Source organism: Macrosteles quadrilineatus, unplaced genomic scaffold, assembly GCF_028750875.1.
Source record: "Macrosteles quadrilineatus isolate MER2022 unplaced genomic scaffold, UCM_ALF_1.0 Scaffold_73__1_contigs__length_606889, whole genome shotgun sequence".
NCBI lineage: Eukaryota > Metazoa > Arthropoda > Insecta > Hemiptera > Cicadellidae > Macrosteles > Macrosteles quadrilineatus.
Genome location: NW_026542666.1, coordinates 89,562 through 377,919, shown reverse-complemented (window position 1 = coordinate 377,919; position 288,358 = coordinate 89,562). Strand labels below are relative to the sequence as shown.

At 35.7% G+C, this 288,358-nt stretch overlaps 7 protein-coding genes across 12 annotated transcripts in view; 4 read left to right on the top strand and 3 right to left on the bottom strand.

The window, feature by feature from the left end:
* Positions 1-85,281, top strand: part of LOC128981979 (mucin-2-like) — a 115,739-nt gene extending 30,458 nt beyond the window's left edge. For both annotated transcript variants that reach the window (XM_054401004.1, XM_054401003.1), the window contains exons 6-28: positions 6,081-6,224; positions 7,270-7,344; positions 12,136-12,224; positions 21,221-21,530; positions 28,241-28,384; positions 30,691-30,717; positions 31,174-31,209; positions 33,485-33,535; positions 34,063-34,110; positions 34,922-34,969; positions 44,458-44,490; positions 64,739-64,792; positions 66,031-66,090; positions 69,905-69,931; positions 70,505-70,537; positions 73,009-74,772; positions 77,654-77,680; positions 78,285-78,344; positions 81,136-81,174; positions 81,854-81,889; positions 83,169-83,273; positions 84,616-84,692; positions 85,211-85,281. In XM_054401004.1, coding sequence (XP_054256979.1) covers positions 6,081-6,224; positions 7,270-7,344; positions 12,136-12,224; positions 21,221-21,530; positions 28,241-28,384; positions 30,691-30,717; positions 31,174-31,209; positions 33,485-33,535; positions 34,063-34,110; positions 34,922-34,969; positions 44,458-44,490; positions 64,739-64,792; positions 66,031-66,090; positions 69,905-69,931; positions 70,505-70,537; positions 73,009-74,772; positions 77,654-77,680; positions 78,285-78,344; positions 81,136-81,174; positions 81,854-81,889; positions 83,169-83,273; positions 84,616-84,645 — 3,240 coding nt within the window. In that variant the 3' untranslated portion in view covers positions 84,646-84,692; positions 85,211-85,281. The remainder of the gene's footprint in view (positions 1-6,080; positions 6,225-7,269; positions 7,345-12,135; positions 12,225-21,220; positions 21,531-28,240; positions 28,385-30,690; positions 30,718-31,173; positions 31,210-33,484; positions 33,536-34,062; positions 34,111-34,921; positions 34,970-44,457; positions 44,491-64,738; positions 64,793-66,030; positions 66,091-69,904; positions 69,932-70,504; positions 70,538-73,008; positions 74,773-77,653; positions 77,681-78,284; positions 78,345-81,135; positions 81,175-81,853; positions 81,890-83,168; positions 83,274-84,615; positions 84,693-85,210) is intronic.
* A 6,241-nt stretch (positions 85,282-91,522) lies between these two features.
* LOC128981977 (piggyBac transposable element-derived protein 4-like) lies at positions 91,523-93,208 on the bottom strand. Its single transcript, XM_054401001.1, has one exon. The coding sequence runs from the start codon at positions 93,206-93,208 to the stop codon at positions 91,523-91,525; it is 1,686 nt and encodes a 561-aa protein (XP_054256976.1).
* Positions 93,209-101,966: 8,758 nt separating this feature from the next.
* LOC128981983 (protein N-lysine methyltransferase METTL21D-like) lies at positions 101,967-114,317 on the bottom strand. Of its 3 annotated transcripts, none has more exons than XM_054401011.1 (4): positions 114,213-114,317; positions 113,596-113,845; positions 103,036-103,228; positions 101,967-102,409 (listed from the first exon to the last, which is right to left on the bottom strand). In XM_054401011.1, the coding sequence occupies exons 2-4, from the start codon at positions 113,823-113,825 to the stop codon at positions 102,185-102,187; spliced, it is 648 nt and encodes a 215-aa protein (XP_054256986.1). In that variant the 5' UTR covers positions 113,826-113,845; positions 114,213-114,317; the 3' UTR covers positions 101,967-102,184. The 3 variants fall into 3 exon arrangements, with proteins under 3 accessions (XP_054256986.1, XP_054256985.1, XP_054256987.1); XM_054401010.1 differs by having other exon boundaries at positions 113,596-113,863; positions 114,213-114,315; XM_054401012.1 differs by lacking the exon at positions 114,213-114,317 and adding an exon at positions 114,164-114,178.
* A 16,335-nt stretch (positions 114,318-130,652) lies between these two features.
* On the top strand, positions 130,653-151,511 carry LOC128981981 (mannose-6-phosphate isomerase-like). Of its 3 annotated transcripts, none has more exons than XM_054401006.1 (7): positions 130,653-130,762; positions 132,284-132,604; positions 142,898-143,039; positions 143,426-143,599; positions 146,155-146,322; positions 149,920-150,122; positions 150,661-151,511. In XM_054401006.1, exons 2-7 carry the CDS (start codon positions 132,287-132,289, stop codon positions 150,877-150,879), a joined length of 1,224 nt encoding a protein of 407 aa, XP_054256981.1. In that variant the 5' UTR covers positions 130,653-130,762; positions 132,284-132,286; the 3' UTR covers positions 150,880-151,511. The 3 variants fall into 3 exon arrangements, with proteins under 3 accessions (XP_054256981.1, XP_054256982.1, XP_054256980.1); XM_054401007.1 differs by having other exon boundaries at positions 130,661-130,856; positions 149,947-150,122; XM_054401005.1 differs by having other exon boundaries at positions 130,662-130,856.
* A 4,238-nt stretch (positions 151,512-155,749) lies between these two features.
* LOC128981984 (ester hydrolase C11orf54 homolog) lies at positions 155,750-162,415 on the top strand. Its single transcript, XM_054401013.1, has 7 exons — positions 155,750-155,836; positions 156,422-156,520; positions 158,283-158,458; positions 158,756-158,923; positions 160,255-160,351; positions 160,580-160,749; positions 161,510-162,415. Exons 1-7 carry the CDS (start codon positions 155,761-155,763, stop codon positions 161,711-161,713), a joined length of 990 nt encoding a protein of 329 aa, XP_054256988.1. The 5' UTR covers positions 155,750-155,760; the 3' UTR covers positions 161,714-162,415.
* Positions 162,416-166,153: 3,738 nt separating this feature from the next.
* LOC128981985 (splicing factor YJU2-like) lies at positions 166,154-190,907 on the top strand. Its single transcript, XM_054401014.1, has 8 exons — positions 166,154-166,490; positions 170,529-170,629; positions 175,955-176,066; positions 178,597-178,764; positions 180,691-180,878; positions 181,340-181,463; positions 187,068-187,309; positions 190,121-190,907. The coding sequence occupies exons 1-7, from the start codon at positions 166,467-166,469 to the stop codon at positions 187,305-187,307; spliced, it is 957 nt and encodes a 318-aa protein (XP_054256989.1). The 5' UTR covers positions 166,154-166,466; the 3' UTR covers positions 187,308-187,309; positions 190,121-190,907.
* A 207-nt stretch (positions 190,908-191,114) lies between these two features.
* On the bottom strand, positions 191,115-230,131 carry LOC128981976 (neurotactin-like). Its single transcript, XM_054401000.1, has 12 exons — positions 230,092-230,131; positions 225,654-225,880; positions 223,866-223,994; positions 222,882-223,031; positions 222,546-222,654; positions 210,345-210,480; positions 203,476-203,719; positions 201,856-202,188; positions 201,276-201,416; positions 200,781-200,961; positions 197,667-197,917; positions 191,115-194,642 (listed from the first exon to the last, which is right to left on the bottom strand). The coding sequence occupies exons 1-12, from the start codon at positions 230,129-230,131 to the stop codon at positions 194,364-194,366; spliced, it is 2,220 nt and encodes a 739-aa protein (XP_054256975.1). The 3' UTR covers positions 191,115-194,363.
* Between the last annotated feature and the right edge of the window lie 58,227 nt (positions 230,132-288,358).

Genomic DNA, 288,358 nt, shown 5'->3' with positions numbered 1-288,358 from the left:
GGGCTTTACAATGGTGTAATATAGTTTTGGCCAAGTTTCAAATTGCCTAATGTAATTCAATCATTGTTGTGAAAAAACATGGTAGGGCAAAGAAAAGCTATTGTGAAGATTAATACATTTAAGTGCAGGCAACGAATAATTTGTATTTCTTTCTCGCATGCAACGTTATTTATAACTACTAAGCTAAGAAAAGAAACATATAGTTGTAAAATGTGTTTGTGATTATGTTACGGTTATGGTATAATTTTCATATTTCAGATAAGATTTCAATTAACTCGCGGAAGTTAGGTTGTGGCTATACCAAAACTACCCGAAATGGATTAGACGTGGAGGAAGTGACATGGCCTCCTCGATCTCCAGACTTGATCCCGTTAGATTTTTTTGGGGGGGTTACATGAAAGGACTAGTTTATTCAACTGTTGTAAACTCTGAAGTTGAGTTACGGGAGAGAATCGTTGAGGCTGCTGGGAAAGTAAGGGAAAAATTGACGTATGAGGTCACAGTTGGCGCAATTCAAAAGCGAGCTAGGGCCTGCTTGCGGGAAAACGGAGGGCACTTTACACCCAAACTGTGATTCCACCTTAATAAAAGTTGTGCTTCGGACGAAGTATGTCATTGAATTGATTTTTATTGTGTGTTTTTACTAACGTATTGTGGTTTTTTTATAACAAATTTTCCAAAGTCCAAACAAAAACTCTTTAGTGTGATGAAAGTGTAGTCTGGTCAATCATAAATTACACAAGCCCTCATCATCAATGGCCAGCTCATAAAATAGTAAGTAAAATTCATTATTTTTTACAATATCTGTTTTGGTTAAACCGTGATTTTTCACAATAGTGCTTAAAATTCACCATAGATTTGACAGTAGGTAAATGTAGTTATACATTATTGTAAAGCCCTTTAAATAAGGAAGTTTTTAATAATATTTGTTTAACTCAGCAGAACTCGGTAACCGAGAAATAAATTTCTGAATGTTATTTAAATTTTCGTCGATGTTAAAAATAATTGTTTAACAAAGAAATGGAAATAGAATATTTTTCCGTACCCCAACGATTATGTGTTATATCTATTTACAATTTTGTGAGGATTCTGAAAATGACATTTAAATTAACAATTAGTGCATTTTTAACAGAGTAATATGGGAAACGGAACACTGGCGAGCTCTGGCCCTAATCCGGGGTCGAACCCTTTTACGCTTCATTAGGCTTCAGTTCGCACACCAACTAGCTTTCCCCCCAAGAATACCGATCTCCCCAAAAATACCTGACGCGTGGGTAAGAGAGGAGGATGCTCCGGTGGGGGGAGGGGTGCAAAGGGCAATGGCATTGGGGATGAAACACTTCCGTTACTGAGAGGGCAACTGATGGGATAGTGACCTTCCTGGAATAGAATTCTTATTGTTGAGATATTAAGTTAAACAAAATGTATTGTAGCCAATTCTTTGAATCACTAGAGTAATAGGATAAAGACGATTCAGGAAATGAGCTAGCTATTTTCGTCTTAAACTTAATATATGATTCCGTCTTAAGCATGAGTAATATATGAACAGCTCAGGAAATTACCAAATAGTATTGTCAATTTGATTTTTTAAGTTTTGTTATCTATTTAGTCAATCAAATGCATAAAAAAATTAATAGTTATATATATACCTAGTTGAGTTCACAATAAAAGTAACTTTAATTTGGACCGTATTTAAATAATTACGATTAAATTTGAAATAATAATGTAGTAACTAGTTTTGTGTATACAACATTCGGTTGTGAATTTTCTTGTGCTTTGTCTTGAAACAAACATTAGTTATATATGAGCGGTCTCTGGAAGATCACGCGGGTTTGTATGAATAGTTTAATGATGCCTATTGATTTGTTTCTATTGTTTCAGTATAAATTGTTAATTCGATCAGTTTGTTAAGCGAATTTCCTATTCAAAGGTGTAGGCTTATTTCCGGAGGTCTCTTAGTAAAACTCCCGGGACTAATTTACTTTTTTCGTTTTGAAGGGTCATAGAGGCCAAAAACACCATCCGTCCACATTTTTATGTCCGTCAGCACGATAACTCGAGCAAATATAGTCTGATTTTGATTCAATTAGGTATAAACGTGTAAACTTACGTTCAATAATAAATGAGGGATTTCCCGTTTTGAACCTAAAACAAACAGTTTTTCTATTTCTTTTTAAAAAATTTTGTAGAGCTTCAAAAAAATTATTTAGTACCACGAAGCGTTGTTTGGTACGCCTGACGGGGGGGATAAAATTCAACAAAAATTGTAAAGTAAATATTACTATGTTATTTTCATGAAGAATAAATAAACTGTTGCAGTTTGCTTGTTTATTGACGGATATTGTACCTAATACAATCGGAGTTTGTTTATTTCATACCAAGCTATCGACATTTTAACTAACAAACATACCTCTTGACTATTACTTTAGCAGCAAACTTAGATGATCATTAAATCACTGTTATTTAATTTGGAAATAAATTAGACAGTTTTAAAGGAATATTTTTTTTGTAAATCATAGGTAAATCTTAGGCGATCCTCTAGGTAAGCGGAAATTAGCTTAGTCTGCAGGTTAACTACGGCGGGGGTAGTTTATTATGAAACCGTTTACACTCCAAAGGATTTAAATCTGTATAAAAATTAACCAATAAAGAAAATTAAAGATACAAAAAATTATCAATTTGTACCTTACAGTTACAACTAACTCATAAAAATAAATTTGATTCCGATGAGAAATCAAACTGCGTTATTTAAAAATCCTCGCCGCAGCAAACCTGCAGACTAAGGAAATTTTAATTCGTCTGTTTGGATCTCCAAGAAGAACTGGTAATATTGCGATGAGTACAATTTAAATTTATTTACTTATATACATATAAATAATGTTAACTAATAGTGGTTTTGTCCATTAGGGTGCCAAAATGCAAAAAAATATATATTGCTCCCGGGCCCAGGTCTTACGATGAAACCTTCAGTAATAGCATTTTTACTTAATTAAATATCACTATTATAATTCCAATAGATAAATTACTACATCTATAAAATGTTATAAAATGTGCATCTATGAAATGTACATTTATAAATATATAAAACTAGCAGAGTATCCGTTGTTGTGGTGCCAAGTGGGATGCTGGCTTTGGTAGGTGGTTGGGAGCTTTGGTTGAGCCGCGGGTTGATTACGGTTAAGGATTAGAACCCAAATTCGACACAAGAAATAATACAACTGTTCAAAAAAACTAATTTATTTAACTTCTCAACACTGAATAATATATAACACTTTCGAATACAAGTCAAAACTGTAACAATTTCTTCTAAGTCCCAATAATAATTTAAAACTCGATACAAATGAAATACCGCGAGAGGTATTACCCCAGGGGGCAGTCTACTGAGACTGATGCCTAACTCTACTCACAGCTGCGTGAGCTAAACTCTTATCTATTTACAACCAACAATGATAATGCCGGGACAGTCACTTGTTTTTCTGACCATTGTACTATTTGACTATTTGACTAACTTACACAAGAACTTTGTCTGATCACAACACCGTTCTTCGTACGCGGTTGGCTTATAGGTATAAAATGATTATTGCAGTTATACTCTAGCTTTGCTTTTGCAATGGGGGAGGATAAGACTTGAGAGAATTCGGTTCTTTATATTTACGGTATGCTATAGTATTACAGATATAGTTCAGTATATACAGTAGGCCTATAGTAGCCTATTACATATCTACCATAGCCATTCTGTTCCACCCCTGCACCTGAACAATATAAAATAGTAAATTATCAAACATTCACACAATATTAAAAATTATATATTAAATTAAAAACATAAACATAACTGTAAAAATTCCTACTTTGACAGTTCTCATAGTGTATCAAAGCTTTTTGATGCTGCTTACTTCAAATTAGCTGGTATCTTAATGGAAAATATATAATAGTGTGTTACCTTATCACTTTTTAATGCTATTGAATATCATAGAATAACTTTATTGGTGGAATCAGCTGACAAAATTATTTAACTCCTTTTAAATGTGAATACGCATAAGGTTAACATGGGAAACTCCAGAGCCACTGAGGCGGAGCCTGAAAGGAGTTTTGAAATAACAATATGCATATATTTTAATCGGGAATGTGAGCTATCATCACCCCAAATTTCAGCTTAATCCGACCAGTAATTTTCGTGTTTACTTGTCACAAACATACATACATACATACATCCAAACTTTCGTATTTATAATATTCGTAGGATGTTCTTGTTAGAAGAATAATTTAATTACTGCATTCAATAAACCAAACTTAACTATATTTTCTAGGCCTATTAAATGTAATAGGCCTAGAAAATATAGTCACATTTAATCACATATAATGATATTAGCCAATATTAGCCTAGTTAGTAGTGTACCATAAGCACCGGTTAACATAACTTGACTTGACTAACATGACTTTTCATTTTAATTTACCAAATTAAATTTACTTATCATCAATTGGTAATTTTTTTAACACAACGCGAGCATTCCTATTTTGGTACTAAGCAAAGTATAATTTGAATCAAATGTAACAGTTTTAACTGAACTTAAATATACAATACTAGCGGAATACCCGTGCTTCGCTACGGTAACTTTCAAATTGGTAGAAGTTTTAAATGAATTAGTGTCGTATAAAATTCATATAAAAAGTTTGTATTATCAAAATTAAAAACAATCTGAAATTAGTTTTGAGGGGTTCTATTTTCATTTATTATCATAGAACCAACTTGTGCAGTTGAAACAGCTGACAAAATTCTGTATTTCGTATTAAATATAAATACTCATATAGACATGGTAAACTCCAGAGCCACTGGGGTGAAGCCCGAATTTCATTTTTGAGATAAGAATATGTCTATATGTCAATCGGGAATGTGAGCTATCATCATACCAAATTCAACCCTCTCGGTTTAGTATTTTTCGCCTTTACTTGTCACAAACTTCATCCATCCATCCAAACTTTGTCACTTATAATATTGTTAGAATAAGCACCGGTTAACAGATGACTTTTAACAATAACTGGTCTCCTAGTTATATAACCAAATAGTAAAGCACAAATCATAAAAATAAAGCTAAAATAATAGAAACAAAACTTCGTCTACCCCAGCGATCAGTGTGGACGTATGAACTAGACACGAAAATCAAGCTTCAAAATTTACAATGGGATGAGAAGTCTACGCCTTCACTCTCCTCACACTCTCTCTCACTCTCCCGCCCCCTCTTTACTCGACCACCCCTTTCCCCCAGTCCCAGCGAAATACCCGGTATGGTACTGGCGGGGAGAATAGGCTTATGCCAGGTAGTCTTCTCCACTCGCCTCGACACTTTAATGACCCCTGAATTTACGAGTTCGATAAGACGACTAGCCAGTTCTCCTACACTCGAGTAATATAACCTTTTTCATAACAACTACAATAATTTTTGGAAAACCTTAATTAATTTGTTATTCCCTAACGGTTGAGGTTGGGAACCTCAAATGTGCGTCATTATGTCGCCATTACCATGTAGTTTGATGCAAAATTTTATTTAACACTTATGACCGGACACCCTGTATAAGCTACCTTCATACAAAATTCTATTTCAATCGGTTCAGTGGTTCTTGCGTTATTAGGTAACAGACAGACACACACACAAACACACACCATCTCATTTATATATATTAGTATAGATATAGATAATTCAAATTCTACGCATGCTATCGTATTAAAATTTGTTTGGGGGCTATATGATTCATCGCTTACTCAACTTAATATTACATACCAGTAGTTACACTTACAGTAGATTATTATCACTATACTTCCTGTTGGTACACTTTCTCTGGGTTCAAAACTTAAATCCTTTTGTTGTTGGACAGTCTATAACATGTCGAGGTAAGGTCACTAATTATTTCCAGTTTCCACATAATTCTTACAGGTTCGATAGTGTTCATAATGCTGTAGCCTTGTTTATAAGTTGTGTAGCTGAGTGTTAAACACTAAACCGTCAATCCTGAGAAAGGGGGGGGGGGGTGTTTCACGACGTCCGATATAAAATATTTGACTGCTCTTGGTGTGTTGCTGTCAGGTGGCTGTGAATGGTCAGCACTACCTCTCCTACAAACACAGAGTACCTTTTAAGGATATCTCCAAAATACAGATCCTCGGACATATAACTCTGGACAACGTCATCTTCCAGACCTCTCCTGAGTACCCTTCCCCTCTGTCGCAGGTGGGTAGATTTGCCGTGTGTAGATAATTGATCAAATTGAAGTACCATGTCTAATATCATGTATGTTGCAGTGAAGTTTGCAATGGTGCACCACTTATAATGTTTTTGTATAATGTAGTAAGTTAGTAAAAAAAAATTTAATTGACACCATTATATGTACACATGTATTAAAAATTAATAAAGCTATTTTGAGTCTTGAATCTTGAATCTGAGTACGAATCTGCCTGTTGCCAAAGCGAAATTTGAACCGGAAGTGTAGTATCCAAGATGACGTCCAGACCCTGTTTGCTCCATATCTCTCTTGGTAGTTGGCCTATAATAATGGTTTAAACATCTGATTAGGGGTTTTCTGGGATGCCAAACACATTGCAACACTCAAAATTTACTTACATCAACTTTTGGGGCATATGTTCCAAGATAGGGTTATTACCAATCTAAATCGTCTTTGGTACTTAATTTTATATAATATGCAGTCATTTCAACATTATTACGAGTCATATTGGATTTATGCAAATATAAATTGTTATTCCATACGGCATTATCACTGCGTAAAAATATGTATAAGTAAATATGATACTTGTAAGTAAATATGATATGATAGCATTTAATGACACAGACAAAAATTGTAAATACTTTTTTACCTGTACTTTAATTTGATTACAGCATAGTAAAACATCCTGTCCTGATTAAATTCTTTACTTTTGTGCGTACTGTGTACCTATGAATGTTGTTAACACATTAGATTGCTTATATCTCAGTGTATCGCAGAAAAGACAAGAGCACTTTTGTTAATGAAAATGTTAACCGGAATAAAGTTTGCAATGGTGCACTACTATCCAGTGTGTGAAGTAGCTTTCAATATTACCTTAGGGCTATGCATCGTAGATCTATATAGTGTTATATAGTCAATGCCACAGCACAGCTGACGGTCTATAGTTTATTATTTTTGTCTAAGGTTCAGGCTAAGAAAAAGAGTATTTTTATCTGTTCTAAAACAATAAATCTTAATCAGATTTTTATTTGATCAAATACATTTGTATTTCAGGCAAAACCTGTGGAAGGAGGGCAGACAGATGTTGAAAGCGACACATCATGTTGGAACATCATGCTGGAGCCCAAGGTAATATGCTGATCGACTCCCAAAGTGGTGGAGACATCTTCATCGTTTTCCACAATCACTGCGTAGTTGTGAGTGACGTGAATATTTTCCTTGGTCACGTATACATCATCTCTGTCTTCCGCGGTCCCGACAAAATCCGGAATACCGCTCAGTGGAAACGAAAACATAATCATCTTCTCCCGCAATGGAAACCAAATGCTCTTGCGTATGTGTGGACATCATCTTCTCTGGCATTCACGGAAACAATATTGCCGTCTTCAGCATTCCCAGAAAAATTCTGGTTATCTCCCGCAGTTGTGTAGATATCATTATCGTCTCTCGGGATCGTGGCAAAATTCTGATCATCATGAAATGGTTGTTGTCACCTGCGATCGTGGCAACACACAAATATTATAACAGTATCAATCATAAACATAAACAAATTACGTCACTGGCCTGAATGCCTATACTAACAGATCAGAAGGTATGACAGTTCCTTTTAAATATTAATAATACCCCTGGAGCAGCAAACCTGCAGACTAAGCCAATTTAAATTTGTCTTTTTTGATTTTTACAAAAATATACAAGACCATATTTATTTTCCTTTAAATTACATTAGAGTTATCGAGTGCTTAGTTGCAAAATTTGTACCAGACAAGAAAGCGAGCTAATAAAAACGTTTTAAGAGGATATTGGTCTTACCGTGTCAATATCTACTTCCCTATAGAGCAATTTGCTAAAATCATGTTTATTTTCGGACCCATCATTTGTTTATATTTATATGATCCACTCTGCTTTCTGTTCTAATATTCTTGCAGCAACAGCAATAATTTTTGATTGGATGATCTTCATAGATACATTGGGTATTGGTATAGACTTTTGATGATTGATTCTCGATACCGATACCAATGTCCAAGTATTGATGATATCGAAAATCGGGATTCAGAATCGACACATCCCTAGTTAATATGTTGTATATCTTAATTTTTGTCATTGTATACTAAAGCAACCAACATGTTACACCCATTGACGAAGATATAAAAAAAATATCTTCAGTAATATTTTTTTAGGTTACCCCTATGTCTTTTTATGTTGTAGTAGGACCTCAATAAATTCAAACAATTGGCATGTTCAGTGATGTTATCTTGAAAATAAATACTAGTATATAATAGGTTACGTACCTTGGTCCGTCTTCAGTCTTATTTTAGTCAATGGATGACTAGTTTCGGGTACAAAGACCCATTGTCAAATCCTTTTCAAAACATCATGTAGAAGCTGGTCAAAAATCCGACGGAAGTCTTCATCATTATATAAATACAGGTTAACACATAAAGTATGTGGCCGGCCTATCAATCGTCTTATATGTTTCGTAACTTGTGTTTTTTAAATAATAAACTTTAATGATGAAGACTTCCGTCGGATTTTTGACCAGCTTCTACATGATGTTTTGAAAAGGATTTGACAATGGGTCTTTGTACCCGAAACTAGTCATCCATTGACTAAAATAAGACTGAAGACGGACCAAGGTACGTAACCTATTATATACTAGTACTGTATTTATTTTCAAGATAACATCACTGAACATGCCAATTGTTTGAATTTATTGAGGTCCTACTACAACATAATACCCCCGCCGCAGCAAACCTGCAGACTAAGCGAATTTCCATTTGACTGATTGGATTTACACTGAAATGTCTACTTAAAAATATAACATTTATTCTCTATTTAAATAGAATTAGTTTAACTAGTACTTAGGTTTGCTGCATCAGGGAGAGTAAAACTGTTTTTTTTTTGTAAAACGTTAATAGTTAGTAAGAAATAAAAACATTTTCCAAATTTGATCAACATATGTTCATAAACAAGCAAACTACAACAATTTACTTATTCTCCATAAGAATAACATGGGAATTTTAAATTTACAATTTTTGGGAATTTTCTCCGTAACCATTAGGCGCATAATAACGCTTCAATATACCTACTTAATTATTTATATACTTAATATACTTATATATAATTATATAATTATTATTATACTTTATATAATTATTATATACTTAATCATTTTTTTAAGCTCTACAAAATGGTTTGGAAAGAAATTGCTAAATTTTATGTTTTTTGGGTCAAAAATGGGAAAAAACCTATTTTTATCCCATAAAACCCCCCGTAAACCCCCGTTCCCATGGTCCGATCATGCTGGATCGCGAACTCGTTCGAATAAACGTAGGTTTACACGTTTGTACCAAATTTCATCAAAATCGGATCATTTTTCCTTGAGTTATCGTGCTAACGGACACATATATATATACAGGGTGGTCGCGAATAAGCGTTAAACTTTTTATTGGGTATAAGAGGAGCATAAATGGAACTCGTAAACGTGGTTTAGAAAAATATATCTCATACACACCCCGAGAGATGAGTTGTTTTAAGTTTTTTGGAAAAAAATTGACATAATTGCAAAAATGTTGCATTTTTCGGGTTATTTTAAAACTTTTATCAACATTTAACAGTACCATCGCGTTCTCCACAAAATTTTGTATAAAAATACATGTACTTCAACTTGCCTAAATCTGCATAGCTACTTATTAAATTGAATAGAAATAAAATTTGTGTTTTTCAAAAAAATATTAAAACATAAGTAAACATAAAACTTGTTTAAAAAAGGTTTTAAAGAGCAGCAAATACTTTAAAAAACTGGTCCATAATCTAAGCTTTCAAACAATACCATAAAACGTAATATTTGATTCGGATAAATGTCCGCTATTCAAGTTTGAATGGCGTAAAACACAATTTATCCAAAACATGTTTCACTACTGTCGCGTCGTAATAATGGTTTTTAGATCATTTAAAAAAGCACCATCCTAAAGGATTTTGAAATAAACTTTTTAGCAATACTTTCAAAACTGGAGTAATTAACTCAGCTATAAGGCCAATCTTATACCGATTCAAGTAAGATATGTATGATATGAAATTAAATATTAATAACAATTCATTTCGTAGTAGAGTAATTTGTTTGGCTCATCTTATGCTATGGCTCATCTTGCCCCTGCTCTTCTGCACTTCTGCTGCTCCAATGATCCTGTTCAAAAGTTCTTACCCCAATCTTCTAAATCCCCAAACAAACAAAAAATCCATAGGGATAAGATCCGGAGATCTGGCATGCCAAGAAACAGTGCCTCCACGTCCGATCCAAGTGGGAAGTTGAAGTGAAGCCATTCTCTCACTTGATTTGTTAAGTGAGGCGGATCGTTTATTTTAATCCATTATTTTATCTTTTTATTTTTCCATATTTTGTGGCTAACTTTTATTTTTTAATTTAAATGTTATCAACTGTCTGTACAAGCTATCCAAAATGTTGAACATTTTCATTACCTGAAACTAAATAATTTGTCTCATGTGTTCAATTTAATCCTCAACTACTGTAATATTTCCACTTTACCATATTTTAAGGCTATTTTATTTACTAAGTTGATGTATATCAAATATCTGTATCTTGTTTTTTAAGGTTTAATAGGGCACAGCCTTGTCGTTTTAGTGAAGTATGCAGTAGTGTAAATAAGAGAAAGTGACTAAGTATTTTTTAGTTTCATATCATGGCTGCACTGTAAATAATAAAACAAATTTCTCTACTACTAAATGGATTATTATTAATTTTTATGTCATTAATTTTCATATCATACATATCTTACTAGAATTTGTATAAGATTGGCCTTATAACTGAGTTAATTGATCCAGTTTTAAAAGTATTGCCAAAAAGTTGAATTCAAAATCCTTTTAGATGGTGCTATTTTAAATAATCTAAAAACCATTATTACGACGCGACAGTAGTGAAAAATGTTTTGGATAAATTGTGTTTTACGCCATTCAAACTTGAATAGCTGACATTTATCTGAATCAAATATTACGTTTTATGGTATTGTTTGAAAGCTTAGATTATGGGCCAGTTTTTTAAAGTATTTGCTGCTCTTTAAAACCTTTTTTAAAAAAGTTTTATGTTTACTTATGTTTTAATATTTTTTTGAAAAACACAAATTTTTATTTCTATTCAATTTAATAAGTAGCTATGCAGATTTAGGCAAGTTGAAGTACATGTATTTTTATACAAAATTTTGTGGAGAACGCGATGGTACTGTTAAATGTTGATAAAAGTTTTAAAATAACCCGAAAAATGCAACATTTTTGCAATTATGTCAATTTTTTTCCAAAAAACTTAAAACAACTCATCTCTCGGGGTGTGTATGAGATATATTTTTTTAAACCACGTTTACGAGTTCCATTTGTGCTCCTCTTATACCCAATAAAAAGTTTATTGCTTATTCGCGACCACCCTGTATATATATTATATAAATATATAAATATATAAATATATAAATATATATATATATATATATATATATATATATGAATTTGAACGGATTGTGTTTTTGGCCTCTAGGGACCTCAAAATGAAAAAAAAAATCGGTCCCGCGTCCAGGTCTTACCATGAGTACTACGGTAATAGCTTATTCCCTATATGGGATATTCGCTAAAAAGACATAGGGGTAACCTAAAAAAATATTACTGAAGATATTTTTTTTATATCTTCAACAATGGGTACCCATATCTTCTTTGTACCCGAAACTAGTCATCCATTGACTAAAATAAGACTGAAGACAGACCAAGGTACGTAACCTATTATATATTCGAATATCAGTCTTGGTGGCAAAGATGTTTAAAAATAAATACTAGGAAATGGAACAGTAGCACTTAATGGGTTTTACGCTATCATTAATATTGTTAATGTTATATCGTGTTTAATAAAGTATTTGTTTTTAGGGTATATTTGCTGTATACAATCTGACGTCTCAACTGCAAGCTCACTCCTCTGTTATAGTTGAAGGGATGATGAATGATTATTCTGATAGGTAAGATGCACTTTTAAGCAGTAGATTTTATATTTATACAAAAGTCATATTTTCAAATCATCAGTTCTTATACACTTAAAAAGGTGAAATAATTAAGGATTTATTAGATTGTCTGAGAAGCTGAGTAGGTAGTGCTTGCCTTCAAATCTGAATGTCGCTGGTTTTATCCTCAGCAAAGACAATTCTGGACCCTGGTGCCTTTTAGTTACTTGGCTGTTAATTATTGATGCAAACTACAAGTAGGATAGTTACAAGATCGGTGTTTTATTTTCCTTTACAAAAAAATAAAACAAAAAAAAATGTTAATGCCATTCTTGCCGTGGCTTCTTTTAAATTTTTGTCTACTGTTAAGGCATGGTGCTTAAAACAATTTTCAATTTCACAAATGAATTAATCTTTATTTAGATCACTAGAGTACAGTTCGGCCAATTCCAAAGCTTTGCTTCTCAATTCCACAGGTTAAGTGTAAGAGAGGGCCATGTGGCCCTAACTTTGCCTGTTTAAATAAATAATTTTCATTTCATTTCCTGTAACTGAATTTTCTAAATAAAAATAAAATTTTTTTAAAAACAGTTTGAAAAAGCTTAAGAAACTAAAAAATTTAAAGCCAGTTTCTTTTCCCGGGGAAAGGCTCCTGGACCCCCTGGTAGATCTTGCCACCCCAGTTAAAAGTCTGAAATGACGTCCATGGGGGTGGGGCCCAAGTTTACATGTGCCTAGGGGTTGCTGAGATCATAATCCGCCATTGCATCCGGTCTATAATTTCTAGCATAGCTGTTTTAAATAAGTCCTCTAAACTTGATAGTCCAGGCAACAAAAGGCTATACATAGAGGGAAATAAGGCAGTGCCATCATAGACACCTATGACCGCTTCCAAGTCATAAATATCTCCCGTGGGTCACTTTACAGGGACATCATCATCGACACCCATGACCATGTTGAATTGTGAACATTTCCTGTGGGCTATTATTACGGGGAAATCATCATTGTCACCCACGATCAAGGAGAAATTGTGAACACTTACCCTAATCTAGGGGTATATTGACACCAGGACAAATTGTGAACATCTCTCACGGTCCGTAAACGGGGGACATATAATCATTGACACCTGTGACCGCGGCGATATCAGGACATCTCCTTAGGTCCGCATTTATAGAGAGAAATTATTATCTACACTTGACCACGGGGACATAATAGCAGCAAACTGATGGTTTAAAAAATTTGTTCTGAAAACATGTTTTTTTATCCTTTGCGGGCCCCTATTGCTTGTGATACATCTGGCACTGAACACACTGATGTAACACTTTCTGTAAATTATATAACACATAAGATGCTGATGAAGAAATTATTTTAGTCAATAGGTGACAAAGCACAAGTAGTCTGGCTGGCTATGTCTTAATATTGTGTTTGACTTTTCAATTTAATTGTTGAATATTCAACATTTCTTTGAAAATTGTTTACTCAATACCGTATGTCACAGTCAGCACGTAAACTAATTTATGCATTTATACCTCGTCGTGGTCATTTAAGACAATTATTTGACAAAATAAAAGTCTTACAAAAAAATGTTTGGAACAAAATTTATGACTAATCATCTGCACTTTTCTCGCTGAAAGTTTTCATCTGATCAAAAAATAAAAATATCCTCGCTCACTTACTTTTTCATGTTTACATTAAGCAACCTTTTTATATTCTCCTTTATTAAAAATTACCCATCTGCACAAACTAAATGGTATATATATCGTATTAAACATCAGTTCACACAGAATTTAAATATATAAATTTCATCCTGTAAATATTTTTATTACAATTTAGACAAACGTGCGAAGCGACAGGGAACGCACCACTTCAAATAGTCTCGCGAACATCCGAACCTCTCTTCCAGCAGGTGTGTGTGCAATGCGTGTACGTGTGTTATCGTTTCCTGCACGGACTGTACCCATTGTAACTTGGAGTTATGAAACTCGGTGTTATAAACACTTGGAATTATGAAACTTGAGCTTGTTATCCTTGCAAATCTGCACGCTTGGAGTTATGAAATTTCATATTTTAAAGTACTTGGTTTTATTTAACCTTTTTTTTCTAAGGGAGAGGAGGTAAAATGCTTTTACGCACACAGGTAGCCAGCCTGTAGTGTGAGACTCCTGAGCTTGTCAGACAACTCACTAAAAAACCCCCTCTACTCTTTTGGATACAGACTTGGGATTGTTTGTCACATTACTTCAGGTCAGGTCAACATGTGACTAAGCCCTCAGTGCTCGCGCCGTTTCTGGCATTCAATTTCTTTATGACCTAGACTGCATCTCGGTCAAGCTCTAGCTTCTTTGTGCGGAGAATATCCTGGACGAAATGTGACATACATGGTTTTATTTAACCTTGGGGTTATGAAACTTGGACTTATAATACAGGGGTGCCCATCCCCCCCTAGACTCATGACGCACCCCCCCCCCCCCAATTGAGCAACAGCTCCCCCCACCATAAATGAGGTACACAACAAATGAGAAACATTATTCCCCCGCCCAGCATTATTTGTTCAACTAAAAGAAGTTTTATAATTTTTTTAGATATTGAAAGTTCAAACCAAAACCAGTTAATCTATATAAATAAAGATTTAGTTTTGTCTGTACAGAATTATACATATTTTGGGTTTTTTTTACGTTTTATACATTGAAGAAGTTGAAACACGTTATCTTTCTATTCTAATCATGTGCTTCAATATATTATTTTGTAAATGGTGTATCCATTGGAATAAATAAATAAATAAACATATCTTATCTCAATTTATGTCCGTCTGTCACAGCCCAGAAGACATTATACGCAGCCTACTCTAAAGAAAACTAGAGTACAGATTATGATTCTAATGGTTTAATTGTATTCACAGGATTGGCGAGAGCGTGCTTAGCCATTAAAATATGGCCTCACCATTTTGGAAATAAAATAACGGACGATCAAAAACCCAATTTTGTGTGATTTTTTTAGTTTTTTTTTCTCCATGTTTACTACATACGTCATTTATGAAATACTAATAACCTGTTAAGAGAACACGTCATATATGAAATTACGAACAGCTGTTTGGATAAAGATTCCTTTTTGTAGCTGTCACTGATATGTTTACATAAATGTTGTTTACGAATACTGTGTAGGCCCTAACCATTTCCGATCACGTTTGTAACCATTTCCGATCTCGTTTGTAAGCAAATCCAAAACCAAGTGAGATTAATAACCGTGTGGCTTTGGATTATATAACGGGTTTGATTTATCACGGGTACTAATATGTAACTGTAAATTAAATTAAATAACTAGCCATTTTATATCCAGGTCGGGAACCGGAGATTCTGTGTGTATCAAGTTGTACTTGAATTTTGATTACCGGGAAAAGACCGTGAATCAGTGTTGTACAGGACTTGAAAACTTATCTTTCTATATAGGTAAATAAAATTAGAGTTTTATAAGTCACCTCAATTTAAAGAATTTTTTATTGCCAGAATGTCCATATAGCGTTCGTAACCTCTGCTTAACGAATTGTCAGCGTCTTTCTCTTTATATAACGACCCCCCCTCCCTCCCTTTGGAAGGATCACAGCTCCTTTGATGAAAATGAAATGGAATAAACAACGCTTGCGCCAATAACAATCGTCTGCGCCGTTTTACTCTTCTGTCTGCTGTGCGCTATGTTATAACAGATTTCAGATACAACAGCTGGGGAATGATGACGATATGGATATAATGCTTCGTAAACTGTGATTGAGTGATTAGTAACCATGGTAACTTTATAGTAAGGCTGTGATTGGGCCATAAGTAGGCCTAAATATGGCGACTTGTTGAATTTGTGTATGAATTGAAGAGAAACCTAATAGAAGATCAAAGAAAAAGAATAACAAGATTGTTCATGTTACATGCTTTTTTAAGAGTGTTTTTACTATCTCTAAATATAATTTTACACTTTTTTATTACTTACTAGCTGGCCCGACAGACGTCGTCCTGTCCTATTGTGGTTTTATGTCACATGCTCGTTCATTTTCAAGATGAGCTCGTTCGCATGGCTCAATCACGTCCTGGTTGAAGTTCGTTCGCTACGCTCACTCACCTTTAGGTTGGAGCTCGTTCGCTGCGCTCACTTGCCCTCAGGTTAGCTCGTTCGCTACGCTAACTCGTTTGTACAATTGAACCTAGATAAATGATTTGAAATGTACAATAAAAATGTTACTGCACAATAATAATGATTGTGCAATATTAAATTTCGTTTATAAAAATGCAAATCGTGACGATAATGGCTGCTTACAGCGTTTTAATGGGTTTGTTATCTGTTTTTATACTATATTGGATTAACTGTATTTTTCGACCCCCCTGCCTATTAACTCAGGTCTCAGGTAATCGAGTATCTACACAATAGTGTAAAGTATTGTAGTCTATGCTTCTTGATTGTATTTTAACGAGCTTTATGTCAACAAAGCGTTCTGTGCTGAGTCGCGGTGTAGCTGGACATGTCTGTACCACGCGTTATCTTTATCTATCACAGCAGTTGAGCCATTCCGTGCCCTCCCTCTTAGATCTCACGTCTTGCTAATCTTGAATAATAACTTCCTTAACGAATCCTATAAACCATCCTAAAATCCTATTTTAACTAATTGAATTCAATAATATATCTATTATCATTAATTAATCGACTTTCTATCTGGTGACTTCATAATATTTTTTTGATTGTCGTCACGTTGAACACTGTTGCAATTAACTTTAGCCCCCCCCCCCCATTAGAATTTTTTGCAACCCCCCCCCCCCAAGAATTTCAATGACGCAGTCCCCCCCCCTGTGGGCACCCCTGTATAATATCTCGGTTCAATTCAATTCAATTCAAATTCTCTTTATTCATTCACAGTACAAGTTTTTATACAATGAATAGCGTCAAATAAATATAAAGATGAATTATGCTTTACTTAATGCTAAAACAATCATTATCTTTTCAAAACAAATTTTAAGCTTAAGAAGAATAAACAAAACAAAATTAAATCAAATCATCTTTCTAACTATCATGTATGATTTCTCTTGAATTCCAAAATTCATCCAAAGAATACAAAGACAATGAAAGGAGATAATCTTTCAATCTTTTTTTAAAAACGTCAAAACTTTTTTCCTCTATTATAACTTTAGGTAAATTAAATAAGAATTTGATGCCAATGAAACTACATTTCTTCTCAAAAAACTTTAATTTATGTCGTTGAACCTGCCTAGTATGCCTTAATTTATAGTGTTGAATATTTGTACTATTAGTTTGGAGGTTTAATTTTTTTACATGTAATATAGTTTCATAAATATACAAGTCATAGACTGTCATAACACCTAATTTAGAAAAGAACGGTTTCATTGATTGGTGTTTATTTTTAATTTTGAAAATAATTCGGAGTGCTTTTTTTTGATGATGAAGAATTTTATCCAAATTTTTCTGGGTAGTTCCTCCATAAATTGCTATACCATAGGATATGTGAGAATTTATTAATGCAAAGTATATGGTTTTTAAAGTATCAATATCACACACCCTTGACATTTGTCGCAGGGCATATCTACCTTTTGACATTTTGTCAATTACATGCTCAACATGCTTATCCCAATTTAGGTTTTGATCCAATATCAATCCGAGAAATTTTGTATACTCCACTTGACTCAAGTTTGAATTATCAAGGTAAATATTCGGGTTCAATTTACATCTTGATTGTTTTGTGGAGAATGATATAAAATTTGATTTACTGTAATTTATTAGGAGATTTTTGCTACTTGAGAAATCATTAATTGATAAAAGATTTAGAAAAGATTTTAGTTCGACTTCCTCTTGGGAATTGCCTGTAACTGTGATGTTGGTGTCATCAGCATAAAGACACACTGGACTTCCTCCATCGACAGCTAGTGGGAACCCCCTCATATAACAAAGAAATAAAAGAGGGCCCAAAATAGATCCCTGGGGGACACCATATTTAATATTTTTGTATTCAGAGTAAATATTTTGAGTATAAGAGTATTTATTATTTGGGTGGCAGAAATTATGCTGTATTTGGACACATTGTTGCCTTCCTTGCAAGTATGAACTGAACCACTTAAGCTCTTTATTATTTATATTTAAGCCGTAAAGAATTTCTATCAATTTCTTATGTGAAACAGAGTCAAATGCTTTTGAAAAGTCGAGAAAAATTCCAATTACCTTCTCATTTCTGTCAATGGAGTCAATTATTGATTCAATAAAATCAATACCTGCAGTTATCGTAGATTTTCCCTGTCGGAAGCCATGTTGCTCGGGATCCAACAAATTGTTTGATTCAAGGAAGGTTAAAAGCTGGTTATATACTACTTTTTCATAAATTTTTGAAAACACAGGCAATAACGAGATTGGTCTATAACTTGTGGGATCATATTCATCCCCCTTTTTATAGACTGGTACTATTTTGGCAACTTTTAATTTATGAGGAAAGATACGGCAAATTAAAGAGGAATTTATGATATGAGTTAATGGTTTTGATATAAGAGGAAAAGCATGTTTAACAATGGTAACTGGTATGTCATCCATCCCTGTTGAGAATTTATTATCTAATGACTTAACTATCTTTTCTATTAGCCTTTCATCAACTTCTCTAAATTTGAAGCTGCAGGTTGGTTGGGGTGGTTTTCTAAGGTTAGATTCAATACTTATAGTATTTTTATTAATGTTTGGAAGAACAAGGTCATCAACCACATTAATAAAAAAGTTGTTCAGAATATTACCTACGTAAGTTGGGTTTGATTCAATTTTGTCGTTGAACAAAATTTTCAAATTTTTACCAGGCTTTGTCTTAGTATTTACTTCAGAATTAATAATTTTCCAAATTGATTTCGATTTATTTGTGGATTTTGTTATTTTGTCATTGAAGTATTGTTTTTTATTGTCTATCATCAGAATTTTTAATTCTTTTTTTAATTGTTTGATTTTATTTTTTAGAGACTCAGATTTTAGTGTTCTATATTGTTTTTCTAAGTTCACTAAATTTTCTTTCTTCATTTTAATGTCATTGGAAATCCATGAATTAGAAGTAGTAGTTTTTTCTACTTGGAACATTTTAGGGAAACTAGTTTCAAAGGCATGTACAAAGATCGAAATAAAAACATCATACTTAGTTTCTACAGTGGCTTGATATACTTCAGACCAATCTTCTTTAGCTAATAGTGTTAAAAATGAATTTATATTAGTCTCAGAAAAGCTCCTTCTAAACACTTTATTTATACTCTTAATTTTACTTTTTATTCCATATACCTCGAATAATTGGCCATCATGGTCAGAAATACATGTTAAAATACCATATGCTATGGTTTTTTTGCATTCAATATTAGTAATGATATTATCTATAGCAGTTTCTGATTCAGATGCTATTCTTGTTGGAAAGTCTACTTTATACTCCAAATTATGTGATTTTAAGATATTCCTAAATAAATAATATGTTTTATCTTTGTTTAGAACATTAGTAATAAAGTCTCCAGCTATGACAATATTTTTAAATCTACTACTCAATATGCTACACATCAAATCAAATTTTTCTAAAAATATCTCAGTTAGACAGTGAATTGGAGATCTATATAAACATACTAAAATAAAAGAAAATTGATTTTCAGTGATTAAAGATAAACAACACTCAAATTCTTTTTCCTCTATAAGATCCTGGATTGCTTTTATTTTTATACTTTTACTTTTAATAGCTTTGCTTACTAATATTAGCACCCCTCCTCCCATTGAATTTTTTCTTGAAAAGTAAGAGCATTTGTTATAGTTTACAATGTTAAGAGACATAATTTCTGATTCAACCATTTTATGTTCTGATAGTGCTACTAAATCTGGCTGAATTTCATCCAAATTTATCTTTAATATATTAAGGCGAGATGAGAGGTGTTGAACATTTTGATGCAGAATTTTCAGAGGTTGAGATTCAATGCGGTTTTTTTTTCTTTGTAATATCTGATTTATAATTATTATGGTTAGTTTTGTTTGTAGAAACATGATTGTAATATTTAGCAAGCTGCTTAAGATTATGATTTGCAAAAGAATAATCTTGATTATCAAGGACTTGATGTGTAACATTTACATTAATATCTGCAAAGTTATTTTTACATGCTGAAACATTTTCATTGTCGCTATTACTTAGTTTAAACTTAATGTTAAGGTTGGGGTGCACACTTCACTATCACTATAATGGCCATGATTTTTCACACTTTCACTAGACACATGTACTTCCTCCCTTCTGCTTGACATCTGCCGGTGGTTGGCGAGTGGGTTGGTGACCTCCTGTACATCCTGAGTGGTCTGTGGTGTTGGCATAGGCTGAGACGAGCTGGTCAGAGGTTGATTGGGACATAGAGGTTCAGGTGCTGCTTGGTCTTTTAGATATTTAGATAAAATGCTGAGCTTCAAGTTAGCATTAAACTCATCATACTCAAGACCATTCCAAAGAGAACGAGATGACTTTTGGTGATAAGTTACAATATCCACAGAGGCTCCAGTAAGATGGCAAAAGTTGATAATGTTAGATGTAAAGACTTCTATGGATATTTTATCACGAACACACCCCATGACAGAGCAAATCAATTTTTCAAAACCTCTTTGCTTGAAGTCGCTGATCAAGTCCTGGAATGCTGTGTTGTAGTCAGGAACTGTAGGTTTGCTGTTGTATTTATCCTTGGTGATAATTAATTTGTATCAATATTAATATAATTGTATCGGTATTAATTTGTATCAGTTTACTTGGAAATCTTTAAGCTTGGGGTTATGCAATTTTGTATTTTAAAGTACTTGGTTTCAGTTTAACAGAGTTATGAACCTCACCCATGGGTAACTCGACAAACCTCAGACTTGTACAACCTCTAGTTAAAAAAAGTGCCGAGTTAGTGAGAGGTTTTACTGTATTTAAAATAAAACCATTAGTAATAACAATTTGAACTGATATCAAAACAATTTTTTTCTCGGTTTCCTGCTCCTTGGCCATCCAGTCTTTCCAGGAATTTTGTAGTGGACTTCTTGGTTGCATCTCCTTGTACAGAAGACTATACAAAGAAAATGAAGAAGTTTGTTGGTATATCTAGCTTGAATACCATTTTTGAAGAAAAGCAGCCTGATATTGCATTCCACTTTAGTCCAAGGTTTTATGAGCCAGACTCTCAAAATATGACCAACATCACGGATTGTGACACCCGTCTAGGAGGCACTTATAGCCATTATAAAACAGCTCAAGAAAAGTTTCCGTTCCTTCGAGGTCAGCCTTTCTACCTCGAATTCTACATCACCGAAGACGAGTTTAAGGTTAGTCTCGATTGGTCAAAAGTAGCAAGCATTCTTAAAAATAAATTAATGGGTAAATTTTACAGTTAAATAGTAATAAGCATTGATTATTCTACTGTTTTCATTGTGAAAATGGTACAGTACTTCAAAAATATGTATTTATCAAAGTAGGAACAAAAGGTTTTGTGGTCTGTTGGATTAAATTAGTTGTATATACGCCAAACGGGTTTTCAAAGCAACATACTTGCTCCTTTAATACAGGCTTCTTGTTTGACCAACTTAGTGTACATACTTCCCATAGGTACACTATATCTTGGTTCAAAACTTATCTTTTGTTGCTGGACAGTTTAATATGTAGAAGGTAGCGTAACTTATTATTTCCAGATTCCTCAGTGGCGGTTCCAAGGGGGCATGTTATAGGGGCTGACCCCCCTCCCTACCCTGAATTTATTTTTTGGTTTTCAGATTGGACTGTGGAAAACTAAAACTAAACATACATTTTGTCATAAAAATTCATCGAGGGTTTTAGACACAGTACAAGACATTGAAAATGGCTTTAAAATAGCAAATTTTCAAGAAGAGGACCCCCAACCCAAACCCCCCTCCTAGTCTCCGACACTCCCTTTTAGCCTCCCCCTTGACAAGGTCCTAGAACTGCCACTGAGTTTCCACATTCCTTAAAGCTCCATCCATAGTATTATATATTTGTGCAGCAGGGTATTTGGGATTTTTTTTTTGCCTTAAGGCCAATTTTTTATGTTTAATGTTTCTGGAAACCATACAAACATTTAATAAGAAAGTGCAATAATTTTTGCTATACAATAAAGTACGTAGGCTTTACAAATATGCTAGTAAAACATTTAATTTGTTATATTTAATAATAATAAATTAATTTAACCAATGGGCCCATTTACCCCAAGAAAAAGGGGTAACTGAACCACCATGCATTGGTATGTCACACTTGTATTTGGGGCAAGTGGACACTGGACACACATGTATACGAGTTTTATAAAAAAAAAAAACTACAAACATTAAATTAAATTTTATTTTATTAATTTTATTGAAGATGTAAGTCGACCCTGTACACCCAAACACACGCACACTTGGGCCAAATAAAAAAAAAACTGATGTCAACACAGATGTGAACACAATTTAGATATTTTTCTTCTTCGGAACTTAATTCCAGGTCAGAGTCACTGTCTTGTACATAGAACGTTTCACTTTTGTCAGTTAACATATGGGTATTCATGTTTTTTCCTTTTTTTGCCTTCTTTGTTAGAGGATCAATTTTATTTACAGTTTTTAAATTTACCTACTTTGCCTCTTGATTCTACAGAAGCCCAGAAGTACAGTTAGTAGTTAGTAGTTTTTAGTAGCAGCAGACAAGAAATACTGGACCCTACTGCCACCCTTGCCATCTTTGGTTGTGATTCTTGTTTTGCTTCTTGATTGAGTTTTTTTTTCTTTTTGCCATTTCTTCTTTTTCTTTCTCTTCTTCCTCTTTAAATCACCAAATATTTCTGTGTAGTGATCATTTTACAGTTAGTTACGTTACAATGCTTTTTTGTTTTTTCTCAGACGTATCTGTTTTTTTTTTTTCTTCAATGAGTCTACCCATAGTTCCTCAAAACTCTTAGGATTATCACCAACAGGCATTGATGTACTTGCCACCTTAAGTTCTGCAGCATTGGCTTGGGCTGTTCCAGCTGGCACTGCCACTGATGGGGTAGTTTTTACGTCCACTTCTACTGCCACAGTCATGGTAGTTACCTCCACTATCTCTATTGGGGTAGTCGGTACTTTTGCTCCCACTGTTTTAGTTATACTTCACACAGTGTGTGTGTTTTAGTTATGTTTTAGTTATAGTTGGACAGGCTTCTTCTTCTGGTGCTGCATTAGGATTTGGGAGATTTTTTTATACATATCTTAACCGGTCTTCTTGAATATGCTTTACAACATTCACTGTCTGTTGGGTTCTCTCCTCATTTTAATAGATGCCTGTGGTCTTGAATCCATTCATAATGTATAATGAAGGCAAATCTTTGGCTAAGTTTATTATATGAGCCACAAACTCAGTTTTAGGTATTTTCTTACGTGGATTGGCTATCTACCACTTGAACAGCTCCTTTGTTCCAGTTTGTTTTAAGGCCTTTAAAAACGGCGACGTCCAATGGCTACAAGACATGTGTAGTGTGTCAAGGGGCAACTTCATAATGGTCACTTGATTTTCAATGGCTGATCTTATCAAATTGGTCTACATATGAGTTGTGTGCCCATCATAGATAAGGAGCACAGGCCTCTCCTCGCCTATATTCATAAAAACATCACAGAACCAGTTGAAAAATAAGGATGTTTCCATCCACCCTCAGGAGGTTACTAATATTTGCAGTTTGTGTTATGAGTGAAAATTTAAAAACGTACGTTTTCATGTCCCTGGCCTTTTACTTCGTAGATACTGGATTTGTAGTTTATTATTATGTGTTTTAATATTTTTGGGACGGGGGCAACATGTTACACACATTTATTTGGTTTTGAATAGGTTCTAGGTATTTTTTCGTATTTTTAAAGTCCCGAAATTCACGACCATGACATGTCCCTAGGGTACATTTTCCAACTTTCACGCTGTTTTAGACTAATTATTCATGCCGAAATATATAAAGCCATATTTTTATGTCATCAATGGTTATTAAACTTACAAAAAAGGAGCATATTATAATTTTATTGTCATTGCAGACTGACTACCATGACAAAATAAGTCTGTCCCTCGATTTGGCGTCACAACCATTTGGGAAAAATTTTCAACTTTGGAGCACGACAGTGGCAAGCCTGGCGTCGATGGAGTCAGTTGGTTTTAGAGACTAGTTCGGGGTGTACGTCAGGATTGTAGTGCCGGTCGTTTTGAGTTGAAAGGAGGAGTTACAAGATTAATAAAGGAAAGATTGTGTTTTTTGTAATTTTGGTGTGTCCATGACCATACGTAGTCATTCGATGAAGTAGACATGGTGTTAATTTTTGTTTATAAGATATTTCAATTGCTAGATTAACCTAGAAGTCCACTTTGTATCCTCGAACATGAGGTGCAGGGCTACCGCCAGAACAAAGCCAAATAACACGTAATTTCACAACCAAAGTTTCACGACCATCGCGGTTTTTTTCACGACCAATCCAGCCTTATGGATTATAGTGTGTTTGGTCGTGACAATAACTTTAATATAATTGTAAATTGAACAGTTTAGTTCAATTGAAACACATAGTTTTATTATAACTAACAGTATAATTGAAGGATTGTTTAGAAAGATTTAGATTATTCCAGACAATTCACGACCGTACCGCTTGTCCCTGACCATCACGTTTATGATTTCTATCATAAAAATTTCAAAAATTAAAATATCGTCATATTTCAGTGTTTTATACACAAAAGAAGCACACCCCTATACAAACATAACGATTTTTCGGGTCTCAGGTAAGTTTTTTTCGGAGTTATACAAACTTAAAAAGATTTTATTGGCTTTTTTCTATTTTTTGGGTTTTTCTTATTTTTTTCTAGAAAGACCAAATATACCAAAAGCTCAGTGACCTTTTTATTGTATAATGGTCATAAAAGTAAATTATTTTATAGCAAAACATAGTTATAAAAATAATATTAACTATTTTTAATATTCATTTAAACGTCCGTTATGGTCGTGACAGGATTTTGTGTTTTTCTACTAAAGATGCTCTTTAAAAAGAAAACTACCAAAGATATTGCATTACCATAGACATTTTATGAAACTTCAAATGTTAATGAAATAAAAAAAATAATAAAAGTTTTGAAAAAAGGGGAAAAAAATTTGCAAAGTGCTTTTCCTGAAAACGTACGTTTTTAAATTTTCACTCTTATGTTGTTTTGGTTCAGCCAATATTCCTTTACAGGTTTTCCTTTGAATACATAAAGAGGTGGGAACATTTGTCCATCAGCAAAACAGCATAACAGAACGGATGTGTTTTTACGCCCAGAAGTACAGTTAGTAGTTAGTAGTTTTTAGCAGCAGCAGACAAGAAATACTGGACCCCACCGCCACCCTTGCCATCTTTGGTTGTGTTTCCTTTGCCCTAGGTCCCAATAATACGATGTTTTAGGGTAGATCTTGGAAAAGTGTAATGTAAAAATGCTCCACAAGTGGTTTTATTCCTATTTCTTACATCTTCAATGGCCTTCTCTAAGTTCTCATGGGTATACGTTATAATCCAGAAAAAAAAGGTTTAACCTCCAAAAAATCCAAAAGTCTTGAAACTTTGCACACTTATTTCTAGGTACAGTAGAACCTCGATAGTTTGAAATTTTTTGGACTTAAGTGATGTTGAATTATCGAAATGTCAAACTAAAGGGAGTAAATGGAGTTCAATATACAGGAGAGTAAAACACAAGTCTTATATAGAAATCATCCAAATGTATTAAATACAAAAAAACTTAACAATTTCACTGTTCATTAGTTAATTCTCAAATCAACAATACAGTATATGACAAATTAATGTAAGTCAGCCTACATCACAATTGTAACCATTAAATATCAGCACTTGACGAAATAGCTCAGCCTGTGTCGAACTACAAGGAGTGTCGAACTATCGAAGGTTTACTGTACATAGCAAGAGCATACCAAAAGTCCCAACAAATATGAGGTGGGTGAGCTCTAGCGGCAATTGGCAAAAACAGGGCACCTTTATTGATTTTTGGCTAAAATCTTGATAACCGTTGGTCAGAGTTAAAAGTGACCACATATCAAATGAAAGATCATTAAATTTTAAATAAAAATGCCATTTACACTTTTATTTTATTCCTAATGGTTACAGAGCTAAAATAGGGCATTTTTCTCAAACTATCGGGGTGTGCAATGGACTTTTGAGTTGAATCCGGCCGCCATGTAGTGTAAATACTGTAAATATTAGTTTATTAATTCTTAAAAGTAAATTTTATTTGACAAGATCAATCCAGACATCTGGTCAACGATCGCCAGTTGGTAATGGTAATGGTAATGGTAATGTGAACAATGGTGCAAACTTAAGTCAGACAGTTTGAGAAAAAAAACTCCATAATTTAAAGCCCTACAACCATTAGGAATAAAATAAAAGTGTATATGGCATTTTTATTTAAAATTTAATGGTCTTTCATTTGATACATAGCCACTTTTAACTCCGACCAACGGATCTCGAGATTTCAGCTAAAAACCAAAAAGGTTGTCCTGTTTTCGCTAATTGCCGCTAGAGCTAGCCTCATAAGTATGGGGACTTTTGGTATAATCTTCCCTAGGTACCTAGAAATGTGTGCAAATAAATTTGAAAACTTAAAGATTTTTTCGGAGGTTGGATCATTAATTTTATTTTTTGACTGGACTATTAAGCCAGCTCATCTCTGTGTTTTTCTCACATATGATCTCGCCATTTTCTGGGAAAAAACACACAGTTTTAGAATATGTTAAGCTTATGTATGAAATTTGTGTATTGTGAAAGCCTAGATATAAGCTGAGCTCTTGAGCCAGATACTCTTCTGTTTGTTGCATAGCCTCAAAGTCTTCATTTTCTGAATTAAGTTACTAATAATACAGGGTTTCCATAAAATAATAGTGGGGTTTAATGATGAAATAAAAAGAAAACGAGAAAAGATAAAAAAAACTATTTATTTTGTTGAATTCCTGACATCAACAAGATTTTATACATAGCAAATAAACTTCAAAATGGCCACCATTTCTTGCTGTACATACGCCCAGACGATGATCTATTTCAACCCCCACGTTGTGCAACATTTATCTTGTTACAATGGAAACTGCATCTCTGATTCAATTAGATGGGCCAAATTTGGAATTTTCGGAGAATAAACTATGTTTTTTACATATCCTAAATGTCCGTTTTACTAGGGTCATTGACTTTAGTTCACTTAATAACATCACACACTTAGCCTTTTCTTGAGGGAAAACATGTTCGTAAAGAAAATACAACTTAAGTTTATTTAAATGAATAAGTAGGTTGTCGTCGATTAGCACAACAATCAACACAGCTGTTTTATTTAAGACAAACAAAACTGTTTGAGCTACCAGATGCAGGGGTACCAATATGAAATATTTATTTGTCTTATAATAGTTTCACAGACAGTTAAAGCCCCACCATTATTTTTTTAAACCCTGTAGCCTATATATTTACTAATAATATCTGGGCCCACCCTGGACCCATTTACCCCAACTACCTGGCCCAAATACACCGTTATGAAATATTTCTTGGGGGAATGGAACACCCAAACTAGACAAAAAAAAACAGAATGATGAATCATGCTGACAATTCGACTTTTACTCTTTGTTATATCCATAAAGAGTATTATAATCTAATGCTAAAATCAACTGGACTTACTTTGAGTGTGTAGAAAATAGTCAAATAACTGAGTACGCCACAATGTTGTATACATTAAATTCAACATTATAATATATGGCAGCTATTAATCACAGACAGGTTTCTTGAAAAATGTATGGCCCATTTACCCCAATGGCCCAGACAACCCACTTCACTAATGCTGTAGCCTTGTTTATAAGTTGAGTAGCTGAGTGCTAAACAGTAAATCCTGGTTCAATCCTGAGAAAAGGCAAATCATTTAAATGTTCAAACTGGACCCAGCTGTCCTTGCATTGTTGTGTAGGCTAGACTTACCGGACCGTTTGTAAGTTAACATACCTCTATTCACTGGACTATTGGTGTGTTGCTGTCAGGTGGCTGTGGATGGTCAGCACTACCTCTCCTACAAACACAGAGTACCTCTCAAGTTCATCTCCAAAATCCAGATCCTCGGAGAAATAACTCTTGACAACGTCATCTTCCAGAACACCACTATGTACCCTTCCCCTCTGCCGCAGGTAAGTAGATTTGCCGTGTGTAGATAATTGATCAAATTGAAGTTTAAGAGCCACTGGCTGGTGATAAGTGCCACTATCATAAAAAGTATAATCTTATGTGTCTTTATCAAACATATGCAATTTAGTCACACTCATGATTGTTGGCTCTTGGTCTGTTAGTTTTTGAAATACCACAATTCCTGCTGGAAGCACTATTTGCGCTTAGTGAATGTCGGAGGGGCAAATACAAAATTATTGATCCCTTTTATTTCACAGATTATTGGTGAAGTACGTTTATCAACGCAGTGCACAATAAGCTGTTCCAGCTGCGATGCAATCCTATGGTCACTCGAAAGCCTGGCCCTCTATTAAAAAAAAAAAGTTGCGGCACCAAGTGAGGCACCCTCCTAGGCCAAGGCTCCGGCAACTGCCGTGTCCGCTGTTAGGTTAATACTACCTGCCCGTGTAGCAAGGGAGGAAACTTTGACCTTAGCATGAGCAAAACAGATGCGGGGTGGTAGGCTGCTATTGCGACACACCATAGACAAAAAGAATTAAATATAGACAGTCAGCCGTGCTGCAGTTACCATAGGTTCTGGCACATACTGCTGGAGCGCCATGAAGTTACGGCGTACGTGCTACGTAACTACACGGCGCTCCCAGCGGTGTGCACCAGAACCTATGGTAACCATGGTAACCACAGCTTGGCTGACAGTCTATATTTCATTCATTTTGTCTACGGACTCATGCACCTGATGCCAGACGCCAGTGCAATGTTTACGGCGCAACAGAAGGCACAGAGTGTAATCTGTGGTTCACAGAGTTTATATCGATTATTAAACTAAATTTAAATCTACTTGATGATAAAAGCAAATTGACGCTGGTTTATTGAGTTTCGTGGCACCGTAGTGTTTTGAAAAGACATTTCACCTGGCCATCTAAAAACGAGCGATGACATGGTCAAAAATCCAACAATTATGCATCCAAAGCCCCAAAAAATCGATAGCCTAATGAAGTCTTCAGTAGAACAAACCTAAATCAACACATTATTAATAAAATAAATAAATAAATGACGTATTTATTAGCCAGTGTCGTCATAAGCCAGCTTTATGATGTTATCTGTAAAAGATAACTTTGTGCTTAAAAAGATTCAGTTAAGACATCAGATAAACCTGCCGATCACCCTAAGCGTATAGACTAGCCAGTTTGTAAGATTGATAAGATTGATCAAAATCTGAATTTCAATTAATATTTCCAAATTACTTACTTACTTACTTAAAATATTTTTGAATACTTGTATTCTTAATCCTTGACTGACTATTGTCAGATAGATTGCGTCATGTCTTTTAAGAATTTAAGACTTTTTTTTAAATACTACAATAAAAAACTAATATTTTATCAATTATTTCTACTTAATATCAATTATTTTCTTAATATCAATTGTTTCTATTTTGATACAACTTTGTTCTTTTCCCTTTAGATATTTAATTATCTTGAGTAGGCCTAGTCCCTGAGCTATGACCGTTTAAAATCCCGGCATTCTTTTATAAACACCCTGTATTTATATATGTGTCTGTTAGCACGATAACTAAAGCAAATATTATCCTATTTTGATGAAATTTGATAAAAATGTGTCCTACCTTCATTGGAACGAGTTCACAAAACAGCATAATCGAACAGGGGTTTATGGGGGGTTTAATGGGATGAAAATAGATCTTCCCATTTTTGACCCTAAAAACACAACATTTTATCATTTCCTTTCAAACCTATTTGTAGATCTTAAACAAAAAAATAATGTTATATATTGAAGCGTTGTATGCCAAACGGTTACAGAGATAATTTTAAAAATTGTAAATTTTAAATTCCCATGTTATTCGGTTTTAGTTTGCTTGTTTATCGATATATTTTAATCAAATTTGGCAATTTTGCTTATATCATACTTAGCTATTAACATTTTAATAAAACGACAAACCTTAATACCTTCCCTGTAGCAGCAAACCTAAGTACTCACTAAAATTAATGTTTTTTAAATAAGAAATTAAGTTTTAAGGAAATATTATTTTATAAGTACCGTAGTAGGTGTCCATTTGGTCTATGGATTTCCCTATTAGGAATTAGATTTAGAACTAGAAATCAGCCTAGTCAGTAGGTTTGATGGGAGTTGGTGTATTTTACAGAACAGTATTGACATATTTTAAAATTAAATTTTCATGGTTTACATGTTCAAGAGGGTAAAAGCTTATGTTACTAATATAATTATTGTTTTGAATTAACTTTTACTAGTGTATAAGTTTTTTCTTTTAAATGCATTGGAAGTTTTTTTCCAGGGAGTGTGGATATGTGCAGAGGATTATGTAAGTTAAATTTGGTTACCGTATTATTCTTTTTGGTATTAATTGTCGTAAAGTAGTGGTTATATAATAAAAGAAAGTTTTGTAAAAGTAAACATTATTAACAGCTGAATATAGTTCTATTTAAGTTTATGAAAACGAATACATGATAAACAAACTGGGTACCGGTATTCTTGGTATCACATATCAACCCTTTATTATGATAAATTGTTGATATGAATTAATTATTATATTATTAAATTATAATAAATATAATAATTCAGATTATAAATAACTTTATTTTCATTATTATTTTTTAAAAGTGCAATTTATGGCCAAAAAATATAAACTGATGACACTAAAATGTCAATAAATTAATCTATTATGCCTTTTAGTCTACCTTTTGTAGATTTACCTGTATATTATATAGAAAATAAGGTTCAACAGGTTTACTATTATATTTAATCTTAAATTTTGCAGAATAAGGAACAGCATGGCGAAATAATTCGTAGTCCTGTAAGTATTTTCAGAAGATTTTTTGTTTTGATGAAGTGATTTTGTAAAATGGTAGATATTAGGCTCGGTTTGGCTAAAATTTTTTCAAAATCAAACCATTATTGGTACAATATTTACAGGTAAAAATTTTAACCTGATATGAAGTATCTGAAGTAAACAAATCTGGCCCACACAACCCTAATAGTATCATTTGAAAATAAAATAGAACCATCTATTAAGCCCCCCTTAAACGGGCAAGCATGTTGGCGGCGAACATGCTCACCTGTCTATGGGGTCTGCAAGCCTTCGTACCGGCGAGAATGTTGGGCTCGTAAGACTCGGCGAGCCCAAGCCCCAACAAAATGTCTGAGAATGTCTTCGAAACAGTGTTCAGTCATCCTCAATTAATTTTTATAATCATTATTTTCGTGTGATTCTAGTTCAGCCAACAGAGATATGTGACTGAATCTGTGCCTGTTTTCAAGCCAATTATTGCAACATACTTTTTGTGGCTTGTGGTTTTTTCTCATCTTCCACACAAATAACCCACCGCAAATAATCACCACAGCGTCAGCATCCATTTTAAACACAACTTGACTGTCACAGCGCAAGAGAAGCAAGAGCACTGGGCGGTGGCAGCGAGCATGTTCACTAGCATGCTCAATTGTCTGTTGGAATCACCGAGTATGTTTGCGAGCATGCTCGACCATATGTTGGAAACACTGAGCATGTTGGCCAATAGTCTCTCGAACATACTTGCCCGTGAGTGGGAAGCTTTTGGTAGGGTCCTAGTTTCAATGGTTTATTTGCCTATCTGATCGTCGAAAATAAAAGGGTTTCATTAAGTCATCATTCAGTTAAATCAGCATAAAGCTGGGTTTTCCTAGGCGCGGAAGCGGAGAGCGGAGAGAGGAACGCGGAGAGCGGAATCAAAATTAACATGGTGTTCCGCTCCGTTTCTAGGAAAACAGTAACATTAAATTACCTAAGAGAAGTGGAGTCCGCTCTCCGCGTTCCTCTCTCCGCTTTCCACTTCCGCGCCTAGGAAAACCCGGCTTAAAGGAGCCCCTCTGCATAATATGGTCCTGTTTAGTTTGAATCTAATTTTTAACCATACTATGTAATATTTTTCACACAAGGATGAATTAGAATATGAGAGATGCTGTGTCTACAGTAGACCACACAAAATTGTCCTTATTGAATTTACAACAGAGCTATTTAAAACAGAATTTAATCTATATATAACAGAATTTACAATAGACATTTGAGAAAATTGTATCAATTCTTATCCAGCCAATTGGCGTGTTGAAGGTGTTCTTACTATATCTATGTAAACCCTAAGGATATGCGTTTGTATGTAACTTATTTGGATGGAAGTTATCGAAAGGTGGAAATATAGATTTTTATAATTTTTCTTTCTTCCCCTATACATAGTAGCCTATATGGAGAAAGTATTGGTTTCGTCAAAATGTTCGAGTTTGAGTTTTAAGTTGATATATCCATAGTGGGTGCCCCTAAAACCAAAAATTGGTTTTCAAAGTGATATCTGTGTGTGTGTGTGTGTGTGTGGATGTTTACAGAGCTTGAAATCTGATTTTGATGAAATAGCTACTAATCCATGGTATCTCCTGGGTGTTTTTTTCAACATTTTTATTGTTAATGTTGGTTTTCTATAAAAACTCATCAAGTAAAGGAAAAATTGGATTTTCTCAAAAACGGCCCAAATGATTTTGATAGAAATTTTAGTACATAGTCCTTTAAACTCCAAACAAAATTGTACAAATTCCATTTCCGTAAAAATTATGGTTCCAAAGTTATTGTAGCTTAGGTATGTCATTTTCCAATAAAAATGCCTTAAAAACAAAAAAAATTGATTTCAGAATAGAGGCCGGTTTTGATTAAAATTTATTATGGTCTTTTTTTATGGTCTTAAAAAATTTTAACTAAATGGTACAGATCCCATTTCTGTAAAAAGTACGGTTCAAAAGTTATTGTAACTTATGTTATTTGTACTTCCCATGAAAACACCATAAAATAACAAATTATCGGATTTTAGAAAAAAAGCTGGTTTTGATCCAAATTAATTTGTAATAGTCCTTATAATTCTAAACAAAAATAGTGCAACCCCCTTTGTAACAATTAAGGTTCAAAAGTTATTGCAACTTTTGTGATTCATCCCTATAAAATATCATAGCTAGTTACTCCCACAGCTTACTCATGTTAAAGGTTGTTGACAAGCTTATGGGAGAAAGTATGTGTCAGGTTGCTGATACCGTTTATTTTACTGTGTTTTAAGGGTGTGCCGCGACTCATGCCACAACCTGACTCCACTAATGAAGTACAAAAGGCAAGTCATCATTTACTAACTTTAGTATAGGCCCGAAACTATTTGCTTACATATTAAAAACTGAATGTAAATGCAAGATGAGTAGAAATAGGTTAGATTACCTTACCTTTGTAGTTCAGCTGATGACTAAAATCAGCTGTTTCTTTTGCTAACATTCTATGAAGTGATTATTTTGTTTGGAGAATGTTCAAGATGTTTTTTGTTTAACTTGTATGTTAACAAATTACACAATTAATGAAAATATATTTTTATAAAAATAAATATTTCCTGAACACAGCCTTTCCATAAATCAATCTGTCATCAGAACTCTCTATGCTAAGTCAAGAGGACACTACTCCTATTAAAAAAAAATGTTTCTCAGTAAAAGTTAGATTCTTGTACTTTTCATGAAAGTTCTTCTATGAAAAATAGAAGTTCTTCTTCTATGAAGAACTAAATTACAATTTACAAAAATATTAACACAATGATATTTTACATTTATTTCCAGTTTTAGTAGAAGAATTAACAACCCTTTTGTTTGTTTAAAGGCTTTGGCACCAGGGCAAACAAAGGCGTCTAGAAATCTTGCACTTCTTGTAAGTATACAGGAGAACTCACAAATAGGTGTACACAGTTAATAGATTTTTAAGATATATGATCTATAACACAACTGTAATAAACTGTATACAAACTTTTATAAATAGTACCTTGTTTCTCTTTAAATAATTCCCTTGAGAGCCTTGCTATCTACTTTAATGAAGCATAAAATATTATTGCTAATTGCATTCCACTTGTAAAAAATGTAGCAATCAACACAGTCAAATGATGGGACCTCTTCTCGGCCCTATGTTATTTCTCCATAAGATAAGAAAAGGTACCGTGTCGGGACTGCAAAATTTGTGAGATATTTTGTTCTCTGTACATTAAACTTTGTTGTAGTTCTCTAGATTCCCACTAGAATGGAGGAAAATTCATTTTTTGAAGTCTCTTTATAAAGTGAATATTAGAAATGGGGCCTCTTGTCGGTATGGCGAAATAACATTGAGCAACAAGAGGTACCTTTTCTCAGACCGTGCAGAGGCTAACAAAATTATTTATTTATTTAAACCTTTTACGTCTTCAATTCAATATGTTAACCGATACTATCCTGTTCTATGATAAATTATGTATAACAATCAGTAAAAAAACTAATTTCGATATTTTCGACCTTAATTACTTATATCGGCTATACTGAAAATTTTGCATCACCGACAAGAGGTCCCTTTTCGCTTTCCACATTTATATTATTTTTTCTTTATACAATTTTCAAAAAAAAAATCATTCAGGCTAGGAAAAATTGTGTTTTTGTTTATTCTGAAATAATTAATCTTAACCAGTTTTTTTTATTTGATCCAATTTGAATTTTAGACTGAACCTGTGGAATATATTGGACCTACCCAAGACACATATCAGGATGTGAGTATTACATTATGAACCTTCTCATATCATAGGCCCAACCCAATAGGACGAATAATAATAAAATAAGAATGAATGATAAACTGAATATGGGTTGTGTAGCGTATTCTAAAGTCTATTTTAGAAATAATAAAGTGGACTGTATATAATATGGGTTATTGATTTAATTTTGACAACAGAAAATAATTATGGACTTTTGGTTTAATTTTTAACACTGAACTATAGTTATGTTACCACTTTGACATTATTAAGGTCTTGTGTTTTACATCAAAAGTTGTAAAACACTGTGCCGAACAACTGGCAGCCCCACTTGTCAGCATAATAAACAAATCTTTTAGCCTTGGACAATTTCCCTCCGCCCTAAAAATAGCAAAAATATACCCAAAGCACAAAAAAGGCTCACGCACTAAACAAGAAAACTACCGCCCTATCTCATTAATATCAACCTTTTCAAAAGTAATAGAAAAGGTCGCTCTGTCAAGAATGCTGAGTCACTTGGAAAGCAATGATCTAATCACTAAAAACCAACATGGTTTTCTCAAAGGGAGATCCACCACCACAGCTCTAACTAGTTTAATCGAACAAATCATTGACCATCTAGAAGCACGCAGATATGTATCAACTGTCTTACTTGACTACAGCAAAGCTTTTGACTGCCTGGGCCATAATCTCATCCTAAGCAAACTCACAGCCCTAGGAATAGAGGGAATGGCCAAAGACTGGGTGGCAAGCTATTTGAAAAGACGTACACAAATTGTCGAAATCCAGCAAAACACAAATGGGAGAAAATCTGTACATAGGTCCACACAACTTTCGATTAACAGGGGAGTGCCCCAGGGCTCAGTCATGGGCCCATTTTTGTTCATCCTTTTCACCAATGATTTTCCAGATTTTATTAGGAATGACAATTGTGAAACAATAATGTACGCTGATGACACAACTCTTCTATTTATGCATGACTTACCACAAGAATTACATAATTAAATCTAAGGCTTACCTTACGATCCAATTTAATATATAGTGGAGACCTAGGTTTCTACGTCGAAACGTTATCGTCAGTCCTTTGTCTCATAGGTTAGCTAAACATTTTGTTTGCCATCTCTTGCTTGAGATATTGTCGATTTGGTGTAATTTGTACATACATTGGTCACATTTAAATATTTACAAAGACATATATAGAAACAACACAGATACATGGCCATGATCTTCGTCTTCATCAAACCTAACCTCCGAAATTGGGATGTGATGACTTTCGCTTCTAGCAGCATGGTCTTATCACTCCATAGAGTTATGTATTTTGCAAACAGGTGTTTGATAATACTGTATTGTATTATTTATTTTTAATTTCAATTAATGTATCAAACATGATGTTAGCGGCGAAGTTTCTTTGGTCATTTAGTATGAGGGATGGGTCTGTTTTGGTAGCGTTATATATATGAAAATGTTCTATTGTATTTAACTTGTTGCTTTTGGGGGCTTTATGTAAGATCTCTAAGTTGGCATCTATTGAGGTGTAGGAATGGTTTTCTGAAATAAGATGTTCGGAATAGGTTGATGAGCTGGCTGAATTCTTTCTGGGGAGATGTTCTTTGAAACGCTGGCGGAAACTTCTGCCCGTTTGCCCGATATAAAATTTGGGGCAAGAGCCACAAGTTAATTTGTAGACCCCCGTACCTTCGTAGTTGTCTACAGTTGTCATTTGCTTTTTATTTAGCAAGCTCCCGAGGTTGTTAGTCGATCTGTAGGCAACTTTGAGTCCCTGTTCTTCTAAGATTTTATGGAATGAATTGTTTATTTTTCCGTGGTAGGTAGTAGTCACAAATTCCTTGTTAGCTTTGGGCTCTTGTTTTCTTTGGTTTCGTTTTTGTTTCATTAAAATCTTTGAGATAAGGGTTGGGTGATAACCATTGTTAACCGCTATTTGTTTAATGATGTTCATCTCTTTATTATAGTTCTCTTCATTAAGTGGGACATTTGTAAGCCTATAAATCATACTATGGAATGCTGCGAGTTTGTGTTGGGTTGGATGGTTTGAATGGGCATGTATTACGTGGTCTGTGGCCGTTGGTTTTCTATAAATATTAAAGCTGAAGTTGTTTTTTGTTCTGGTAATGGTTAGGTCTAGGTAGTTGAGGGATTTTTTAGATTCTATTTCTAGGGTGAACTTTAGTTTTGGATGGACGTTGTTCATGTATTTCAGAAGGACATCGAGTTGTCTTTTATTGCCTTGGAATGCGACTATGATGTCGTCAGCGTATCTGTGGTATTCTAGTATTTTAGAGGTATGTCTGTTCTTCTCATCATTCAGGATTTCGGAATTTTCAATGTGGTTTAGGAAAATTTCGGACATTACTGCTGATAGGGGGGAACCCATGGCTAGACCTGTGTTTTGGGAAAAGAATTCGTTATTATATTCAAAGTAGTTTTGTTCCAGGACTGTTTCTATTAGATTCGCAAGGTCGTTGATGTAGGCGGTGTCTCTAATTCCCTGTTGTACTAGATTTTTTCTCAGTATTTCAATTGTTTCTTTTATAGGTATGTTTGTATAGAGGTTCTTTACATCAAATGATGCTAACAAAGCTGTTTCAGGAATTTTGGTGTTTTTTAGTTTATTTATCAAATCTAGCGAGTTTTTTAGGGATCTATCATTGCTCAGTTTTATTTCTTGGCGGATTATTCTGTCAAGTAATTTTGAAAGTCTGTAAGATGGAGAATTAATGGAGTTTACCAGTGGTCTAATAGGTTCTCCAGGTTTGTGGAGTTTCGGCAGTCCTCTGAATTTTGGAGCATTTGGTTTGATTGTTCTGCTAACTCTTCCTAAAGAAACCCAAAATCAAACCAGAATCCTCACTCACAATAAATTGATGAAACACATTAAAAAACCAAAAAACAAAACAGCACGATCCCAACTCCAAACTTTGAAAAACATAAAAACCAAACTTCAGGAATCAAACGCAACTATAACAAAGGCAGACAAAGGAAACACAGTGGTAATAGTAAACAATAATGATCACCATAACAAAATAATGAGTTTCTTCGATGAAAACAACATTATAAAGTTACAGTCAGACCCAACAAAATCCTTCCACGAACGCATAAAAAAAGTCATCAACAAATCGACAATATTAGCAGACAACCAAAAATATCATTGCAGAACAATCAAACCAAATGCTCCAAAATTCAGAGGACTGCCGAAACTCCACAAACCTGGAGAACCTATTAGACCACTGGTAAACTCCATTAATTCTCCATCTTACAGACTTTCAAAATTACTTGACAGAATAATCCGCCAAGAAATAAAACTGAGCAATGATAGATCCCTAAAAAACTCGCTAGATTTGATAAATAAACTAAAAAACACCAAAATTCCTGAAACAGCTTTGTTAGCATCATTTGATGTAAAGAACCTCTATACAAACATACCTATAAAAGAAACAATTGAAATACTGAGAAAAAATCTAGTACAACAGGGAATTAGAGACACCGCCTACATCAACGACCTTGCGAATCTAATAGAAACAGTCCTGGAACAAAACTACTTTGAATATAATAACGAATTCTTTTCCCAAAACACAGGTCTAGCCATGGGTTCCCCCCTATCAGCAGTAATGTCCGAAATTTTCCTAAACCACATTGAAAATTCCGAAATCCTGAATGATGAGAAGAACAGACATACCTCTAAAATACTAGAATACCACAGATACGCTGACGACATCATAGTCGCATTCCAAGGCAATAAAAGACAATTCGATGTCCTTCTGAAATACATGAACAACGTCCATCCAAAACTAAAGTTCACCCTAGAAATAGAATCTAAAAAATCCCTCAACTACCTAGACCTAACCATTACCAGAACAAAAAACAACTTCAGCTTTAATATTTATAGAAAACCAACGGCCACAGACCACGTAATACATGCCCATTCAAACCATCCAACCCAACACAAACTCGCAGCATTCCATAGTATGATTTATAGGCTTACAAATGTCCCACTTAATGAAGAGAACTATAATAAAGAGATGAACATCATTAAACAAATAGCGGTTAACAATGGTTATCACCCAACCCTTATCTCAAAGATTTTAATGAAACAAAAACGAAACCAAAGAAAACAAGAGCCCAAAGCTAACAAGGAATTTGTGACTACTACCTACCACGGAAAAATAAACAATTCATTCCATAAAATCTTAGAAGAACAGGGACTCAAAGTTGCCTACAGATCGACTAACAACCTCGGGAGCTTGCTAAATAAAAAGCAAATGACAACTGTAGACAACTACGAAGGTACGGGGGTCTACAAATTAACTTGTGGCTCTTGCCCCAAATTTTATATCGGGCAAACGGGCAGAAGTTTCCGCCAGCGTTTCAAAGAACATCTCCCCAGAAAGAATTCAGCCAGCTCATCAACCTATTCCGAACATCTTATTTCAGAAAACCATTCCTACACCTCAATAGATGCCAACTTAGAGATCTTACATAAAGCCCCCAAAAGCAACAAGTTAAATACAATAGAACATTTTCATATATATAACGCTACCAAAACAGACCCATCCCTCATACTAAATGACCAAAGAAACTTCGCCGCTAACATCATGTTTGATACATTAATTGAAATTAAAAATAAATAATACAATACAGTATTATCAAACACCTGTTTGCAAAATACATAACTCTATGGAGTGATAAGACCATGCTGCTAGAAGCGAAAGTCATCACATCCCAATTTCGGAGGTTAGGTTTGATGAAGACGAAGATCATGGCCATGTATCTGTGTTGTTTCTATATATGTCTTTGTAAATATTTAAATGTGACCAATGTATGTACAAATTACACCAAATCGACAATATCTCAAGCAAGAGATGGCAAACAAAATGTTTAGCTAACCTATGAGACAAAGGACTGACGATAACGTTTCGACGTAGAAACCTAGGTCTCCACTATATATTAAATTGGATCGTAAGGTAAGCCTTAGATTTAATTATGTTCAATAACGATCCAGAGGCTATATCTCCAAACAAGAATTACACTCCAACATCTTATCCTCAACAGACAAAGCACTGCAGTACTGCCTTCAAAATGACCTGGCCATTAATCCATCAAAAACAACCCAGTTAAACTTCAGCCGAAAACATGAACAAATCCAAGAAATTCCTGAAATAACCGTTGAAAAAAACTCAAAACTGCTGGGTCTGACAATTGATGAAGACCTCTCCTGGAACGACCACATACACAACCTGACCAAAAAACTTGCATCTGGTGTCCATGTAATAAAGAGGATGAAATGGATAGGAGGTCTGGAAACAGCTAAGACAGCATACTATGCTGTAATAGAATCGCATATAAGGTATTGCTTAATATCTTGGGGAGGAACATCAGAAGCAAACCTCAACAAAGTGTTGGTACTCCAGAAAAAAGCTGTCAGGGCACTCTCCGGCCTTGAGCGCTTAGACAGCTGCAGGGAAGCATTTAAATCCCTTAAGCTCCTAACAGTGACAGCACTCTACATCCATGGAGTTGTCCTGTACACAAAAAAACTTAACCTTCCCAGAAATGAGAATTTGCACTCCTACCACACCAGAAAAGCAGCTGACTACAACCTTCCGATCCACCACACTACACAATACAGCAGAAAACCCTCTTATATTGGCCAAAAAATCATCAACTCTCTTCCAAACAACCTCAAGAACGCAACAGGAAACCAATTCAAACAGCAACTCTGGGACTGGCTTGTGGACCGACCGGTGTACTCCCTTAAGGAATTTGTTGACCAATTATGAACTTTCAACACAAAAGAAAATGTAAACTGTTAAAACAATCTAAATGTTAAACATTCTGAATCTTTCTGACGCCATTGTATTTCTTAAAGAAATCACAAATAAAGAAAATTGTCTATTGTCTATTGTCTATTGTCTTGAAAGAAGATCTGGTCGAATGTTGTCTAGTCCAGAAGATATGTTTCATGAATGTCCAAATGTTCTCACAGTACACAGAATTTAGAGTCAAATTAAAAAGGGTTTATTAAATGCACACAAAAGGAAAAGGTAAATGAAACAAGTCAAAATAAAAGGAGAGAGAAATGTATGATGTTACACAAACAAACGATATTAAGAGAGAGAAAATTGCACTTTTTGAACCAGAAATGTTTACATTTTTAAAATTTTTTATTATTGTATTGTTGATGACATGTGGGGATTATTTTAATATACTCATATGGTCAGCTGGCCTTTTACTGAACAGTTTGTGTTAATAAAAATGTCCTGTATAGTACACAAAGCTCTAATAATAGTTTCCTCCAATCCATACAGATTGGCAAAAAGTCGCAGGACAGTTAAATAACTGAAAAATATATTTAAGATTTAGACACAAAACTAGCTAAGATATATTAAAAAAAAAAAATACAAAACTTGATGCAAAGATGGTGTCCATTAAAAATTCTCACACATTTTTTGGTGATACCCTACTGTCTTAGGGGAACAGCTGGCTCTCCTATGAAGAAAAGATTAAATATAATATAAGATTTAAATATAAATATAATATAATATAAACATATTAACCTATGCTTACATTTGAAATTTCTTCTGCCTCCTAGCTACAATTCTTATTGAAGAATATAATACACAGTTTATCGGTGGGGCACACGGGAGGGACTTAGGCTAACATATCTTGTAGTGTCAGCGTTCGCCGCTAGAACTGCTAAGTTGAAAAAATTTAATTTTTTTTTAATTTTAGTTATAAAATTAACTTTTTAATTATAAAATTAATTTTCAATTTTTAAAATTAAACTGTCATAACATAACCTAACCAACCAGACTTACTGATAATATAAAAACTATATAAGATACAAATCTAATTAATGATTACTTATAATTTTTAATTAATTATAAAATTAATTTTAAAATTTAGTATTATAAAATTAAACTGACATAACCTAACCAAACCAACCAAACTTGCTGATAAGAAAAATTTGTTGACAAAAAGTTTGAGGTGCCAGCGGGATTCGAACCCGGGACCTCTTAAACACCAATCCGATACGATACCAATTATGCCACGGACGCCGCTGAAATCACATCGTTTCGTTACGGTAATCGTGTTGCCTCAAGAGAAGATATTAACCACTAGAGATATGACGTCACTACGCCTTAGCCTTAGTCCCTCCCGTGTGCCCATTCCCACAGTTTATACATTAATCATCAGCTGTTTTATGTTTGTCAGACATTTGTTATTATTTTTATAACCTCACTTTCAGTATGTAATCTAGGAGTTCCTGTTTATAAACACTTGGTTTTGAACAAAGAAAAGTATTTTGGTTCTTTTTATACCACAAATTATTATTTATAAATGTATTTGAACATTATTTGTATGTTTTGGTGTAAATTTTGTATTTTCGAATATGTGTTAGTTTTCCTGCTAAGGGATCTGAAGGAAAGTGGTAATTGACTTGAAGTTTGAGTATGGAATGTGAAATAATACCCATAGTAGGGAAAGAAACACTGTTTGTTCCAATCAATAACATTTATTCTCTATGGCCACCAGAACATAGGGAAATCTGCTTGCAAGTTGTACAGAAAATTGCTCATGAGTGAGAAATATACAAAGATTTTATCGCAGGTGAACTCAAATTCAGTGTTTGATGTTCAGCAGTACTTTACTTTCTCAAGATGGCGAGTACGCTGGATACGTTGAACTACAATGTAAATTTTGTATTTTTGGATAATGGGTTTGTTTCCCTGAGTGATCCGAAGGAAAAGTGCTAATTATTGAGTTCAAAGTCAATGGATACGTGCAACTACAATTTTTCAGTGAACTATACCCTAACTATTTTTTTCGAGTACACAGGGAAGTTGCTTGAGAAACTGTGACTTACGATTTCGGTTCTGGCGAAGAAGTGTGTGGCTTGATGTTTAATGGCAATGTAACTCGGGATTACAGTGTTATAAAACTTTAAGTGTCATAATCCCCAGGGTGTGAAGAGTACAAAAAGAAAAAGAAAAGGTAAAAAGTCATTAACTGTGGGCGTAAATAGACAACCAAAACAAAAAATATGTAGAGAACCATTCAACTAAAAAAAAAATAGCAGTGATGGTGTTAAATGTGCTCTGGAAGTCCCTACAAAAACACAGACTCTTTTGAATTACGGTCGTTAAATTGGATTTGTCACTACAGTAAATCTATGAATTTCGAGTCAGAACAGACTAACAGGGTCACAAATATACTCTCCTTATGTTGGCTCAAGGTGAAGGTAAAATTAGCTCCTTATCGACATTCTGAGTTCATGGAAAATCTAGTCAACGGGGCTAAAAGTATTAAGTATCAAAATAAACAAAAAACTATCAAAAACTATTTGGATAATATAAGATCATACAATTCTGCATTTTCAATGGCGAGTTCTAAGTCTTACTTAGACAAATCAACATCATTCTGTTAGTCTATTTAAGAGTCGGGACTCCTTTTACCATCGGAAGGACCGTTAATACCCTCTAACATTGAACCAAAGTATGCCCAACTTAATGTACACGAAGTAAACACAGCTGTTACTCATAGAATGGAGCAAAGATCCGTGATATGCAAGCAACTGCTGATGCATGATTTAAGTGACTATCTTTATTCCACACAACGAATGTAATGAACAAATAAATGATCTCCATAGCATAAGTAGCTTATTAGGTTATCAGCATCGCCCAGTTAGTACACTATTTATTTTTCAAATGAAACTCAAATTAATATAAGATATTCATTTGGTTAAACTAATATATTGGTTTGATTAACATAAATAGTTTATACAGGCAAACTATCAGTTTTATTTCATTTAAAAAAAAAGTAACCCCTAAATAAAATTCAAAGATTAAAAGTGTTTGTTATGTCTTTTATTGCTGACAATATTCTCGTGGCGGAGCACGGGCAATAAATTAACTAGTGCCTATTAACTTCGTACCAAGTTGTCCTAGCTCTATATAGGTATTGATTACTTTTTAAAAATTCTTAGGCTAATGTGAAGCAAGCTTCTTATACAAAAGTTAATAAAAATTAAAGTAAAAGTAGTTTCTTCATAGATTCAAATCTTACCAAATTGACATTTTTTACTAAATTTGTGTCTTTTAAGCACATCAAAAACATAACATCCAATCCAAAAATTAACAACATATTTTTGTTGTTATTTTAAAATCACTTTTCCTTTATCTCAATTAATTTTCCATTGCTCACGTGTGTTTAAGTTCTGTTACAATGCATTCCCACAATTTTAAATCAGCAATTTTTCTTGTTATCATTATAACAATATAAAAAAGCACAATTATTGTCCTATCATTTGTTAAGGATGTTTTTTGCATTGTGTAAAAAGTCTTGTTCATAACTTAAACCAGAAGTGCTTTAACTACAGTTTGTTTGGCTTTGCTTCTTGTTTAAGGTAAAGTTTTGTCATCTATGCTTGCAATAAAATGTAAATATTAATCGGTTAAATCAATTAATCATTGGTAAATATTTTACTACAGGATTCCCCAGGAGGGTGTCTTGGCACTACTATGGTAAGTACTGTAATTTGTTTGTCTATATTATGTACTTGATCTAACATAATAAATGTTAAGATTTTCTATGAAGTAGATCACGATCACGATCAGAAGTAGGAGCTTTGTATTTATATTTAGTAATATACAATAGTTTTAATAAAGGCTACATTTAAAATTATTTATACTAGTGGTCCTCCAGTGGTCGAAAACTGGACAAAAAACGTGTAGTATGTAGAGGCTTCACACTGTAAATAAAACATAGGTTTGGAATTTATTCCATTTGTTTTGATTTTCTGTTTATATTTTGACACTAGCATGACAACCCATAAGGCCAATTTTAATTTTTTTATTATTTTAAATACATTTTTGTGCTTAATTTTGAGCCTATTTCAATTTATAAAGAGATTCTGCACATCTACAAAGAACATAATCTATCTTTCTAACGGTATGCGTAGATTTTCCTTGCGATGCACACAAGCTGAGAAAAAGGTTTTAATGAAACATTAGTGTATAGGCCTACCTGTTGCTCGAATTCGAGCAACTGCTAAGTATTACATGCATTTAAAACTAGTAACAGTCATAATTTCTGATCACTTTGACTCAAAGATTATGGAACTACTCAAACACTATTTCTATTTCTTCCCCTTGGTGGTGTTCTATGACTTTCCTATGTTTCCATAGTTTACAAATTGGCTCTTTCAATTATTACTAAGAAGTGCAGCACAGTCTTAATTCAGTTTTCTTTTTAGTAACTTATATCAAATTATCCAGGCTCTCACTTTTTCCATTCTAATATTTACGCCAACCCAAATTCAAATAGTAAATATTTCATTTCAACCAAGTCAGTAAATGTTTGTAGCAAACTGTTAAATTAAGCAAACTTATTGACTGTTTACAATTAACATATGTTCTTCTCACTTTTGATTTCTGACAACCAGCTGCGGAGTTTCATAACAATGTTTGTTTCCCATGTTAATCTTATGGTAAAATATGAAACTTTAAAGGGCCCCAGGGCCTCACTCTCTAATTATTTCCATAAAAATAACGTTTCCTGCACAACTTCACGATACGCTCTTTCCAATGACACCAAAAACATGTCAATCGGTTCAGTGTAGTTTCGGAGGAGTAATTGTTACAAAAATAAAATAATAGATATAGCTGCTTGCCTATTAATTTATAGATATACTAGCTGCGTGCCCGTTCTTCGCACGGGGATCTTATCGTAGTCAGTTAAAAGCTTCTTACATTAAGCACAGCAGTTGGTTTGCATACTTTCAGATATGCTGACAAAACTATTATATAAACCTTCGCAAATACAGTATCTGACAGTTTCAAGCCAAAACTAATGCTTCGCAATTAAATGTCACCCGGATCTTGTTGGTCCATATGTTAAATCCAATGATTAAACTAAAAAATGCTTTATAAATCTATGAGGCATAGCCCTGAGGTAGGCCTATAATTGAAAGTTACTTTCCACAATGGTTAAAAGTATTTAAGGTACTACCTCAACCTCACAATTTAACACTTTATTTGTGTTAAGGTGGTCTTGCCCTTTCCGTGAAACACTGAGAAATTAGATCATTAATGAATTAACAACAGACATACACAAAAAAATACAGAACTTAATTAGGGAATTTGCTATGCTTTAAGCATAACAAAGTACATATAAAATTATTATTTGAAATCTTTGTTAATGTTATAAAATTTTATCATATCAATTTATATTTGCTTGGACCGAAGATGACCCGAAATGCTGTCAAAATGCTACATGAATCGGCTTGCTATATGAAATGAAGTACTATAGACGATTAAGATTGGTAATTTATAGTAAAAATTACCAAAATAGGCCACGAACTATTGATACATAAACAACGTTTAAAGCATATTAACATTTCATGATGGTTTGCTGAATAAATGTTTTACTAAAATGCATTATTGTTTTCTTAGCAATTAACTAACATTTTGGAATCCAGACAGAAGAAGCAAAACTTATACAGTTAAGACATCAATTAAATTGAATATGCCTGTAATAAAAAGGTGCAACACCAACGATAACTAATTTGTAAATTACAGTGATGTGTTGGTACGTAAAAATGATTCTTGCTGCTACTACCGGTTCAAAGGAAAAGAACCAGTACCAAAAACCAACGTTTACAGTTAAGAACTATAGTACATCCGACTAATTATATGCGTTAATAAAGGTTATTGATCCCTTGGTTTTGGATTTTCTCGTAAAAAGCTATCATCAATCAAAGTTATTTCCCATTAATTGCTTTATTTGTAAGAAACTTTTAATGTAAACTTATCTGTGTCAGTTTGAAAAAAAAACAATCTTATACAACAACTTTTTGTTATTTAATAGATTACGTATTCCCTAAACAATGATTGGTATATCTCTTAACATCGGAAGGAAATGTGATAAAAATCACACAACGTTGGGGTTTTGGAAGTTTGTAATTTTATTTCTTAAGTAGGTAGGCCGCGTGTATTCTAGGGAAGAGTACCGGTATAAAAAATCGTCGTAGAAAAGGTTGTTATTATTGGGTAGGCGTACGTACCCAAGAGATGGGCTACGGGCCTATTGGCTGTATGGTTCAGCGATTGCATCACACGGTGAGTAGGAACTATCGACTATATATACAGTAGAGTCCCGATAATCCGAACTTCGGTAATCCGAAAGTCCGCTTAATCCAAAAACGTTTTTTTTTTTTTTTTTTTTTTTTTAAAGGATATTCAAAAAAATGTTAAAAGTTAAAAACGGTTATGCTTTATTAATAGAAAAAACAGTGAATAATAGAATGGCAAGTACAAATTACACAAGTACAGTAGCCTACTTTTCAAATGTATAGTACAGTAAAGACAGTGTTTGAAACTTACATATAGTGTTGAACTGAATGTCTTAAGTTGGTTTAAAAAAGTCTGTTACAATTTTTTGACGAAGATTAAAGGATCTCTCTTTAGAAGCATAATGACGCCAACGCCTTAGAAACAATGTATCGGCTGGGGTCGAGACGGACTGTTGTTCAACGTAACGTAGCGCTAGATCAAAGGCAGCCGCCGCGTCCGAGTGGGATACTCTCTGCTCGCTGCCGTCGTCAGCTTCGCCTTCACTCTCGTCTGAGATGTTTTCTGGTTCCCTCAAAACCCTTTCAACGATCTGCTGATCACTTAAAACTTCATGATCATTGTCGTCAGCTTGTAACCACTCATTCACGTCATTTGCATTAGTGTCCTCACACCCAGGAATGTTTTGTAACAGCTCCTGCACCTGCACAACATTGTTTCTTTCTTCGTTGATTCAAGTTGTCCTGAAAAGTTAGGCTTGGCCACAGTTTACTCCAAGATTTTTTCAACAGTTGTTCACTTGTAGATTCCCATGCTTCTGCTACCCAATAAATGACGTCTTTAATGTTTACCATCTTGAGCTTTTGAAGCAACGAGAGCGTTTCGTCCTGATCTTCCAGTATTCTTCTCAACAACTTTTTCCTATATGAGAGCTTCACATGCTGTAGTACATGTTAATCCATTGGCTGGATCAAAGGGGTCACATTCGGTGGTAAAAACACGGCCCTTATATCTCCACTTATTAATTCGTCGTCTGACGGGTGAGAGGTTGCATTGTCGAGAAAAAGTAATGCTCGAACCGGTAAGCCATTTTCGTTACAAAATCGAGTGACTTCGGGAACAAAGTGGTCGTTAAACCATCCCTTAAATAGTGCTGAGGTCATCCAAGCATTTTTGGAGTTTTTGTAGACGACAGGCAATGCATTTATATTTAGGTTTTTAAATGCCCTTGGTTTTGCTGCTTTGCCGATAACCATTAAAGGGAGTTTATGATTTCCTGCAGCATTACTACAGGCCAAAACTGTCAATCTTTCCTTGCTTATTTTTAAACCAGGTGCACTTATTTCTTCTTTAGAAGCCAGACTTTTTTTAGGCAATGCCTTAAAATTAAGCCCAGTTTCATCAGCATTGTAAATTTGCTGCGGTGAATAGTTTCCTTCAGCAATCAGTTCAGCAAATGTATCTGAAACGTATTCGGTTGCAGCAGCCTCATTTGACGATAGACGTTCACCCGTAATGGCTAATTGTCGTATGCCGTGACGCTTCTTAAAACGATCAAGCCAACCTGTGCTAGCAGAAAAAGATGTGTCTCCGTTCAATAATTCATTTAGCTGTAGAGCTTTTTCTTTGATCAAGGGTCCACTAATCGGGGTACCTTTTTCTCTATCTTGAGAAAACCAAACAAACAAAGCACTGTCGAGGTTCTCCAGTGGTGTTGTTTTCGCTGTATGGCGGGATTTTGTACACTTACTTGTGGAAGCAATACAAAACTGTTCTATTTTCAAACGGTTTTTCTTCCAGTCGGTGATCGTAGCATTCCCCACACCAAACTCAACAGCCAATTTTGACGCACTTTCACCATTGTCCAATCGTTTTAACACTTCAAGTTTGTCTTGCAATGTAACCGAAGTATGTTTACGTTTTGAAGCCATTTCTTCACCACACTCACAACCTCAAAAGATAACGTTACAAAGTGTACATAAATGTACGCGCTGCCACCTATCGGGGAAAGCTGAAACTACTGTACTGTACTACAGTAGCACCATCGTGTAACGCCGGTAATGCAGACACGAAAAGTGACCCAGTACGTGCTGCCACCTATCGGGGAAAGTTGGAACTACTAGCACCATCGTGTAACGCCATTAATGCAGACACATAAAGTGACCCAGTACGTGCTGTCACCTATCGGAAAAAGCCGAAACTGCTAGCACTGTTGTGTTACGACACTTAGTTGCACTTCGTCAAAGTATTATGTACTGTAATATCCGAGCAGCTGGGCGAGATAGACTCGTTGTTAGTAGGCCAGTGGGCAATCTTAAACGTTGTATTTCATAGTTACGTGCATTTTAGTAAAAATTTCGCTTAATCCGAAATATTCGGTAATCCGAAATGGGTCCGGTCCCAACCATTTCGGACTATCGGGACTCTACTGTATAGTCTGTTGGTAGGAACAGAAAGTGACACATTGGAAAATCAAGTTTAGCATCATCCGTAAACCTCTGTTACAATCACCCACTGCAGTTGTGATTTTTTACTTTACTCTATACACAACCGCCCTTGAAGCACCGTCAATGAGTGGAAACATTGTTTCTAAGCTATAGGCGACGATCATTACTAAGCGAAGCTCTTATACGTCGACTCTTATGCATTTCGTAATACGTAAACTCATCCTAGACGGCTGAATCAATCGTTTTCAAATTTTGCATGGTGATAAAGACCATATCGGTGAGTGCCAACATCTATATGGCGATAAAAAAGTCTCTCAAGAATCCGCCCCACTGGGTCTCAAAGTTTCAGTTTCAATGTAATCCTTATGGAAGCAGTATTTGACACATAAACAAAGACATATGATCAGCTGTTGACTTTTAAATGCAGTAGATAAAGAAATAGCTGATAGCATTAATCCACAGATATTAGAACAGAAACGGTATGGATCATAAATATAATCAAATGAAGACACTAGCTTAAGGTCCGTGACGTAGGAAGTGGTGAAGGAAGTAGTAAAGGTGAGCAGTCTGGAGTGTGGAAACTGTTTATGACGATAAGATTTAGGCATCTGCATTCCTAAAATTCTATGGAAAGGGAGGAAAATGGGTCCGTGACGTAGGAAGTGGTGAAGGAAGTAGTCAAGGCGAGCAGTCCGGAGTGTGGAAACTGTTTATGACGATTAGATTTAGGTATCTACATTCCTAAAATTCTATGGGAAGGGAGGAAAACGGGTTAGCGACGTAGGAAGTGGTGAAGGAAGTAGACAATGAAAACTGTCCGGAGTGTGGGAACTGTTTATGACGATTAGATTAAGGTATCTGCATTCCAAAAATTCTATGGGAAGGGAGGAAAACGAGTCCGCGACGTAGGAGGTGGTAAAGGAAGTAGTCAAGGCGAGCAGTATGGAGTGTGGAAACTGTTTATGACGATTAGATTTAGGTATCTGCATTCCTAAAATTCTATGGGAAGGGAGGATAACGGGTCCGCGACGTAGGAAGTGGTGAAGGAAGTAGTCAAAGCGAGCTATCCGAAGTGTGGAAACTGTTACTATTGAGCAAAGATTATACTGAAGATTACTCGATACATTGTAGGCCTAGTAAAGGCTAGCAGTGCGAAGTATTGGGAAGTGTGGGATCTGTTTATGACGATTAGATTTTAAGGTCTGCAAACCTAAAATGCTATGGAAAGGGAGGAAATTAGGTCCGTGACGAAGGAAGTGGTGTAGGAAGTAGTAAAGGCGAGTCGTCCGGAGTTTGGGATCTGTTTATGACCAATACATTAAGGTATTGGCAATCCAATAATGCTAAGGGAAGGGAGGTAAACAGGTCCGTGACGTAGGAAGTGATGAAGGAAATAGTAAAAGCGAGTTTTTCGGAGTTTGGGATCTGTTTATGACGATTAGATTAAGGTATCTGAAATCCTAAAATGCTATTGAAAGGGAAGGAAACAGGTCCGTGACGTAGAAAGTGGTGAAGGAAGTAGTCAAGGCGAACTGTCCGGAGTGCGGGAACTTTTTATGATGACTAGATTAAAGTATCTGCATTCCTAAAATTCTATGGGAAGGGAGGAAAACGGGTCCGCGACGCAGGAAGTGGTGAAGGAAGTAGTCAAGGCGAGCAGTCCGGAGTGTGGAAACTGTTAATGACGATTAGATTTAGGTATCTGCATTCCTAAAATTCTATGGGAAGGGAGGAAAACGGGTCCGCGACGTAGGAAGTGGTGAAGGAAGTAGTCAAGGCGAGCAGTCCGGAGTGTGGATACCGTTTATGACGATTGTTCTCCTAATACATCATTTATCAAATACTGATTATCTGTTTAGAGAGTATATACCATTGTAAAAAAAAAAATACCCCCGCCATTAGTCCAACCATTCAAATGTCCCGCCTAATTGGCACTCGCAAGTCCAAGACCGCTCGCTGCAAGCAGGCGAGTAAAAGGAGTCAACCAACTCGCTGTCTTGTGCCTGGCTTCGAACGGACATCATGGGTCTCTAAATTGGTGGGAAATGGGGGGTCGCCCCATTGAGGTATTGTGTCGTAGGGTAGTAGTAGTAGTATTAATTAATATGTAATTTCATCTCAGGTAACCAAATTCCCTATGTCATTTATTCGGACGCGTTGCAGAAAGTCAACAGTCCCGGAAGGTCAAATAATTTATACCTGTGCCGCTAGGTCAAAAACTACAATGTTTGCAGTGTCTGTAGATCAAAAATCTCAGTAAGTCAAATAGTACAGTCCGTGCTAAAAACGTAGTCTATGTTAAAGCAATTGACTTATTGGGAATTTGACCCAATGCAACAGCAGTTTTAATATAACGAAATAAGATAAAATATAAGTTCAGTTTCGCTGAGTCAACAGTGCCGGAAGGTCAAAAGTATAATCTGTTAAAAACAACGATAGTCCTCTCGACGCATGACTTCAATAATTTCGTGTTTTGGTGTACTTAAAGTTGTGCTAAAATTTTGAAAATTGGCACAGAGCTTCTTGGTTAGTCCTACTCAATGACTATTTCGTTGGAACTTTAAACTATTTACCGATCTAATTAATAAAAATTGATATGTATGGTGAAATAGTTTTAAATCGTGATTTCTAACATGAAAAAGTTAGCATGCGAGATTTTTGTTTGTTTTTGGGTTAGAGAGGTTTTGTCTGTGGCAAAGTTGTAGCCAAAAGTGTGATGCGTAAAATATATTTTTTTGAATTTTTTACAATTAGTGGTTCAATAGATAACTTGGGTTGAAGAGGACGGCAAATCTAGCATTTCGCAACGCATGGAAAGAACTACATCATGCGATGCGACTGCTGAGTGGACTTTTAATTTACTATTCTAAGGACAAGAAAAAGATGAATATACAGATCACCAGTACATTCATATAATTTATAAAACATCTTTCTGTATTACCAGCTTAAATTTTTCACTTATAAGAATACATCATAAACAGGGTGTTAAAAATAAGCGGAGAGATACTTTACCTAGTAATTCCTTGGGTCAAAATAAACAGAAAATCAAGGATAACATTTTTTCCAAAATCGTTTCGTTAACCAGATATCCACCATTTTGTATTTTTTACATACAAATATTTATCTTTGCACTTTTCTAACCGATGTTTATGAAACTTGGTTTGTATGTTAAGGTAGGAGAGACCCATGTTATAAAAAAAGATTCATCTCGATTCACCCTAAAATTTCAAAATTTAACACTTAACTACAATATAATATACTTTACTACGCCACAATATTTACGTATCACAATAAATCTTTAACAAAATAAAACGTTAACATTTTTAAAATCCAAAGTAAATCAATATAATCTTTCTTTTTTGAAAAATATATTTAAAAAAGGCGATGGTAAAATAACGACAGGCGAGTTTCATGAAACTCTGACCAAACTTGACCTCTGCTGCTATTAATTGACTGTATGTACTATTAATTAACAGCTGTGTCTAAGGATTATGTCGGCCTTAGTCACAAACAGGACAACAAGATCGCTCCACTCATCCCACACTCATCTCCATTCATACTAGGCTTAAAATGCATACATTTGTATGGTCGCCATTTCAAAGCAACATGGCTACATTATCAATGACAAACGTGGAAACCCTTATACGAGTGTGAGTAAGTCCGAAAACAACTCTAAAAAACAATAAGCAATAAATTGCAAGAACCGTTGCTTATAATCATTGGGTATACACGTATGTACTGACGTGTATACTCAATGCTTATATCGAACTGTTATATGTACATCGTGAGAATTTCCATTAGTTGTTCCATTTAGTTGTGTGTCCATTAGTATAATATTTTAGTTGACTCTTTTAAAGTCGGCGGAAATTGTGACTGTTATTACCCTTGAAATAATGTTTGTGTAGTACTTTGCAATCCTACCAATGCTTATAGAATCATACGATTACAACATTCTGGTTAGAATATGTCGCATAGAGTGGTGACTAATGTATCTTTTTGGTTTGCTTGTAAAACAGGAGCAACAGAGATTTTCCACCGACTTAAACAATACGATACTCCAAAATTGTTCATTGCAATAACAAAATATCACACAGTTTGATGAATACTTGTGTGTAACAGTACACCTGTATTCTATCTATTTTACCTTTTATTTTTCCAAGACTTTATAGAAAATCACGCATTACGTGATCAGTGAAGAAAGGCTGTATAGTCCAGTCATTGAGTAGTGGAGGTTCAACAAAATTGATTCAAAAGGTTTTTCAATGGATTTCATTAGTTTTATACCTCCACAAAACACAAAAAAAGTCTACCAAAATCTGACTTGGGGAAGTACCTGAATTATGGTATTTAAATTAAAATAATAATTGCTCCGTGAAAAAAAAAACAGATAAAATATTGTTGCTATATATAGGGTGTAGTATATCGTTTTTAATGTTTTGAAGGGTGGGGAAACTAAATATGCAACTTAAAATGTGATTTGACGTCATTTGACACCACAATATGGCCGTCAAAATATTTTTCAAGGAGGAAAAACTAAAATAAAACTCACATTTAGATATAGTTAGATAAAGTTGTGTGGAGGTATGAAACTAATGAAATCCGTTGAAAACCCTTTTGAATTAATTTTGTTGAACCTCCACTATATATTTCTCTTTAATTACCGGACTAGTATCCCATGTGTTTTATAGGTAAAGAAGACAAGGGCGGTCCTAGACATATATTTGGGGGGGGGGGTCACCGGGGGCCTGGGGGGTATGGAATACCCCCCAAAAAGGAGGGGGAGGAAAATATATAAATAAACAAATATAGGCTATACAGGGTGATCAACTCAAGGAGGCCACCATTGGTATATCGGAAACGGTAAGAATTAGAGAAAACTTAAAATGGGGAACATTCCTTTATTTTTTGTGGCAGTTAAAAATATGATTTTAGTTTTTTGGCCAAATTTGAAATTTCTTATCGAACACCCTATATTTTATCATGTTTTCGGATGGAATAGGCAATTAAAAAACTTTTTTATCCTTGACATTTTTTCGATAAACCCACTCGTTTAGGAGTTACAGCTTATGGAAAAGTGACTTCCGGTGTACATATTATATCATGTAACTCCTAAACAAGTAAGTTTATAGCAAAAATGCGAAGAGTAAAAAAGTCTTACAATTGCATCCACATTCCAATAAGACCATAAAATTCATTATAAATATAAATTATATTATTTTAAAAATGGCGGCAAACTTGAAAAGTGGAAATTTTTTTATTTTATAGTCTTTAAGGAATGTAGAGGCAATTCTAAGACTAATTAACTTTTTGCAATTTTGCTCTAAACTTACTTGTTTAGGAGCTACATGATGTAAAATGTACACCGGAAGTCATTTTTCCATAGGCTGTACTCCTAAACGAGTGGGTTTATCAAAAAAGTGTCAAGGCTAAAAAAGTTTTTAAATAGCATATTCTGTCCGAAAACATGATAAAAAAAACTAAAATCATATTTTTTACTGCCACAAAAAATAAAGGAATGTCCCCCATTTAATGTGTTCTCTAATTCTTACAGTTTCCGATTTCCCAATGGTGGCCTCCTTGAGTTGATCACCCTGTATATATGAATTTGAACGTGTTTTTGGCCTCTAGGGACCTCAAAACGAAAAATTAAATCGGTCCCGGGTCCAGGTGTTACCATAAGTACTACGGTAATAGCTTATTCCCTATATGGGAAATTCGCCAAAAACCTAATAGTTATATAGAACAATATTACATTCAACCAGCTGTTAGTTAAAACAAATTATATGGGACTAAAACAAATCGATGATTACAAAGATTCCTTTAAAAAATAATTTGAACATCCTACTACTGTATTTTACTATGCATATTTAATTAATCTGCCATCCTCGTACCGAAGAATTAAATGTATCAATGGTCAGCATTACACATACATAGTATAAATAAGTCAACCATAAGTATGTATTTGAATTTTCTTCCAAATGCTGAATTTGTGTCACAAATGCTGAATGTTACAGCTGTTAAGTTAAGCAAATTATATTGTACTAAAAGCTAGCTAGAAGCATTGACTTATTGGAGAAGGTTAGCATCGGCTGCTAGACTTTTTAAAAACTAAAACTTAATTTATAAAAAACTGGGACACTAATTTTAAATTATGGCTTTGAAATTATCTAGTTCTCAAAATTGTCTTTCTTTCAACACAAAACTAATGAAAATCCATCGACTGGTTGATTCAGAATCGTGAAAAAACCCCATTTACGTTTTAATAATATATATGATAGTTTGGACAGGTTTCAACCCTTCCGTGGCCTAATACATTTACACAGTTTATATGTAGACTACATTATCCTATACTCTAATACGAGCAATGTTTGCTTGTATGTATGTATGTATGCTTGCTTGCACAAAGATCTCGAAAACGGTTCCGACGATTTTCTTCAAATGTTGTATATAGTTTATTTCTGGCCTAAAAACGAGTTTACTGCAATTAGAACTGCCATCAAAAATCTAATTACGTAGAAAAATGAAATTAAAAATCACATTTTTTTAACATTAGTCTTATGGGTTGCTAGGTAACCATGTTGGCTGAATTAAATAACAAGGAAAAAGTAAACAAAAGACTTGTAGCTTGTAATTTGTCTATCCACAGTATACTAGCAAAACAAAATACAGTACAAAAGGAAAAACATCAGTTTGTTACTATTGAGCAAAGATTATACTGAAGATTACTAGATTCTATAGTCAAGGGTAGCAGTGTGGAGTGTGGGATCTGTTTATGACGATTAGATTACGGTATCTGCAATCCTTAAATGCTATGGAAAGGGAGGAAAACAGGTCCACGACATAGGAAGTGGTGAAGGAAGTAGTAAAGGCGAGCAGTCTGGAGTGTGGGAACTGTTTATGACGATTAAATTAAGGTATCTGCAATCCTAAAATGTAATGGGAGGGAGGAAAACAGGTCCATGACGTAGGAAATGGGGAAGGAAGTTGTAAGGCTAGCAGTGCAGAGTGTGGAAACCGTCTGTGGCATTTATGTATCTGCAATTTTAAAATAGTATAAAGAAGGAGGGCAAACAGGTCTACGACATAGGGAGTGGTGAAGGAAGTAGCAAGGGTGAGCAGTCCGGAGTGTGGGAATTGTTAATAACGATTAAAACAAGTTATCTACTATCCTAAAATGCTATGGGAAGGGAGGGAATCAGGTCCGCGACGTAGGAAGTGGTGAAGGAAGTAGTAAAGGCGAGCAGTCTGGAGTGTGGGAACTGTTTAAGACGATTATATTAAGGAATCTGCAATCCTAAAATCCTATGGGAAGGGATGGAAAGAGGTTCACGACGTAGGAAGTGGTGAAGGAAGTAGTAAATGTGAGCAGTCCGGAGTGTGGGAACTGTTAATAACGATTAGATCAAGTTATCTAAAATCCTAAAATGCTATGGGACGGGAGGGAATCATGTCCGCGACGTAGGAAGTGGTGAAGGAAGTAGTAAAGGCGAGCAGTCTGGAGTGTGGAAACTGTTTATGTCGATTAGATTAAAGAATCAACAATCCTAAAATCCTATGGGAAGGGATGGAAAGAGGTCTGCGACATAGGAAGTGGTGAAGGAAGTAGTAAAGGTGAGCAGTCCGGAGTGTGGGAAATGTTTATGACGATTAGATTAAGGTATCTACAATCCTAAAATGCTATGGGAATGGAGGGAAACAGGTCTGCGACGTAGGAAGAGGTGAAGGAAGTAGTAAAGGCAAGCAGCCCGGAGTGTTGGAACTGTTAATGACGATTAGATTAGGGTATCTGCAATCCTAAAATGCCATTGGAAGGGGGAGAAACAGGTCCGCGACGTAGGAAGTGGTGAAGGAAGTAGTAAAGGCGAGCAGTCTGGAGCCTGGGAACTGTTTATGGGAACTACATTAAGGTATCTATAATCCTAAAATGCTACGAGAAGGGAGGAGAGGATAACAGGTCCATGACGTAGGAAATGGTGTAGGAAGTAGTAATGCTAGCAGTGCAGAGTGTGGGAACTGTCTGTGGCATTTATGTATCTGCAATTATAAAATGGTATAGGGAAGGAGGGCAAACAGGTCCACGACGTAGGGAGTGGTGAAGTAAGTAGTGAAGGTTAGCAGTGTGGAGATTGGGAGTGGATTAATGTATCTGCAATACTTTTCAGAGTAAAGTAATAATTTTTCCCGAGCAAAGCTCGGTCCCCAGGTACTAACTCATAAAATAGTTCTACAATTAAATGGATCTCCTTTTACAAACGCATATAATAACCAGAAATGTTCAGATCGTCCTTGCGTGTATTTTATGCCACAAATTTTGACGAAAGGCTTTTCATTACATAAACTATACCTATTTACAGTGTTGACCAAACAGTTGGCAAGAAGCATTAATAGATAAGCTATGTACCAAATATGATAATTTTAGCTCTATTCTAATTATGAAAAAACACGAAGTAACTAAAAGCTAGTTTTGTTGGTGTAGTAAGCGTTGCAGGAGGTCTACTTTACACTGAATCGACGTTCACTTTTATTGCTTTTGATCTTCCGGCACTGTTGACTCAGCGAAACTGAACTTGTATTTTACCGTATTTCGTTATATTAAACCTGCTGTTGCATTAGGTCAAATTCCCAATAAGTCAATTGCTTTAACATAGACCACGTTTTTAGCTCGGACTGTACTATTTGACTTACTGGGACTTTTGATCTACAGACACTGCAAACATTGTAGTTTTTGACCTAGCGGCACAGGTATAAATTATTTGATCTTCCGGGACTGTTGACTTTCAGCAACATTCCCATTTATTCTGTCATTTGATAATTGATTACTTATTCAAATGTTAGTTCACGTTGTGTCCAATTGATCTTTATACTAAATATTCAATATGTTGAACAATCCACGTATTTCAGTGTTATAATGCTTTAATTAATCAAACAGTCATCAAAGCTGGCTCTTAGGGCCTGTGAATTGCGGTAAATTGTCTCCTCTGATTAAAATAATGTGCCTAGTTATCGTTTCCAACATGAACGGTTTGGTCAGAATCATAAATCACATGACCAGATCACCAAAGTGTGCATCAAGGTATGCCACAAGGGTTTGTTAAAAGAAAAACAATGACAGAATCCCGAGGTAGATATTTCACTTCTAGCCTATATGGCGGGTATTCCAAAATTAAATTTTTTTTAAAAAGCACCCATTTTAGCGAATTTCCCATATAGGGAATAAGCTATTACCGTAGTACTCATGGTAGAACCTGGACGCTGGGCCGATTTTTTTTTCGTTTTGAGGTCCCTAGAGGCTAAAAACAGCATCCGTTCAAATTCATATATATATGAGTGAAAATTTTAAAACGCACGTTTTCAGGAAAAGCACTTATAAAATTTTTGTTCCGTTTTTTGAAACTTTTTTATTTTTTTTATTTCATTTACATTTGAATTTTCATAAAATGTCCATGGTAACGCAATATCTTTGGTGATTTTTTATTAATAGAGCATCTTTGATGGAAAAACACAAAATTTTGTCACGACCATCACGGACATAAAACTGAATATTAAAAATAGTTCATATTATTTTTATAACTATGTTTTGCTATATAAATTAATTTACTTTTATGGCCATTATACAATAAACAGCTCACTAAGCTTTTGGTATATTTGGTCTTTCTAGAAAAAAAATAAAAAAACTCAAAAAATTGAAAAAAACTAATAAAATATTTTAAGGTTGTATAACTCCGAAAAAACTTACCTGAGACCCCAAAAATCTTTATGTTTTTATAGAGGTGTGCTTCTTTTATGTATAAAACATTGAAATATGATGATATTTTAATTTTTAAAATTGTTATGATAGAAATCGTAAACGTGATGGTCAGGGACAGCGGTACGGTTGTGAATTGTCTGGAATAATCTAAATCTTTCTAAACACCCCTTCAATTATCCTGTTAGTTATAATAAAAATATGTGTTTCAGTGGAACTAAACCGTTCAATTTACAATGATATTTAAGTTATTGTCACGACCAAACACAGTATAATCCATAAGGCTGGATTGGTTGTGAAAAAACCCGCGATGGTTGTGAAACTTTGGTCGTGACATTACGTGTTATTTGGCTCTGTTCTGGCGGTAGCCCTGCACCTCATGTTCGAGGATACACAGTGGACTTCTAGGTTAATGTAGCAATTAAAATATCATATCAACAAAAATTAACACCACGTCTACTTCATCAAATGACTACGTACGGTCATGGACACACCAAAATTACAAAAAACACAAACTTACCTTTATTAATCTTGTAACTACTTTTTTTAACACAAAACGACCGGCACAACAAACTTTCGTACACCCCAAACTAGTCTCTAAAACGAACTGACGCAATTGACGCCAGGCTTGCCACTGTCGTGCTCCAAAGTTGAAAATTTTTCCCAAATGGTCGTGATGCCAAATCGAGGGACAGACTTATTTTGTCATGGTAGTCAGTTTGCAATGACAATAAAATTATATTATCCTCCTTCTTTGTAAGTTTAATAACTTGATAATTATCCTATACTCTAATACGAGCAATGTTTGCTTGTATGTATGTATGTATGCTTGCTTGCTTGCTTGTACCAAGATCTCGAAAACGGCTCCGACGATTTTCTTCAAATGTTGAAAATAGATTATTTTTACCTAAAAGCGAGTTTACTACAGTTAGAACTGCCAACAAAAATCTAATAACGTAGAAAAATGAAACTGAAAGTCACATTTTTTTAACATTAGTCTTATGGGTTGCTAAGTAACCATTTTGGTCGAATTAAATAACAAGGAAAAAGTAAACAAAGACTTGAAGTTGTAGCATGTGTTCGTAATAAGCCAACTACCCACAGTAGGCCTATACTAGCAAATTACAAATACAGTACAAAAGGGAAAACATCACTTGTTACTATTGAGCAAAGATTATACTGAAGATTACTCGATACATTGTAGGCCTAGTAAAGGCTAGCAGTGCGAAGTATTGGGAAGTGTGGGATCTGTTTATGACGATTAGATTTTAAGGTCTGCAATCCTAAAATGCTATGGGATTGGGAAGGGAAGGAAACAGATCCGCGACGTAGGAAGTGGTGAAGGATGTAGTAAAGAAGGGTTGCCTGGAGTGTGGGATCAATCTGTTTATGACGATAAGATTAAGGTATTTGCAATCATAAAATGCTATGGGAAGGGAGGGAAACTTGTCCGTGACGTAAGAAGTGGTGATGGAAGTAGTTAAGGCGCCGGAGTGTGGGAACCGTTTATGACGATTAGATAAATTAGATTAAGGTATTAGCATTCCTAAAATGCTATGGGAAGGGAGGGAAACAGGTCCGTGACGTAGGAAGTGGTGAAAGAAGTAGTCAAGGCGAGCTGTCCGGAGTGTGGGAACTGTTTATGACGATTAGATAAGGGTATTGGCAACCCTAAAATGCTATGGGAAGGGAAGGAAACAGATCCGCGACGTAGGAAGTGGTGAAAGAAGTAGTAAAGGCGAGCAGTCCGGAGTGTGGGAACTGTTTATGACAATAAGATTAGGGTATCTGCAATCCTAAAATGCTATGGGAAGGGAGGAAAACAGGTCCGCGACGTAGGAAGTGGTGCAGGAAGTAGTCAAAGGCGGGTAGTCCGGAGTGTGGGAACTGTTTATGACAATTATATTAGATTAGGTTATATTTTATTAGATTAGATTAAGGTATCTGGAATCCTAAATGGTGATGGGAACGGAAGGAAACAGGTCCGCGACGTAAGAAGTGGTGAAAGAAGTAGTAAAGGCAAGCAATGTGGAGTTTGGGAAAGGATTTATGTATCTCCAATACTAAGACTGCTTTCAAAATAAACTAATGATTTTCCCCGAGCAAAGCTCGGTCCCTAGGTACTGATAATGAATAAATTGATGACATAAAAATATGGCTTTATATATTTCGGCATGAATAATTAATTAGTCAAAAAACAGTGTGGAAGTTGGAAAATGTACCCTAGGGACACGTCATGGTCGTGATTTTCGAGACTGAAAAAATAAGAAAAAAATACCTAGAACCTATTTAAAACCAAATAAATGTGTGTAACATGTTGCCCCCGTCCAAAAAATATTAAAACACATAAAACTACAAATTATCTATGAACAGTATCTATGAAGTAAAAGGCCAGGGACATGAAAACGTAAGTTTTTTAATTTTCACTCATATATATATTTATATATTTTTATTTATATATGTGTCCGTTAGCACGATTACTCGAGCAAAACTGATCCGATTTTGATGAAATTTGGTACAAACGTGTTAACCTACGTTTATTCGAACGAGTTCGCGATCCAGCATGATCGGACCAAGGGAACGGGGGTTTATGGGGGGTTTTATGGGGTAAAAATAGGTTTTTCCCATTCTTGACCCAAAAAACATTAAATTTAGCAATTTCTTTCCAAACCATTTTGTAGAGCTTAAAAAACAAATAATTTAGTACATTGAAGCGTTATTATGCGCCTAATGATTATGGAGAAAATTCCAAAAAATTTTAAATTTAAAATTCCAATGTTATTCTTATGGAGAATAAGTAAACTGTTGTAGTTTGCTTGTTAATGAACATATTTTGGTCAAATTTGGAAAATGTTTTTATTTCTTACTAACTATTAACATTTTACAAAAAAAAAAACAGTTTTACCCTCCCTGATGCAGCAAACCTAAGTACTTGTTTAACTAATTCTATTTAAATCGGGAATAAATGTTATATTTTTAAGTAGTGACATTTCAGTGTAAAACCAATCAGTCAAATGGAAATTCGCTTAGTCTGCAGGTTTGCTGCGTCAGGGGTATTGGAATATCCGCCATTTTGCCTAGAGGTGAGATATTCACCTCTGATTTCCGTCATTGTGTTTCTTTTGACAAACCCTTCAAAATGAGGGGTCACTCAATAGGGGTTATTATTTGAAAAAAATAAGTCACCGCCTACCCTCTTCCCTGTTAGGGGGGTTAAAAAATATTTTTGATGTAAAAAATTGCGGAACCTTTGCTAACAATTATTGCCACAAACAGAATATTTCTATCTATTTCGGTTTTAAAAACACAGATTTGTTTCAATACTTAATTTACACACTGTATATATGAATTTGAACGGATGGTGTTTTTGGTCTCCAGGGACCTCAAAACGAAAAAGTAAATCGGTCCCGGGTCCAGGTCTTACCATACTACAGTAATAGCTTATTCCCTATAGGGGAAATTCGCTAATATAAAAAAACAGTTGTTTCGGGACCTTAAAACGAAAAAGTAAATCGTTCCCTGGTTCCAGGGTCCTGTTTCATAATAAACTACCAGTTACTAGCTCTTACTTGTAATTTACATTAGGTTTGCATTGGGCAACCAGCTGGTTTACTGATAATATTAGTTTGTAGTTTATTATGAAAAAGGCTCCAGGTCTTACCATGAGTTCTAGGGGAATAACTTATTTCCTATATGGGAAATTCGCTATAAAATTAACATTGGCATCGTGGTTTGCCAAAGAACTATGTTGGTTAAATAAAATTACAAGGGAATAGTAAACAAAAGACTAGTAACATGTGTTTATAACAAGCCATCCACAGTATACTAGCAAGTTACAATTTATACAGTACAAAGGGAAAAACATAGGTTGTTACTTATGAGTAAAGATTCCACCAAAGATTACTCAATTTAGGCGAAAATAGTTCTGATCAAATACTGATTATTTTACTTGGCTCTGTCCTACCAAACTTAATCCCTGAAGTATTGAGGCATTGATAGCAAACTTTGGTTTAGCAGTGATATACATTTTTATTCAATTATACAGGGAGCGGCAGAAATATCTGACGGTTTTCGTACAGTCCGGCAGCCGAGTGGAGGGGGGTGGTAGGGAGCGGCTCATTCTCAAGGCCAAGTGACCCCATTTCAATGTCAGTTGCCATGGAGCAGTGGACCGGTATACATCGCGCGTTTGTCGTTAAGGCGTACCGGTATTTTAAAAGTGGTGATTCTGTTGTTGATACACAACGTAAGTTTCGTAGGCATTTTAATGTGGCTCGTGGGGAACCTATCCCATCCTGAAACACCATCAAATTGTGGGTGGATACCTTTAGATCTACAGGATCAACTGCAAAACGTAGGCCTACAGGCCGTCCAAGGTCAGTGAGGACGCCGGAGAATGTGGAGCGAGTGCGATAAGCTGTGCTAACGAGCCCGCATCGCCCGGTGAATAGACAAGCTGCTGCTCTTGGCATGTCTGATCGCTCTATTCGACGAATTTTGCACTCCTTCACTTTCACCCATATAAAATAGCCATCTTCCAAAAACTTCAGCCTCATGACCACGCTAATCCTCAAACATTTTCAGAGCAGCCCGGGCTATGCTATGTATATTATATTATATTTATTATATATATAAATTATAAGTTTAATAACAATTTTTAATCTACTGTATTAATTGAAACAAACTTCATGCAGTAGTTCATTTTCCTACTACTGGATATTGAAAATTTAAATTATTAAATAAACTGTTCCAATATCCTTTGATTCTTGTTATGACGACTGTTTTCGTGATGACAGTCATTTCATCAGGTCAATCCTCGTAGAACGACTTGTTAAGTATACTTAAAGTTTTTACTAAATACAAAACGCATCATAATTACAGACAGAAACCATCGCGATGTGTGCACGCTTTCAGTCGCTGCCGGCTCAATACTTTGTAGCTTCATGGCTGTAAATACTTTGTAAATAATGTGTTTTGTGTTAGGTAAAGACTTTTAAGTATACTTAACGAATCGTTTTACGAGGATTGACCTGATGTACTGTCATGTGTGACCTGGCATGTGATGTCTATGTCTTCACGAAACCTGTCGTCACATTTAACAGGTAGGTAACAGTTAATTTAATGATTGAAACAAACTGTCAAAACAATGTTTATGCAAGTATAGGCTATTAAATAAATATTTGATAAATGAATGATTTTCACCAGCGACTGTAAAATAAATAATGTGTTGTGGATTACCAAAATACCAGGTTAAGATTTTCATTATAACGAATTGAAATTCCACCGAAACTTAAATAATAAAAGCCAAAATTAGTTGTAAATAAAAAGTGAGATTCCTTTATATTGGTTTTTTAAATTAAAAGAACTATACCAAGCCATGGCTCGGCCCCTCAGGACTACTTATAGGTTTCAACTGACTACAAGACCCCCGTCCGTAGATATATATTTGTCAAATGCATTAAATATTTTGAAAAAAATATATATATTTGAAAATTTTATGTTTTTTTAGGTAATAACAGGAACACCTGAGTTTGAGAGAACCGACCAGACTTTCAACATTAATGTAAGTTTAAGTTTAGAATTCAGTCTAGTTTGAAAGTCAGTACTTACAGTACTTTCTTTTTATACACAAGCGTGGATTCAGGGGGGGGGTAGGCCAATAATTATAATATTTTGCGTTTTATCCTGAATACATTTAAGCTTGTTCGTTGAAAACCAAACAGAAGCTAGGTTTCGTTTATGGCTTCATTGGTCATTGTATTTAGAGTATGAATGTCGTTAAGAGTGGCGATTAGGGTAGTATCGTCTGCATATGATGCAGAGTCAACCCCAACATTTCGAGGCAAATCATTAAAACACATTAGAAATAGAAATGGTCCAAGGACTTTGCCCTGTGGAACGCCAGAGACCACCTCTCTTAAAACTTAAGCCAGATTGCATCCCACCAACTAAAAACGTACTGCTTTCTATTACTTAAGTATGAATGAACAAAACCTAACTGAGCATCCTCCATGCCATAAAATTTGAGTTTACTAAACAAAATGTTATGAGGAACACAATGAAAAGCTTTTGTGAGGTCGAACAATGTGAGAGAAACAATTTCTTTGTTCTCAAAAGCATTTATTGTTTTATTAATGACTTTTAGAGCTGCAGAAGTTTGACTTTCCTTCCCAGAATCCAAAATTGTCAATATATTTTTGTTTACAAAGTGCTCATATTTAATAGTTCATAAACCACCGATTCAATGATTTTTTATAAGATTGGGGCAATAGATATTGGTCTATGATTTTAAGAAAAAAGTATTCCCTTTCTTGAAGACTTGTATCACCTTTGAAATTTTTATTTTTAGAAACTCAGGAAAACTGTCAGTCTTTAAGGATTTGTTTGCACAAAAAGCCAGTGGTTCACTTAAATTAAATTAGATTAAATGTATAGTCCGTTTTAGAACATAATTTGACAGCCAATAAAAATCCATGGTTTTTGAGTTTGAAAGCTTAGAAACTATTTTAACTATGTCATCTGATGATACTTCTCTCCAATTAAAAGACAAAATGTCATGAGGATTTATTAACGACATCAATGCTGTTTTCCAGCTCCCTAACTGAATCAACAAAATAATTATTTAATTAGTCGGGCATCTAAGTCCAACTCTATCTAAACAACTCTGAGGATTATGAAAACATGTATGGCATTTCAAATAGAATACGTTTCATCGTTCAGGATAAGATAAGGTGTCTTTGTTTATCCTGAAATAATTAATCATAATCTGAATTCATTTGATCCAACTTTTTTGCATTTTAGGATGAAAGTGTGGACGGAGAACAGACATATGTTGGACCTACCCCAGGCACATATCCCGATGTGAGTACAGTATTACATTACAAACCTTTTCATATCATAGGCCCAATAAGGAGGAAGAATAAGAAACTGGTGTTAATAAAAGTGTACGACACAAATGTCCTAATAATAGTTTATACTCTAAAATTTATACAGGGTGGAAAAACGTCCCGGGACAGTTAAATAAAAAACAAATGTTAAAGATATAGCTACAAAACTTAACGCAAAGTTACTGGGCATAAAATAATAATAATAAAAATCATTTTAATGCATTATTCGGTAATATGCTACCTCCTTAGGGGGGAGGCCCTATTAGGAATCAGAAGAAAATCATAAATAAAATGTAAGTTTAGGTTGACATACGTATCAAATTAATAGTAGTAAAATACAATGCCGCAAACCCAAATTCAAATGGACAGCCGAGTCAAAATGACAGCTGTTCAAAGACTCCTTGAATTTCCAATGCTAAGTACGCTTCCTCCGTATAGAGGGGCACCCGCAATAAGTAGAAGTAGTTGCTTCATAGCTCTAAGCTTTTAACAGTTAACATGTTTAAATTATTTTTTATCTTACCTTAAGCACATCCAAAATATCATATCCAATCCAAAAATTACAGTATGTTGTTTAGCATATTTCTCATGGTCAGACCTGGACCCGGGACCAATTTACTTTCTTGTTTCAAAATCCAAAGAGGTCAAAAACATCATCCTTTCAAATTCATATACATATATGTGTCCGTTAACATATTCATATTTGTATACATCCGTTAGCATGATAACTCAAGCAAAATCATCCGACTTTGGTGCAATTTGGTACAAATGTGTAAACATACTGTACTTTCATTTGAACCATCATGATCAGACCATGGAAACAGGGTTATATGGATGGCTTTGTAGGGTAAAAAAAGGTTTTTTTTCAATTTTTAACTCTCAAAACATAAAATGTTCTAATATCTTCCTAATCCATTTCAAAGAGCTTAATTTAAAAAAAATATTTAATTTATAATTCTAATCTTATTCTTACGGAGAATAAGGAAACTATTGTAGTTTGCCTGTTTATACATTTCAAACAAACTTAGCAAACTTATTTATTTTATATCAAGCTATTAATATTTTACTAAAATATACACTTAATGACCCTCAGCAAACTTAGGTACTCGTTTATTTAAATAAATTTAAGTGAAAGTTAAATCAGGCAAATGGAAATTTGCTTAGTCTGCAGGTTTGCTGCAGCAAGTTTATTGTCGTTTTGAATTTACTTTTTCTTGATCACAATAAAAAAATTATTCTTTCCCTAAAAAACAAAACTTCTGTGGGTTGGGATGAAGTACCAATCAAGTTAATTAAAGCTGCTGTAAATTTAATTTCTGAACCCTTATCTATTATCATAAATCAGTGTTTAACAAATGGAATCTTCCAAGACAAACTTAAATACTCACAAATAACTCCAATTTTCAAAAAAGGCTCTAGGTCAGATATCAACAATTACCGTCCAATATCAGTTTTAAGCAATTTTTCAAAAGTCTTTGATAAAGTTATAAATAACCAATTAGTTTGTTTCTTTGAACATAATAATCTGTTTTATCAAAATCAATTTGGTTTCAGGAAAAACCTTGGAACAAATACAGCTCTTGTACACTTTATTAATGAGGTATCGGAGGCTTTGGATGGGTCAGGGAATGCAGCTGGTGTCTTCTGTGATCTATCCAAGGCCTTTGATTGTGTCGATCATTCGCTTTTGCTTCAAAAACTACATGACTATGGAATTTCAGGAAGTTGTCTTTCCCTAATTAGATCATACCTTTCAGATCGGAAACAAAGAACTGTAATTTCTGATGGAGGAACCAGGCATTTCTCACATTGGAAATGTATACCTAAAGCTTGGGGTGCCTCAAGGCTCCATTTTAGGTCCCCTTTTCTTTTTAATCTACATAAATGACCTCCCTAAAGCTATTAATAGAGATTTGATTCTGTTTGCTGACGATACTACTGCAATCATTAAAGAAAATAGTAGAGAAGAGCTTCTTACATCTCTCACAGAAGTTATGAAAGAAATGGAAAATTGGTTTAAAATAAATGACCTTAAACTTAATGTGGATAAAACCCAAATTATCAAATTTTCAGCCAGAAATGAAAGAGAATTAAATCGTTTTTCCAATTTAGTCCATTCAAATAAATTCCTAGGCATTCATCTAGATGAAAATATTAACTGGAAGGTGCATCTAGATGTTATAAAGAAAAAAATTAGATCTGCATCATCTGTCTTTGTCCACTTGAGAGAATGTGTCACCATTGAAGTACTTAAAATGGCTTATCATGCATATGTAGAATCCATCTTGAGGTATGGTGTGATTTTTTGGGGACAGGCAACTGATGCAAAAACTTTTTCAGACTTCAGAAAAGAATCGTCCGAATTATGACATAATTCCCACCCCAGAAGTCCTTGTAAATTACATTTTTAAAATTTAAAAATCCAAACACTCACAGGACTATACATATTTGAATTATTAAACTACATACACAATATAAAAAATAACCTCCCGGATTCATTCAAATTCACACACAACTATAGTACAAGAAACGAAACAATTTTCAGATTACCAAATCACCGTTTGACCTTATTTGAAAAAAGTCCTTTGTATGCAGGTTTAAAAATGTATAATAAACTACCGGTATATTATAAAATAATGAGTTCAAACAAGTTTCAAGAAACATAGAAAAATGGACTCCTTGAACGTGCGTTTTATAAAATAGAAGAATTTTATAACCATCCCTTGAGTTAATTTTTTGTTTTCAATTTTCTTAACTAACGTACTGTATTAATATTATTTGGCTAGGTATTTTTTTCCTGTTACTTTGTACTTTGTATTTTTCTAGTCTAGACTCAATTTTGACAATGCACCTGTTCTATATGTTATCACATATCTAAAAGAATGTTATGTGCAAATAAATAATGTCTAATGTCTAAAAGATTATGTTTTAACTACTGAACTGCCAGACCGGTAACATAATCTCCACGACTTAATCTTTTTTCATCTACCGTTATCACATTTCCCCAAAAAAAACGTTTTTCGGATAGCGAATAGAGTAAAACTAAGTTATTTAACTAACAATTAGAATCAGTAAATGTCAAAAAAATCTTCCTATACTTCCGAAAGTACGACCAAAGCTAGGAAACCTCTGTCCCGCCTCGCTTCAATGTGCGGTGACAAGAAAAAGTCTTCGCTCCCGCCTGCACCTCGCCTCGCTTCAATGTGCCTTATGGGGTAAAATTAGGTATTTCTAATTTTTGACCCTAAAAACATGAAATTTCACATTTTCTTTCCAAACCATTTTATAGAGCTTAAAATAATAAATCATTTAGTATATTGAAGCGTTATTATGCGCCTAACGGTTACGGAGAAGATTCCAAAAAATTTTTAAATTTTAAATTTCCATGTTATTTTTAAGGAGAATAAGTCAACTGTTGTAGTTTGCTTGTTTGAGAAGATATTTTGATCGAATTTGGAAAATATGTTAATTTCTTACTAAACTATTATCAGTTTACAACAAATATGTTTGTTTACCCTCCCTGTTGCAGCAAACCTAATGTCTTGTTAAACTAATTCTTTTTGAATAGGGAATAAATGTGAAATTTTTTTAGAAGACATTTGAGTGTAAATCCAATCAGACAAATGGAAATTTCCTTAGTCTGCAGGTTTGCTGCAGCGGGGGTATTTTCTATTCACAAGGTAACTTAAATTCAAATGTTAGAAATATGATTAATTATTGTTTTTAACTTATTTTCTACTATAGTGTGTAATTTGACTCTTAACTGCATTTTGATTGGTTTTTTTCAGGGAAATTGGATATGTATGGATGACTATGTAAGTAAAATATGAAATGGTTATTATTCCATTTGGAATTAATTATCATAAAGTAGTGGTTAGATAGAAGTAGTAAAAGTAAACATTATTAACATCTAAATATTTCTATTTAAGTTTACAAAAACAAATACATGATAAACATTTAAAGTATTCTTGATATCACAGATCAACCCTCAATTAATTATGAATCATTCAGATCATGATTACATTTATTTCTATGATTATGTTGCAAAAAGTGCAATTTATGTCCAAAAAATATTTACTAGGCCTAATACTACATTTCAAGTTTTCAGTCACGAGTAGATTTATATGATACAGTAGAACCTTGATAGTTCAACATCGGCTGTGATGACGTGACAGGTTGGCAGCGGCCGATGACGGGTTTCTGAGGTAAAAAGTAGGGCCTTCTTAATGTTTTTATGCACACAAAAACTCAATTTGTATGCACACAAAAACTCGATACTTTGTGCAAACAATCAATCTATTAGGCATTTTTTTTTGTAGATTTATATTATATAGAAAATAAAAGTTTAACAGGTTTACAATTAATTACATTAATTTTTAATTTTACAGAATAAGGAAGAACATGGCGAAATAATTGCTACTGTGAGTATGTTCAAAATTTTTTTTATAGTTTTGATGAAAAGGTCATGTTAAGTTAAGTGGTGGATATACTCAACACCAATTCAGCGGCGTAACCAGGTTTGGAGCACCTTGGAGCAGAAATTGCTTAAGCAGTCCCTTAACTTTAACCCAGAACTTAACTTTGACCAGAAGTGCTTTAACAACAGTTTGTTTAATTTTGCTTCTTTTACGTAAAGTTTTGCCATCTATGCTTGCAATAAAATATGTTAATATTTATTGGTTAAATCAATTATTTATCACAAACGTTTATGGCCACAGCATCAACCTTTCTCTAAAATATGTAACAGATACATTGACTACATTAAAACCAAATATGGAGCTTAGACAAGTTTTTGACGGTTACCTAGAACATCCGCAAGGTGGAATAAAAAGTTTCCAAACGATTGAAAAGGGCGATGAAATTTACTTCTGTATTTCTCTTTGATGAAACTCTGACCCCAACCACAACGAAAGAAAACTCCTAGCCAACCCTAATAACTAGGATAGACTTATTTCCATGATAACAAGGAAGACGATATCATAAATCATATCTTGGAACAAGCATCTGGAGATGCGGACACATTGATAGGGACAACAAGCGCTGGTCATTGGCTAGCTTTAATGAGCATGTTGTCGTTTTTGGAGAGGATGTTGACTTATTATTATTATTATTAAGGGAAAGGGAGCTCATAACCGCGACCCACCGACACCTCGAGCTCGACTCTGATTGACTACCCCAGGTTCGGTGGTCCTACACGTCACACAGAATGATGACACCTCATGTCAGCAAAACAATCAGGCCATGCATTCCATGCCACGATCCAAAACAACCTAACGTGATGTAGCAATCGATGCACTCAATACTTTGTGACACTCAACAAAACCCCAAATAAATTGCAAGACAATGCTAGCAAGCGGAGTTGCGACACGATTGCCAATATTAACGGCAATACCCAATTCTGGGCTTTGGGCTGTTATCCATTATAACACTAATAAAAATACAATCAATAACTGCCTGACCGTAACACCAGTTCCAATTGAAAAATTCGCTATGTTTCGGTCTAGAAACCTTCAGCAATATACCAGCTTTCTTTTGAGTTATTGATTATTAAGATTGGAAGTATCTGAAGCACGCTGTTAAATCATGAATCAACAGTATAATAGTAACTATTTCAGGACTTATCTGCAATCTTAACTTATTTGAAGGTGTAAGACAGGATAAACTTGAATGAGTTTGCGAACCAGCATGATTGGACCATGGGAACAGGGTTTAAAAATATATATATATATATACAAATATATTTGTTCAGGGTTTTATGGGGTTTTCTCATTTTTTACCCTTAAAATACAAAATGTATACATTTTTCTCCAGACCTTTTTAAAGAGATTAAAAAAACAAATAATTTAATATATCAAAGTGTTTTCGTACGGTGATTGGTTACGGATAAAATTCAAAAAAATTTTTAATTTAAAATTCCCATGTTATTCTTATGGAGACTATTGTAAAATGTTGTAGTTGGCTTGTTTATGGATATATTTTTATCAAACTTGGCAGATTTATTTATTTCATACTAAGCTATTGTTATAGATTAAAGAGGTTCTGAATTCTGTTCCATTCCCAAACTAATATAGTTTAAGATATAGGTAAGCTACTTACTTCATTGCTCAGTTCAAGTATTAATACATACTAGTAAACACGTTGCTCGAAATCGAGCAATTGCAAAGAAGTAAAGTATAAGTTTTGTAGTTTTGTAATATGTATGATTGTAAATTAAAATAGTAAATATTTAAATTTAAATTGAAATTTAACAACAAATTTAAACAATTATGGTAACTCCAAGCCTGTGTGTCCTCCACTTGGATAACAGTTTCTATAGTTGCAAATAGGGTTTCAGCATATAGATTTGTCAATTACAGAAGAAGTCCTTCTCGTATGAGGAACCAATTTTTTTAGATCGGTGATGCTACAGCTAGGTGGGTTCCAAATCAAAAGGTCATTGCATTACCACATTGCTAAGAACTGTTGGTTCAACATAATCAGTAAATGTACCCAATGCGGTTCATTGAATTGAGAAATAAATAACAGCAATTAAATTATAAAGCTGATCAAAATGTAAACAATTATGTTCTTCATAAGGATAACATGGAAACTTTAACAACCACTGGGCCAGAGCCCTAGGGACTTTTTCAAAAATGTAAGGTCAGTTTGCAAATCTACGCGACACGCTCTTTCCAATGAGACGTCAATGGATAAAATCGATTCAAATATGGCGGAGGAGTTCAACCGACAAAGTTTCATATAGCGTATTAAGATTCATTACTTCACACATATTCATTGCCGAATGCAGATGATTAGGCCTTAAGCAAGTGCAAAGCGTAAAAGTAGGTTTTATAATAATTATTCTCCTCTTTGAGAATCAAAAATAATCACTTTATAATGAAATGTATTGCAGGAAGAAGAGCCATGGACACCAACAGTTAGGCCAGAACCACCGCCACCAACAATTGTTCAACCACCGCCACCTACAATTGTTCGACCGCCGCCACCGACAATTTTTGAACCAACGCCACCGACAATTGTTGAACCACCGCCACCACCACCGACAATTGTTGAACCACCGCCACTGCCACCACCACCGACAATTGTTGAACCACCGCCACCGCCACCACCACCGACAATTGTTGAACCACCGCCACCGCCAATTGTTCGACCAATGCCACCCACAATTGTTCAACCGCCGCCACCGAGCGTGGTTCATCCGCCGCCGCCACCGAGCGTGGTTCATCCGCCGCCGCCACCGAGCGTGGTTCATCCGCCGCCGCCACCAACAATTGTTCAACCACCTCCACCGCCAATTGTTCGACCACCGCCACCTACAATTGTTCAACCGCCGCCTCCGACAATTGTTGAACCACCACCACCAACAGTGGTTCATCCAACAATTGTTCAACCTCCGCCACCAACAATTGTTCGACCACCGCCACCGCCAATTGTTCGACCGCCGCCACCAACAATTGTTGAACCACCACCACCAACAATAGTTCGACCACCGCCACCTACAATTGTTCAACCGCCACCACCGACAATTGTTCGACCACCGCCACCGACAATTGTTGACCCGCCACCACCGACAATTGTTCAACCACCACCACCGACAGTGGTTCATCCAACAATTGTTCAACCGCCGCCACCGCCAATTGTTCAACCGCCGCCACCAACAATTGTTCAACCACCACCACCAACAATAGTTCGACCACCGCCACCTACAATTGTTCAACCGCCACCACCAACAATTGTTCGACCACCGCCACTGACAATTGTTAAACCGCCACCACCAACAATTGTTCAACCACCGCCACCGACAATTGTTCAACCGCCACCACCGACAATTGTTCGACCGCAGCCACCGACAATTGTTGAACCACCGCCACCTACAATTGTTCAACCGCCACCACCGACAATTGTTCGACCACCGCCACCGACAATTGTTCAACCGCCACCACCGACAATTGTTCAACCACCGCCACCGACAATTGTTCAACCACCGCCACCGACAATTGTTCAACCGCCACCACCGACAATTGTTCGACCACCGCCACCGGCAATTGTTGAACGGCAACCACCGACAGTGGTTCATCCAACAATTGTTCAACCGCCGACACCGACAATTGTTCAACCGCCGCCACCAACAATTGTTCAACCACCGCCACCGCCAATTGTTCGACCACCGCCACCGACAATTGTTCAACCGCCACCACCGACAATTGTTCGACCACAGCTACCGACAATTGTTGAACCACCGCCACCTACAATTGTTCAAACGCCACCACCGACAATTGTTCGTCCGCAGCCACCGACAATTGTTGAACCACCACCACCGACAATTGTTCAACCTTCCCCACCAACAATTGTTCAACCACCACCACCACCAGTGGTTCATCCACCACCACCGACAATCGTTCGACCGCCGCCACCGACAATTGTTCAACCGCCACCACCGACAGTGGTTCATCCAACGCCACCACCAACAATTGTTCAACCGCCACCACCAACAATTGTTCAACCGCCGCTCCCAACAATTGTTCGACCACTGCCACCAACAATTGTTCAACCGCCACCACCAACAATTGTTCAACCGCCGCTCCCAACAATTGTTCGACCGCCGCCACCAAGAGTGGTTCGTCCAACGCACCCGACAGTTGTTCAACCTCCAACAGTAAGTTAGCATAGCAAAATGTAGGAATTGGTTAACTTCGGAACTCGCTAACTCGGTCGAGTGTCGGAACTGGCTAACGCTGAAACTGGCTATCCTTCCCAGTCAGGAATTGGCTAACTCCAGAACCCGCTAACTCGATTTTGTCCCGCGGCGGAAGTCGCTAACCCGGCCGTGCCCACTGCACGGAGCGTTGCCAACCTTGTACGACGAAATAATCGTACACAGACGTATTTCAAAATGTCAGTGTCAATCTTTATTGTACTTGTTGTTGTTTTTTGTTATCAAATCCACTTTTAACAGCTACCTAGCTTAAAGTAGTTAAAAGGCAATAAAAATGGTTTTTTTTTGTATATAACTATACAACGCCCAATTAAATGTTGATGATTTCGATCTTAAAAATGCCAGTATTATAGGAAAATAACAGAATATGAAACATATTGTAAATATAGTAGTGCCAATTAAACCACTATGAAATTAAGCTAAATACACGTGAGTTCTCAAACACGGAAAACAAATTTAATCAAGATGTCGTTGTTAATGACTAATTTCATGTATATGTTATGTTCACTGATTAATATTTTCTGCTATAACTTATTTGTGAAGATTAAATATCACAGGTTTTAATATTTCATTTCATTTCAAACAATTTTTATTCTTTTAGTACATATTTACAGTACATTGAACAGTGTCGAAAAGTGATTCTTTATTATAACTTAAAACTGTTTTCTAACTCATTTCTACCATTTTTTACCATTATTTATACTATTGCAATAGAGATTCTCAACAAAACAAATAACAATCATAAATAAATTAAGAAAGCAGTAAAATAATCTAAACATCCAAAAGCCCTTAAAGTCCCAGAAGGTTTTTAATTAAACTCTGGGTCAAGAAATTCTTGTATATTATATAATGCTTTAGTTGTTATAAAATCATTAAGTTTCCTTTTTATATTCTTGGATTCGGCTCGTCTTAAGGTTAATGGTAATTTGGAAAAAAATTATGTACCAGCATAAGTAGGTAATATTGTTAAAGAATAGTAAATAAACAGTTATTAAAATGTGTACTAAAAAGAAACTGACTTTTATTTGACTTTGATGATTGGCAATTTAATAGTAGTAATAAACCAAAACCATTAATCACTAACCACCGTGACTAATTCATAACTAATTCATAGACTTAAAATTAAAGGCTCGTCGTTGAATCTTCCAACTTACATGTAAAAATTGCTCATATGTTACATTACAATTTATAGAATAGCTGTAAATCTAGGCCTAATAGTTAAAACCAAACATTGTAAACCTAGGCCTACTAGTAAAAGCTAGTAGCTTAATACTAAAATTCGTTGAATTTTTTAGAAAAAAATGTTCCATGTTTTAATAACAGTTTGTATATTGTGTAAACCTAAGCCCCACTAGTAAATAATAGGAGAAGATATAATATTATTCTTATATTAAAACGTGACAGGGATATTTTATTTCACGATTCTGAATCAACGACTAGACAGATTTTCCTGATTTTAGTGTTGAAAGAGATATAAATTATTTATATTTAAGTAATAAGACCATAGATAAAACTACCTTAGTAGATTTCTCATCTCATGGATCAGCTGAAGACAATTTTATTGTTAGTTCTGTCCGGTGCACCGTATGTAGAGGTCATGTTTTGTTTACAGTTTGTTTCTTGTTTTCAGTCATTTAAAACCTCGTTTAGCCAAAAAAAACGTTCTAACCATAACTAATAACTCGTCGCCTAGTTATATAACCAAACAGTAGAGAACAAATCATCAAATTAACTATAAAATAATAGAAATACAATTTTGTCGACACTAGCGATCAGTGTCATTGGAGATGAACTAGACACAAAAAACGAGTTTCAAAATTTACAATGAGATGTGATGTCTAATTGTGTTGGTTAGTCTATAATAGGACTACAATGGATTTTTCGCCCTAATAATAATCATAATAATAATAATAAAAATCATACATCTGAATATACATTTATTTAATCGACTACATTGCTCTTACTCCTAATTATTCGTAGGATACGACATTATTGTACCGAGACGATCGTAGGTACTACACTTTCGGCAATACTGGCCAACAATCTTCGTGCTTGGCTCCTATTGGACGGCATGCGAGGCTTCTGATTGGGAGTTAGCGAGTTTCTCCGAGGGACCGAGTTAGCGACTTCCGTACTAGGACAGAATTTGCTAACCCGGCTCTAGAGCGGGTTCCGGAATTAGCCCGTTCCGAAACCGAGCAAGTTAGTGAGTTCCTCTCATCGACCAAATTTGATGATAGGGCGTTTAACATGGGGTTAACGAGTTCCACAGATAGCCAATTCTGCAGACCCAGCATAGCTCAGTTTGACTGAAACTTTGTTTACTTTTTTGTTTTTTTTTTAATACTTTTTTAAGGTTTTCATACCTTATTGACAAGATATATACTAATAATACTAAAAATAATAATAGTATAAAAATAATACTAATAATGGATAATATATAATTGAAATAAAAACTTAATTATATGATATTTTTATAATATAAAGGGTAAATTGTAAATACATTATTTGGCATTTTTACCATGAAATTTACAGTAAATCCATCATAACTAATATTTTCTGTATGAAACATCTATCACTTAAAAAACCGAAAGTCCATCGTATTTTCAAGCATCCATGAATGAGTAAAAACATTAAGATCCCCTTTGTAAAAAGTTTGAATTTTCACATGGAACTATATCACAAAACTATGATTTAAACAAAAGCAAAATTTTAGATTACTAATCTGTAAAATCAGTAATCAACATATTATTTTAATAAGCATTATTGACATATTATTGCTAAGCCTTATTGTTAAGAATGTTTGTATTTTTATTTGCAGGATCCTTGTCCACCAGCAATACACGATGTAAGTTAATATTATAATCCACTTACATACAGAGTACATTTTAATTATTGATATGTACTATCATATGTAGGTAGGTAGTTTACTGGTTTTTAGAGGACCAGAATCAATTGTTTACTATTGAAAATATTGTTTGTAAACATGCTTTATCAACTGTAACATCAACTAAATTCAATGCATACTTTATACTGATGATAAACCCAGGTCTTAATATATAAATACAAATACAATTAAGTAAATACTCGTCCAGAGATTTAAAATCTGACAAATTCCTCTAAATGTAATATGAATGTATGGTTTAAACATGGAATTTTAAGATTTAACCCTATTGACATCGAAGTTTATTGATGATTTTTACTGAGTACTTTACAAAACAACTGACTAGCCCTTTTTGGCTTTTAAGATTTTCTGGGGTTGCTATTGAGGTTTGACTATTAGTAGACTTAGGATAGTTTTGAATGTAATAATAAAATGTAAATACATAGTACCGGTACCTAATTTTTGAATGATAAAGGGGGCATTTTATACTTAAGGGTTATTACTGTTACTTAACTGTTGAATGAAGTTTTTTATTTGTTTAATGTAATCATAAAAAAATACATCACAGGATCCATGCCAGTACATTGGAGCAACATCCAAAGGGAGTACCGATGAAGGCCGTAAGATTGTAAGTACAGTACAGGTTTATTAGTAAGTTTAATAATAATAGGTTAACGTCCTCAATCCAAGTCGTCTTTTAAAATATACATATTTTAAAAGATATTATTTTAAAAGACGACTTGGATTGAGGACGTATACAAGGTATTTAACCTATTATTATTCAATCCAGGAGGCAAACATGGATAGTAAGTTTACTTTTGATTTGTTGCCAATTAAGTAAGTTGTTTTCAAAAATAAATTCTAATTTTCTCCATAGCACAATTCCTATACAGTTTAAATTGTAATGTATGTTTTTTTTTTCAATATAATTAGAGTAATTTTTATTTAGTGTTTATCAACACCTTTACGTTTTTTTGTTTGGGAATGGTCCAAACCATGGTCTTGTTACCATCTAATGTAGAATATAGCATAGCATCATTGAAAACCGAATGACAAACAAATGACTACTGGATCCAATACCTTCAGATTTAAAGGTGAATACTATAATCAATCACTTGGCTAGCCGAATTATTTCCTGTGTAAAGACATTCTAACCAAACAATGCTGACATATAGCCTATAAATATTGACTTTACCGTGAGTGCTTGTTATCTCAACAAATCATAGATGATACTAGGGGAAACCCGTCGAAATCGACGGTTATTTTCAAGGCTTACGTTAATTCATATAACTGCGATGAATTGGGTTAGATATACATATTTTGAGCATTTAACATTGTTCAAAGAGTAATAAGTGTAAAAAAATAACAATATTGCGTTAGTTGCCAAATTTGGTTGTTCATTGAATGATTAAAATATTTCCTATCCTGTACGTCATCGGAGTTATTATTAGTATGTTATATGGTATCTCTTCCTTTGGTAGAACCTTTAAATAGTATTTAAATCGTATTGGTGGATCTTGTAGTTAAACACTTCCGCGACTTCATCAGTGTTTGAGAAAAAATATATGTTTGTTGAGAAGACACGTTCTAACTTCAAAGGGAGGTATATCCGTTACAGTGTAAGTTTGATTTTCCTTCGTCACGTCGCGTCTGTTCATATCGTACTTCTGTGCGAATGAATGAACCCTCTAGCATAGTTTTGATAAATTGACTATGGGGTTACTGATAAAGCTGGAATTCCTTGACATGGGGGATGTCAGTTAGTTGTCTCGGCCTTATCAATAACATAAAGTTGTCAATATAATCTCTCTACGGAATGTTAGGTGTAGTGGAATACATGAAGTAACGTTGGCTTTTATTCTTGAACTGTTAGGGGCCTCCTAGTTCATATGATCTTGGCGGCTTCATTGGTAACAAATAATGCAAATGACATAGCAATGAAACATTTCCCAAAACCAAAAATAGTGTAAAATGGCTGTTACGTATATATATTGACGTTTACATATTGTTAATCAACGTATATCATAAATACCTTAATCCTTTAATACGTTTTTTTATGGCGACCATTCATAGTAGGTAAGCCAAGGATGAATGGAGATGAGTTTACGATGAGTGGCACGATCTTGAAGTCTTGTTAGTGACTAAGGCAGACATTCCTTACATACAGCTGTTAATTAATAGCCCATACAGCGAATGGCAACCAAGGGACCTACAGTTTATTTTTTTTTTGCATTGGTATTTATGAATTGGTATAATTATCAGGATAGCACTGCGGGTAGTCGTAGTACTCACTCGTGTGGACGTTAATCCACACCAGGGAGTATCGCATCCACAGTGCATTCTTATAAATATCCACAATTCGTGACTTCCTAGTAGCTGGATTACAGGACGACGCCACCCGTCCCAGTCAAAGGATTATGTGATCTAGTTTAAAAGGAATACCGGTATGACCTTTCTGTCATGACAGTAGCTGCTTAAATAGTATTTTCTCTTTGTACCATATTTTACAGCCAAAATGTCGTGTTATTTTCAATAATGTTACTAATTTAGTGCGCCAAAGTCCGTAATATAGGCAGGTGCAAATAATTTGTCAAGATAGGTACCATTTTAGGCAATGTTTCTAAGTTTGGATTTTATTAGACACAATAAGAGCAGATATTTCTACATAAATATTTGATATTTTGTAGAATAATATGATAAAATGTAGGCAATAGTGGCGAAAAAGGCACACACCAACCCGTACAATAGATATAAGATATTTCAATAAGAAATAATATAAGAATTGCTGTGATAAAAGGATTTTCCACTGATTTCGTAATGGAACGTTATATTGCAAAACATAGCATGATAAAGAAGAAAATCAATTTTAAAATCAGAAAATAACATTGCAAATACTTATTTGGTAGAATTCAACTCCCAATAAATATGTGTTGTTTGAAATACAATTTAAAAATGAACAGCTGTTTCATTAAATTAAAAGTATTATTCTCATGGCCAAAATGTAAACAACTCTGTGGAGGGATCTTTAAAGGCTTCTGGGGCAGAGTCCTAAGGGATTTTGTTTAGTTTTTCTTTTGATAATCTACAGACCAAGACCTTTCTTTTTGTACACCTCTACCAAGTTTCTACGCCCAACCGTTCTCTCAAATTAGTTGGGTCAAAGTTTCCAATCAAATCTTTAGATTCCCTTATGTTAATCTTATGGGAGAAACTCCAACTTTGATGGCCTGTGGGGCAAAGCCCGAGGATTTTTACTACATGAATTGGTGAAAGGGGGCTTCTACACAAAAAATACTTTATTTTGACACGTCGTTTGTAAAAATCCGTCCATTATTAACGGAGGAGTAGTGTTTTGTAGAAATCGCCTTCACGTATTATATATAAGGATTAAGAAAATAATTTTCTTCATTTTTTTACAGAATGAGCTTAAAGAACTTGGAGTTATCTGTAAGCCAAATGTAAGTTTTCAACAAATAAGCAGTTTCTTAAAAGATTGTTAAGTCTAGCTTTTAAGATAGAGAGTCCTTACCACTGTATAATCCAGCTATTCAAATGTGTAAAAAATCCCCCATACATTAGACAATTCGGTCAACCATTGATGAGCAATTAAATTGCAGGCAATCATATAGCCGGTCGAAACGTATTTTGGACTCCAGCAACCAGTCAGACGATATCATGTGGCAATCAAATCAAGGGTTTGTTGATCAGTGTGAAAATGGAGCTTGAATTCACAGAAAAATAAAACATTTAAATATCAATTAGCAGCTGTTTTAAATACAGCAAAAAAGGAAACTGTCAAGATTATAATACTACACCAGATAATGCCAGTCAGACATCAGCGCATGTGTGGGGAGAATATCACTCGAGATGATTGCTCGGTCCCACACACCTGGCAATCGTGTCACCCAGCAATCTCCGAATCGCCGGCAATTCGGTGTATTGACAGGGAAAATTGAGCAATCAAGGATGTCAAAATTGCAGGCAATCCAATTGAAACACCCCAATCAGGTGATATTTAGGCAAAACAGTCACTGGCAATGTAATTGCTCATCGACAAATCTAGTCTTTTGTAGGATGGTGGACTTAAAGATTAACTCAGAGTAAATCATACACTGTTAATTTTGATATTTTTTGCAGCCCAACCCTTGTGAGCCTAGAGATAAGGGGAAACCTGTAAGTTGATTTCAAGCTAATATTCTGTTATCTTTGCACTGTTATTTAGTTGTATGTTACGATAATAGTTCAAGTAATACATTCAAAGATTCTTAAACAAAAAACACACAATTTATTGGAGGTGTAAATTACGATGAGTCATATGATAGATAAACATATTAAAGTAGACCCCCCCCCCCTTAACCAATTTCGCATTATCCGCCCTTGATCGTAAAATATTACAGTTTGTTTTAACCGACCTTGCTTTGAGAACAGTTTGGTATTACCACCACTTTCTAGGAATCTCAGCATTTCTGCTCCCATACTTGGTGATGGTAACCCAACGATGTAAAGAACTACTGAGTTGCTTATATTGTTGTGGTAACCTTACGCTTATAATATCTCCACAGGATGTGACTAAGATTAAGTTACTTTGTATTCATCCCAGAAAAATTTGTTTCTGACAACAGCCGCTATTTTTTTAATATAATCTAAAATTATCTTATCGTTAGAGTAAACAAACAAGCAACTTGTAGGGAGGGCAGGGGTGGGTTAAGGACTCCAGGGTCAAGATAGTTTATAGTTTAATTAGGCTGTAAATAAATATACTGTCTTGTAACAAAATGGCTGTGTGTATCTTTAATTTTGACAAAGGATTCTGTACTGTATTAAAACAGATTTTGAAAGCATCAATTAATATTACAGTACTTAAAGTATTAAAATTAGAATTTTTATTGACTTGCCAACAACTAATTTATTCCACTAAAAGTATTTGACTTAACCGTGTCTTGTGTTTATGACTTTTCTATCAATACGAAAAAAGGAGACAAGTGTAGTTTATTTTATAAATAATCCAAATACGACTTCAAAATAATGATTAAATATTTCCAAGTGAATAGCACTTCATTTTGTTTTATCTTTTTCGGGATTACACATTTTAACCGACCTTTTGATTGAGTTATCCGACCTAGGTCTGGTCTCATTGGGGTCGGTTATGAGGGTACCTACTGTATTCTATAATTTGACTAATTATTATTAAACCTGCAACACTAACAACAATGTTGCTAGTGATGTACTTAAGAGATAACTGCAGAGACGGCTTGAAAGATAACTGAAAAGTAGCGAGCATAGATCTTCTATCTATTCAGGGGGCAATTGTATGATTATGAGGGGTGGGCTTTGTTAAACCACTTTATTTGAAATACAAACGTGTTGTACTTGAAGAATGCACCAGTAACGTGAGTGACTAAATAACTAAGCTCTTTACTGCTTATTGCCTATATGTATTGCCATTTTTTAGGGATATGTGGAGTTCCTAGTGTCCAGTTTTGACAAAATAGAGGACGGAGCTTTTGAGGAAGTGTTTACTACGAGAAAACAACTCCACGAACTACAGATAAGCATCGTAAGTTATAGTTTTTATTTTATAGTGGACAACAACTTCATAATCTTATGCAAACTTTATATTTCCAATTATAAGTTTTATGTGTGTACAAATACCAATTCTGAAACATGTGGACGGTAAAAAAACAGACTGTTCAATAGAAAGTTTTTTAAGAGGTTGACGGCCTTTTTTAACCTTGCATTTGCCCGTCCACATAGACTTAAGATCTGAGCGAGGAACGTATCCAGCAAGACAAGGGGTGAGCCGGTACAGTACAAAGGTGAACTGTACTGATAAAATGTTTGTGGCAGTGATCAGGGTCCGAACCCACAACATCACTGCCTTGGGCCAGAAGTCTGTGACGCTACCTATTCACAAATGATAAAAAAATTATTTTTCACCACACTATGATGTTTTTAGCACTTTTATGTTTTACATAATGTTAATTGGTGGCTGAAAGTTACGTTTTGCTGGCCATGCCAGCTGTCATCGTCATTTGGAGACCGAGCAGGTTTTTACATCCCTAGGGCCACAAAATCAGCTGCCCACTTACTTTCTTAAAACATTAATGCATATTCATATTAGATACACAGGCAGTAACCATAATATTGCAATAGAACTGTTTTATTATCACCGGTTGCCTAGCAACTTTTTATTTTATTTTGCTGATGCCTCAAATTATTTCTTCACATAACCTAAAAAGTTGTAGTTGTGTTGACTATCAGTGTGCTTTATTATTGTGGTGAATAGTGGTAATAGGGTATAGCGTGAAAAAATAGCGTTCCTACCACTGGCTGAAATGGTTTTGCAGCTCTCGATCGATTTAAGTTCTCGACTTCGTCTCGAACCAGCAAAACCTAATTTTCGACCCTAGGTACGAAATATACTATCATTGACTGATGCCGGTACAGTATTGTGTTTTTCATTTCTAGCCAACACATGAACTGTATAGATAAGATGCCTATTTTGTGTTGGTTTTTACTGTATGAGATTCAAGATTTACCACCTGGAGGGAATTTATACACAAATTAATGGTGGGATTTTGAGTTTCTCATTATCAAATCACTAGTTCTCAAATACATTTAACCATTTCTTAAATATAATTTACTGCTCTTAAATTAAATATATGCCTTCTCAAATACAACTGACTGTTCTCAACTTCGTTTGATGTTTTCTAAAATATATTTGATCTCAAATACAATTGATATGTTCTGAAATAAACCTAACTGTTCCTCAAATAACATTGGAAAAGGTGTAATGTATTTGAAGTTACCCGAGGCAGGTAATCTACCCGCCAACTCGTCTTGTGAACCTAGCTTTTTTTTATTAAGAATTATTTCTCTTCCATGCTAATTTTTCACAGGATGCAATGAGAGCCATTGAAGAATGCTGATCAAGTTTGGCAGGACCAGAAGTAATGACTGAGCTGAAGGCTATTTGGTAACTACATTCTATGATTATTTACTCCGTACCTGTGAAAGATCTTTTAGGGAATTGTGTAAAAAAGCAAGTGTTGGTTTAATCTATTTGCAACTATATTGGGGACTCACAACACACAATTGTACCAACTGACTTCATTGTAAGAAAAGAACTGATGTTGTCGGCAAGTTAGAAGGCATTGTCAACCAATGTCCCAGGGACAAATTTATGTATCTTAAATCTATGACAAAAGAACTGGATTTAATCAAGGCCCCACTAGAAAATCAGACCATGCTGCAGTGCGGGCAGCGCAAAACTACGTCACAGTGGTGGATAGTTGTACTAAATTCTTACCAATCTGACGAACTGCCAGCTTATTTACCTAAAACATATGGGATATGGCAGTGAATCTAGCAATGAATCTATCCACTAGTGTGACGTCATATGGATCCTGCAGCATAGCTTTTTTTCTAATGGGGCCTTGATTTAATCAACTGAAATGAGTAAAAACAAATACATACTTTTCTACATTTTTTCAGGTGGAGGTGTGAAACGTCATGGCAAGTCAAGGAAAATGTTAAAAAATTAAAAAATTCCAAGTCAAGACAAAAATGTCTTTTCTTTATTTGTTATACATCAGCCCTTCCCACAGTATATGTGATGTGGAAAGCAAATAGGAACCTCTTGTCAGGGATTTTAGATTTTGAGTTTTATATATATATTTGAATTCCTTATGAAATTCCGAATCACTTGGTGCAAGTCCCATGCATCTACGATTTCTTTTGTTAACACGTTTGCTACTGCAATAGTACGAAATTTTGCATTCACATGGACCAGCGACGCACATATGCGACGGCCGGTTTCCACCCATAGACTGCCGTCGCATATATGCGACGGATAGTCACATTAAAATAGACTGCCGTCGCATATTTGCGTCAGGGTTCTAGTGTTATTAAAATGCTTATATCTTTATAACGGTCTATTTGAAGCCACTGAATTCCTTGCAGTGGTCTACAGAGATGCCTGACGCACTACTGCGTCGCTTGGTCTGTGGATATGATGATTGGTGACGTCTAATGATAGTTGGAAAAACTTGCCTTTACTTTTCTGCATCACTGTATGTATGTATGCAGTATGTATGCTGCATTATCCTATGTAGCTTTTATATTTGTTCAGTTATAAACTGTTCTTTAATATTCTGTTTTATTTACTTACTTCCACCTCAAAACAAAAACAAAAATGAGCATGCGACGTTTGGTCTATTTCAAGAAAACTACGATAGTTTTCACTATTGTCTTCGCTGTAGACCGGGCGTCGCAAATATGCGACATTACAAAAGGTTTTAAAAAATACAAAAAAATAAGAATAAATTATTTACAAACACGATTGTAGCGTATTACAATGTAAATGATCACTGTTTTACAGGTTTTCGCCCGTGATCTGTGTGTACTGTTATCCAAGTGACAGCCGGTCCATGCGTAAGATTCAAATGTATACCTCGGTCTGAGGCAATGACCGCGGCGACGCATATATGCGACGCTCAGTAGCGAACGTGTTAAAGTCATAGGACTTTGAAATTTTGTTATGGAAAAGGGCCATTTTGAGAAAAACCATTTTAAAATTTTCAAATACGCATAAAAAGTTTTTTTTAGCGAATTTCCCTATAGGGAAGTAGCTATTACCGTAGGTGGCACGGTAAGACCTAGACCCGGGACCGATTTACTTTTTCATTTCGATGTCCCCAGAGGCCAAAAACACCATTCGTTCAAATTTTTATATATGTATATATATATATATATATATAGACTTATATATATATATATATATACGTCCATGAACGCGATAACTTGAGTAATTTTTGTCCGATTTTGATGAAATTTGGTTTAAAGGTGTAAAGCAGGATAAACTTGAATGAGTTCGCAAACCAGCACGATCGGACCATGGGAACGGGGCTTTACGGGGGGTTTTATGGGGTAAAAATTGGTTTTTCTCACTTTTGACCCTCAAAACACAAAATTTCCCGATTTCTCTTTAGACCTTTTTAAAGAGCTTAAAAAAACAAATAATTTAGTATATAAAAGTATTTTTGTTCGATTATTAGTTAACATGGAATCAAGGCCCCACTAGAAAATCAGACCATGCTGCAGTGCGGGCAGCGCAAAACTACGTCACAGTGGTGGATAGTTGTACTAAATTCTTACCAATCTGACGAACTGCCAGCTTATTTACCTAAAACATATGGGATATGGCAGTGAATCTAGCAATGAATCTATCCACTAGTGTGACGTCATATGGATCCTGCAGCATAGCTTTTTTTCTAATGGGGCCTTGATTTAATCAACTGAAATGAGTAAAAACAAATACATACTTTTCTACATTTTTTCAGGTGGAGGTGTGAAACGTCATGGCAAGTCAAGGAAAATGTTAAAAAATTAAAAAATTCCAAGTCAAGACAAAAATGTCTTTTCTTTATTTGTTATACATCAGCCCTTCCCACAGTATATGTGATGTGGAAAGCAAATAGGAACCTCTTGTCAGGGATTTTAGATTTTGAGTTTTATATATATATTTGAATTCCTTATGAAATTCCGAATCACTTGGTGCAAGTCCCATGCATCTACGATTTCTTTTGTTAACACGTTTGCTACTGCAATAGTACGAAATTTTGCATTCACATGGACCAGCGACGCACATATGCGACGGCCGGTTTCCACCCATAGACTGCCGTCGCATATATGCGACGGATAGTCACATTAAAATAGACTGCCGTCGCATATTTGCGTCAGGGTTCTAGTGTTATTAAAATGCTTATATCTTTATAACGGTCTATTTGAAGCCACTGAATTCCTTGCAGTGGTCTACAGAGATGCCTGACGCACTACTGCGTCGCTTGGTCTGTGGATATGATGATTGGTGACGTCTAATGATAGTTGGAAAAACTTGCCTTTACTTTTCTGCATCACTGTATGTATGTATGCAGTATGTATGCTGCATTATCCTATGTAGCTTTTATATTTGTTCAGTTATAAACTGTTCTTTAATATTCTGTTTTATTTACTTACTTCCACCTCAAAACAAAAACAAAAATGAGCATGCGACGTTTGGTCTATTTCAAGAAAACTACGATAGTTTTCACTATTGTCTTCGCTGTAGACCGGGCGTCGCAAATATGCGACATTACAAAAGGTTTTAAAAAATACAAAAAAATAAGAATAAATTATTTACAAACACGATTGTAGCGTATTACAATGTAAATGATCACTGTTTTACAGGTTTTCGCCCGTGATCTGTGTGTACTGTTATCCAAGTGACAGCCGGTCCATGCGTAAGATTCAAATGTATACCTCGGTCTGAGGCAATGACCGCGGCGACGCATATATGCGACGCTCAGTAGCGAACGTGTTAAAGTCATAGGACTTTGAAATTTTGTTATGGAAAAGGGCCATTTTGAGAAAAACCATTTTAAAATTTTCAAATACGCATAAAAAGTTTTTTTTAGCGAATTTCCCTATAGGGAAGTAGCTATTACCGTAGGTGGCACGGTAAGACCTAGACCCGGGACCGATTTACTTTTTCATTTCGATGTCCCCAGAGGCCAAAAACAACATTCGTTCAAATTTTTATATATGTATATATATATATATATATATAGACTTATATATATATATATATATACGTCCATGAACGCGATAACTTGAGTAATTTTTGTCCGATTTTGATGAAATTTGGTTTAAAGGTGTAAAGCAGGATAAACTTGAATGAGTTCGCAAACCAGCACGATCGGACCATGGGAACGGGGCTTTACGGGGGGTTTTATGGGGTAAAAATTGGTTTTTCTCACTTTTGACCCTCAAAACACAAAATTTCCCGATTTCTCTTTAGACCTTTTTAAAGAGCTTAAAAAAACAAATAATTTAGTATATAAAAGTATTTTTGTTCGATTATTAGTAACAGAGAAAATTAAAAAAATTTTAAATTTAAAATTCACATGTTATTCTTATGGAGAATATTGTCAAATGTTGTAGTTTGCTTGTTTATGGATATATTTTGATCAAACTTGGCAAATTTATTTATTTTGTACTAAGCTATCAATATTTTACTCAAAAACACACTTTATTAGTTTCCTTGTAGCAGCAAACCTAGGTACTCGTTAAACCTAATGTTATTAAAATATATTTAACTGAAAATCAATTCAGACAAATGGAAATTTGCTTAGTCGGCAGGTTTGCTGCGGCGGGGGTATTTTATTTAAGAAACGATTTTGGTATCAAAAGAAAGCTTATAATGGACCCCATGGGAGTTTCCACTTTGGAGTTAAAACCAATTTTTGTCTTAACTCCCGGTAGTTTTCATTTAAATAATTGTTTTATTGAAGTATGCCGTAAAAATCACATTTCAGGAAAGGGACCTCTTACCGGGACAGCAAAATTTGTGAGATATTTTGTTCTCCGTACACTGAACTTTGTTTTAGTTCTCTAAATTTCCTCTAGAATGCAGGAAAGTTAATTTTTTGGACTCAAGTCCGTTTATAAAGTGAATATTCGAAATGGGACCTCTTGTCGTTATGGCAAAATAACATTGAGCGACAAGAGGTACCTTTTCTCAGACCGTGCAGGGGCTAACAAAATGATTTATTTCAACCTTTTTTTTTTTTTAAAAAAGAGGTTGGGGGCCTCTTTTAACCTTGCATTTGCCCGTCCACATAGACTACAGATCTGTGCGTGGAACGTATCCAGCAAAGCAAGGGGTGAGCCGGTACAGTACAAAGGTGAACTGTACTGATAAAAGTTTGTGGCAGTGACCAGGATCCGAACCCACGACACTGCTGCCTTGGGCCCGAAGTCCGCGACACTACCAACTGAGCCACCGACTCACAAATCTCACTCATTTACATCCTTAATTTGATATTTTAACCGATACTATCCTGTTCTATGATAAATAAGGTACAACAATCGATAAAAAACCAAATTTAGATATTTTCGACCTTAGTTACTTATATCGGCCGTACTGAAAACGTTGCATCGCCGACAAGAGGTGCCTTTTCGCTTTCCACATCACAATACTAATCATGCCATTATGATACGATTTACAAATTACTGTAATCAAAACATCAAATTCAATATCCAGTGGCCCTAGATGTGATATTGCTTTTGGTTTAGTTGTCTGAATGATGTTAAGACAAACCTCCATAGAAATTACAGTACATACAGTATTAAACTTTTCAGCCTTTGTCTTAACCTGGGATCTATGATTTTCCGAGTAAAGCCTAGTTACCAAGAGCTTAAGGGTAGATAGTCCAATGTTTAAGTGGAAACCAGGTTACATTGTGTCATACCCTCCTGTTATACAGGGCTGCAATCCCCTGCATTTTCAGCTAAATGATATGTTCCATTGATATGGCTATTTTACGTCCATTCATGTCCAAACTCTTTAAATGTAAGGTTTACACTTATCAATCAAACCTTTAAATTTCAATTTTTTATCCTGTTATGTTTTAATCTCAATTTTAAACACCGTTTTCAATGATAACAAACATGTAAACAACACTGATGTTCCATATGAATTAGTGCTGCAGCTGGTTTAGTACGCTGGGTCTGAGGCTTGGAGGAGGCTATGCAATATCAGCTGTCAGAAAAAAAAGTTTACGCCACACTACTTTATTTTGATGAACTTTTCACACATGGATTCAGTCCAGCCGCCAGCTTAATCACATGGGGTTTCATTGCGTACTACTGTACTGTAATGAGTTTTACAGGGATTTTTAGTTCTTTAGTTGGTGGTCATATTTAAAGATTTGTAAAGATTTCTTAGTATGGTGTAAACTATCGTACGTAACTCGTCCAAAATGTGTTTACCTGACTCGTATGGTAAACACTTATTTTCAGGACTAGTAAAGTAATATAATATTACCTCACTGTAATTGGGGTTGTGACAATAACTTGGAGACAATAACATCAGTTTTTCATTGAAGATGTAATTTAAAAAAATTCTACTGTTATAAATATGTTACTACAGTAGACTCCGTCTTATCCGGACTCCTCGGGACCGAGGCCAGTCCGGATAACAATATAAAAAATCATGAAAATAAGTTCATGAAAATTTATATTTTGTTAAACTTTAGGTAGTATCATTGAGTATACAGAATAAACTTCCCAAGTAATGTAAAAATTTGAAGCAATAAAACGTAAGTGCAATCTGTTGAGATCGTCCACCAACTAATGACAATATTCTGTGTCAAGTAATAAATCAATCAGCTGTTAGCTATGATACTGCATCGATTTTAACCCTTTGGAGACCGGCCCTATAGCATATGCATATAGCATAAAAAAAAAAACCAAGATGGCGGACATCTAGCATCACCTGCAAAGTGCTCCCATATCTACAGTGTAGTTTAAGTGGTAAAAAACAACAAAATTACTAATTAACACGTTCGCTGCTAATAATATTATACTATAATAATGGCTGTATGTGGGGTGCTAAAAATTATTTTTCGTAAATAACTTATTAATACATTTTTATAAGTTCATTTATAGTTAAAAGTATAAAAAAAGTAATTTTTGCAATTTTTTACAAAAAAAAAATTAATGACGCACATGTGCGTCATTAGCACATTACATCAAATAACAGCCAAAATGCGAATGACGCACATGTGCGTTCAGCTGTTTTGTATGTGTTTGTTTAGTAATAGTAAGACATTGTATTATTTATTAAATACAAAATTTATTTCACACAATTTATAACATATTTATGACCAAAAAATACAATATTATATACAAGTCCATCTTGAATCTCCATCCAATCCATCAAGTCTCTTGTTTGAATCTGAAGAACTCCCTGTGGTCAGGTCATGTTTAGCCATGATATTCCTTGAAACAGTCGCCGAGGCACAAAGCTGGTTTTTCAGCACAACCCTCACACTGGTACACTGAGTCTTTGCGTATACCTTTGGTGTAGCAGATGACACATCGCCGCCGCAATGTCTTGTTGTTCCGCCCCACTGGGTTTTTCGTTGGCAGATGGTCTGTCGCCACTTTTCTCGGTCGTTGGTTCTGGATGTCCACTGGTGATAACAGGTGTCTAATTACTTCTAAGCGGAATTCCAACAGCGGCAGCTTCTTACCGAAGGTATGTTTGTTGAACAGGAAAAAGGCGTTCAGTACGGACATCTGAAGAATGTGGACGAACAACTTCTTGTACCATCTAAGGGTTTTTCTTTCGCATGGATAATAGCTTAAAAATTGATCTTGACGATCTACACCTTTCATATATTCATTGTATTTTATAATAGGGTAGGGTTTTAGTTTCTCCTGACCCCTTTTGTTAGTTGCTGTACCCATCTCATTATAATACTGAGTTGAGAGATACAGAACAGTTCTCTTATCTCTCCATTTACCACACATTACACCCTTATAGTACTTCTCAACTGATTCTCCTTTCTTTACTTTTGCATTTACAACCGTTTTAGGGTTTTTCTTGCGATCAGCTCGAAGAGTACCAGTGGTGTATGTTTTTTCCTCAAGAAGCTCGGTAGCCAATTCTATACTATTGTAAAAATTATCCATATAGATTGAATGGGCTCTTCCCAGCTTTTCACGCATCAAGTACATTACTACCTTACTAGCATGTCCTTCACCAGCCAGTTGATCTAAGGCTCCAGCATAGACTGCAAACTTTAGAATCAGCCCGTTAGGTTCAGTCAAAACGTAGAGTTTTATGCCATATTTATGGCGTTTGCCCTTGATGTATTGTTTAAAGGCTAGCCGACCTCTCCATAGGACCATTGCTTCGTCCAGTGACAGCTCCTTCCCAGCATTATAAATGTTAATCATTTTGTTATTGAAATAATCAACAATTGACCTAATCTTATGCAAACGGTCAGTGCTTGTTGCGTCTGCTCTTACAAAATGCAGACAACGTAATATCAAAAGGAAGCGATCTCGTGCCATGTACTCACCAAAACAGGTTTTGAAAAGTTTGTCTTTCTTCCAGTAATCCTGGATCTTAGGCAACTTAATGTGACCCATGTGCAATAGGAGTCCGAGAAAAACTTTAAATTCATTCAAAGTTAAATTTTTCCATGAACTTATGCGTGATTTCTCAGAGTGATCTTTGGATAGAAACAATTCTTTGGCATAACTGTTAGTTTCTTTAACGATCGACTCAAGCAGAACATCATCAAATAACAACTGAAAAAAGTCCGCTGGTTTATTTTCCCCAGGGATTGGAACTCTTAAGCCTACTGGAGATGAAAAAATAAATGTTTTCATGGAGTTTGGGTCCTCATCCCAAGCTAAATCGTAATCATCGTAATCAAAATTGTCTTCCAATTCGTCTACTAATGACTCACCGATACTTGATTCACTGCCGTCGTCACTAGGCTGGTACTCTTCGTCACTCGTGTATTCCTCACTACTGTCTGTTTGGTCACTAAAGAGGTCAATTTCACTAACTGTCATATTAGAGCTAACAGTCACATCACGGGAACTACAAGGGGAGGGCACACCCGGATCGTCAACCAACTCTTCCGAATAGTCCATGTTTGCGTGCACGTGGTTCACTAACCAATAGACATAAACAAAAACGGACTGCAACAAAAGTCAAGTGCGTAACTGGAAACTGGAGTAATACACAAGTCAAAACAAAAACAAAAGTATAAAGCGCACGAAATGGCGGCAAATTACAAAATGGCGCGAAACGCACTTGTGCGTCATCCGCAAGGCGCGTCGTATAGGGCGGCGCACGGATGACTCACAAGTGCGTCATCCGCAGCGAATGTGTTAAACATCACACATCCAAACAACAACTTTATCAAGTGATTTTAAGACAAAAACATTTTGGAAGAAGTGAAACTCTAAGACATCAACCTCAAATCAAGCAAGTAGGTCGTACACATCAGCACCTTCACATGAAAGGTACTATTAATCAAGACCCTCAAGAAAATCTCATGAAAAGCCAATATCGAGACAAACTGAACATGACTGTAAGTTATTAATACAAGTTTAATACCAACAATAACATTTACCTCAAGAATTCATTGAACAGATGGTTATCTTGTAAACATCGCACAGTTTAAAAGTTTCAATTTTACATTTACATTTTACATTTACATATAAGTGTCCAAATTCTTTAAATTAAACTCTGCAAATATATCAAACCACTAAAGCACAATAAATATTAAAAAGTACAAAGAAAGAAATTTCACCAATACATTTGTGACAAAGTATCAAATTGACAACCAAGCAGTGACGTCATAGCCAACTCACAGCTTTACAAATTCTTCACTTCCAACACGACACCTGCTGCCTGGGAGTGTTTGAACTGAGAGTTGCTGACTGCACGCTCAGCACACCCTGACCACAGACACTGCCACTTCAAACAGTGTCTACAACTTACTCCCAACCAGTAATACAGTGCAACACTGTATTCCTCATTACTCTACATAAATTTTTGACAACAGAAATAAATTATTTATTTATTTAAATATTTCTATCCTGACATAAAGAACCAGCCAAACTTTTCAAAACTGATATAATTTTACACCTGAACCTCAAGATTCCTGACATAAAGAACCAGCCAAACTTTTCAAAACTGATACAATTTTACATCTAAACTTCAAGACCCCTGACATAAAGAACCAGCCAAACTTTTCAAAACTGATATAATTTTACACCTGAAACTCAAGATTCCTGACATAAAGAACCAGCCAAACTTTTCAAAACTGATATAATTTTACACCTGAACTTCAAGATCCCTGACATAAAGAACCAGCCAAACTTTTCAAAACTGATATAATTTTACACCTGAACTTCAAGATCCCTGACATAAAGAACCAGCCAAACTTTTCAAAACTGATATAATTTCACACAGAACCTCAAGATCCCTGACATAAAGAACCAGCCAAACTTTTCAAAACTGATATAATTTTACACTGAACTTCAAGATCCCTGACATAAAGAACCAGTCAATCTTTTCAAAACTGAATCAGCAACTGGATTAACTAACATGGAAATAAACAACAAAACTAGCTTTAACACCGGACAAATTGTGTTTGTAAAATTAAAAGGGTACCCACACTGGCCAGCTAAAATTACTGAAATTTGTACAAATGACAAAAATTGCACCTCAAAATATAAGGTAATTTTTTTTGGCGACAACAAAACTGCTGACGTTAGAGAAACTGATATGTATTGTTACGAACAAAGTAAAGATCTGTATGGGAAACCAAAAATAGACAATTTTAAAAATAAAGTGTTCAACAAAGCCTTAAAGGAAGCAGAAAGTGCCTTCTCAAACCCGAAATGCTTGAACCCTGACAGAAACACAACAGTAGACAGTAATGTCCCTCCACTAGAAAATCAGCAGCTCAGAGATGTCCTAAATAAAGTACAAGATTTACAAGAACAAGAACAAAATCCTGATGATCTAGAGACATCGCTCACACTTGCTGCGGAAGCTGGACATGCTTTACTGTTAGAAAATAATAAATTAAAGCAAGAACTACATGATATGAAGCAAAAATTCTCTTCCTTAAAATGCCAAGACTTCAGAGACGGTAACTTTGCTGACATGAACCTTGCTGAGGCAAAAATTGAAGAGCTTGAAAATGACAAGGAAATCCTGCTCTCCCGAAATGCTTCACTGGTTGAAACACTAAATGAAGTAGAACTCCAACTAGAGAAGGAAAGACAGCTAAGAATTAAAATGATACAAACCTTTGAAGAACAAGATAATGAAAGAGAAAAACTACTACTCAACTCAGCAAATGAAATTAAGCAATTAGGTGGAATGATAAACAAGCTGAAGCTAAACCAAGATGACAAAATGGACCTACCTCAGACACCAAAACCTACTGGCACTTCAGAAACACAAACAAATCACTCCGATTTTTATGTTCCCAACTACTGTACCTCTCTAATTACTGAGCTGGCTCAGCTGAAAACTCGACAAGACCAACTAGAACGCTCTGTGGAAACTTTGCAAAAAGAACTGCACAAACAAGGTGAACAAATAAACCCTGCTACACCATCAACAGTCACACAAAGTTCACCCACTAAATAGATTTTTCCTCGTTCTAAAAACCACAACATAAGCAAGAGCAAAAAACCAATTGGGAAAGAAAGAAACCATTTCAGTGTATCTCTCCAAGTAGCCAAAAACAAATCTCGGCTTGAAGAACCTGCCAATGTAGAAATAGGCTTACAGGTAGATGGTGTAAAACAGAAATGCGATGCTGACATCTTGGCACGAGAAACTACAAGGAGAGAAAGCCAAACTCCTTTCAAAATACTGAACCCGGATATGACCAGGAGAAACAACCAAACTCCTTCTAAAAAAATGACTCAAAAAGAAAGGCTTCCACCTATGACAGCAAGAATACGAGGCGACCAGGAAACTTTGGATGACTTTTTCATGAAGCATATAGATTACTTCAAAGACATAAATATCCAACACAAAGAAAGATTATCAGCCTCAATTAGTCACTCTGAAACCCCAGCCTCTAGAAGTACCTTGATCCCACCCCAAGTAGATAGCAGCAACCCAAGTACAGAAACCAGCAACACCCAAACCTCTTTTTTAGGACCCTCAACCAAACCACCGGCAACAACATAACAAAATCTAAAAACAGTGTTGACAACCAATCAAAACACCCACTAGTTCGCAGACACCAACTCACCCTTGCCCACCAAAATATAGACTGGCTGTCTAATAAAACAGAAAGACTATCACACTTCCTTAATAATGAACAACCAGACTTCATAGTTATTACAGAGCATGGTCTCTCCCGAGAAAACTTAGAAAACACACAGCTAGCTGGCTACACCCTAATTGGAGGCTACACAAGAAGAAATCATACGAAAGGAGGAGTTGCAGGATATGCCAAACATGGCTTGGAAAATTATATGAAAGTACTTAAGATAAGTGATGACGACTCAGAACTAGTATGTGAAACTGCTCTTTTCGAAATAAAACTGAAAAAGGAAATAGTCCAGGTCATGGGAGTCTACAGGCCTCCAAGGGACAATTGGGAACAAGCGCTAGATATCCTAGCAAGCCAGCTGGAATATGCTCTCCACACAAAGAAGAAAACTGTCATCATGGGCGACATAAATGTAAACAACCTTGGTGAACATGCAAACGACACAGATAACATCCAAGTTGAAGATCTTCTATCCTCTTTTGACATTGTTAGACTAAATCTGCCGCCTACTAGAGTTACACATGAAACTAAAACCTCAATAGACTGGATCTGTACAAACATAGACCCAAAACATATCCAGACATCCATTATCCTGTCTGAACTCTCAGACCACACTGCCCAAATTGCCACTCTCCAACTACCATCAGAAAAAATCACAAAGTCAATTAAGGAGAAAAGAAGAACTCTCAACAAAAACACCATAAATCTATTTAAAACCAGGCTCCATGAACAACCCTGGGATTGTGTCTACCACATAGAAGATGTCGATGAATCTTATAACAACTTTCACAGGGCTATCCAAGGAATACTAAATGAGACCTGCCCAGTAAAAATGACAAGGAGAAAACAACACAATCAAAAAAACTGCTGGGATGATGCTGAATGCTCTAGACTAAAAATTCTATATATAAATGCCCTGGAAAAAGAAAACCGCACAGGTCTACCTGAAGACAAAGCAGAAACCGCAGCAAGAAAAAGGGACTATGACCTAAGACTAAAGACTTTGAGGAAAACTCAAACATCCGACTATATAAGCAATGCCGACAACAAGTCCAAGGCACTCTGGCAGGTTATAAATAATGAGAGAAAATCAAGTACCAGTATTGTTATGCCTGACCAGCATGGTTAACTAAGTTAATAGGATAAAACCAAAGAAGAAATAAAACGTTAAAGTTTCACACAAGTTTAATTTTACATTTTAAATTGAATCAAGAAATTTACACTCAAGTAAGTTCATATGCTTAAATTAGATACGCAAGTTCATCTCTAAAAGGATTAATTATTATTTAATTTCCAGAATCTTAAATACTAACATAGAAATACTACATGATAGAGAATACCTAAGTGAACCAGAAAGTGAGAGAGAGACTAGGGGGGGGAGGAATTACTTACTAGTTCGAAAGTTGATGATGGAATGATTGTCTAAAAATTATAAAAAGAGTTCTGTGACAGTTATCCCCTCTACTGTTACTTATAAATTGTATTTACCATATATGGAGTATCCTTGAAAAGGAAAGCTCTCATTGGTTGTGGGTTTGCAGGACAGTGGGGGACATCGTCACAGGAAGTACACTTCCTCGAGACGAGCGCGTGTCAGCTGATAAAATGTTTATACAACTTTCAATAAATTTTGAAAATTAATAAAAGATTTATTTTGACTTATTATTGTTCCCTTAGACTGAATTTAATAAATATACATTGCTTAATAAATATACATTGCTCGTCATCACAGTATAGCAAATGAGTGGGAACTCCTAGTAGATGGGGAGAGATTACAGGACCCAATCAAAATAGCTAACCACCTCAACAGTTTTTTTGCTACAGCCGCGGAAAGGACACTTCAGGCAAACAACACCAACACACACACCAGAACCCCTGAAATTCCTCCTTGAACAGCTAACAAACTAAAATTTCAGCTTGCAACACATAACGAAGTACTAAAAGCAATAGACTCACTTAAACCAAAAACTTCATCTGGCACTGATGAAATATCAGCCAAACTGGTCAAAACATGCAAAAATGAACTGATTAACCCACTAACAGCACTCATTAAATAAGTCTCTCAAACAAGGGGTCTTCCCAACACAGCTCAAAACTGCCAAGGTATACCCTAAATATAAAAGTGGACCAAACACAGATGCTAAAAGTTACAGACCAATTTCACTTATACCGACCTTCTCTAAAATCTTTGAAAAAATCGTCCTTAACAGACTAATATCCCATCTAGACCAAAACCTGCTGCTCACCAGCCAGCAACATGGCTTCCTTAAAGGAAGATCCACTTCCACTGCCTTAATACAGCTCACCGAGCACATAATAGAACAACTAGAAGACGGCTCCTCAGTCACAAGTCTGTTTCTGGACTTTAGCAAGGCCTTTGACTGCCTTAACCACAAGACACTTCTTAGAAAATTGGGAGCTCTGGGTATTGAGGGAAAGTCTAAACAATGGTTCCACAGCTATCTTAATGGCAGACAGCAACTAGTTGAGATTCAGCATGTAGAAAAAAACACTCGCCATAAAATACATTCCGAAACTGTCCCTATACGGAGAGGAGTACCACAGGGATCAGTTCTCGGACCAGTCCTGTTCCTCCTCCTCACAAATGACCTACCAGACCAGCTACAAGAATACTGCCAAACCACAATGTATGCAGATGACACTGTCATCACACTAACCGACAAATCAACGGAAACTTTAAACCGAAACATCAATATAACCTTCAACATGACTAAACTATATTGTACAGTAAACGAATTGGCTCTAAATGAAAATAAAACTGTTCAGCTGAACTACTCTACTAAAAATAAAGACACAAACGTATTAATCCCTGGGATAGAAGCACAAAATAGTACCAAATATCTCGGCATTATCACGGATTCAAAACTGACATGGAAACAGCACATTTGACCAACTCTGCAAGAAGCTACGCTCTGGCATTCATGTCATCAGGCGAATGAAGCAGGTTGGTGGTCTGGTCACCGCAAAAACAGCCTACCATGCCCTGGTCGAGTCACACCTCAGGTATGGTCTGGTGGTCTGGGGAAGTACATCCAACAACTACCTAAAAAGAGTACTTATCCAACAAAAAAGAGCTATAAGATGCCTAGCAGGCCTTCAATATCAAGAAAGCAGTCGTGATGCATTTAAGGAACTAAAAATCCTCACACTGACATCACTTTACATCCGTGAGGCAATTCTCCATGCCATCTCCACAAACCAAACAAGAAACAGAGACATTCACCATCACAATACACGGAACGCCTCAAGCTTTGCAATACCACCTCACCATTTAAGTCTCTTTGAAAAGAAGCCATCCTACAAAGGGGCCCTGTATTTCAACAACCTACCAGAACAACTTAGAAATGAACCAACTCACCGTTTCAAGAACCAATTAACAACATGGCTGCAAGAAAGGCCATTCTACTCAGAAAAAAAATTCCTTGACAACCAGCTTTAACAACATATTAAATCAACAAATCTATACATTAATAGGCAAGCATGTTTCTTTAACCCTTAGAGTGCCAGGCGAGAAATAAAAGTAACGCTCAAAAAATGCCGATGATTTTTCCCGAAGGTCGCGCTAAAAATGCCGAGCGCGATCTGGCGATTTTTAGGTTAAAATTTCGTAAAAATCGAATTTTCGATATTTCGACCAACGAAAATCGATGTATCGCATCTAGTAACTTTCGGCTCAATGTTAATATATGGGTTAAAAGAATCCGAGTATCCATTCGGTTGTTATGACAACTGTTCGATCATTACGAAACGTCCGGTCAGCCGGACGTTGGCACTTTTGGCTCGTTCTAAAAACGTCCGGCCGGCCGGACGTCGGCACTTTTGGCTCGTTTTAAAAACGTCCGGTTCCCCGGACATTGGCACTCAAAGGGTTAAAACCTTTTTTCTCAGCTCGTGTGCATCGCAGGGAAAATCTACGAATACTGTTGTATAGATATTTTCCTGTAGATGTGCAGAATCCCTTTATAAATTAAAATAGGCTCAAAAATAAGCACAACAAATGAATTTGAAAACTTAAAAAAAATAACATGGGAGTTATGGGTTGCCATGATAGTGACGAAATAACAACAAAATATAAACAGAAAATCAAAACAAATTCCTATCACATGTTTTATTTACAGTGTAGGGTTAACACTGTACATAACATAATGTAAGAAACAGCCATGTGGCCGTAACTTTGCCTGAATGAATAAAGAATTTTTCATTTCATTTATTATTTTTTCATTTAATTTCATTTACATATTTTTGGTCGAGTTTTCGACCACTGGATGACCTCTAGTTTTAATTATTATTCTGACGCATGTACTGTTCTCAACGAATATGTAAATAAAGATCATTGTCTATTGTCTTTTGTCTATTGTCTATTGTCTATGTCGCGCTGCTCAGAACCAGGGCACTTTTAACAGTTTCTTAATGTCATAGAAAAATTATATAACTTTTGAATATCAGCCCTCTTAATAATTTCTTGCACTATACTCTTGACTTTTCGTCAGAAGTTTGTCTTTATAGCAAAAAATACTAACTTCCGAAAAATCGGAAGTTGGTCTCTTAAGGGTTAATTAATGTTTAACCCAAAACAGTAGTAAAATCTGGGGGGGATTGTCCTGAACTTCATCTATTTTGGTAGTATTTAAATACCCCCGCCGCAGCAAACCTGCCGTCCAAGCGAATTTCCATTTGGCTGAATTGATTTTCAATTGATCTATTTAAATAACATTAGGTTTAACGAGTACCTAGGTTTGCTGCTACAAGGAAACTAATAAAGTGTGTGTTTTTAAGTAAAATAATTTTTGCTTAGTATAAAATGAATATATTTGCCAAGTTTGATCAAAAGATATCCATAAACAAGCAAACTACAACATTTTACAATATTCTCCATAAGAATAACATGGGAATTTTAAATTTAATTTTTTTTTAGTTTTCTCCGTAACCAATAACCGTACAAAAACACTTTGATATACTAAATTGTTTGTTTTTTTAAGCTCTTTAAGAAGGTTTAGAGAAAAATTTGAAAATTTTGTGTTTTGAGGGTCAAAAGTGAGAAAAACCAATTTTTACCCCATAAAATCCTGTTCCCATGGTTCGATCATGCTGGATCGCGAACTCATTCAAGTTTATCTCGCCTTACACCTTCAAACCAAATTTCATCAAAATCGGATAAAAATTACTCAAGTTATCGTGTTCACGGACACATATATATATAAATCTATATATATATATATACATATATAAAATTTTGAACGAATGGTGTTTTTGGCCTCTGGGGACATCAAAATGAAAAAGTAAATCGGTCCCGGGCCTAAGTCTTACCATGAGACCTACGGTAATAGCTACTTCCCTATAGGGAAATTCGCTAACAGAGTAAAACACCACCTCATTAAGCACATATTTAACAACAGTTTCGCATGTATATTAGCCGTCCTATGATTTGGTCATAGGACAGAGAAATGGCCTGATCTTTTTGAAAATCCTAAAAAACCACCCCTCATCTACTTTGCACCTTATTCAGACCATGGGTCTACACTAGGCTATTTCTTTCAACTGATATTGTATGGCAAAAAACACAAACTGGGTCTAAATCAAGTAAAAAAACATATTATATTTCAAATTAATCATCTCCAACAGAATACTATATAAATGTTATGTAACAAAATTGTTTATCATATAATAGGTTCATGAAAACAATTCAAACTCTCACATGTAAAACATAAATTAAATATGTCTGTTCTTATATCTAAGAAATAAAAAAATCACAGTTGTGTATGGACATGTCGCATAATATGCTGCTAATCACGATTTACAATTTCTTCTTTGCTCTAAAGATGACGATTTCGTCGGAAGAGTACAGAGAATGCTGGTCCTTGGTTGGGACTTTTTCACAGTCAAAATGTTTGTTGAACAGCTGGAGGAACATTTTCCAAGCTTGTTGCTGCTTTTCAGTGTCCCGTTCCTCCTGACAGAGGATAATTTCTGTGTTCTCCGATGACAGAGCGACCATCGTCTCTACCAGCGGTTCTACAGACTAACACAGATAAGTGTAACTAGGAGTAGTATAAATCAAATACAAGTGTTTAATACAAATTTTTATCACAATGCTTTGCTTTAAAGTAGGCTAGTTATATAGAAGAGTAGGAATACAACTAGAGTATTACTTAGAGTGGTAGGCCTACTAAGTTATCAACAGAAAACACCATTAGCATAGGTAATTAGGGAAAAACTAAAATAAAATATGTATCATTTCCCAAGATGTTCACGTTTCATTTACCGAGATTTTTCGCTTGACATGAAAAATTTGACGCTCAACCTAATTAAGTTAACTAAAGTAGTTTTATTTTCAAGAAATTTAAGTTTAACAAAGTGGTACTTTACTAAACTAGTGTACTGTACTTGTTTTTGATGGAATTTGGGGAGCTAGCTGGTCTAGTGGTAGAGCGCGGGACTTCGGTCCTTGAGGTCTCAGATTCAAATCGCCCCAAATTACCAATGTATTTTATTTGAATGAAATGCCCCAACCCCTAAACCTGAGGATATGTGAAAAACAATCCCGGGCTCATGCCTAGTGTCTTTGGACAGAAAAAATTTGAACGGAGTTCAAAGGTAGTTTCTGACCGCTATAGCATAGTTTAGAAAACACTTGATAAAACATACCTCGTTGTAGTACACACAATCGGCAGCTATCAGCAAGTCTGGCGGAGGGAAGTTCTGACCGTCTATTGAGCCCCATCTGAGTGGCTTAGCTTCTGCATTGCCTCCACACGGTTGCCATAATTTTCTGTTGTGCTCTATGTTGTTGGTCAAGTTATCCAGAACCTCGGGGAGGTCAGTCATTGTTACTTTTGCACTATAAAATAAATGCATGCTCTTTTGTAATATAATGCATAAATAGCTACTAATTCACAATTGAACTTAACATGGAGCTAAGTTGACTGGAACCTGACTGGAACCTACCCTTTAACCCTCTTTAAGTGTAACAGATTCATCTTCTCATGTAATTGTGGATGAGAACCGATCAAAATACTGCAATTAAACTCAAATTTTATATAGGCCTAAACATGTGCCTTGCTATAACATCATTCATTCTGAATGGTTATTTTAGAACTCACAGTCTTAAATACTCAAGCTGGTTACAAGTGGTTGAAGAGCTTGTTTTCAAAACTGAATATTTCTGGTTCAATAAGAAACCCTGTTGATTGATTCTGGACTTAGATGCTATTAATCATTGGTCAAACAATTAATAATACTATCTCAAAAAACTAGTTGAAGTGGATATCTCAACCCTAGCCAAAATGGCAGATATTCAAAAATTTGATTTACTCTATGTACGGAAAGTAAATAAAAGAAACGTCTTAAAACACTTAAAACATATATTTACGCTTATACTATTACTCACAAGACGGTAAATATACAAAAAAAGATGGTAAGTGGTGATCAATTTTGATTGGAGACACTCAAATCATCATCAGACCCAATAGGCGAATGACAAGAATCTTGAATAGCATCCCCTTGAATAGCTACTCTATGTGAAAAAGTAAATTTCACAAATATAAAAACAAATCTGTATTTTAAAAATTGAAATAGATAGAAATATTCTGTTTGTGTAATTGATTGTTAACCCATATCGTCTTATTATTTACCAAAAATCTCAATACTGTATCACTGAAACGTTTAAAATAAAAATAATAAATTTGCCTATTTTTTAAGATGTTAGATGGTATTTTATAGCTGCAAATTATAATAAAATGCATAAGTATATATAATTATGTATTATATATGTATTGTAAAAAACACTAAGTTATTGTACATATTTATAAAAAATAGGTGAAATATACCTGTCTGAAAAAAATTAGACTATTTTATAAGTTTTTTATAGTATTTTATAGCTGAAAATAAATGTACAGGCCTATGTATACGTATGATTTTGGATGTTATATGTATATTTATATGTATTTAGGATGTGTTTACACTATTTTTTATACTTCTCACAAAATACATATACCTGTCTATATTACGTAAATATCAAATCCTTTAAGGAATCTTATATTTTAATGATCAAAATTTATATGTAAATACTAGCTGTTTGCCCATTCTACGTACGGGAATCTTGTAGTAAGTTGAAACCTAATATTCAGAACAGGAGTTGGTTTGCAAATTTAGTGTGCATTTTTCAGATATGCTGGCAAAACTAATACTGTACAGGAATACATACAAACCTTCGCAAATCTGACAGTTACAAAGCCAAAACGAATGCTTCGCAATTAAATGTCACCCGATCATGTTAGTCCATATTTTATATTTAATGATAAAAGAAATTGCTTTATAAGATCTATGGAGGCATAGCCCTAAGGTAGGCCTGTAATTGAAACCTGTAATTGAACTTTTCACACTGGTTAAAAGTAGTTAAAATACTACCTCAACCTCACTACTGCACACTTTATTCGGGTTGAAATTTTTATTAACAAAGGTGCTCTTGTCTTTTCCACGAAACACTGAGAAATAAAGACATTAATGCGTTAATAACCAACAGACATACACACACAAATACAGAATTGAATACACATTACGGATTAAGGATTAAGGATTACAACATTAAGGATTTGCTACGCTTTAACCAAAGTAAATTACAATCAAAATAATTATTTGCAAGTTTTTGTGGTGTCATCAACTTTTTTGATACCCGTTTTTAGCCCTAATCAAACTGTAAAATCCGTTGGCAAATATATAAATAAGTCAATAAATACATAGTCCACGAAACATTTATACGTTGACAACGCCAAGCTTTAAAATTCATGATGGTTTGCTAAAAAAATCGTTCACTAATTTTTTATTAATTTCATAGCATAAACTAACATTTTGGAGTCCAGACAGAAAACGCTAAAATTATACTGTAAGACATCAATTAAATTTAATAAGAAATAAGGTGCAGCACTAACGATAACTATAGTTGTAAATAGTGATGTGTTTGTACGCAAAAATGATTCTCACTGCTACCAACGGTTCTAAGGAAAAGTAGCAGTACCAAAAACCAACGTTTACATTTAAGAAAAGAACTATAGTACTTACGACCAATTCAAACTGTCCTTCTAATAAAACTGTATTATCTATTATACTTATTTAATATGCAAGCAGGTTTTTGTGACAATTACTCCTCCGAAACTACTGAACCGATTGACATGTTTTTGGTGTCATTGGAAAGAGCGTAACGTGAAGTTTTGCAGGAAACTTTTTTTTGGGAAATAATTAGAGAGTGAGGCCCTGGGGCCCTTTAAAGTTTTGTATTTCTCCATAAGATTAACATGGGAAACAAACATTGTTATGAAACTCCAGCTGTTGTCAGAAATGCTGTTCTGCTATAGCTCTTTGTTTTGGGGAAAAATGTATCTGTATGTTGGAATAAAAAAAAAGTGATATGTTTACTCGTTTGGGCTGTGAATTCGTACCTTTGATGCCTTGCGCTGTCGGAGCACTACTCGTTGAGAGTGTGTACACTAACACCGGGGCTCTAGAATACAACGATAAACGTATTCTTTCAATGTTAAAGGATGTTAATAATTACGTGATGTTAAAGTATTCTAAAGCCCCGGTGTTAGTGTACAAACTCTCAACGAGTAGTGCTCCGACAGCGCAAGGCATCAAAGGTACAAATTCACAGCCCAAACGAGTTAACATATCGCATTTTTTTTTATTCCAACATACAGATACATTTTTCCCAAAAACAAACAGCTATTTTTAAATTTTTTAATTTTTTTTTTAATTTTTTTTTTAATTTTTTTTTTAATTTATAAAAAATAAAAAATAATTTTTTTTTTTTAATTTTTAATTTTAAATAGCTAGTGATTATTATCTTATTTTTCCACACCTGAATGCAAATTTTGGTGAGAATCGCATTACCCATTCTCCCTGTGAACTGGTACCAAAGATTAAAAATTTACTACTTTCAAGCTCCATATCTCGCTTAGTATTCAAAATAAAAAATTTTTTCTTATATATTTGTATCTCTAATTTTTAGTACAACTAAACAATAACAAAAAATCAGACATGAAAATTTGCGACCAAACACCCTTAATTTAACTAGATAACCCGTTGCTCGAAATCAAGCAAAACTGAAGCTTGTATTAAAAAAATCAACAAAAACATAAACGGCAAGCAAGACTTTTATCGAGTCACTCTAAAATAATTTATATCACTGATTATAGAAATATAAAATATTATGATGTAAAAAATATAAAAGTAATCTACAATATTTAAATTTACATTCACTCTCATACTGCTTTGGTTATCTCTTATGTATAGTAGGCGGGTGCACTCTATGAGCACGTAGATGACAACCACACACTGTAAAGTGAGCTTTTGACCTAATGTAGCTCAATTCCTCTCTTGACGCCAACCATCGCTACTCTTATTCTAGCATTGTTAAATTATTTCTTTGATGTGTTCTGTTTTAGGCGAGTTTAAATTAGGGGCCCCAACCCAAGTCTCCGGTTGGGAACGTAAGAGTTAAGCAAGTGGATTTAACGACAGATCTAGAATGGATACACCTTTAACATTATTAGTCTTGGAAAAAACTATTGGCCAGGTGGTGCTTTGTTTTCAGCTTTAAAAATTGCTGCGACACCTACACAGGTAGCACCATTGTACCGAGGGAAGTCACTTCTTCTGTCTCTTATTATGTACATAAGAATCTCACTTGACTCCTCGGAGCTCTCGTCCCTAAATAATGTCTGCCACAGTCTTCAAAGATTTCCATAGGTGTTTGGCATTATGACCCTATTTTCCGCATATTTTTTCATTGAAATTTTTGTTTGAATTTTGCTTAATTCTCCTTTGGGTTCTAGTGACATTGTCGTACTTACTTATATATCTGTGCGTATTCAGGATCATCATCTTCTTGAGGAATTAGAGGACCCACTCGGTGGTAAAACATGTCACCGATCTTAAAATTGTAGATCCCCAATGGAACTGTCTCATCTTAATGAGCTTCAAAGCTGAGCATGATAAAGGCAGAATTGAATTGACAAACTTTATACAAATAATTTCTGGATATAAGTCTCACAGTCCTATTTTCAGATTGGGCGTTTCCAATAAGAATCTGAAGATACCTTCAGGTGAATTGCATAAATGAGGTAATCGAACCTTTCATTTATGGAAACAAAGAGTAAAAACTTAACTGTCTCGGGCAGCATTTTCTTGCTTAAAAATAAGTAAGCCACTACAATGTAAACATTTAACGTTCATTTGTCCGAGATTGGACTATCACAACGGTGGTACTACCACTATGTACCCATCAAATGTTCAATTGAGAGGTTGATGCAAGCGGTCATGTTCGCGTTCCCTCCAGCCACTCACAGTTCTTCGTCGTAGCCTACTGGCGGCATCTATATATTAATACGCAAGCATTTTTCTTTTGATTTTAAATTGAAATTAATAAGAAAGTTAACCAAACGACAGAAAACACTATAAAGGAATTGGAATTTTGATACACATTGTAAATCACATGACAATATGGCAATGTAACGGATAACTGCCCTGTGAATAATTACTTTTAAACATTCAATTCATCACATCGAACTGTAACTACATGATAATCAGTAAAATACTATGTAAGGTAAATCAATTTAACCATAGACAAAAAGAATTAAATATTTATCAAATATTTATTCTTAAACACTTTGTTGTCTAGCATTGATAGAAAACTCTTCATTATGAACCAGACTTAGTTAACAGATTAAAACAAAATATAAATTCCAGCTTTGCTCTGGAAGTTTTCAGTCCTGCAGTCTGTGGTTAACCTTAAAAACTATTTCAAACTACGTCCATATGTTATTTGTAAACAAAGGGAAATGAGTTTGATCAAATGTCAACAGATAGCGCCGCCTTCCAAATTTTAGCCCTTAAGTGTATTTAAGTGATGCCCTTTCTTAATAATCTGAGACGTATTTGCACATCTACATGAAAATACCTTTAATTTGACACCCCAAACGTTAAAATCCGTCAAGCCGTTATCGAGTTATGACTGTGAAAAGAAACCTGCTTGCGTATTAATATATAGATTTGTTTACAAGGAGAATTGTTTCTTGGTGCCATGTGGTCAATGAGTTATACTTTTGCATAGGCCTATATTTTAAATTATATACACTATATAAAATGATGGTACTGTAATACATTAAGAGATATTCATTTAAATAATCAATAGGTACGATTGAGCCTTTGCCTATATGTTTCCTGGTAAGTGTGTTGTAACTGTTCCTTAAAGTATAGGCCTATTATAGTAGGTATCTTAAAGTAAAACCAAATTATTCTTTTCTGCATTCTCACCCCGTAGCGAAGCACGGGCAGAGCAACTAGTAGGTGTTAATCCATTGGCAAATATATAAATAAATAAATACACAGGCCACAAAACATGTAACTTAACATGTTAAGTTAACAACGTAAAGCTATAAAACTCAATATGGTTTGCTAAAAAAAACTTTCACTTGATTTGGTGCAGTCCCGGTACCAAAGTTATTAATCTCCCTTGGTTTTATTTTTTTTTTATGTTTTTGAAAATCAAAGTTATTTCCCATTAATAGCATTATTTGTAAGCAACTTTTAATGTTAACAGTTTGAAGAATCCACCTTTATCCAAACAAAGGTTTCTTATTTAAAAGATTACGTAATCTCTAAACGATAATCGGTACATATATATAGCAAACATTCGGGGGAAATGTGACAAAAATGCACAAATCTGGGGGTTTTGGACGATTGGAGTTTTACTTCCTAAGTAGGAAAAGTACCGATATCGTTGTCGAAATGTTAGCAAGTAGAAACCAAAAGTGACACATTGGAAAAGATGTTTCTAAAGCTACATCTGTAACTTAAACCTCTGTTACGATCACAGCGAAATCAGAAAGATCTTCCAAGATCGCAACAACATCCACGATCACCCACTGCAGTTGTGATTTTTTACTTTGTACTTTACACAACTGTCATTGAAGCGCCGTCAATAAGTGTAAACCTTTTTTGTAAGCTATTGGAGACGATGATTAAGAACATGTAAGTTTCCCAGCACTAATACAACACAGATTCACGGTATTTTCCCCGGTTATCAAAACTCAAGAACAATCGTTGCACTTGCGATTAATTAAACCGGTTAAGTAAGGCACAACGTTTTTAATCTCACTTGGTTTGGATCAGTGGCGTTGCTTGGTTAAATTCCAGGGGGGGGGGGAGAGAAGCCTCAAATTTCCCAACTGCTTAACATAGATTTCCCAACTTTTTTTTTAGAAATCAATTTCTGTACTATTTTTAAAAATCTTCAAATTATACTACACAGCAGTCACACTTAATTCAGTATTAATAAACTTGCATTAACAAAACTTACCTAGTTTTACATATATACAAAATTACTTAATTTCTAAAACTTCTACCAATTCATAATGAAATTTTATGACTCCAAAAAACTTGAACAAGTAATGTTTCAAATCCAAAAAACTTTACAAACCATTGTGGTAGCAGACGTAGCAGTGTAAAATTTTAGGGATATAAAATAAGCCTAGTACAAATTAATATAGAATAGTAGTTTACGCAACGATTGCGTTAAGTGAGTCTTTACGACACAAGTAGAAAATTTAAGTAAAACTTCTACGAGTGTCGTAAAGACTATTAACGCGAGTTACGTACACTACTTTACCTACGACCGTTTTTTAATTGCTATCAATCTGGATTTAATTACTAACAATCACTACTGATAACTTTTTAGAGAGGTTATGTTTTCGTGTATTGTCATTGCCACTGAAAGTGATGCAACGACTTGTTGTATAATCAGCTGATTTCCTGTAATTACGTGTTTGTTAAACTTTGTTAAATATTACATTGCTAGCAGCATTCTTACCATAAATAATATTGTATCAGGTACAATTCGGCAAATATTTCATTTATTTTTGGACTTCCACAAACTTAATTAAGAATACGCGAGTATCAACATGAACAAGTCGGATCAACAATTAAATTGGTCAACTGAACAGCTGATATGAAAAAAAACTATGCTGATATGAAATGAAACTATGCTGATATTAAAGTAAACAGCTGTAAAGTGAAACTTTTCAATTCTAAGAACTAAACTGAAATGGCTACTTTAAAAAACGGTCGTAGGTAAAAAATATTTTATTACAAAATAATAAAATTAAAATACTTTTAAAAGTTAAGATCAACATTTTAACTTTCATAAAACTTACAACTAGGGTACCAGTAGGCTTAAACAAGTTTGTAATGATGAAATATTAATACCGGTAGGCTATCAGTGCTGTGAATAATATTATTCTAGTCTAGAAAAGAATAAAGGGTCAACCGGGGCTAATATGAACACACCAAAATATTGGGGCTAATATGAACAATGACTTAAAAAGTCATTTATCTGGGATTTTTAATCATGAAAAAAATATAATTAGAAAGGAAATTTATTGTATTTTTTGTGTCCATAATAAGAAAACTTCAAATTTGACTTTTAGGTACTTTAAAAAAATACTTTGTTAAAACACTTTTTTTCCGCCCAAAAACTTTTTTGCGCAAAAGTGAAAACTTTTGTTATAGGTAACAATTTTTACATTGGTTGTAGGAATAATCTTAAGCCTGAATTTGGTTAAATAAGAATTGGGGATTATTTTTCTTTTCCCAAAGTTAAAATATATTAATAACAGCCAAAGCTATAAGCTTTCAAAGTTGGGGGGCTAATGTGAACAGTGAATGGGGGCTATTGCGAACAGTGACATGGGGCTATTATGAACAACAATATACATACAATATACATACAATAGACATAAGTATGTCTTCGACAAAATTGTCGACGTTTTTGAGGCGTAAGTTCCTCAATAAACTTCTTTGAAGGCCTTACAGTGATAAAACAGTTTTAATTTTACAAAGACAACAGTTAAGGTGTTGAATAGGCCTAGCCCACATTTTTATATTTACCTAATAGGCCTAAAAGTGCAATAAACTGTCATTTGCCTAAACGAACAATTTGCATTGTCTTAAATTATTATTTTTTTAAGTGCTTTAAACAATTTGTATGTGGAAGAAATTTTTAATAAATACTCAGGTACCGTATGTTGACAGATAATTTTTTTCTTGTTTATATCTTATTATTAGCCCTGTATAATATTTATAAATGGTTTTAAAAAAAAAGGGTTACCGTAGGGCGACCCGCGGCTCTCCAAAGATACCTTCATATCTCAAAAACTATTTAAGATAAAATATTGAGACTTATTGCAACTGGTAGACTAGACCCTAGGCTTGTTCACAACAGCCCCCACATATGCCTAGTGTTGTAAATAACAGAGTTATTAAGAGTGTTCACATTAGCCCCATGGGCTGTTCACATTAGCCCCTTTTAGCGGGGCTAATGTGAACAGTGGTTTTTAATTTTTTTTTTAATAATGGTTACATTTATGGTTTTTGTTAGTAAATTAATAGATTCAGCTAAAAGAGCTGTATACACTACTATTTTTTCTTTTCTTCTGTCATTTACCATTTTTGAGTTAATGTCAAAAGTTTACTTTTTTTGTTCATATTAGCCCCGGTTGACCCAACCTAAAATAAGACTCGCATAAAATAAAACCGTTCAACTTGGTTGATAATAAACTTATACATACAATAAAAATTTTAACCTTCATCTTCATCTAACTAGGACTTAGACAAAAATCAAACGAGTGAAAGTCAAACATCAAATTTTAGGTTATGTTTTTTTCACGTAGATCTGTTTCAGAGTGATTACTGATTAGTTGATTAATTTTTGTAAATCCTTATAGGAATGATAAATAACTTGTGTAGATTTTTTAAATATATTCAGAGAATAAATATTTCATTTAGGTTATTAAAAAATAAGAGTTTTAAAGGTAATACCGATACACAAAAACTATCTTTAATGTTATTTTTATCTGCTTATTAGCAAGTACTCCGGTCAGTTAGCCTGCTCCAAATACCACAAAAAAGGTATAAAATATATTTCATGTGACTGACGTGAAAAATATTTTTGAATTTCTTGTAAACACTAACAGACAACATAATTAAACTGAAGATCACCATCGCTGAATGATTCGTCTGCGAGAATCATTCAGAATCATCAACACAACAACACAGGACAGGATCAAGGTAGCCAACATACGTCCAATAAGGAACAAAATTTGGACGGAACCACAGAATGGACAAACAGACAGAAATTGAGATAAGACTCGTTTCGGCTTTCTTAGGCTATGAAACGTAAAAATAACCAAAAACTGCATGATTCTAAGCAATGTACAGACAAAACTGTAATTTTATTTATATAGATAAATGTTTGGAATACCCGCCATTTTGGCTAGGGGTGAGATATTTACCTCAGGTTTACGTATTAATTTCTTTTGACAAGCCCTTCAAACACTCAATAGGGGTTGCTAATTTGAAAAAAATAAGTCACCACCTACGCTGTTAGTGTGGTTTCAAACAATTATTTTTGAGTAAAAAATTACAGAACCTTTGTTTAGAATCAATGCTACAAACAAAATATTTCTATCCATTTCGGTTTTAAAAATACAGATTTGTTTCAATACTTAATTTACACACTGTATATAGACTACATATTATATAGGTACTATATAATTAGAAAGAATTTTGTTTTGCCTCCTGAGACATTTAAATGAAAAAATAAATTGGTCCTGGGTCTAGCTTTTACCGTGCCACCTACTGTAATAGCTACTTCCCTAAAGGGAAATTCGCTAAATGAGAGGATTTTGACCGTTTCCTTACAAAAACGTAAAAATGCCAATGCCTACAAAAGTGCAAGGAATAACTTAAGTTAGGCCTATGTACTTGAGTTAACTTAAGTTATAATGGCAGAAAAATATGTCCATACTTCCTTTGGCACTATTATATATACGGTTTTCACTGTAGGCCTATAGTTAAAACCCGTACTGGTTTAATTTTGAATACTTATTTTATCAACTTTCATGATGATGAGGTGACACTAGGCCTATATAACAAGGGGAACATTGAACTTTACTCATTGAGCTAAAACAGTCCCAACCAGCCCGCATACGCCTATATACAGAAGCTCCCATGTAAGCCTACGTCTGTAACTCATCTCAACGAGAAACTGTGATAGCGATAGTGTGCTGCTATAGGCTCCCATAATTATACTTTAGAACCTTATGAAGATAAGATACAGGTTAATATCTAACCTGTATTTAGTAGGCTACTTACCCAAAACAAGATGCCACTAATCCTGCACATCCTAATCCAGCTCCCAATTCTATCACATTTTTGTTTTTGAGATAGTCACAGTCAGTTTTACACAAAATTTCAATATATTTTGATAGGACTATCGCGGCATCCCAAATCACACAGCTAACATCACCAACCTCCTTTTGTTGCATTTCAAGTGTTTTATTGAGTGACTCAATTTCGAAATTTCTAACAAATGTTTGTGACATGTTTGTTAAAAACTTGAAAACTGAAAAGTTCAAACCATCTGAAAACATGGTACTTACGTATTATACGGAGGCCACTTATTTTACAGCGCGCTGCGGCGGTTGGGTTAAGTTGGGTTATCATAAATAAATAGGTATGTTTGTAGAACTTTCCTAGTTTCGTTATGAATCGAACTATACGAGATGAGTCATAAAAACTTATGATAACCCAACCTAACCTAACCGCCGCAGCGCGCTGTAAAATAAGTGGCCTCCGTATAATACGTAAGTACCGAAAAGGTTTGTTCAAATTGTTTCTGGGTAACAGAAAATCAACGAGAGAATAAATTATTACTTATTACCTAGTTTTTAGCTAGAATTACAATAGTTATTAGTTATAGGTTAACCAACCAAGTTTGTCGTTTTGTCTGGTTTATGATGTGGATGTGTTATGTTTTTGTTTACTTTACTTTTATTTACACCGTCGTGAATACTCGACGTTCTGTACCCACGGGCATCTCACTCAGCTTGCGTGAATTCGGAATCAAATATTGCGATGCGAGTGATGCGACTCACTGTCGTGAAGTTAGCGGCTCTTTTCATCGCCGCTTTTTCGGATTGTAATAGATATGGGTTGGTGTTGGTACGCCTGCGGGCGCCACAAACGTGTTTTGTAGGGATGTCGGAAACACAATTCAATGACAATACGGTTCGAAATGATGTTTTTACATTTATATAATGTCAATTATACCTTGATAAAACGTGTATACACGTTAAAACTAATAAATTGGCGTATTTTAAAAGGTATATTTGAGACCGTACTGTACATTATACGTAGCTATGGCTTAAAATAACGCGATCAATTAAAACTCCGAACATAAAAAAGTGCATAATCTTTTTCCTAAGCCCATCACAACAACTTTGAGCTATTCTAATTGTAATATACAATGTGTAGAATACTCAGTATAAATATGATTGAGGCAGTCCAGTAAATTACGAAGCTATGAGGCAAAATCTATATGGTTGATAGGAATTTGCGTCAGGAAAAAGTGCACAATCTTTTTCCTATGCCCATCACATCAAATTTGAGGTATTCCAATGGTAATATACAATGTGTAGAATAATCAGTATGAGTATGATTGAGGCAGTCCCCTAAATTACCAAGTTATATGGCAAAATGTATATGGTTGATAGGAACTTGCATCAGGAAAAAGTGCACAATGTTGACCCTAAGCCCATCACATCAAATTTGAGGTATTCTAATGGTAATATACAATGTGTAGAATAATCAGTATGAGTATGATTAAGGCAGTCCCCTAAATTACCAAGTTATATGGCAAAATGTATATGGTTGATAGGAACTCGCATCAGGAAAAAGTGCACAATCTTTTTCCTAAGTCAATCACATCAACTTTGATGAATTTCTAATGGTAATATACAATGTGTAGAATACTCAGTATAAATATGATTGAGGCAGTCCAGTAAATTACGAAGCTATAAGGCAAAATCTATATGGTTGATAGGAATTTTCGTCAGGAAAAAGTGCACAATCTTTTTTCTGTATTCTAATGGTAAGATACAATGTGTAGAATACTCAGTATAAATATGATTGAGGCAGTCCAGTAAATTACGAAGCTATAAGGCAAAATGTATATGTTTGATAGGAACTCGCATCAGGAAAAAGTGCACAATGTTGACCCTAAGCCCATCACATCAAATTTGAGGTATTCTAATGGTAATATACAATGTGTAGAATAATCAGTATAAATATGATTGAGGCAGTCCAGTAAATTACGAAGCTATGAGGCAAAATCTATATGGTTGATAGGAATTTGCGTCAGGAAAAAGTGCACAATCTTTTTCCTATGCCCATCACATCAAATTTGAGGTATTCCAATGGTAATATACAATGTGTAGAATAATCAGTATGAGTATGATTGAGGCAGTCCCCTAAATTACCAAGTTATATGGCAAAATGTATATGGTTGATAGGAACTTGCATCAGGAAAAAGTGCACAATGTTGACCCTAAGCCCATCACATCAAATTTGAGGTATTCTAATGGTAATATACAATGTGTAGAATAATCAGTATGAGTATGATTAAGGCAGTCCCCTAAATTACCAAGTTATATGGCAAAATGTATATGGTTGATAGGAACTCGCATCAGGAAAAAGTGCACAATCTTTTTCCTAAGTCAATCACATCAACTTTGATGAATTTCTAATGGTAATATACAATGTGTAGAATACTCAGTATAAATATGATTGAGGCAGTCCTGTAAATTACGAAGCTATAAGGCAAAATCTATATGGTTGATAGGAATTTTCGTCAGGAAAAAGTGCACAATCTTTTTTCTGTATTCTAATGGTAAGATACAATGTGTAGAATACTCAGTATAAATATGATTGAGGCAGTCCAGTAAATTACGAAGCTATAAGGCAAAATGTATATGTTTGATAGGAACTCGCATCAGGAAAAAGTGCACAATGTTGACCCTAAGCCCATCACATCAAATTTGAGGTATTCTAATGGTAATATACAATGTGTAGAATAATCAGTATGAGTATGATTGAGGCAGTCCCCTTAATTACGAAGTTATATGGCAAAATCTATATGGTAGATAGGAATTTGCGTCAGGAAAAGGTGCACAATCTTTTTCCTAAGCCCATCACATCAAATTTGAGGTATTCTAATGGCAATATACAATGTGTAGAATAATCAGTATGAGTATGATTGAGGCAGTCCCCTAAATTACCATGTTATATGGCAAAATCTATATGGTTGATAGGAACTCGCATCAGGAAAAAGTGCACAATCTTTTTCCTAAGTCCATCACATCAACTTTGATGTCTTCTAATGGTAATATACAATGTGTAGAATACTCAGTATAAATATGATTGAGGCAGTCCAGTAAATTACGAAGCTATAAGGCAAAATGTATATGTTTGATAGGAACTCGCATCAGGAAAAAGTGCACAATGTTGACCCTAAGCCCATCACATCAAATTTTAGGTATTCTAATGGTAATATACAATATTGTGTAGAATAATCAGTATGAGTATGATTGAGGCAGTCCCCTTAATTACGAAGTTATATGGCAAAATCTATATGGTTGATAGGAATTTGCGTCAGGAAAAAGTGCACAATCTTTTTCCTAAGTCCATTACATCAACTTTGAGCAATTATCATTGTAATATACAGCGAGTACAATAATCAGTATGATTATGATTGAGGCAGTCCTGTAAATTACGAAGCTATAAGGCCAAATCTATATGGTTGATAGGAATTCATGTCAGGAAAAGTGCAGAATGTTGACCCTAAACCCATCACATCAAATTTGAGCTATTATAATGGTAATATACAATGTGTAGAATAATCAATATCTTGTGAGAAGAGTTTTCCGCTTAGCGCCGTCCTTAGGGTGGAGCGCAAGTATCGGTGTTTTTCCCCTGGCTGAATTTTTATTTCAGGATTAGTGTTGCCTACAGTATTATTTTGAGGCTTCTGATTGGTTGAGGGAACATCATTACCGCAACGATAAGGTTGATGCCAACGGCCTCGGTGATGTAGTGGATAGAGTGCTGGGCTGATAATCAGAAGGACACGGGTTCGAATCCCACCCGTAGCGCTATTTTTTTGTATTGGATTTTTTTCATTATCAACAAGTTTGGTTGGTTTGGTTAGGTTATGACGGTTTAATTTTATAATTAAAACATTATGAAATTGAATTTGACCCATTTATAGTTTTATTTAATGAACAGAAATATTTTTTTCGGTTAAACCTTCATTTGATTTTTTATTTTTAGCAAGTCTAGTTAGTTTGGTTGGGTTATGATAGTTTAATTTTATAATAAAAAAAATTATAAAATAGGATTTGAGGCATTTATAATTTTATTTTATGAACATAACTATTTTTTCGATTAATAAACCTTCATTAGATTTTTTCATTGTCAGCACGTTTGGTTGATTTGGTTAGGTTATGACGGTTTAATTTCATAATAAAAAAGTATAAAATTGAATTTGAGACATTTCTAATTTTATTCTATGAACAAAAATAATTTTTCAATTGCTAAAACTACGTTATAGTCAATCAGAAGCCTCCTAAATGACACTGTTGGCAAAATTAATCCTGAAAAACTAATTGTGCTTCCCCCTGGGGCCAATTTCATAATAAACTACAATTTACAAGCTTGAGGAGTATGTTTTATCTATGTTACAAGTTACAACTTGTAACTTGTAATTTCCATAAGATTTGCATTAGGCGATCAGCTGATTTAGTAATAATATTAGTTTGTACTTTATTATGAAACTAGCTGTACCCGCGGGCTTTGCCCCGTTTAACTTCATAAGTGAGCTCGTTCGCATGGCTCAATCACGTCCTGGTTGAAGTTCGTTCGCTACGCTCACTCACTTTTAGGTTGGAGCTCGTTTGCTGCGCTCACTTACCTTCAGGTTAGCTCATTTACTACGCTAACTCGCCTCCAGGTTGAAGTTCGTTCGCTACGCTCACTCACCTTTTGGTTGCAAATTAGCTGTTGTCATAAATGTAAAAGAAATAATAGTGCTGCACCCTGTTGGTGATCCTTGTAACTTTAATGCTATTAAACATCATAGAACAGAACCAACTTAACAGAAACAGCTGTTAAGATTCATTAATTCCATTTAAATATGAGTAAATATGAGGGTTAACATGGGAAACTCCAGAGCCACCGGGACGGAGCCCGAGAGTCCGATCAGAATAAAAACAGCTTGGTTTTCCTATTTAATGCCTAAAGAATCAGTGTACCAAATTTCAGCCTCCTAGGTAAATGGGAAGTAAGAGAATTAGTGATGAGTGAGTGAGTGAGTCAGTCAGTCAGTCAGTCAGTGAGGGCTTTGCCTTTTATATATATAGATAGGCCCCTGGTCACAGAAAACATGTTTTCTGTGCTCTGGTATACGTATTTACCCAGTTTTATAAAGTAAAACTAGTATCGTCAGCAAAGAGCACACGATATCCATACCACCCCAGATCGTTAACAGCAATCAGGAACCAAGCAAAGCCCCCCTGACCCCTGCCCCTGCCCTGGGCCTGAGGGGACTCGTGTAGAACCCGTAGAACCGTTCAGTGGATTTCGTACCCTTCAGGTCAACCACTAATTAATTGTCTCATGTAGCTTAGGATGGTGCTGTTATCGGGAAGGGAAGCATAGCACGATAAATTAATACAAAGTCTCTCTCTACCTGACTCTGGTTTAAACATCATGTTTGTTTGATTATCCAAAGACGGGGCTTTATTGAAAGCTTTGTAACGGTTGAAGCTTAGACTAACTTTTGTTTAATCTATGGCTGAAGCTTGATTAATATTCATTTAAAAAAGAATAGTTCCCATGACAATTCCTTAGACTGTGCATTATTATGCATTCCCAATTCCCACAGCCGCCTTTAACTCCAGGCCGTGGCCTTCGAATTCAATTCTGTATGTTTTATTTTCAACATGTTAATAAATTTAAATTTAAATCAATAAAGTGCAAATTAATGAGCTGATGTGACCTGTCTGCCATGTTATTTTATGGGACGTCTGTCACTAAACAACACCACTTGCGACGTTGCCAATTCTACCAGGCCGCGGCCTGTATTTAAAGGTGGTGTGTTCATTCCCCCCTTATCCCTTTTCTGCTCACTCTATCTAATGAATATTCAAGATCAAGAACTCAACTTGAATCAGTATTCAGTAGCCTATTATTTTACGAAAAACTGCTGCTGTTTTTATCTGCTGCTGTATAATCAATATCAAATACATATGCTCAACGGTCGAGATAAACGCTTTTCTGAAAGTATGTGTATGATTAAAGCTTTGTTTGAAAATAAACAGCTGATTACTTTGGGTAGCGCTGGGTTCACAACGATATGGTAGGCATACGGTTAAGTATCGATCGTCGTAGTATGAAAACAACTACTATCGAATATCGTAAATCGATTGGCTTCCATAGCGCCAACCAACCAACCAAAACGTAAACAAACCAGTTTAGCTGCTAATTCATGTTTTCCAATTTTTATTTTATTAATAAAAATGTCATCGTATTTAATTATTAATTGTTTAATGTAAAACAGATTGTAAATAAACTTTGTTAAAAAAAACCAAACCAACCAACACCGACAGACAGAAAAGAGAAGACAAGAGATTACAAAAACTACTAGCACTAGCCTAAAAGGAGAGGAAAATATTTGATTTAATTTATTCCAACATTGTTCCTTTTGATCAGTTTCATGGTGCATAGTGCATTATTATGGAGGAAATATGCAAAGGTCATCTAAACGCTTTTAAAAGTAAGGGGGTGGTAATTTATCTGGCGTTAATTGCGCAAGTTACTGGAATATTAATTTTAAAATTCCTCCGTAATTTAAGTTCTTATATATTCATCATGCTGGTTATCAGCCTTAATCTAATTGGATAATAAACATTTTCATTGGCACATTTTATGCCAGGTTCAGATATTATGTTGTACTTATTTATTTGCATTCACTCTCACTGAATAAAATTATGGCCTTCCATCGTCAAGGCCACATTATGACGTTTGACGACAGACATAGGAGCTATAGGAGCAGCTGCAGCAGAAGGCACCAAGGCAATAGTTTAGGCCAGGTCCGTGAAGTTGGCGTACCCATATTAGCGTATCCATTTTTGATCATACCAATCGTTAGTTCATCGTTAGTTCTCGATAGTTCCCAAATATTTTCGTTAGTTCTCAAAAAATAAAAAAGTTATAGACACTAATAAGTGGGTACGCTAACTTCACACTTCCGGGTTCTAGCGCGCGCCGTTTTCTGATGAGAAATGTTTACATCTATATATCAATCGTTAGTTCTTCGTTAGTCCTCGATAGTTCCCAAATTTTTTCGTTAGTTCTCAAAAAATAAAAAAAAGTTACGAGGCATACAAAGTGGATACGCTAACTTCACAATTGTACAATTTCCAGTGGGCACAGTTTTTTTTACTATAAATGCCTATATCTATATACCAATCGTTAGTTCTTCGTTAGTTCTCGATAGTTCTCCAATATTTACGTTAGTTCTCAAAAAATAAAAAAGTTACGAGGCATACAAAGTGGGTACGCTAACTTCACAACTATACAATTTCCAGCGGGCACCGTTTTCTGACTATAAATGCTTATATCTATATACCAATCGTTAGTTCTTCGTTAGTTCTCGATAGTTAAGATGGTTCTTGCAGTTAAGATTTATGAAAGTCTCAATGAAGGTAAAAAAGCCACAGGTCTCTTTGTTGATTTTACGAAAGCTTTTGACCTAGTAAACCACAACATCTTGCTTCAAAAATTAGAGGCAGCAGGTATCAGAGGTGTGGCGCTCCGATGGTTCCGCAGCTTCCTGTCTGGCAGGGAGCAGCGGGTGCGGGTCGCGGGCTGCCTTAGCGCTCCTGCACCTGTCACGGTCGGGGTTCCACAGGGCTCGGTTACCTCTGCAATTCTCTTCCTCATTTTCATTAACGACCTACTAATTAAACCGTTTAATGGATATATTCAAGCTTTTGCAGATGATATTGGTTTCTTTTATTCCCACAAAAACAGTGATATCCTAATGACAATGATAGACAATGATTTGAATGTTTTACAAAATTGGTGTGTGAAAAATAAAATGCAAGTAAACGTTAGTAAAACCAAATATATTAATTTTGATTTTCGAGGTTTTGATTTTATTTCTCCAATTATCTATCACAAAGACACCTGTCAGGGCCCTACTTGTAATTGCGAACAAATTGAAAAAGTTAATTCTTTTAAATATCTAGGAGTAACTTTTGATTGTAAAATTACATGGGAAAAACATATTCATGGTCTGCATTCAAAAATTAAACAATCAATAAGGAAGTTTTACTTTTTAAAAAACATTTGTGAAGAATCTTTATTAAAAACATTATATCATGCATTAATAAATTCAAGATTACAATATGGGCTAATTTGTTGGGGCGGAACATTTAAAACTTTTATAAATAGATTAAGAACCACTCATAATCATTTTTTGCGCATAATTTTAGGAAAACGGCGAAGAGAAAGTTCTTTTCCTCTTTATCAACAGATGAAAATAATGCCAATTCAAAATCTTTATAATTTTAAGGTTTTAAAAGCTTTTTTTGTGCAAAGTGGGAATAATGGAACTGAAGACCTTTACTACAACACGAGAAGAATAGATAAAATGATTGTAAGAACACCCAAGGTCAACAAAGAGATTTTCAAACATTCATTTTTATTTCTAGGTCCTTTCATCTATAATCAATTGAGTGAAAATTTAAAAATGTACGTTTTCAGGAAAAGCACTTTGCAAATTTTTTTTCCCTTTTTTCAAAACTTTTATTATTATTTTTATTTCATTAACATTTGAAGTTTCATAAAATGCCCATGGTAACGCAATATCTTTGGTATTTTTTTTTTAAATGAGCATCTTTAGTGGAAAAACACAAAATCCTGTCACGACCGTAACAGACGTTTAAATGAATATTAAAAATAGTTAATATTATTTTTATAACTATGTTTTGCTATAAACTAATTTACTTTTATGACCATTATACAATAAAAAGGTCACTGAGCTTTTGGTATATTTGGTCTTTCTAGAAAAAAATAAAAAAACTCAAAAAATTGAAAAAAAGCCAATAAAATCTTTTAAAGTTTGAATAACTCCGAAAAAAATTACCTGAGACCCGAAAAATCGTTATGTTTGTATAGAGGTGTGCTTCTTTTGTGTATAAAACATTGAAATATGACGATATTTTAATTTTTGAAATTTTTATGATAGAAATCATAAACGTGATGGTCAGGGACAAGCGGTACGGTCGTGAATTTTCTGAAATAATCTAAATCTTTCTAAACAATCCTTTAATTATACTGTTAGTTATAATAAAAATAAGTGTTTCAATTGAACTAAACTGTTCAAATTACAATTATATTAAAGTTATTGTCACGACCAAACGCACTATAATCCATAAGGCTGGATTGGTCGTGAAAAAACCCGCGATGGTCGTGAAACTTTGGTCGTGAAATTACGTGTTATTTGGCTCTGTTCTGGTGGTAGCCCTGCACCTCATGTTCGAGGATACAAAGTGGACTTCAAGGTTAATCTAGCAATTGAAATATCTTATAAACAAAAATTAACACCATGTCTACTTCATCGAATGACTACGTACGGTCATGGACACACCAAAATTACAAAAAACACAATCTTTCCTTTATTAATCTTGTAATTCCTCCTTTCAACTCGAAACGACCGGCACTACAATCCTGACGTACACCCCGAACTAGTCTCTAAAACAAACTGACTCCATCGACGCCAGGCTTGCCACTGTCGAACTCCAAAGTTAAAAATTTTTCCCAAATGGTCGTGACGCCAAATCGAGGGACAGACTTATTTTGTCATGGTAGTCAGTTTGCAATGACAATAAAATTATAATATGCTCCTTTTTTGTAAGTTTAATAACCATTGATGGCATAAAAATATGGCTTTATATATTTCGGCATGAGTAATTAGTCTAAAAACAGCGTGAAAGTTGGAAAATGTACCCTAGGGACACGTCATGGTCGTGAATTTCGAGACTTTAAAAATACGAAAAAAATACCTAGAACCTATTTAAAACCAAAAAAATGTGTGTAACATGTTGCCCCCGTCCCAAAAAATATTAAAACACATAATAATAAACTACAAATCCAGTATCTACGAAGTAAAAGGCCAGGGACATGAAAACGTACGTTTTTAAATTTTCACCCAATTACCAATTGAAATAAAAACATGCATTTCTATTAACCTATTTTCAAATAAAGTGAAAGATTGGTTATTTAATATTGAGGATACTTGGCGTCTCAGGAGTATTTTGCAATAGGCTGTTTGAATTTTCTCATTGTGAATTGTATAGAAGTATGTTATTTTAAGTAATATTTATTAGTGATATTCTATTTTTGTTAAAAAGATACTTTTATTTTATGTTACATAACAAGTTAAAGTTAAGTTTTAATTTTTAAGAAAATGAAATCGTCACAGGCATCGGCGACCTTGTAATCAGTTAAGTGGAAGACTGGACTCACTGATAAGATACTGATAAGTTACTTTGTACACTGGCCACATGTACTGGATAAAGTGGCCAGTTAATTTCCAAGCCAGTTTTGTATCCATTGTGTGTTTTTATTGGAGGAAATAAATTCATTATTTCATTATTTCATTATTTCATTATTTCAGTTTTCCAATATTTACGTTAGTTCTCAAAAAATAAAAAAGTTACGAGGCATACAAAGTGGGTACGCTAACTTCACAACTATACAATTTCCAGCGGGCACCGTTTTCTGACTATAAATGCTTATATCTATATACCAATCGTTAGTTCTTCGTTAGTTCTCGATAGTTTTCCAATATTTACGTTAGTTCTCAAAAAATAAAAAAGTTACGAGGCATACAAAGTGGGTACGCTGACTTCAAAATTATACAAGTTCCAATCAACTACTGAAGACCAATTAAGTACGTTAAATTTAATATTACATACGGTACACATTTCAAACTTAACATTTGTTGTACATTTCCTGCTTTCCTTTAGGACTTAATATTATATCAAATCATCAATCAAATTATAATATGTAAATCTAAAAGTATTTTAAAATGTTTATTATATGGAGAGTTTGTTATGAATTTAGATATTGAAACTCCTATATTACTAGATTAGAGTGATTTTCAACTTTTCCTAAGCCGTGTCAAACGCCAGGTCCAGGTGTATATGGCTGTGGCGACTAGCGCCACGTCTTGTGAAGCTCCTGCTCGCTAGGAGCGTATACTTCTCGTCTGCTGTGGGTCCAAGCCCTGGTAGCTCAGCTACCTGTAGACGTCTACGTCGTTCTGGGAGTTACTCGTCGATCCGGGGGTGGAGCTGGGGAACATCCTCAGCGACCAGGTCCCTGATGTGTTCCTACGGAGAAACATCCGCCGTCTCTTCAAGTCTCGCTCGAAGGCCGTCGACGAAGTCTCGGAGAGTTGTCACTGCTGTGGAGTCCCTGATGACGGAGTTCCTCACGTACCAGGGTGAATCTGTCGCCTGCCGAAGAGCCTTGCTCTGGACGACGAGCAGCCTCCGTCTAGCGGTTCTGCAGGTGAGGTGGTACCATGCAGGGGCTGCGTACGTGAGGACAGGCCGAAGCAGGGCCGTGTAGAGTCGGACTCTTGCAGCCGTTGACAACTTCCGTGACCTGAGCAGCGGGCGGATGGCGCCAAGACCCTTCCTGGCGAGGTCGCAGACAATCTCGACGTGGGGAGTCAGGGTGAGTCGCTGATCCAGCAGGACGCCGAGGTACTTCACCCGGCGCTTTCATGGGATGTCGGCCCCGTCTAGGTGGAGGTGTTGACCATCGTCCTGCCTCCTCGACCTCGTGAAGGAGATGGCCTCACTCTTGTCAGCGTTGACTTTGACTCGCCACTTCGTCAGCCACGGCAGCAACAGGTCCAGCTGTCGCTGGACATACACCCTGGACATCCTCAGGTTGGCGGAGGTGGCAGTGAAGAGCGCATCATCTGCGTAGAGCGATAGCTGCACTCTCGGAGCCAGGGGTATGTCGTTGGTGTACCACAGGTAGAGTATCGGCCCGAGAACCGACCCCTGTGGCACACCCGAAGAGACTGGCCGTGGTGTGGAAGTCGCCCGTCCAACGGAGACCCTGAAGCGGCGAGCGGTCAGGTAGCTCTTGATGAGCCTGTAGATCGAGCCGGGTAGAGGGGAGGACGCCAGCTTGCAGAGAAGCCCCTCGTGCCAGACCCGGTCGAAGGCTTTGCTCACGTCAATCAGGACTGAGGTCGAGTGGTGCTTCCGTTCCATCACTCCAGCGATGGTGTTGAGGACCCGCCGCAGCTGGAGGGTGGTGGAGTGGCCCCGCCTGAAGCCGTACTGCTCAGTCCTGATCGAAGAGAAGAACTCCTCGGGGAATCTCGCCAGGATGATCCGCTCCAGCATCTTGGAGAGCACAGGCAGGAGGGAGATCGGCCTGTGGTTCTCGGGGAAGATGTGGTCCTTGCCGGGCTTGGGGATGAGGATGATGTTCGCCAACTTCCAGGTGTCGGGGAAGTGGGCCAGCCTCACGCAGGAGTTGAAGAGGCAGGTGATGACGACAATCACCCAAGCCGGCAGGTTCTTCAGTGCTGGAGTCCCGAGGGAGTCCGGTCCAGGGGCCTTCTTCGGACGGAGTCGAGCGATGTGGCCCTTCACCTCGCTGACGGTCACATGGGGGATGTCCTCTTCGTCGGAGTCCGGCTCGTAGGCCTCTACGAAGTCGTCAACAACCTCGCAGAAGTCCTCGTCGTAGACGTCTGGGTGAGGGGAAACTGGTCTTCCAGCGAGTCGGCGAAGGTCTCTGCACGGTCTTCGGGCGAGTAGACGAGCCCGCGTCCCCCATGCAGCGGCCTGTTGTGGGTCTTCGTGCCGCGCAGAGCCTTGGCGATCTTCCAGATGCCGTCGTTGGTGTCAGCCTGGCTCTCGACGAAGTCCTCCCACTCCTGGGACCGATGCTCAGCCAGCAGTCGGGAGCACCTTCTAGCCTGCCGGTTGAAGTCCGCCTTCGCACGAGGGCAGCGGGACTGTTGGTACGCCCTCCTCAGGCGACGTCGCAGGGTGATCTCCTCCCGCAGCCCCTGGGGAAGTGGCGGGGGAGCCCTCGGGTCAACGTCAGAGCTGGCGGCAACCACAGTGTCCTGCAGCAGCGTTGTCAGGCCCAGGACTTGCTGGTCGAGCTCCTCCGTGGTCGCAGGAGGCGGGGGAGGCGGCCGAGGGGCGTTGGCTAGGAGGTTGGCGAACTTCGCCCAGTTCACTCTTTTCCTGCGGACTGGAGTGCGGTCGGGGACTCCCCCCTGCGGCAGGTCGAAGATCACCGGGACGTGGTCGGAAGAGAGGTCGGAGACGACGAAGACTTCGATCGGGCCATCAAACGAGCCAGCCAGTCCGATGTCCAGGATGTCGGGCGGGTGTCCAGCACGGGGGTAGTGTGTGGGGTCGGCCGGGGCAACCACGTTGATGTGAGGGTGGGCGGTGAGGTAGCGCCTGAGAGCGGCCCCAGTGAAGTTTCCTCTCCTGCAACCCCAGTCCAGGTGTTTGGCATTTAGGTCGCCTGCCAGAAGCGCCGGGGTGTCGGGGGGCAGCAGCAAGTCCAGGAGTCCGGGGTCGAGGCGTCTCCCTGGGGGGTTGTAGGCAGAGGAGATTTCCAGCTCTGCACCGTCATGCTGGAGGGCGATGGTCGTCACCTCGATGCCAGGCGGGAGGTTCCTGACGATCGGTCTGTGGGTGACCCGACGATGAACCAGTACCGCCGAGTCACCACTGGGATGTCGTTGCAGAGGCCTGTCAGTCCGGTGAGTGTAGTAGTTTCGGACGTTGAACGCGTCCCCACCGCACAGATGCGTCTCCTGGATGAGGGCAACGTCAACGTCCATGTCAGTGAGGAGGTGTGTCAGCTCGTAGCGTCTGTCAGCAAGCCCGTCGGCGTTCCACGAGAGGATGCGAAGTCTACGCATGATGTTGAGTCAACCGGTCAACAAGTCGCTCGACGACGACCAACATGCTCCTCAGCGTGGAGATGAGTTGAGCCAGCTCAGACTGCTGCGACGGGCTCGTGGACGACTGGGCCGGGGTTGAGGCCGGCTCGATGGGCTGGGCAGGGCGGCTGGGCTGCGGGGCAGGGCTGCTGGGCTGCGGGGCTGGGCTGCTGGGCTGCGGGGCTGGGCTGCTGGGCTGCCGGGCAGGGCCGCTGGGCTGGCGAGGAGGGACTTCCAGGCGAGTGCGGGGAGTTCGCCTCACTCGAGGGTTCGGGGTCTCAGCCGGGGCGGCGGACTGCTCCACAGGAGGGGTGGGTGTTCGGGGTCTCGGGCCGGAAGCTCTGCCACGGTTGTCCGGGTTCCGAGGAGCTCGACGACGTCTTCTACGCTGAGTCCGGAAGCCCTCGTCATCGACCTCGGGGGCCCCAGGCGCCTCTTCGTCCACAGGGTCAGGTCTCGGAGCCGGCGGGTCGACCCGGCGTGGTTGACGGCCCGACGGAGCCGTGGACGAATTCGCCGCTGCCGCGTAAGAAGCCCGTTGCTGAGTTTTGAAACAAGAGCAGCCCCTGTAGTTGGCAGTATGGGCCTCACCACAGTTGCAGCATCTCGCCTGGGCTGCTGGCTCCTTGGGACACTCAGTCGCTGGATGGCTGTCCGCGCAGCGGACACAGCGGACTTGGCGGTGACACTGCCCCGATCCGTGGCCGAAGCCCTGGCAACGGTGGCATTGGGTGGGACCGTTGGGCCGCTTATACTGCCGCACCTCCACCTTGCAGTAAAAGGCACGCCTGATCTCATAGACAGTGGACGGTTGGGAATATCCTTCCGTCCTGCGGATCGTGAGGAGCCAGAGGCCGGTCGGCATCCCTCGACGAGTCTTCATTAGCTTCGCCTCGCAAATGTCGAAGTCGTGAAACTCGGCCATGATCTCTTGCGGGGTCAGCGTCGGTGGGAGGCCCTTCACCACCACCTTGAGAAGCCGCTCAGTCCGCAGGGCGAAGGTATGAAAGGCTATCTTTTCGTTTTGAAGATAGCGCTGGACGGCGCGGAAGTGTGGTACATTGTCGACTCTGATGCGCAGGGACCTCCCCGTGCAGGCGGCGTCAAACTGGCCGCCGACCAGTTGACCGATGGCGACGGCATGGGCTGGCCAGCTCCGCGGGATGTCCAGCAGAATTGGCAGCGGCCGCGGCTCGTTCCGGGTCGGGGCTGGGTCGTCCTCCATGTCGGCGGCCTCCAAGGTGGCTGTCCCAGCGGTGTCGACCTCTCCGGCGGCTGCTGTCTGTTCGTCCTCCATCTCAGAGTCGTTGTCAGGGGTGTCGCCATCAGTTCTGCGGGTCTTCCGCTCGGCAGTTGGAGACTGAGGCGTTAGTTCTTCGTTAGTTCTCGATAGTTCTCCAATATTTACGTTAGTTCTCAAAAAATAAAAAAGTTACGAAGCATAAAATGTGGGTACGCCAAATTCACAATTATAGAATTTCCAGCGGGCACAGTTTTCTGAATAAAAATGCTTATATCTATATACCAATCGTTAGTTCTCAATAGTTTTGTAATATTGATGTTAGATCTCTAAAAACAAAAATGTTATAAGGAATACAAAGTGGGCACTCTAACTTCACAACTATAGAATTTCCAGCGGGCACAGTTTTCTGAATAAAAATGCTTATATCTATATACCGATCGTTAGTTCTTCGTTAGTTCTCGATAGTTTTGTAATATTGATGTTAGATCGTCGAACGGCAAATATGTCGTGTTTTGGGAGTTGCGCATGTCTGGAGACAGCTTATTTTGTTGACGGAAGAACCAACAATAGATGTTGTGGATTGGTGTATAGATATAAGCATATATAGTCAGAAAACGGTACCCGCTGGAAATTGTATAGTTGTGAAGTTAGCGTACCCACTTTGTATGCCTCGTAACTTTTTTATTTTTTGAGAACTAACGTAAATATTGGAGAACTATCGAGAACTAACGAAGAACTAAAGATTGGTATATAGATATAGGCATTTATAGTAAAAAAACTGTGCCCACTGGAAATTGTACAATTGTGAAGTTAGCGTACCCACTTTGTATGCCTCGTAACTTTTTTATTTTTTGAGAACTAACGTAAATAATGGAAAACTATCGAGAACTAACGAAGAACTAACGATTGGTATATAGATATAAGCATTTATAGTCAGAAAACGGTGCCCGCTGGAAATTGTATAGTTATGAAGTTAGCGTACCCACTTTGTATGCCTCGTAACTTTTTTATTTTTTGAGAACTAACGTAAATATTGGAGAACTGTCGAGAACTAACGAAGAACTAACGATTGGTATATAGATATAGGCAATTATAGTAAAAAAAACTGTGCCCGCTGGAAATTGTACAATTGTGAAGTTAGCGTACCCACTTTGTATGCCTCGTAACTTTTTTAATTTTTTGAGAACTAAGGTAAATATTGGAGAACTATCGAGAACTAACGAAGAACTAATGATTGGTATATAGATATAGGCATTTATAGTAAAAAAACTGTGCCCGCTGGAAATTGTATAATTGTGAAGTTATCGTACCCACTTTGTATGCATCGTAACTTTTTGAGAACTAACGTAAATATTGGAGAACTATCGAGAACTAACGAAGAACTAACGATTGGTAAATAGATATAAGCATTTATAGTCAGAAAACTGTGCCCGCTGGAAATTGTACAATTGTGAAGTTAGCGTACCCACTTTGTATGCCTCGTAACTTTTTTATTTTTTGAGAACTAACGTAAATATTGGAGAACTATCGAGAACTAACGAAGAACTAACGATTGGTATATAGATATAGACAATTATAGTAAAAAAACTGTGCCCGCTGGAAATTGTACAATTGTGAAGTTAGCGTACCCACTTTGTATGCCTCGTAACTTTTTTATTTTTTGAGAACTAACGAAAAAATTTGGGAACTATCGAGGACTAACGAAGAACTAACGATTGATATATAGATGTAAACATTTCTCACCAGAAAACGGCGCGCGCTAGAACCCGGAAGTGTGAAGTTAGCGTACCCACTTATTATTGTCTATAACTTTTTTTATTTTTTGAGAACTATCGAAAAAATTTGGGAACTATCGAGAACTAACGATTGGTATGATCAAAAGTGGATACGCTAATAATATGGGTACGCCAACTTCACGGACCTGTTTAGTCTGGCCTACTATTCCACCGAGGCAGCCGGTGCGGTGAGCCAGCCAGAGCCGATGCCGATACTAAAAGTCGATGTCTGTCATCCGGTAGAAAACAAGCTCGATATTTAACCGAATGCCTACCATATCGTTGTGAACCCAGCGCTATCCGATTACTTTACACAGCTTTTGATGGGATGGGGAAATTGGAAATTGTTTTGAAATTTGGAGGAATAGTTAAAAGTTTTAGTTCAATAAATAGGTTAAGGTAATGTTTACGTATTTATGCTACGTGTAAATGAAAACTAGTCTTAAAAAATAGCGACCGTCATATGAAGTCAATATCCTCTAAAGGATAAAAGGTTTGAATAAAATATCACCTAATAAACATGTGACAGATAGGCATACTTATATAAGGAGGCTAAAAGTAGAGTGCCTAGGCCTATTTTGTTTAGTTTAATGTTTAGATTTTGCTGTTCATAGGTACTAACAGTCATGCATACTAAAGAGAACCTGCGATATATTATTAGATTAACTAGCAATAGCCAATAGCCTAACTTATTCAATATCAAGAATTTATTTGACCATTCAACAATTAGGTACATGCTAGACCTAGGCCTATCAGTCTCGTCATAAGGATAGCCTAATTACAAAATGTGGTTATCGTTACATCAATTATAATTTGGTTCGGCTGCACTTTACTTTAGGTCCTACACTCATTCGAATGAAAATATCGATCGATATATCGATTGTTCGATAAGTTATATCGTTTGGTTAGTTAGGTAAGATTAACCTAATCCAACTAACCAAACGATATATCGAAGGAAACAATCGAATAATCGATAATTTCATTTGAATGAGTGTAGGACCTAAAGTAAAGTGCAGCCCAAACACAACCATGTTGGTACATTTTTTTATCATCATCGGTTTTATCCCAACTTTTTACAACTAAAAACGGAAGAAACTATACCAACATTTTCGAACACTATCCGGTAATCATAACTTATAAAGTTTTGGTCAAGTTATTGTTTGTTTAACTTAGTTAATGTTGATAAAATATATTTGGTATGTTTTTGATTGAATTGTCTAACTTATGGATAACGAGAGTTAGTTTAATTTATCAATAAAAATGTAAACAGACTATTAACTTACTCAATTTGATGTTTACATTTATTAGGCTATGTCTAAGGAACATGTGGGCGTTAACTTAGTCTTACAAGACTAAGATACTAACAAGACTACTAGATCGCGCCACTCATCCTCATTCATACTTGGCTTAAAATACCTACATTTGGATGGTTGCCATTTCAGAATAAAGTATTAAACACCAATCAAAACGTTGACAGATCATAACTCAATGCGATGTTTAGGCCTAAGTTACATCAGGGAAAAAATAGAAGCGATAATCAAACCAAATTATAGTAATTGCTGTAGGCTTATATTCAAACCGGGACTTCGGTTCCAGAGGTACTGGTTTCAAACTCTGCCAAATCACCAATGGATTTAATATCCAGGCTATGTGATAATGTCGCAACCCCTACGTCTAGCTTGAAGTTATGTGAAAAACAATTCCGGGTTTGTGCCTAGCGTCCTAGTACAAAAAAATATTGATATTCAAACCAATAATTTCGCAGGTTTTCTGTGGAACTGTACCCGTCTCTTAATTTTTTTTATTAAAACTGTCAAGGCTTAAAATAACCTTAAAATTAATTAACTAGGCAAGGCTTTATTAGCTTGATTTACAATTTGCTGTAAAATAGATGGGCTCTAAGTTTAAATACCATTTCAGATCATGGAGCTGAATTGTTATCTTCAGAAATATGATTGGGGAAAGGTTGGCGAAGAGAGTGAAGCTGCAAGATTGGCAAAAGCAAACAATGTGGCCTTTGAGATTGACAGCAGGACACCATATGCAGAGTTGTGGATGGGAACGCATCCTAATGGACCATCCCTCATAGCCTCATCTGGTGAGAGTCTGAACGATTGGCTGAAGGAACACCCTCATTTGATTGGTGCAGATGTTCAGAAAGTTTTTGGTGCACAGTTACCCTTTCTGTTCAAAGTTTTATCAGTTAACAAGGCTCTTTCCATTCAAGTGCATCCCTCTAAGGTATGATCAGGTTTTCCCTAGTTAACGCTACCTGTACACTGTATAGATTGAGTAGCCTATGTTGTTGTAATGAGATGATTTTGGCCCTTTTAACCACATCAGTATACTTCAGGCACCAAGGTGCCAAGTAATAAGTTAACCAAACTTCCATTTTAGTTGCTAGGCCTACCTTACAGTCTATGCAAAAAAACAACTTATATTCGACATAAACTGCTGAAAGATTCACCTTACTGTAGGGCCCTAAACATTGAATTAAGTTCCTAACTCCTACACTTTGACTTTGGGCAATTTATTAATAAATTACTTAGTCCGATTAAATTATAAACTTAGTCATATAATTTACTTAAAAAATGATGCTGGATAGCTGAGTATATATATAAAGTTAATCCATCACCAGCAGAAGATTACCAGTTCTATCATGATGAATCAATATTATCAATAGGTATTGTAACGGTAGGGATTCTTCTTGGAATACCTACCGCTACTTTGGGTGACATAGCTCAGGAATGAAACTCAGCACTCGCTTACAAAACCCAACTTTATTAATTACTCAAAACAACACAAAGAACACAAAGATTAACTAACAATCAAAAAGGTAGAGTAAACTGGAACTGTATAAATTAGTTAGTAGCTTAACCCCCAATTTTGAAAAGACTCTAAACCCCAATTTTGAAAACCCTTTACATTGTCTTACCTGGACCCAAGGCCAAGGGCCTTGGGCTCCAGCTCCCCCAACAGGACCCCGTCCTCTGGTGCACCACACAAACACTACACACCAAAACTGTCCCCCTGATCAAGTGCACTGGCCTACTTAAAGCAACAGCTTTCAGTAGGTCAGCACAACAAGTTATTGTTTAACAACACTACCAGCCTACTCACAGAACATTGCCAAACACTTCCTCTTTACAATATTTGACCCTCCTATTACATCCCCCCATTTCCTCCAGACGATGTCCCCAGCGTCTGAACTACATAGATACATCCACTCAGAGAGAGAAAAAAAAATTAATGACAAAAACTGATTAAAATCTTTCAAATTGTACCTAAATAAAATTATAATGAGGTTTAGGAGGGGAAGAACTGACCAACTGTTCGCTGACTTCCTCAGCAGATGCGTCGATAAAGCCTCCTCGAACGTTGGTCTTCAGATGTTTGACCACAGCCATGTCTTCTGCGATGTCTCCCACTTCGGTGTCTATAGTCTGTAGTCCATCCAGCGTTCTTTGACAGCATTGATGATGAATCGACTTTGGTTGACGATAAAGTTGGACTGCCTTTGCCATTGATTGAGTGTACTGCAGCCTGAAGTTCTCCTCTTCTTAAAAGCCCTTGCCCCCAGCTGCGTTTCCCCAGTTTTCATTGAGTTTGACAAAGTCTCTTCCTCCGATCACAATGTTGAAGATAACACGGCAAATCATGAAGTTCTTGTAGCCTTGTCTACAGTTGGTCAGTGGGGATAGGTAAATAGGAAGCCTACACGAACATATAACTCACAAATACAACATACAATTTATAAAAAAAACACCCTAGACTTTTAAAGAAATTCTCAAACTCACATTTAGAACAAAACAAAACAACCAACATTAAAACAAAAATTATTGAAACTAAGAGAAGTGTTTGGAATGTGTTACCTTAACAAATCATAGGCCTATACGATTAAATAGCAAAACATTATAGGCCTATATAATTTCTGATTGGTTTACTTTTAACTCTTCAAGTATGGCCTTTTAAAGCATCCGAAACAAGGAATAGTTTAACAGTTGTCTCTCATATCTGGTACTTTGCAATTTAAGTCTGAATCAAAAATAAAATACCGTAAACAATTTGTCTCCCACTGAAGTCCCTGATAATTAAAAATCTAAAAACCAAAATATATCTCAATAAAATACTCTTTTAATACATAATCCGTCTTGTCTTCAAAATTTGCCAGACTGTTAATTTTACTAGAGGAAACTATTGCAAAATTCAAAACATTATTTCCCAATACAGTTGCCACCTTTGTGAAATATGATACAATTTATCCCTAAAATAGTATAAACAAAGAAAAAACAAAACAAAATCATCTATATAAATAAAATTAGAGTTTTGTCTGTACATTGCTTAGAATAATGAACTTTTTGGTTATTTTTACATTTCATAGGTCAGAGAAACCGAATCAAACCTTATCTCAATTTCTGTCTGTCTGTCTGTCTGTCTGTCTGTCTGTCTATCTGTCATTCTCTTGGTAACGCTAAAATACGCACTTTATTACAACTACTCCTCAATAACTATAGCACTGTCCCGCCTGAAACTTATTTTCCAAATACTATACATATATGAGATGGTTTTAGACGTATTTCATCGAATATGAGACAGTTAGATATTTAACAGTAAACCCTTGAAAATCAAGTTTTTGTCGATTTTTGACGTGGAATTTCTGGAAGCCCATGTTAACCTTATGAGAAATGAAATTATTGAATCTTAACAGCTGTTTCAATTAAACAAGTTGGTTCTGTTCTGTGATGTTCAATAGCATTAAAGTTACAAGGATTACCAACAGGGTGCAGCACTAGCACTATTATTTCTTTTACATTTATGACAACAGCTAATTTGCAACCTGGAGGCGAGTGAGCGTAGCGAACGAGCTAACCTGAAGGCAAGTGAGCGTAGCGAACGAGCTAACCTGAAGGAAAGTGAGCGCAGCGAACGAGCTCCAACATACAGGTGAGTGAGCGTAGCGAACGAACTTCAACCAGGACGTGATTGAGCCATGCAAACGAGATCAGATAGTAAAAATAAAAGTAAGCCTACCGTTATAGGATCGACCGGCAGACACAGAGGTAATTTAACCTTTTATTGATTGTCATACCGATCCGGAACAACAAAAAACAACATAAAATGAAGCTATGTATAATAGTTTGGCCAGCATATCTTAAAATATGCAAACCAACTGCTGTTCGTTATATAAGAAGGTTTCAACAGAATATTATAAGATCCCCGTGCGTAGAACGGGTACACAGCTAGTTTTTCAATACAATTAGACTTTCCCATAGCATTTTTAAAACACAAACACAATTTATCATTGTCAAAATAATAGTTTAAAATTTTCAAACTACCCTATTCAATATAGCTTACATAATTTATGTTTAAAGGTTTACCAACATTTTGGTCATTTCTCCTCACAACATTGAGTGAAATTATGTTTGCTTACATATTAAAAACAAGTTAAATTTTAGCTACAATGTGTTATTTCAAAAATGCACTTAAAAACGGCATATATAATTTTCCAATGAAAATGCATAAAAAAAAGATTGCTGGAAAAAATGATTTGGGCCCAAATCGTTACAATCTAACCCGTAAGCAAAACCAATTTCCCTTTTAAAATTTCTCCAACAATCTATCACCTGTAAAAACAAAAATTTGTTCCCAAAATAAAACATTCATGCATTGCTGATTTCCCAAAGCAAACTCTAGAGCATCAGTATTAAAAGGTAAACATTGTAACAAAACACGGTCAGCAGTCAGTAAGGTCAGGTCACAGAGAGGCCATTTACACCACGCTCAGCATTCCTCAGCCTACAAACATGCTGACTTCTCTCACCGCAACTTTGCTCGTGCTATACTCTGAAATATCAACATATAAACACCTACTATAATCATTAACAGTATTAAACATTCGTAACAATCCCCATCTGAAAAAAAAAAATTACTACCAAATTAATGTTTAAACTCAAATATATTTCTAAAACAGTACACCATAATCAGGGTTGGTACGGTCAGGGAAAACCTGGAAAACCTGGAAAAGTCAGGGAATTTTGTTGGTCTGGAAAAGTCAGGGAAAAGTCAGGGAATTTTGGAAAAAATCTGGAATTTCCCTTGAAAACCTACATTTTTTACAGATAGACATAGATGCAAAATGTAGCATATATGCTACATTTTGCATCTACGTCTCAATACTTGGTCAAAAACATCAAAGTTTGACAAAAACATCGGATGTAACAAAAACATCGTGAACCTACCATTGATATAAAAAACATCGAACATCGACAGACATTCTATCAACACCCTCTGATTACTGGCTTTAATTGAACGCACCGAGCTAGTTAGTACCGTAATGCACGGAAGGATAGGCCTACATTAATCGTTTCAATTTCAATACGATACTGAATACAATTCCTCATTGAATTTATACCAATACTGATTCAACCTTTAACAAACTAAAAACAACTTCACTAAAAAAAATATTTATCCTTTTAGTTGAAACATTTAATAGTTTAGTTTGGTACTACTTTTTGTCTCCGGTACAAGCATGGTAGTTATTTTTCCAATATCACATGTTTCTTCCGATATAAACCGATGATATCACAAGCAAAATATCGATATACATATCAGTCAATCAGAAGCACCGTAGGCCTATTGTCTATCTGCCAGTGTCAAGTCAAGGCCAAGTAGAACATAAAGTGTGAGGTTAAGTTAGCTGGTACTCTTACTTTTCCAGATTCCAGATGTTTAATTCTTTTCTTATTGGTTTTATGAGTAAACTATTTAGGCCTACATTTTTTCTAATAATTCTTGATTCTGACTATTTGATATCGTCTTACGGTATACCTGGAAAAAGTATAATATCAGCCTGGAAAACCTGGAAAAGTCGGGGAATTTCATTTTCCAAAATCAGTACCAACCCTGATAATACACTTTGAATAATTATCCCTCAAACTACTTCTACAAATAATATATATTGATCCACCATTCACTGCACCTACCGCGCATAAAGAGCTGAAACATACTAATTTTAACACACATGTTCGCCACATTATTTGCACAATATACACTCTAGGGTGGAAATAGCAGGTCTGCAACCACAGAATTACATCTTCGAGAAACCTGGGAACTACAAGATCCCAGATTCAACACAAATTTAACCAGGCAAATACCCACATTTGTGCACAGCAAACGACATCTGAAACACACATTACACATGTGCATCCAGCACAGAACAAATAAAAACCTTGTGCAGCTAGCACTTAGCATAAAGCAAAAAAGTACCTCGTGCACTCAGCACGTAACACGAATTCACCTTGTGCTCCCAGCACATAACAAATGAAAACCCTGTGCATCCAGCACAACACATAATACCTCGTGCATCTAGCACGTAACGCAATAACTCTTTTGCTTCCAAACACGACACACAATAAACTCAAGGAACACATATCGAACTCACGTGCAACCTGCACATGACGCATAGAACACTCGTGTAACCAAACACGAACACATATCGAACTCACGTGCAACCCGCACATGACGTATAGAACACTCATGTAACCAAACACGAACACATATTGTACTCACGTGCAACCCGCACATGACGCAAAGAACACTCGTGTAACCAAACACGAACACATATTGTACTCACGTGTAACCCGCACATGACGCAAAGAACACTCGTGTAACCTAACACGAACACATATTGTACTCACGTGCAACCCGCACATGACGCAAAGAACACTTGTGTAACCAAACACGAACACATATTGTACTCACGTGTAACCCGCACATGACGCAAAGAACACTCGTGTAACCAAACACGAACACATATTGTACTCACGTGCAACCCGCACATGACGCAAAGAACACTCGTGTAACCAAACACGAACACATATTGTACTCACGTGCAACCCGCACATGACGCAAAGAACACTCGTGTAACCAAACACGAACACATATTGTACTCAAGTGTAACCCGCACATGACGCTTAGAACACTCGTGTAACCTAACACGAACACATATCAAACTCACGTGCAACCCGCACATGACGTTTAGAACACTCGTGTAACCAAACACGAACGCATATCAAACTCACGTGCAACCCGCACATAACATATAAACTCGCACAAAATAACACTGGAAAACTTCACCTTAACGACATTTCAGCCCTTCACTGCTGTCCCAAAACACACTGAACTCCCAAAAAAACTGCACCAAAGTGGTGATTACAAATAATATATATTACAAAACCAAACTTTTCACATTACTAGAACCCCAAAAATTAAAGCCAATTATTTTTTCTAAGAGGTACCAAGATCAAAGTTTTGTAAACAATTACAAAACTCCCGGCGCTTCCACCACCTCCTATTACAGTATTAAAGGTAATCATTTGATGATTTGACACTGTGTCCTGCTGTCCTTTACATTAGTGTTTTCAATTTTAATAAAGAGTCTGGTCGTCGGCACAGATAATTTAACTTATGACATATAACTTATATTTAACTTATATAAACATAATCAAATCAAATCAAAGCTTTATTTCCCAATAGACAATACAATTGCATGTGAAATGGTCAATGATAATAACGATCACAAACTTTTAAGGAAGCCTTAGGCAGCACACTCATCAACCGAACTTGAATGAAAGGTCTTGATGAGAAACTTTCCCACAAAATTCAGTTTCTCAAAACCCTTCCCTTAAGAGCATGAATTATAATTGAAAAGTACAAGTAGGTACATTGGTTACAACTTTTAAAATATTGTTTGTTCACTTTTCCCTGAGTTATACTTTTGATTCAACCGCACAATATATTGGAACATTCATAATACAAAGAGATACCGTATCATTAAAAATAAGCAGTAGGCCTGAATTTCTTTTATCAAGATAAAATAAGCCCATTAGGTAACCTTGCTTGATCTCCAAAGTAATTTGTTAACATATTCTTGTGATTTTAGTTAATCACTGATTCAGATTCAGATTCTTTATTTGTCACAATACATTTTCCTCCCCAGCACAGCTGGTAAAACAGGTGACATGTCAACATCTTAAAAACTAAAAGCAAAATATACATGATTGATACAATTGTTTTGTTGGCAAAAACTTAATCAAATGCCTTAATTTTATATAGCCTAGGCTACATATTTACATCATATTACAAAGTGTCACATAAGAAATCATTTACACAATAGTATACTTTGTTTAGCAGCAGGGACTGAACTTCTTTCTTAAACTTATGATCATTATCAATATTCTTTATCCTGTTTGGTAGCTTATTATATAATTTTTTACCAAAATACTGTGGCAACTTTTCAAAGGAACTTAATCTATGAACAGGAAACTGGAAATCACTTCTGTTCCTAGTCTGATAATTGTGAATGTGTTGATCTTCCATTAACATATTAAAGTTAGATTTGACATAAAACAGACATTTACTAATGTACATAGATGGTAGTGTTAAAATTTTGAGTTCCCTAAAAAAATAGATTTACAGGATGTTCTAGGTTTAGAATTTGTCATGATTCTAAGATACTTTTTTTGTAATTTAAAAACAGATTCCATACCTGAACTACCTCCCCAAAGTTCAACACCATACTGCATTGAAGAAGCGAACAATGCATGATATACAATCAATCTCGTCTGTAAGTCAGTAATTTTTTGCAGAACAAACATTTGAAAACAAAGGGAATTTAATTTTTTTTTCAAAATATCAATATATGTTTTCCAGTTTAGTTTTTCATCAACCTCGAGACCCAAAAACTTTGTTGACTTTACAATAGGAAGGTGATCATCATTTAATATTATTTGATTAAGATTTTGTTCCTGTCTTCGTGTAGTGCTAAAATTGATTACATTAGTTTTGCTACTATTTAATTTAAGACCATTGGCCTTGAACCACACTTGCAAATCTGTTAGGGAATTCTGAATAATTTGCTGTAAATCTAAAATGTTGTTTGATTTAAGAATGGCTGTAGCATCATCTGCATACAGAACAATTTTGAAATCAAAATTTTTTGCTAAATCGTTTATATAGATTAAAAACAGAATAGGACCAAGAATTGAGCCCTGGGGCAACCCCGCGTTCCTTTCCTCCATTCAGATTTAAAAACCATGTCATTTTTTTTTATAACAGTTCTGTGGTGTCTACCAGATAGGTAACACTTAACCCAAGATAATGCGGAAGAAGAGAAGTTGTAAACTTTTAACTTATCAAGAAGAATATCGTGTACCACACAGTCAAAAGCCCTGGATAGATCGCAGAACACACCAGCTGTGGTCTGCGATCCATCCAAGCCCTCCGATACACACCTGATTAAATCTGCTATCGCTAAAACTGTGCTCTTATTTTCTCTAAATCCATATTGTTCCTTGATAAATAAATTATTGTCTTCAAAAAATGATAAGATTTGTTTATTAGCTATTTTTTCAAAAACCTTTGAAAATGCAGGAAGCAAGGACACTGGCCGATAATTGTCAATATCCAATTTACTTCCTTTTTTAAACAATGGTTTTATTTCTGCATATTTAATTTGGTAAGGTAATATTCCAGAAATGAGTGACTGATTTATAATGTTTGTTAATGGTTTTGAAACTTGATTGGCAATCTTTTTCAATAAAAACAAAGGAACCTCATCCCATCCTGAAGATCGCTTGTTCTTCAATGATTTGATTATTTTATTAACATGGTTTTCATCTACTGGACTGAAGTGAAAAACTGGTAAACTTTGACTCCACTCATTATTTTTCATTGCAAATCTAACTGCCATTTCCCTTGATGGTGAAATCTCATTCTCTAAACAAATGTCAGTAAATTTATTGTTAAAAATATCAGCTATTTTATTTCCATCTTTTAAACACTTATTTTGGAAAACAATGTCTGAAAAGCTATTTTCTTGAGTTGCCTTTAAACCTAATTCTCCATTAACAACTGACCACACTGCCTTACTTTTATCGTCTGCTTTCTCTATAAAAGAGGTGTTTGCATTTCTTTTCGCCCTAGAACAGACAGCTTTGAAATTTTTCTTAAAAACTTTACAATACTCTTTAAAGGCATGGTTATCAGATTGTTTTGCTAAGGCTTGCAATTCTCTGTTTCTAACACTTAATTCTCTAATCTCTGAATTTACCCATTTTTTTCTGTTGTTTTTTCGGTGTCCTGCTTTACAAGTTTTTAGTGGAAAATGGTTCTCGAAAATCATCTTAAATCTAGAAAAAAAATCATTAAAATTACATTGAACTGAATTATTTTCACTAAAATTCCAATTTTCCTCATTTAAAGTAGCCATTAACTGATAAATTTTTTTGGCTGAAAAAGACCTACTATAGCTTAGTTTCTTAAAATCAACAGAGTCACCACTAAATTCAATATTACTATCTAATGTAATAAATAAAGCTCTGTGGTCAGATACTCCTAATTCCATATTTAAAGTTTGGTGTTGTTCAACTCTCATATTAATTAATACATTATCTATACAGGTATTAGTTGTAGGTGTTATCCGTGTTGGCTCAAAAAAAGTTTCCTTAAATCCAAATTGCCTAATTATGTTAAGAAACGAATCTTTGTGAGTAGGGTACCTACAGTTATCTAATGTTAAAATCTCCAGCGATATAAATTTGTTTTTTTTTTAGTTCTTTTCTTAGCAACAATAGCAAAGCTTCTAATTTACAGAGAAAATTGTTAATATTAGCCCTATCTGGTGTACGATATAATGATATTACATTACAATACTTCTTAGGCTAGGTATTTCTATTGCACAACCCTCAAACACAGCTTCTTCAAAATAAATATTTAAATCATCTCTGTTTAAAAAAGCTAAATTATGCCGAATAAGAATACATGTACCACCATGAGTACCCTGTGATCTACAAAAGTATGTTGCTAGTTTATAATTTACCAATGTATTCAGGAGGTTAACATTAGCTGTATCCAGAAAATGCTCATTTAAGCACACAATATCAATGTTTGTATTTTCTAAAAAAATTTTTAACATATTAATCTTGAATGTTATACCACCCTGTATGTTAAAATGCATCAACCAAACATTTTTATTATCTTTAAAACAAACAGTATCTAAAGGACTATCATTATTTTTTTCTATTACATTGTTTCAACTTGCATTTACTACGGGTTTTACTACATTTTCTAAAAAAGGTACATTACTTGTATCAGTTGAAGTGGATTTACCATCAGTTACATTATTTCCTAGTGAATTGCACTGAACTGCTAAATTTATTGAAGGCAAAGCATGGGTTGAAAAACCTGAAAAACTGTCCATATGGTGTGTGTCCCTCGCTGTCACTGTCCCATCCACGATGGGTATTATTTTGTTTGCAAATAAACCTTCTTTTCGTAAATGCTTTTGCGCATTAAATCAATTGTTGGAGCAGGGAAGAAGAAGCAGGAACAATAAACCTACATGTTCATACAGCTGTAGACAAATGTGTTCCTTGATTTATCCAATTTTGCTTTCATCAAGCCAATGTAGCCTACAATTATTTTTGCCTTGTTCATTGTTCTGATTAACAATTTATACTGCCTTTTGATATTTAGTGGGAGGCGGAGGAGTTGCATCAACTCTTTCCAGACATCTACAAAGATCCAAATCACAAACCTGAAATGGCAGTTGCTTTGACTGATTTTGAAGCTCTTTGTGGCTTTCGTCCATTGGATGAAATCAAGCAGTTCTTGGACCGTAAGTTAACATACCTATACTCATACCAGCATCCTCAACTTCTAGAGTTTAATAATAAAATTAATGTCTCATACTCAAGCTCTAAACTTACTAAATGTGTTTTTATGATCAAATTTACCATTGAAATAGTACTGAAAATTTCCCTTTTGGAAAACGTTTTTAAGTTAAATCGCATTAGGCCTACATTTTTGCATGGTGGTAAAAATTTAGGCTACCTATCTGTTAAATTAACAAACAATCCTTAGTGCAATGCAGTAATTATGTCTAAATACGTCTAGAATACTTTCTAGTACCAGTCATTCATACCTAGGAATTAAAGGAGTTTTTCCTACCCTCTACTACAATTGACAAAGAATAAGTAAATCTTCTCGTGGACTTCCCCTCAGGTATTCCCGAACTGAGAAGTTGCATGGGACAGGACAATGTTGACGTGTTGATGACATGCAGTGAAGACCGTCAGCAAGACGCTCTTAAAGTCTGTTTCCAATCACTTATGACCAAATCAGAAGATGAAGTACAATCTGCACTTTCATCACTGTCAAACAGGATTTCATCTCTTGGTAAGTGATTTAGTGCAAATTAAAAGTACCAAGGTACACGCAGGGTAGTAAATAGCCTAACTATAGAAATAATTGCAAATCACTTTTCTGTGACCTGGGTCTTCTTTGTGAGGTCTCTCCTCCTATTATTATTAAATTAGTCTTGGCATGTAAATTAGAGGTGGCCTAGTTGATCTTTTATACCACCTATAGGCCTGCTTAGAAATTTGTATCAATGTCAAGAGGATCAATCGTCAAATTTCGATAAGGAGATTGATACCAAAACCCAACATGTTTATGAAGATCTTTTGGACGTAAGATTACTGGTTTTGCCGTGATCATGCATGATGCTGATGTCATTTCCGTGACCATGGAAGACAATCATGGTGCCTAAACGACCCCAGATCAGAATATTTTTGCGATCACAGAAGACGATGATAACATTTCTGTTACTGCTGAGCGATATTCAGGATTTTTCTGTGACCCAAGGACACCATGACAATGTCTTCACAAACTGCGGAAAAATTTCATAATTTTGCTGTAGCCTAATCCTGTAGTGTAAGACGATGATAATGTCCAATGTGGGAGGCAATAATGATGTCTACACAACTGGGAGTGAACTTGGTAGCAGAAGAAGATTATAACTTTTTGTGTTACCTTACCACTGAGCAATATTTAAGATTTTGCCAATAACGCAGATGAGACAGTGATGACGTTTCCATGACTGAGAAAGATATTCATGATTTTGTGTGATCGCTAAAGACGATGATGTCTTCACAACTGTGGGCCAAAAATCTCTGGCTGGTATACCTCTGGTTATAATATTTTTTGTTGTTGTATAAGTTATTTTAATTCACCGTTGGTAGGGTATTTATTTAATGTTTAAAGGGGTTTCAACTTAAATTGGCTTGTTAATACTGTTAATACTGTTTGATGAAATGGCGACCATACATAGTAGGTATTTTAAGCCAAGTATGAATGGAGATGAGTGTAGGATGAGTGGCGCGATCTTGTAGTCTTGTTAGTGACTAAGGCCGACATTCCTTAGACACAGCTGTTAATTAATAGCCCATACAGCGAATGGCAACTAAGGGACCTACAGTTTATAGTGGAATCCGAACCACATTTTTGCCTTGGTATTAACGAATTGGTCTAATTATCAGGATAATACTGCGGATAGTCGTAGTACTCCGGACGTTAATCCTCACTGGATGTTACAGAATGTCATCGCTGCATCAGTATTTTCTTTACTTAAAAGATCCTCACTACCCCGAAATTACTCTATGGAAGAACAGGGGATGGTGTACTGCAGTATTTAACTAATCCATACAAAAATTAAGTTACCTTTTTTAAATGGTTTTGGTCTAGAGAATTGATTAATTTTAGAGTTAAACCATCAAACACACAATAAATCTTTTTCTTAACACGTTCAGTGTGTTAGTCGGGAATTATCGTCCAGCCGCAACGGCACCACTGGCACGGGGCAGGAAATGTTGTAACAACCTTGCTTCAGTGTGAGCTCAGCCTCGCATGGTGATCGTTGTTTACGATTGCTGCGTATTGTGCCAGTTTTCAACTTGATTTAATATAATTCGTTTCAGATACGACAATTTTGTCTTTGTAAGGGATTGTTTCAAATTCAGTGTAGTTTGGGATTTTGGCTTGGATTTAGTGAAATGGAATGGAATAATTATAAAACTACTGTAGGCCTAGTGACGCATGGGGAAAAAACCTAGAACCTTAAAATTACGCTTGATGCCTTTTTGCGATATTTTTCTATGGTCTATATAGATTTTTCATCCCTGCTTTTTCCCTCCATTTTTGGACATACTGAGAGCCTACTGTTTAGTGCTGCTATCTGTTGGGTTCTTTTCTTGTAAAACTACTTCCAAAACAACTGAAACGCAGTACATGTTAAATATGTTTCTCCTATTGGACGAAACTAAATTTAAACAATTTTATGCACTCATCTTCGCAGCGCATTGGCTGCTGCTGCCACCGGGTTGCGGCCGGCCATTGACGACCGCTGCAAACGTGTTAAGGATAGCCTAATCCATTTTTTTAAAGTGCACAAAATGTAATATAATTCAGACAATTCCTCCAGATAAATGTATAAATGTTAAGTGTGAAGACACAAACTTATTTTTGTCCAAAGCAAAGCTCTTTACCAAGAATAGGCTACCTTTTCTTTTACCACAAACCTATCTTTGTTACTGATAAATGTAATAACCACCTAACCAGTATAGCTATGGTTTATTGTATTGACAAGTCAGCCCTCAAACATAAAAAGGTTTTTCTAAAAATTTCACTCATGTTTTACTCTATTCTGGTTTTCAGGAATAAGAAAAAAAACTTGGTTAACAAACCAATTTAGTTGAGTCATGCTCGCATAAATAGCTGTAAAGTTAGGCTAAAGGTTTTGTTATGGTATGTTATTCTTGATGGCTGATATATATCATTTGGCTTCTATTTCCAAATTCCTTCCTATCCTTAGGCTTTGGGGGTTAAGGAGAATCTTATGAATTAAATTATTTTAGTGCCAGTGCCTTTTGTTTTACAAAGTGTCTCTGTTACAGAGGAGTCGTCAAGAGACTCCCACTTAGCAGACCTGGTAGAAAGACTGCACGGGCAGTTCCCTGGTGATATAGGAGTGTTTGGACCTTATTTGTTCAACTACATGAAGCTGAGGCCTGGAGAAGCTCTGTATCTCTCAGCCAACGAGATACACGCTTACCTGTACGGAGGTGTGTTAAAAAATCTTGCATGTAGTTGTAAATTTTTCAAATTTCCCTTCTCAATTGATGATAATGATGAGTTATCAAAACCCATTGGTGAAGTATCCAATGGGGGTTATTTAAAAATGTCTTATTAGTTTCTCCCCCTAGAATTTTGGTGGCAATATCTCCATAATCACTAAAAAGGGGTGTTTTGAATCTTCCTGAACTTAAAAAAGTTTTTTTCAAAAACATGTCTGTGTGGATGTTGGCTACATAACTACAGACAACAACTGTGGTTCAATTTTGATGAAATTTGTTATGTAGGTAGTAGGTACCTACTAATCCATGGTATCACTATAAATGTTTAAACAATTTTTCATTGTGTGTTTTACACAAAAACCTATAAAATAACGTAATAATCGGATTTCCAAAAAAACGGCTCAGCTGGTTTTGATGGAGATTTAATATGTTACAGTTCTTTTAACTTTAAACAAAATGTTACAACCCTAATTGTTGTAAAAACTGTGGTTCAAAAGTTTTAAAGTGCAACTTTAGCGATTTTTCCCATAAAAATCATAGCTAATCTTACTGCTTACTCATGATAATGTTCAACATGTCTGGTATATTCATTCAAAAATATAAACCTCTTCGTGTGACACCCTGTATATCGGTTTTTGTTTTTGACCGGTCACACTGCCAACCGAACACACACGGTCACAGTACACACACCGGTCACACGGTTGGTTTAAGGCAAATAAATTTTCAGTAAACAATGACAAAACTGTTTCAATTATTTTTTTCACAGACAAATCTTGTATCTGAAGTATCAAATGCTAAACTGCTAGGAATCATATTAGACTGTAGTCAGTTATCTTGGGGTAGTCATACTGAAATGGTTGTTGCAAGGTTAAGTAACTCTTTGTTTCTGCTCAGGAGGTTAAAAAATCATGTTAGTTTATGTATGTTAATTAATGTTTATTATGCATTCTTTCATTGTCACTTAGTTTATGGGGTAATTTTGTGGGGCAGTAGTAGCGGGGCAGTTAACGTTTTTAAAAAACAGAAAAAAGCAATCCGTATCCTAGCTGGCATAAAAAGTAGAGTTAGTTGTAAGACCTTTTTTCCTGAATACAAAATTCTCACTTTACCAAGTGTGTACATTTTGCAGAATATCATTTTTGTAAAAACAAATATTGAACAATTCTCATCTCGCTCATTAACTCACAATTATTACACCAGACTAAGGAATAATTTAGAGTTACCATCATTAAGACTGGCCTCAACACAGCGCAGCTATAAATATTTACAACCCAAACTTTTCAATGCCCTCCCTGAAAATGTACGCAACTTGCCTATTAAGTCACTGAAAAATGTATTGACCGATTTTTTGAACAGAAAGGTTATCTACTCTATCGAGGAATTTTTATCAAATCGTTTATTTCCAAAATATAAACAATACAATAAACAGATATAAATTAAAAAGAAATATATTTTTCCGCATAGGCGTAAGCCCGTGTGCGGAAAAAGAGTTCTAAATCTGCTACCTATCTGGTATATTGTGGATAAACAGTGATTTTTATTGTCTAATTAAAACATTTACTACATTTCTTAAAAATCTATACTATTATAAAAAAGAGGTGGTTGCTGTATGTGTGTATGGGAAAAGTAAACTCGAAAAATACTGGTCGGATTGGGCTGAAATTTGGCATGATGATAGCTCACATTCCCGATTAACATATAGGCATATTCTTATTTCAAAAATCCTTTCGGGCTCCGCCCCAGTGGCTCTGGAGTTTCCCATGTTAACCTTATGAGAAATGGAATTATTGAATCTTAATAGCTGTTTCAATTAAACAAGTTGGTTCTGTTCTATGATGTTCAATAGCATTAAAGTTACAAGGATTACCAACAGGGTGCAGCACTATTATTTCTTTTACATTTATGACAACAGCTAATTTGCAACCAAAAGGTGAGTGAGCGTAGCGAACGAACTTCAACCTGGAGGCGAGTTAGCGTAGCGAACGAGCTAACCTGAAGGCAAGTGAGCGCAGCGAACGAGCTCCAACCCAAAGGTTATGCGCAATATGTCATTTATTCCATCATTAGTTATTCGTATTTAATTCAAATGTTAATTCACGTTGTGTCTAGTTGACTTACATAGTAATTATTTCATATGTTGAACAATCAAGATATTTCTGAGATATAAATGCATTATTTAATCAAACAATCATCAAAGCTGGCTCTTAGGGCCTGTGAATTGCGGTAAATTGTCGAGCCTCTGTATTAATAAATGTGTTCAGTTAACGTTTCCAACAAGAACGATTTGGTCTGGAATTTAATTCACACGACCAGGTCACCAAAATGTGGCACCATTATGCCACAAACAAACCATCCTTGAATAATTCTTAATAATGCCTGAAAGTTTCATTACAATCTGTCTAGCGGTTTCGGAGTCCATAAAGGACAAACAAACAAACAAACAAACATACAAACATACAAACAAACATACATTGGATTTTATATATATAGAAGATAATAACAATAAAGCGGTCACAGCGGAGAATAAGGTTTCCGGTGGAGTCTGAGTTAACTAAACACATGTGAGTTCTAGTCTGTCCACAGCACTGGCATTTCTCATAGCAGAGACCGGTAATCGTAGCGCGCCGCCATTTTGAACAATCAGAGGAGGGGGAATTTTTTTATTGTGATTTTCGAGATGTTCCCCAATAGCTGCTGCACTCTGTATTATAAGGCGAGTATAGTCGTCCATAGCGCTTTGAGCAAATGGAATTTCGGCGAGTATATTCGTCTACAGTGCGGTAAGGGTTCAAAGATTACGGGGAAAATTTAAAATACAGTACTGTACATTTTAAATTCTCATGTTGTTCTTACAAAGAATAATTTAACTGTTGTTGTAGTTTGCTTGTGTATGGGTATATTTTGATAATTCTTTGCAAATTTATTTATTTAATAGGCTACTAGGCCCTATTAATTCCTATTAATACTAACCACTTTTTCCTTGCCTGTAGCTGTAATTGTAACCTAAGTTCTTATTTAACTAACGATATCTAAATAGGGAATGAATCTCAAATGTTAAAGGCAATATTTTAGTAAACATCCGATCAGGCAAAGTGGAGTTCCGCCATAGACTAACCAACACAAGTAGACTTCTTATCCCATTGTAAATTTTGAAGCTCGTTTTTCATGTCTAGTTCATGTACGCCACACTGGGCGCTAGTGTCGACGACATTTTGTTTCTATTATTTTAGGGTTAATTTCTTGATTTGTGCTTAACTGTTTGGTTATATAACTAGGGGACAAGTTATTGTTTATGATTAGATTGTATTATTTGGTTAAACAAGGTTTTAAATGGCTGTAATGACGGGAAACAAATTGTAAACAAAACACGACCTCTACATAAACCGTACAGAACTAACAATAAAATTGTCTTCAGCTGTTCCATTTAAGGATGAGAAATCTACTAAGGGAGTATGTTTTATCTATGGTTCCGCTTAGTTTGCAGGTTTGCATTGGCGGAGTTATTACAACAATTACATGTACGTTAATCACAATTTAAAGTAGAGTGAAAGTAGGCCTAACTGTTACCAACATTTATGCCCACAGATTGTGTGGAGTGTATGGCATGTTCAGATAACACCGTGCGTGCAGGACTGACACCCAAGTTGAAAGACGTCCCGACGTTGTGTCGTCTGCTGTCGTACATCTGTGAGCCAGCTGACAACAAGCTGTTCCCAGGACAGACTGAGGACCAGTTCACCTCTGTGTTCCGACCACCAGTGCCTGACTTTGCGGTCGCTGTAATTTGTGTGAGTAAAATGGATAAGATATTTTTTGGTAAATAATTTAATTTGGTGAAGTCTTTGAGATTTGTGGGAAAATTTGATTTAAAATTTAAAATAGTTAAAGTTTTTTTTTTACACATCACACACTCCTTACATTTAGTGTGGACAGTTTTTTAGGGTTCAAATAGTTCAATTACAGTAGAATCCCGCAAACTCGGCACTCGATAACCCGGCAGTCTGGAAAACTCGGCCATCACCTGGCTAAGATAATTAGTGATTTTTTGAGTCCGAGTTAAACATTGACTCAAGCCAGGTCAAGTCATATAATTCACAACTCTGTACCAAGGATTTGTTGTACTATATCTGATCACTTAATACTGGCTTGTTATATAAAAAAGGCGGTTGAAAAGCTTTAAAATTGTATTGATCTTATTTTTAACCCTAGTTCCCAATAATCCGGCATTTCACAAACTTGGCACCCTTCCAATCCACGTTACGCCGAGTTTGCGGGACTCTACTGTAGCATCAAAGTACCATTGTACCATTTTCCATTGTGATTTAGGTTCCTGCGCAAGGCTCACACACACTGACTCCCCGCGTGTCTGCGTCTATCTGTCTGGTTGTTTCTGGGACTGCGGAAGCATTCACCAACAACGTCAACAACCCCTCAATCATTCTTCGTCGAGGATCAGTCATCTTTCTCGGCAGTCAAGAAACGCTGAAGCTTTCTGTCACTTCACCAGATTCACTTCTCGTATTCCAGGCTATGGCTAACTTCTAGTGGGACTTGAATTTCTGAATTACAGGGTACAGTAGACTTCATAACATTCAGATACCTTGGGACTAGAACCTCGTCTGAACTAAAATGAATCGAACCATCTGAGGTTAGTACAAAAATGAATGGATACGTTTCACATTATGAGCGCAAAATTAGTTAACCACAGTACCATAAACAACTAAAAAAATACAACACGAACAACAGCATATGTACAGATCAGCGTTTCATCAGCAATTTGTGGCTTATCTGTGTGGCTTTGAACTAAGTGACGGAAGTATGTATGTCGTATATTGGTGGTCATTGATAAAAGAGAGGAAGTATACTGTACTTGTTATGCATATTTTTATGATTAGTTGATAATGTGGATAGGTAGAAAATAGTTATAATTTTTTTTAGCTTAGCATCCTTAAAAAATACTCCTGCCAAAATATTTTGTGAAGAGTTAATTTAATAAGACACAAGTTTTTATACTGGAGGGATTTCCTTCAACAAAATTAAGTGTTCTTGTTTAAAAGGTCACAAGACATAACTCTTGTTTTATGTTCACCAAGCTTACCTGAGAGATAAAGTTTAAAGTCACAATACAATATCTTTAGTATGTGTATCTGTTTATGTAGACAATAGACAATAGACAATTCCTTTATTACAATTTCATCAAGAAATGTTACAGCGTCAAATTTAAATAAATTTGTAAGTTCCTGAACTCTAGTATTTTCATACGCTAGCTGAACACTATCATGCAAAAGACTAATAATAAGCTACATGATGTTTTTCAACATGACTCTGGGTACCAGTAGCTGTTAGATGTACAGGAAATTAGTTTTAAAAAAATTAAGGAAGCTATTTTTATAAAATTTTAGTGTAAAATGTTACTCATACATGTTCAAATTTGACTTAGTGTTTGTTAACCTTCCAACAGACTGTTTTAGTTTTCTCTCTAGTCAAACAAGATGAATTTAAACACCAAAGTTAGCAATTTAACAGTCTGAACCCTCAGTTATTAGTTATCTTATTTAAACGCTACAGTGTTTACAGGAAGTTTGTTTACGGTAAATAAATTGTTCTTTTTTAAAGGTCTGATTTATCGGATTATAGAAATCTAAGTTGAAGAGTGTTTGTAATGTAAGTAAAGGATTTATTTGATTCATTTTGTAATATAATACCACCTACAAAACATAGTTCATTTTGATGTGTTTAATGTCAGTTTTTATGGTTTACCTAAATGCTTACAAATGAATGGGTGTGTCCTTAGCTTCAACTGTTGTTGTAATGATTACATTATCTCTTCTCTGTCTTTCTTTTTTGTATCTTTAGTTACGCCTACAGTTTTCCAGACTTAAGTATGATTTATAAAGGATACTAGGCAGTTAGTTGACGGTTATTTATTTTATTTTGCATTTATAAAGCATTTAATATCCTGTGGAAGAATGGGTTTAAGTAATTTGACTTTGATAGATCAAATTTATGTGTAATAATTAGAAAATTTAATGTTAATTTTCTGCACTTCGAGTTTAATTTATAATAATTAAAGCTTTTAGTTGGATGTAGATCGTAGACATTCCATTAAGTCTTTCCTACTTTAAATTTGTTTTATATTTGTGGGTTACCAGTACTGTAAAAGAATATTTAATTTATGGATAGAAAAATTGTCATTGATTTGAACTAATTTAATTTGATGGTTTACATGACATCTACCACAAAGACGAACTTTAACTAATTTTGTCAACGGTTTCTGAAACAAAGCAATACTAGTTTTTAAAGTTCTAGTTTAATTGCAGCAGTAATAAAAATTTACAAAAAAGTTGTTATATTTTTATAAAACATTTGATAACTATATTTTTAATTACTTTAATTAAATAATAAATTTTGTGTAAGGTGTAACTACAGAACTCAATAGTTCATAGACACTTCTGTTGACATTCCAAAGAAACTTAAAGGTTATCCTAGATGACGTAGTTGTTTATTATTTTCTTTTTATTGTTAACTGATATTTAACAGGAGTTAGTGATATTTTTAGAGTTTATAATATCACAAAAGAATTAAGGCTATTTTATGGTATATGTTTACTTTTTATCATGTAATTTGTTTATATTGAACAAAAAAATAAATTTTCATAAAATTGTTATTGAGAAGTATTATTTATATCCTTAAATGTCTAGCTTTAGTAAAAATAATATGACATGGCTTACATAAAATTTAATTTGTATAATTTTTAGCTAAAATTACCGGTTATGTTAGTATGGACATCTGAATTCACAGTAAAATTAATTGAAACTTTGCCTAAAAAGATAAATTGTTCTAAGCAGACTTAAAAATTAAAATTGAAACTCTTGGGCTTGTAAACACAAGTGTATTAAAAGTCAACAAATACATTCTGGTAGACAATATTCTGTGTCTATTATTGTTAAATCCTCAGGCTTCTGAGTTAGGTACTTGTTTTACTGTTGTATGTTTCTCTTTAACAAAAATCTAATCAAAACAGGAAAGATTAATTTTGTAGTCAAACATAACTGCCTAGGCTCATGTCATAGGTTAATTAAAAATAGGCATGTGTCGATTCTCAATACCACCGCTTTATGGACATGGTGTCAGTACCTATTGAGAATCGATCGTCAAGAATCAATGCTGATACCGATACTCAATTCGTTTGTGAAGATAATGCAATCCAAAAACCCATGCTTGCACCACAGTTGTGGATGATGAAGATAACGTTTCTGTGACTGCTGGATACGACGATGATGTCCAAACAACTGCGGTAGATGATCAGAATTATTGATTTATTATTTATTCTACTTACCAACGGACATCTCCAAATGTATAAACTAAACATAATTACATTTCTTTTAAATAACTGTAACATATAATTCAAATACATTTTTGCACAATAAATATACCCAGAAATATGTGTACATATATAGCAATAAATATATAAATAGATATCAACAACAACAATAATAACAAGATACAAAAAAAGTGAAGCAAATCTGAACATTCAATGGATGTTTGCAACTAAAGTTTCTACAGAGAAAAAGAAACGGTCAATATATATTCAACAATGAAGTAACAAGCAATAAAATATATATAAAGGAAATAACAATAATAAATTAGGTGGTTCATTCATGTGGACCAGCAATCCTCCTGAGTCGCCATACTGTCGTAGAAAAAGTCAACAGATACAGCGACGCGGCGTCCCTTGGATCCAGGTGTGACAATGTTAAGGGTTTTCAAAATTGGGGTTTCAGTTTCTAACCAAATGATTTAAACAGTTCAACTAAACTCTACCTTTTTGACTGTTACTTATCTTTGTTTTGTTTTGGGTAATAATAAAGTTGGGTTTTGTAAGTGAGTGCTGAGTTATAATCCTGAACTATGTCACAGTGCAGAAACCTCCAGTAGCTGAGGTGTCTACTGTTACATAACCACAGAAGATATTTTCAGTGTTCACCTGTCGCTATCTATCTACACTAGCCTTAAGGTTTAACCTAGGCCTTAATTTAAATCCATGTGTGTAGCCCCTGAGCTGTTGGACATAATGTAAGACTAAATTACTTACGTAATTCCCGTCACAGCTCAATAAAATATGTCTATTCAGGACATGTTTCGGTGTTAAAACACCATCGTCAGCTTCAGGTACATAGTGTAGAGTTGATCAGTTGTTAACATCGTCAGAAGAATAAATAAACACAGTACGGACACGAATAAATACATAAAACAGTTAAACATTTAAAATTTTTTAAATTTTTTTTAAATGTTTAACTGTTTTATGTATTTATTCGTGTCCGTACTGTGTTTATTTATTCTTCTGACGATGTTAACAACTGATCAACTCTACACTATGTACCTGAATCTGACGATGGTGTTTTAACACCGAAACATGTCCTGAATAGACATATTTTATTGAGCTGTGACGGGAATTACGTAAGTAATTTAGTCTTACACTAGGCCTTAAGGCTACACTAAGTAATATCACAGGTGATTAATAAAAATAATCTAGTCAATGACAATATCTTTTGGGTCTTAAGATCTTAACTTAGGGTACCAGGGGACCGAGCGTTCATCTCATTGGTGTATTTTTTGTTTGGAATGTAAACAAAATTCAAAAACAGTTTTTGTTTACTTTAATAATATTAATATTATAAAATACTGTCTAAAACATGTTAAAAAACCTAATTCTATAAAAAATATAACATACTCAAGAAGTATTGGTGCCGTTTATAGAACATTTTATTTAAAATTATGTCTTGTAAACCGATTAAAATAACACGCATTACTGACACAGCCAACAATACCAAAATAAATATAAGGTATCAGCAATCTGACACATGCTTTCTCCCATTCGCTTCTCAACAACCCTTATCATGGGTAAGCAGTGGAAGTAACTATGATTTTTATTGGGAAAATCACAAAAGTTGTGATAACTTTTAATTTAAACCTTAATTTCTACAACAATGGGGGTTTTGTACCATTTTGTTTAGTGTTAAAAGGACTATAACATACTAAATTTTAATCAAAACCGTTCATGCTGTTATTTGAATATTCATTATTTTTTATTTTGCAGAATAATCACCATTAAAAAAATCAACTAAAATAAAAACGTCTGGAGATACCATGGATTGATAAGCTAGAATTTGTCATTGCTGCTAATAATCCTTGCTTTAATATTGCATTGACAATGACTCATCTCTAAAATGTGACTTTCACACGAAAATCTATTCATCACAGGAGAATTTATTTGTAGAAGAGTTGGATCAGTCATGTAATGTTGCTGTGACTGTTTGTTTTGTTTTGCCAAATAATAAAATGTCATCTGACTGATAACCTTCATGATATCTCAGCTTTGTCATATCAGCTGCAGTTTTACAGTGTTATTCACAGTAGCTAATTATGGTTCAAAATCCAAAGACTCTAAAAATAGAGAAAAAGAAGCTGACATTACCTCCGCTTCAAAATGTAGCCCAAGGTGAGTGTAAAAAAATATTTTTATAGCAATTTTTTGTCAAAAGTTAACTTTACTGGGATTAGTGGTGTACGATAGTGAAACCATAGACAAATTCAAATTGAATAAATAAAGACTGGCAGCAGTGCTGCGATTAGCATATGTTCCGGCACACACTGCTAGGAATGCTGTGTAGTTACGGCGCACACTGCTGCAGTCTGCTGGTAGCATAGGGCTCCTGCGCTCCTCACCTGCAGCAGTGTGCGCCATAACCAAACAGCACTCCTAGCGGTGGGCACCGGAACCTTCATTTACACTCTATTAGTTTTAAAATATTTTGTTAAATGTATGAAGAGTACTCAAGTGAAGTCGCTTTACAACTGGGACAAAATGGGTAACAGTGAATTGAAATATACACTGACGACTTAATTAACATTAAAAACAGTAAGGTTTTTTCTTAAAACCAATAATATAAAAATGAAAAAAAATGCTAAGACCAACCAGTTATATTATATGGTTTTGCTGCTGGATGAATATGGTTTAGTTCTTGCTCAAACCTAATTGTAAAGCAACCCTGTTTGTAATTTTAATATATGTGTGAATGCATAGCTCTCCAAAAAGGATTGACTTCCTACTTTGAGTCAGTTGAAGTAGAAGTTGTGGATTGTCCAGATCTCACATCTGCGCCTTACTGTCTGGCAGCCCCAGGTAAGTCTCTTCAGCTTTATTTAAAAAATACTGTTATATAGAAGTATTAAATTTAAAACATTCAAGTCCAGTAAACTTTGGACCCAACATTTGTATTGATATGTGACACATTTGCTAATCCTTTTGCGGTTTTAAACCCTTTTCTGATTCAAAAATTCAAAATTAAATCAGTTTAAGCTCATTGGTTTTTCATTTGTATTTGACAATTTCATTAGTTGAAAATTTAAACTGCTTCATGACTCATAAACTTAACTCTATTTTCTATTTAAAGAAAAGCAAAGCTGTACATATTTATTGGTTGTTGCTATTTTTAAGCCATATTCTTACAACTGGTACACTACAAAATGCTTTTCACTCAATTTCGATGCTGACTAAATAGTAATGTCTAATATTATAGTATGTTAAACTTACTAGTCTAAAAAAATTTTACCGGATGAGTATGGTTGTTCCTGTCCGAGACAAAGTCAAGTACTGTAAACACATATTTTGACACGTGACGTATGCTATTTCTGCTTACTACCCCCAACCTAATAAAAAAAAAAAAACCTATATATTCTCACTGACTAAAGGACTCAGCAATCAATACCTACTCATTACCTGTTAGAGAGGTTATGTTTTTGCTTATAACCAATAGTTAATTGTTAATTATGATCAGGTGGTGTCCAGTAAATATTCATTACAGTACAGTAGTAAGAACAAATTACTTACATCAATAGCTCAATACTGGATGGTGAATTTCAGTCAGATCTCATGTTTTGACACATTGTGTCATCATCAAGCTGAGTACTTTAACTTGTGAAGTGTTGTATTCCATCAAACTGCTTCGTCATAGTTCAATAAATTAACAAATAACACTTGTAAACGACAAGACACCTAAAAATTCAAAACGCCTAAAGAAACGTTGCAGGCCTGCTTGGACGAACATACAGTGGCACGCCCGAGACTATGTCCCTGACCCGCGGTGAGACTGTATTCTCGTCCAAGCAAACCTGCAACGTTTCTATACGCGTTTTAAATTTTAAATGTTTAGGTGTCTTGTCCTTGTCATTTACGTGTGTTATTTGTTAATTTATTGAACCATGACGAAGCCATTTGGTGGAATAAAACATTTCACATGTAAAAGTACTCAGCTTGATGATGACACAGTGTGTTGAAACATGTTATCATGTTATGACTGTAATTCACCATCCAATATTGAGCTATTGACTTAAGTAATTTGTTCTTACAATACCATAGTTATCTACAGCTCAGGGGTTTAACAATGAATTTAAAGTACAGTAGTACGAAATGAAATCCCATCTTTCCCATCTGATCAAGCAGGTGGCAAACAGCTGTTTACTGGACTAAATCATTGTGTGGGGAGTCCATTAAAACAGTGTAGTATGGCAAGAAAATACATTACACTAAACATTCACTCAATGTTTTCAGTCATTGCAAGCCCATATTTCGAATTTAAAGAACAATCGGGCATACACATGGACACAGACACAGAAACATTTCAGCCAAATGAACTATAGGGGGAAGTTGAGTCTAGACCAAAGGAAGAAAGTTGGATGAGTATTTTTTGTGTGTGTTCTTGCCCATGAGTGTGTTTGTCTTAATTCTAAACTTAACTCAGAATGAAGGATATATGATAGTGATCACCTGAAGAAAAGTTTCACTGTAAATACTGGTATTCTATTTAAGGATTTTATACAACTTAGCAGCCAAGGTTATTCAAATCAGTTATCGGTTAATTTTAATATTTCTTGTGGTGTGCCAGGCCTGTGCGGCAGTACTCGGGTGGTGGAGGTGGGGGGAGTGTCCCACTTTATGCCCCTGTACCAGCCTGATAAGATCTACGACCTAAGATACTTCCCAGACTTGTTGGGACTGCAGTCTGCTGCATTCATAGGGACAGGAGCCGGCCCTTTCACTCAGGGACACTGCTGCTGTGAGGTTATATAGCTGGAATACAGTTTAAGATTGAAATATAGACAGATTTTTACTATGAAATACAGTTGTTCAATATTATTGAAATGTTTTTGGTACTCTTTAAACATCATAGCATTTTGATAAGGTTTTCTTTACACAGCTTGTGGAATGTTTTATTAAAAATAGCAATTGCTTAAACAAGTTGATAGAGTATTGTAATGTTCACTGGAAACGGCAAGCTATTGTATACCATAGCCTCATTTACGGATCCATCAAACTGACACATTCTAAAGAACTAATCATACTCCTCATGTTTTTCAGCTCTTGGCAAATGCCTATTTGTCTAAAAAAGAAGTCAAGATCTTAAACCGGATAGCTAAAGTAACAGATGAGAATGACAGAGGTTACATTGTGGAACTTCTTCCTGCAAATGAGACAAAGTTTGTCTTGATGGCAAATTTGTTTGTATCTCATGGAAAACCAGGAAAGGTATACAAAAAGTTTACAACATTTAGTTGACACATAATTTCTAACAATACTTCCTCCATATCCTATGATAGGGGAAGAAAGTACAAATTAACGTTTTATAAGAATTTTATGATGACAAACAGTTATTTGTTGTATTTTATATACAGGGTGGGGGAAAGGTGTTGGACATTTAAATATTACAAAATATAATAAAGATAGAGCTACAAAGCTTGGGACAAAGTTACTGGGCATTAAAATTATTTTAAAACATTATACAGTGATATGCTCTTAGGGCCTTTGGGAGACGAGACGGATGAACCTCTTAAATGCAAGCATAGGTTGTTATACACATAAATTAAAGGTCTTTCCTATTTTATATAGTGCCACTAATTTAAACTCAAAAGAACAACTGAGTAAAGAATGGCAGCCGTTCAAAGGTTCAAAATGGCAGATTCAAGACATTTTTTAATGTCTGCCATTTTTACTCAGTTTTTCTTTTAAGCTTAAATTTCTGCCATTGTGTTCGTTCTACTAAAAAATTCTTACACTTATGATTTTCTTCCGACTTATAACAAGCGCCCCCTACGAAAGTACACTAGCATGATGTGCATATAATAGCATTACACCTATGCCTTTATTTAAGATTTTCTTCTGACTCCTAGGTCGTCCCCCTGAAGCATATCACTGAATAATGTTGACTATTTTAATACCCAGTTTTTGAAATATTTAACTGTTTTGTTTTGGGACTTTATTTCCACCATGTATATGAATCAATATTTTATAATTAGGACAATTTAAGTCTATTTTATTTATTAGATTGTTTTCTAAATCTGGTGTAAATTATTTTTCCTACAGTTACCTAACAATGTACATGTCCTCTCACTGATTTGAGAAAGCAAAGTGGCCAGTTCGCTCATCAGTGAGACAATGTTAACATTGTCTCACTCTAATTACTTTGTCTCACTCCAGATTTGCAACGTGAAGGCACGAAATAGTGAGCGCGTAACATGCAGGCAACGTCGTATGCGTGCGAAATACGTTGGCAGCACTGGCTGTAAATCAGCTGGTCAGCTGTTGTACTGTTGTATTTGTCACTTCACATTAAATGTTATATTAAAAGTTCACTTCTGTGTAAAAATAGGTTATGTTTCTTCACAAATTTATTTGTTTTATGGTAACTGTAGGAAAAGTATAATGTGCAACTCGAGTGCAAAGTACAATTGCCTCACTCGAGAAACCATTCCTCACTCGCCTACGGCTCGTGAGTAAGGATTTCTCTCGAGTGAGTCAATTGCTCACTTTTCTCACTATATATTTGCAAAAATAACTTAACATATAAATGTTTTTTTCAGGTTCTAAGAATTCACTGCAAAAAGAGACTGAAAAATTATGATTTTCCAGCTGCTGTAAGAAAGTGCTTGGCTCAAGAGTTTCAAAATCAACACTTAGGTAAGTTTCTTTCTCAATTTTGTTTTCAATCACAGTTTAGTAGTAACTTTATTTCATGTACACACACATCCATTACCCAGTGTCCATAGACACTCAACCACACCCAGCTACACTCTCAGATATACATAACTTGAAATGGACTGTTTTTTTTTAGATTCATGGTTATCCAAACATATACCTATCTACCAAAAAACTTTAAACAACTCTTATTAAAACTCTGCTTCACAGGACTTGGTGGAGTGTTCATTGTGGAGGGCAGCAAAGTTAGACAACATATTCCTCCAAAAGAATTTTCCAAAGTACCAATCAATACATCAGAGCAATTGAATAACTGGCTGAAGTTTTTTGACATGAATCCACCACTGGTTTTTGTAGGAACTATTCTCACTGACCAAATGGTAAGTGTTAATAAATTTTGAACTTTGTGGTTTTTTCATGAAAACTGAAATTGTAATTTTGTCATATAATTTGTTTGTTTTGAGTGTATTTAGTTGAAGTTTGTTGTAAGAGTTGTTTGTAAGATCAAATAAAAGACTCATGAACCGCCATATTTAATTCTAACAAAACTGATACCGTAAATGTAAATTATTTTTTGGAAATGCTACAGGAGGGTAAAACTGTTTTACAAACTACCATAAAACATAGAATTAAAGTTGAAATATTTAAGCACAAAGTCTCTAATAAATCGAATGTGTATAGACAGCAAGATTTTATTTTTTGTCGTTCCGAGTTTTGTATAATATAACGAGTATGTCTTCGCTTGTAAGTTTTTTTTTTAACATCTTGACACTTTCCGTCTATACATCACAAGCTTTGCATGCTGATTGTCAATGTTTAATTTGAAATAAACAAATGAATATTGACTAATATAAGTTTATATTACAAACATTTCTAATTGGAATGCAGATGTGCTATATTTAATCACAATTGGAATAATAGTGTAGTTAAAAAGCTTTTAAAACACTGACACTTTCAGAGCATTCTATAAGGTATTTATGTTCAGACAGACCCGAAACAAGGGGGGGGGGTCCGTGGCATGAAAGTAAAAATTATGTTGGTCGACCAACTCAGACTCAGTGATTTATTAATTTATTTACTTATTCCAACGGAAAACCCATTACACGTTTCCATTGCACTGTAATTTATTAATTTGTTCAGGACATGGATATGATTCTGCAACACTTCCACTCATTCAGCCAGCATGGAGAGGGAGGTCACTACCACTACGACACCACCCCAGCCACTGTGGAATACACTGCATACTTCAACTTGGCTGAGCTAGCTGTCCATGTTGACAAGCCCCCACGAACCTCTAGTCTCTCAGTGGACAGTATCACGCCTACTGGCACCAGCAGTCACTAGTCATAGAATAGCTTAGCATATCTGGACTTGTAAGATTGTTGGAGAGAGGGATGTAGGGTATGAAATCAAGTCCATAGGTGCCACAAGGGGATGGAAGGCTGGGAGTCATAATTTAGATAGCTTGATGGGGAAGCAAGTTTTTCTCCAGCAAATGCACTTAAATGTTTTGGCAAGTCAGCATTGAAATTTCATCACTCTGTTAACGAAAATAGTACATTTCCGTCCAGCTGAACTACCTGAAATTGTCAATTTCTAATCAATCCAGCAAAACATATGATTTTTCCTGTCATAAACACTCTTTACCTAAACAAACTTTTTCCTTCCCAAACAAACATTTTCCTTTCCCAAATAAACAAAGTTTTTATTCAGCTCAAGAGGAGAACTAATCACAATGCTGGTGACAGGGGGGCTGGGTCCATTGCGCAGGGCCTGAGTAGACAGGCGGCCCGGAGGCTTCGACAAGCTGCCAAGGATGTGAAGCAAGGGATTGGGGAGGGGGGCTTGGGGGCCCGGCACTATGGTTGCCCAGGGGCCCTGAGAATCCTGTCACATAAACCTAATGTACTAATGTATGCATTATTTTATTTATTAAAAGAATGTTTTTCATTCAGCTGATTTTAAAATTACCAACCTATGCCATGAAAACTTTAAACAAAATTACTATAGATCATGGAATCTATATATTTAAACCCATTCGGCCATTCCCGCCTAAAGACGGGCAGAGCCCGTTCTAGCGTGTCAGGTTACAAAAGACTAAAAGACAAGCAGCGCCCATCCTCATGCATAATGCGTTATTATTGGGCTTATTATGCATTATTACGAACTTACCTAATTTTTCCCAATTTATTTTTAGCTAAAGTAATATATTCATGCTTAGAATATTATTTCCCATTTATTTCAATACTCACAACACTTAAACTTAGTACACATGAAGTTTTGGTGCAAAAATTGTTTTCCATTTACCTGGCTGTATTTCTACTAAAATATTCCCTGAAAATTGTCAGATTTTTCTTATTTAAATAACATTAATTTTAATGAGTACCTGGGTTTGTTGCTACGGGAAAGGTATTGAGGTGTGTTTTTTTATTAAAATGTTGATAGCTTAGTATGAAATAAACAAAATTATAAATTTGATTCAAATATGTCCATAAACAAGCATACTACAACATTTTATTAATTCTATATAAGAATAACATGGGTATTTTTCTTAATTTAAAGTTTTATTTTAATTACCTTCCGTAACTGGTAATTTATTAATTACTAATAATAATAAATTTTTTAAGCTCTACAAATCCGTCTAGAAAAAAATTTTAAAATTTTATAATTTTAGAGTAAAAAAATAGGAAAACCCCAATTTTTACCCTATAAAACCCCCCATAAACCTCCGGTCCCATAGTCTGATCATGCTGGTTCGGTAACTCGTTCGAATAAACATATCTATATATACCCATATATAGGCCTACATGAATTTGAACGAAACAAATTTTGTTTTTTTTTATAAAATTTTAATAGCTTATTACAAAAATAAATAAATTTCCCTAGTTTGATCAAAATATATCCATAAATAAGCAAACTACAACATTTTACAATATTCTTCTTAAGAATAACATGGTAGGCACTATGGCGCTACCTAATTTTAAATTAACAATTTTTTAAATGTTCTCTGTTACCATACAAAAACACTTTGATGTACTAAATTATTAGTTTTTTAAAAAGGTCTAGAGAGAAATTGGGATTTTTTTGTTTTGAGGGTCAAAACATATTTTACCCCATTAAAACCCCCGTTCCCATGATCCGATCATGCTGGTTCACAGAGTGGGCCTATGTTTTATCTATGACATTACACATAAACCAAATTTAATCAAAATCTAACAAAAATAACTATTCATGTTATTGCATTCACGGACGTATATATATATATATATAAATCTATATATGTGATGTGGAAAGCGAATAGGGACCTCTTGTCGGGAATTTTATATTTTGAGTTATACATATATTTGAATTCCTTATTAAATTCCAAATCGATTGGTGCAAGTCCCTCGCATGAATGATTTTGTCGTTGTTAAAGTTATAACACTTTAAAGGAAAAGGGCCATTTTGTGAAAAACTGTTTTGAAAATTCCAAATACACATAAAAACGGGGTTTTTCGTTTCACACATCTTTTTTTAATCGTATCGTTTTGGTCTTTTAAGAAACGATTTTGATATCATAAGAAAGCTTATAATCTCCTCTTTGGAAGCAATACAAAATTTTGTCCTAACTCACGGTAGTTTTCATTTAAATAATAAATTGTTTTATTGAAGCATGTCGTAAAAACCGCATTTCATAAAAGGAACCTTTTTGTCGGCCCTATGTTATTCTGATAATTTTTCGTTGCCTTGCTCCAGGATTCAGGCAATACATTGAAGAACCTGATACTGTTGGCAAAAGGGTGTCTTTCAAAGAATTTTGTCCTGTGCTTAGGTAGCTCTTAATATTGTTTTTGTGCCTGAGAGTGTACTTCATTGAATGGTTCTGTTTGATAAAGATGATGCTTTAGATTGTGTAATAGAATGGCAAAGGCAAATAAGGATATTGGATGATAAAACTGTACAAGTATCCAAAGTTAATGGCTTTTAGTAATTGACTTTATATGAAATATATTTAATCAATAGTAGTACCATAAAAATAAATGGTATCAGCATTCTGACACATACTTTCTCCCATAAGTTTGTCAACAACCTTTATTATGTGTAAAAGGTGAGAGTAAATATACGGAAATGGGATTTTGTACAATTTTGTTGAGAATTTAAAGGACTATAACATACTAAATTTTTATCAAAATTGTTCGAGCCAATTTTGGGAAATCCGATTTTTCCGTTATTTTATGGGGTTTTTATGGGGAAATAACATAATTTACAATAACTTTTGAACCGTAATTTTTACAGAAAAGGGATTTGTACCATTTTGTTTAGAATATAAAGGACTATTATATACTAAATTTTTATCAAAATCGTTTGGGCCATTTTTGGGAAAATCCTATTTTTCTGTAATTTTATGGGAATATCCCCATCTAAAATCAAAATTTCTAAAAAATGAAAAAAAAAACCATCAAAATTGTAAGGACCATAACCTACTATGTTAAATCAAAACTGGATTTTTGTCTAAAATCCTATTTTTCGTTATTTTATGGGGTTTTTATGGGAAAATAACATAGTTTACCATAACTTTTGAACCGTAATTTTTACAGAAATGGGATTTGTACCATCTTGTTCAGAATTTAAAGGGCTACAACATACTAAATTTTAATCAAAATCGTTTGGGCCATTTTTGAGAAAATCCGATTTTCCCGGTTTTTTATGGGTTTTTATGGGGAAATCCCCATTAAAAATCAAAATTTCAAAAAAATGAAAAAACGCCTGGAGATACCATGGATTAGAACCTAAATACCAAATTTCATCGAAATCGGACCACAGGTGTAGTCTCTAGCTCTGTACACATCCAGACAAACCATCGTTTGGGGTAACGACAAACTTCAGACTAAGAAAATATTCAAACTGCAAAAAAGAGCCATCAGATTAATCTTCAACCTAAAATATAGAGAGTCTTGTAGATCTGTCTTTCGTACAAATAATATGCTGACCTTCCCATCAATTTTCATTTTTGAATCTTTGACCTTCTTAAGAAAAAATTCGACAATGTTTCATATTAGAGGGTCATCTCACCACAGCTACAATCTCAGGAGGAACTTTAACCTACATATTCCACTATCTCGTACCACTTTCCATAAAAACCAATCATTCTCCATGTGTATCCGTCTTTTTAATTCTCTTCCTAACTCAATCAAGGGCGAACATGATTTAAAAAAATTTAAGCGTGGTCTGAGGGAATATCTAGTTGATAAGGAATTTTACAGTGTTTCTTCGTTTTTAAATTGTAAATAGTTTGTACCTTTTGAAGTTTGTATCTTATTTTAATGGGTCTGATTTTATTTGTTTTAGTTTTAGTGACTTTTGCCCTGTACATTTATGTATTATTATGGCAATAAAAAATTCTGATTCTGATTCTGATTCTGACACACAGACACACACACACACACACACACACACACACACACACACAGACATCACTTCGAAAACCACTTTTTTGGTTCCAGGGGGACCCAAAACGAATATATCCACTCAAAACTCAAACTCGAAAATTTTGACGAAAACAATACTTTCTCCATATACTATGGTATAGGGGGAGAAAGTAAAAACACGCTGGCGCTGGCTCAAAACTTGATGATTTAATATCAGACTAATGCTTGTGACCTGTGCCTGCCTACCATAAAAAAAAAAAACACGGTGGCGCTGGCTCAAAACCTCAAAACTTGATGATTTAATATCAGACTAATGCTTGTGACCTGTGCCTGCCTAAGATGAAATGAAAACAGAACAAAAACAGTCACAGTGTCAACTAAACTAACTGTTCTGTCTAACCTTAACCTATAAAATGTTATTTTCCAGTTTCTGTTCTGCCTGTTGTTATTCCTGATTGTTTTGTGATTATACGTTTGTTTTACTTAGTTTAGTAGTAGTTAGGTAGTCTTAGGTTTTTACGGTTCTGTTAACTTAGATCGTTAGGTATCAGTTCTGAGCATTTTGCTCAGATAAGTGATAGGCCTAACACCAATTAGTTTTAATTTTAACGAAAGGCTTGTAATTTGTTTGCATTATAAGTAGGCCTATAGGCCCTAATTTGTAACAAGTTTACCAAGAAAACACCAAAATGTCTGAAAGAAAAGTCTTAAATGTAAGTACAAATCCCATGATCCTAATAGGCTAAGTTATATCAAGGATTTTTAAAATCAACCTTTTTCAAGTTCATAGGCATACTGTAAGAGGTGAGCTAGGCTAGTAGATTTTTAAACTTGGAAGCTTGTTTTCACAGTGTAGTAGCCTGCTTTACTTTTTAAACCAGGGGGTACAGTTACTTAACCCTAGAGCTAGCAGTAGTGTAACACTGTACTGGCATAGGGAAGTTATTGATTATATAATACGCAGAGGATACGCCTCCGGTAACCGGACGTGGATTAGGCGTCCGGCAGTTACTGTCATAACCTAACCTAACCAACCAAACTTGCTGATAGTGAAAAAAATCAAATGAAGGTTCAATTCTCTTCATAACATAAAATTATAAATGCCAAAAATTCTAACAAAAGATGTACAGTTAAGAAGAAATTACATTCAAAGCAAAATCTGTGACAAAAAGTTAAAGTTACTGATGGGTTTTGAACCGGGGACCTCTCGCATATCAGTCGAGCACTCTATCCACTACACCACGAACACTGATGGCTGAACATCGTATCATTGTGGTAATGGCGTTCAGGGGACCCCCTACCGGACGCCTAATCCACGTCTGGTTACCGGACGCCTAATCCACGTCTGGTTACCGGACGCCTAATCCACGTCTGGTTACCGGACGCGTATCCTCTGTGTATATCATATCATTTTTAAACCATCATAAAAATTAGAAATAGCAACATAACTATGGATTGTTTTATATCATTTTGTTCGGAATAAGACAAAGAACATAGGTGATTTACATGGTTGCCACAAAAAAAATTTTTGTTTTTCCAAATTGTGGGCATTAGGCCCTAGCCTATTACTTTTTTTATAAAATGTTTTTATATTCCATCGTTTAGCATCATAAGGTAAATTGTAAAGTTGTGGTAAATTTTTTGCTGATTCCAAAAATATATAGTTTATATAGCTAATTTTGTGTATTTTGTTTGGTAGCCCTATTACTATGTCGATCGTACTCCCGCGCTAGTACCAAATAACCACCCAACCCAGGTCATGTACAAATCCGTACACCTTAGGCCTAATCTATACTATTATAAATACCCCCGCCGCAGCAAACCTGCAGACTAAGCGAATTTCCATTTGACTGATTGGATTTACACTGAAATGTCTACTAAAAAATATAACATTTATTCTCTATTTAAAAAGAATTAGTATAACTAGTACTTAGGTTTGCTGCATCAGGGAGGGTAAAACTGTTTTTTTTTTTGTAAAACGTTAATAGTTAGTAAGAAATAAAAACATTTTCCAAATTTGATCAAAATATGTTCATAAACAAGCAAACTACAACAATTTACTTATTCTCCATAAGAATAACATGAGAATTTTAAATTTACAATTTTTTGGAATTTTCTCCGTAACCATTAGGCGCATAATAACGCTTCAATATACTAAATTATTTGTTTTTTTAAGCTCTACAAAATGGTTTGGAAAGAAATTGCTAAATTTTATGTTTTTTGGGTCAAAAATGGGAAAAACCTATTTTTACCCCATAAAACCCCCCGTAAACCCCCGTTCCCATGGTCCGATCATGCTGGATCGCGAACTCGTTCGAACAAACGTAGGTTTACACGTTTGTACCAAATTTCATCAAAATCGGATCATTTTTGCTCGAGTTATCGTGCTAACGGACACATATATATATATATATATATAAATATATATATATATATATATATATATAAATATATATATATATATATATATATATGAATTTGAACGGATGGTGTTTTTGGCCTCTAGGGACCTCAAAATGAAAAAAAAAATCGGTCCCGCGTCCAGGTCTTACCATGAGTACTACGGTAATAGCTTATTCCCTATATGGGAAATTCGCTAAAAAGAGGTGGTTGCTGTATGTATGGGAAAAGTAAACGCGAAAAATACTGGTCGGATTGGGCTGAAATTTGGCATGATGATAGCTCACATTCCCGATTAACATATAGGCATACTCTTATTTCAAAATTCCTTTCGGGCTCCGCCCCAGTGGCTCTGGAGTTTCCCATCCCATGTTAACCTTATGAGAAATGAAATTATTGAATCTTAACAGCTGTTTCAATTAAACAAGTTGGTTCTGTTCTGTGATGTTCAATAGCATTAAAGTTACAAGGATTACCAACAGGGTGCAGCACTTGCACTATTATTTCTTTTACATTTATGACAACAGCTAATTTACAACCAAAAGGTGAGTGAGCGTAGCGTACGAACTTCAACCTGGAGGCGAGTGAGCGTAGCGAACGAGCTAACCTGAAGGCAAGTGAGCGTAGCGAACGAGATAACCTGAAGGAAAGTGAGCGCAGCGAACGAGCTCCAACCTAAAGGTGAGTGAGCGTAGCGAACGAACTTCAACCAGGACGTGATTGAGCCATGCAAACGAGATCATCTTGAAAATTAAGAAGTTAAACGGGGCAAAGCCCGCGGGTTACAGCTAGTATAATATATAATTCCAGGGTACTCTGGTTTGTATTCTTATTTATTACAAAAGTAGCCCAAAAAAGTTAACAAAACTAAAAAAAAAAAAAATTATATATAGGCCTACCGAACACCGGCATTGGCGCCGTATATCCGGCGTCGCCGTTTCGGCCGCGGCCGTTCGCGCCGTATATCCGGCGTTTGCCAGCGCTAGGGTTAACTGGGCTACTCTCATATCGATTAAAAATATCGATTAGATTACTTAGTAAATCTCTATATTGATTTTTATTTATCAGCAAGTTTGTTTGGTTAGGTTAGGTTATAATAATTTCATTTAATAATTGATTTAGCCTACCTAAGGCTAGTTTAAAATATCGATATTTTCAATTGATATTAGGGTTGTCCAGTTAAAGAAACTGTAAGTTACCCATCGAATGATTTTTTCTGATGGATTGATATTTTATTTTTCCATGGACTGATAGGCCTAAGTACTGGTACTAATAAGTTAGGCCTTAGAGATTATTTTCGGTGATCGGTACAAATTGTGAAAGTTTCTTTTTTAATGTCAAGTTAGGCCTGTTTTAATTGTTTAAAAAAAATAACCGTAGCCTACATCAGGCCTAACAAATCAAAACTTTATATTGTAAAAGGCAAAACTAAAAGGCAAAACTAATACAGATGTAAGACAAGTGGGCATAGGCCTACATTAAGTTCCGATATGTCTGATAGTAGTTTATCAAAACGGTCATGATTCTCTGCTTTTACATACTCCCGCCACATGTATTTAGCAAGATATGAATCTAACTTAGATGGTGGGGTTAGAAGTTCTTATGAAGTTCTCATCTTCACATTAAAAAATTAATTTGGTTCTTTCCTGGCTGTAATATTTCCCAAAGTATTTTTTTTTTTTTTTTTTGGTGCCGATAGCAGACTGCATTTTTACTAGACAAGTTAGGCCTACACAGGAGAAAGCACCTAGGAAAAGCGGTTCAAAACTATTATGTTATGTGTTGTAGACAGAGTTGCCACCCGTCCCGATTTCGGTTCCTTATGCCCGTATTTAAGCCCATGTTAATCCGGTAGGGAAAGAGGCAATGTTCCGATTTTTTCCTGATCTAAGGTGGCAACCCTGGTTGTGGATGTGCCGGAAATTGAACCCGTCCCTCCTGCACTGAATTCTGTGATGCTAACCACTGGGCTAACACACATAGTTTTGGTAATTAATTGAGGCAAAAAATTTACATTTGGCTCCATCATAGCTACGGATAACTTATAGAAGGTTTATTATTGACAAATAATCAATAATATTACCTACACTGAATTATACAGGGTGTCCCAGAACTCTCTACCAATATTTTAGGGCATCGTTCCTGAGTAAAAAAACATATCTAGGCCTAAATATCATATTTAAATTGTCAGGAAGTCGTTAGTTACTCACACAGCCGCCATTTTTTTTCACTTATTTTTTTTTCTCTAAAAAGTGGTTAATACGAAATTGAAACTTTGCAAAAATCTTAGCAAAATATGAAGTAGGGTATTGTGGTATTGGTGCTTAATTACTAATTTTTTCTCTTTCCAGAAATATTATCCTCCAGATTTTGATCCTTCAAAGATTCCTCGTATGAAATTGCCTAAAAACAGACAGTACACTGTTCGTCTTATGGCTCCATTTAATATGAGGTAAGTTCTTATTGCTGCTTTTATAATTGTATTCATTTTAAAACGTTTTTATTAGCTCGCTTTCTTGTACAGTACAAATTTTGCAATCAATTTTATACTAACTTCCCGATGAGCTAGAGACTTGAAACTTGAAATATAGCTCACAAATGGAAGACAATGCAATATTATATCATTTATTTATTTCATTTTCTATGCATGGAGTGTTGCAGGAACAAACATTTCATGTAATTTTTGCAATTTTTTAGTACTCTTACTTAGTTTTAGTTTTTTTTTACTTTTTCCATACATTTGTCATGTTCACGGAAATAAAGCATTTAATTTCATTTCATTAATTTAATTTTGTCATTCAATTTTCATATTTCTTTTGGGCTACGCCCCATCGGCTTCCTAATTTTCCTTGTTAAAATTTTGAAAGAATGTAAATACTACATATCAATTAATTTAAGGTGACACAGTACTCCCTATCCCGCCCATGTTAAAATTGTAGTTTATAGGTACACATAACTTTAACAAATATTAACCTATCAACTTGAAATTTTTGTACTATGTTTAATACATTATTACCAACAATAATATGAAACAAAAAAAGTTTTTAGCAAAATTAAATTGTTGGTATAATTTTTATAAATTTTATAAAATATTTTGTAATTTTTTAACATAAAATATTTTTTTATTTCAAAGGTTTTTGGTTGTCATGGAAATTGGTTCGTATTGTTGTTCCTTATCATATAAGGAACACACACACCAATTTTTATTGAAATCTATATATTTAATACGCGACATGAAACTTTGTGAACAATAAGGCTTTTTTGTTTTAAGATTTAACCCCACATATTATATACCAAAATGTTTGTCTAAGTGTGAAGATGTGCAAACTGGCTTTAGATTTTTAAAATATATCTTTTTAAGGGCGTGGGCTGCCCTTAAAGTTCCTTCCATAAGGATAACATTGTGATTGATTTTAATGTTATTATATTCTGAAACAGATGTCATTATAAAAGTTTAAAAATCCCAGCTGTTTTGTTTGGTTTTAAAATGTAAACAGTTTGAATGTGTTTTAAAATAATTAGAACCCCGACAAAGAAACGTTACCTATAGGACACGACGGGAGAAAAGTTTTACATTTTATTTCCGTTTAAACATGCCAAGGACCCGACGACAAGGAAACATTACCGGTCGGACACGGCGAATCAATATACGGCAAGCAATGCAAAACGTAAGGAGCCCAGACGAGGAGCTGGAACAGTTAGTGGCAACGTGTATTTACAAAATTGCACTGACAAATACAAGAATTCAGCAGCATTCACTTGGCGAGATAGCATTAAAATGTCAGAAATGTGGTGCGCTACATTTTAAAGAAGAACAAAGAGGACGAGGCGAAGGATTTTCATCCTGCTGCCATAAAGTAAAAGTGAATCTACCACCATACCGAGAAAGCTATTATATCCAGAGCTTACTTAATGGAGCAAATCATTTGAGCAGAAACCAGAAAGAGGACATTAGATCGTACAACTCTGGAATCGCAATGGTCGAGCTAAAATTGAAGAAAATAACGGTGGAGGGCCTTTTATGTATAAGGTGTACGACACAATTTATCACTCAATTGGCACCTTTCAACCGTCCGAAGGGGAGCATCCTACATATGCCCAAATGTATATATACGGCGTCAAAACCGATGTTCAAGAAAGAATGCTAAACAAAGCTAATGGCTCTTGCAGCACTATGAACTCCTGCACATTTTGACACAACATTTGGTTGATATTAATCCATACGCGCAAGTTTTCAGCATGATGAGTTCCGTCCTGCAATATACTCCTTACTCCTACTGAACAGCAAAAAGAACTTAGAATGCATATAGTCAACGATCGAGCTCAAGACCAACGTCGATTCAACGACGCAACTTCTAACGACGTTGCTATAAGATCCTAATTTATTATTCGTGCGAACTCGCGCGGGTTCATCTAGTTGGATTATAATTGAGGAAGAAAAGTGTACCTGACTAAAAACCACTTGACTTTCTGAAAACGACAAAAGTACCCCCTGTCACGGGTAGTAGTAGGGCCCTTGGGCATGCTAATGTAAGAGTGTATAAAAGTCACTGTATAGGCCTAGCTTAAAATAATTTTTTCTTCCATAATATTTTATATGTACGTGTTCAGGAAAGTGTGTTCTACAAAACTAAATAATAAAAAAAATTAATATTTGACGGCGTACCCTCTGCATCTTGATTAGTAGTAGGACCTTTAACATGCTCAATTAGGCTGCAATAGTTTATAAAAGTAGCTGAAAATTAAAAAAAAAATTTTTTCTTCCTTAATTTTTATTATCTACGTGTTCAGAAAAGTCTGTTCTACAAAACTAAATAATAAAAAAATACCCCCGCCGCAGCAAACCTGCAGACTAAGCGAATTTCCATTTGACTGATTGGATTTACACTGAAATGTCTACTTAAAAATTTAACATTTATTCTTGATTTAAATAGAATTAGTTTAACAAGTACTTAGGTTTGCTGCATCAGGGAGAGTAAAACTGTTTTTTTTTTTTTTTTTGTAAAATGTGAATAGTTAGTAAGAAATAAAAACATTTTCCAAATTTGATCAAAATATGTTCACAAACAAGCAAACTACAACAGTTTACTTATTCTCCATAAGAATAACATGGGAATTTTAAATTTACAATTTTTAGGAATTTTCTCCGTAACCATTAGGCGCATAATAACGCTTCAATATACTAAATTATTTGTTTTTTTTAGGCTCTACAAAATGGTTTGGAAAGAAATTGCTAAATTTTATGTTTTTGGGTCAAAAATGGGAAAAACCTATTTTTACCCCATAAAACCCCCCGTAAACCCCTGAGCCGACCCCTCGCACCGCCCCCAGACGAACAACTATTGGAAGCATGCTCCCCATAGTGACAGTGCGAGTGGCCGCCCCACATCCCTAACAAAATTGAAAGGCCGTGGGTGAATATCAAAAGCAAAACAAATAGTGAACTAGGGACCTCAAAACGAAAAAAAAAAATCGGTCCCGTGTCCAGGTCTTACCATGAGTACTACGGTAATAGCTTATTCCCTATATGGGAAATTCGCTAAAATTGAAAAAATTTTTTATATTTGAGTACTGTGTTACCTTAAATCAGCTGTAAATACTTAAATTTGACAGTTCGAAGAGCAGAGGTTAAGAGGTACGCTCCCAAGAGATTATATATACAATCAAACATTTCTAAATAAAGATAAACAATCTGATTGCAGATATAAAGGTGTTCGTTAATAATGTCAATTGTTGTTTAAAAAAAACTTAAACAAAACGTTTTTAAACGCACTAAAAAGTACAAAATAATTTATAAATATGTGGAGAGTAGGCCTATAAATACTTGTAATTAATTTAAAACGAAAAACGTGGGGTGCATGCAATTGATAATACATTAGTTCAATAGGTGAAGGTAATTGTAAATTATCTATTGCATGCACCCCGCGTTTTTCGTTTTAAATATTACAAGTATTTATACTCTCCACTTATTTATAAATTATTTTCTACTTTTTAGTGCGTTTAAAAACGTTTTGTTTTAAACAAGTTTTTTTATTCATAAATTTTTTTTTTTATAAATTCAAATGGGTTTTAAAAATTGACATCTTACTACACATTGTAGTCTGTTGTGTAGAACAAAGAATAATATGACATACGGTACAAATTTTTTTGATAACCATAAAAATATTAGATATAACTTAACACTTGAATTTCCAAATTATTGAATTTCTTCCATAATTGCTGTCAGACTTGTTTAGGAATCGTTCCTCTTAAACCAGTAATCCATAAACTTCAAATTTTGATACTATATATTTTTTCCAAATCATAGGGGATAGTTTTTGTATATATCTTCACTTTTTTTTATGAACTTCCTTTGGCTGACTTTTGATTGTCTTGAGACGAATTGTTGGGTCAATAATGAGATCTAATCTCTCCCCTTGTCTATTGCAATAATGTCACTCCGCCTCACAGAGCCCTCTTCTTCTATAGCTGTGACCTCTTAATAGACCTCTTAACTTTTTCTTCAGACTTGATTAGCTATGATTTTTATTATTTTTCTTAAATACACTGCACTGTTTCCCGTCCCTGGACCTCCCATGAAGACTTCTAAGGGAATAACGTCTCTTACCATCAAGTACTGTTTGAACTCAGCTTTGGTCAGGCACAACGTCCAGCCAAATTCTTATTGATCTTATGACATCCTTTAAAAATAACCACCCCATTCCCTTTATAAGGAAGCCTAGACTAATTTTGATACTCTAAGTCTTGTAAGATTTCTCGCTGTATCTTGGGTTTTGTTTTGATAAGTAAAATTTAGTTTTTTTTTCAGGCAAAACCTAATTCTTCATCAAATTGTGGAATATTAAGTAAGGTGGGGTTACCCATGTTTTAATACACAACATATGTTTTTATGTTGGTTTTATAATTCCCACATTGATTTAGATTTAACCCAATCCTTTTGTTTTAGCTAATTTCCCTATAGGGAAGTAGCTATTGCGGTAGGTTTCTTAGTAAGACTTGAGCCCGGGCCCGATTTACTTTTTCATTATGATGTCCCCAGGGGCCGAAAACACTATTCGCTAAAATTTATATATATATATATATATATATGTCCGTGAACACAATAACTTGAGTGATTTTTGTTAGATTTGGATACAATTTGGTTTAATTAATTTGGGATAAACTTGAATGAGTTCATGAAACAGCAAGACCGGACGATGGGAACGGGGTTTTACGGGGGTTATATGGGGTCAAAATTGGTTTTTCCCCATTTTTGACCAATGTACAAAATTTCCCAATTCCTCTCTAAACAATTTTAAAAAGCTTAAAAAGACAAATAATTTAGTTTATTGAAATTTTTTGTGAGGTCATTGGTTACAGAGACAATTCAAAAAAATTTTAAATTTCAAAATTCCTATGTTATTATTATGGAGACTATTGTAAAATGTTGTAGTTTGCTTGTTTATGGATATATTTTGATCAAACTTGGCAAATTTATTTCTTTTATACTAAGCTATTAATATTTTACTTAAAAACACACATCCTTCCTCCTTGAAGCAGCAAACTTAGGTACTTGTTTAACCTAAATGTTATTTAAATAGATTTAATTGTTTATAAATTCAGACAAATGGAAATTCGCTTAATCTGCAGGTTTGCTGCGGCAGGGGTATTTAGTACTTATATAAAACATAGAATTTGACATAATATCAGGCTTACAAGATTTTTCAAATAGCCTAAAAAAAATTGTTAAATTTAATGAAAAAGTATTTTACTAGTACTATACTTACTATTGTTTCAGATGTAAAACATGTGGAGAATATATATACAAGGGGAAAAAGTTCAATGCTCGTAAAGAAGATGTTGAAGGAGAAGATTACTTTGGGATCAGAATCTACAGGTTTTACATCAAAGTAATTTTTTGATACAGTTTTAGAAGTTACAAGTTAATGTGTTGGTTGCATGTCTTACCATTTTTATCAAGCTTAATTTCTCTATTTCAGAAGAGTAGGCCTATCAGGGAGTGAAGTACACGTATAAATTTAAATTCTTCTGTTGATTAAGACTTAATTGTTTAATTTTTGGTTGGGAGGTATTACTGGAATATAACGTTAGGTCTAATTAGATCCTGCTTATCTTATGCTGTTGTAAAACTTTTAAGAGAATAACATCTTGATTAGCAGTGTTGGGAAGTAGCGCGCTACAAGTAGCGACGCTACTTTTAAGATTTTGTAGCTTTAGCTGTAGCTAGCTACATTTTTGAAGTAGTTGTAGCGGAATTTTAGCTACTTTTCTCGCTACATTAACATTGATTGAGATAGTGATTTTTATCACAACCTTACGTGAAACAACCTTTTTCAAACTGAGATTTTAAAGAAAATTAAGCCTACTTTCTTGGCTTCATACAGCTGGTCACAATCGTTTCATTACCTATTACAACATTGCGTGGACATGGAGTTGCTGTAGCTGTAGCTAAGCTACTTTTTTGGAAATGTAGCAGTAGTTGTAGCTAGCTACATTTTAAAAGTAGCTTAATTAAATATCTTAAACCATCTATGTCTATATAAATATCTTAATTAAATATCTTAATTAACCATAGCGTTAAAACTAAGGTTGCCATAAACAAAGTTTTAGAATCAAATAAATTGTCTTGTAACCTAGAATTAAATGAGACTGCAAACAAAGACATGTCGAATGAGACTTTTGAAGACGAAGGTGACGCCCCATTGGCGGCAACCAATGACAATGTCCCACTCCAGACTACATGGGTCAAAAAAAGATAAATGAAATGAAGAAGGCTGTGAGTGAAACTCCGAGAAATGAAATCAGACTGGAACCAACGACCCCTGTATGTTGACCCCCACCGCACTGTTGAGTCTTGTTGAGACAATTACTGACGCCTTTGAACATAATGAGTCAATCCTCCTCAGACTTTGCGATCTGAGCAAGGCGTTTGATGTGGTGTCCCATAAGCTACTGATAGGCAAACTAGCAAAGTATGGTGTGGGCGGAACTGTGCTGAAGTCCCTGTCCTGTTATTTGGCAAATCGCAGGCAAGTAGTTGTGATAAATGGGGCCTTCTCCTGCGTTAGGAGTATCTCACATGGAGTGCCACAGGGCTCGGTGCTCGGCCCTCTCCTTTTTAGTGTAGCGGTGAACGATTTGAGGCTAAATGTCTCCACCCTCCTATTCGCTGACGACACCACTCTGATATCTAGAGGAAGCGACATTGAGCAACTGCATATTGAAGCTGACCATCTTTTGGAGCTGGCCAAGAACTGGTTTACAGCAAACCGCCTGAAATTAAATGCAGCTAAGACTCAGTCCTTGCTCTGCACACTGAAGCCACTAACCGAAAGAGATGAGGAACTTCTAGGTTTCTGGTTGGATCCCAAACTAAGCTGGAGCTCACATATTGATAGGGTATGCGCACGGCTATCTAGGGTTATTTGCCTCCTAAGGAAACTTCGGAACATCATCCCGAAGCAATTCTTGATAACTGTGTACCATGCTCTGTTTCATAGCCATCTTATGTACGGCTTGGTACTTTGGGGCCATTCACCAGCAGCACAGGACATATTATTGCTCCAGAAAAAAGCTGTAAGAATCATAATGTCAGCCGACTACAACGAACATTGTAGGCCCCTTTTAAAGACCTGGGCATTCTTACAGTCTTCAGTCAATATGTATTGAACATCCTAATACTCCTGAAAGAGAATGTCCATCTGTTTGACCGAAGAGAAGTTCACCACTGCTATGACACCCGGCAAGCACTACACCTTGACATGCCGCGTTGTCGTCTCACCCGCACCCTCAAGAGCTATCCCCGCTATGCCATACGGCTTTTTAATACCTTGCCGGATAAGGTGCGGGATATGGAAATCACCTCCTTCAAAGCTGCCATCAGAAATAGCTTGGTGGATAGGCCACTGTACTCACTGGAGGAGCTGAGTAAAGAACCCCTAAAAGTCACATAAAAGCCTTCATTACAAATGGGGAACACGTTTTATTTACCGCCACAGCCTGTTTAAGTTGTATTGTTTATATGTATGTAAATAGTAGTGTTTATTTTTAAATGTATATAATAACGCAGTCTATCCGACATTGTCGGTCAACGACGCAGCACACAAGTATCAAGTATCAAGTAAGTAAGCTTCCCCAACACTGTTGATTAGACGTTTCTTTGACAACTTTGTTATATCTGAAAGTTTCAGAAAAAGTAGCGTTAGAAGTATTAAATCATTTTGAAATGTCATCCATTAATCTTTAACATTTTCAGAACACTCAACATATTTTAAATTTTGAACACAATCAATTTCTTACATAACCTACATAGCTTGAGTTCATCTTGCAATATTTCTTCCATTAAGAAATTATCGTATCTAAGTACAAATAAAATTTTACGCTTTGAATTATCCCTCTAAGCAGATACTGTGGTTTCAGTGTACACGATGTCTTCAAGAAATATCCTTCAAAACAGATCCAAAAAACACAGACTACGAAATAGAGGCAGGGGCAACTCGTAATTTCATGGCTCTCAAACTGGCCGAAGAACAAGCTCAAAGGGAAGAAGACGAGAGAAAAGAAGAGGAAGCTAATAATCCAATGAAGGTGAGAACAATATATGCTAGAGAATCTAAGCTGTGGTTGGTGGTTGGTTCAAAATTAGACCCAGACCCCTGTCCTTCCTAGCTTTGCCCTTATTGGCCATTAAAATCTTAAACAGGTTTTGGCACACCGATAATGCCAGTCTTTTTCCATACTGGTACCCTACTGATTCAGGTTGGATCCCCATTGTAATAATGTTTTTAAACACCTGGCTTTTCCACCTTAACTTGGGTTATACATTTTTCTGAGCATCCTATCTTCTAAAACTAAAAGTTTATTTTCATCTTAATGGTATTTCTTATCTGTAAAGTAGAACAGAGTGGATTACTGAGTAATATAATTATTATTTTAATAGTTTTTGTTATTTGAGTTGAAGAAACCGTAGTTATTGATCTGTCTGCCGTTATAATGATCCTAACCTAAACTTAACTGGTGTTCTAAGTCATTTACCAGGGCTGCCCTCAGGGTTGGTGGTGCCCAGGGCAAACATGTTCATGGCGCCCCCTTCCCCCCAATAGTAGTTGTATGTTAGTTTTTTGCATTGCCACCAATACTCACACAGCATACCTTCTTACATAAACACAGCATACTTGAAGGATAATTACATTATGAGTCATATTTAAATGGCCACAACCTATAAGTCAAATTCACTGGCTCCTCTTCCCAGACTTCATTGAATGTTACATCATGTGTGCCTCGAGGGTCCCTCCTTGGCTCTTTCCTGTTTGGTCTATTCATCAACGACATTGGTGCGTCCCTCAAGTCCAACTTTCTTCTTTTTCTTGATGACATAAAAATATTTAGAGAAGTTGCATCTGTAAACCTACACGTTGAGCTCCAAGAAGATATTGAACAGATTGAACGCTGGTGCCATATGAATTGCATGCAGCTCACGGTAAATAAGTGCCTAGTCCTAACCTTCGGGCGGGAGGAACAAAAACAAGCCTTTCTTTGACTATACCCTTAATGGCACAATCTTGGAGGGAGTCAATTTGGTTAATGAATAGGAACCACCTATCTCCTAGCTTGGAGCTAAATGTTCACATCACTAATGCCTGGGCCTCTGCAAATTGTACACTGAGACTCATTGCTCGGACACCTCAAAATGCCTTCTCCTCTGCAACAGTTAAGAGTCTTTATTATTATACTTTAGTCCGGCCCATACTCGAATATGGATCTACAATTTGGTCCCCCCACCAGTTAGGCCACTGCGATTCCCTTGAGCAAGTCCAAAAACGCCTTCTGCGCTTGTTGAGGGTGAGGAGTGGTCTTAGGTACACCGATGTCAACACCACTGAAATTATGCCTCATGCCTCACGCAGAATTGCTCTTCACCTTATATTCCTTCATAAGATCGTGAATGGACTAATTGATTACCCTGAACTGCTGCAACTCTTTGACATAAATGTTCCCGCCAAGGGCTGACTTTTGCCAAGCATCATCACTGCACGTCCTATGTTTACCACATCACTCTGCAACGCTTGATGCACCAGGGAAACAAATCACTGTAATAACTGTCACTGTCACTCCCTATATTCCTACCGCCTCCGCCTTACTCCCGAGTTCCGACATTTAAGTCCCAAAAAGTATGACAGCGTCTGACAATTGGTTGCACGTGAACTTCCTTTATAGTAGTACCAACCCTACTTCATACTATATTACATTTACATTTAATTTTACCTTTATATTACCGGGGGCAATACCTATACCGGGGGGCAACCGTTGCCCCCCCCCCCCCTTCGGACGGACCTGAGTTTAGCTGTACAAGGCATAACCTCTTTGGCCAGACAATACTTTTAAACTGGAGTCAAATGACAGGATCGACTTAATCACAGACATAGATTTATATTTCAGATAAACACTTATGGTTACACAAAAATTATGTTGCAGTTGTAAAGCAAATAATAGCGATGTTTTCAACATTTTCAGCTTTTGGAAAATAGAACCCAGCAGTCAAAACAAGAACTGGAACTGCTTGAATCCTTGGAGGACCTGAAAGACCTCAACAGAAGACAGCGAAACATAGATTATGACTCCATGCTCAGCAATTATAACACTAAAGAAGCTAGAGAGAAAATTTTAAAATTGCAAGAAGAACAGGATGAAGAGTTTATTAAGTAAGTAAACTACAGTAAAGATTCAATAACCAGAGAGTTTATACGTAAATCCTATCTATATTTCCTTTATCAGGCGTTGTATTTCAGTTTATTTTATAGCTCACAATAAGTTCATAAAAACATAAAGGTTTTCAACAAACGCAGATCTCTATTTCTTCTCAAGATGTCCCCATTGCAGAGAAATTTTAAATGAATCAATTGGGCTTTGGACTTTTTTTGTGTCCAACCAACTGCTTGAAATGAATTTTAAAGTTCATTAGTTGGTTATTTAATCTTCTTATGTTCCTAAACTTTACTGTATCTTTCTAAAAAAAACTATAATTCTTGGTACAGCACAACAAAATAATTAGATTAGATTAACCGAATACTAATCTATTATTATTCATTATTTGCCAATCCAATAATGATTTCAAGCCTTAAAATGCTCCAAATATTTTAAATGTAATGAGTGAATATTTCAGATCAGTGTTCAGCAGTGGAAATAAACGAGTAGTCGAGGAGGAGATAGTAGATGCGGCAGATGAGGAGAGATCTACTCCTGCGACAAAAAAACTGGCTGTGGAAAAACCTGCACCCAAAACTCAGGTAACACAAAAAACAACCTAGTTACTAGTACAAGTTGACAATGGGAGCCAGGCTCAAATTCTCTTGCAATGAGAGCAATTCAAAAATGTATTGGGCAAAGACAGTTAATATTTTAACATTTTTCAAATGAATTTTAACACTCATCATAATTTAATCCCATCATTGTTCTTAATGCCTTTTTCTGTAATTTTAGGATTCGAGTAAGATTTTTCTTTGTTGTATATAAGAATACAAAATACATTAGTTGAAAACCACTTTATTCTACCATTAATGCATTTCATTGAAGTGCTTATTCATGAAGTGTTTTTGAATTGAATCAACACGCTACTGTTGTTTTTTAAATGCTCATGTTTACGTTTTTGATTGAGTGTGATTGGCATTTGGAATAGGCTAACATACAATTTTGTCATTGTCATTGTTTACACTCTTTTGTTATCTTTATAAATATATCAGAACACTTGAAGGGCAAGAGGTGTTACACAAGAGGTCTTACAGATAACCACATACAATTCAACATTCAACTGCAGTGAAAGAAACATACACTGTAATAGCTTTGATATTCTATAGAAATCAAGCACTGTTACATCGTATCCTTTGACCAATTCATGCGGTTTTTTACAGAACAGAAAATTTTTGGGTACGTTAACATTTACATTTTACCTTAGATATCCGGTATGCAATATAAAAATTTGTAGGCCTACTGGTAAAAAATTACCCCTAAATCCTAGATTAATACAAGTGATTATAGCTATACCATTGTCTTTTGGATACCGAAGTAGACATCCCATAAGCCAGCTCTCGCCAATTTAAAAAAAAGTTACAGTTTATGCCCGCCACAGAGTGTGCTAGTGTCTTGTATTATATTTTCTACCTTATTTTGTTTACTAAAATACAGTAGACTCTAGACTCCCTCTTATCCGGACACCTTTTAACCGGACATCGGTTTAACCGGACTACACTCTGCGTAAATGTCATCTCTTTAACCGGACAATTGTTTCCACATCAGTTTAACCGGACTAGATCGACAATACTGTGGGCATTACTGAAACGACTGTTCTCGTGGGAAAGATTTGAGACCAGCGATCACGTGCCTAAACACAATGCTCTCCTTAATTTAAGTAAAATATTTGGTTTGCATGCATTAAATTTAAATGGTCCGTTTTAATGAGTTTTTGGGGACACCTGTTTAACCGGAAAAACCGTTATATGGACTGGCCTCGGTCCCATGGAGTCCAGATAAGAAGGAGTCTACTGTAGTTGACTATAAAAATATGATACAAGTACATATACTTAAATCAGTTTTTGACACCAGCCCAGTCTGGGTTTTCTCACTTCACATCCATTTTGATTCAAACTGTTAACATAGGGATGAATTGTCTAGTTCTAACTATAGTCAAACAAAGGTTATACTTAAAATATACACTCTGAAGTTAGTCAGCAGTTTTGGTATTCCTCTGCTCCGGATACTAAAGTAGACATGATTTATGTGGGTCAGCAGTGGCGGAAGCGTTTCACAAACTCCAAATTCTACCAGCTTCAATATGAAAATATTTAAATAAAAGAGAGATTTATGAACTCCAAATTTCACCAGATCTAAAAGCATAAATTTTAAAATAACCATCGTTTCACAAACTCCAATAATATTAATTAAATTTAACAATGCAAGAACTGCCTGCAATCCGACGGTGGAAACTTCTGGTTGGGACTGTACTTTTTGAGTTGTTGAAATTTGGAGCTTGTGAAACGCTCTGCTTATTACCATTGGAGTTCGTGAAACGATTATTTGAAATTTATGCTATTGGACTTTGTGACAGTTCGTGAACTTCTCTGTTTATTTAAATATGTTACCATAGGAGTTGATGAAATTTCGAGTTTGTGAACCTTACCCGCTTTAGGTAGTTTTTACTCAGTTCTTTGAGTCCAATGAGCCTCGGTTAGAATCCTTATAGTTCTTTGCACTATGATAGCTGATGGGGAACTTAAGAAATGCTATAGTTTAAACAAGTTGCCTTTCAGTTTGGCACGGTTTAAAAGTGGTTTAGGAATCAGATTTTTTTACAAAACTATACTTTATTGGTTGATTGAAATTGATCTATTTTTTGTTTCAAAAATGGGTACAGTTTTTACCCGTAGTGTGCAATATATTTATAGGCTGAACACATGTGCCTTAGCAAAATCATAACATGTCTAGTGCTTAGAGATTTCAGTCATGGAGGCTAGTATTTTGCACATCGCCAATGATCTTTTGCCAGGTGTTTTAAAGAGTTATAATTCTGTTAATCTCACTCTTTAGTCTGGTTGCCGGTCAAAAAACCTGGAAGTAAGGTCCACCCGAAGTTTTATGGTGTTTTCTGTTTCTTCAAGACCTACATAACTAAAATCTGCAAGGTGCCACTTTGTCACCCTTGAGCAAATTGAAATATTCAAGATGGCGGCCAAGATGGCTTAAAAACTGTATATTTGCTGTATCTTTCCCTATAGAAGAGACAGGATAATAATTGTTGTGTCTAATTTTATGTTTTAAGGGTCAGAGAATACCAATAATTGATTATCTTAGTAATAAAATACCCCCGCCACAGCAAACCTGCCGAATAAGCGAATTTCCAGTTGCCTGAATTGATTTTCAATTAAATGTATTTAATTAACATTAATTTTTATGAGTACTTAGGCTTGCTGCTACAGGGAGGGTAAAAAAGTGTTTTTTTTTTTGTGAAATATTAATAACTTAGTATAAAATAAATAAATTTACCAATTTTGATCAAAATATATCCTAATATAAAAAATATATAAGATATAATCAAGAATAATATGTGAATTTTAAATTAACAATTATTTGTATTTTCTCCGTAACTAATAATGGTACAAAAACACTTTGATATACTAAATTGTTTGTTCTTTTAAGCTCTTTAAGGTTTGAAGAGAAATTGGAAAATTTTGCGTTTAGAGGGTCAAAAATTAGAAAAACAAATTTTTACCCCATAAAACCCCACGTAAAACCCCGTTCCCATGGTCCGATCATGCTGGTTCGGTTTACTAATCCTGTATATCTGCTGTATCTTTCCCTATAGAAGAGACAGGATAATCATTTTGTGCCTAGTTTGATGTTTTAATTAGAAAATTACCCAAAATAATAAATCAATATAAGTTTTTAATAAATTTCCACATTAATTTGTTGCCAAGTTACCTTATCAACAATGTTTTCAAGTATTTACTTGACTTAAAACATTATATCAATGGTTTCTGAGGATAAGTGCTACATTCAAACAGAACACAGTCATCAAATCAGTTAACTTACAAGCAGTTCTCCTAATTGATGCTTGTGCTGTACTGGGGACAGTGCATTATCCTTCTTCAGGAACAGTGAATGACTTTATCAACTGCTTTTTAAATTATAGTTTTCTTGAATTAAAAAAAAACACTGTTCTTTAGGCTAGTCGAAATACGGTCCAACATCAAACTTAAGGTAAAAGAAATAAAATATATTTCTTCCCCATATATTCCAAAATATATGGGATTTTGTCAAAAAAGGTGTCAAGAATATTATACTAAAAATCAAGAAAATCCAAGTGGTGGAAAGCCGCCATTTTTGAAAAAACTTCCGCCATATTGGATTTATGTAAGCTTTTAGTAAAACATCAATTATTTGACAACTAATCGTCTTAACGATTTGCGGTTTGTCTTAATAGATTCCTCTTCAAGTTTACTTTAAGATAATAATAACCTTATACCATTTCATTATTGATTTATTTAAAATAGACAGCTTTAAATTGAAACAATAGCAAATTTCGAAGATTTTTTTTGTAAAACCTTTAAATGTTTGCAAATACAAACTCAGGTGATAAGAACATTCATATTTTGTGGCTCTTAAAAGAATCTGAATACAATTTTCAACAATTATCAACCTCATATCAGTTTGTATATTGCTTTGAAGTTATATTATGGGATATATTGTTATTAGTCTTCAACTTGGAACGCTAGTCGTGACGCGGGCTGCACCACTACATCTAGTTCGATTAAAATACACTTTGAGGTGGGAAAAATTGCTTTGAGAACATTTAAAACATATTTTGGAATCATACATTCATACATATAGGGCAATGTATAAAAAGATCTGACAAAATCCTAGCATGAGAACACTGAACACTGTTTTTCATAATATGTTGGTGCAGACAAGCCTTGTATGGTTTTTGCACCTATTGTATAATATGCATGTATTCATTATAGTTCAATAAATAAATTGATTGATTGATTGATTGAAAAAGTTGGGGTTTTGAAACATACCAAAATTCAATTTTTCATAATAGACAATTACATATATGTGTCCGTGAACACGATAACTTGAGTAATTTTTATACAATTTTGATGAAATTTGGTTTGAAGGTGTAAGGCAGGATAAACTTGAATGAGTTCGAGAACCAGCATGATCGGACCATGGGAACGGGGTTTTACGCGGGGTTTTATGGAGTAAAAATTGTTTTTTCTAATTTTTGACCCTCTAAACGCAAAATTTTCCAATTTCTCTTCAAACCTTCTTAAAGAGCTTAAAAAAGCAAATAATTTAGTATATCAAAGTGTTTTTGTATTATTATTAGATACGGAGAAAATTTAAATAATTGTTATTTTAAAATTCCTATGTTATTCTTATTGGGAATATTGTAAAATGTTGTAGTCTGCTTGTTTATGGATATATTTTGATCAAACTTGGTAAATTTATTTATTTTATACTAAGTTATTAATATTTCACAAAAAAAAACACTTTTTTACCCTCCCTGTAGCAGCAAGCCTAAGTACTCATAAAAATTAATGTTAATTAAATACATTTAATTGAAAATCAATTCAGGCAACTGGAAATTCGCTTAGTCGGCAGGTTTGCTGTGGCGGGGGTCTTTTTATTACTAAGATATTCAATTATTGGTATTCTCTGACCCTTAAAACATAAAATTAGACACAAAAATTATTATCCTGTCTCTTCTATAGGAAAAGATACAGCAAATATACAGTTTTTAAGCCATCTTGGTCGCCATCTTGAATATTTCAATTTGCTCAAGGGTGACAAAGTGGCACCTTGCAGATTTTAGTTATGTAGGTCTTGAAGAAACAGAAAACACCATAAAACTTCGGGTGGACCTTACTTTCAGGTTTGGGTGAAAAATGCCTTTTGGCAACTAGACTACTTTGAGAAAGTCTGTATTAGGAATAAATTTAAAAGTTATTCTGTAACCTTTTAATGAATCTCTTGTATGCATGTAGCGCATGGACTCTATTTACCTTGTGCATGCTAGCTGAATATTATCTTAAAACACTTTTTAATTAAAAATATAAAAAAAACTAAAACTGTCAGTTAAGGGAGGTGTTCAATTTCATTTTAAAGTAATTAATTTATTGTTTATATAATAGATTTAGTTTTAGAGGTGCCAACTCGGCAGACGACCGAGAGGTTATTGCTGTAGCGAGTAGGCACGTTCCCTGCTTGGGATGAACTTGTTTAAGTATTGAGAATTTTGAAAATAAAGCGCCTTTTCATTTCATTTCATTCATTTTCATTCGTAGAGATGAATTGTTTTACTACATCCAAAATCACTTGATATTCATGTGGTTTTGCAGACCCAAACAAACTCGTCTTGGACCAAGAGTGTGGGAGTGATGGGGAAGAAGCCGTTGAGTGGTCTGGTACGTCTGAAGAAACCTGATGCAGCTACAGGCAGTCCATCAACCACTTCAGCTACTGTCCCAACAACTTCAAATATCCCCGCCTCTTCAGCCAATGGGGAAACCAAGAAACCCCAAGCGATTCTGTCCCTAGTGGGCGCTTACTCTGATAGCGATGGCAGTGAATCTAGTTAATGGTTTGTTGTTTATGTATTTATTTGTGTGTAATATTAATAAATGGAATCTTGGAATTTTAATTTTTTAAACCTTTTTGCTCGTTTAACACTAAAAAATCACATAGATCATTCCTAAACCTAACGTGTTAATTTATGTTTAATTTTCCAACATTGTTACCCATGCAAATGTAATGGTTTTCATGGCTCATTAACCGTCTTTCAAGTTGGTGATCGTTAAAATTATTTTTATTTTACAGTAAACCCTAATTTATTTGGACTTATTGGGATCTAAGTTTTCTGGGTTCTGGATAATATTAATATACTACTAGTACTAAATAAGTTTAAGTTTAGTTTTGGGGTAAGGCAGCCGTATTCCAGGGAAAATTGGCTAAATATTCTTAACATTAGGCTAAATTGAACACCAATTTAGGATATAAGCTTGAATTGGATGTTCTGAATTAAAAAAAAAAAACCTAAAAAAACAAAAAGTGTACAGTAAATGCAACAAGATTGCCTAGTTTAAAGTGGCACAGTCTTAACATAGGTATTCAATGTTTTAAAATGTGCTAGACAGATTAATTAAAATTCATAATGGTTGGATCTTACTGAATGACGGTTTAGTGAAGTTTTATTATCAGCATTGGTAAGCTTTACAATTGAAACAATCTTTAACGAATTAAATCAATCATCTTTTTGAAGCTGTTATGTTTGAGGCAGTTTTCTCAGAAAAGCGTTATTTCCCCTTATACACTCTATACGGTATAAACTTTTAACTATCTGAAGATTGTTGATTAGTTACTATGTCAGCATCAAGTTATAAGTACTATTAACTAAATTAAATTGAACATTTCCTTATGGACAATCCCTTCCACTTGTTAAGCATCACTCCTTACTGGTGCACAATTAGAAATACCTGAAATTATTACAAAATCAGGGCTATCCCTCTTCAACTTATCTAAGAATATTTGTCAATCATAGAGATTATTCTGTAATTCGAGATAAAGATTATTTATCATATAAACAATTTAGGTAATCACAATTTTCATAATTCAGATTGAGTCTGTGAAAAGTGTTCAAATAAGTTTATACAAAATGGTTTTGTACAAAATCATATCAGTTTTCCTCTTCATTTTTATTCTCAAGGTAAGTTCAATCAATGAATTAGGTTCTTTTAAATTAAATACCTGCACAATTTTAAAGTTTAAGTGCTGGATTAGTTGTTAATGTGTTAAAAGGTAGGCTACAGGTAAATTGGGTATTGTATAAATACCTAGATATTTTTTGGGTAAGTAAAGAAAGTGTCATAGGTACTTGGATTCCTGCTTTCCCCATCTTTAATTTTTCTACAAATGCCTTAGATATCTTGAGTATGTTTTTTCATAACTTCTCAAATAGTGCTCTCAAATAACTTTACATGTAGGCGGTATTAGACGGATTTAAAAAGTATTTCTTCCAAAATTACTCGGATATCTTTATACTTTACACCTATTATAAAATCATTAATGTACAGTATAAATGTAATAACCATATTGAATAGTGTTGGAATTTATATTAGGCATACAAATTAGAAGCTATTTCATTGTTATAATTCAATTTTTGTAAGCAAATCTTGGACAAACCCCTCATTATTTTGTGGCGTAGCATTTATTTAACATTTTACATTTAAGAGACTGTAGCATTCAAAATTCAGTTCGTAATAATAATTGTTTTGATCTTGTTGTTAAAAATAAAATTTAGTTGTAAAGTAATTTGATACTTCTTATATTTCTGCAGCTGGACAAGGGAGTTTTTTACTGTTCAGCTTATTGATTTTAATCATTATCATTATCAATTGAGATGGGGACGCCACCTAGGTGCATATTTTAACAAAATAATATGAGTAAGGATGAGTATAGAATGGAGTGAGATGATCTTTGTAGCTTTGTTACTGACCAAGGCCGGGGCCACACTTGTAATTTTTAACCAGTGAGACTGTTTTTTCCGTTTTCACGTGCGTTTGACCGGGGCCACACTCGTCTTACGAGATAGGTTTTTCGGGCAAACCAGTGAGACTGATAGAGCATGCCACGCTTGCAATAAAAATCGTCCGTGTCCGTGTGCCGCTGGTAAAACCAGCGAGACTGACAAACGCGTTCACGGACGTTTTTACTCTAGTGTGGCCTGCCCCATATACCGTAATATATCTAACAAACCCACGGGTAACGCCCGTGGAAAAAATTCAGCGAGATAAGATGAGTGTGGCCCGGCCTAACCCTTCTTGAGTCACAACTTGAGTTAAAATAAATATAAAATAAGATTGATATGTACTCAAACACAAACATTTCATTTGACCCTCAAACTATGAAACTAATTTGCATAATAGTCACATACTTTGTGTATTTCTTATTTTTAATTATTTACATTTTGAGGTTACACAATTATTATAACAAATATACATCGTGTAATTTATCCGGTTTCGAATTATTCTGCTCATTGTGAATTTTAAAGGATTTTTTCCTATTTGTAAACTTAATCAAAATTTACTTCTTCATCATATTACCTTATCTCAAATATAATTACTTGTTTTTATAGTACTGCGCGAAATTTCAAAACAGTTGTAGCATTTGTAATTCCAATATTTGTTAAACATAACAATGCACAGATAATTCTTTAAAGTCTCGTTTACACAAGGCTAGTAGAGCAGGCAGGTTACTGTCTGGTTTGTTCCTCAGGTAACTCGAAATGAATTAGAAGCAAGTAATCTGTCTGCTGTACTGGCCTCGTGTGAACAAGGTAAAGTATAAATAAATACATTTTATTTGGAATAAAAAGTAATTTGAAATATTTCCACAGGTCAGTGCATTTCCAGGAGATTCTCAAACACAAGACCTCATACCCTCCTCTTCTCATAAATCACTTGGCAGTCTAAAGGAGTTTTACGGCACAGCTAAGAGTACTTTGGACAAGTTTCAATCATGTGGTACAGAAACCCATTTAGAAATAGTATCTTTGGCCTTGTTGAAGTATGGCGATTACAAGGCTTGTGTTAATGCAACTAGAGAGATTGCTAACTATGAAGAAGTCTTGATTGATCTCTACTTCTACGTCAGGTTTATCGGTACCACATTCTTCGATTTAATTGAGAATATACTCGGTTGTCGACATGAAGGTGGAATTTTAACAATCTTAAACTGTACTGTAACACAAGTCCAAAACAGTGGACCAGAATTTGATGAAATTCTGACAAGGGCACAGGGCTTGATCGAAGAAGTCCAAGATGATACTGATAACCTAGTATATTATATTAAAAAATGCTTTAGTCGCAGCTCCAGTGAATTCTTCTCAGAATTGAACAATCTGATTGAGAAATGTTAAAAATGTATTGTAATAATTTTATTGTTGAATAAATTTACAGATTTTACTTACAATACTATCCTATGGACTTGTTTAAGGAGTACCTGACTATCAATTAAATGGTCTATCATTTTCTTAGATGTATTGAATACTTCCTTTCAATTGCATAGACAAATGATATATACTGTAAGGAAACACGTAAAAATTGCCTTTAGCTGATCCATTCTCTTTAACCGTCTCTAACTAAAGAAGTCTATATTAGCATGAAATATATCGATGTTATGTTTGTGATCTTGTATTGTGTATATATTAGCTCCTGTACTCTGACTTTCTCAAGTCATCTAGCTGAACTCAATCCCTTTCAAGAAAACTCAAATCTAGAAAGAGGAATTTTTAGTTTGTATTTAATTAGTTTCAATTAAAATTGATAAAATGGAAATGAAATAAAAGATGGAAGTGGAAGTAAATGGAATAAAGTAAACCAAAATGTATATCAGTTAAATTTTTATTGCTACGTACAATATAATTACACTCAAAATGTTTATCAAAACACATCAATAGACAAGAAATGTATGTATATAAATATTTAGAAAATAACATTCTGGCTTAACAAAAATATCAGGCTTTACAAAAGCACAATACAAAAGCTACACTGATGGACAAATTTACCTGTCAACTATTAGACATGATAAAAATTATACTGTAACACTTTAAGTAAAAAGTTTTGGTTTGTGAAAGACTTGGGGTTGGATTTCACTGTGTTACTTTACAAAATTTTCCCCAACAAATTCTAGATTAATTTAACCATTTATATTTTACATCTCAACTAACAATTATTATTATCTCATACTTCAATATCGGTTTTGATTTTATTACAGTGAACCCTTCATATCTGACCATGACGGGACCGAGCCATAGTCGGATTTCGGGGGGAGCATAACCTGCAGTTTCCAAGACATCAGTCATTTTCTCCCGTGACCCAAAATCCTTGAGCGTAACTTGTACTCTGCGACTTCGGTAATCGTATGCCGCGATTCCGGTAACATCCACTTTCAGTCAACCGATCGCGCTTGGCGTTGGCCCAGATGATCGGATATCTTGAGGAGTTGGTTATTCCAAGGTCGGATATGGGGGGTTCTACTGTAGAAAAATTGGTATCATCAATGTTAAATCTACAGCACACAATTAAATTGCAATACAAATCTAAAAGGTAATCTAGAGGATACAAAGGTGTTAATTAATAAAAGGAAAGTATAAGCTCAATTGTATTGAGTGAGGTATAGTATTTATTTGTGCATTCCCTCCTCATTCTTATACACTTAAGAGTTACCTTAATTTGATTCAAAGATTCCATGAAGATTTTTATTTATATTAAACTTTGTCCTCTTTCTGGAAAATGTTATACACTAGAGAAATATTACTTTCCATACTCTATCTATACTCACTTTTAAAAACATAATTTTGTTTTTAACTATTACAAAAGGAACATTAAATCCTAGAAAACATTTGCACTTATTTAATATGTTTGAGATCAGTCCTGATTCAGGCAGTCGTTATTATTTATTTACTAACTCTAAAAATAATTCTAGACTTATAAAATGTCCTGTGGCTAATTTTATAGAGATCTATAAATATTTTTGTATAAAAATGCAAAATTCCTTACTACTTTATCACATTTGACCGACTTAGAATTTGGCCTTCATCTTTCTGAATAAATATTACGTAGATTAGTGTTGTAGGAACTAAACAATTGAAGAGAAATATTACCATTATAGCGATGAGCAAACTAAATCATCTCAGTGGGACGACATTCAAAGAATTAAATATTGACAAGACTCTGTAGCCATTCAAATGGTTGCTGTATGTGTGCGTGCTACATCATACATCATCAATTATTGATATGGGGATGTTGATGTTACCTAGGTGGGTATTTTAACCAAAATATGAGTGAAGGATGAGTTTAGAACAGAGTGAGATGATATGTGTAGTTTACCGACTAAGAACAGCTGTTTCATTAGTCAGGACCATTTCAAAAGACATTGGGTGAAATCCAAATCCCGCTTAACACCAACAGTTCTTAGCAATGTGGTAATGCCATGACCTGTTGATTTGGAACACACCTAGCTGTAGGATCACCGATCTAAAAAAATTGGTTCCTCATACGAGAAGGACTTCTTCTGTAATTGAAAACTCTATATGCTGAAACCCTATTCGTAACTATAGAAACCGTTATCCAAGTGGAGGACACACATGCTTGGAGTTACCACAATTGTTTCTCACCCAAAACAAGATTTGTTGCTACAATGATCAGTTTCTTTTGTTCACGGCTATCAGTTCCAGTATTTACACTTGTGAATATCGTAATGAAACCTTACTTAGAGTTACTTGATAATTTAACCTGTTATGTATTTGAAGCTCATATGACTTTTGTTACGAATTAGCTCTTTAGAAACTGATTCATGATTCATTTGAGTCGTTGCAAGATTCAATCACATTCAGTTGAACAAACTGTTGGAATTCACCCATTACTAGAATGTTTATTCATCATCTTAAAATTGACTTGAATTGATTGAATTGTTAGAGAGTTGTAAATACAAAAATAATCAGCATGCATAAGGATTTGATACATCTACAACCAAAAGTTAGGAATTAGAAGATAATTGGTATACTGACGGAAACACCATACTTGGTCATGGTTGCATACAACCAATGTGTAAACAACCAGACTGTATGTTGAAATAAATAACAAAGTGTTATTTGAAATTTTGTTCAAAAAATCACTATGTTGTCAACAAAAAAAGTATAACCGTTCTTGAAATTTTCTTAAAAAAATAGTTAAGAATCTTTCAGTAAAATCAATGAAGGAACTCAATTAAATGACATAAATTCGTTTATCAATATCATATATACATAAAGCTACTACTGAGCATATTATTGTGGATTTAGCAAACATTCACAAAATATTAACGCCCAATAAAAAAAAGTGTTAGCAATATTTTACAAACATTAAAGCTGTTCATTGGATATAAATTGTAGCTCTTGCTAAAATGATATTGCTAAGAATGAATATTCCTTAAATAACATGTTATGTAAATATTGGTGGCCCGTTTTTGTGAAAGGAAGTAGGGATAAGGTGAAAACGATTACGCGTGATTATAATACAAAAATTAAACAGTCATCGCTTACGTCTAAAATAAATAATTACCTCTAAAGTTATTACACAACATACCCTATATACATAATAAAAGTATAGTTTGTTTTAGAAACATACAAGAATGTTATCAGGGTTTAATTTCTTAAACCCTGAAAATGTTATCAAGGGCAACAAATTGAGCTACTATGTGAAGGTCGTGGTCTTAAATCTTGTCAGTTCACACCAACACCTCACTTTTCCGTAGAAAATTCCCTGGTAAACAAAATTTTTTTCTTTACATGTAAAATGTAATCATTTCCAAGTTTTAAAATGGAAAAACCTGAATGCCATTGATACAATACTCAACATCCTCATATGTTTAAAAAAACAATAAATAATTTATACTGTACAAGCAATATTGTGGTGTAGATTTTAATGATACATTGTAAAAACATAACACATTAATTCTTTCATTAATATCTTCAAAAGTAAAACTTATCAGAACAAATTATTCCCCAAATAAGCAAAACAATGAATTTCTTCATCCAATTTGCAAAAGTATTTACAACTTAATATTCAAACGATTCAGGCTATTTTGAAACCTTTCATCTAGTCGATTCGGGCAAATCGAGGCACAATGTCTTTTGCAAACCAGAAGTCGCAGTTTGGATATCCAAGATTCGGCAGAGCGTCTTGACCAATCAGAAGGATCTTGTTGTTGGAAGCGTCGGACGGATGGTGATCAAACTTTCCGAGCGAGACGAATCGGTAGAAAATCTGTTGTATCGCCGAGACGTACCGTCGTTGTTCAGGAGTTTTAGGATTGTAACGCTCCAAGATGGCATCGACATCAGCATTCACATCAGCAACTCTATGTTCACCTCGAGGCTGTAAAAATTCACAAATGATGGTTTTCTTTTAATAATTTCTAGAACGAAGAAAATACAGAGATGCGGTATCATCTTAGTATTCAATCTGTAGACTGTTCACTCAAGCGAAGTGAAATTTGCTAAATAAGCAATCGTAAGGTGTGTCAGCGTGTTGATTAGTAATTGTACAGTTTTGGTTTGTTGTCAGACTTGGTCAAATGCACACACACCTAATTCCCCTAGCTGAAGAATACATAATTATATGGTTGATGTGGAGGGAGGAAGTGCAGATATACACCTGTAGCAACCTGAAATCTGCGAGTATATTCGGGGCCGGATTTAGCATTTTGGCGCCCCTAGGAACAATTATCTTTTCGCCCCTAAGTTAGTTCTGTGAGGTACCAAATTTTAAGGGGGGTAAAAAACATATTGCTAGTCAACAGACACCATAACTTACCCGATTTTTATCCACAACATCCTACTCCTAGGCCTATGTGTTGGCCATAGCTTGGGCTATGGGCCAAAGAACGTAGGCCTACTTTTAATAACAGTGAAGTACACAAACACACCCACAACGATATATTTATTCATAATAGCACTTCGTTTCACATAATAAAGTTAAAACGACCGATTTTACGAATATTTAACACCGATTACAACATCACTTAACCTCGAAACGGTGTTTGTTGACCAACGACAGACGACGACGACAACTAGACCGGCTCAACAGGTGAATTTCCGATCAGCTGTTGGCTAGTTCTCAAACTCACCACCAGAGCGATTAAGCCTCGACCGAGGAAATCATGATTTGAGCCGGACAAGATTATTCGCTGTTTGACCACCAACTAGCTCGCACGGGCTACGAATACAACGAAACGACACTACGATATTATTACGAAGGTTAGCTACCATATTAGTTAGGCCCATTTTTACATTTTACGTTCTTTCTGTTTTATCTTACGCATACTTAACTTATTATACCTTTTCGTTTTCTTAAATTACCGATTCGAATTATCTAAATTTAATATCTAACTCACCTGATGAAAGGTTGCAGATGAGTCAAAGAACACATAAAATCACACACATAATAATACTTAATATTTCGCCTCTTTCAGAGGCTTCTTCAGAAGTAGGCCTAGATGGTAGTTACAAGAACAACAGTTTAAAATAGGATGACACAGTTTGAATTCAAAATGTCTGACAGGTTGTCCAACTGACACTACACAAATAGTAGAGTTAGCTGTGTCCTCTCCATCCTATATATTTATTTAATCCAAGCTAAATGCTTTTTCCTAAAAACATAACCTAAATTTAATATCGTAACTTGAGTCTTGACCCGCCAGTTCCTGCCTGCCAGTGACTAGCGGTGGCGATCGTTTATTTTATTTTAATTAACTAGTTTCGAAATTACGATTTCTCCGTTCGCTTAACAAATAATTATCACGTCCAAATTATATCTCGTTTTCATCGTTTTAATCCCCCGAGACTTGTACAAGTAAATTGGTTAAATTTACTTTTCTACAAATCATTATAATAAGACCTATATCAGGCATAATTTCTAGGCCAGTACCTAGTTGGCTTAGTCGTAAATCCGGCCCTGAGTATATATCACTGTAGAAAACAAAAACAAAAAGAATTGTTTAATATGACACACAACACAGGAGAGTTGTAACAGGTAGTCTATATCATATTAATTCTACTAAGGTCAGATGCTTGTCTCACGCAGAGCTTGTAAAAAGTCTGCTAAAGTTTACCAGGTTGCTACAGTTTAACAGGCCCTGAAGTAGACAACAGGATTTACAAACCAACAGAGTCAGGCCGATTCACCTTGAGACAATCAATCAGTTTTAATCTCTTCACCCAACTTTGATACGATCTACTCTAATGCTGCAAACTCAAGAGTGTTATGTAAATGTAATCATTTACTAATCTTTCAGATACATGATAGGGAAGGTTCTCAAATGAATGATTTAAATTTAAGTGAAACAAAAGTCTAAAATATGCAAAGTGATCATACATTTTGTATTTGATACTTGTAGTCAGCGGTTATATTAATTAAAAATCTTCCAGCAGAGGTTTGATTGAGCTATTTTGTATGAAACATGCATGCTACAACATCCCTATAAATGAAATAACCAGGTGTGAAAAGTGATAATTTCATCATTTCATTTTTGTGATAATAAACTATTGTCGGGACCACGTAAGTTTGCAGTTGAGGGAGGAGCCTATTTACCATATGGTTTTGAATGAACCAATGAGAACCGTGCGGTGTTGCCAAATCTGTTAATACCAGCTGATTTTAATATATTGCTTAGTATATTTTAATTAGTGTTGTCAACGGGCGATGTGGCAACGTCGCACTAGCCTTGTCTTGTGATTGGCTGCCACCAACTGCAAACTTACGTGGTCCCGACAATAAACAATTTATGAACATGTTGAACAAAATTCCAAAAAGCATAACAGATGTCTAAAAAAATCAAAATTAAAAAACAATTTATTTTTTTGGCGAGTTATACGAATAGTTGCATTCGCCTATTGGGTCTGATGATGATTGGAGTGTCCAGTCGAAATCGATCACCACTTACCATCTTTTGTATATTTACCGTCTTGAGAGTAACAGTATAAGCGTAAAAATATGTTTTAAGTATTATAAGACGTATCTTTATTTACTTTCCATAAATTTAATAACACGTACAATGCTGATCAAGAAGTTATTTAGTTATAGGAAGTAATGTTAGTTTTTACCTTCTTTATCCTAAGATACCTTTGTTTAACATTTTTCAATACCGGTAATGGCATTTGACATTATTCATGTATGTATTCGATGCCACAAACAAATTAGATTCTTTGAAATGAATTGAATTGATAAAACAGAATAAGTATTTCCTTCATCAGTATGTTCATACTTAAAAACACACTAAAATAAGAAATATTTTATTATATAACAAAACTAAGGGATTACGTCTTTTAGATAATTATTGTGGTTGAACATCAAGGATAGCAAGAAGGTTTTCCCCACTCTACAAAGATTAACCAGACATACCTCAGTGACAACATAGAAGGGTGTGGATGGCAGCTGGCTGGCCAGGTTTAGGAGAGGACAGATAGTTCGTATCTCTGAGACGATGGCAGCCAGGCTGGTCCAGGAGGTGTTGTAACGTTTGAACACTTCACTGGTAAGAGACTGGTTGTAGCCGAGGATGCTGTTGGCAACCTTAGCTTTCACTTCCTCCTCCGTCCACTCCGGTCGCATCGTGTACAAAGCCTTTGTGGCATCGGCGTGTGCAGTTGTTCCTAAAATAACGTATTTAACTTATTCATAGAGATAGATAGATGCGTTCAAACTAGTCTGAAGCTTTTTTACGGCTCAAAACTTAACCCAGCTGTCATTGATGTGCTTTAAAGAAATTGTCCTAACTAAAGAAACACATAGCCTAATCTTAGTAAGTAACAAAGTAACTCAGATTTCAGTGTTAAACCCGTAACGGCTTATTACTCTTTTTGCATTATAATAAAAAAGAATTGAGACGGATACAACTAGTTTTACCTTGGGGGGGGGGGGGAGTTTTAGTTGTACTTGGGTGGTCAGTAAGTGGTTTCAAAACTAACTTTGACTGTCAATCTCACTCATAGCTGTAATATTTCATTTCATTTCATTCATTATTTAGTATTAAGTTTTTTTTTTTAACCCTAGGAGTGGCAGATCAACAGAAAATGTCGATTTCAAAATGTGCCGCTGGAGTGGCGGGCGACAGAATATCTCGATTTATGTAATGGTATTTTCAGCTGCATGTTAAGCACATTTAAAGTCGGTGAAATGACATAACTCTTATACCAATGGAAAGATAAGATTCCGTAGTTTCATTTTATTATAAGAATGAACCTTATAACATAAATATATCGATCTTATAATTAGTTACATTTAAACGAAAAATACGCGCGAACTCGCGAACGCCATGTTTTGTTGCGCAATCGTAAATGATGAGTCATTTCAAAAATAAATAGCAGACGTAATTTTTGTCTCAGACAAAAGCAAGTGGTACCACTGCAACAAGCATGAAGAAATCTTGTATTCTGTATAAAGTATAACGGCATAATACATTCCAACAGCTGATAAACAATTTTTGTAAATAGCCTATTTTTACGTATTGTTCATGTGGCGGATCGACATAAAATGTCAATTTCTAAATCACATATATATACAATGTGAAAAGTACAAAAACGTTGTTTTATATACTCTCTTGTAGACGAAGGACAGTAGAATTCAATGTTGTTAGGCTGGTCACACAAATAGAAGCTTTTGATTTTTCAAAGCTAAAGGAACAGAACACTTGTCATCGTCTAACCTAAAATGGCGGCGTCGTCGTGAGTTTTTGTCCGATAACAAAGACGAAGTGTGGGTTTATCCCTAATGTTACATTGTAATGTTCGTTTTAGTTTATTATTTTGTATTAGGCAAAATATTTATGCATTATTTTGCATAAATATTTATACATGTGTGATCCAAAATAGGATAAAAAGTCAGTGAAGTTTTGTGGGCTATAACAGCTGATCAGTTGTTTTGTTTACATTTTTGCTTTTGTGAAAACCAAATATTCTATTACTTATCTTATTTAGTTATTCTTATATAGAATGATATTATTGACTTAAAAAAAAATTATGTTTTTATCATATTGATATATTAGTAGAGGGCATTTGTGGATTTATCAACGTGTAGTTGAAGAATTTGACGTTTTCCAATTTTTCCGTATTATTGCTAGTAAATCTATAAAAATAATTATTTTGTGTAAATTATGATATGTCTATGTAGAGGAATAAATTCTGAACAAAATGCATATTTTGAATTGTGCAATAAAAAATTACGTTACATGTGACACGTGTTTGCTTTTGAAATAAAATTTGATAAATTTATAAATTTTATTTTTTTTACTTTTTTCTAAAAATCTACCTTTCTAAAATTGGTTTGTATTACCATTTTTGAATTCTACTGACTATTACGAACAAAATGAATATACGGTTCAATAGTTTATCTCTACATACTAATTTTATACAGATTTTTGAAGAACTCCCTTACAAATTCACCAAAATGAGCGTGCCACTCCACAAAGCACATACTGAAAATCGGTCTCGCCACTCCTAGGGTTAAATGTTAACTTTTATTCATACACCTAATAATCACTCCTCAGAAAGGCTGCCCTAATATTCATTTCCTAATTTATATAATTTCATTAATATGTTCAATTAATCATTAATAATATTCATTCATAGCCTATATTTTTTTACAAAGCCCACAACCTAATTATTTATTAAATATGTAAGAGAATTGCAATACATCAAAATTTTTTATAATATCATTTCAAAATTAGTCCTTAAGGAATCAAAATTTAAGAAGCAGTGAAAGTGATCCCATGTGTTCAACAATCAGTGATGTGAACATTGAAATTGAGAGAGAAGGAAGCCATTGAGAAGTTGAAATTGTTAGAAGGACTCAAAATTTTACCTAAATCAAATTCATTCATCAAGAAGACCAGTTTCAAGTTATATCACAGTTTTTTTTAGCCTAAACCTCAAGAGGACTCAACTCAATCATTATCTTCAAAATTATGTATAACCTTTTCTTTAAACTCTTTAAAATTTTGTACTAATTGGACTTACCTTTTGGACAACGCCAAAATTAGATTTTCCATTGTTGAGATTGTGTAAATTTAACACTTTAATTAGGCCTATTTGGACGCTATTAAATTTATTAATTATCAGCATTCAAGCCAGCACGACACCCTACCCTGAGAGATGTCACATCTAAATTATTTGAACCTTTAAGTTATTATTCAAATTTATTTTTTTATTTCAATTTAATTTCAACCCCATACACCATTGTCAATCCTTTCATTGTAACGTCAAGCCTTTTCTCATTGCATGTTAATTGTTCATTTGTTTAAATAAAACACATTTTGTAATCCATATCTTTGTTAACTTATTAACTTTAAACATTTGTAGAATAGGCCTAGCCTAAAATGAATATTTTAAGGTGAGTTTACATAGCTAATATATAATTTTAGACGAGTTAACTTTGCCTTAGAAAGTCTCCAACAGGCAGGGTATTTTCAAAGCCAATGGCTAGCAAAAAGTATTTTCCTGTAAATTGAAAGTCCCTTACCCATGACAATTTTCACCGACAAATTGCCTTGTTTCCACACTTCCAAGGGGTGTTCCTTGATGACAACTCCGTCCACCACCAACCACTGATGTTTGGACGTGATGTTCTCGTCCAATCGGGGCAGGTCATGGTCTACTTTCACCCAATCATCTGGTACATTGTCAATCAGCTCTTCAACATCCTGTAAATATAAACAGTGGCAATCTACAATTAAAAACAAACAAACAACACTGGATACATTTTTACAAGGTCAATAATTGTATCTTTGCACGAAGCCTTTATTCATTATTCAAGCACTTTGGCAAAGAACCACATTTCTTGAGCATCCAGGTTCCACTAAAATAGTTAGGTTGTTGGAGATTTACCAAATGAGCACCTCATCAGGTGAGGAACTCTCATCTGATTTGTATAAGAATCAATTGATTCACTAGAATTAGTAACTCTTGGTGTGTTAGTAACTTATATTTTTAAATGTTAAATCATTCATTACCATACCTTCTGTCGCAGACACTGATCGTCTCTCTCGTTACAGTCGAGGGCTCGGATGTAGGGAAGAGATTCCTGTTCAGACTCGGCCAAAGGAATACCTGGGAAACTAGCAGACCCACTGGCTAGCCAGGCTCTGGTGAACAGCTTCTGCAATAGAAATCGGTCGATATTGAATTTGCCACTCATAAGTGTGATGCTGTCAAAATTATATTTTTTTACCTTAGTTTTTGTTTATAATAATAGCTGATGTGAGATTAATGATGCTATGGTCTACAATAAGGGAGTGATCTCTTGTATTATTAGATGAAAACTAGAAAAATGGGGTATTGTTGATGGTTGGTTGGTCATTTGATTTCAAATTAGCTTGTTTATTTTAAAATCAGTATTGTTTCATTGATATCAGTGCACTTTCTATGCCTGAAAATGTCAGAGTCTATTCAGCACCACCAACATAGCTCAACTCAGCTACGTTTTGTATGCTGAAACTGGCTAAAAGCTTTAACACGGAAATGGGATGTCTTCTTGACTACTTCCTTTTAATGGTAAAATCTTAACATCATGTGAGAGTCTCAACACATTTACACACCTCAACTTTGTGCGAGGCAGCAATGGCAGTCAGCATGGTGGCCCCGGCTCTGTGTCCTAGCACCGTGATGGCTTCAGGGTCTCCAGCAAAGTGGACGATGTTGTTCTTCACCCACCTCAGCGCCTCCACAGCGTCGTGCATTCCGTAGTTACCTGAGGTGAAGGGGTACGTTGAGTTTGAGAGAGCCTTGGCAGCTAGGTATCCGAGGACACCCATGCGGAAGTTGGGCTTGACAAAGACAACGTCTCGGATACGGCTGAGCCGAGGCGAGGGAAGATCTAGACGCCCAGGAGACCCTCCGGATAGAGATTCTGCACCAAATAGAACCACCACCTGTGGAAAGTTTGACGTAAACTATAATTTTTTTTAAATATAATCTTTTTCTACTGTAAATTAGCAATAAGTTGTCTCCGCATTACTGTAGTGTCCATGTAAACATTCTCCAAAAGCTTAATTAATCATGATTGATTATGGCTCTCCCACCAGTATATAAGAAAACAATGTCATAATGAAGACACAATGTCAAAACTATATTTGTACTGAAATTTACTGTGGATGATGATGATGTTCATTGTAATGAGACTAATCTTTTTGGTCAAAAAGTCATCGAAAATTCATAAATATCCCGAAATATTTTTATAATTGCTTGATACCAAATTCAAACTGATATAATGATTTATATTGTGTTTAATATGTATACTATTTTCTTATAATCTATAGCGTTAGATGTTAACACTTTAATCCATCTGTAAGATAGTTGGGTAGGTACTTTCCTGTTAAAGGGAACATTCATTATTATCAATGATTTCTTTCCGATACATCGATATTCTATTTTTGATCCGATAATGAACGAGATGTCAGCTGACAACTACGATAAGTAAATATTGTTCAGTATCAACAAACAATTTAAAAATATTATATTGAAATGAAAATGTTCTAAACTAACCTTACCTAACCAACCAAACTTGCTGTAAAATTTCCAAATTTCGTTTTTATATTACTCACATGCCTTTTCTGTTATCAAACGAAATTTTGAAATGATACAGCAAACCCAGCAAGTTTGGTTGGTTATGTTAGGTTAGTTTAGGACAGTTTTACTTATTTATGTTTTGCCTAAACAAGATCAGTTGTCAATTTGTAATTTAAATGTGTTTGACGGTATTATAATAAAAACAGAAGGTAACCACCGTAAAGGAAAACAAAAATATTGATATATCGAAAGAAATCAGATTGATAATAATGAATGTTCCCTTTAACAGGAAAGTACCGCGATAGTTGTGCCAAGTTGAAAACCTGCTGAATTGTAATAATTGGTAGCAAGAAATCCTAAGGGAATCAGCTCCAGCTGAAAGCCTTCCCTTACTTAAGCTAAGAAAACATAATTTTCTTTGTCATCAGCTGTAATAAAGAATGACTACTTTAAACATAGAATGGTGGAAAACGTATTACTTGGCCTTATTCGCTGACCTTCCAATTAATTACTGTACAATATCAAATGAAGAAACCAAAAACTCATGACTTCTAACTCACACCACTTGGGGCTGGATTTGTGTTTTGTTATACAGAAAAGATAATTTTCTTTTTTGTCAAAATATAAAACTACAAAACTTCTATGCGTACAGGCAAGGGGTTGATGTATCGGACTTGAGGAGTGACTATGTCTAGAGTGAGACAGTCTTCTCGTCCGTTGATAGTTCCATTGTTGTAGACCTGCCAGCAAGTGTCGGAGGAGTTGTGAGTCTTGAGGGTTCCGTTCCAACAAGACTCCAGAGTGAACTTCTCAGGTGCTCGCCATCGTCTCTCACCCACCGGTGGCCTGGCGTACGGGATACCTCGGAACACAATGGCTCCGTCTTCCAGCAATCTGGAACGTGACAGGTAGTGTAATTAAAATCTCCATTTCAGTTGCCCATTTAAGACAAGAGCTACTATTTTAATAATCAAATGTATCATTAAGTCTTGTAAAATTTGATTTGTTTGATGAAATATTTTTGGAGGTGAACCCTTTTATTTGTTTCCATTGTGTCAATGGATTAAAACATAGAAAAACTATTATACATTATGCATTACTATCAGGCAACTAACTTTTGAAAACTTGTTGCTGGCGGAAATTACATAGAACATAGGACTATTAGGACAGCTCATAATGCAGTTTGCCGATCTACTAATTAAAATCACTCTGTTTTATTGGTATTTTTATTTCAATTAGGCAGCCCTTAGAAAGTAACATGAGTGCAATTGATTCTTTTACACTATACTGTACTATTTTGGATTTTACTTTCACAAATCATTAAAAATCTTCATATTCTTAAAAGCACTGTTAGTTAGGGGCCTACCTTAATTAATTGCACCTCTAATTGACTAAAACATATGTTTTTTAGAAATTGAATAAATACGAGGTGTTAGCCCGTCCTACGTACGGGAGTAGTCAGTTAAAACTGCGTATAAATCAGAACAGCTGGCTTACACGTATAAAGACAAATTCTATAGCAGCCTACAGTAGAAAGAGTAATTATCAATTGAGAAAGTGTATAGGCCTAGTCAATGCATACCTGCCTCTTCCATAATCAATATCAACACAATACAATTACTTATACTATACACATTTTCTGGTAGGTCTGAATAGAAACCCCCTAAAATAAAACGAAAACATCCAATAAAACTCACAGTACACATAATTATAACGTTGGTGTCCTGACATCATTAAAAAGAATCATCCACACATATCCTTTATATCAATTTCACTACATCAATAATTGCTAAATAAATGGATTAATAAAATTGTCAAGCAAGACAAATAAAAAAAAAAAGTTTAAATTATACGATTTTTTTTTCTCCAACATATTTTTTACTTCCCATTTAAATTAATCTTTTCGCAACTCGAGTCTACGCACAGGCCCTGCCTATGTAGACTTTTTCCTTTCTTATAGAATGTATTTTTTTTAACACTTTTATTTACTTATTTCTACAGTATATATTTTTTGTTTTGTTATCTAGTTAGTAATATTTTGCTGTTTCATATTTAAGTAAAGAAAAAAATACAATGTATTTGTCTGTAAATAATTAATGGGAAATAAAATATTATTTCATTTCATTTCATTTCATTTCAAATAAGTGTAAACAAAGAAAAGTAAAAACAACATTATACAGTTTGTTTTGGTAAACAGCTGAGTCAAAAATAAAATAATATTCATTTGATCAAAATAACTGGTCACATGTTGAAGGAATTTAAAACGTAAAACACGCTAGTAAAGCTAGTGACGTAATTAATTGTCTATGTTTATTATCCATTCCATTATCAGTTCTAATATCCTTAATAAATAAACAACCCTCATTGAATCAATGTACACCGTAATTCCCCATATTAATTTATTTAAACTATAAAATATTCAGCGCCTCCAAACGTAACTGTTCTATTTCTAATACAACAATATTAAACACACATCTTGTTTCAACAAACTCTATTTCCAACTAAACCAATGTTTACAAAAACATGTTTACAAAAATCATCTGTCAACAAAAGATATTTAAACACAAATAAATCGTATGACTAAAAGAACATACTTAATACAACATCCCGCCTCAAGATGTCTACATCTTCATGAAGCTCGGTACCGCCTCGGTATCTTGATGGACCTTCCGTAATGGGTAACTGTGCCAGCGTCTGGACAATCACGTGAGTTAGATGGACAATTAAGGACCGTAGATGAACAGTTTGAAAGAATGCAATCTTCTCCGTAGTATGGTGCAGGAACTAAGAACTTCTGGTTTCGTCGAATGGTTTTCTTGTCAATGTCCACAAGGTAGGAACGTGGTTCGTTCAATTTCCTGACTACTTTACCATGTCTACGTAGATCTGTGATCCATACCATGCTTCCCTCTTCTAATTCACTTAAACCCCTCGTTCCATGTCGTTTATCAAATTGCATCTTATACTTCGACTGGTACTTATTCTCCCTCTCAAAAAAGTCTTTATTTTCCACAGGATTTCCAACCAAAGTAGATGGAAGATTGTCTCTTATTTTCCCTCCAAACATAAGTTCTGGAATCAATGGTTCACTGTGATTAGTTGAGTTCTGAATACACACTGGACACGATTTGCTTTTTCTTTCTATTTCTTGAGAAATTCCAGGCCACCACATGGTTTCCAAAGCACGTTTCCTTGTTTTTGTGATTCCCAAGTGTCCACTGTGAAGCCTCTTAAGCATTTCCGCTCGTAGTTCATGAGGTATTATCATCCGAGTTCCTCGAAGCAATAACCCATCAATACAACTTAACTCGTCTTTCACGTTAAAGTATTCTTGAATCTCATTAGGTAAACTTGATTTTTCAGGCCATTCGTCTAAAATTTTTAGCTTGAGTTGTGCACATATTGGATCCCTCATTTGTGAGTGAAGTACTTTTGTCACATTTTCGTCTGTAGTGTTTATTCTAAACATACTGATTTCATGAACGAAGGCTTCCACTTCTTCTGTCAATTCGCCATCTTCATTAGCCGGAATAGGACATCTCGATAGCAGATCTGCTATGGCAAGGTCTTTTCTTGGGGTCCAGGTCATGCGATAATCGTATCTCATCATACGCATTCGGAATCGCTGTAGTCTCGGTGAGAGCTCGTCCAAATTTTGTCTATTGAAAATTGAGACAAGCGGTTTGTGGTCGTTCTCAATTGTGTACATTTTACCCATCAGGAAACATTTTAAACGGTCACTTGCCCAAGTGCACGCAAGCGCTTCTCTCTCAATGTTACTGTAGTTTTCTTCAACAGGCATTAGAGTCCGAGATATATATGCCACAGGTTTCTTGTTTTCTCCTTCAACTTGTAGTAAAACCGCTCCAAGACCTTTTTTTGAAGCGTCACAAGAAAGAATCGAGGGCTTTTCCGGATCGTAAACAGTTAAACATGGCTCTGATGATAAAATCTGTTTCACTGTGACAAAAGCTTTTTCCTGAGTTGGTCCCCAAAAGAAATCGTGTTTAGTCTTTAACAAGCTTGTAATTGGCTTTGAAATCTCACTGCAGTTCGGAATAAATTTAGCCAGAAAAGTGACCATGCCCATGAATCTCTGGACTTCATTAGCATTACTTGGGGCTGGTAAGTCCACAACTGCTTGTACCTTGCTTGGATCAGGCTTGATTCCTTCCTTAGACAGCACAAACCCCAAAAATGTCACAGTCTTCTTGCAGAACTCAGACTTCTGCTTATTCAAAGTGATTCCATTAGCTTGCACTCTCTCTAGAACGGCTCTAAGACACTCGTCGTGTTCCTCTTTCGTTCTTCCCCATATCAAACAGTCATCAATGTGCACTAAACAGTTCTTTGCCCCTTCTAAAGCTTTTGACATACGGCGCTGAAACTCTTCATGAGCAGATGTAATTCCAAAAGGTAACTTACAGAATTTATACCTCCCGAAAGGGGTGATAAATGTTGTGTAATCTTGAGACTCCTCTGCAAGGTTCAGTTGCCAGAAACCGGATTTCGCATCGATCTTGCTGAAGTACTTGGCTCCCGCAATCTCGGACAATGAAATCTCAATCTTTGGAATAGGATAAAACTGACGTTTCACACTGTTGTTGAGTTTGGATAGGTCCACGCAGATCGTAACCCCACCTCTCTTTTTTGCGCAAACTACCATTGGTGCGCACCAATCAGTCTCGTGTTCAACTGGGACAATCACTCCTTTTTCAAGCATATCGTCTAACTGTTTTCACCTTTCACCTTGGTTTTTAAAGGTATTGGTACAACCCTGGGGGTGGATATAGCATAAGGAACTGCATTCTCCTTCATTTCTATCTTGTACTCTCCTTTCATATTTCCCAATCCTTGAAATAAATTAGGGTACTTAGTAACCCAGTCAATATCTGATGAATCTACAGAAAAGATCCTCTTCACCAGGTTCAGCTCTTCACAGGAACGTCTGCTAAGAAGTGGAACATTGATCTCATCAGAAATATACGCATAATCATAAACCGATACACCCTTATGGTTAAGCTTCAGCCTTAAAGTTCCCAAAATATTGATTCGTTCTTTCTTCTTTGCACTGTACACAGGGGATTTGCACTTTCCTAGAGGCAGAGTCTTAATAAAATCACCAAGAACTCCTACTGGAATCATGGTTACATCAGCGGCTGTGTCAAGTTTAAATTTTATAAGCCCTAACACTTGGTTTCCACAGCTTGCTTTTACCTCCTGGGCCCAGGCTCTGTCATTGTTTTCTATATTCCCGATGAAAATCTCAGGAACCTGTAGATCTCCACAGTCTGAAACTTGCTGTTCGATTTCTTTAACAACGTTTTTGTTTTTTCTCATCCACTTTTCGCGGTAGGGACAGCATCGAAAAAAATGTCCAATCTCGGAACATTTGTCACATTTGGCTTTCCTAGCAGGACATTCGGCCAGTGATCCGTGCCAATCATAACCACATTTCCTGCACTTCTTTGTATTTTCTGCATCCTCGATGTATTTCTGGTCACAAACTCCTTCTGTCCGATTCGGTTTACCGTTTTGAACTGACGTTTTATTTACCAAAAAAACATTAGTATTGGCAAGTTCATGTTTTTGGCGTTCTAGCTCCTCATGTTGGCGCAAGGTATTAATTGCTTTCTCCAGAGTCAATTGAGATTCCAGCTGGAGTCTATCACTCAGACCCTCATCTTGCATACCAATAATGAGGACGAGAAGCATCATCTCATCATTTAGTTCACCCCATGCACACGTTTTCGCAAGGCCATGCAAATCTGTTATAAATTTTTCAGATGGATCACTCCCTTGCTTGTGTCTCAAAAATTTTGATCTCTCATAAATTATATTCCGTCTTGGCACAAAGTATTCATCAAAGGCCCTAAGAGCCTAGTCATAAGTATTAGGTTTTGGTGAAAACGAATCGAAAATATCTTCACTTCTACTACCCATTACAAACAAAAGTACATCGATTTGCCGAGCGTCGGAAGTGCTATCCAGACCGCAACCCCGTCTGTACCTTTGAAAGTGATTCCTCCAGGAATGCCATTCATTCGGAATAAAAGAGAACGTTTCTGGAGTTGGTAACGTGATATTGACCATCGGAGTAGGAGTATACATAACTGCATCATTTTCTCGGTTCGTATGTCCCAATGCAAAACCTCGTGACTCATCTTTAGTCTTTCTAGAGTCCCTTTCTGAAACGTAGTTGAGTTCACTTTGGGCGTCGTCCTCACCGTTATCCTCATACCTTTGCCTCCGAGTATTTCGTTTTTTTCTGCCCTTACTTGACATTATGCGTGGTTTTAGACTTTCAGTTCGATAAAAATCCACTAAGCTGCCACCATGTTCTATTTCCAATACAACAATATTAAACACACATCTTGTTTCAACAAACTCTATTTCCAACTAAACCAATGTTTACAAAAACATGTTTACAAAAATCATCTGTCAACAAAAGATATTTAAACACAAATAAATCATATGACTAAAAGAACATACTTAATACAACAGTAACTACAACTAACCACACGCTAAACAACTTTTTAGATTTCAGAAAAGGATGGTTATAGTCTAATTGCAGTGTCCTAGGTGATGACGTTGTGCTCAATCTATGTCATTTATATCTGTATATCTTTGGATGAAACCCGTCTGGGTTTTGGTGGTAATTTAAAATTGTATTCCTGAGGATTCTTGATCTCCTTCTTTATGACATCAATATTTCCGGGCCTAATCCAAACAAAGTTTAATCATTCAAAAACATTGATTGTAAACAAACCAATATGAATTAAAACGTGTAAAAATGGATTTTCCTACTCTTTCCTAAAAAAGTTGAGCAGTATAATAATTTGCATATCCTTTTTTTAAGACTCGTTCCACACCTCGACTTGTAAACATCGATGGTGTTACTTTTCTCGGTGGTCTACTAATCTTACTCATTTCTTAAAAATCAATGACAAATCAGAGTAAATAAAATAACCTCATAGTTCTACAGAGCATTTTTATATTTAACCAGCTGTTAGTTAAAACAAATTATATTGCTCTAAAACAAATCGAAGATTACAAAGATTGCTTTAAAAAATAATTTGAACATCCTAGTATTTTACTATGTATATTTAATTCATCTGTCATCCTCTTACAGAAGAATTAAACATATCAATGATTAGCATTACACATAGTATAAATAAGTCAACCCTAAGTATGACTTAACATTTTTATCCAAATGCTGAATTTGTGACACAAAAGCTGAATGTTTACAGCTGTTATGTTAAGCAAATTATTTTATGCCAAAAGCTAGTTTAGAATCTTAGCGTCGGCTGCTAGACTTTTTAAAAATTAAAACTTAATTCCTAAAAAACTGGGAACCTAAACTAAAATTATGGCTTCAACATTCCCTAGTTTTTAAAATTATCTTTCTTTCAACACAAAAATCATGAAAATCCGTCGAGTGGTTGATTCAGAATCGTGAAATAAAAAAACACTGTTTCGTTTTAATATTATAGATTACAAAATGGTAGTTAAAACTAACCCTTCAACAGGGCCGCAGGATGTGACTGCTCTCACATATCGTCCATCGATGATTGGAGAAGACGTTAGAGTTCGGGGACCTGACACTGCAATGATGATAATGATGATCAACAATATCAAGAATAATAAGACACCACCTGCAACAAATGACCACATAATACAGTACATACAAACCCATTTAAAAGAAATGTGTAATGTGGTAGTACAATGTTTAATGACTTAGAAACTGTAATTTACAACCTAAAACTGAGTACTTCTTTAAAGTTTATTGTTTGTGGTGTGTACAATAGCTAGGTTGCCTGGATTAGAAAGAGTCAATCCTGGCATAACAAACTACCAGAGGTGCCCATCCCCCCCTAACCCAGAGGCGCAATCCTCCCCCCCCCCCAAGCCAAAGGAGTAGTCCCCCCCACAATTCATGCTGCCGTCTATTTAAACCTACCCTCCCCTCACCAATTTATCTGACAATTTTCCCTTTACCTCATAAAACAAGCATTTAAAGTATTTAGTAAACTTGAGGTACGAAAAACAAACTTGCTGATAATCAAAATTAAATGTTTAATATGAAACGTCATTTAACAATACATCAATATAAATCTAACTAATGGACGAATTAGAAGTTTTTCAATTTACAATTCAGAATTTGTATTGTCAGCCAATATGTGTGCTCAGTATTGCAATAGACAACGTCTTCAAAACGTACAAGAGTGAAAATTTAAAAACTTACGTTTTCATGTCCCTGGCCTTTTACTTCGTAGCTACTGGATTTGTAGTTTATTATTATGTGTTTTAATATTTTTTGGGATGGGGGCAACATGTTACACACATTTATTTGGTTTTAAATAGGTTCTAGGTATTTTTTTCGTATTTTTAAAGTCTCAAAATTCACGACCATGACGTGTCCCTAGGGTACATTTTCCAACTTTCACGCTGTTTTTAGACTAATTACTCATGCCGAAATATATAAAGCCATATTTTTATGCCATCAATGGTTATTAAACTTACAAAAAAGGAGCATATTATAATTTTATTGTCATTGCAAACTGACTACCATGACATAATAAGTCTGTCCCTCGATTTGGCGTCACGACCATTTGGGAAAAATTTTCAACTTTGGAGCACGACAGTGGCAAGCCTGGCGTTGATGGAGTCAGTTGGTTTTAGAGACTAGTTCGGGGTGTACGTCAGGATTGTAGTGCCGGTCGTTTCGAGTTGAAAGGAGGAATTACAAGATTAATACAGGAAAGGTTGTGTTTTTTGTAATTTTGGTGTGTCCATGACCGTACATAGTCATTCGATGAAGTAGACATGGTGTTAATTTTTGTTTATAAGATATTTCAATTGCTAGATTAACCTAGAAGTCCACTTTGTATCCTCGAACATGAGGTGCAGAGCTACCACCAGAACAGAGCCAAATAACACGTAATTTCACGACCATCGCGGGTTTTTTCACGACCTATCCAGCCTTATGGATTATAGTATGTTTGGTCGTGACAATAACTTTAATATAATTGTAATTTGAACAGTTTAGTTCAATTAAATCACATATTTTTATTATAACTAACAGTATAATTAAAGGATTGTTTAGAAAGATTTAGATTTTTTTAGAAAATTCACGACCGTACCGCTTGTCCCTGACCATCACGTTTATGATTTTTATCATAAAAATTTCAAAAATTAAAATATCGTCATATTTCAATGTTTTATACACAAAAGAAGCACGCCTCTATGCAAACATAAAGATTTTTCGGGTCTCAGGTAAGTTTTTTCGGAGTTATACAAACTTAAAAAGATTTTATTGGCTTTTTTCAATTTTTTTGAGTTTTTTTTATTTTTTTTTAGAAATACCAAATATACTAAAAGCTCAGTGACCTTTTTAATGTATAATGGTCATAAAAGTAAATTAGTTTATAGCAAAACATAGTTATAAAAATAATATTAACTATTTTTAATATTCATTTAAACGTCTGTTATGGTCGTGACAGGATTTTGTGTTTTTCCACTAAAGATGCTCTTTTAAAAAAAAACTACCAAAGATATTGCGTTACCATGGACATTTTATGAAACTTCAAATGTTAATGAAATAAAAAAAATAATAAAAGTTTTGAAAAAAGGGGAAAAAATTTGCAAAGTGTTTTTCCTGAAAACGTACGTTTTTAAATTTTCACTCACAACAATATAGGCCTACTCGGTGAATTACTCTACTCCAACACAGTACTGTAACTGTACAATATATTAGGTGGCGTTAATTTTTACAGGGCTTAAGAATTCAAACAGCTTTAAGTGCATTAATAATACTTTGGCGAAAAGTATATTGTTTCAAAATTATAGGCAGAGTCACGAAATAAGACAGACTTGTTGCTCGCCACTCCCAGGCTGCCTTTATTTATTTATTTATTTATTTATTCACGGTAACACCATTTATACAATAGTAGTTAGCATAATCAATTACAAGATGGCATAATTAACAACGACACTACATTACTAATGCAATTATATCAAACAAAACTGAACTTGAAAAATCTTTGGGTAAGTATGATATTCAATGAAAACAACAGACAATAATAACAGGCAATGCAGACAACAACAAAAAAAAAACAATCAATAACAGGCAATGAAAGACTAAAAATAACAGGCTATAAATACAAGCTATATAAATACGGCAAGCAATAACAGGTAATGAAAGGCTATAATGACAGGTTATAACTAATAGACTATAGTACAAGCTATAATACAGCAAGCAATAACAGGCAATAAATACATACAAAAAATAACAGACAATAAAAATGCAGAAGCAATAGAACAACAGGCAATAAATACAGAGGCAATAGAATAACAGGCAATAAAAAACGCTCAATAGAATTCAGACAATAACATGCAATAAATAAATACGGACAATAATACAGGCAGTGAATACAGTTAACGATGGTGTCCTTTCAGATTTATGTAGATTTTTTTGGCGGTCACAACTGAGGTGTTCCAAAGGTCAACGTGCGGGGACAGGAGGTTCCCAATCCTATGGAGACGGGGGATCACACTGTTGTGCTCATAGTTGTTGGCGTAGGCTTGAATAGCGAAGAGGTTCCTTGAGCGAGTTTCTCCTGGAACTCGAAAGTTGATCCGACCAAGTAGCTCAGGGCATACAACATCACCATTTAAAAGATTTACGAGAAGAGAAACATCAGCTAATTCTCTTCTCAAATGTAAAGATTGTAGTCCCAATTGAATTTCGATGTCGCTGATGGGAATTGTTGCATAGTTGTAACCCATCTTGAGTCCAACAACTCGAAGAAACCTTCTTTGGATTTTCTGTAGGCGGTCGATTTGTCCAATTGCATAGGGAGCCCACACAATGCTGCAATATTCAAGTACTGAGCGAACAAGGCAGATGAAGAGATACCTCAGCGCTGTGATGCTGAGACCATGTCTAGAGGTGCGAATAATGAAGCCCAGTGCCCTTGACGCCTTGCCACAAACCAACTCCATGTGGTCAAGAAATGTGAGGTTTGATGAGAACACCACCCCGAGGTCACGAACTGAGGTCCTCCTGGAAATATCACTGCCATCGATGGTATAGTTGAAGATAATAGGTCTCTTGCTACGGCTAAAGGTGATTGCAGTACATTTCTTGATGTTGAGACTCATATCGTTTGAGACACACCAGTCGCATATCCTCCTGAGGCAGTTCTGGAGTGTTGTACAATCTTCAATGGAAGAAATGGCCGTAAAAATCTTAATATCATCAGCAAATAACAGTTTATCCACATCCATGAGTTCTATGATGTCATTAAGATATAATGAGAACAGAAATGGACCCATATGTGAGCCTTGAGGGACGCCAGATGTTGCAGTGAAGGGTTTAGAAATTGATTGTTGAAACTTTACAATAAGTTCCCGGTTATCCAAGTATGAGCGGAACCATTTCAAGAGTTGTCCAGTGACTCCATAACCAGCCAATTTGGAAAGTAGTATCTGGTGGTTAACACGATCAAAAGCCTTCTGGAAATCCAAGTAAATGCTGTCGACCTGAAGTCCCATCGACACATTGGAAACTAGGAAATTCTGGTAGATTACTAGGTTGGACGAGGTTGACCTGCCAGTCGAGAACCCATGCTGGTGAGTTGAGAGGAGGTTGTCAAAAAGGGGCTTTATTTGGTCTAAAACGAGACTCTCAAATACCTTCCCCAAGGTGGGTTGAATGACAATCGGCCTGAAGTCACTTACATCGGAAGAGTTTTGGACTTTGGGAATGGGAACAACAAAGCTGGTTTTTAATGTATCCGGAAAGATTCCTTCTTGAAGTAAAAGATTGAAGATGTGTGTCAATTGAGGAGCCAGTAGCATATTACAGTACTTCAGTACAGATGGAGGTATTAGGTCGGGCCCCGTTCCCTTGTAAGGATCGAGAGATGCCAGCTTCTTTTGAACGTCATTACAACTTAGTCTGCAGGAGTTCAAATTCAGGTGAGTTTTGAAATCGTCAACTGGAGGAGTCACTGCTGACTGCTGGTAAACTGATGAAAAGTAAACTCCAAAAAGGTTGGAAATATCTTCAGGACGTTCGGCCTTCTCACCGTGGTAGTTGAAACAATCGAAGCTGCTACTATTTGATTTAAGGCTGTTTACAAAGCCAAAAAAAGACCTTATGTTAAGTGGAATAGAGTTATTAACTCGATTAATGTATTGTGCATAGCAATCTCTGCTTAAGGTCTTACAAAGGCGACGAACACGGGAAAACTCTTCGTAGTCACGCAGTGATTGAGAAGCTTTAAATTTGGAATGCATGGCCTTCTTCATGATTGTGAGCTGTTTCAATTGGCTATCGAACCAGCAAGGAAATTTTGATGGACCAAATCTCTTCATAGTTGTATGCCTCAGGATGATTTCACGAATAGTGGAGACAAATGAGTCAAAGAAGCTGTTTACATCAATAATACTGTAGTAAGTGGTTCCAAGCTCTCTATTGAGTTCAATGTAGATAGCCTCAACATCACACCGCCTGAAGTCCGGGACGAAACCAGAAACATTGCAGGTACTATCCATGCATTTGTTGACTACAAAAGTAAGTGGAGGGTGAGCCTCTTCAACAGGAAGTAAAATGTCTTGCGCAGCCTCAACAGTTGAGTTGGTCGACGAGGTGAACACCAAATCAAGCAGCACTCCCCTGGAGTTCAGGATGGTATTAGTTTGTTTCAGCTGATAAGATGTCATAAGATCTATGAGTTCTTGCTGGGATCTGCTAGGATTAACAATTGAACTCTCCGGGGACCATTTGTCATCCGGAAGGTTGAAGTCGCCCATAAGGTATAGAGAAGAGAGGTCGTTGGAGACAGATAGCATGACCTCGTCAACTGCCTCGCAAAATCCCAGGTAAAGATCAGAGGGTTGCTGGGGAGGGATATAAACTCCTCCCATCAATATAGGCGAGTTAGGACAATCAATTTGTGTAAACACGCATTCTACATTTTCATTAGAGGTATAGATACGAGAAGACTTTATGTGGGATTTCTACAAAAATCGCCGGGCAAAATACCCACAGTATCTCTTAATAATTGCCACCAGTACAAAAGGTTTTCGTGAAGAAGTAATCTTATAATTAATTTTGATAGCCCCAGGATTGCCTTTTTATGACTAATGGCAGAAACGCATCTTGTCAGACAATCCGTTTGTACACAAAACACGAAACGATAACAGATAGGCCTATCAATTTACGCGTGTATACAGGGTGGCTGAAAAGTAACTTGCACCACCCCCCCCTTAACTTTTCCACCATTTGAGATATTTAAAATCTGTTTGCGGAAACCTTCTTAGATATGAGAGGCTATACAATAATTATCGTCAATTTTGAAAATTTTCCCTTTAGGGGTAGCGTGGGTAGGGGGTAGCTCAAAATTTTCAAATGACAAGTATAGTCGAGTTTGACATAATTTTACAGGTCTTGACAAAACATAAACATTGACATAAAGAAAACCAAAATCGGCTTACTAATAACAAAATGGTGCCCTAAAACGTTTCAATTCCAAATAACCATGAGGGTGGCAAAAAAATTAACTTGCACCCTCTTTAACTTTTTAACTATTTGAGATATTTGATATCGGTTTGCGGCAACTTGTTTGGAAATGAAGGGCTACAATAATTATGGTCAGTGTTATATGTGCTGTGTTGGTTTAACCTATAGTCAATGGTTTAACTTACTGGTAATTGCCAGCTGTTGTCAATGTTAATATTGTATGCTTCATAATAATTAAAACACATGTTATTAATTTAAAGGAGAGAATGTAAACAAATGAGTTGAGTTTATGTTGGCTTATAAAGAAGATGTTAGTAAAATGGTTAAAATAAATTATTGTCACTACTTTCACTGAGTACTCATTGTTTTTTGTCAGTTCCATTCGTAACATTGTGGCGCCCAACGTGTTGGCATTGGTGGAAGTAATTTATTTGTTGGAAAAGTATAGATTTTATTTGAACCATGGAAGCCTTGTTAAAAAGAAGAAAGGCATTGAGAACAACATTTAGTAGATCAGTATCGAAGTTTAATGAAGTTTGTCAAGAAGAATTAGATGAAGCTAATGCTCTTTATGACGTATTAGAACAAAGATATAATGAGTTGGAAGAAATTGATAAAGAAGTATTGAATCTAATGCTTGTAGAACGACCTGATGAAGAAATTGAAGCTGAACTAGCAAAACAGGATGAATACAAGAAGACTTATGGATTAATTAAATACAAGTTGCGAGTAAGTAACAGATTAGAAGATGAAGCTCGTTCTCTCCGCGATTCTGTAAGTAACAACAGTACTTTAGTACCTAAGCAGAACACAGTAAGACTTCCAAAAGTTGAATTGCTCAAATTTGGTGGAGATCCGAAGGACTGGCTACATTTCTGGAGTCTTTTTCAAACAATAGATAGGGAACCGACCTTAAATGCTGCAGAAAAGTTCCAATACTTGTTACAAAGTATGATTCCTAGGTCTAGAGCATGAAGTAGTAAAGAGTTTTCCACCAACAGCAGATAATTATCCTAAGGCTCTAGAGGAACTTAAAGTTAGATTTGGGCGGGATGGACTTCTAGTACAAGTATATGTTAGGGAGCTGCTAGCTTTGGTACTGAAAAACACAGAACATAGTTTGTCTCTGATGCAGTTTTACGACAAATTAGAATGTCAACTACGAGCCTTGGAAAGCTTAGAGGTAACAACAGATAAATGTGCTTGTGTTTTGTTGCCTTTAGTAGAATCCTGCTTACCAGATGATCTTCTTAGAGCTTGGCAGAGATGCAGTTTGTCTTCAGATGGAGAGAATAAAGAATCATCAGAAACAGAAGAGCAGACATTGAAGAGATTGCGGCAGTTCATCAAATCAGAAGTTGAAGGTGAAGAAAGAATTGTTTTGGCTAAGACTAGTTACGGTACGAGTAAGAGGGTAAGCCCTAGAAGTAATATTGATAAAACATCAAACAATATGCCTTCAGCATCTTGCTTGACTAACAAGTCAAAAGAGTTCAATTGTATATTCTGTTCAGAAGCTCACAAAAAAGCAGATTGCCTTCAGGCCAAAAAAAATGGATTTTAGTAAAAAAAGACAAATTGTTTTGGATAAAAAAGCTTGTTTTACATGTCTATTTCAGGGACATACATCAAAATTCTGTATAAGGCCTTTAAAATGTAGTATTTGTTACCGTAAACACCCTACCTTGATGTGTAATAAGGAACAAGAATTGCAAGAAAAATCAAACAGGAGTACCGGTAATGAGGTCAAAGATCTATCTAACTTAGGACAACAAACAAAATCACAGATTTATCTGCAGACATTGAGGGTCAATCTGATCCATGAAGGTTTGATTCGTCCTGTTAGAGCCTTAATTGATACAGGTTCGATGAGATCTTATATTCTTGAGTCCACAGCATCTGAAATTGGTATGTATCCCGAGGGACAAGAGAGTTTAACTCATTCACTTTTTGGAGGTGTTAAGACGGATGTTGTTTCACATAACACGTTTAAAATCATTCTTGCCAATAGGAATAATGAATATAAGTGTAGGTTCAAGGTTTTAGATCAACCTCTTATAAGTGAAAATATCCCTAGTATTAGGAGAGGTCCAGAACTTAAGGAAATAGAAGCTGCTAACATTGTTCTTTCGGATGTGGCTGGATCAGAAGGTAAAATTGAAGTTTTAATTGGTGCAGATGTTGCTGGTAAGTTGTTCACAGGTAACAAAGTTCAGCTGAATAGTGGACTTGTAGCAATGGAAACCTTTCTAGGCTGGACAATAATGGGTCGCTTATCTAGTGTTGTGGAAACTGATAACAGTAAGGCAGAATGCAATACATCATGTGTTAGTATGTTTTCTTTTAGTGATCCTTCTGAGGATATTTCGATGTTCTGGAAATTAGAGACACTTGGTATTACTGATCCCGTAGAACAGAAGTCAAAAGAAGAGTTACACGAGATGACACTAGAGCATTTTAGGAATACGGTGAGTGTTAACAACGAAGGTCGTTATGAAGTGTGCTTAACTTGGGTCGAGGATTGTAACATGCTTCCTAATAACTTGGAACTTTCAAAGAAACGGCTTCAATCAACGATTGACAAAACTAAAAATGGTGGTTACTTCAATAAGTATCAACAAGTGTTTAGAAGTTGGCAGACTGAAGGAATCGTTGAATCAGTTCCGAGTGACGAGGTAGATCACATCAAGCACTTCATACCACATAGAGCAGTTATCGAGGACAGTGCGACTTCACCAGTGAGACCCGTATTTGGTGCTTCAGCACATGTTAAAGGGTGGGAGTCCAACAATCAACATGCTCCGAAGAGAGCTTTAAAGAAAACTAGTTTGAACAACGAAGAAATGTCAACTACATTATGCGAATGTGAAAGTGTCATCAATGCTCGACTGCTTACTTACATGTCGGATGATCTGAATGAGTTGAGTCCCATTACTCCATCAATGTTTTTGAAAGATATAAGCGATGTGAGACAACCCGACTTAGACGCTATTGAGGAGACCAATTTACCAAAGAAAGCTGTATACAGAAAGAAAATAAGAGAAGGACTGAAGTCAAGATTCAGAATCGAGTATCTTGGTCAATTATCACACCATAATAATGTCAAAAGTTACCGAGAACCTGAAGTGGGGGAAATAGTACTCATAGGTAATGACTTTGACAAGCGGATAAACTGGGTAATTGCCAGAATCATTGAAGTAATGAAAGGAAGAGATGGAATTGTACGCACAGTAAGATTGAAGACACCAACCAATGAATTGATTCGCCCAGTACAACGTTTATACCCATTGGAAATAAACTCTAACGAAGAGAGAAAAGTAGTTACAAGAAGAAGTACACGATCCAAAGTACAAGTTAATCAACCATAAGTTAATTAACTTGGGTGGGAGGATGTTATATATGCTGTGTTGGTTTAACCTATAGTCAATGGTTTAACTTACTGGTAATTGCCAGCTGTTGTCAATGTTAATATTGTATGCTTCATAATAATTAACACACATGTTATTAATTTAAAGGAGAGAATGTAAACAAATGAGTTGAGTTTATGTTGGCTTATAAAGAAGATGTTAGTAAAATGGTTAAAATAAATTATTGTCACTACTTTCACTGAGTACTCATTGTTTTTTGTCAGTTCCATTCGTAACAGTCAGTTTTAAACATTTTGCCCTTAGGGGTAGCGGGGGTAGGGGGTAGCTCAAAATGTTCAAATAGTAAGTATAGTCGAGTTTGGTATCATTTTGTAGGTCTTGACAAAACATAACAAATAACATAAAGAAAATATAAATCGGACCAATAATAACAAATTGGCAGCTAAAAACGATTGTGACAATGGTTATTTAAAGTAATTTTGAACTGCTATTTTGTTATTAATGGTCCGATTTCTATTTTCTTTATGTTAATTGTTATGTTTCGTCAAGACCTACAAAATTATACCAAACTCGACTATACTTGCTATTTAAACATTTTTAGCTACCCCTTACCCCCGCTACCCCTAAGGGCAAAATGTTCAAAACTGACCATAAATATTGTAGCCCTTCATATCCAAACAAGTTGCCGCAAACCGATTTCAAATATCTCAAATAGATAAAAAGTTAAAGAGGGTGCAAGATAATTTGTTTGCCACCCTCATGGTTATTTGGATTTGAAACGTTTTAGGGCGCCATTTGGTTATTAGTGAGCCGATTTTGGTTTTCTTGATGTCAATGCTTATGTTTCGTCAAAACCTATAAAATGATACCAAACTCGACTATACTTGTCGTTTGAAAATTTTGAGCTACCCCCTACCCCTAAGGGCAAAATTTTCAAAATTAACCATAATTATTGTAGCCCCTCATATCAAAGAAGGTTGCCGCAAACCGATTTCAAATATCTCAAATGGTTGAAAAGTTAAAGTCTTCCAGTCCTGCCGACGGCAATGTACGAATTGACAGGCCTATCTGTAATCGTTTTGTGTTTTGTATTAAATGTTTGTCGTATTCTGACGACACCTCCAAAAGTGGATCTTTTTTAAATCCTGACAATGGTGGAGTTAAAGAACCACCAAAACATATGTAGCAAGTAAAATTCGACACTGGTATATAGGATTGTCTGGCAAGGTCCGTTTTTACCATTCTTAGAAGCTATCTTAATTACGAACGGCAAAATGTTGTTGGTGGTGATGGTGAGCTACTTAGAAACACTTTTTTGGGCTGCTTATACAAAATTATACATTCATTATGACAGCTAGCAAAAAAATATCCCCCCCAAAAATTCCTGTGGCGCAAACGCGCCACGGTACACCCCCCTCTGGGCACCCCTGCAAACTACACACATTTACAATTTACTCACTCACACACTTCACAGTAAATTGTTGAATATTATATTGCTGAAAACTGAACATTTTTTTAACCAAGACAGGTTTAAGTTAGGAACTAAGACTTCTTCAAGTCCAAAATATAGCCAAAATATAAATAGCTCTTTAAACATTCACCACTGCAATAGTACAAACATTTTAATGCACATGGACCAGCGACGCACATATACGATGGTCAGTTTCTACCCATAGTACACATTAAAATAGACTGACGTCGCATATTTGCGTCGGTGTTCCAATGTTATCAAAATATTCATATCTTTGTAACGGTCTATTTGAAGGTCCTGAATTCTTTGCACTAGTCTACAGGGATATCTGTTGCACATCTGCATCGCTTGTTCTGTGGATATGATGATTGGTGACGTCATATGACAGTTGGAAAAACTGTTCTTTACTTTGCTGCATCACTTGGTATATATGCTGCATTATCCTATAAAGCTTTTATATTTGTTCAATTATAAACTGTTCTTGAAAAATCTGTGGTTTTAAGTTTGACTTACTTTCACCTAAAAACATTTTTTTTTTTTGGCGTTTGAGTTATTTCAAGAAAAATATAAAAATGTTAAAAATGTTGTCTTCGCTATAAACCGGGCATCACAAATATGCAACATTACAAAAGGTTATCAAAAATATTTAAAAAACAAGAATATATTATTTCTTTGTGTAGGCCTAAGGTTAAATTGTATACCTCGGTCAGTGGTAGGTAGCGGACGTGTTAAAACCTTAATTGCTATAGGACTATACTGTCATTATTCAATTAATTAACAATATTGTTTACCTAAAAACACGATTACTAGAAAAATACCGGTATGGATCATAAACATAAACATTGCTTAAATGGAACTGCCAAAACATATGTTCAATGCTATTAGTATAGGATTCGGGCCAACAACGTCATTTGTTTATGTTTATGTTGATCCATACCAGTATTTTTCTAGTAATCGTGCCTAAAAATCAGTAAAAAAATATAAAAATATAGTTCAGAGGCCAAAATTTGGTTTAAATCCTACTTATGGTCAAATAATCCTGTTTTCGGGATAAGAATACTGCGTATGAAAACACTGATCTCAATATTTTAAGGGCTGAAATACTTTAAACAATAGGTATAAGATGATTTAGTCATAATAGTAATACAAATTAATGATGGTTTCTCAACATAGGTGATTGACTTTTAAAAATAGGAGGATAAAAATCCCCTGAAAGATATGAAGTAACATTAACATTTAAAATTGATATATATCCCTCTAAAAGCAAAGGACTGCCACATGCCCTCCCCTCTCCTAATTGCAGCAACTGGTTTCACAACAAACATGTCTTGTAGTGAAGTTTTTAACACTGACCTATGATATATTGATATTCCTTCAGTGGAGCTAGCCTAGCAATAATAGCTTCTCTATCCCATGGCTTCTTTTCTGGTGCATTCTTCTCACTTTCTAGAGCAGCTTTTTCCTGAAAAATCCAAATATAAAATTATTTCTGGTCTTTGTGGGGATCTAGACAGTGGAGTCACATTAACAAGCTTGTGGTGTTTGAGTTAAAAGTTATCCCTCATCATCCCCCCAATTACAACAGGCCTGCACGGCGCACATATACACATATTCTTTTATCAAAATGTGAATTCTTAAAGAAACTTGTGGGATTCTTATGGCTAAACAATTTTGCTTAAGCATCATTACCTCACTAGAGTCCAGTTTGACAGTCTCCAGGCCTTCTTCGCCTTTCTCGTCTGAGTGTTTCGTAGATCCGTTGCTGTCGTCCAATGTCTCCATGGAGGCTAGACCTGCAGGCTTGCTGGGAGTCGAACTTCCTTCCTCAACATCTGGCTCCTACAAAGAAGAGATATGTTGTATTAGGTATGTATTTATTAGTACCTTACTATTTTCAAAACTATTTTCCTAAAAGATCGTTTTGCTTAATTTAAATACTGATTACGCTTCTAGCTTTGTTTGTCTTATTTTGTGTTTACTTCTGTACAACTGGTTTTTGCATGTACCACCATAGACAAAAAGAATGAAATATAGACCGTCAGCTGTGCTGTGGTTACCATAGGTTCTGGCGCATACCGCTGGGAGCACCACGGTAGTTACAGCGTACGCGCTACGTAAACTAGAGCGGTGTGCGCCGGAACCTATGGTAACCATGGTAACCGCAGCACGGCTGACAGTCTATATTTCATTCTTTTTTTTTGTCTATGGTACCACTAATTCAGTATTGGAAGTTATATTTTTGTCATGCCGACTATATTAGTAAATAAGGGGATTTTAATAAGTGTCAGTCAAGCATAGGTCTAGGTGATTCATGTTCTTATAGCTCATGAATCCAACCAAATCGTTAATATATTATGCATTTACAACGGCATGGTTAAAAACATAACTTCATGTACAAGTACTTGAAACTCCACTAAAACTATTAAGGACCAAATAAACTTGCAATTTTTAGTTAGAACTCGGACAAGACGTCAAGCACTCATTGGTAGCTGGAAAGTTCCACTCACAAAGGGCTTCAAAAACATTTTTGAGCTAGCAGATAATTGAAGAATTCAATTTTGTATTAAAATATGCTTCAGGCAAATGTTTGTTGAATGTGATAAGTTTTGTAATGTGTAAGTTGAACATTTTGCTTGAAGGTCCTAATTTTAATAAACAAAAGTGTATGCCTACCTTGGTAGAGCGTAGTTTCCTTGGCAGTACGTTGACTAGAGGTAGTTTGATGGCGTGTAGGAAGCCTGGCCTCTTCTCCAGCGGTACATCTCCTCCCTCGGGGTTAGAGCTAGCAGACGACTCTTCCGGCTGAAAGATTAAAATATCAATTAAGCTTTGTCACTTGATTGGTACTGTATAAGTTTTGCGCAAATTTAATAAACCTATGAGCAGATATATTTGTCCCAATAGGACAACACTGGAAAAGATTAAAAGAAGCATATTATTATGGGTAAAAAGTTGTGGAACAAACTATCGCCAAGTATAATTCAACTCCGAATTAAGAAGTTTTAAGAATGCAAATTATGAACGACTTGTCAGAAACCCCCTGTATTGTATTTATTTTATTTTGCTTTACAACCAATGACCAAATTCCAGTCTTGAATGTGTTTTTCAGCGTGTTTATGCTTATCTGCGTTTGTGCCATTATTTATTTGCATGCTGTGAAAGTTTAGGTGTCCTAAAACCTTTGACCTTTGTTTCAGTTTAATTTTAGTTGATTGAACTTGACTTGTGCTTCTACGGCTGATGCACCAACGATGGTCAAAGGAATTTGCAAGGGTTGAAAAAGTCCTCCCTCCTAAGAGTGCCCATCAGTTGCACCGACAGTCAACATTCTGCTTGGATGCTCCTTCCCCTCCTCGAACGCTTTTATATACCTATCCCCTCTTTTATGTTCCATCTGCTAAATATTTAATTTAGTCTGCGCTAAATATTAACCATATATAAGGGAATTAGTAGGTAACCCTTTCTTTGCTATGAGGTAAAGAGTAACAAACAAACATTATAAACACATAGACTGATATCAACACACTCTATCATATAATTTTACCATAACACGTTTATCTCTTTGTCTTGAAATATATTTATTGAATGAATTTTATTTTTGTAAACCTAACCTAACCTAATCTAACCATTTACCATACTAACTACATTTCAATGGGAGGGGAGGGCGTCGCGTCAGGGATCTTTGACCGCCGGTGCAACTGGGCATCGCCCTAAAATGACCATCGGTGCACAGGGCCATCCGCAGGGGGGGGGGGCAAGCTGCCCCGGGCGCCTTGGCTGAGGGGGCGCCGCGCAGCGGCTATTTGTAGTATTACATACTGTAGTATTAAAAAATGTGAATGCTACTATTACTGGTGGGGAGGGGGCGCCATGACCACATTTGCTACGGGCGCCGCCAACCCTAGGGACGGCCCTGTAGGTGCAACTGATGGGCATTCGAGATTAGGGCCACCCCTGACCATCGGTGCAACTGGGCAACTGCCACTTCTACTAACATATGTATTAATATAATTGACTGTGTCTCATGCATTTATATAATGTCTATAGATGAATAAATACCATTTCATTTCACAACTATGCAGCAGCTCTTTCACATCTATTGGGTGTTATTTTGTTTTAAACTGAAGATGGGAAAAAACTCCTTGTTGACAATTTAGGATAAGTAATTGCAATACCAAATCTAGTTATAACTGTCTTAACTAAATATGTTGCACACTTATATGTTTGACTCTTAGTGAAGGTCACTCTGCTTTTAAAAGCATCGGGGGACTGGAATACCAATCTTTTGTATCTGTTCCAATCATTATTACTAGTTATGGCTTTTTATCACTTTAAGTTTTAGTTTTATTTCAAAACATTCATCAATGACAGCTCTAGTAAACAATTACTAAACATAGAATAGCCATAAAGTTTAAAAATCGCACAATTTGGTGAAGGAAGAAAAGAATGTAAAATATTTACTTTTTTCTTTTTTGCAAATGGATTTATAAATGGGAACAAAGTCTTTTTGGTTGCAGGCGTGTCGGTTTTCTCATCGTCACTTCCAACAGTGGTCGCTGTGCAAGGAGGTTCGAGCAGATCCTTCTCTTCGTCTTTTTCATCTCCGTCCTGAAAATCAGTATTAAATATACTTTCACTCTTTTCAGGGTGGAAAGCATTGTGGGGTTTATGGCCATAGCACAATGTTTCTCAAATTGGTATGGTTGAATTAATGTTATAAACACAGCTGTTTACTCATTAGAGTAATAGAGATAGAGACACATAAAACGTTACTTAAATTTAAATCAATGCTCGATTTGCGGAACGGCTTTCTTCTCACTTGGAAAGATAAAAATTCTGACTTGAATAGGTACATAACTAGGTACTAATCATATTAGGGAGAAACATTCTGTGCGAGTAGTACTTAAACTTAGTGAAGATCATTAAAGTGTATCTTATTTTTGTTTAGTTGCAAACTTTTACATCACAGAGTTGTTATTATTTCAGCGATCAAATGTCTATGTTTGTAATAAAAAAAATTATAAAATGTGTCTGTTTACGATAATCTTTTAACAATTAAACCCAATTAACCACAACGGAGCAAAAGCTCGGTACCCCGGTACTTGTGTTAGTCTGTCCTATATATATTTTTTTTTTTTTCTGAATTCTTTCAAATCTAGACTAAGTGATTTATAATTTAGCAATGATACAAATTGGAGCTGTTATGAATGTTAAGCAGTTGTGATTGTGATGCATACTGTTGTCTCGTGAGGAAGTAAAGACTAAAGCTGTGCCAGAAGACGAGACAGCATCCTGTTATCAATCTATCTACATCTAGACACCCTCCACTCATGTACATGACCTATTTATAAACAGATTGGCACACTAAGTTTCTAATGGTGAAAAATTGCCCACCAATCTTCAAATCACTTATTCCATTAAATAAAAAAAAAACGTAACTGTTGGGCTAAAACCATAATTATTTGTTTTAAAAGAGGTGTGAGTAGTATTTTTTATTATTATTATTTTTTTTTTTAATAAGGCAGGTCCAAACTTACTAGGTTTTAGACTATATAATGCCCCCTTCGCAAGATATACATATTAGATTAGATTTAGATTTAGATTTAGATTTGTTGTCATGAGAGCCGAAGCCCCCTGACTGCTTACCCGGTACCTATCCTTCAGGACATACCCGGGCCCCATGATGTAGGCCGAAGCTTACGCATCAACCTTTAGCACATCATGGGCGGATGACTTAAGGTCATCAGGCTCGCCGGCTGCCGAAGCAGACCCTTCGGAAAGAGGGTTGCCCCTCAATCCTAACCAGGGATTCCGGCTGCTTGTTTAAGCGTCACTCCACCTGGGTTCCACTAGGTCGGAACCTAGAGGTCCATAGTAGAGCGCCCCGACGCATTTAGTGCAAGCAACACTCGGGACCTATCTCATCCCTGACAGGCAGAACCCGCCATCAATAGCCAGGAGGAAGGGGACCATCAGCACGCTGACGGGGGGAACCCCAATCTCCCATTTACACCGCTGCCCGATCGAGGCCTGACCCATTGCTGGGAACCAGAGATATCCAGAGCGATAGATCCCCAGATACCCCTGGCGGGCTCGGACCCAGCACCCGATCTACTTCGTTTGCCCGTCAGACCCAACATCACTGCCAGGCCATCAGGGTTTCCCAAAAGGAGGCAGGTATAGAAGTGGGACCCACCCGGATGAACCTATCCACCAGAGGTGGCGACACCCTTGACTCAATTGAGGTTCCGGGAAGAACCCCCCACACTCAAGATAACCATACCGTCCGTGCTCAGAGACAGGGATAGGTTTGCATAAGTACCTACAAACCGTTGCCCTCACACTGCGGAAAGTTACGTTGCCCTTGAGTGTCCCCGTGAGCTGCGGGTACTTGCCCGTTTTCACCTCCAGGAAAGGTTACTTCCAAAGTCGAGGATTTGCCCACTGAATGCTGGTCGCACACCACAAGCAGGCCGAAGCCCAAAGTACCACAGACACAGGTAGGTTAGAGATTATGATGTACTTCCATCTCTCCTAGAGCTAAACACCCCTCCATCCTGGATAAAGGAATGTCACTGGGACCCGATGCCCAGTCGACCATGTCTGTGGCCAACTTGAAAATGCCGATACCAACACGGAGCATTTACCTCCCCTCTGGGGGCTAGGTATTTCACCTCCCAGGACGAGGCTACTTCCAAAGTCGAGGATATGCCTCACAAAATGTCAGTCGAACACAACAGGTAGGACTCAGTCACAACCACAGTTACAGGTAGTTGAGGAGAGGCGGAATTAACGGCGTCACTGAGAGCTAAACACCCCCCCCACCCTGAATGGAGGGAATGTCACTGGAGGCTCCCCCTAAGGGGCTGGCGCTTACCAGTCGTCCATAACTGTGGTCTACCTGAAGTGCCGGGTCTGACACCGGGCAGTTACCTCCCCTCTGGGAGAGCTAGGGTCCGCGTGGTCGCCCAGGCCACGAACCCACGCAAGCGTGAGCCCCCTGCGGTTCATATACATATAAAGATATACATATATAGCATTTTGAACGGATGGTGTTTTTGGCCTCTGGCAACATCAAAATGAAAAAGTAAATCGGTCCCATGCCTAGGTCTTACCGTGCCACCTACAGTAATAGCTACTTTCCTATAGGGAAATTCGCTAAAAAGGGGAAAGTTCAAAAAGTGAAGATTAAATCAAACAACATGAGATCTTACACTCAAGCTCGAACTATAATGTTAGCCCTTTAAACAACGTAGAAAACTAGTGCACCTGTTGCGATTGCAAAGTATTACAGGCGTTATTTCAAAACAAATAACAGTCACAATTTCCGATGACTTAAAAGAGTCAAATCAAAGATAATGTAATCAATCACTCCACTGCCACTAGTTATCGAAACTGAAAACGAACGTTCTTGTGTATATCAAGTATTTGCTCTGAACAGCTGTTTGAGTATGCAATTAATACAAACAATTATTCGTCTGTTTAAGTAAACAAAATCTTAACTTCATTAGAAATACATTGGGATTTTGATGGCCCGTGGACTTTTATTACAGGAATTGGGGAAAGGGGGCGTATACACAACGTCGTTTGTAAAAATCCATCCGTACAAATTGCCTTCACGTATTATTTCATACAAATTGCCTTCACGTATTATATATAAGGATGCTTTCTCTCCTGCATATTTGCACTGATATTTAGCAATAAGGATGACACTATAACTAAACAAAGAAACACATTAAGTTGATGATCAGCTGGAAAATTGTCGGCAGCTTTGGTTCCCAGGGTATAATTACTGCCATTAGTGGAAGTGGTCTTTGTTAACCTTTGACATTGTAACAGTTTTATGGTTCACTACAACAACTGTAGGCAGTTGCGGATCTTCTCCAGGATAGGTGTGAATGTGATGTATTTTGAGGCAGAACAAGCTGATTCCAGCTTGGAAACAAAAATACAAAATTAAAAGAGTGTTTTGTACTGAAGAACTATAAGACTATCCACATATCCACATATATGCAGTATAATATTTTCTGGTACTATAACCATAACCTAAAATCTAGAAACCCTCCTACCCCTCTTGTAAACCCTTTTTGGACCAAATGTCCTTGCTCGATTGGATTTTAATGAATGGTCCTGACCATAAAGAAATATTTGGTGATAACCGATGACAAAGGAGACAAAAATTTCTCACTAAATTCTACACTCATCCTCTAATGTGTCCTTTCTCAATATAAAATTAACAATGATAAATGGTTTGACCAGACCAAACTGTTTATCTCAAATAAACGGTGAGAAAACCCAGACTAAACTTGTGCCCCGATTAGAAGTAACCAATAACCAACACTGGCCACCTACAGAAATACTGAGTGTTTAATGTCTTCTTGTTATGGACAGCAACTGTAACTATTTTATAGAATATGTAGGACTTACAGAAATGTTACATAGTCTAGGTTCAATACACACATTAAAAAATACACTATCATTTCTTTCAGTAAGATAAATAGTTTTCACTTTTTGAATATTTGCCACACTTTGATAAAGCTGAATGTGCTTTTGCATAAGAACGCTCATGATCGGAAAGTATATTGAAACTTGAACAGCAAAACGGACAGACGCAGTTTACCACACAACCTCTCTAAATGTACTAAAGGAATAATCCCAAGTAACTGGTTATATTGGGTTACAATAGCATTATAACTGCCTCACCAGCATGTACCACTTACACACCCTTCTTGTGTTCATTCCAAGATTCATCTCCAATATTATATACTGTACCTATTGAGTTTGTGTATCTGTTTGTTTTGAGTGAATGCAAAACCGACTTGGATGAAGATTAACTGAAAGTTTGATCTTGGACCCGGGTAACAAACATGGTTCATGTCCTAAATTTCTCTTGGATTACGCCCTTGGATGTCCATTGCTCCAAGATAGACTGCAAACATCTCTATACTCCATGACAACAAAGAGAATACTAAAATGTTTACATTTGCTCTGTTTAAATTGCTAAAATGCAACTTTCATAAGGGAATCAAACATTTCAGAAAATTGTAAGGTTATGACACCTCTGCTTGAATGAAGAGTCTTGATGCGAAATTTTCAGGAAAAATGTTAGTTTTTGATAAACCCTATTCTAAAAGGGCATGAACCATAATAGTCTGTTCACAAAATTTTTGCAAGTTAGACCAATTCTTTTGTTGAACATATATGTTGCAGCTGATTGACGTTTTGGCAAACCTCAGCTATTAAGATAGTTAAGGTAGGATCAAGTGGAGGGTATAAATTTATTAATCTAAAACTGCCTAAATTTTGTGAACGGAGTATAATGGGTTGTATTTAATCACATTAAAAATATATTCAATATAGTACTTCGGCTGTTACATTTTGTTATTAGTAATATTTTTTTTGATTCTTTACATTAACTGTCTAATGTTGATATCTATATTGTTACAAGTCAGGAGCCCCGCGTAACAATAGCCAGGCGCCGTCTCAAAAGGGTTGTTTGTTTACACGGGTTTCTCCGTACGTGCCAGTGAGAGACAATAGACCCATGTCAACGGACTACGTCAATAGGGTCTTTGACATCCACCAGAAGCTTCTACGGTGATCTGTAAACAGCTTTGTTTGGGCTACTAGGTGCCTCCAGAATGTTCCACGGTAAACTTATATAAGGGACCGTCTTCCGGCACACGGCAGTTGAGTTGAGTTGAGCCTTCCGAGAATCGTCCTAGCGAGCGCCCGTCAGTGTTAGTGACCAGTGCTAGTGCTAGTGAGAGTGACAGTGTAGTGACGGTGTAGTGACAGTGTTGTGACAGAAGTAGTGATAAATCCTGTAGAGGCTAGCTGTAAGTAGAAACATTGTAAATTAGAATAGGCATTAGCTAGGTTTAGATAGGGTTAGTTAGGTGTTAGGTATTTGTAATTATTGTAAATACAGAATATTAGTGTAAATAAAATAGCTATTTTAAAATCGCCAAGTTTTTATTGTAAAGAACCTGTTAAGCCCGCAACAATTGGTGTCAGAAAGCGGCATTATTTTGGCGATTTTAATTGTTAAGTATTGAGTTACATTTTAGTTGTATTAAACATTAGTAATTTGTATCACAAATTTGTTTAAAAAGTAATAGTTAATTAATTGCTTTTGTTAAAATTGCGTTGTCAAAAATATAAATCATTTAATGTAAAATTAGTTTAATTGTTTGGCATAAAAATGGCTTTCAAAGGTGTGAAACTTGATGAGTTAAAAGTAGTTGATCTTAGGAGAGAATTAGAAGAACGAGATCTAGATACTAGTGGAACTAAATCAGCCCTTCAGGCACGCCTTAAACAAGCTTTAATTGATGCAGGTGAAGACCTAGATAACGTTTTATTTGAAACATCTGATTTTAATAAAATGCTTAAAAACCTAGAAGCAAATATTGAGTCAAAAATGTTAGAAAACAGCAAAGCATTAGAGTCAAAAATGTCAGAAAATAGCAAAACATTAGAGTCAATGTCAGAAAATAGCAAAGCATTAGATTCAAAAATGTCAAACCTAGAAGCAAATATTGAGTCAAAAATATTAGAAAACAGTAAAGCATTAGAGTCAAAAATGTCGAATGTAGAATCAAAAATGCTGAACAAGTTAGATGAGTATTCTAGCAAAGTTGATGATTTAGAAAGTAGGATCAATGAAATGGATGAGAAATTTAATTGTATAGAGAAAAGTCTAGAAGATAGGTTAGTTAAGCTTAGACAGGAAATGGCTGCATCGGGGAGTTTCACACCTGCGTCATCGGCTAGCACTGGCGAACTTCAGCAGGATAACGCCCTAGAAACGATCTCCAAGCCAGCGCCCACCATTGCTGCCGTTGCCCCTCAGAACATCGTTCCTCACTTCGATGGTAAAACTCCCTGGGAGGACTACATGCTTCTCTTCGAGACAGCGGCTATGGTCCATGGGTGGACCGAGGAGACAAAGGCTTCAGCACTGTGCCTTGCACTACGAGGCGATGCGTTAGCTGTTCTGCATGCTATGCCAATGGCGGAGAGGAAGAATTTCGCAGAATTAGTGAGAAGATTGGACATGCGGTTTGGAAATCGACATATGGACCAGCTCTACCGGTCACAGCTGCGGAACCGGATCCAGAAGCCCAGCGAGTCACTCCAAGAGTTTGAAGCCGACATTGCTCGCCTGGTGAGAAACGCCTATCCATCGGTCACGGATGATGTCTACGAGAGTTTGGCGGTGGATAAATTCCTAGACGGTCTACGTGAACCTGAGACTCAACAGGCAGTGAAGCTCGCCAGACCAAAGACCCTGAGTGACGCACTTACGCAGGCACTGGAGTTCGAGGCTGTGCGACAGTCGGTGAGGGGACAGGCTCGAGTCCGCGTGGCAGACGCAGAACCTACAACTCCACTGGACATCGAGGAGCTAGTAAAGAGAGTGCTGGAGGCACTAAAAACTCGTCGCCGGCAGATACGCTGTTGGAGCTGCGGACAGATGGGACATCCCCGGAGTAAATGTCCTTCGACCACATCAGAACCGAAGCAGGAAAACTAAGGAGGGTTGATGGAAAGGGGCAACCGTCAGCCCGCGATTGGAAAGCCCCGAGGAAAAGTGGTAAAGTTGCTTCACTGGGTAGTCAGTCGAGCAGTTTCTACGTCGACGGAAAGGTGAACGGGCGTCTCCAAAGCTGTCTTCTGGACACCGGGGCGACTATGACCATCCTGAATCCAAACACTGTGTCGACGGAAGATATTTCACCAACATCATGGTCTCTACGTACAGCTACAGGTCAGCTGGCTCAGGTCTATGGGCAGACGGTTGCTACCTTCCACATTGGCGGCTGCGTGTTTCAACACTGCGCACTTGTTGCCGACATAGACGAGGACGTGATTTTGGGAACCGATATAATGGTGAAGTACGGACTGAAGTTGGACATGTCAAGAGGACTAGTGACTCTCGGAGACGAAGATGTCATACTTCGGCGTGGAAAAGATATCTCTGCACGCGTACTTCTACTGGAAGACACAACGCTACCTGCGCGCAGCCAGGCCATCGTTCAAGCCACAGTCGAAGGAGATTGGACTAGTGGGCAAAGTGTTCTGCTGGAGCCAGCAAGTGACAGTGAATCCCAGCTTGGACGTGGTGTCTTTGTCGCCAGATCCTTATTTAACTTAGGACATGAAAATCCGGTGCAACTGATGAACTTGAATGGTTTTCCTGTTACGATAAAAAGAGGAGTAACGATCGGAACGTGCGTGGCTGTTAATTCGGTGGTACGTCAACTAAAATCATGCCCGCCATCTCCAAATGAATTACCGAAGGAGCTAGAAGATTTCGTGGAGAGCACCTGTCAGGAGCTGACGCATCAACAAAGTGCAAAAATAAAGGACTTTATTACTAGATGGCAAGATGTCTTTGAGTACGGAAGTGACCCTAGAGGAAGGACGAATATAGTACAACACAAGATAGACACCGGAGATGCAAAACCCATACGTCAGGCCCCTAGACGACTCCCACTGGCAAAACGTGACGAAGCCGAGAGAATCATAAAGGAGATGGAAGCGGATGGTGTCATCGAGCCTTCTAGCAGCCCTTGGGTGTCACCTGTGGTACTAGTGAAAAAGAAAGACGGCTCAACAAGATTTTGCGTAGACTACCGCCTTCTCAACAATGTCACCAAGAAAGACAGCTACCCTCTACCCAGGATTGATGACACACTCGACACTCTGGGAGGATGTCAGATATTCTCAACCTTAGACCTCAGAAGTGGCTACTGGCAGGTCGGGCTCGCTCCTGAGGACAAGGAGAAGACAGCGTTCTCTATTGGGACAGGACTTTGGCAATTCACTGTGCTGCCTTTTGGACTTTGCAATGCCCCTGCTACTTTTGAAAGGCTCATGGAGAACGTCCTCAGGGGATTGTCATGGGAAACATGCCTGGTATACTTGGATGACATTATCGTCCTAGGCAAATCCTTCGAAGACCACCTGAAGAACCTGGAGAATGTCTTCATGCGACTGCGGATGGCTAATCTCAAGTTGAACCCCAAGAAGTGCAACTTGTTCCGCAAACAGGTTAATTACCTCGGCCATGTTGTATCAGACAAAGGAGTATCTGTGGATCCAGAGAAGATCAGAGCTATCACTGATTGGCCAATACCTCAGGATAAACACCAAGTTAGGAGCTTCCTTGGGCTGTGCGCTTACTACAGAAGATTTGTAAAAGGATTTGCTAATATTGCCAAACCACTAACTAAATTGACCGAAGACAAGAGAACCTTTGTTTGGGACAACGACTGCGAGAAATCTTTTGAAGAGCTGAAGACCAAATTATGCAGCGCACCCATATTGAGCTATCCACGACCAGACGGAAAATTTGTACTAGACACGGATGCCAGCAATACCGCCATTGGAGGAGTCCTTTCTCAACTTCAGGATGGAGAAGAACATGTGATTGGATACTTCAGTAAGGTACTGTCAGCACCTGAGCGAAATTACTGTGTCACCAGGAGGGAGCTTTTGGCAGTGGTGAAGTCCATAGAACACTTTCACAAGTATTTGTATGGAAGAAGGTTCCTCTTGAGAACGGACCATGCCGCACTGATATGGCTTCTAAGATTCAAGTCTCCAGAAGGGCAGGTTGCTAGATGGTTGGAAAGGTTACAGGAGTATGACTTCGAATCAGTCCATCGTGCGGGACCGAGCCACAGGAATGTGGATGCACTGTCAAGAAGACCATGTGGAGACACCTGCATGCACTGCACACGCAAGGAAGACAAAAGTGTATTATAATGTTATATTCACATATCATCATATGTTAAATGTATCATATGTTAGTTGAAGGCTTGAAGGTAAACAATATCAGTCAGGTTTATGTTTCAGTCTTGAGTGGAATTGGAAATAAACTTCTGAACTTTAAATGTTAAAGCTTCTAATTTTATTTATATTTTCTAACTAAAACATGGTGTCAGGTGTATTTTGAAACCTAGAAGAAATAATGGAAGTATCTGGATTGTTTAGGTTGCCTGAACCTATGAGTTTTGAAGGAAATGTGAGTGAAAATTGGAAAAGATTTCGTCAGAAGTTTGAACTGTACTTAATAGCTACTAGTCATGGTAAGAAACTTAAGGATGAAATTAAGATTGCGCAGCTGCTTAATCTGTTAGGCGATGATGGCCTAGATGTATATAATACTTTTAAATTTGAAGATAATGACAAAGATAGTTTTGATTGCGTACTTGATAAGTTTGAATCTTACTGTTGTCCTCTGAAAAATGTCATATTTGAGCGGTTTAAATTCTATAGAATGAAGCAGGAAGAAGGTCAAGACTTCAGTAAGTTTGTTATGCAGTTAAAAATAGCAGCTAAATCATGCGAGTTTCTTGAACCTGACAATATGATTAGAGATAGAATTGTCTTAGGTATAAGAGATAAAAGTACTCAAGAGCGTCTATTAAGAGATACAAAACTTGACTTGAAGAAAGCTATTGATTTCTGTATGATTGTAGAGAGTAGCAAAGATCAATGTAGGACTATTGTAGAGCACAATGAAACCAAGCTTTCGGGGACTAAGTCGGATCCATACAGTGTATGTGTTGTTAATAATGTACCAAATCAAGAACTTTCGCGGAGTATTGCAAAAGAAAAACAGAATGATCTATGTAGCTTTTGCGGCTACAAACATGTTCGGGGTAAATGTCCTGCATATGGCAAAACATGCTCGAAATGTGATGGTAAAAATCATTTTGCAAAGGTTTGTAGGAGTAAAACTATAAAATCTCATGCTGTTACAAACGAGGAACAACACGATGAAGACTCTTGTGTGAGCGATGTTAGTTTAGGCTCGGTAAGCTTAAACATTAGTGGAGTGAAAGGTCAAAGTGAAAAATCGTGGACGGAAAACTTGACTGTTGGTGGTACACAAGTTAAATTTAAACTAGATACAGGTGCAGAGATCAGTATTTTACCTGCTAGTTATGTACGGAAAATGAACATTACACACGTAAAACGTAGTTCTTGTGTACTCTCAGCCTGGGGAGATGAAAAATTCAAAATCAAACCACTAGGTCTTGTGATGTTACAATGTAAAACAATTACAGGTGTAACTGCAGATGTGAATTTTGCTGTAGTGAATGTCGAACATGAACTGCCAATTTTAGGACTGAACGATTGTGTCAATTTAGGACTCATTAAGAGAGTGTCATCGATATATTTGAATTTTAAGGATAAGGATGATGTTTTAACCGGCTACAAGACAGCTTTTGAAGGATTGGGACAGTTTCCAAGCACTCATCATATTCAGCTTAAGGAGGGTGCTATCCCACAAATTCGACAATCACGGAGAGTACCTTACAGTTTACAGGAAAAACTAAAGGAAAAGTTGGACCAACTTGAGGAAACTGGGGTGATTCGAAAAGTTGACAAACCTACAGCATGGGTCAATCCTCTGGTGATCGTGGAAAAACCCGATAAGTCTTTGAGAATCTGCATAGATCCGATGCCATTGAACAAGGTGGTAATGAGAGAGCACTTTCTAATGCCACACCCTGATGATATTCTGGTAACGTTGAGTGGTTACAAATATTTTACTGTTTTGGATCTTAAGGATGGGTTTTTTCAAATTGTTTTAGATGAGGAGAGTCGTGAACTGTGCACAGTCAGTACCCCATTTGGGAGATATCAATTTTGTAGATTTCCTTTTGGAATCTGTTCGGGTCCAGAATTGTGCCAGAAAAATAACTACAAATGCTTTGGAAACCTGAAGGGAGTTAACATAGTACATGATGATATTATTGTAGGAGGAACGACATCGGAAGAGCATGACGAAAATTTAAAGAGAGTTTTGGACGCAGCCCTTAAACTTGGAATCAAGTTTAATCCAAACAAGATGCAATTTAAGAAGAGCGAAGTTAAGTATCTGGGACACATAGTATCGGCTGAAGGAATCCAACCCGACCCAGATTATGTAAAGGCCATAGTTGAAATGGACCCACCCACGGACAAGAAAGGGGTAATGCGGTTATTGGGCATGCTAAAGTATTTATCGAGGTTCATACCAAATTTAGCAAAAATCACTGCACCCCTCAGACATTTGACAAGAAAGGATGTGGACTTCTTATGGACCGTAGAGCATGAAGATGCTCTGAAGATTATCAAGACGTTAATTTCTAGTGAACCAGTTTTGGTATACTTTGACTCTCGAAGACCTCTTGAAATACAAACAGACGCTTCTCAAGATGGCCTAGGATGTTGTTTGTTGCAGAGTGGGCAGCCAGTGGCTTTCATGTCCCGTTCATTGACTGATACAGAGAAGAGATATTCGCAAATCGAAAAGGAAACTCTAGCTATAGTTTTTGCTGTTGAGAAGTTTCACAGGTTTATTTATGGCTATAAAGTAACAGTTCAGACTGACCACAAGCCGCTTATAAATATTTTTCAACAAGATTTGCACGTGGTACCAGGTCGGCTACAGAAAATGAGACTAAGGTGTTTGAATTATGATCTGGAAGTAAAGTACTTACCTGGTAGTAGCCAACTTATTGCTGATACGTTGTCAAGAGCAGCATTAAAATGCACAGGAATGACAGTGTCTTCAGAATTTCAAGTACACAGTTTAACAAGTTCATTGCCTATGACTGAAGAGAAGAAGAAATTATTCCAGCGTTACACTGAAGAGGACCAAGAAACTGCTATTGTGAAGAGATACTGCAAAGAAGTTTGGCCAGAAAGGAAGCAAGACACCCCAGAGATAGTACGCCACTATTGGAACCAAAGACATATGGTATCTGAAGAAGATGGTTTATTGTTTTTAAATCACAAACTGATTGTGCCACGACAGCTACGACAGGACATGCTTCAGCGAATCCATATCGCGCATGGAGGAATTGAAAAGTGCAAAGCTAGGGCTCGACAGATACTTTATTGGCCACGAATGGCTACAGACATTGAAAGTTTTGTGGCTCGTTGCAGGATATGTGAAAGGTTTTCCAGGAGTAATGCAAAGGAAACCCTTATGCCGTATCCTATACCTACTAGACCATGGGAGCGTATCGGATGTGACATATTTTCATATGGAGGAAATGTGTACTTGGTCATGATGGATGCTTACTCAAACTGGTTGGAGCTGGTTAAAATGCCATGTAAATCAGCAACGTCTGTAATATCAGCATGCAAAGACATCTTCAGTAGATTTGGCCCTCCTGATATAATGGTAGCGGATAATGTCCCTTACAACAGTGCCCAAATGAGGGAATTTGCCCGTGAATGGAATTTTGAAATTGTGACACGCAGTCCAGGCTATGCACAATCCAATGGGCTTGCTGAAAGGGCAGTTGGAATAGCCAAAGAGTTGATAAGGAAAGTACAGTATGACAATAAGGATTTGAAAATGGCTTTATTGGAGCTTAGGAACATGCCCGTTAAGCATCTGGGATATTCTCCAGCTCAGCTGATGTTTCAACGCAGGTGTAAGACAACAATCCCTGTTACCGAGGAACTGCTGAAACCAACGCTGAATGATGGAGTACAAGACAAGTTAAATACAAGACAACAGCTGCAGAAAAAATACTATGATCGGTCAGCCAAAGACTTAAGGGTTGTAAGAAATAACGAAAGAGTTGTCTACAGAAATGAAGGAAGGTGGGAGCAGGGAAAGATTGTTAATCAAGGACCAACTCCAAGAAGTTACTGGGTAGAAGGTGATAACGGAGCTATATTAAGAAGAAATCGCCGCCATCTGAAACCATCACTCACTCAACAAAACAATTCCCAGTCAGTTCCAAGGCAAGACGAGCCAGTACAACTAAGACCTCGTAGAGAAATCAAGCTACCATCAAGATTTCAGAATACAATATAATGGTCTCAAAAGAAGGGAGAAGTTTGGTTGGTTATTGTTTTTAGTTAATTCTTTCAAATTTGTTTGCTGTTTTTTAAAGGGGAAAGATGTATTATAATGTTATATTCACATATCATCATATGTTAAATGTATCATATGTTAGTTGAAGGCTTGAAGGTAAACAATATCAGTCAGGTTTATGTTTCAGTCTTGAGTGGAATTGGAAATAAACTTCTGAACTTTAAATGTTAAAGCTTCTAATTTTATTTATATTTTCTAACTAAAACAAAAAGTGCATCAGTTCATCGCGTGACCGCCGTTGACGACGAATGGGGCAGTAAGAAACTGTCAGAGGACCAGAAGGAAGACCCAGACCTAAGACACGTCATGCAGTGGAAGATGGACAATAAAGGAAGACCGTCGTGGCAGGATATTGCTCCATTGTCTAAGAACGTCAAGACCTACTGGGCGCAGTGGAACTCGATTTTAATGGAAGAAGGAGTTTTGAAGCGAGTCGTCGAATCGGAGGAAGGGGGCCACCGAAAACTCCAAATAATAATTCCAAGGAAGAGGGTTCCTGAAGTGCTAAGGGAAGTGCACGATGGAATTTCTGGAGGCCATCTAGGGGTACATCGTACACTGGTGAAAGTAAGGGAGCGCTTCTACTGGGCTAATCAGAAAGATGACGTCATAGACTGGTGCAGAAGATGTGTGACCTGCGCAGCATCAAATGGCCCTGTCAACAAACGAAAAGCCCCAATGAGGAAATACAACGTAGGTGCCCCGTTCGAGCGCATTGCCATTGACGTTGCAGGACCGTTCCCCATGTCCGATGCTGGAAATAGATTTATTTTGGTCGCAATGGATTACTTCAGCAAATGGGTAGAGGCCTATGCATTGCCTAACCAGGAAGCGGTAACAGTTGCAGATATATTAATCAAAGAACTGGTTAGCCGATTTGGCGTCCCGCTCGAACTTCATTCTGACCAAGGAAGAAATTTTGAGTCAGCAGTATTCTCCAGAATGTGTGAAGTTCTTGGTATCCGGAAGACTCGAACAACACCTCTGCACCCACAGTCAGATGGCATGGTAGAACGCATGAACAGGACGATGGGAAGATATCTGTCAAAAGTTGTCTCCGAACATCAGCGGGACTGGGACCAATACCTGCACCTGTTCCTACTTGCGTATAGGAGTTCTGTTAACGAAACCACCGGCCAGACTCCAGCCAACGTAGTTTTCGGCCGAGAGCTCCGTCTTCCATGCGACCTGCAGTATGGATTGAAGCCAGATGAATGTGTGGTTGGCGAGGACTACGTATCCAATCTGCGGAAGAGGATGGACGAGATACATGAGAAAGTTCGTCGCAACATATCTGGAGCATGTGACAGGATGAAGGAGAGATACGACGTGAAGGCCGAGAAAGGAGGGTTCACACCTGGAGACCTCGTTTGGCTACACAATCCCCGAAGGCGTCGTGGATATTCACCTAAACTCCAGAACTCATGGGAAGGACCCTATGAAGTTATTTCCCGTTTAAATGACGTCATCTACAGGATTAAGAAACAACCAAATGGCAAACCAAAAATAGTTCATTTTAACAGGCTTGCACCCTACAAAGGAGATCACAGCCAACAAGTTCGGAACCTCTCAACCAAGCCAAGAGACGTCGTGCCTGAGAGATATGGAAATGAGGGACTGAGGTTGTTATACAAGGACCTCTTCACCTTGCCAGTGGAATATGCCTTGGCACACTGCGTAGCAGAAGACCTGAGAGCGTCGCGAGGTATAGCCACAGTCTTCAGGAAAAAGTTTGGAGGGACCGAAGATCTTGAGCGTCAGAGCCCCGCCATTGGCACAACCCTTCACCTGAAGCGCAATGGACAGCATTTGTTCTACCTCGTTACGAAGGAAACATCTAACAAGAAGCCGTCCTACGAATCCTTGAAGAAAAGCCTGCAAGACCTGCGAGACAAGCTCCTTCGTATTGGAATCAAAAAGCTGGCTATTCCAAGGCTGGGATGTGGTTATGACGGATTGGAATGGAAGATTGTAAGAAATATGGTGCAGGAACTTTTCGAGGACACTGGCATCGACATTGTGGTCTGCGTATTCAACCCGTGGGGGACCGGGGACATTGGTCCAGAAGATCTCAAGCTTCGAGAGAAATCTGTTCTGGGGCAGAACAGTCTTAAGGAGGGGGTAGTGTTACAAGTCAGGAGCCCCGCGTAACAATAGCCAGGCGCCGTCTCAAAAGGGTTGTTTGTTTACACGGGTTTCTCCGTACGTGCCAGTGAGAGACAATAGACCCATGTCAACGGACTACGTCAATAGGGTCTTTGACATCCACCAGAAGCTTCTACGGTGATCTGTAAACAGCTTTGTTTGGGCTACTAGGTGCCTCCAGAATGTTCCACGGTAAACTTATATAAGGGACCGTCTTCCGGCACACGGCAGTTGAGTTGAGTTGAGCCTTCCGAGAATCGTCCTAGCGAGCGCCCGTCAGTGTTAGTGACCAGTGCTAGTGCTAGTGAGAGTGACAGTGTAGTGACGGTGTAGTGACAGTGTTGTGACAGAAGTAGTGATAAATCCTGTAGAGGCTAGCTGTAAGTAGAAACATTGTAAATTAGAATAGGCATTAGCTAGGTTTAGATAGGGTTAGTTAGGTGTTAGGTATTTGTAATTATTGTAAATACAGAATATTAGTGTAAATAAAATAGCTATTTTAAAATCGCCAAGTTTTTATTGTAAAGAACCTGTTAAGCCCGCAACAATATAGTTTTCATCACTAGGGCATAAAGTGTCTCTTTTGGACCTGAGCTCTAGTTTCACAGCCGAGGTTGGAAAATGAGCGAGTGTTGAAAAGACACTTTTTGGCCGTGTGATGAACATAATAGATACACAAAGATAATAAACAAATCACAAATAATAGATATATACAGAATATTTTTTGTATTATAGCAACACAATTCAACAAACTAAGTTAGAAAACAAAAGTACTTTTAATTTAAAGATAATCTCTAAAAAAATTTCCAATTTGTTTACAATTTTGTTAATGCAAATAAGCAGCTGTATAGTAAATCTTACTAATATCATAAATGTGAAAGTTTGTGTGTTTGTTTGTTTGTTTGAAGTTAAATCACGCTTTAACTACTGGTCGGTTTGGGCTGAAATTTGGTATGATGATAGCTCACATTCCCGATTAACATATAGACGTATTCGTATCTCAAAAATCCTTTCGGGCTCCGCCCCAGTGGCTCTGTAGTTTCCCATGTTAACCTTATGAGTATTCATATTTAAAAAGGATTTTTGGCAGCTGTTTCAATTACACAAGTTGTTCTGTGATATTCACTATTGATGTGTTGATTAAAAATAAGCTACAGCCGAAGCAATCAATCGATAAATAGTTTTGATATAAGCAAGTTTGCATCTGTGTTTACAACAGTTGATTTTTATTCCATTACGACTAAAAAGGCCTTTTACTCCCTAGTGAGTAACAAAAATACTTTAGACCCGCAATACATGTATTAAAGCAGCTCAATTTTCATTAAAATATTTACCAAATTTCAAATTGCTACAAAAACCTGATATCAAATAAATAAAAAATAGTTTTGTAAAAAATAAAATATAAAATATGGAGGCTGAAGGCTGATTGTCTTTGGTTTAGGAATGATACTTGGTAAAGGGTCAGCAGAGAGTTCAGGGACCCCTGTAGAGTAGACTTTCTTTTAACCGGACTACTCTCGGCAGAAATGACATCTCTTTAACCGGAACCGGACTAGATCGGCAGGAAGTGGGTGGTACTGGAACTACTGTTCTGGTGGGAAAGATTTGAGACAAGTGATCACGTGTCTAAATGCAATGCTCTCCTAAATTTATTTCAAACTTTGTATACAGTATTCATTCAATCGGTCCATACTAACGAGTTTTAGGGGACGTCCGTTTAACCGGAAAACCCGTTATCCGGACTGGCCGCGGTCCCGAGGAGTCTGCATAAGAGGGAGCCTAGTGTATTCCTGTATTATAAACAAAGCAATACCTTATTTTTGTCTCGTGATCTACTTCTGAGGAATCCTGGGATTTTGATTCCTCCAGTAGGGATCCTCTTCCTTCCCCCTTCTCTTTCCGCTGCTTCTTCAAGCGCCTTCTTCTTTTTCTCTACCTCCCCTATTTCCTTTTTGTTCTCATCGTTCAACATCTTCTCTTTTTCTTCATCTTCAATGTCTTTTTTATCCTCAGATTTTTCAATCTCAATAATTTCTTTGGCGGGAGCTTCTTTTTCCTTTATGGGCTCAACTGGTACTTCTTCAGACATATTGATCTATAACAAAGAAATTATGTGTAAATATATGAATTTTTCAAAGTTAAAATGGCATACAATAGCACATAAATCTTAGACTATTATGTAACATTTTAATGTATCAGAATAAGAGCTTAATCAGTTATGAATACAGTGCTGCCACTTGGGCATTTTAAAGCTGAATAAAATGAATAGAGAGGTCATCCAGTGGTCGAAAACTCAACCAAAAATATGTAATGTCAGACTTCTTATTTTCACCCTAGGCTGTAAATAAAACATGTGATTGGAATTTCTTCCATTTGTTTTGATTTTCTGTTTATATTGCGTTCTTATTTCGTCACCAGCATGGCAACCTATAAGGTCCATGTAAATTTTTTTAAATTTAAAATTTATTTTTTATGATTATTTTTTTAGTCTACTTTAATTTATGAAGAGATTCTGCACATCAAAAAAAATATCTTTCCAGCAGTATGCGTAGATTTTCCCTGTGATGCACATAAGCTGCGAAACACGGTTTTAAAGAAATATGCTTGCCTATTAAAATATGGATGTGAATAAAGAATGGAGTAAAATGACCTGTTTAGCTTTGTTACATAACCAATAACCACTCTGTTCAATTGCCCCTTTAAACTACGAAATACTTTAAATAAAATACCCCCACCACAGCAAACCTGCAGACTAAGTGAATTTCCATTTGCCTGATTGTTCAATAAAATCTACTCAAGTAACATTAGATTTAACAAGTATCGAGGTTTGCCGCTATGGTCTCAAAATAAGGAGAGTAGTAAAGTGTGTTTTTAAGTAAAATATTAATAGCTTGGTATGAATATAAAATTAATAAATTTGCCACGTTTGATCAAAATATCCATAGACAATCAAACTGCAACAGTTGACTTATTTTCCATAAAAATAACATGGGAATTTAAAGTTTACTATTTTTTTTTCTTTTCTCCATTGCCAACAACCGTACAAAAACACTTCAATATGGAAAAAATGTTTTTAAGCTCTTAAAAATGGTTTGAAGAGAAGTTGGGAATTTTATATTTTTGGGTTCAAAAATGAGAAAAACAAACTTTTTACCTCATAAAACCCTGTTCACATGGTCCGATCATGATGGTTAGCAAACTCATCCATGTTTATCCTAGCCTACATCTTCAAGCCAAATTTAATCTAAATCGGACAACAAGTTATTGCGTTCACGAACGTATATATATTAAAATGGACTTATTTTAAAATATGTATATATAACAATTTGAGCGAATAGTGTTTTTGGTCTCTAGGGACATGAAAACGAAAAAGTATATCGGTCCCAACTCCAGGTCTTACCGTTGCACCAACAATTTGCCAAAAACCAAAAAAAGTTCTTCACTAACAATTATTCCAATAAAGGATCATCCTCTAGTTGTCTTATTACAAAGTAATTGTTATTGCTATTGCTCTAATAATGTAAAAAGGACGGATTTCAAAAGGGAATATCTTATGTATGAAGATGAAGGGGAGAAAAAATATACCCATATAGAAGTCTTTTGCAGTTTTTATTTTTGAATTCCTCTGTGAATTTCTTGAAAGCTAGGTTATAGTCCATGACTGTGAATCGTCACAGATTTACCCAATCTGTGCTAAGCTCGATCTAAGCTTGATGTAGTTATTTTAGTGTTCATGTTATATGGAAGATATGTCCATATAGTGGGGTGAAAATGAATATTGGAATTAAATTTGCACGCTGGCGTAAACAGGTTTATATTTCATACTTCCCCTTCAGATTCACTGGTGTGGCACTAATTAATTTAATCTTCCAGTCTCCCTAATAATTTAAATGGCAACATTGTATTTTCAATTTTATTGTTTGGTTAGTGTCAAATTACGTATTTGATTGCTGACAACTTATTTGAATGCATGTCAACAAAATTTTTGGAAAAATCAAAAATATATCTCTAAATAGTTTCCTCCCAGTTACAGACCTATCATTTCATTACAGTATTTCATCCGTGACATTCTCTTAAACATTGTTGAGGTTTTTTGTTTTGAATTTTAAAATTATATGTGGTTGAAAATCTTTGTGTTGTGAGACATTTTATTTCATAACACCTGTTAATTTCTATTAATTATTATCATATGTTTATTTGTTATTCTATGTTTGTATAAAGGTAAATAAAGTGAGTTGAGTTTGAGTTATGACATAAAACAGTGCATTCACTTAATTCTTAGTCAAATAGTACATGGTGGCAGCGGTTTAGAGCTATGCCTCAGAAGAGAAATCCAAGAAGGAAACAATCTGACTATGAAGATAATGAAAATGAAAGAAGCAGAGAAAACGAATACAACAATTCAACTAAGAAGTCAATCATTGTATCAAACACTCATTCAGTAATTCAACCTCCAGCTAGTTTCTCCTTTGTACCAGCAGATTGGCCAAGATGGAAAACACGATTTCAAAGATATCGGTCAGCATCTGGGCTATCTAAAGAGTCTGAGAACAAACAAATCAACACTCTTATATACACATTAGGTGAGAAAGCTGATGAGATTTTTGCATCTTTTAATTTAGCAACCGAATCTACGCTAACATTTGAAGAAGTCTTAGATTTATTTGACAAACATTTTATTCCACGGAGGAACTTAATTTTTGAAAGAGCAAAGTTTTTGAAGAGACAACAAAAAATTAATGAAACAGTTGAAGAGTTTATAGTTAGTCTCCATTCCTTGGCTAGAACCTGTGACTGGGGTTCACTTAATGATGAAATGGTGTTGATGGTACTAATACTGGGTTTAAATGATGAGAAACTTAGTGATCGCTTGTTGCTAGATCCCGAGATGAATTTAGACAAGGCCATTACAGTAATAAGACATGCAGATAACGTAAAGAAAGAGAAGGCAGATTTATGTGATGAGAAAAGAGTTCAAATTGAAGCAACTACGTCATCGAGTTCAAACCAAAATCAAGGATATAGGTTTCGTCAAAAGAAACAAGAATACCCAGCGCAATGTATCTGGTGTGGTTATAAACCGTCTCATCCAAGAAGCACGTGTCCAGCAAAAAGCGCAACATGTAACTTATGCAAAAAGATTGGTCACTTTTCGAAGGTCTGCAGATCTAAAGAAGCACAGGAAGTAACTGATGAAAATGAAGTAAGTGAACTTGGACCTTCAAATAATAAGGTATTCATAGGTACACTTGGGGATGGGTCAAAATGTAAGCCCTGGAAACTAGAATTACTATTTGAGGGAAAGCCACAAACATTTAAAATTGATTCAGGGGCAGATGTAATAGTAATTCCCCCTGGCATAGTTGATCCAAGTAGGATCCAGCCGACTCTAGTTGAGTTGTTTGGGGTTGGTAGAACAAAATTAGAAACTGTAGGTTGTGTTAGAGCTAATATCCAATACAGAGATGTTAAAATAAATCACATGGTATACGTAGTGAAGGGACTCATAACACCCTTGCTTGGTCGTCCAGCAATACAGGACTTGAAAATTTTAACTTTTGTTAATTCAGCTGCAGAGGTAGACAGTGACTTTTTTACCGAATACCATGAAATGTTTAGTGGTCTGGGCGTCATTCCTGATCCCTACACAATAGCACTTAAGGATGGCGCAAAGCCATACGCAATAACCACTCCTAGGACAGTACCTTTACCCCTAATGTGTCAAGTGAAAAAAGAACTAGAAAGTATGGTCCAAAATAATGTAATCACACCAGTTGAGCATGCTACTGAATGGTGCTCAGCAATGGTAGTAGTGCCTAAATCTAATGGAGATGTCCGCATATGTGTTGACTTAACAAAGTTGAATGAATCCATCCAGCGGTCTTATCATCCGATTCCCAAAATTGAAACGTCTCTCAGCTCAATTTCAGGAGCAAAATGGTTTTCAAAACTTGATGCAAACAGTGGTTTTTGGCAAGTCCCCTTAAATGTAAATTCCCAGGATCTAACTACTTTCCTTACCCCTTTTGGACGTTTTAAATTTCTCAAACTTCCATTTGGAATCACATCAGCACCTGAACATTTTCAGAAATGCATGAACAAAATCTTAGACAACCAGTCAAATGTCGCAGTCCATATGGACGATATTCTTATTTGGGGCAAAACGAAAGAAGAACATGATACAGTTGTTCGGCAAGTACTTGAAAAGCTTAAAAATGTAGGAATGACACTTAACAAAGACAAAACTGAGTTTGGGAAGTCAAGTATTAAATTCCTCGGGCATTTCCTCTCATCCGATGGAATTTCTGTTGATAAGGAAAAGGTTTCCGCCATTCTCAAAATGGACTGCCCAAAAAACGTAAAAGAACTTCAAAGGTTCAATGGGATGGTAAACTTTCTTGGTAAGTTTATTCCTGACAAAGCTAAGATTTTGGCCCCAATGAATTCACTACTTCAAGCTAACGTTCCATGGATATGGGGTCCAGAGCAGGCGAAGGCATTTGATGAAATAAAACTCTTTTTGACCAACTCTCCTTGCCTAGCTATTTACGATGTAAATCGGGAAACAATTATCTCATGTGATGCCTTGCTTCAAGGACTAGGATCAACTCTTTCTCAAGTTCAAGATGATGGTTCTATACGACCAGTATCATTTGCATCCCGAAGCCTTCTTCCTTCTGAAAAAACTATGCAAACATCGAGAGGGAGGCTACAGCTGTTGCTTGGGCATGTGAAAAGTTTCAAGAATTTATTATTGGCAAGAGAATAACAATACAAACAGATCACAAACCACTGCTTCAAATTTTGAAGTCCAAACATCTTGATGAATTGTCTCCAAGAATTCAAAGAATTCGATTGCGTCTCATGAGATATGATTTTTCAATTACTTATATTCCTGGAAAGCAGCTTCTAGTTCCTGATGCTCTTTCAAGAGCACCTCTCCCATTTTCAGGTACTGATGACCGTGAGTTAGAAGAAGAAACTCAAGCGTTTGTTCAAATGGTTTTGTCATCCATCGATATAAACGACTGCATAGTTGCTAAAGTATTAGAGGAACAAAATAAAGATCCGACTTTACGTGAACTGAAAAAAATAATCATCCAAGGTTGGCCTTCTAAGACATCATTGCGAGATGACCTAAAACCGTACAATTCAGTTAAGGATGAGCTAAGTGTTGATAATGAGATGATACTACGAGGTTCAAGACTTGTAATTCTGCCAGCTCTGCAGTCTTGGGCACTTCAAAGAGTACATGAAGGTCACTTTGGAATCACCAAGTGTCGTTTACGTGCAAAAGAGTCAGTCTGGTGGCCAGGAATTTCTTCAGCCATTGAAAGTATGGTGAAATCATGCCCTACTTGTATTAAACATTCAAGGAACAGTCATGAACCATTGCTTCCCACACAATTCCCTGACAGGCCATGGAAAACACTTGCGATGGATTTGTTCAAACTTGAAGACGTTTGGTTTTTGACTGTGACAGATTATTACTCCAGATATTTTGAGATAGCTGAATTAGAGTCATTAACATCACGAGAAGTAATAATGAGATGCAAAGCCTTTTTCTGTCGACACGGCATTCCAGAAGAAATTAGGTCTGACTGTGGGTCTCAATTTCAAGTCCTTGAAAATTCAGATTTCAAGACATTTTCCAAAGTTTATGGCTTCAAGCATGTAACAAGTAGCCCAAAATTTTCCCAAAGCAATGGAGAGGCTGAAGCGGCAGTGAAAATCGCCAAAATGATTCTAAAGAAAAATGTGGAAGACCCTTATTTAGCGCTTCTAGCCTATCGAACGACACCCCTCTGGAATGGGTTCAGTCCCTCTCAGCTTCTTATGAACAGGCGATTACGGAGCACATTGCCTCAGACAGGACATTTGCTTTGTGGAAAACCAGATCTAAAGGATCTTAAAGGGAGAGAAGAAAGATATCGTAAGAAGTACAAACACAACTATTATAGAAGGCACAAAGTGCAAACTCTCAATCCTCTTCATATAGGAGACCCAGTTTGGATTGTGGACCTTAGAAGACATGGCAAGATTGTGAAAATCCTGGACAGCCCTCGTTCATATATTGTTGAAACTGATAAGAGGAATGTGAGAAGAAATCGATTCCACCTCAAACTTGCCCCTTATTTAAGAGAGGAAAACAGTGAACAAAATTTGTCAGCGAATACACATCAAACAGAACCATACAACCATCCACAGAGAAACATACAAAAACCAAGCTGGTTGAAGAACTTTCAAACTTAAAAGGGAGGATGTTGTGAGACATTTTATTTCATAACACCTGTTAATTTCTATTAATTATTATCATATGTTTATTTGTTATTCTATGTTTGTATAAAGGTAAATAAAGTGAGTTGAGTTTGAGTTATGACATAAAACAGTGCATTCACTTAATTCTTAGTCAAATAGTACACTTTGTTTAAAGTTCAGACAATTTTTCAGACTGTTGTTTATGTTAAACATATAGTAACAAAGGTACTGACACTTTTAAGATATCCAGTGAAACAACCAGTGGCGGCCCTAGAGATTGTGGGGCCCAAGTATTTCTTTATCTGTGTATAATCATATGTCATATTATGTTATTATTGTTATTGTTTACATTTGAATTTGTACACAGATTTAGTTCAGTAATAAAGATACTTTTGTCTATTAAACATGGCGCAGTCAAGAATAATAAAGTAAATAAGGGAATTCAAAAAGAAAAGAAAGATCAAAATGGATTTTAATAAACCTGAAGAGTTGAATGTTGTTAATGGTAATATTGCCACCAATTATAAGAAGTTTAAAGAAGAAATATTAATATACTTTGAAGCAACTGAAACAAACAAAAAGTCAAACAAAGTACAAGTTGCAAGATTGAAGAACCTTTTAGGGGCTGAAGCTTTAAAGCTTTACAACACACTGAAGAGAGATGCAGAAAATGAGGATGAAACCGTCTTAAGTATCTTAAACACGTTGGAAAAACACTGTATTCCTAAAAAGAATGAGACTATGGCAATACATCGTTTCTTAACTCGTAAACAGAGAGATGGGGAAAGTTTTGATAAATATTTGATTGATTTAAAGTCACTTGTAAGCCCTTGCGAATTTAAGGATCAAGAAGATAAACTCCTACGGTCCCAAATCATATTTGGAATTTCCTCTGCGAGCGTTAAAGAACGCCTTCTAAGAGACAATGTTCCTCTAGAAAAAGTAATTGATTACTGCAGATGCGTAGAAACAGCAGAAGAAAACTTGAAGCAATTGATGAAAAATGATCAGCCAACCTATATTGATGACGTTACTAACAAGACTCAAAAACCACAGACGAATAAGCAAAATTACAGCCAAGCTACAAATGGTAATTCCTCAATGATCAGGCCTTAGAGCTTATGATAATGAGGGTGCAAGATGTTCAAGATGTGGATATTTTCACAAAGGCCAACCTTGCCCTGCACAAAATAAAGTATGCTTAAAATGTCAAAAACCCAATCACTTTGCTAAAGTATGCAAGACAAAAATTTTTAATGGCCATGAATTAGAATCAACTACTCAAATTGATGAAACACAGTCAGAGTGGAAGCTTATGATGAAGTGGGGGCTATAGTCAATGTTAACAGGATCAAAGCAAGTCACTGGACAGTAACATTAAATATAAATGCAAAGAAGATCATATTTAAGATTGACACTGGTGCCGATGTTAATATTCTTTCCACCAAAGATCTTGATAGCTTATCTCTACCTAAGTGCTTTGAGGTTCAACCATCAACAACCAAGCTTGAGGCTTTTTGTGGGTTCAAGATAATCACAGTGGGGGGAAGTAACACTGCCAGTTACAGTGGCTTCTAAATTGTACAACTTCACATTTATTGTGGTTGATTCTGAAAAGGCGACACCAATAATAGGACTTAATTCATCTATTGCAATGGGCCTCATCAAGAGAATATCTATTGATGCAGTAAGCAAAATACCCGACGTACAAACGCTGGTTGAAGAGAATAAAGATGTATTTGTAAACCAAGGTTGTTTTCCTGAAGTACTGAAACTGAAACTTAAGGAAGGGGCTGTTCCAAGAAGTTCACCTGCCCGTAGAATACCTAACAAATTAATGGATCGTCTTAAGCAGAAGCTGGATTCTTTGGTATCAAGAAACATAATTACAATTGATCAGTACATAAAATCTACAAATGAAGACGAATCCTTATACAAAGTTATGCAGTTTTATCAAGGAGGATGGCCCAGCAAAGTTTCGCCGAATAACCATGAACTAATGCATTATTTTAGAATACGAAATGACCTAACAGTTCAAGATGGACTACTGTATTTTAACGAAAGGTTGATAGTGCCACCATCTATGCGAAGGTATACTTTACAGACACTCCATGAAACTCACTTGGGATTCAACAAGAAGAAAGCTCAAGAACTTGTTTACTGGCCTGGATTAATTTCAGATTTGAAAAATCTTATTGACAGCTGTGCTACATGCGCTAAGTTTATGCGAGCAAAATTGAAAGAGCCAGTTCAACCTCATGAAGTTTTTGACATGCCTTTTTACAAGGTAGCAGCAGACATAGCCGATTTTGACGATCAAAGTTATTTAGCCTAGTGTTAATAGATTATTACTCAAGATGGATTGAAGTTGAGCGTATTCGAGATAAAAAAGCAACTACTGTCATTACTGCATTGAAGCCAATTTTTGCTCGTTTTGGAATACCAAGTATTTTTGTAAGTGACAATGTCCCATTTAACTCTCAAGAATTCATTGACTTCAGTAAATTGTGGAAGTTTGAAGTAAAGTTTACTAGTCCCCATTATCCTCGCAGTAATGGACTCGCGGAAAAAGCAGTAGGCATAGTTAAGTTAATGTTGCAAAAGTCAAAGCATGAGAAAACAGACTTCAGTTTATATCTTCTAAATTATCGGTCATCTCCAGTTGCGAATCTGAGGTATTCTCCTTCGCAACTACTACTTCAAAGTAGAGTTCTGAACACTATGTTACCTGTAATACCATCAAAACTTAAACCAAGGACTATTGATGATAAAGAAGTGACAAGCAAACTTGGCCAGGGTATGCAGTATAATAAAACAGCACTAAATAAAGCCAGTGTTTTCATTAAGGGACAAAAAGTAAATCAGGAATGTTTCCAACCTTCAGTGGGAAGAAGGTATAACAGTTGATGTGCTGGGAAACAGATCATACATTGTTGAACTAAATGGGAGAAAGTTGCGTCGTAATTCGTGGTATATTCGACCCTTCATTGAACGTACCAGAACCAGAATAGTCAAAGCTCCAAAAAAAAAAATTAGATTTGTGAAAAGGGGCATGTTTGGTTAAAAGTATTTACCTAACCCGCCATGTTAAACTTCCCTATCCCAAGCGTGATGTATACAACTTCCTTACCATACTTCTCGAGTGATGTAAAGTTGAAAAAAAACTCACTCGGTGATGTAATGAAACCCATTTAAATAGCATTGAGTGGATAACTTAAAAATTATACCTCTATGGAGCCAACGACGTTCAACGCTATAAATCAGCTGTGTGTTTGAATTTTATTGTTATGCTTTGAAGAATTTTCCTAACCTAGCTTTTGTTTGTAAATGAACGTTACTGTAAGAAGATGAGTGAAATTGATAATGAAGCATATTGCTCGTAACCTCCTGAATATTGTCGGGTCAGGTAAAATCTTGTACGTTACACGTTACGCAAGAGCGTGTTTACATCACTTCGGTGAATTATGCAACTCGCCTTCGCTCGTTGCACAACATTCACCTGCGTGATGTAAAAACGCTCTTACTACACTTGTAATGTAAATAGCTATTCTTTATCTGTGTATAATCATATGTCATATTATGTTATTATTGTTATTGTTTACATTTGAATTTGTACACAGATTGAGTTCAGTAATAAAGATACTTTTGTCTATTAAACAATAGCGGGCCTCTCTTATACCTGAAATACGGCTGTGCTTACGGCTGTGAAAAGCTCAGGGCCAAAGCACCAAATGGATATTAACATTGACTATATACCATAACTAGTTATTAAAATAGTCTAGAGTCTAGTTATGGTATATAGACAAATGGTACTACGGATAGTCATAGTACTCACTAGTGTGGACATTAATCCACACCAGAGAGTATCACATCCACAGATCATGTCTATATAAATATCCACAATTCATGACCTTCAAGTGCCTGGACAACAGGACGACCTCATACTAGACTACTTGTATTACTTGAGGTGCGTGCCCGTTCTAACTTTACTTAAGATATCTTTGACTTTCATACATAGACGAATTGTGATAATATTTTTGAGTGGAGCGAGTGATGATTTTATTATACTACACTCCTCCTTCTGTTTTCCATATACTTTTCCCGAATGGCTGAAGCGATCCGCACGAAATTTAGCAGTATAGTAACGAACTATGCGAAGGGATAAAACTTAAATGGTACAAATCAGACGACAGGGCTTTTCCCCTGCGTGAATTTAAACTTTTGAAAATTTAACATGGGCCTTATCTTAAGGTTATTGGTAGCCATGGCAGTTTTTGTAAGAACTAAAAAAAAGGATAAACAAAAGGCCAAGACACATGTGTTTTACAAGCAATGCATACCAGTCAGTACATTACAAATACAAAACAAAAGGGAAATAACTGTCGGATTACAGTAATACCATTTTGAGCCTAATAATATTTAAAAATATTAATAACCAATTATAGCCTAAGCACCACCGGCTTTTGATAGTGCCAGTACACTTCCATTTTATGTGAACCAGATGTACCATTGACTTTGGATACTGTAAGTACACTTTACATTTACGTTAACCAGATGTAGTTTTGACTTTGGATACAGCAAGAGCAAGACTTGCTTTTTATGTAGACTTGGTTTGGTAGGCATCACATTCATTTAGGCTATGTAATACTGATTTACCATTGACTTTGGATAGGATACTGCAAGTGGACATCCCATTGATTTTGGCTACTGCAAATGACATCTAATTAAAGTGAACCAGATTTGGCATTGACTACTGCATGTAGACATCCCATTTTTGTGAACCTGAGCCCATTGGGAACAATCGATCAAATTGTGTTACATTTCTCTAAATCACTTGATTAATAAGCTTGCTCAGCAACAAGACAACTGCATTTGCACACCTACTAAAGTTTTGAACCACATATTTTTAAATACACATAGGTAGATAAACTTGAAAAGTATTGACAAGTTCTCATGGTTTTGTAACCTCCCAATAATTTAAAACCCTGTGACGCAGGAGATCCATTGTATCGATTGGTGATTGGCGTGATTTGAACCCGCCTATTGAAATTAAGTCCCGCGACCAAACCTCCTGTTATAATCTATTCCAGAACTATAACAAAATAACAACACGAAACTACAAGAGCAAGTGGTCGTGAAGTGGAAACTTTAACCCTTTACACAAGCCAAAGTTTTGTTGAAAGCCAATATCAATAACAACGCAGGGACAGAGGGACAGGTGGCCCGCGCCGTCACGGTCTCTGGGCCAATTAAAATCCCTGAAAGATGAGAAGCAGAAGAACGCCCAAGGTCGCACGTGTGATTCATGGAGCGGTCACGCATCTGGCGGGATAAAAAAGTGATAAAAAACAGGCCTGGACTTCTGGTCCTCCGCCGTCCCCTCTGGACCATTGCAGATGACACGTGGATATGTCATGACATTGGCGGGTAAATGAGTAACAAATGGCGGGAGATGCAACGAATGATGTATACCACTAACATATTCATGTATTCATATCGGATACTGGTTGTCCGTTAAAGTTGTATAGTGTATCGGAAACATATGGTAGTAGTTCTCGAATCAGTGTCCATGTCATGAGATCAGCTGTTTTCATTGTTGAGTTGTGCTACAATATTGTTATACACCAACCAACATTAATTATATTGTTTTCAGTTGATCCTTCGCGAACATTTATCAGGGTTATGGTTGACAACTGTAAGGTAGAGCTCAAAGTTTTTAAAGTCTAGGTGAAAATTAAAATAAAGTGTAATGTAATAAACAAAACAGCGATGAACAGCAGCAGTGATGTTTTGCTTGTATATAAAATTTGCTGATTGTATTTGACATGGTCAGCTTTAGATGTTCAAAAAGTGGGTTTGATTGATTTTAAACATGATGAGATATAATAACAGTCACATCACATTTCTCAGCTCACGGTTTGATTCAAAATCAAGATTTAGAGGCTAGGATTTTTGCTAATTTAATAATAAATATTCTCAGGCCAGAATGTGATTGAATACTTGCATTACAATAATTATTAGCCTATAACACCTTCGAGCAATGCTGTGAATACAGACATAGAGTAACACAAGTAGACTTCTCATTCCATTGTAAATTATGAAGCTCGTTTTTCGTGTCTAGTTCATGTCCGGTGACACTGGCCTGGAGAACTCTTCTCTTCTCTTAATCAAAGAACTCTATTCACTGTAATGAAGATGCACGACGTTTTTAATGGCGACAAAGGGGTGATTTTTGTATTGAGTATCAGTAAGAAGTTTGTCTTTCTTTGCTGAAGAGTAAAGTTGTATCCGTTACCGGTAGTTACAGATTTGTGGCAAGTAACACAATAAATGCTCAAAAATCTAAGGATAGAGTTTTACGACTATTAGCTCACTTTTTTGGGACATCAATTTGATATGGGAAGGAAAGATTAACATTTTAGTTTTGTTCAGCACCAGGAGAAAATGAATACGATAGTTCTCAACGTGATTACCCCTAGGCTGGGGGTGGATTGATCGCGGAGGCGGGGGTGGGGGTGGCAGGTGGTGGCGTCGCTAGGAGACAGTCTCCATGACAACCATCACAGCTCACAGCTCGCCGGTGACCGGTGTATTGCTAACCTTGTTTTCCGCATTTCTAACAGTGAATTTGAAAATGGGTGAACAATATGAACGAAACAATGAGAAACTGGCTGGGTAGCAGAGTGCTCTCCCAACAATCTAAAGGTTGCCGGATCGACCTGATAATCAGTAGCTTTTTGACGGTTCGAATCTGGACCCAGCTGTCCCTGATCATTGGACTTTGAATAAATAATGATCCTGGCTAATCAAACAGCTGATCTTAGACAGTAACAAAGGTACAAGGATCATCCCACAACATTCTACACTCATCCTTTACTGATATTCGGGTTAAAATAGGTGGCATCCCCCATCTTAACTCATAATGGTAATACAATTTTGAAACAAGGATAATAATTTATTATTTAAAACCCGTGGACGTGGTTAATAAAACAAAGCATAAGATACCGGTAACATTTTACTTCCATATAAATAAAATTAGAGTTTTGTCTGTACATTGCTCAGAATCATAAACTTTTAGGTTATTTTTACGTTTTATACATTAAACAAACCGAAACAAGTCTCATCTAAATTTCTGTCTGTCTTCGTGTCTGTTACGGCCCAAGAGCCATTTTACGCGGCCTACTCCTGAAAAACTAGAGTACCTATCAAGATCGAAATAATTTTAATGTATTCACTGGATTGGCGAGATTGTCTTTAGCCATTAAAATATGGCGTCACTACTTTGTATATAAAACGACGGACGTTTAAAACCCCGACTTCGTGCGATTTTTGTCAAGTTTTCTCCCAATGTCCAATGTTCATCACTTAACCATCAATGAAATAACGAACAGCTGTTCGGATCAAGATTATTTCTTCTAGCTGTCACTGATATGTTTACATTAAAGGTTGTTTACAAATACCGCAAATATTTCCGATCACATTTTGAAAGCAAAATCCAAAACCAAGTGAAATTTAAAACTATTTTCCTTTCATAAAGGATTTCATTAATCACAAGTTCAATAATGTGTAAAATGAAATAGAGATTCTATGTGTATAAAATTGCTCTGAAGCTTTGATAACCGGGAAAAAGACCTTGAAACAGTGATGTATAGGGCTGGGAAACTTACGTTTATTAAATTGACGACGTTTCAATGGCGGTTGTGTAAAGCGTAAAGTGAAAAATCATAACTGCAGTTGGTGATTGTAACAGAGGTTTACGGATGATGCTAAACTCGCTTTTCCAATGTGTCACTTTCGGTTTCTACTGACCCCTATGTGCTACAATCGCTGGACCATACAGCCAATAGGCCAATAAGACTGTATCTTGGGTACATAGGCCTACCCAATTATTCATAACAACCTATTCGACGACGATCCTTGATACCGGTACTTTTCCCTAGAATACATGGCCTAGGTATCTACCTACTTAGGAAATCAAATTAAAAACTTTCAAAACACAACATTGTGTGATTTTGTTCACATTTCCTTCTACAGTAATATTAACTACATATACCAAACATCGTTTAAAGAATACGTCATATTCTAAATAACAAAAAGCTGTTTGGATGAGATAGTTTGGTTCAAACTGTCACCAAAGTTGTTATATATGTTTTGCTTTTTCTTTATATGTCATAATATTAGGTTTATATATAATAGTTTTGCACGTCTGAAAATATGCAAACTAACTGCTGTTCTTTATATAATAAGGTTTCAACTGACTACTATAAGATCCCCGTGCGTAGAACGGGCACACAGCTAGTATATGAATAAATTTGTCACATAAGATTGGTAAAAACGGTAAGTTGTATATTAAGCCGTGGAAACTACGTATTTCCAACATTAAACCACACGTGTAATCAAAGAACTGAATTAATTTAGCTCAATGATCAAGGTTTGTTGATGTGTAGGCCTACATTATCGAGATGCTGAATTCTTATGATGAATGCTATTTTCCGATGTGTGCTGTTCATTGGCGAGATTTCACTTCTACATTCTGTCTAATTTGTTGAATAAAACGACAATGATTTGAAGTATATTTTATCTGTTGATGTTTTCGATTGTGCTGTTTTCTTTTGAAGCGGAATTATCTTTCTGTTTACGGAAGTGATTGTGCTGTTTTATTCTTTAGGTCTGTGTAATTTGTCTAGATTGTTGATGAGCAACGTAGGACATTGAGAACCCTCTTCTACTCTTCAGCAATCTGGATTCCCAGTCTCTAATTATTTGCATTCGAGTATTGTAAATAGCTGCTATTGGCGTATCAAGAGCACAAAGTACGTCATTGTCGAGCACTGTACATTTGAAGAGCGGCAATTACTGTTTGCACCCGTAATACACACAAGATTTTTCCCACCACCACCACCACCATATTTAACTTATCATAACGCACAGATAAATTTTTTAGTTGCGTATAAAGTGTCTAGGTTATCTTGGTATGTTTTAGGTTTTTATATTTGCTTGCAGAACGTTAGTGATTCATAGAAATGCCAACGATGAAATGCGTACTGTTAACAGATGTGGCAATGTGGTCATTTCCATGCAGTGGTAGGAAAACTAATTTTTCCTACAGTTACCTTACAAAGCGGGCTTTCTTGTACTGATTATGGCACGAAAAGTAGCTAATTGCTGCATTTACTTATTGTTTCCGCACTCCGGTAGTCCAATCAAACAACACAAGACTTGCTTTTATTAGGCACGTAATACGTGTACGCTTGAAAATAAGCTGGCAACACTGCGACTGCGATCAGCTGGTGCTGGTACAGTGTTTCCCATTTCGTTCGACGCTTGGATTTAACCTAACCTAAAACGTGTTGTTTATTGTTTGAGAGACTAATTACTTCCACGTGCAAAGTGTCATTACTGCACTCGAGAAACTTTCCACATTCGCCTGCAGCTCCGGTTCGTGCGTAAACATTTATCGCATGTGCAGCAAAGTGCCAATTCGCACACTAGCTACACAAATAACTATTCGTAGCAACACAATCTGAGAGTATTGAGCCATTATAGTCAGACCATCCACCAACTCAAGTAATACGGTGTTATACAGGAATAATCTAACAAAGCACTCTGCCACCCTAGTGGGTGTAGAGCGATAAAAATAATAGACTCGACTATATAGTACAGGGGTAGTTAACCTCCGGCCTCCCCCAACTAGAGGCCTAGACTGGACGTCTGTGATTTATCGTACAGCAACTGTGTGACTTTGCCGCCCTCCCTACCTTGTTCGCACCCTTGCGGATATTTCTGGACTGCTTATCTCAAAGTCGATTATTAGTTGCTGATGAAGTTTACCTCAAAGGAGTTCATTACGCTAACTTTGTGGAATTCAGAGCTTCATTGGGTCGCGTTTAGATTTATGTAGCTGAAAGGGGATGAAGTTATGGTTGGTCCTAGTGTAGGGTAAAGAGGTTTTGGCTGAACATTTTACCACCTCCTTTATTTACGCACTGTTGTACTGTTGCATGCAATGCTGAATGATAGGAAATGTTTCCTTACAAAATAAGGAATAAAATGCCACTGGTGTAGATATGCAATCAAACAAACCTCTTAATTGTTGGCGTTTTTACTTTTCACAGGCTGTCAATGAGTACCAAAAATAAACTCGTACTTTTGGTGGGTTGTCATTGCTTTATGTGAACAGATTGATTCTTAATCTTACCTGAAAGTATGTATTCTTTTAGATTATTCGCACTCCCTCTCTTTTAGTTAGAATAGCCTAGTCAGGATATAACCATCCTTTCTTCCTTCGGAAATAATGAATAGAAAACGATGACTCATGCGGCTGGCCACCGGATATCGAAGCAATAAAAAATGAGTTACCGAATTGCGGTTGTAATGTTGTGGTAGGGGTAGGGGAAGGGGGAAGCGGTTCAGGTGTTCCATTGTTGATGACGTCACGCGTGACGCTCACCTCCGTGACGGTCACGTGACTGTGTAACTCGTCGATCTCAATGGGCGATGTAGCTGAGATAGGACGGTAATTTACCCTGGGTAATGATGTAATTTGGGTGATGGCAATATCACAAACATCGCATGTAACTGAGCAATGTCAACATTTTGTAGTGTTTATTTAGTTGGTAGAGATAATGTTTTGTGTGAGACCTATAATCAACGGCTAAACATTTTTTCATTCGATTTTATTACTCTATGTTAGTTCATGATGGTGGAAATAGCCCAGCTGTTTCCTTCTTGCGTTGTGTGTGTCACAGCAAAGTGTAATAAACTGAAGCGGGTATTTAATCAGTTTTACGAACAAAATGGCAATACAATGTATGTTAAAATAATATCTACTTTAGAAGAAATCAGGGCTTCATAGGTAACAGAAGCATGAAGTTTCAATTATAGAACGGTAAATACTTTTCTTCAGATTCACACGATTACGGTATGTGATGGTATGGAGATTGTTGACTCTTTAGAATCTACAACCACTTGTCAAGAAAGTAGTATCATTTCAAGAGGTTGAGCTAAAAATAATTCAATGTTCAACAGCAAAATGGAGTAAGTGACTAAAAACATTGATTCACTGTGTTACCTTCAAGACAATTTTTAACACGTTGGGTGCTGATGACGGGAATTCCCGCAATTGCTTAACATTGAAATAAATGCAACTTTTATGTTCAAACATGTCGACAGCACGAATAGTGTTAAACGCGTTTCAGTTCGGCAAAATGTTTTTTTTTTCAATTGTTTTGTTTAGGTTCCTTACTGTAAAGCTAATTTAACTATTTTGCTATACTATGTGAAATTGATACGCACATTATAAAGTGTTCTAAGAAGAAAAACATTAATTTAACATCGGCACACTTTTAGTGAATGATCAACACAAATAAACAACAGACACAAGCAAACAACACAGAACAAGAACAGAAACAGAACAACAGACACAGAACAGCACAACAGCACATAACAGTACAGAAGGAAACAAGTACAGAACTTGCTTAGGATTTTGCATAAGGTCAAGGTGTGAGACTGATAGATTATCTTGAGCTAAGGGGAGATCATTATTAATAATTTAAACAGTTTGATTGAAGAGTATCAGTTCATACCGTTTATCTTTGTTTGACTCCATCAAATGAGTTGGTCAAAGTTATGATTAATGATAGAAAATCTATAGGCAGTCCGTTTAAAGTTTACGTTCAAACCTAGAAGTAGCCTTAAAGTGTTTGTTGTTTGCTACAAACCGACAATGAATAAACACGAAACAAGCTTGCGGATCGCTTGCACTGTTACAAATGGCGAAGTAAATACAAACAAACTGCCGTAAACAGTGTAGTTTACTATTTGTACGTGGACCACAAGCAGAGCGTACCCTGGACACAGGCCAGACATAGGCCTGGAGATATGAGCTATGTTTATTTTCACATCCCTTCTACGCACTACTACTTTACTGACTTCGGATTCCAGCTAAACGGCGGTATATATAGGCTAGCCTGTCGACACGAGGACTCCAGATGTGCCGTCAACGTCAATGTACAGTCGTGACATCAACGTCAATGCACAGCCGTGCCGTCAACGTCAATGTACAGCCAATGTCAACTGTCCAAACTGACCAAACAGGCCATTCATAGTTGATCATTTCGGATGTAACTTGAGCCCCGGGCGGGTTCCCAGAAGAATTCTTTGTTCCCATTAGAAATGCACCGTCTAAAGTAGCAGGAAATATATTCCAAATATAGGCCCTAATATAAATACAATTTGTATAATATCTTGTCAATGGTGTAGTCGTAGTGATTGTTACAATAATAGTGGAAATATAGTTTTCTAGATTTTTTGTTGACGTAGTAAATTAGTGAACAGAGACTAGTGAGCATGTTCTAAGTTAAAACATAGGCCTATCTTCCTGTGTCTAAATTACATATTGAAAAATGTTCAAACGACAAAGCGAACGTAAATGTAGTATGCGTAACTAACGTATCGGACAAGCAACTGATTACTCTATGCTGAGGGAACTACGCAGTGAAGAAGCAGAGAGAACGTAACAACAATACCTGATGTCTGCGTATAACAAAGTACTAATAATTAAGAAGTGTTTGATTTGGTAAATGTTCAGGGGTCGTCATTACTGCAGTTTTAATCTACAAAATTGTTACAATAATGACACTAATACAAATGTGTTAAAAATAATAATTTGACAACTGTTAATAATTTATTATATTACATAAGTCAAGAATGTAGGTACGAACTTAAGGGTGGCCCCCATAACAACGTGAACCTACCACTAAATATCCCCATACCAAATTAGTCACTTGGATCTCTTTACGCGTTTGTGAGTAAAGGCAAATTTGACAATCCTCCTTTGGACATGACAGACTACAATGCAAATAAACCAATCAACAATCACCCTTTGATTAATATGCGTGATCACGAGGGGGGGGTTAGGGGGGGGGGGGTAAAAAGAGGATCGTGACTAGACAATAGAGTGAGCCAACCTGCCCAATCACTTCTACCCTCTTTAATCAAGGGAGAAGTACACCTTTTCATGGCATTGCGTTGCAAAGAGCACTTCCAAGTTCCAGCTTCTTCGAAGAATTTCACTGAGCCAAATCTGTTCCTTTTTGAAAATTGAAAAGTGATGCCTTCGATGGACCTATTGTGAAAGGGGGTACAATGTACAATTTCAAATTACAGTACTTGAAAATATCTGTAAACCGTTGGCATTCATAGAATAGTTAAAAAGGAACAACGGGGAAGTAAAATATTTTTTGGAATCTGTTGGTAGGCCTGATAGAAATGAAACACGTTTGATATAGCTCACACTTGGAAAATATGGAGGATCCACTATTTTTAATATATTTGGACTTTTCTAAATAAATTACTAGTGTTCTTACGTTGAAAATCTATAATTTTAATTGTAATCTTGATGGAAAACTTCAAGTAGTATATGATCATGTATTTTTCACTTACGATTACAGTTATTGACTACGAAATCAATACTTGCGAAGTCATCAATTTCATGTAGATTTATTAAGATAAAATACTGTTATTTCTTTACTATGTAAGTATATGGTAGACTTCGATGTAAAACATCTACACCAAGGTCAATTGCACAAAACTAAATTTTTTGGAAGATTTCGCTTAGACTCTGAACGATCTGAACCACACATTTTTTGTGAATGCCGCATGGGCCACATAAACACTTCCATAAAAACAAGTCACAAAAAATCTAGTGTTGGGGTCGGTACAGCTAGGATAAGGGTTGAAAGCAAAGGCAGTTTTTATAGGGAGGTATGAGATTACTCTATTAGTTTCGGAGAGAACACCCAAAAAACAAACCACCAATACCGTACACACCATACCATTTTCACTAAACGTGATATTTCCTTAACTGGAGACTGGAGGTATTTCAACCAGTTAGTGATACTTTCATTAGGATTTCCCTTACACTGTTAAACAATTTTCATCCATCGATTTTATTATACCTCTTACTAAGTTATCTTAATGATGAAAATGTTTTCAAACAAATCTAATTTTGCAGGTCTCACACTCACAGTGAGGACAATAAATGAGTAGAAACGTTTATTATCAGGGTTGAAAATCTTTGTTTTCGACAGTTAGGAGATATGCTCGCAAAAATAGTTGAATTTGAAGGTGTTCTGATGCAGTTTATTTTTTATTTTAAATCTCTAGTCTACATTACTATCATAGACTTAAAGAAGCTTTTAAATAAACATCTACTCATCAATATCTTCATTCTTTAGTTTATTGTGATTGAAAATTCCTAGATTTTTTATAAATTGTGGACTTTGTAATCGATACATAACTAATCCCCTATAGACTAGAAAAATGAAGCAAAGGAATTTAGTAAAGAAAATTAGGATGTTCATGTTTATTATGTACTCACTGAAGAATTTGGAACTTCCCTATACTATTATAACATGACGCAAAGATATAATACTACGCTTATTTTACTCCCTAAATAATAACTTCACGATTTTTTGTGTGCTAAGGTGGTGCTACTGTCCATATTTTAGGGCACGGAACGGTTCAATACTATTCATTTAGCATTTTGGCTCGAGGATGTCAACAATATCTTTACTCATTGTTATTACTAATTCTCTTGATTATTCGTGATATTTCGGAAGGCAAGCTATGTGGTCAATAGCGGAGAAATATCCACCAGGGACTTCGTTACAAACGTAGCAAATGTTAGATCTACAAACACAACTACCCTCCAAATTTCCTTCCTGATCCAAAAACCTTTTCCGACACAACCAGCATTGTTGAATAATTGTATTTAAATCCAGCAACGCTTTTTTGTGCGGTAATGAATCATTTTCAAGATTAATTTTCCTCTTATGTTCTTTAATAGCTCCTTCCGCTTCTGTATTGATATTATCAATTTCTTGTTGATTATTTTTATATTCGTGTTGGCTATTTGGACACTTCCTGGACCTAGGTTGGTTATTCATGGAAATTCCTTGTTCAAGTGCCTCTTGAATCCTCTCGACTTTGACTTCTTTATCGTGAAAGATGTCCTCTGGTTTTAGGTTACATTCTTTGTTCGTAAATAAGTCGTAAAGAATATCAAACGCTTTAAAAGGAACGATTATAAGGCTTCCCATTATTTAGAAAATTGAATAAAATGTTTATTATCGAACCTAGTTCAGTTTAAACATATGATAGTTTACAATATAAACAACCAATAAAAAGGATGAATAAAAGGATGAAGGGAAGAAATCATATTATTTTTGCGTATATTATTTTCAAACTATACACTAATAAACAAAAGGCTAAAATACAGAAAAAAGATAATGGAAATGAAAGATTATACATCAATGTGTAAAATATTATACCCTTGAGATACTTTTGAAGTTCAATAAATTTTAGTTTTCCTTGCGACAGATCTACATCATTTTGTTGTCTATAGTTATGCGGGTTGCAAAGAATCTCAGGGTTAATATTACAGATCTATGAAACATGTATCTATATTATTAAAATAATTTGTTGGATTTTTGTGTGCAGCAAATCAACCCCTAAATATTTATTTTCATAAGCATATTGGAGATCAATTTAAAGCTCTAAACATCTAGATGTGCCTTATGCTGGTTTGGATGATATATAGTGATAGCCCTTCGTCCTACAGGCTTTTAAAATTTCAGAGTATGTGCTGAATTCTGTTGTCAATAATTTTAACTTTCTCAAGTTTACATTTGTTCGCATCAAAACAGATGACCATATACCTAATACAATTTTGTTTACATCCATACAAAAATGGGGGTTATGGGGGTTGGTGTTGTTTCAGTGAATTCAAGTAAAATATTGTAATGCTATTTGTATAAAATGCAAAGAAGAAAATGACGTAAGTTGGATTTTGTGTTTTCATAGTATGTTTCATTGATGTTTTAGGTAATTTAAGCAACCCCCGCCCGATCACGTTGTGTCCCGTTACCGTTTTATAATCACCCTATTCGTTTTTATGTTCGTGTACGTGTGCGTGTTAAATGTATCTATTTATTATGAATTGACGACCTTCGAATGAAGCAAGAATACATCTGTACTGGCCCGACAATGACTCCTTTGTGAGTCGAAACCGGTTGCAATTTAGCAACACATTGATCACATAAATGCAGGTATTTATACCAATTATTTAGTTAATGTAAAGAAGAGATTTTGTTTTTTCGTAGTATGTTTCATTTGTAATTTTACTAAGATGCCTCGAAGAGATCACGCATGCAATGCAAATAATAGTGATATAATTAGAAATAATAGTTTTCACCCTTATCAACTACGTATAAAATATATCTCGGATTTTGAAGTCACGAAGTGGCGCTGGCTGCTAGTAGATCTTAATTTTTATTATAATTAGTAATATAACACCCTCGATTAATTTCGATTCAACAAAATTGTTTTGTAAATATTATACTTGGTGGGGTAGGTGTTGTTAACTTAAGTCTTTTATCTTGGAGGTCAAGGTTCGATTCCTGTCAGTCACCAATGGTTTGTTTGTGGCCTGGGTATTAAAAGCCCACGTTCATGTAGCTAAATAAACAATACAAGTCTTTCAGATGCAAGAACGTTCTCTACACTGGAGGACTCTCTCTATGCTTTAATTACAATAAACAAAATCGTTATGCGGTCTAAAAACCAGCATCGTACAAGCATAAATCCAGTGAAGCTGTATTGTTCTGTGTAGTTTTTTGCGGCGGGGTGTAGAATGACTAGAGTTTCTAGCACACTCGTCGGATGGGAACAAAAGCAGTCTAGTTTTGGAGTGAAGGGTCCACGAGACTGCGGTACACAACGGGGCTGCCTGCAACGGTCAACTTCCAATTGTACGCACAAGCTGCAGGCATATACAAAGCGTCCGTATCGTTGCAGAATCGATTGACAAATTCTCAATAAGTGGTGAACATAAAATCGGGTATAATTTTTGTCAAGCTCCATAGTACATGTTTCAGTGAAGCTTTCCCAAATAGTAAAAATATGCATATCATATGTGAGAAATATTCTTTTTCGATTACTGGGGAGGAAGACAAACTGAAAGAAGAAAACTTCTTATAGCAAGGAGGTTTGATATTAACTTGCGGAAAGATCTGAAGTGTGAGAGAGGGGTTAATTTAAATAACAAAATAGCCTATTAGATAACATAATTGCGTTTCCAGTTATGTTATGTTTACAAATAGCCTCTCTCCACACCACGCTCATCCCACATTCTCGAACATGGGAGACTACCGTATCTGTTGGCACAAACAACCGAATGAAAATATCGATCGATACATCGATTATGCGATATATCGTTTGGTTAGTTAGGTAAGGTTAACATAACCTAACTAACCAAGCAATATATCGAATGAAACAATCGGAATCGATATTTTCATTCGGCTGTTTGAGCCAATAGATAGGCTCTCGTACATATGTTAGAGGCCGCGTTATGTGATATGTTGTGTTAGTGAAGCCCCTCAATCTCCACTCCATAAATGGTCATGAGAGGGGTGTGAACCGGAGAACTCCCGGACGTGAAGCCACAACTAACAAAGCTCTAGGCTCCTCGTGGTATGAGGGGAAAACTGAAATTTGGAAACTGGATAATGGGGTGTTCAGTGGTTATCGAATGTGTTTGGGACGAGAGAGAGATATTGTGAGTGTTTGGGTTTATATTGAGGGGTATTATAGAGTTAGTTACATAATGTAAAAGTTCTTTGAAGTTTGACAATACTTTTGGGAACAGTAGAGACAACATGAACGAAAGAATGAAAAAATAAGTCTGGATAGTAACATGAATAGTAAGACGTTAGGACATAAAAACGTAAAATGTCATTGGAGCATGGCGTAGGAAAACTCATACTGTACTAAATTAGGCTACATCAACTTAGTGATAGATGTCTAATGTTTATTCAACATTGTAAGCACCTTGTCCGTTGTAGACTATATTCTGGGTTTCGCTTGTGTGCATTTGGGCTTCCGGTATTTTCGAACGATAATTATTTATTGTTTAGTTCTTCTACATTTCAATCTAGAATGTTCAGCTGTAAGTTGCTAAGATATCCTCATAAGCGAGAGATAGCCCAGGTGACATTTAATTTTGCTTTCAGCAAAATGTATTGAAACCATTAACTTCTTGTAAAGATACAGCTTTTAAAATTTAGATAACCCGTGGAGTTCTTATTTTACAAATACTGTGTAAAAATAATTACTGTACGTGAAGAATATACTACCGGCACTAAAAAAAAAACAACACGAACAGAGTCCAAAATCGTTCAACGAGTTAGAGGCAACCGTAACGAGCGTTGACAAGATTAATGTGTAATTAAGATGAAATCTGGCTCATTAGGGAGAGGGTTGGGTCCCGAGGGTGCGACAGGGGTGCCAACCTTGGGAATGTGCGGGGGCTTTAAATGTTACGAGGTTGGCAATAATGGCTGAACCTGGAGCTGGAGATTCGGAGTCTTGGAGAGCTCTTGAACCGAGACAAAGAATGAGCAGAGCAGGTGTGGGGGACTGGGAGCATCTATCACCGGGGCAAGCTACTGTAACGCAGTGGAAACTAAAAAACAACAGCTCAGATCAGCTGTTGAATATAAAATATAACAACTGGGCAAAATATCGTCAGCTTGATAGGTTGAACGTTTTTGTATTGTAAACCCTTTGTTAATGCAAATAAAGAAGCTTTTACTCGTTGACACGTTTTAACGTTTGGCAGTTGGATATAATACGTAATTTGGGAAACTATGGAATATCCAAAGAATATCCGTTTCGAGGTCTGGAATTTAATCCCATCTTATTGCTTAAGTACTTAAGTTTTTTGTGGTTATGACCGTGTGTTGAGGGAAATTTTTAATTCTATTTACAACTTTTTTATTTTTTGCATCATTTCATTAGACTGATCTAGACATGTCTGTCTTCCTCAGCTTATCCCTGGTTGTATACTGTATTATATACAATCTTTCCCAAAAATGCATTGCATTCCATAAACTTTGCGTATGTTTTGCAAAATGTCCACAACATTGTTATTTCTACACGGAGATTCATAATTGCTCAAATCTTTGTCGAAGAGTTTTCTTTGCTGTTTCCTACCGCTTACGCTTGGACTTGTACCATTCTCCCCGTCACCGGCACGAGCTTATACAAAAACTGGGCCCCATTCACATCCCAAGATCGTGCACTCTGGCGGCGAGATTAATTGAATCACAGACAACCTGTGTCCGAGGACTGTACTGGACCTTGGACTTGACCATATCTGGAGTCGTGGACGGCGCCGGCGTCCAGACAACACTTGAGATGCGGTAGAACATACTCAGGAGGAACCTCTGGGCAACAAGAATGTTTCTTCGACAACCTAACCTTAAACATGCTCTAAAATGTTCAGAATATCTTTTATACGTTTCAAACCCTTAAAAACAAACAAAACCCTAATGTATTTTCGATAGTTTGAATCTGGACCCAGCTATCATCGATCTTTGGCCTTGTTATAAATGATTCTGAATAAACAAACAGCTGATCAGCTGATCCTAGTCTGCAACAACAACAACAACGCTACACAGATCATAACACTCCACTGTACACACATTCTTTATCCTTCGCTCATATTTGCGTTGAACATGCCTAGTAGCGTCTCCAACTATAATTAGTAGGCCTGGTTTTAATAACATCTCATCCATTGAATCTTTAAATAGGCTAGCTAAGAAATTCATGACACTTTACAAACAAGTCTTTCCTCTTTGTACTCCAATGAGTATTTGTTATTGATTGTTTATGGAAGGCTGGAGATGGACTTTGCTCTCCTAAAGTAGTCTATTGGAATTCGCCGATTGTAATTTAATAAAATCTTTAATCAAAGTGCGTTATGATTTATACAAGTCCTGGGTACATGAAGACTTTCGCTTCAGACCCATTGCTGTTTCAAACAAAATTTAGGAAAATCTTTCCTCGTGGCCTTCAAGAAATTTCTTCAATGGCAACGTTTCTCTTCGCTTTCAATTCGCAACTTTGCTTCGGTAACTTGGTCGCACCAGAGTAAACATTGTGACGGTACAACACCACTTCCGGTGATGGGGTGGGATATCCGCCGACATCACTTCCGGTCTGGAATAATGATAGAGTAACTATTGTTATAATAAAGGGGCGTGCCGGTAGACGGGTCGGCATGTTAGCTTACCGAAGCAATGGCGTCACAACCCCCGACAGATGTGGAACTCCCTCTTAAAAAGTTGATTTAAAGCCCTGAATGAATTTACTGTTAGGAAAGGTCACGAGTGGGGACCTTGAATTGTTTGTTCTGTGGAATTTTCATAACTGGATTTGGATTTATATTGTTTCATTCACTCAGCGAATGTCTTACACAAGTTCTCTAGAAGCTTATGCAAACTACTCAATACAAACGAGTTTAATTGTAAAATATACAAAAGAGCTGTAAAATTGCATTAGGGGTTGCTTTATTGTGACAAAATAAATCTCCTCATTATTACGTATACGTACTCCTTTTGTTCAACAAAATCGTCAATGTTTAATGTCCAATGCAAATTGGAAAGTCAAAGACAGCAAGAATACAATATTCACAGTTTCTATGATAACTTTACTTTGGTTTTGACTATTTAAATATATATATATATATATAACACTATGAGTTGTCATTATAGAATATAGTAAACTAGAGGGATGGTGGAGGACGTTGAGGTATCTTAGCTTCTGCTAAGTTTGAGATTCGGCAACTCATATTATGTAAATAAAACACTGGCTTAATGAAATCTAGTATGAAAATAATTTAAAGTTCCCCTGGCATTTGTTTTCAATTTTGAATTCTCTCTTACAAACCAAGCAGATGGTCAAGTATATTTTCTTAAATTTCAACACTTGATACCAAAAATACTTTGGTTTCAATGGGGTTTAACTTTTGACAAGAAAGTCAAAATCGATAGACAGCCCACCACAATGAGTCAGAGTTTTACCCAGTGACGCCCCACCTGTACCAGACGTCGCGGCGCTACCCCCCCCATAGCAACTACCCCTAAAACCACCCCTCCACGGGCGTCATCGACCTGGCTACTGGCTACGTTCATTGCAACACGCATTTCACTTGCACGCACGCTGGTTCTTGGAACATTGCATAATTCAATCAGATGGTTGTTTGACATAAAAGCTGTTTCTTTGGCTGTTTTCATCCAAGGAATGAATTTTAATGTTGAAGTATTGTTTGTGAAGGCAGATGTTGCGACATGTAACTTGCTCGTATTCGTATTACAGAGTAGCCTTGGATATGTTGGTGTACGGGTGATCTTGGCCGAATAATGTTCATTGAATGAACATAAAACTCTTCTCATCGGGCATATTGAAGCATAAGTATGACATTGGGGATAATTTTATAATTCAAACGTAGATGCTCGGTTCAAAATAAGTTTGAAACTGTCTTGTTCACGCTGTGAGAATTAGGTCTCATTGTATAAAGAGTAGAGAAGCTGGCTGGACATGAAGTGGTCAACATTCCTAGTTTTTAGTTAAAAGCATTTACTATTCTAGCGCAGCGGTTGCTTGGGATAGAGCGGTTTTCAACTACATTTAGTCAAATGGGACTGTTTATGCACGGCGGGAGCGGGAGCGGCTGAAGCCAGGGTTGCCAACTTGACCCACGCGCACGTGCACTTAGGACAAATAGTTGTGTTAATTATTTGGCAGAGTTTGAGTTGGCAAGAATGTGTCCCCCTTCCATTCTCCTTTAACCAACCGCTACCGCTATCGCTCTTCGTGCATAAAACAGCTCCATTCATAGCGGGAGCGGGCCCGCTATCGCCCCGCTCCCGCTCTTGGTGCATAAACGGGGCCTAAGTTGGTTAACCTTAACATAAACGCTATACTATCAGGTACTGAGGTTTTCAAAATAGCCGAGCATTTATTCAGTAAATGCCTAGGGATTAGAGTACTCAAGAAAATTATAAAATTTGTACTCGCCACTGGAGTTTATAACTGGAAGATAAAGTGTGTGATTCACACTCTTTGAGATATTTACAACAATCATCAGTATGAATGTTTATTTAATGCTTATAATTTGCCCAATAAATATAAATAGACCGGTGATCAACGGTGTAGAACTAAAAGGACGCCATAATTGATTAAATTTAGGGTCCAAACATGAACAGGAAACAGATGGTCAGTGTCTCGCACGTGGCTTCTGACGTTTACGTCAATGTTAATCACTGTTACCATAGCAACTATGTCCGGCCTGAAGAGGTTTATGGTTGAGATAGAGTTGAGATGGAAAGTTTATGGTGGGTGGCATCATCCTGAATATGTTTACCTAAAGACAAACAATCTTTGGAAATTTTGAAAAACTTGTACATCGAGTTTCGATTTATGATCTAACTTTGCTAAATGCAGAGTTTTGTCAAGTCAGTTTGACTATTTGTAGAAGTATTATATAAGCTGAGATTCAATTTCCATGTTAAGGTTGTAGCACGATTACTAGAAAAATACCGGTATGGATCATAAACATCAACAAATGACGTTTTTCCGAAAATAAACATTATTTAACATTGGTTAGATGGAACTGCTAAAACATATGTTCAATGCTATTAGTATAGGATTCGGGCCAACAACGTCTTTTTGTTTAGGGTTGTAGCATAGCGTTGTAGCATTGATTGACTATTTCAAAGGTTGTAGCCAGGAAGAATAAATAAAATATATATAATCAAACTGAGCCATAGAGAGCGCCAATGTCCATAACTCATTTCTGTTATATTAATCTACTAACCTAGAGTATTGTGGATATCTCACAGTAACAAATCGTTTTACACAGTTTATCCAAAAAAATGGGTAATGAATAAAAAGTTATTTAGTTGCAACACAACACACTTCAAAATTATCCTCAGATGATTGAGTCATGGATGATTAACCTGACGGAGTAGGTTTAGGTATAGGTTTAACATTGCTAAAAACAATTAAAAACAGCTCAAACTCCGTCTTAAAAACAACTAACAGATTTTATTGATGAAAGAGTAAATTGTATAATTATTTTTTAACTATTCTTTCACACACCCGACTGATAGATATTATTCTTGTAATCGCGCTGTAGATATTATCGTATGATGTTTTATCTCATTAAGATTTATAAGTTTTGCAGTATTTAAAAATTAAAATCCACGTTGACTTGAAGCCGTTCAATTTAATTTTCGCTGTGATCGCTAATAAACGAACGCCTTTCCTCTGGCAAGGAGAGTTCACTTATCATGGTTTGTTGTGTTTTTTTTCGGTTAGAGTAACAAAATAATGTATTTTTGCAGTCCACAGTTTTTTTATATAGCATCACTCTTTAATGAGCATGCATTTTTTTGGTATTTTAAATGAGTCAGTTTCAAATAGAGAACAAACATGCACAATATAATGTTATTTGAAAAAGTTGGTGGTATTTCATAGTGATACGTTTTTGGGGGGTGCAGGTAGTAAAATAAGGGGTATTTCAATGTTTCACAGGCTTTGTTATGTGCAGGATTTTTTCTGTGCGTTTGTAAGTGGTGTGAATTTCCAACCACTATAGTTGAGGTTTCACGACGTTTCGGATCTGTATCTGTAATCTAACCCCTTCTTCAGGTGTTACGTTGGAGTCTTTATTCTAGCTCGAGAACTAGATATGAGGAATAGCGCGGATAAAGGAACACAAATGTGAATCTACCTGAAGTAATTGGTATTTAAAAATTAAAACTCTTTTTTGTATTGAAACAAAAGCAACACAATAAAACTTACCAACTTTTACGTCGGGTCTCGAAAACACAACACAACACTAACTTAACACACCTCACCGCCGCGTACCATTTTAAAAACACAGTAAACAATGAAATATTGCACCTTCAAAATGCCGAAGCTCCGGCTGTGAAGGGCTTCCCGCGAATGTGCTATGGGCTTGGGCTAGGGGCACCTCCCCCCACCACCGGTCACTCTGTCTCTCTCCCTCTCATGGCGATGGGGTATCTCCATCCCTGTCTCTCTCACGGACAAAGCACGCTCCCCTTCGAGCATGCGTTCGCACCCTCTGTGCACTCTGTTCAGATGATAGTGGGACGTATTTTGTTTACGAAGTATGTAGTGTAGATAAAATATTGTTCGTAAAGCACTTCAATTTCTTTGGCACACACTTTTTACATGTGTTATCACTTTATGGACAGTTTAATTTTTGTAATTAATCGTTTGAGTTTTTATAAGTTTAAAATGTGTAATAGAAAAAAAGGTTTTAAGAGACCCTAACATCCACATTTACCTAATACCATAGATAAAAGGAGTATAGACATAATCTTTACTCTTTGTCTATCTATACTCTTTTATCTATGCTAATACCCTATGTAACCTAACCTACTTAATTTTCCTTTTCCCCCCTCTCATACATGCGTTGCTATGTGTTTAAAAAAATTAGGAAGGTTAATCTATTACATAGAGCAATTATTTAAATTAAATTCAGGGTCACTAAAAAATTTAAGGAGTTTACTTGCGGAACGTGAAGTAAAACACAAAGTTAAAAGTTCTCTTTACTTCACAAATCAAATAATCATCCTTCTCCCTCCTATCAATAATGTTTTAATTTATTTGTTTACATTTTCGAAGTATAATCCTTAACCGACATGACACCCTATAAGCCCTAGGCCTATGCTAAAACTTTCCACATGACTTTTTATTTTCGTTTAAGGTATACAACAATCATTTAAAATAAAAAAACACTTTTTATTATAACTTTTTAAAATTAGAGTCGAAAGGGTTAAGTAAGTCTCTAGCTCATCGGGAATTTAGTCCGGACAAGAGAGTGAGCTAATAAAACGTTTTAAAATATCGTACGAGTTTTTCTGAAGTAATGGCTTTTGATTTTTCCGATCAAACTTTTAAAGCCAAACCCCCTAAAACCAATTTTCAATTAAATCCTTTCGATGGATCTCGAAATATAATAAATAGAGAAACAAAAACAAACGGGAAAAGTATTTTCCCAGATATTCTTGCCATTAGATAATAGAATGGTTATTTTCATTGAGTTTTTTTTAAAATCACTGTTAAATGATTAATTGATTCAAATGTTCTATAATTGTGAAAAATGAACCATAATTCTAATAAAATACATTTTTGAAGTTTTCATCAATACATACCAATGTAACTGTCCCAAAGTCAATGTAAAGCCATAAATTTTTTGATTTGTTTAATGTTTTTGGAATTTAGACGTTTTTTTAAAATTATAAATTAAAATAGCCGCGAACCATTCTAATTATTTTAAGAGATATGAATTATTTTAAAGATAAAGTTTTCAGGCCATCTGTCATACAGTAATTCCAGTAATATAGCTAATGGATTTAAGTTATTTAGATTAATAAATTATTCAAACAGAAAGCGTTTCTATTTGCATTTTGTTGAAGCAAGAAATTTAGAGATTACATATGACATTTTTAAACATAAACAAAGAATTTACAGTGATCGATTCTAGTAGTAGTTGAGATATTTGATATTGATATAGATATTTGATCGTTTGGAGGTCCAGGACTGTTATTAATATACTCTTGTTCAGTTTACCTTTTAATTTTTTATCACGTTAACGAGCTATTAAAGTTTGGTATAGGCCTACAATAAGAAAAACAAATGCAGTAGGCCTACATCTTTATAAATCCTGACATTATTCAACATATAAGTCGATCGCTTATTATAATCGTAAATAGCAGAAACATTATAATTTAACTAACGTTACATACAAATACTATAAATACTATACCTTCACACACAAAAAATAAATAATAAATATACTATATTTGACCTCAGAGTAATAAAACAAAATTTTGTTTTATTACTCTGAGATTTGACTTAGCAAACGCACTAACAACGGTGCAACATTGTACACAATTTCTCCACTAGAATGCAGTTCTGTGCAATACGCATTACAACGATACCTAGTGGCAATTTCTGTAGACTATTGTCGGCAACGCAGATCGTTGCAACATTGGAATGCAGATATTATAGTCCTAAGAGGCATAAAATTAAAATAAAATTATGCTCTCCTTTAACATAAATAATACAGTACGTGTTTTATTTCATTTTAAAAGCCTATAATGATATGATGTAACTTTTAGCGAATTTCCCATATAGGGAATAAGCTATTACATGCTATTACCATTGACTATAAATCCTTAAGGATTTATAGTCAATGCTATTACCGTAGGTCTCATGGTAAGAGTTGGACCCGGGACCGATTTCGTTTTAATTTTGATGTCCCTAGAAGCCAAAACACCATCCGGTCAAATCCACATATATGTGTGGGACCGTTAGGACGATAACTAGAGCAAAAAAGATCCGATTTTGATTAAATTTGGTACAAACGTGTAAAACTACGTTTATTCGAACGAGTTCGCGAACCAGCATGATCGGACCTTGGGAACGGGAGTTTAAAGGGGTTTAATGGGGCACAAATATATTTTTCCCATTTTTGACCATAAAAATACAAAGTTTCATAATTTATTTCCAAACCATCTTGTAGAGCTCAAAAAAGGAATAATTTTGTATATACGGAGAATATTGTAAATTAAAAATACCCATGTTAGTCCTATAAAAACTGTAGTAGTTTGCTTGTTTATGGATATATTTGGATCAAACTTGGTAAATCCATGTACAGTACTAAGCTATTAATATTTTACAAGAAAAAAAAACACACACACACTTTATTACCCTCCCTGTAGGCAGAAAACCTAGGTGTTCGGTAAACCTAATGTTATTTGAATAGATTTAATTGAACATCAAATCAGGCGAATGGAAATTCGCTTAGTCTGCTGGTTTGCTGCGGCGGAGGTATTTAACCGGTGATTTACGGTCCACCTTAATTGTCTGTGACCCACTAAAAAAAACATTAAAGAAAACTTTGTGTTTCCAGGGGGATAAAAATCCGCTACCCCCTTTTTACCCCCTTGATGTAAAACATACTTATAATTATACTTTATACTTTTCTTTGAAATGGCGACCATACAAATGTGTAGGTATTTTAAGCCAAGTATGAATGGAGACATAGGCTATTACTAGTATTTTAAAGCTTTAGTTCCATTAGTACTGAGTGTTATTTTATTTCATGACTCATATGCTAAAACGTATATGTAAAAACATAAAAATTTAGTAAAAATTTCATTAGTTTCTTTAAATATATTTCGAACCGACGACTAGTTTAGTCGATCGGCACATTGGAGGATGATTAAATCCTCATCACGTTGCCACTATGTACCAAACGAGAGGTTCTGTACATGTCTGGTCTCTGGCGGAGATTCCATGAACCACGGAACAAGTTTTCTTCAACGAGAACTGCTATTTTGTTAATTAATTTAATTGAAGTTAGATATAAATAAAATGTTCTTGTAAATTACCTATGAGGGAATTTCACCCATCATTGAACTGCTTATAAAATAATTTACTCGCACAATTATATTATAAATAAATAATATCTAATATCGTTGTGATTAGGAGTGTAATATTTTATAATTTTAACAAAATGGTATATGTTACCTGCTAGTCTGGTGTTCCAAAAAATATAGTACGATTGATTGAACTTCCTTATATGTATATTTGGTATCCTAATGGATTAAATGAAGATAACAACTAAGATTTGTGTCTGGCCAGTTTATGTATGGGGTGAGTTTTTTCTATATATTATCTTAACAAAAGTAATTATCTATAAGAAAAATTAAATTATATATTTATAAAATAACTTTAGGACTCTAGTGTTATTATCAAAGTGTAATTTATTTTGCAGAATTGCCCTAAAATAAGAGGAATATTTTTCAACATCATCAATGTCTCAAATATTACTAGAAATGATAATAAACAGTTCAGTACCAGCATTGACTTTATATTTACACTATGTAGATATGTACTATGTAGATATAAAGTCAATGGTGCCAGACAACTGACAAATACTTTCTCATATCGGCTTGTCATCAACCCTTATAGTGAAACCTTTTAGACATTCCATCCCCATGTTAAAGTTGTAGCCAGGTTTTTAATCAAATTTGTCTTAGTTGATGTGAGCCACCTACAGATTGCGCTGATCTAAATTACTGATTTCTGCCGATTACACGATGGTTTTTACCAAGTCAAACTGATGGAATGACTTATTATGAGCTATAACAACTGTTGTGACCCAGAAGCTTTGTCAGTAACAAAAAATAAGGTACAAAATAGAGTTTTAGACTCTAGCGCAATCTTTGACTGGCTCACACAACTACATTCTTTTTTAGTAAAAAATTGGCGACAGCTGATCAATATAGATGGGATGTCTTATGGTGAAAAGGTGGAAGTAACTATGATATTTTATAAGTAAAATCACAAAAGTTGCAATAAATTTTAAACCGTCAATACAGCATTGGGGTTGTACCATTTTGTGAAAATAATACTTTCTTCATATGCTGTGTATACGGGGAGAAAGTAAAAGTCAAAATATGCTTAATTTAACAATTAAGAAGTCAGCTTGCAGTATCAAAGGTCAAGAGGTACTCACGACGCTGTCTTCCCTAAACAACCATAACAATATTACGATTGCAAGGACAGTTTTAATACATTTAAATAAATTTAACTCCACTTCCAAATTTAGCAATGCAAATTCAATGCGAGTGTTCCCTCGACGGCCCGACGAAAATTTAACCCATAATTACCTATAAATTGACCTTTAGATAATACCATTGACTACTAAACCTCCCAAAAACGTGGTGCTATCTGTTGAGATGGTCTACCAACTAATGGCAATATTCTGTTTCAAGTAATAAATGAATCAGCTGTTGGCGTTGGATTTTAATTAAATACACTAGTACCCTCTGGTGAGATGATCCTGAACTTCATATTTTTCTTGGCTTCAAATTTTTACATTGGATACTCGTAATGATAATACCATTGACTATACACAGAAATATACATTTCTGTGTATAGTCAATGATAATACCAAGAGTGCTTACTCCAATAAGTTTTATACTGTTTATCATAACCAACTTAAACTTATCAAAATATGTGAAAATTAACTTTTAAAATTTTGCTAAAAAAAAATTGAAATCTTTCTCAAAACGGGATTATTAATTGATGAATACGACCCTTGCCCTAGTACGTACTAAAGCACCTTAACCCGGAACGAAGTTTCTGACCAATTCCCACTTCGACCATAAAGTGTTTAGTTTGTCGTTGCCTCTAAACTTATGTTTGGACCAGGACCCTATAAGCTGTGTTTTAAAAAGTGTTAAAAGTAGTTATTTTAAAGTTTAAAGTTTTAAGTGTGTTTTTAAAAGGTTCATTGTTGAAGATTCTCAACTAATCTCTCAAAGGATTGTGAAGTTGATTGAAGTGGTTCAGTAACTAAGTTATAACGTTTTAGCGAATTTCCCATATAGGGAATAAGCTATTACCGTAGGTCTCATGGTAAGACCTGGACCCGGGACCGATTTACTTTTTCGTTTTGAGGTCCCCAGAGACCAAAAACACACTCCGTTCAAATTCATATATATTTCTTGATGAAAATGCCAAATGACATTTATATTCTTGAGGAGATCTTGATAGAGTTTATGATGAATGAAACATGAAACATTGCAAATTTTCGTTTAATACAAACGTTTTCAAGCAAAGAGAATGAAAAATGTAAAGATGAACAAAACAAATAAATATGAACTGTTTACAAATATAAGAACTCACCAGTTGGTACTGAAAACAAAGTTCCCCTCTGGTTTAAATTTAAGATAGTAAAAAAGTGATTCAACTCAGCTGAATTTTTAATTTTCTTTTAGGCTGATTTTATTATTTTCTTTGATCTGTACTCAATCATATGTTCTCAAAATTCAACTGTTTGTAAACAGTTCATATTTATTTGTTTTGTTCATCTTTACATTTTTCATTCTCTTTGCTTGAAAACGTTTGTATTAAACGAACATTTGCAATGTTTCATGTTTCATTCATCATAAACTCTATCAAGATCTCCTCAAGAATATATATGTATATAGATATGTGTCCGTCAGCACGCTAACTCAAACAAAAATCATCCGATTTTGATGAAATTTGGTATAAACGTGTAAACCTACATTTATTCGAACGAGTTCGCGAACCAGCATGATCGGACCATGGGAACGTGGGTTTATGGGGGGTTTTACGGGGTCAAAATGGGTTTTTCCCATTTTTGACCCTAAAAACGTAAAATTTTGGAATTTCTTTCCCAACCATTATATAGAGCTTGAAAAAATAAATAATTTAGTATATTGAAGCATCGTTGTATGCCTAATGGTTACGGAGAGAAAAAAAATAAATTTAAAATTTCCATGTTAGTCTTATGGAGAAAATGAAAACTGTTGTAGTTTACTTGTTTATGGATATATGTTGATTTAATTTGGCAAATTTATTTATTTCATACTATACTATTGACGTTTGGTAAAAAAAAACACTGTTTACCTCCCCTGTAGCAGCAACCCTAAGCACTCGTTAAATCTAATGTTATTTAAAATGGGAATAAATATGTCTTATTTATGGAAATATTTGAGTAAATATGTAATCAGACCAGTTGAAATTCGCTTAGTCTGCAGGTTTGCTGCGGCGGGGGTATTAAACGTGTTTTAATGATTTTAAACCTGTTAATTGTTGGTTGGCAAATCAAAACTGCAATATGCTTAGACATTATTCTTTTGGCACATTTGGGTGGTTGTATTACTGAAATGGCAGTGATACTGTATACCTGTCAAGGTAATCGATAATGATCATAAGACCAACTTCACTTTTGAAACTCTCAAAGTATACATGTGATGAGGTGAATATATTTTTTTATTTGATGAAAGTTAACTAAATAATTAAACACATCTATAAAAATATACACTTTTACAATAACCTATTTTGTTGAAATAAGTAAAAAAATTAAGCAAAAAATAATAAGTAATAGTAATAGTAAAATAAGTAGTAGTAGTAATTAACTAGTAGTGGTAGTAGTTAATAGTAATTAAGTGAAAAAATTGCATTGTGTCATAAAACCTGATTTCATTTGGTCACTTAATTTTTGTATACCGATTTAATAAAGACAAATTATCTAAAGAAGTGACATCTAGTTTGTTAAATTAGGGTCTTAAAGTTTAAATATGGCATTACGAAAATGCACACAACAGTGTTTTATATTAGTATACATGACCTACTTTAGTATGCTCGTAGTTAAATTGTGTTACTATACATGATTTATGGATAATAAACATGGATGAACCTTTGAAGTGTTCCAGAGAGGAACCAAACAGTCATATCGGAGGCCGGGATGAATTATTCCGTTTGAACTGACGATAAAATTTGTTTACTCCATGTAGTTAAACTCGTACCTGGTGGGCGAGCTACAACAGCTGATTGAATTTTTAAATTACTGTGCGTCCAAAGCAGGGTGAAATAATTTATGTAGTTGTAAAAAGGTTAAAACAGCACTGGGTATTCAGAAAGCCAATAAAGTTATTTCATAGAAATAAACAAACTGTGTACAGGTCCATTCATTTTTGTACACACGGAAAGAATTATTTATCGTTAGTCAACAGTGGACCAACTGTAAAATGCAGATTGTATTGGTTGTTTGGTTGGAAATTAAACAAGCGATTAGGATTTAAATGTTTAATCGGGTTATTGCAATGATATCAATATCAATGTTTTATTTCTGGAAACCCATTGATAAAATAGTTTTACCTAACCCGCCATGTTAAACTTCTCTATCCCAAGCGTGATGTATACAACTTCTTTACTTCACGTGTGATGTAAAGTTGAAAAAACTCACTCGGTGAGGTAATAAATCCCATTTCAATAACATTGAGTGCTTAACTTAAAACATATACCTCTTTGGAGCCAACGACATTTAACGCTAGAAATCAGATGTGCGCTTGAATTTTATTGTTAGGTATGCTTTGAAGAATTTTCCTAACCTAGCTTTTGTTTGTAAATGAACGTTACTGTTAGAAGATGAGTGAAATGGATAATGAAAAATATTGTTCGTAACCTCCTGTATATTGTCGGGTCAGGTAAAATCTTGTACGTTACACGTTACACAAGAGCTTGTTTACATCACTTAGGAGAATTATGCTACTCGCTTCCGCTCGTTGCACAACATTCACCTGCGTGAAGTAAAAACGCTCTTACTACACTTGTAATGTAAATAGCTATAACAACATTAATAACCACTATTAATTGTTTTCACATTTAAAATGTTAACTGAAAAAACTAATAAGCCTCCTAGCCTAATTTATTTGTGTGAATATCGATTTACTAGAGACTAATTCCATGTTATTTCCTTCTCAAGAATATTAAAGTAAAAATATATAACATACTACATGATGTGCATTATCAACTCAAAAATTAAGCTAAATATCGCTTAAGTATCAACTATAAATTATTGTTTGTATAAACTATAAACTGTATTGTTGAATGAATAAAGATATTTTGAAAATGAAAAAAAATTGAATTGAAAAATTAAAACATGTAATACATTATTGCAGACAACATAGTGTAAGTGAGCAAAATTTTTATCCATGACGATTTATTAATTGCCTTTAAACAATCTTACTATTTTTATTTTATTTAAGATGTTTCTCTTGAATGTTGAATTTTGTAAGCTACAAAACAAAGTAATTTTTGAAAGATAAAATTAATACTTTATTATTGTACAGGGTGATTGGTACTCAGTATGACAAAATTTTTTGGTGTAAGTACAAAGTAAATGAAGTGTGATGATGCATATCAAATGTTCCAAGTTTAAAAATTAGCTCCCCAAAAGAATATTTTATGTTTTTCAAAAATAACCATGCTTTTAAACTTAATACAGCGATTTCTCAATTACCTGTATATGAATTTGAGTAGATAATGTCATTTTCGTGTTTTACATTAAATTTTGAACAAGAATAAATAGAAAATGACGGAGGATCAGTTGTAAAAACACCACTATAAATAGATTCAAAGATAGAAACTAAGATGTTTGATAAAAATTTAAAAACAATGGTCTATTGCATTTTTCACACCCTGTATACAAGAAAGTGTCGAAATATGTTAAAAACTGCGCCATTTTATAAGCTTTCCAACCATTTGCTACACTATTGAGGTTTAAATAATTTTTTGTTTGTTTTAGTGGTTTTAATACCAGAAAACAGAGAACTTTTTTTACTGTTTTTACTATTCAAGCTGAAACAAAAATACAACGTTTGCTTAATACACGCCGACTTTCTATGTTTTAAATGTTAAAGACACCATGCTTTGTAGTCTTCAAACCACTAAAGCGTACATAAGCAGACATAAAGCTCAATGGTGTAGCATATGGTTGGAAAGCTTATAAAATGCCGCACTTTTTAACATATTCCGACACTTTCTTGTATACAGGGTGCGAAAAATGCAATAGACCATTGTTTTGTAAATTATTATCAAATATCTTAATTTCTATCTTTGAATCTATTTACAATGGAGTTTTTACAACTGAACCTCCGTCATTTTCTATTATTCTTGTTCATAATTTAATGTAGAACACGAAAATGACATTATCTACTCAAATCCATATACAGGTAATTGAGAAATAGCTGTATTACGTTTAAAAGCATGGTTATTTTTTTAAAACATAAAATAATTTTTTGTGAAGCTAATTTTTAGACTTGGAACATTTGATATGCATCATCACACTTCATTTACTTTGTACTTACACCAAAAAATGTATAATATGTATATGTTTTAAAAGCCAAAGTAATAATTTATGTGATTGCAATTTATATGGGGGTTCAGACAGAACGTTATATACGAACATTAGTTTTTAACTGATCGAGTGACTTAGAAATAACATACTATAACTTTCGATTCACAAACTTTAACTTACAAGTCACGTGCAAGTACTCATCTGGGCTATGTTATTTTTGATACGATAGAAATTCTCCTTAATTTGGGTGATTGCTGCAAACAACTAGTGTTAACGATTATCCATCGCCAATCCTGTATCACCTATACTGCACTCTGCACAGAAAAATAATACATTACATTCTTTGTTCAGTACAGTGTGTGATGCTATTTGGCCTGCATTTCACTCAATTAACTGATATATTGGATATATTGCATAATATCCTCTATATCCTGCATTCTGTACAATTAATTGATATGATTTACTGTGTCCTATATTTTGAATCGTGTATCCTGAATCTTGTTCCATTTGTTTAAAATCCTGTATAATGTATGATAACAATTACATAATGTCTCGCACATCCTATGTACTGTGTTATGTATCCTGTATCCTGCGAATTTCCCTATAGGGAAGTAGATATTACCGTCAGTGGCATGGTAAGACCTAGGCCCGGGACCGATTTCCTTTTTCATTAAAACCATTCGTTCAAATTGTTATATATATATATATATATATATATATGTGTGTGTGTGTGTGTGTGTGTGTGTGTGTCCGTGAACACGATAACTTTGGGTATTTTTGTCTGATTTTGATTAAATTTCATTTGAAGGTGTAAGGCGGTATAAACTTCAATGAGTTCACGAACAGGCATGATCGGACCATGGGGGGTTTTATGGGGTAAAAATTGGGGTTTCTTATTTTTGACCCTCTAAACACAATATTTCACAATTTCTCCCCAGACCTTTTAAAAGAACTTGAAACAAATATTTTACTATATCAAAGTGTTTTCGTACAATTATTGGTTACGGTAAAAATTAAAACAATTGTTATTTTAAAATTCCCACGTTATTCTTATGGAAAATATTGTAAAAAATTGTAGTTTGCTTGTTTATGGATATATTTTGATAAAACTTGGTAAATTTATTTTTTATACTAAGTTATTAATATTTTACTAAAAAACACACTTTTTACTCTCCCTGTAGCACCAAGCCTATGTACTCATAAAACGTAATGTTAATCAAATACATTTAATTTAAAATCAATTCATGCAACTGGAAATTCGCTTAGTCGGCAGGTTTGCTGCGGTGGGGGTATTTAATATTATGAATTATTTGTCCCATTCTACATTCTATATCATGAGTAGTAGCCAAACACGGGGGTGATCCCGTGACGTCATAATTAGGTAATTGGTAAGTATTTTGTGATTGTGGAGCAGCGTGAATTACGCAGCGACTCTGGCGATGTATGTTGTGGATTGGTTGGTATTGTTATTAGGTCAAGGTCATCTGAATCTGTTTTTAAAAAATATTCTGCACTAATGGATAAATAGTGCAGAATATTTTTTATTTTATTTATTCATTTATTTTTTTTACAATCAACAATAGTAATAATAATGTAAAGTAGTTAAATCTAAGTTAAATCTAAGAAGTGTTGGAATCGTTCTTCGTCGTAGAGCTGCTGCTTCCATATATGTTGAATGCTGAATGGTCGGTTTCAAATTTTCTTCGATTGGGGCATGGTGGTTTGTAAGCTCCGTAGTCTGGAAGCAGAGTGCTGTTGGCTGTTGTTGTTACTGTAACTGCATACCCACTTGCAAGTAGAACTCTCAACTCTTCAGCAAAAACATCTATATCATGGTAGGTTGAAAGTTGAACATCGTCGTACTGGACAAACTTCACCTTGAGAGACATAATTGTTGTATTGAGCTGAAGTTGCCTCTAGGAAGTCCGCAGAACGATTGAAGGCATAGGACTATCTTATTGTATTTATAGGTAAAGTCCATCCCCCCCCCCTCCTAGCTACCCCCACCACTAATCTTTTTAAAGGGCCTCGTATTACACCATAAATATTTTCATCACAGAAATAATAGGGGTTCTACAATAAACGCAATTGTCAACACTTAGGCCGCACATGATGCAGCTGCAAAAATGTTTGCAAGGTAAAAACACAATTTCCCTCTCTGCGGACAAACATACTATGCACTCCGATCCTTGTTTTTGCACAGGTTCGTTTGTTCCTACGCCTTTGGTTGAGCTTCTCTTTTTAACTATCACATTTTTATTTATTCGCTTGGAATATTTGTTCACAAAGTCTTGCCCCTTGTTAACAACCACAAAGGGGCATCTTGGAAACCATCGTGCATGTTCTTGCCACGGATCATCTTCTTCTTGCCAATCCTTTAATCCTCCTCCACAGTAGTAACATATAGTTTCATCATTCTTCCCAGTGTAAAAAAACCCTGCTTCGGATAATTCCCATTTGGAATTGTTTACGACAGAGTTATGTAAACTTTTTTCAAAAGAATTTAGCCTAGTTTGAAAGTGAGTATAGTTCGGAAAGGCAATTTTAATCTTCAAAATGGTTGCGGACATATTAAGAGAGTAGATGGCTCGCTGCAATCCAAATGATTAAAACCCAACTGTTAGCAACGTTTTATACGCAAAGAAGAGGGGTGGGGGTTAGCTAGTTTGTAATCGATTGTAAAAATGTTGTTTCTGATTTAGGTCAAGGTCATCCATATCAGTTTTTAAAAAATATCATGTTAGTATTTTAGACAAAATACTAACATGATAATTTATAATATTTTATTTATATACAATCATTTGTACAATATTCTTATTCTAACAACAGTGCAAAGAGAGTTCTGTAGAGTTGTTCCCACTAACTCCATGAGATACCAAATAGAGAGAGCCCGGTTCGATGCTGCGTAGATCCTCATTTTGTAACATGCTGACAAACCGTTTTGGAAGAAACATTTGGAACTTTGGTTCATCTCCTGGAGTAAAAGGTGCATCGCTTAAGGAGACTAGAATAGCGTCCCCAATAGATGTTTCCATTTTCTTCATTCTATGCACAATATAATGTTTTAGTTCCTTAAGTTCTGAACACTTTTTAGTAATTAAAACACTTGACTTTGAATGAGTGTTGAACTGATCAACAAGGTTCTGGAGTTGAGATGCCATCTTTATTGGTCAAGCTGTAGGTGTTTTCCTGTCCTAGGTTGGAACAATACTGATGTGTTGTCTGCACACTTTCCTCATATTTATACCCATCGATTCCCCCACTACCGCAGCTCTCCTTTTGGTTTAGGAATGATGCTATACGGTATGCATTTTTTAAAGCACATTGACCTTGACGATGACATTTGTTTTTGCCTGCAAGACAAATACCGTCATAACACACTTTAAAATTTGAGTCAATCGTTACATCAATCACGTTACCAATGGTATATTTTTGAATCCAGCTTCGTTTTTCCAAACCTTTAGTGTAAATACGGTTGAATTTCGCACAAAAGTGATACATTACATCATCTACAGTGTTGTAATCTAAAAATCCTTCATTCCATGCAATGTGATGAAAATTCCTAGTAACCCACTTATTAGTTAACTTGGCTTTAGAATTTAGTTTTTTAAAAGAATGTGGTGGTTTAAACATAAAGGGATAGACAACGTACGTTAATAAATCTAAAATTACTAACTCCTTAACAACATATTCATTTGTATTTCCACGAAAAGCTTGGAACTCAATCACACAGGGTTTCTCTTCTATTGTTTTAACTTTGTCTGAGAACCATACCCTCTGCTCCATGGTAAGAATGTCAAGTAACTGATTTCCACACCACGGTAGGTTTTATATTTATACCAGGCCGTACAGTTAAGGCGCGTTGATGTATATTTAACGTGGGCATCATCCCCAAGTAGGCCTACCCCACGAGTTTAAATTAGTTTTTTTTATTTCAAACTAAAACACACTTAGATTGGCTGTGTTTCTTCAATATTTTCTTTTACGTCATCCGTTGTAGTCTTATTGATCTCGTAGTCTTTTATACTCCGCCACATTTCAACCTCATAGGGGATTCGATTAAAAATTGATGTATCGATCGGTCCGTGTAGAATCTGGGAGTCAGGGTATTGATCCATAGCATCCACTAAATATTCTTTTATTACAGAGCTTGAAAATGTTAGTTGTTTCATGTATCTAGTTACAGGTGAAGCGGCACAACCCAAAACATAAAATTCTTCTCTTGTTAGTTGAATCTTAATATCGTGTTTTGATAGGTCTCTGAAACGTATTTGCTGTCCTCCACGATACTTATAAATATCTATTTCTATGTCACAATCCAATAACCGAACAGCCGTTTTTTTACCAAACATGTTTTTAGCCAAATAACATTCGATTAAGTGCAAATGTTTTATGAATGAGTCCCAAGCATGCTCCGAAAAAAACAACATTTTTGCTCCATGATTTAAAATTGCGTTAGGTGCGTATGATAGGTCCTTCACTAATCCGATTGCAATGCCTTTAGACATACATCTTGAAATGGGGTAAAATATACGGAGGAAAATATCCGTTAACATATTAAGAGGAAGGTCGTCTTCGGGGGTTTTCTTCCTCTTTAGCGCTGAGTTAGTTACAAAAACACTGTTTTCACAACTGTCCATATCATTGTTATCTTGAGTATGGAATTTTAGAAACTCTGATAATTCATCTTCACAAAGCTTAACTTTTGCGTCATATTCTTCTTCTCTAACAACCACCTCTTCTTCCACTTTGGTACTGCTTTTATCTTTGTCCGTTAAAGAATTCATGTCTACAGTATCATATGTTGCTTCAACCACTGACAAATATAAACTGAATCCTTGCTTAAGTGACTGCTATTTATACCTTGTCTTGCTGAGGCTTATAAAACCATCTTTACTATACCGGTTAAAGGTGTGTACGTTACAATTTTGTCATGAAGAATCAAACAGTACGCACTTGTATTAGAAGGTATGTTGGATTCAAACTCCATTTCTAATTTAATATCCACGCTAGAAGATTTAACGGATTCATTTTGTTTTGAACAATCAATAACCACGATAGGTGCTTTTGAACTAAATTCAGTTGGTGATAGTAATGGTGTGTTTGCCTTGCCATAATATGAAGATTGAAATCTTGCATACATGTCGTATAAAATACTATACCGCTTCTTTTCAAAAGAAACATTTAAATTGTCGTATGGAAAGAATTGAGAGTTAAGGTACAGTTTACAGTTTTTAAGTT

Bases quoted from the DNA above. Each gene is read 5' to 3' on its own strand.
- LOC128981983 (XM_054401011.1), bottom strand. From the start codon at position 113,825: ATGTCACAAACATTTGTTAGAAATTTCGAAATTGAGTCACTCAATAAA. The intron at 103,229-113,595 runs GTAAGTAGCCTA...TTTATTTTATAG, and splicing joins TTAGTGGCATCTTGTTTTGG to TGCAAAAGTAACAATGACTG. The intron at 102,410-103,035 runs GTATGTTTTATC...TATCTGTGTTAG, and splicing joins ATTGTGTGTACTACAACGAG to TCTGTAGAACCGCTGGTAGA.
- LOC128981981 (XM_054401006.1), top strand. From the start codon at position 132,287: ATGGAGCTGAATTGTTATCTTCAGAAATATGATTGGGGAAAGGTTGGC. The intron at 132,605-142,897 runs GTATGATCAGGT...TTTGATATTTAG, and splicing joins TTCAAGTGCATCCCTCTAAG to TGGGAGGCGGAGGAGTTGCA. The intron at 150,123-150,660 runs GTGAGTAAAATG...ATTGTGATTTAG, and splicing joins TTGCGGTCGCTGTAATTTGT to GTTCCTGCGCAAGGCTCACA.
- LOC128981985 (XM_054401014.1), top strand. From the start codon at position 166,467: ATGTCTGAAAGAAAAGTCTTAAAT. The intron at 166,491-170,528 runs GTAAGTACAAAT...TTCTCTTTCCAG, and splicing joins CTGAAAGAAAAGTCTTAAAT to AAATATTATCCTCCAGATTT. The intron at 176,067-178,596 runs GTAATTTTTTGA...CTGTGGTTTCAG, and splicing joins TCTACAGGTTTTACATCAAA to TGTACACGATGTCTTCAAGA.
- LOC128981984 (XM_054401013.1), top strand. From the start codon at position 155,761: ATGGTTCAAAATCCAAAGACTCTAAAAATAGAGAAAAAGAAGCTGACA. The intron at 156,521-158,282 runs GTAAGTCTCTTC...GTGGTGTGCCAG, and splicing joins TTACTGTCTGGCAGCCCCAG to GCCTGTGCGGCAGTACTCGG. The intron at 160,750-161,509 runs GTAAGTGTTAAT...TAATTTGTTCAG, and splicing joins CTATTCTCACTGACCAAATG to GACATGGATATGATTCTGCA.
- LOC128981976 (XM_054401000.1), bottom strand. From the start codon at position 230,131: ATGTTTGCAGTCTATCTTGGAGCAATGGACATCCAAGGGC. The intron at 225,881-230,091 runs GTAATCCAAGAG...TACCAATTTGAG, and splicing joins AGCAATGGACATCCAAGGGC to AAACATTGTGCTATGGCCAT. The intron at 223,995-225,653 runs GTAAATATTTTA...TTAATCTTTCAG, and splicing joins CATTTGCAAAAAAGAAAAAA to CCGGAAGAGTCGTCTGCTAG.
- LOC128981977 (XM_054401001.1), bottom strand. From the start codon at position 93,208: ATGGACTATTCGGAAGAGTTGGTTGACGATCCGGGTGTGCCCTCCCCT.